The sequence below is a fragment of the Ammospiza nelsoni genome, chromosome 1 (genome assembly GCF_027579445.1).
Source record: "Ammospiza nelsoni isolate bAmmNel1 chromosome 1, bAmmNel1.pri, whole genome shotgun sequence".
Taxonomy (NCBI): domain Eukaryota; kingdom Metazoa; phylum Chordata; class Aves; order Passeriformes; family Passerellidae; genus Ammospiza; species Ammospiza nelsoni.
The window spans coordinates 69812549-70100906 of NC_080633.1; the positions used below are offsets into that span (position 1 = coordinate 69812549).

The window sequence follows — 288358 nt, forward strand, 5'->3', positions numbered from 1 at the left end:
CCTGCCTGGGCGCACTGGCGCTGAGCGGTCCGTGCCGAGGAGCGACCCGCAGGAGCCAGAACTGTCGCCGCCACCCCTCAGACACCGCGGCCGGCGCTTATTCATCCTCCCCGGAACGCCGGCCGGGCGCCGCCGGCCGCGGCAGGTGGGGCAGGTCTGCGGCGCGGGGGTCGCTGGGACGTGTAGTTCCTTGGGGCAGGCGGCGGCGGCGCGGCGCGGTGGCGCGGACTACAAGCCCCAGGGCGGCCCGCGGGGCCCGCACCGCGCGTGGGGCGGTGGCGGCGGCGGCGGGAGGTGGATCCTGGCGGCGCGGCCCCGCGGCTCTCGCCGCTCCCGGGGGCGGCCGAGCGGAAACCCGCCCCCAGCCGCCCGGCATCCAGGAGGGCGACGGCTGCGGCCAGGGCGAGAGGGATGCGCCTCGCCCTGTCCGACAGCGGCGAGCAGCGGCCGCCCTTGATTAGCAATTAGCCCGTCCCCAGTCCCCCCTTGGCAAGCACTGTCCCATGAACGCCGACCCGCCGCTGGCAGCAGCGGCCGACGGCTTCTCCCGCGGTGCTGGCGTGTGGGTCGCTTAAGCCATGGGGAATGGGATGAACAAGGTAACCCCGCTCGTCGTTGTCGCCGTGCGCGAGTGCATGTGTGCGGGCCAGCGCGGCGGGGCCAGGGGCGGCTGTCCCTCCCCGCCTCGGGGCGGGCGGGGTGCCGCGGCGCCCCCGCCTTTGTCTCGCCCCGGCGCCGCGGGCACCCGCTCCCGGAACAAAGGCCAGGGCAGGAGGGCTTTTCCCTTGGGTTTTGGGGGTCCCCCGCCTCGGGGCGAGGGCGGAGGGACGGAGACCGCGGCCGCGCCGATCCCTCGGGGCGCGCCGCCCTCTCCTCCCCAGCCGCAGCGCGGGCGGGCGGGAGGGGGGCCCTGGTTTCGGTGATGTGCCCGGGCTTCCCCTTCCCGGGCGAAGCGAGTTCCCCGCGGTCGGCGAGGGCCGGTCTGCCCCCGGTGCCGGGCTCCAGTGCCCTCTCTGTGTCCCCCAGCCCGGGGGTGCCGTGGGGCAGAGCCGGCAGCCCCTGAGGCGCGGCAGGGGCCGTCAGCGGGCGCCGCGCTGAGCCGAGCCGGGGCACCTGGGCACAGCCCGCTCCGCTCCCGCGCCGAGGAGCAGCCGCTGGACATGGGCTGGGCCCGCCCGGTGCCCGTGGGACAGGAAAGCGCTCGGCCCCAGTGGAGATCGCAGTGAGGGAGAGGAAGGAAGATGGATCTGTTTTGCAGAGGGTGTTGGCCTTTTGGCAGTAGGGGGCTTATTGTACGCACCGATTCCCCTGGCATGTCATGGTGGTTACCTACGGACCACTGTGATTTTTCTCAGTATCTCCACCTCTGTTTAAAACCCAGGTTTGAAAGTGTGGTGGTAACTAGCCTTTTATATATAGCTTACTATGAGGAACAGAAGTTGAGTCATCTCCTCTGTCTTACATCCTGCTTTGAGTGCTTTGGGAGTAGCTTTGCTGTGTGGCCTCTGACAAAGCAGAGGAGAACAGCTAGAAATAGCTCCTCACATTTTGTCCCAGACTGACATCCTTGCCCCTGGAAGGATCATCAGATTGATGAACATCCAGAGTGCTTAGTGTGCTCCCTGGAAGGGGAAGCCTTTCCATCCTATGGGTAGAGACATTGAAATAGAAACCTTTGGCAGGGAAAAGATCTGGCTGCTGAGGAATCGAGTTAGTGCGTAAAAGGTAGAACCTCCCTTGGTCCTTTTTTCAGTTTTTGCTTTCAAAGTCTGGGAATAATGCTGTAGTATTAGCCACTCATTGATATTAGCCTTCTAGAAATGGCCAGTTAGGAAGATATACAGCTAGAGAAACTCCTTTTAGGCCTCTGGTATATTTGTAGTAATTTTCTTGGAATGCTTGAAATTATCAGAACATGTAGAGGGACACAATATGGGATACTTAAGTTGCAGTCTGGGGAGAAAAAAAAATAAAACCTAAAGGACAACTCTCAGCCCTTTGAAGCTGCATTGCATTTTACTGTGGTACTGTGTGGTAGGAATTGGCAATCTGTGACTGGCCAGTTTGGTCATTTTAATTCTGTTAGATGTTGCCCTGACATGTACCACCTGGTGCTTTCAGGACAAGCATAATACCACTTGGATTTTTCTCCCCTTTCTTATAGCTGTATCCAAGAGGTTGAGCTGTTGAGCAGTTTGGGAAGGGCTGGCTCCTTTAAGGAGGCTACAGTCATGCAGAGTACTGGCCATCACGGTTTATATTTGTAGGGGTCCCACATCTTGGTGTGGAACTTGCCACCTTCCGAATGTGCCTCTGGATCATCTCTTCCTCCTGATCTCGTGAGTCGGCGAAGCTGGAGGGGCAAGGGGAAGCATGGAGCCATCAGTGCAGATGTAGGTGGTATTTGCTTGACTCAGTGTAGTCAGTCAATACAAATTGCCTTAGTTTCCAGCTGAAGTGTGTTTCTTGTGGCAGATCTGTGTATGGATGGTAGGAAAAATAATCAGCTTATTTGATGATGGATTATTTCATTTAAGGAGTCCCTTTGTACAGATGCCAAGGGAAGAGGATTAATGATGGCCTGGAATGGGTGTGGTAAGAAAGAGCTCCAGGGATTGCTAGAGCCTGTCAATACCGATTCGTTCTCAGTGGCATGGTCCCTTCTTTATTTTTCTGTCCCGTTATATTGATGTATTTCATAGCAAATAGCAATTGCACATGACTTCATGTGGCCATTAGAGTGATAAGGGCTGGAGGCCTGGCATTCTTTTTAGCCTGGCCTAGTTTTTTTTTTTTTTTCTAAAGCCCATCCTAGACTTCTGACATTTCCTGAATTAAACTGAAATCATTTGTTCATAAACACCTTTTTTATTCTGTTCAGAGAAGGACAATCAGCTTGTGAATGTGCATTGACCCACCTAGTTTAATTTTCAGTACTTCACCTTTTTTCCTTGTATTTTTAAGATGTATATTTTACCGAATGAGTAATGGGGTCTGACTTAGGAAGTTATCTCAGTAGTCTGATTTGTGTTCATGGTTAATGTCTAACTTTGACTTGTATTCAAAGTTCAAGTTGAAGTCTGTGGTTGAAATGTAGAAATGTTTTCCAGGAGCTGAAGTCTAGTGGCTGAGATGGTGACCAGATTTGACTATCTGTGTACAGGATCTTGGTGAAGAGCTCTTCCTGGGGTTTAGTTGTTGTTTAGAGCTGTTAAAGTTAACTGACAGTTATTCATGTAAACTCCTCAGAAGATTCGAGTATTATCTCTATGAAAAAGGGCAGATAAGCCTTGCTTGTTGTAGGAGTGGATTAATAAGAAATTTAAACCAGTGTGGCTAGTTACAGCTGAGGTAGCTAATTTTATGGAAGTCAGAGAAGCTGTGCCAGTTCATGTCAGCAGCAAATCCCCCTCACTGATGTGTGCCACTCTCGTGTACTACTGGAGAAAGGTAGGTTTGTCTTCTCCTTTTGCAGCGCCCCAACACCTCTGAGAAAGCCCCGTGCACTTCTCCAGAGTGCCCATCAGTACTAACACAACCAGAAGCAGTGTTAGGCAAGAATTAGGTGCTTTATTATAGGCATTTGTTGATAGAGGAAACAGCAGCAAAGTAGCCCTTTAAGCATTTTCCAGAGAGGTGTGTTGTCAGAGAGGACTGACAGAAGCATTAGCAACTGCTGTCTGTTCCAGGGCTCAGTCTTTGTGCAAGGTGGAGAACATGAGCTGCTCTCATGCGAGGTACTAACTAGGACAGACGTTGGTGTCCCTGTCCCTTGGTGCATCCTTTACATCGGTTACTTGCTCTGTGGTCATTTTCTCAATGTTTCGGATCATATAAAGATGCTACTGTTTTTATTCATATAGCAGTGGTTGAGAGGTTCACAAAAACAACCACGTTATTTTTCTGCTCTTCTGACTCCCACCCCTTCTCTCTCACACGCCCCTAGCTGCCATCAGCCTTCATTTTGCACAGCCCGGAGTTGCAGTTACTGAAGGCAGTGTGAGATGACACAGCTGAAAGTTCCCAGCCATAGTTGAGTGCTGAAGTATTAGTCAGCATGACATAAAGATTCACTTCTTTTCAGGTAGCTTTCACCCATAGTAATGTTTCTTGCTTCTAGAATGACTAGTACAAGAGGGATAACATCTGTCCTTGGTTGCACGGTGTCCTAATTACCTGCCTATCATACAGCATTGCTTCCTGATGTACAAATGCAGACTTCTCGATTTTTCCTCCTTTGCCAACGAGAAACCTCATTTCTGCAACCTCCCAGTGTTTCTCACTATCTTTAATTTCTAATGTCAAAGCTTAAGGACTGTGAATTGAAATTAGGCTTTTATTCTCTCTTGAGAATGCACATTTGATGCAGAAATAATGTCCTGGAGTCTAAAATGCTATAGTCTACAGCAGTAATGGTGTGATGGAAGATCTGTGCTGCAGATAGGAAATACCAGACAGCTATTTTAAAATAGCAGAAAGCCTCGAATTTAATTTATTTTTTTTTTTTATACTGAAATTGAGGGAGCTCACTGGGGTGATCTTGTTAGTGAAATTCATTCATAACTTGAGTCCCTTTGCTTTGGAACATGATTTTGTTTGCAGAATTTAGTCTCTTTGGCAGTGACTCTTGAGTACTGCCCTATCTGGAACAGGTACAGGCTTCTTCTAGCAAATGTCATCAAGAGTGCTTGAAATACTGAATTGTCCCTTGAAACCATGAATCTTGCACACATGGAAGGGGACAGCAGGATGTTGGAAAGCTTCTTTACCCTACACCATAGCCTGGCATTGGAAACTGGCCTGGGCATTTTTGCTCTCTTTGTAAGAATGTTGAATTTGTACAAATGAAGAGGGAAGGAAAAGGGAGAAAGCTATCTCAGCTTCTTTTTGCAAAATGTACAGATGTACAGGTGCCCCTACTAAAGAACCGTTTTCTTGATGAACCAGTGCTGTCAATCAGCCCTTAATTTTCAAGCAAGGTTCTACAAGCAATCAGGTACAGCAAGGGTCCTGGAGAAGCTGTCTTTTTGTATCGGGGTGGGGAATTGAGCCCTGTGTTTAGAGCTGGTGTGACACAGAGACAGAGCAGGCAGAGTGATCACCCAGCAAAGCCTAAAGGGAGGAATGTTTGCGCAAACCAAAGCTGCAAGGATTGCAAGAGATGCTGCAGCTTTCTGTTTCCCGCAAGGCTCGATAAAAAACAGCAGACGTGATGCTTTGACCAGATGAAAGCTGTGAAGTTAGGGCAGGTCAGAAGCTGTTTTACAGCCTCTTCTGCTGGCCCTGCTAACCTGTGCATGGTGACCTGGCTCACCTTTCCGCAGGAGGGTTGCAGTGAAACCAAGTCTGTGGCAATGATCCCTGATGAAAAGTCCTTCATGACTTTCCTAAATGGGTGGAGTTTTCCTTTTAAGTGGCTGTGCCTGAGAGGTTGTTGCAGCTGTTGTGGTGACACTGGGGTGTTGCTAAGGCTATAGGAAGTCAGTGCTGTTGTATCTGTATTGGTGGTATGCTGTACGCGGGCTGAAGAAAAATGGATTGTATGGTTTCACCACCACAGTTCTGATCTCCTCAAAGGATGTGGGTGTGGGTCAGAGACTTCAGGTGGCAGAGAACAAAAATCTTGGCCAGCAGTTCGGTGTGCCTGGTGGTTTTTGATGCCTGTACTGCTGTTCCCAAGTCTGGGAGGGTTATGAGAGGGTAGCAGGGGTAGCACTACAGTGTCACCTGCCTCTGTGTCTGTGCGTGCACGTGCCCTCAAGCACCTGCTGGTCCTTGGGCAGACCTTGATACTCCCCAAGTACCTGGTACATGTTAGGGAAGGAGACTGAAGTGCAGTTAAAGAATGTCCTGTAACTGACACCTGTGCAGGCATCTGAGGGTGTGGGCTGAAGGGGTAGATCTGTGGGAGAAACATGCATTTCACAGACTTTTGGCAGTTCCCTTGCTATGTGAGCACACAAGTCACTGTTTGCAGTGATTTCCTCTAAGAGCTCCACAGTGCTGCAGCCCTGACTTGCATGGCTTTGCACTTCAAAAGCCTCGAAGGATGTCATTTTGCAGGGCTTTGTCCAGCTTCCTTAGCAACTTTAGGCAAATCACCTTTGCTGTGTGAAGTTTCATCATTAGTTCCATGAGGGTAGCTGTTACCCTGCTGCGGGGGGCAGGGGAGAGCTGTGTTGTGAGGCTGCTTTGTAATTTGTAAACTACATTTGCTGTCCTTGGAGAGCCTCCATTAAGTGAAAGAATACCCACGATTAACTACCCCCTTCTGCCAAGGAATGCTGTCAAAGCACAGGATGCCTAGAGCTATCTGGTCTGAGAAGGTTGCAAAAGTTGTCAGCATGTTTTAGATTGCATTTCACAATAGTCTGCTAAAGTAGTATGTTCCATCCTGTATGCAAATTGAACTTTGTCAAATTGTCTTACCACAAGATATCTATATTTGATACTATATTTCTTTCTCACAGATTCTGCCTGGCTTGTTCATTGGCAACTTTAAAGGTAAGATTAGTTTTATTATTATCTCTAGGATTACTTAGCAGGGGTCCTAAAGTGTTTTGCAGGCACTCAGAATTCTCTGGCATCTCTGTAGCTTTTTAACCCCATCTTGCTTCATGTCTGGATTCACCTGGTGGCACTTAAAGAAGAACTCGTTTGCTCTCTCCTCTGTGTGCTGTGCTGCAAGTACTTTGAGAAAAGTAAAATGATTACCATCTCCTTGGAGCAACGATTTCTGTGCTTGGCAAGCAAGCCTGTGAGCCAGGCAGATTCTTTGTAAGACTTATTGCAGGTCCTCCTTATAAGTAAAGGCTTACTATACCTGCTCATTGCTTTCATTATTTTGGTTATTTATAACAACTGCTAAAGAGTGCTGTTGTCACCGCTTGTGAGACTGATATGTCTGCTGCTTGCAGCCTGACCACTGATACTCACACTGTCTCTGTTGCAGATGTAAGTTTCTATGGATTTTTTTTTTCTTTCATGCATGAGGTTTATTTTTTGTGTGCAGAAAACCAGACACATTTAGAAATCACAGGAAACTTTATGCAGACATCCAAATAAATGACCTGTTCTCAAAACACTCTCTTAGCAGCAGTTCTGGCTGACACTCCCTACTCAGAAGTAAACCAGTTGTGCATGTTCAGTGTTTTTGGTAGATGTAGACCCCATATTTCTTATGCCTGGGTAAACCAGCAAAGCAGGGCTCACAGGGGCTCCTGCAATAGGTCTCCTGTCCTTCCTGGGCTGTGTGATACCTCACCCAGACTGTTAAGGCTGGCAACATCTACACTGGATTTAGATGGTGCTCCACCTTCTCTCTGCCTCGTGCCCACTCTTCCTTCCATGCCTCCCCATCTGAAAACCTGTGAGTTCAGTGGTTTTTGCCTGATTTACCTACTTCTGGATCTGCTGACCCATACTGTGGATCCAGTGCTTGCTGCCCCTTGGGACATGGAGCTGATAAGTTTAGAAGGCAGCCTGGAGGTACATGTGAGGTTAAAAGCTGCCTTTTGCCTCACCATAAACACAAGTACAATGGCTACTGTGTGAGGGAGTTAATCATGCCATGGTAAGGAAAATAAGAAGATAGAGGTGATTTCATGCTGATAATGAAAGGAGAAAAAAGAAAAATATAGGAAAAAAAATAAAATAAGGCCAAGAGGATAGTTTTGAAAGCCCTTTGGATGGACCACTGCATGGTCTGATGACAAAATTAACTAACTTGGTCGCAGCCATGTTACTTCCTCTTTTTGTTCTCTTTTTCTCTTCCTGAAGTAATTCAGGCAAGGGGTGGAATTGGCAAGATGTTGGACTGTGGAGTCCTTCAGGTTTCAGGCAGGGTGGGCAGGCCCTGGTAACGTGGCTCCCAATCAGTCCCGCTCACCATGGCCATCCCACTGCTAAGCCCTTGCGCAGGGGAGTGAAACTCAGCAGGAGCATCTGTTTGCTGGTGCAGCTCTGTTTTCAGAGCAGGGGACTTGGCCAGGGTTGCAGAGGGAGTCAGCATCTCTGCCCACGCCAGGCTTGTGGCCCTGTCCCTCCCCGTGTGCCTTGGGAGTGGCCCTGGCATTGTAGGGCAGGTCATACCCACGTGGAGAGCAGAGGTGTGCAGGTGGAGGTGCTGTGGCTGGGAAGTGTCTCAGTGTCTCTGGGAACCTCGCTGAAAAAGAAGCAGAAGGTGTAATGCCTCTGCTTACCTTCAGAAAAGAGAGGAAAGATGAGTTGACTTTAACCCTAGTGCTTGTTTTATGGAGCCTGTTTTTAAAATTAATTAAAAACACAAACAAAAATGTCAGTTTATTTACTGCTATGACCTTTGCTCAGATTGCATGTAATCATTACATTCTCCCCTCACAAGTACCTGTTATAATCTCAGATAGGCTACCATACTTGGAGAGGGAAAGCTAGGTCTTGCAGTACTTCACTAATAAGAGAGCGTCCTTTTACAATTCTTACTGTTTTCTGCATTCCTTGTCCCTCAACTTCCCCTTGCCTCACTGCATAGGAGTAATTGCAGCAAGCTCTCTGTGCAGTGAAGTCATCCCATTTAGGAACAGGTTGTTGGTTAATTACCAGTGTTTTTCTGGAGGTGTTTGATCCTGATGTTCTTGGGGCATGTTCTGATTTGTGAGACTTTTTTAAAAAGTGACTAGTGAGCATTGAGGCTGCCACGAAGGGGATCACTGACTGAGAAATACTCAGCAGCATGTGCAGTTGGGACTGGTCAGAGTATCCTGATTTGGGCAGGATAGCTACTCATTACTAGCTACTAGTAATTAGGAAATTACTAATTACTAGGAAATTACTAGCTACTCATAAAGGCAGAGATTTACAAAATTATTTCCTGTAATGCATTTTTGATCAGTCTCCGGTTTTTGAGCCTAAGATTGATAGCTTGAAATTGAACAAAGTTGCATCTTGTCAGTAAGAGGAGGAAACACTGAATCCCTGGTGTTGTGCATCTCGCCCAGAAACAGGGCTGAGAATTCGAAGCACTGTCTGAGTCCCTGAGCTGGGGTGGAGAGGAGGCAGCCTCTCCTGAAGTTGAGTCAGGGGAATGTCTGTAAATCGCTCTGATCTGCCCTCTGGAGGATAGTCTCCAGAGGATAGTGGCTCCTCAGGGAGCCTGGGCGTGCACGGTTTCCAGAGCTCAATCCAAGTACCATCCTACTCACACTCCTGTCTTGCTGCTGCATGGGAGACCTCTGGGAGCCCTGGCAGGCTGGGAAAAGGCACAGTTCTTCTAGATGGGTGCCTCTCTGCTGAGTGAAAGTAGGATGTTTGAGATGTTAAACACTAATTCTGGAGGGCTGTTGTCTGAAGAAGGCATTCAGGAATTGCTCTGATTGGGAAATTATTATTCACCATTCAGCTATATTTCTGCTTTTAGGCCTAGTAAATTTAAATACAGCCTATGACAGAGCAGTGCAAATTCTGCATTTGACTGGGAGATAAACTGAGGCCCAGAAACAGCTTGTGATATGAACCTGTGGCTCACTTCAGGAGCTGAGCTTGCTGCTTCTGCTTTGTTTGGTGCTTCACAAACCTCTAAGCACATACACTTGAGAGGGGCTTTAATAATCACCTTAAGGATCTTTAGGGTAGAAAGTTACGTGTAATGCTGATTATGAAAAGCACTGAAGTGTCTCCTGAAATCCCCCTAAGCTGACAGAGCTTGAGTATGTCTCTGAAAACCTTTCCTGAATAAGCACAGATTTTGGCATGTGTTCAAGTGCTTTTTATCTCACAGGCTCTATAAGCATGATTCAGCTCATCAGTAGCACATGAAAAGTGTGGTATGCTCTTGAGAGCTTATATTTGAGATTTCACAGCTAGAGGGCAGGAAAATTCAAGAAGAACCATAGATGTCCATATAAAATACAAGACTGAGTCTGGTCTGAAAGCCCAGAAGGAAACGGCACTTGAGATTTTTCTTTGAAAGTGAAGGAGTAGTTATTTCTTTGCAAATGGCAGAGTAGCAGGCTAAGAGAGAAAAATGAGGGAAAAGAAAGAGGAAATTAACTCCTCTTTCTGCCTCTGGTTTTGGAGAAGATTTGTTTTGTTTCATTTGTACCTTACAGATGAAATGCGGTCCTCTCAAAAGACAAAGAATTTATTGTGAGACTGCATGTCCACTTGTCTTCTGCACTGGAGACCCGATGGCCCTTGAAAGTCACCTGTGCTCACAACAAAAATGGTTGCTTTGTTCCTTAAGGGATTGACAGGACAGCCTGGTTCTCTGCACAAATGGAAAACAAAATCTGTTTCTTCTGATGAGAGATTCTTCGTGGATGTTCAGCTTGCTTCCAAGCCAAGAGGTGTGGCAGTAGCAGAAACCAGAGAATCAAGAGTGTTTCTACCTTGAATATTAAAGAGCTTGTGTCCTTCCTTGTTTGTAATCATTCAAGGTTTTTTCCATGGAATATTTGGGGGCTTTTTAATTTGAAGGGGAAAGCCACAATATGAGGTTTAATTTCCCCAAAGAGTCCAGTGTTGCTGTAGATGGTCTGGAGAGTCTTGGGGAAGTTTCTGCCCTTCCCATTACTAAGTGTATAAAAAGACAATGCCCACCAAGTAGTTCTGCTGTGTTTCTAAAGTCAGTTAATTCCTGTTCTCATCTGCTTACTAATTTTTTTTAAGTTACGTTTCCTAAGGCTTTATATTAGATACTGAAAACAGGAGAGGATGGAGGTACCATTTACTTTTTCAGCTTCACCTTTTGAAGAAAGACTATTGGTATTCCCTGAAACAGAGTACTCACCTATTTCCCCACCTTTCTTGTTCCCCAAAAAGGCCCTTCTAAGAGGATGGGACAAAATATATTTTAGAACAAAGTGTGAAGTGGAGACAGGAGAGGTTGAGGTTTTGTTCATGTACACAGTTTGTGTGTGTGTCTGTAACTGCACATAATTGGATTCAGGAACAAAGCTCTCCTGATGGGAAACTATTCCCAGTAATAGCTCTTAGTGCTCTGAACCACTACAGAGGATGTTCTTCTTTAGGTGGCTGTCTCTCTATCTAGCTCTCTCCAAAGCAGAAGAGAAAGTGCAGACAAAATTTTGCTTTATATAATAAAAACAAAAAGATGTGATGTTGATGAAATTGTCTCTACACATCTGCAGATTGAGACTTAATACTGCTGTACATGCTGGGCTGACTTGCTTTGTCTAAGAGGCAGTCCTTATCCCTCACCTTGCATTTCTGTGGAGGCACTAAAATACTGAAGAAAGAGAGGATGGTTGTAGGTACATTTGAGACTTCACCACTGTAGTACTGGAGTTTTTCAGTCATTGATGTGCCTTAACTGCAGTGGTTGGAGCTGTGTCTCTTTTGCTGACTGGGATGGAAGCACACTGCACTAGGTGATTTTCTCCCCAGCACACAGTAAGGCTTCCCAGAACTGGAGGGAGACAAATTCTGAGGCCCCAGTCCCATTTTGATGACTTTGGCATTGGTTTTGTATATAAGTGTTTGTAGCTCTCTGCGTGAGTAGAGGTCAAGCTTGGAGTCACAGTATGAAACTGAGGGAAAAAGGCTAAATGTGGGAGGGAGAGAGGAAGACTTCCCCAGTGTGAATTGTGTCATTTTGTGTAAAGAGAGAGAATTTCCCAAAGGCTTAGCTCAAAAGTCCACATCTGCATTAGCTGAGAAGCATTTTGCTGTATGACACAGAATGTTAGGTAAGCTGTTGTGTTACTGCATTTGAGGCACCCTTTAGAGTATGCACAGGAGGGGGCTCTGGTAGGTAGGATTAATCATAACATTTGAAAATGGGGTGTTTCACACTGTGATTTCAAAATGTGAGCTTGCATGTGCTTGTACAGCATTGTGCTACAGCAAAGAAGTTAGAATTGCTGTGGTGGTGGTGGTTCTTTTGGTTTTTGGTGGTTCTTTACATAACTTGTAAATTTTTTTTTTTTTGTTATTTATGGTATGAGACTGTGAGTGACAGGATATCTTATTTGTACTGCTGTTTAAATAGCCTTATCTGTAGAGACTTAAGGCAGGTGCTGGGGAACCAGGGGAATTTCCCCTTTGTAAACTGTTTGAAGTTTAGATCCAGAAGTAGCTGGGAAGCTTTTTCTCCTCTACTTTAGTGAATTGAATGCTTATTTCCCAAATATATTAAGGACTTGTTGTCTACCTGGTGATGTATGTCTGGGATGACTATTTCCAGCTTGTTTCTAGGAATATCTGAAATCTCAGTGTGTAGTTTTGATTTGCTGAGATTCCTTTAGCCCGAGTCTCTGTTAACTGAAGAACTAAGGTATTTCAGTCTTTTTGAGTTGTACTATGTCCATTAGGCCTTTCAAACTAATTCAAAGCGGTCAGCATTTAATTTGGATCATATCTTCTTTTAAAGCAGTTTGCCTTGTGTGGCAAGACATTTCTTACCACATAGATCATACTGATAATTAGAGATTGGGGTCTCATTGTGCTAGGTGTACCTTAACACCATGAATTCCAGCCAGCAGGCTCTGAAGTCTGCCCTTAGTCTTTGTAAGACAGAAAACTGATTTTTAGGGGCACTTAGGCTGGTTTCTGGGTTTCCAAATCCTTGACTGCTTAGGCATTCCCTAAGGAATTGAGACTGTCCTACAAACTGTTAAAAAATCTGAAAGTCAGGTGGATTGGAGGATGTTGCCTGGCGAGCATTAGCATTTCTTCTTTGAAATGTTTTCTCTGAGATTTTTAGGAAATTTTATTTGTTCTGTGAAGCTAGGCTTTAATTCTGTTTCAGATAGAATTTGTGTTAATTCTCTCCTGAAGGATTAGGCATCTGTGTTGGTCATGCAGGCTTGAGCAGTAGTGAATAAAATCCTTGCAGTTTTAACTATTTTCTTCATTTTATTAGCTGTAGAGAAGCTTGCATAATTGGATTAGGTTTAAATTTCATTGCTTGTTACTGTGCTCTCTTGAATCTTGTCTATGGGGCAGTATAATTAAATGTCCAGCTCTTCTTTGTGATGTAGAGAATTGAAACTTTATAGTAGGTGGATAAGACGACCCAAGAGATGCTAATTGAACTCTTGCCTGTACATAAAGAACGTACAGGTGATGCTATTATTTTTGTACCTAGAGAGAGCCGCTTCAAAACCTTTGTGGTCAGTGCTCTCTTTTTGTGTGCAACCAGGCTAATGTGACAAGATTGTATGGGCAGGTTTCGAAGGCAGGTGTTCCCATCACAAAACCACTGCTGTACTTACCATGGTGTGCTGTGCCATTCTCTAGCAAAAAGGTCAAAAGTAGATGGGCACAAGCTAACTTTGACCTGTATTGGTGGTTCTTTCAGGTTGTTTTTTGACTTGCTGATAGTTTGATATGGGGAAAGTTGCTCACTGATGACAGATAGTCTATTTTACCCTTTTTTCTCATAGAATCAAGCCCATGGTGTTGCCGTATCTAGCATCAAATTTTCAGTCACCTCAGTTTTCTTTCCAGTTTTGAATGTCTGAAACCCCTTGGTTACAGGTCTAGGAACCACCTTTTCACAACTGCATTTCCTTGCTGTAGCATTTTGCTTTTTTATACATTTGTTGTATTTATCACCTGTCTCTCTTTAGACTTAAAATTATCATTTGTATTGGCTGAATGCACATTTTTCTCTGCTGGTTCACAGAAAGTAAGAATCTTGTTATTGTCATGGCTTGTCTGCAGAGACCTCAATTCAAGTGGTATGGTTGGCTTCCCTTCTCAGACCTGGATATCACAGGGTCTGTTTCCCAAGTGAAAATGTATTCCCTGAAGGGGGATTTGTGGGTAGAGAGGAGGTCAGATATTTCTTGTACAGCTCTGAGTGCACGTTCAGATGGCCATCACCTGCACACAGGCATGCACAGACTTACATTTCAGATGCAAAACACATGAAACTTCTGACTTGAGAACACATTCCTGAGTCACTTAAGCTTGGTCTTTATATAGTATATAATTTGTTTTGGAGTTAGAAGGGTGTCTTCCCGTTACCCACTCTGATGATTATGTTCTAGAACAGCTGCATTTGAGGTTTTGCCTGACTTTATGCTGCTTCAAAAGGAAATGTATCAACAATAAGTAACTTTTCAACATGCACAATGGGAATGCTATTTCAAGAGATTAAAAAAATTATCTTCCTTTTTTCCCTCTGTCACAGATGCCCGAGATGTAGAGCAATTGAGTAAGAATAACATTACGCACATTCTTTCAATCCATGACAGTGCCCGCCCTATGCTTGAGGTAAGAGTTGTGGGGGACTCCACAGTAAATCATTCCTTTGCAGTTGACTGTCATAGTCATCTTTGGATTAATTTTTTTTTTCTGTGCAATTGATGTTTTGAGACTGATTTTCTTGAAAGCTGTAGTTTTGAGATCCAGCCACAGGTTTTGTTGTTGCTGCTGTTATAACAACAAGAAATGTAACTGACAAGGGAAGAGAACTACACTGTCAATCTGTATAACACAATAATGGGATTATGTTATTAATTTAATAGTAAAGGTAAGTTTCCTTCTGTGTGGAGTTTAAGCATCACATAAACAACATTCCTTCCCCAGTACTAACCCTTCTGTGTACTTGGGCCCTTTCCTTAAGTCTTTTTGGCAGATGGGTTTGCAGTCCTTTTCTATGTCAAATTGCCTTATTTAGGCTTGGAGTGTAGGAGGAACCAGTGATCCTCACATAATAGATCTAAAATAGCAGGGCATCTGTAGTCTCCAAAACTTTACATAAAGTATTATTCCCATTTTACTGAAGGGAAACTCATCTGAAGACCCATATTTACTGTGTTATCTTGAGCAGAGAAGGAGCTGGGAGCAGGATACAGGTCTCTCTTGTTGGAATGCTATGATTTCTTCTTTACATCAGCTTACCTTGGAGGAGAGTCTGCCTGGGCTTTGCTACATCTTAAAATCTGGCTATTTGATTTATGTCAGGAACTATTATCCTCTAAAATTTGTTCATTCCTTCCCTGCATTCCACTTCTCATGAAATGTGGCAAAATCATGGGTAAGGCAGTAGTTGGTGTTAGCCCTCATATGCTGCTGGGAATCTCCGCTTTTCTTTTTCTTCATGCAAAATATCTCCAGCGATTTCAGTTCTTAAACTACAGAATTTCCACTTCTCCCAGGCAATTCAATAGGTAAGCCAAATGAGAGGTGTCCCCAGCAGTCACAGTCAACACCAGTATCAAGGTAATGGTGAACTCTGGGTTGACCTTGAATTTATAAATGTGCTGAAGCAGATTTATAAATGTGCTTTAGCTGTTAGCTTTGTTACACTGTCCATTTGACTTGTGTTGTGCCTGATGCTTGTTAAGTCTGAAACAGACTGAATTTCAAGAGTGCTTTTAGTTGAAGAGATAAACTTTTGTGCTGAGTAAAGGAGATGCCATGTTGCCTCTAGGGTGCTGGTCTTTAAAATGAATGGAATTTTGTTTTGTTTTATCATGATTAGAAAACTAGGAAGACAGATCAACTCCATGGTACGGATCAGCTGCAGCCTCAGGCCAGTGCTTCTGGTGGTGGTGGTGGTGGTAGTTTTGGCAGCCCACACACCACCTCCTTGCTTGTGGTGATGCATCTGTTTGTGAGACTGCATGGTAAATAGAACTGGGAGCTTTTGTGGTTTAAATGTAACCAGGGCACCATTTCTTCCTCTAGTTACCACCACAAAGTCATGAAGGATTATGTTTACCCAGCTCTGTTCCCAATCTGGTTCACAGCAGTGTCTCAAAAGTAACAGTGGCACATGAACAAACACATGAACAATATAACTGCTTGAGGATGGACTTGCTTTAATTACCCCTGCTTCCAACTGTGCCTTCGATTTTCTCTGCATACAGTATAGTTCTTTTAAAACTCCTCCTCAGTTCCTAAAGTAGTGTAAGGATTTCAAATTCCATTTCTTTGGGAGCTGAGCTAATTTTGATTACACCATCAGTCATGGTCTTACTGCCGTGATTGTGACTGAATGCTTCTGTTTAGGAACAAGAGCCTAGAAAACTTTTGCTAGGTTTGGTTACTTCCTTTGTTATTTACATCTGTGCCAGGTTTTAGGTGGGTTTGTTTACAGCTTGTGTGTCCACATTGTGCTTGGGGATTGTTCTCATGTCCACTGAAATCAGATAGAAATGTTTTCCCTAATTGTATCCCTCACCAGCTTTCTCCCCAAATTTCACTTGTGGAAAGTGGTTACTTTTTGTTCAGAAATCATCTGATGTTATTCAGACTTCTAAACATGCAATTGCAGTGATGAGGAAATATCTTTTCCTTGAGATTCCGTGTTTCATGTGTATGCATTTATGTGAATGCTGATCACCTGTCAAAAGCTGCCTTTGCTTCTGCAGTAGTTGCCTTTGTCTTTAGCTAAGAATATTTTATCTCCAGAATTCCCTAGTCCTGTAGGAGATGTAGGAACCTGTAGGAAATTCTACAAATAATTCATTAGACCAAGCTTTCTGTGCATGCTAAGGAAGGTAAGTGTTTTTAGACATTGAAAAGCCAGTACTGTATTTGTAGCATGTTATCAAAGAGTATTTGGTCTTGTCTGACCCTGTATGGAACAAAGAATATGGATGCATGCTTTAGCTCTCAGAAGTCACAAATTAACCACATCTTGCTTGTCAGATTTTGAAGTTTCATCCCTGTTTTGATGCAATAATACATCTGAGTGGAGCACTTAAAGTGGTTTATCAGAAGTACTGATTCTATACACAGTGGGTCTTGTGGATAGAGAATGCGAATGCCTAATCTCTCTTTGTCATTCATAGTCAAAAATGCAATACTCAAGAAATGGAAACAAGCATCAGTCTATGCGATGAACACCAATGTGCTATGGATTGTAAAACTGTTTTCTACTGCAGTAACTCGAGGCATTGTCCCTCTCTGTGATGTTACAGACTGTTTTTACCTGGTTGTTTGAAATGCTCACAGTACCTTTTAAAAAGTATGCTTTCCTGTGTGACTTAGGTTTTGGGTATAGGTTGCTTCAGTTCCTTCTAAGTTAGTAAGCTATTAGAAAATGATTGAAGAGTTTCACAATAACGTATTATATTAGTTAGGTTACATGTGCCTACTGAGATATACTTTAAAAAAAGTTTTCTTATAGAAATTTGCTTTTGGACATTATCTCAATCACCGTTTACAAACCCTTATGGATGTCTGATTCATGGTGGCTCATAATCAAAGTTTAGGAAGTCATGAGTACTTTCAAACTGGAATAACAGGAAAAAGTAGGTATAAAAGTGGTTGAATTCTAAGACTTCTTACACCTTTAGACATGGCTAGCTTGCATTAAGTGAAGATACAGAATTGTTTGTAAGACTTCAAGTGATTTACAATGGAAAAAAATTGCCAAAATCTGGCCTGAACTATCTTGCTATATTCCATATTCTTTAGTTCTTTTGCATAAAATGTTTCAAATAAGTTTTTCCTCTAATAAAACTGACTTTGAAATATATTCAGAGAGCATTCTAAGGCTATTTTTCCAACAAAGTGTACCATTATTACACAGGATATTAGGCAGTTTGGTGAGAATTTTGTAGTTTAAAGATGCATGTTTATATCTCCTGTGATACAAATATCTATCTTATGGAAAACCCTATGGGTAGAAGGTAGCATGTCCAAGAGAAAGGTGTGCATGCCATATAGAACCAGGTTTGTTATTTCAGATGTAATGAGTGAGAGCAGTGTCCAGCAGCACCACGTGTGCTCCCTCAGATGCACAGGGGCAGCAGCCTTGGTGAATCAAGTTGTTTCTTTCAGAGCCCTTTGGATGACTGCCCATGGGACACTCACAGATGTTTTATAAATCCACATAAGAGCCGTGAACAGAGGAGAATAATTAGTTTTCTTGCCACCTGCTTTTTCTATTCTATTTATCCATTAGTTTAGGTTTTAAAATTTCTATTCAGAATATGAGACGCTGAAAGGTAGATGGGGAAATATGTCTCCAAGTCTGCTTTAGATAATAGCATGTCTGGCAGTGGCCTGTAGGATCCATCCAACAGGTTGTCTTGTGTCTAGACTTCTGTAAGGCCTTTGATATAGTACCCTGCAACATCCTTCTCTAAATTGGAGAGGTGAATGTGATGGCTGGACTGTCTGGTGGATGAGGAATTGCTTTTATGGTCACATCCAGAGGGTCAATAGCTCAATGTCCAGATGGAAACCAGTCATGAGTGGTGGCCCTCAGGGGTCTGTACTGGAACCACTGCTGTTTAATATCTTCATCAATGACATAGAGGGATCGAGTACACCCTCAGCACGTTTGCAAATGACAAAAATTTTTGTTCCAGTTGCTCAAATTAAGGTATGTAAAGGTAAATCTTGTTAATCTTAACAGGAGAATATGGTTGCAGTCCACTGAGGTGTTTGTCTCTGGATTTTCCAGGTGTTTAACTGTCTTCTGGGGTTTATATGGAGATGAATATGGGCCCAAACTAAATAGACTGTTCATGTGGATTGTACAGCAGCTTGAAAACAGCTGTATCTCATTCTGGAAAATGTAGGCTGTGGTGGACAGTCATGTCTAAGAAGCTGAATTTACAAGCATTCTTACTCATTCTCTTATCATTCCTCCCCACAACCATGAGTTTAAATGCTGGTAGAAGGAAGAATGCTTCCTATGCTGCACTGGGCAGTGGCTGCTGTTTGCAAAGCAGGAAGAAGGACAGTGTGAGGCCTGGGAGAGGGAGGAGTGCTGAGTTGTTCCTGTCAAACAGGGGCTCAGACCCTGTCCCAGGGAGATGTCATCCCCAAAGAGAGGCAGGGATGGATAGGCATTCTGTGGGTCCCATTTCTGTGTGGAAAGTCCATATCAGGATTGTATGTCATTGTGGCTGGCAAATAACGTGTCTCAGATTCAGACTGGAAGGAAGCAAGGCTTTGAGTGTGTGGGTTATTGCTGGAATATATTTTCAGAGGTAAAGGTGGGTTTTCTCATATGCTCCTTTTTTGTGTGGAAGTGGATTCAGGTGAGGCTGGGTTGTAGCAGTCTTTACGCTTTGCATTTTAGAGCCGGAGCATTTCACAGTGCTCGGTCTGTCTGAGACATTTTGAGGTGCCAGTTGTGGTGACTGTTGTGAGCATTGCAGACACCTGTCCATCAGTCAGGAAATGGACTGAAACCAGCAGCTTCTTTCTCACAGTCCACCACACATTTGTCAGTTGCCAGTAATCTTGCTGCTGCTCTTGACCTGCACCAGGGGTTTGATCTAGTAAATGTATGAATCCCATTACCAGTCGCCTGTGATTGTGGAGTCCTTTGGCATTAATTTATTTATAGCATTATCATTGTCAGATTGACTCCTGCTATGTCACAGGAAGCTTTAATGCTGCACTCATCTGGTAGACATCATAATGATCACAGTAATGTAGGTTTTAAATCAACAAGAGTTCATGTGGGCATGCCTGTACTGTCCCCTGCCACAGAAGCTCTCAGTTGTTCCCTCAGTTAATGAGGAACTGCATTAAGATTAGCTTTTTGCATGTGTGCTGCCTCTGTATGCACGTCAGTTTTCTTTCTTTGTTTTCTGTGGCTTCAGAATATTTGTTTGGTTTTTATTTTCAGTAGTTGATCTTTTCCCCCTCATTCTGCAGTTATCCAGAGCACCCTAAGAGGACAGTTATCTGTTTTTCCTTTGTATTCTGATGCCATTAACAATATTGTCTTAATCTGGTACATGCTGTCTCCAGAGCAGTGGTTTTCCCCTCTTTTTTCCTGAATTTGATTACCTAAATAAGTGTTGATAGGGTGGGTGGGTGGAGGGATGGGGAAGGCAGAGAAAAGCTGGTTGCTGGCTGAACTACTATGTGGGGTTTTGAGCAGCACAATATAGAAAAGACATTGAGCTATTGGAGAGTGTCTAAAGAAGGGCCATGAGGATGGTGAAGGGCCTTGAGGGAAAGCCTTATCAGGAACAGCTGAGGTCACTTGTTCTGTTCAGCCTGGAGAAGAGGAGACTCAGGGGTGACCTCATTGTGGTCTTCAGCATCCTCAGGAGGGGAAGTGGAGGGATAAGTACTGATCTCTTCACTCTCATGACCAGGACTTAAGGAAACAGCATGAAGCTGGGTCAGGGTAGGTTTAGGTTGGTTTTCAGGAAAAAAGTTTTTCACCCAGAGGGTATTTGGGCACTGGAACAGGATCCCCAGGGAAGTGGGCACAGTAACAAACCTGTCAGAGTTCAAGAATTGTTTGGACAACACTCTCAGGGAATATGGTGTAATTCTTGGGGTGTCTTGTGCAGGGAGGTGAACTGAATGATCCTGATTGGTCTCTTCCAACTTGGCACAATCTATGATTTTTAAATCTCTTTTGTCCAGTCTATCAGTTTATGCAGCCTGCACAACTTAAATGAAATGTGTCTTTGGAAATAAAGAACTTCTCAGACAGGTTGTCTTATAAAGAATTTTAAATACTTTTTTCCTTTCAAATTGTAAAATTTTTATTCTAATAGAAATAGGGTTTCAAAAACTTAGTCTGAAAGGGAACTGAAAGGGCACAACAGTTAAAAAGCTCTGTGATGATCTTTTAGAAAAATCTTTCATACTCCCTGAGTAAACAGTTAAATGCATTAATAGAATACAGGCAACGAAAAGATGCTGTAACTGGAACAGAACCAGTAAGTGTGAGGAATAGAAGTTGTGGAAAAATGAGGATGATGTGGAGAAGATGTATAACTTCTCTGCACCAGATTAATCACTGCTGAATGCTATGGTATACCTGTTTCATAAGGTATTAAGGATGAGAAGCTTGCAACTGGGGAAATCACAAGAGGAAGTGCTGAATCAAGATTATGAATTAAAAATAAAGTGTACAACTGGCTGCTAAATTCAGACCTTTGGAAGATAGTGAGGAGCTAAATGAACACCTATGAAAAACTGAGAAATGTTTATAAGATCAATGGTCATAGCCTGAAGACCTGGTATAGATAATGGATTCATACCAATTTGCATTAAGATATGGAATCTTGCTTCATATTTTTCAAGCCTGGCTGAATGTTGTAAGTCTTAATGCAGTTTTAGCTGAGCTTGATAATCTTGCATGTTTACCCATGATCTTTAGACTATACGTGTGTTTTTTTAAGAAAGCAAAGTCAGCTGTTTTAGAAGAACTGAACTGGCAGCTCTGGTACAGTGCAGGTAATCTGTTAAGCACAGTTTGTGGATTGCATTTTTGCAGCTATTTAGGTTCTGACTGTAGAAACCTATAATATCTGCAGTAAGCACTTAATATGATAAATTTGGCCTTATCTCCCTTAAGTTTTCTGATTCTCTCATTCTATTAAAAGTTTGGGGAAACTTCTTTCTCTCATGGCTGCACTTTCTAGATTGAGTTAATATTTTTATGTGTACGTATAAAAGGAATTACCCTTGAAAAAAAGGAAAAAGAATCCTGTGTTATGCCCCTAGTTTCCCCAGCTGATAACTTTGGAAGTGCTGAAAGCTGCTTTAGTGATTTGTTTTGTAGTCATAGATTCAGAGAATGGCTTGGATTAGAAGGGAATTTAGAGACCATCTCATTCCAACCGCATGCTTTGGACAGGGACACCTTCCACTACACCAGATTGCTCAGAGCCCCATCCAGCCTGGCCGTGAACACTTACAGGGATGGGGCACCCACAGCTTCCCTGAAAAGCCTGTTCCAGTGTCTCACCCTCACAGTAAAGAATTTCTTCCTATAATCTAATCTAAACCTATTGTCTTTCAGTTTTAAGTAATTTTTCCTTGTCCTATGACTACATGCTCTTGTAAAAAGTCCCTCTCCATTTTTCTTATAGGCTCCCTTCATGGACTAGAAGGCCATAATTAGGATACCCCAAAGCTTTATCTTTACCAGGCTGAACAATCTCAATTCTCTCAGCCTTTTCTTCTAGGAGGGGTGCTCCATCCCTTTAAACATCTCAGTAGCCCTCCTGTGGACTCTGTCCAGCAGGTCCATGTGCTGGGCTGTGTTGAGCTTTTCATCCACCAGCACCCCCAAGTCCTTCTAGGCAGGGCTGCCCTTAATCTGTTCATCCTTCACTCTCTGAGGCCTGTCCTCACACAGATTCTAGTCCAGAAAGCATTTGTCTGGACTCAAAGACATATCACTGCTTAACATGAAGTAACTAAAAAGGGAAATACTGGGAAACCAATCAGCTGTAATTTTATTTTTTTTAAACAAAACACAAAACATCAACATATGTTTATTCTGGAGAGATACTGCTCAGGAAGTGAAAACAGCCAATCTGTTAAAACTGTATTGCAATATTGGATAGCATGCAGAAGTCTTGAACTGTAAAAGGCCTTTCATTTATGAAAATTGCGTCTTGATGACATGACAATTGAAGGCCCTGCTGGGTATCACTGGGCAACATGTATAGGCTCTGTTGTCATTGAGATCCAACCCAAACATTTACAGGAACTGTTAAAGAGGGAGATGGCAAGACAGCCTTCAAAATCAGAGGTGCTAATATCATATAGCAAGGTCATGGCTGTTGTATAAAGACCAGCTCTACAAATTAATAATTTTGTCAAGTTGGACTGTTGCATTTCCATCTGTAGCACTCATATATCACCAGTGTTAGAAGCTGTTGGTTTTCAGCCATTGTGTTAACTTCAAGAGAAAGTGTACAAGCACTTCTTCTAGCAAAACCCCTTAGCTTTCCTCTGTGATGTTTCACTGTCTTTTCATGGTAAAGGTTTCCCCTCATGAGATGTTTCAGACCATGCTGAGCAAAACAGCTACCGTTTTTCTTTCAGGTGTAGCAGCACCAGGGGATTCTAGTTTGAAGTAATGCCCTGTCTGGGGCATTGATTCTGCTTGTGAAGTTGGCAGCTCTGACTAATTTTTCAAATATTACCCCAGTAGCCCACTAAGAAGCCACCAGCAGACTTGCACAAAGCAGCTTTTAAAGTGTGTCAGACCAGGCCTTCATGATGGGGTCCCCCTGGCAGAGGCTGCTCTGGTGATGTGCTAAATTAGTTCACAGTTTGACTTGCTCATCACACATGATGTGTCAAGGGAGGCACATTCCTGCCATGGCAGGTGGCAGGGAGGAGAGGATGAAGACTGCTTGGAGCTTTCAGTGGTGAGCTCTTTGCATGAGGGATGTTGAGACCTGTAGATGTCTGGTGTTTCTGACTGCTTGGTTATAGTGTTATCCAGAACAGGACAAGTGCTCTGACCTGCCTCTGCAGAGGACACAATGTGGAATGTGTTAACCCACGCTTCTAATCACAGAATCATAGAATGGTTTGGGTTGAAAGGGACTTTAAAGATCATCTAGTTCCAACCCCCCTGCCACGGATGGGCAGGAACACTTTCCACTAAACCATCCAATCTGGCCTTAAACGTTTCTAGGGATGGTGAATCCACAGCTTCTCTAGGTAACCTGCTCTAGTGTCTCATCACCATCAGAGTAAAGAATTTATTTCTAGTATCTAATCTAAACCTCCTGTCTCTCAGATTGAGCCCATTGCCCTTTGTTCTGTCACTGTATGCCTTGTAAAAAGTCAAGTGAGCTGTAGTGTAGTGATCATGTTCCAGCATTCCCTTAAAGAAAGAGGCAGTTGGTATATTCTTTTATTTTAGCACTCAGGGACCCCCTTGAGGGTTCAGGGATAAGTGTGATTGCTAGTGCTCAGATATGCCCTGACATGCCTGGGAGCTTGAATAAATTTTATAGTCTAGGCAGACTAATAAAAGTCCTTCCTCTCAGCTGAAGACCTGTAAATACTCTTGGTGTGTCCTGAAGGAGATAAGCCACAATTTAATACAAAGTCATTAGTGTTTTCTCCCACTCTGCATTCTTTCATGAGACAGGTTAGAACGAGAATTCGGGATTAGAATTAGAAACAATAACCACAGCTCTGTGCAATTAAAAAAAAAATCCTTAAATTTTCAAAATTTGCCTCTTTTAATTTTAGAGAAGAGAGATGGGGAAGGAGGGTTTTAACAGGACACTTTCTATTTGTGATTGGCACATTCCAGCCTTAGGTAGCTTTTCAGAAGTGTCACTGAGCCTACTTCCTTAGAAAACTATGAACCAGCATTGTAAAAAACTCTGACATTGTTTTATTCCTGATAGCAAGAATGAAACGTATGAATTCTATTGCAGAGGCATCCCATTTGCTGCTGTTCACATTGTTCATGTAATCGCAATTTTGTTTATAATATTTTTCAAAGCCATACCTGAGTGTGTTATTTGCTCAAGTCAATTAGTGGTTATCCTAGGCTGAAACACAAATGTATTTTCTATGAGTCATTAATAAAATCAGCACTAATGGTGATTGCTACAGAAAGTAACTGAAAGGACAAACAAACGGTTGAACGGTTTTCAGTTTAGCAGGTTCAGTTTGGTACATTACTGGACTAAACCCTTTATAAACTCTCATTGGTTTGGCTTGAGGAAGCTTTGTGCTGGCTGTTTCCCACTTTAGCTTTTTTGCTGAAATGCCCCTAAACAAAAATAAGTCCTCCTGTCCTCATCTGTTGATGTGACGACTCAAATTAACACATGGTTTTTGACTAACCTGAAAGAACTTGCCAGGTGCTGGAGGTTTTCTATTTGCATCTTGGTTCACAAATATAAGTTTAGGGTTTTATGTTTAAAAAAAAAATTCTTGGAAATCGTTGATGATATCTTTACATAAATTTAAATAGAGGAGTTTAATGCCAAAAATACAATTCTGCTCTTTTTAAACTTTTTTTTTACGGACCCTTCCCCCTACTCTTTGCCCTTGGGGAGCAGAAATTTTGTAATTTGAGGTTCTTTCCCTCAAAAAAAACTCCTCAACTTTTAAAATCTGACAGTCTAGACTCAGGCTTCCAATGCTAACTAGAAGCTCAGAAATGTATGTACAGCCGTGGCAAAGATGATATTCTGAAAAACATCTGTAAAAACATTACTGGAAAACCCACTGAACATGAAATAATGAGTAGCATTTTTTGTCCTTCTTATTCTTGTGCAAGCTGTTTTGTGAGTGTTCATTTTATATAAGAATCACTGGACAGTTTCCTTTCACATATAAAGCTTATATTAGTATAGTTAAGATGTAATCAAACTGATTTTTATTCTCAATGACTTCAGAATATCTTCGATCTTTGCAAAGTAGCAGCCTTCTCCATAGGTGCTGCATTTGTGTTGCAGTACTTTTTGCACTTTATCCTGTTCAGAGCCGAAATCATTCTTGATATTGTACAATTCTTGATATTGTATAATTGAATTTGTGTGTGCTCTGCAAAGGTCCTGTTTTCAGTCATTGATCCATTAGCTGACACTTGGCACTTAGAGTGTCATTCTGCTACTGCAAAATTCTACAAGTTCTTCCAGAAAACCCCAAATGCCAGTTTTTACAAGTTTTGTTAAAATGAAGTTGGAGTTTTAAAAATGAGATTCTGTTTAAGTAGAATAGAAAGAGAGTTTTCCCTATACTAGACTGTTGTGTTCCTGAGCACTGAATGAAATACTGGTTTTAATAGCAAAGATGTAATTATCCTTTGAAAAACTAAAGATGTTGGGAGAGTCTTGTTCTTTAGTCTTACTGACTTTTCCAAATGTGACAAAACTGTTCAGTTTCCAACCTTAGTAAATCAACCTCTAAAATAATTAGAAGTTTGAATATTGACAGAATTCCATTAATATGTTATTGACTGTAGTGTAAAGCTTCGGCATATATATGTATGCACCTGAAATCTGGTTTAATCCCTTGATCTTCACTGCAGCAGAACTGGCTTATTAATTCCAGAATCAGTGATGAAAGTGTTGTTGTTTCTCAAACAACAGTGAATTTTAGAAATTTTACTTTACTCTCCCTTGTTTCAACTTTGACAATCTTGAAATCTGAATACTTGCCATAGTTTTGTTAGCTCTCACTGTATCGGTTTAACTGCAGCACTCAGTTTCAGGGCCTGCGAGAGAAATCTAGTTTTGGTGGTTACTCTGCTGAAACAGAAAACAGAAAAGTAAATTATATTTTATTTTACTGGTGTTTTTTGGGACAATGATAACTGATTAAATAACCAAAAGAAATGGAAGCACTGCTTTTATTTGATGGGGGCATCAGTTAGGATCGCCATGTAAGTGATAAGCAAAAAGTCTGGTGTGTGTGCGCGTATGTGTGTGTTGGAAGGTAGCGGTGTTTGGTGGTAAAGGTGATTGATGAAGAAAGGAAAGTGTGTAGTGATTTCAAAGTAAGAAGTGGAAAGCAGTAGTGAATTGAGATGAGCAGAAAAATGCTGTGTTCAGCATCTCATTGCCCTAGGAGCTTGGGTCTGTACCCATTCCATATGTTTGGGATGTTATATTACCTAATAATATACATAGATTCTGTGTAATTAAAAAGGCTGGAGCAATAGATTTTAATTGGGTACTCTGAGGAAAAGCGTGTTTGGAGAGATAAAACATGACTGACATAGTTGTCAGCTGAAGAAATTTTTGAATAAGAATATATATGCAAGAATATGCAATAAATAAAGGGGATGTATTACTTTGTATAGGATTTTAAATGATGTTTCTCTTTTCATCAGTTTTTAGGCTTTGCAAGCTTTTTCCTTTGTTTCGAATAAAAACCATGTTTTGAAATGAGCTGCTCTGTAGCTCCTAATTTAGTGTATGTAGGTGAAGTTGGCACAATGCCTGTTTTGAGTTGTTCTGTCCTTCCTTCACTGAATAATTTTACAGAATTTTAATTCTTAGGGAACAAAGTGTTCTTAATTTAAAAAGAGGTAAATAAAGACTTCCATATGGTTGGTGTAAAATTTGTATTTGTCTTTCCATCTTTATTAGTATGTGATTTTGGTTCAACTAGGATATTGCATCTGCAACTGGATTGAGGTTTATTTAATGAAACTGCTGACTAGAGACTAATTTGGAGCCTGTTGAAATTTTCACAAGAAGCTGGTTTTAACAGTCTTTGATTTAGCTACTCTGTTGTAGTCACTGTTCCAATGATTGTTGCCACCTAACATTTTATGCTTTGCAGTTTGAGAATGGCAAACAAACTGCTAAGTAAGAAAATAGTGGTGTTTCTGTCTTTCTTGCATGCTAGTACCCTATATTAAATGTTGTAGTTAGCTGTTTGTTTGCTTGGCATAAACTGCTCTGCTTGAAAGGTCCCTTTGGGGACCTTCTTTGACAGTACCTGCAGGCTATGTGCACAGGTAAGACGCTAGTGTCTTGGGGCACAGATACACAAATATTATGACCCTGGGTAGTTTTTTTCCAAAAAGAGTCACAAACAGCAGGGTTCAGCAATTGTGTCTTCCTATTGCTGATATGTTTAAAAAAAAGAAAGTCTGTACAGTATGTGTGAGGAAAATCTTAATTCCAGCAATCAACGTAAGAATATCTACACAAAAAATCCCGAGTCTCATGTATGAATACCTGCCTCATACAATCTTGTGGTGATGTTGTATTTCAAGTATCCAATTATGATGAATGGTATTTGATCCTATTATTATAATTATTATTTCAACCAAGAGAAGCAAAACTAGATGGTAGGGTGGGATCCTCAGGAGTTACCAACTCTGGCCAAACAGTGTTTGGCTCGAAGTTGCTGAGAGTTTCAATGTTGATTTTTGTGGGAGATGGGTTAGGTCACTGCACAGTACTTTTGAAATCCCACCTCTAACTATTTTTGAGTTGAGTGTGTGATTATTTCCTCACAGGGAGGAGTCCATCACCACAGCCTTCCAAAAACACAGGTGATATACATCAGTCAAAATACCAAATTCCAGTAACTTAAACCATCTCCTTTCTGAGAAGATGTATTAATAAAGCTAACAGGCTGATGCTGAGCATTTGCAAGCCCAGTAATGAAAAGTGTGCTGTGGGCTTCACTGGAAGTTGTAAGTGCAGAAGATGTCCAGGATCAGGCTTTGGATGAGCCATTGGGACCATGTGTAGTCTCTCATAGGCTGGTTTCATGCTTGCTTGCAGTAGTTGGAACTAACCAGCCATGACAAAAAAAGGAACACTGCGGGTCTTAAATTTGTGTTGGGTGCTACTTCTGCTTTTAGAGTGAGCACAATCTGAAAGCCCCTCTGCACTCAGCCTGTGAAAAGCACTCAGCATGTGCCATGGCCTCTGAAATCTGCGGAACAACTTGCGTCAGTGTGTGCTGGAGGAGAGAACCTTCTGGCATGTACTGCACTCCAGAGCTAACCCATCTCCTGCCCTCAATTTTCAAATTTTCAATGGTATGGAGTTGCTAGAGGTGATGGGGAAAGAATAGCGTGTAAATTTACTTTCGGGTCTCAAGCCCTCATTCTACTGGAGTGACTCAATTGAAATGATACTAGTGTCCAACATAAAGCTCTCAGATGTGTCATACAAATGCTTATTATCATAATTAATCTGTCAATATAATTAATTATCCTTGGCTCAGCAGCCTATCAATATAAGTATTGCTGCTACGCTTTCTTTCTAAATGAATGTGTCTATACAAGTTGTTTTGAATCAACTTTTGGCTGTGGAGCCCTCCAGGTTTCCCACAATGTTTCTGACTGTTTCTGATTGTTTCCCACAATCTCTCTGACATACTGGTGAAGTCTGTGCACCTTGCAGAGGTGTGTCATGGTGCTGGGGTCTGGATCTCTTTTAAAAAGGCTCTTTGTGCAATGGCAAGTGAAGGAACAAAGTGTATATAGGGGAAATATGGAGGGCTTTCTGAGCCAGCGAAACAAAGAGGGTGTAGATGATGCTGCCTCAGGTAGCCACACACTTAAGCAATGAAAATTCCTCTTCTTTCCCCAGCTGGCAAATAAAATGCCTGGTAGGTGCAGATTGTGTTCCACCTTGTTGGCAAAGGATCTCTTGTACATAAATATCTGACTTTCTATGTGTGGTGTTGAACATGTGGGATTATTACTGGAGTAATACAGGAGTGTGCATCATTTAAAAAGGATAGATTTAGGTGTATTTTGTAATGGCCCTTTTCCTTGAGTTGTTGTTTTTACAAGTGCATGTGAAGAATTCATAACTCAGCATCTGAGATAATTCAATAGAGTTCCCATGAATAATGTAGTTTTTGTGTGTCTGAGCTGCCGATTATATTCTGGAAGTCCTATTTGAGAAGTCACCTAAATGTGCTTTGAGAATTATTCCATTTCATAACAGTCATAGGAGCAGAAAAATTTCTGCAAATAAAATGACAGTTGAAATGAACGTTGACAATGCAAAGCAGTAGTGTAGGATTGTAGATGTGTTGTTTTAAATATATCCAGGAACATTTTTAATGCCTCAGAAATGGTTATCTAACTTCCCTACTTGATCTGGTAATTTATTATGATAGCTGACTAAGAAAGAGAGGCTAATTTTGTGGATGAAAAGTACAAGTTTTAAGGTTGTCCTTCTTGAAGGTGTCCAGAAATGAAAAAACAACATCTATACAACAAACATATTTCTTTTTTGAAATAAATTTTGTTTGGTTTATCAGCTGGGTAAAGAAAAATGATTGTGTGAGTTTAAAAGAAACTGCATATCACAATTAGAGGCTGTAACGTCTGTTCAGAGAAAGGGAAGGGCAGGAGAAGATGCAGCTTCATTTTCCTAGAAATGTAAGAACAATTGTGTTTTTAGAAAGAAGTTTAGATCTTTTTAGTAAAGATGCTCTTTTTTTTAGAAGCTCACTATTGAGCCTTGGGAGAAGCATGACTAAGCTATATGCTGGTGCCATAGCAATGTGAAAGCAAGTCTTTTTAAATCTGACTGTATAGAGATGATCTCTGTCTAAATGATGGTGTTGCTTCCTCAAAATCATGAATATTCCACCAGTCTAGAGCAGGACTTGTGCTGTGATGGATGACTGTGTTTAACTTGAATCTTTTCTTCTTATACCTTTTTGCTTCTTTACACAGGGAATGAAGTATCTGTGTATTCCTGCTGCCGACTCACCCTCACAGAATTTGTAAGTATTTTTTAAAAGTAAATCACAAAACCTCAGAAATCCCATGATGCCTACTTTAAAATTTGCTGAAAACTCTGATTCTGATCTCTGATGAGTATTACACAAATGTGGGGTCTAATCCGTTAAGAAAACACAATAGCACTTCATTTCACCCTGCTTTTTGTGTGTGTTTGTAGGAGTCTCAGTATGTAAACACTCTTGATTTGTGGCCTTAAACTTCAGGAATTCCTTAGTGAGTCTGGGCCTAATTCAGTCGCAGTTTATTCTAGCCACTGTTTTTGTAAATCTTTGTGTTTGGCTCCACTTTTTTTTTTTTTTAGTGCCAACTGCAGCCATTAACAAAACAAAATATTTGAAAGAGATTTGAAGCCTGGTGCCTCAAGGGTTGAAATGAATTCCTCACAGTGGGCCTTCAGAACAAAATCCCTGTATGCAAACTACCCCTGTGATAATCTGCTGGGGACTTCTTGAACCTGCCTGAGAAGTCCCTGCTGCTCTTAGTATAAGCTGGCGTGGCAGGGAGTTTTCTGCCCTGCAGTGACTCTCACCTTGAGGACATAGATACTGCAGCTAGGGTATCATTGCTCATTCTCATCTCTGCTAAAGTTCATGTAATGCTAATTGATTTACCCCTGGTTTTAATTGAGCATGGCAAGTCTTGAGTCCAAAGAGAAATCAAAACAAAAGAACTTGGATGGTGACCAGCTCTTCTAGAGCTCACTGTTTATGTTGGGGAGAGGTGAGGGGGGTTTCAGCCACATCCTGCTACCAATTTTTGGTAGAGAAACAAGTAGTAGAAAGAGGCCTGCTAGGTACGGAAGGAAGTGCAGCACTACTTTTCTCTTGTATCACAGCAATTTTCTGGCTCATGCTTTTGGGGGATATTTTTAGAACATGTGTTTCTCATACTCTAGAAAGATTCCAGTGTGGCACTTGATGTGTGATGATTTGCCTTTTCATTCTGCATTTCTGTCATGATTTTAGGGGAAGGGAAAAAAAAAAAAAGCACCACACCCCACCCGCAATAAAAAACAACCTAATCCCCTAAATTTCAGGTCTGTAATGAGAAGGCAGAGAGCTAATGCTTTTGTCATGGACAACTTCCATGGCCTTAATATTTAGAATTTAAAAAAAAATACATTTAAAGAAGTATCATTTTGGGAAGGAAAGCTAATATGAGGTTAGAGGAAAATATTCACATGTCATTAATTGCTCATTGGCATTTTGAAATGTGTAGCATTTTTGACAACATTTTCTAAATCTACTTCCTTTGTTAATAGAGATCAATTGGGAATGGAAAGAGAAATGGTGGCATTTATGATGAACATTAATCAATGTACAGTTCCCTCACTGTTAAATATCAAGGAGTTACACTGTAAAACCAGCTCCTGTGCTCGAGCTGTCTGGCACAGTACCAAGGCTCTTAAGGCTTCAGTAAGAAGATAGAATATTTGCATGAGTATTGTTTCTGTTACACTGCAGGCATCTAAAATACTTGCTTTGGTATCAGGTGGTTGCAAGCAAATGTCATTACTTCTAATACTGATACATTCAATCACTTAAAATAAAACTTGATGAGTAACTGATTTTTCTTCTTTTATACAGTCCAGGCCTTCAAGTAAAATCAAATAATGATGCTCAGAAATAGCCCCATCGCTTGCTTTGCACATGCAGTCTTCTGAAAGAAAGAGGAAGTTGTTTTTGTTCAGCCTGTGAGGACTGGATGCAGTTTTATCTAGGAGTGGTTAACCATACTGCCTGTGCCCACTGTGGAGGGAGGGATAGCTAGGGAACAGGAAGGGAATTGCTCCCTCTAACATCTTTGCATGTCAACCCTCTTCTTAAAAAGGGGTTTTGGTGGTTTCTTTCTAGGGAGAAAAAAACAACCAACCAAGCAGCATCCTGTATTGCAGGTCCTTGTGTTCTCTTAGCAATGAGCCCTGTCAGGCACAACTCATGGGGTGCACTCTGCTCTCTTGTCTGTTTCCCAACAGCAAGGACCAACTGGAAGCCTTTTACCCACTGAATTTTGGGACTGTGAGCTCTTAGTGCACTTCAGCTCAGTTTTTCTGAAGGAAACCTCTGGTTTCTTGTGTTTATAATACACATTTAGTCCTAGAAAACTTGTTTAGTGGAGTTCTTTTCCTCAGAGGGATGACTTGCCAGGGAAATACAGCAGGGATTCCCCTGTTAGCATGTGGGTGTTCACTAAAGTGTCTCAAAAGCTTTATTTTACTCCCCTCTTCTGCCCCTAGCAAGCATAGGGAGAAAGCAATTGCTTTTCAGACTCAAGGTACTTCGTAGATGTTAAATCAAAGTTTTCCCTGGTCTGTGAGAATTTTACCTTGGGCCAGTAACTGCTCCAGAAATGTCATCCTCTATAGAAGTCATCACTAAAAAGTTATTTCTATAGAAATAAAATCTTCCCTTCCTGCCTTGTTCCAGTTAATTGTCTTTGGCTGCCTGTTTCTAAGGAATAAACCTCCAACAGTCAGGTGGTTAGTGGTGATAATGCAGAAGCCAGATGACCTATTAAGAGGAGAAAATTTTGGTAGATTTTTTTTTTCTTTTACATCATCAAAGGAAAGAAAAATCAAGATGCTTCATCCTATCTGATTTGGATGTCTTCTTAACCTTTGTAAATCTTTGCAGAAGTCTAACTAGCAACAAATAAAAATATAACTCTGGTATCATAACTCTGCTCTTGGTCTAGTTTTGAATTATGCTGCGTGCTAATCCGTAAGTGCAGATAACTTCTACAGCATCCTGGTAGGGGTGTTGTACTGGTGCTTCTTCCTCTGGTGTTTTCCCACTGTAAAGATGATGCAGTTCAGGACCCAGCTTTCAGCTGGGAGATGCAAGAGCCAGATATCATGTAATAAATTGTCCTGAAGTCCAACAAATGGGCTGCAAATCAACACATTTGTCAAGTGCTTTCCTGTTAGAGATGATAGTCAACTGCTCTGTGGTTAGTGTAAGACTTACCATTGTTCTTTGTGTCTGTCACACAGCTAACTGGTCCTCAATGTTAGTTTTCATCTCAATATGGTGTTACCATAACCTTGAAAATTAGTTTAGGCAACTGTGTCTGCTGCTCCAGAAGAGACCCTGATGCCATAGGGCTGTGGAGGAGTACATAATCTCCCTTTGTCTGGCTCAAGGTGAGGAGGGGCCAGCGTGCTATAGAGCAGCACTAATTCTAGATGTGAGTATTTCTCTTCTCATTTTCACGAGTGCTTGTAAACACACTTGAAAGCACATCATCAGACTGAGCATCAGCAGTGAGGAAGGGTGAAGAAAACTAGGTGAATGGAGTTCACAATGTTTAGTACCTTGCAAAGGTGTTACATGCTCAGTCACAGATATTTTTCAAACCAGAGTCTTGAAAGTGTCTTACCAAAACTTGTGTGAGACCATTGAAACAAATACACTGGTGCATGAAGCTGCCCTCCTGGCCAGATTTTCTAGAGAGAAAAAGAAAAGATGAGAAGATCAGGTCAGATAATACAGACCTAACCAAGCTGCATCTGAGTGAGTGCTTTCAATCTCAGCTGAGCTCTTCATGGTGCAATAACAAAGCCTCTTGCACACATAGCCAGAGATCTCATTTGTCCTCTAAGTTTGTTTATGTGAAACCTCCTGTGCTCCCCTGGCAGACCTGAGCACCATTATTTGTTAGAACTCAGCCAGCAACAGTGGTTTGGCGTGGCAGTCCAAGCACACATGCATTTGTAAGGCTTTGTCTTCATTTACCCACATGCTTCATCAGTTCCATGAGAAGCATAAAAGCCTGAGTTGATCTGCTGTCCTAAGGCTTGGGAGTGCATTGTGCTTTGAGATTTTCCAAATAAGCTGCTCAGGTCTTCTCTAGCTATGGTTTCCATGTTGTATCCAGTGATGCAGGAACTGCATTGGAGAGGGAGTCCCATGCTTGGGATCTTCTTTTTGTTTATTCCAGTTAGATATCCTTGCCTTTGCAAGTTCTGCAGGCAGGGACACTGTTGCATCAGTGTTGTCCTTCAGGACAGGAGTGTTTACAGTATCAGCAGCTGCACTGTTAGGCAGGAAGGGAAGCTTCCTTTTATGTGGGTATTCCTGATTTTTGTGTGGCTGCTGGTGCTGGGCTGAGGTTTTTTTTTCTTTTACCCTTGTGGTGTAATATTCACCCAGAAAGGGGAAACATCTTGAATACAGGACGTTGTGTTTCATGGGTGTTGAGCGCAGTGTGCTTTCAGGTTTGACCTTGCCAGCAGGCCTGGCAATGACTGCCCCCTAAGAGCCTCCTTCCTCTGCCTGTGTTGCCTCCACTGCTACTGCTTGTGAGCTTGAATTGCAAGAGCACTCAAAGGCCACTGTGAAATCCAGCTCTGCTGAGCTAAGAGGTGCTGCTTGCACCTGGGGTAAACTGCAGGCAGCGCCAAAGGCTTTGCAGGTGGAAAGGCAGAGCAAGCAACTTGGAACTGGGATGCAAAGAGGCAGTGCTGCATCTTCACCCAGATGATGACAGCTGCCTGCTTGCTGTCCTTCACTGTGCCCCATTTAAAATGAAAGGGGCTTGTGTAAAGGATAGTGAGATTATAAACTCTAAAGTTTGCAGATGGAATCTTCTCTAGGTTTTCTCCTCAACTGCTTTAAAACAGGCGAGCTGTAGGCTGACACCTTGAATATGGGCAGAAGGGATGCTGCTGTCTGAAAGGAGAAGACTGGAAGGAGCTTAAGAAAACAAGGCTTGAATTGAGAATTTTTTCATAGCAGAGACTAAAGGGAGTGATTTCACATAGCCAAGCAGAAAGTGTTAATGCTTAGACATACCCTAGCACATGGCTTGAAGGAGCAGGTAGAGTTAAAATTAAGCATGAGTTTGGGTAGCAGGTAGTGTCTCTTTGTGAGAGACGTTATGTCTGGAGAGCTGCTCATGCAGTTGTGCTGAGTTCCACCTGACATCTGAGCACACAAGGACATGAGAGGTCAAGTCACTGCTTTTAAGAAGAATCAAACACAAACCGAAATACAGACTTGACAATCATCAGAATAGAGTTTATCACACTGTAGTGCCTAAAATACCAGTTTCTTACTTGGATAGAGTGGCAAATAACTTATGCCAGTGAGTTCTATGTTTCATTGGCAGACAATAACTTTTACTTTGTAAGACCTATATTCAGTTCTAAATTCTAGAAACGGCGTGAGGTGAGCTTTCGGATATATTTCTTTCTTTCTAAGTAGTGATTTTACTAAAGGCAGCACTTTCTTTATCCTCCTTCTGCTTTTGTTTTCAGAGCAAGGCATTTTAGAGAGAGCATCAAATTTATCCATGAGTGCCGGCTCACAGGTGAAGGCTGCTTAGTTCACTGGTATGTATACTGCTCACTAAAAAAAACTTTTTAAGGGTTTCTCTACCTTGATTTGGATGTTCATAATTTTAATAAATTAGTGGTCATCTACCCTCTGCAGCAACATCCTCTTGGACTGAATTGACCCCTTTATTCAAAAAGCCCCAGAAGATTTGCAAATGCTATTAAAGCCTTATGCTAGGACTTTGGAGTCTCTGGGGTGGGCAGCTGCTTGGAGAGGAAAGGAGCCCAAGAAATCTTCTTGACCTTCTCTTATTTTATAATAATATTATTAGGATTTATTTGACTAGGAATGTGTTGGCTGAAGACATACTATTTATTTCCCATCATTTTAGTCACTGTATTTCTAAATGTGATTTCCATAGTCCTAAGAATTTGATTAGTTTCTCTAACAGCTGTTTTGGTGACTTCAGAATTGTTTAAAAAACCTGTCTGAACAGAAATTGATTTTTTTCCTTCTTTCTTTTCTTTAAACTGCTGAGGCATTCAAATGTTGCATTTGTTAATAGCAAGACCCTGATTGGGAGATGCTCCTGGGACTGTAAAGAATAGAAAAGGAAATCCCACCCTGGGTTTTTTCTTGCTCTCTGCTATTGGTTGTGGTGTTTGTGCTGTATGTCCAAAGGACATATCTGAGTCTATATCTGGAATCAGAGTCATCTCATGATTTGAACACTGGACTTGTACACAGACCCTGAGTATAAATCCTCACTTTCCTGTTGACTCATGACAGGGCTATGCATGAGCCATTTGGTCAATCTTGATGTATGGAAAACAGGAATAAGTGGTCTGAATACTAATAGATTTTAAAAAACATATTTAAATTTGTGAAGTATGCAGAAACATAAAATGGTGAAAGAGTCTGGTAACTCTATATTTTTACTGTGGTAAATATAACTCTAACACATTCTTTATACTGTCAATAGAAATGATTCTGAGTTTGTCCAGTGTTGTCCAACTAGGCATAATGAATGATTCTTACTCTATCCCAGCTTTTCATCTAGGGAAACTGGAGTCCTGAGAGTTTAAGCTGCACCATGCAGTCAATAGCAGAAAGAGGAACTCAAGCAACCAGACATATGTATCTCTTACTGGTTCAGTTAAAGTTCATTTTGGCCCCATGAAATTGCAGCCTTTATTCATGATGGAGAGGAAACAGTCTTATTTTACTGCTCTCATCTTTATAAACAGAAGAAAGTGGGTGACTTACTTCTGCCTTTTTAAAACCCGAATTTAACTTAGAATGTGTGCACTGTCCCCTGCTTTTGTGACTACTTCATGCTTATTTTTTCCTTTTCAGCCTCATAGGAATTACCACTCAAAACCCACTTTCTTTATCATGTAGATTTTTTTCTACTGCATTTATAAAAGTAGCACCAAGATCATTTAACTCAAATATGATAGTATTTCTTCCTCATGGCAAGCAACACAGCAGTCTGTGATGTTGAGAAGTGATGCTTTTAGCTGTGACAGTGAAGTACAGCACTGCTTCAGTGTATTGCTCCTCTTTTCCATGCAGCCTTGCAGGTGTCTCCAGGAGTGTCACACTGGTGGTTGCCTACATCATGACCATCACAGACTTTGGCTGGGAAGATGCGCTGTCAGTTGTCCGCGCAGCGAGGTCCTGTGCCAATCCAAACATGGGCTTCCAGAGACAGCTGCAGGAATTCGAAAAGCATGATGTTGATCAGGTAAATGAACTACAACAAAGAACTGGGAAACACAACTCCAAGTCAGATCATGAGCTACTTCTCACTATTTTGTGGTCTGTGTGGTTTATCTGACTCCCTGTTTTTACTTTGAGGGAATGGCTTATTAGCCTAGCCAGTTCTACTAAGGAGATACAGATAGATCTGAAGGTATCAGGGAATGCTGGGTGGGAGAAGGGATCAAGCATAGCATCTAAACACCTCCTGCCCAACTGTGCTGTCTGGTGGTTGTTTCATGTGAGCTAAGACGCAGTTGAAGATTAACACCTTTAGAGGGGTAAAAGGTAAAGGGTGAGTTCTCAGAACATAGGTAAAAGGCCAACCTATAACTACCAGTTGTATAAAAGTAGTGAGTTTCCTCCCAACACATTCATTTGGAATAGCAGGAAAGAAATCATCATCACAAATCTTTCATGTCCAGGAGTTTAACTAAGTCCTCATTATCATTTGTGTGTTTTTACCCCCCTCCCACCTTCTGTGGCTAAGACTTGATAAATTTTCTGATGTTTAGGGCAGCCTCAGATCTGAGCCTTTTTTTTCTTACGAGCCTTTTGAAGGTTTTGTAGGACTAGGAGAATCAATGAAAGGGTAGGATAGCTAAAGGGGTTTCATAAAATAAAAATTAGTTTCTTACTCCCAAAAAACCCCATCCTACGCAAAAGACCTGCTCCCTGTGGGTGATTGGTGACTTCCACTTACGTTACCAACCTGCTGTGGCCGTCCCTTCCATTTTCCATTGCTCAGCATGTTGTTGTTGTTGTGTGGGCTTTTGTGCCTGTTGTGCTTATTAAAAATAACAACAGAGGTGAACCAAAGTCAGAAAGAAAAATACACAAGACAAAGGATGTTGGTTTTTTTATTCCATCCCTGCCATTCTGCTGCAGAAAGCTCAGAGTTTAGAAATTACCATTTGTTTTGCGTGATGCAGCTAGCAACTGTAAATATTTGTGTTTTTTTAATATGTAACTGAATGTTTCCTGGATCATTTGGAACTGGTGTAAATGGTAGAATAACTGATTTTTAAGAGACAAAAGTCAGAGAGGGACTTTCCAGACTTGTCTCCTTCCTCCCTTACAGTCATTTCTACTCTAATTGGTTTGGTCTAACAGCACTGACAATTAAGGCTATATGCAAATAGCCTGATAAAGACAGTAACGTCTCTCTTTTTTCATCCACCATGGACTGTGCATTCTGTCTTTATTCACTGAGGGGGAGGCAGTAGGTTGCAAAAAGAAGTATCCACCTGTATTCACTGGCTGGACTGTAGTTTCTTAGTCTCTTAAGAGCAACCACATCCTCAGCAGGTGTCTGTTTACACACCTGATTTCGGTGGAATGATGCCATCTGCCAAGGGCGTGAACTTTTTTCAGATTTCAGCAGCATTTGGTGTTTTGCTGTTCCACTAAAGGGTGGTGGTATCCTGTGGCCTCTCTGGAATGTTGTCCTCTAGATCTTAAAGGTCCTAAGGGATGAGGTTTAGTCACTAAGGTCATGACATAGTTTGCACCGGTTCCAAACTTCCACATGGTAGCCGGAGGCTTCAGATTTGCCTGAGAACCTCTTTAAGGAATGGGAGGAAGTATCTGTGTTGAGGTCTTGTCTCCCAGTGTCCTAGTAAATTACCTTTATGGATCAAGCTATTTCATGAGCCCCAAACACAACAAAGCTATGAAGGTTAAGGTTTGGAAAATATTATTATCCTCACTGGGACACAACAGTTGGAGTCTGTGTTTACTAGCTGCTTCTGCAGGTGAGCTCAACAAAATTGTCAGGAATTGGACAGTTCCTCAGCTGGACTCAAATTCTCCAGCAGGCAAAGAAGCGTCAGAGCTGAATGGATAGGAAAAGCGAACATGTGAAATTTCCACTCTTTCCTATGAGACAGAGTTATCTGTTGGCAGGTCCAAATCAAGAAAAAAGAGTGGGGGATTTATACAATATGCACTTATGGAGCTTGTTGGAATACAGGTATCTTGTGGTAAAAAAAGTGGGGGTTTAAAATGAGATATCATGACAAAAGAATGAATTTGTGTTATCAGACACAAAGATACTGCCTCAACCTCTGAGAGCACCTGAGCTGAAAATTGCTGGAAGCTGAGGAAATGGCCAGGGAAAAGGTCCCAGCATTATTGCCCTGCCGTTGCTTGATTCTTTCCTCATCAGTTATATCTGGTTACTCTCAAAGCAGGATACAGATGGACTGACCAGCAGCTGGGCCTGGTACATATGTTACCATGTACCAAATTCAGTCATTCATATCAGTAGCATATGGGGTCCTATTCCATAGCTTGTAAAACTCATAAACTATTTCTTTCTAGAAGACACCTATCAGGATATACACACTACACTTTTTACTACTGGTGTTTGTGGGCTCATAATAAAAAACCTGTAAGAGTGGTTCACTTTTTGATCTTCAACCTTCTTGCAGCCCGTTGTGACTTGGGCAAGTTGGCTGATCATATTGGTTTCCATGCTAATTCCTCTTATTGTTTGTGTATGCAGCAGGAACTGGGAGATTTCAAGTCCAGGATGTCCTTTCCCAGCAGGTGTTCCTTACTCTGTATTAGTCCAGTCAGCCAAGTTGTTCCACAGATGTGTCATTTCAGGACATGTAAGGGGTCTCAGTGATTTCAAATATGTGTTTCTGTGCTGTGCATTCCATGCTGCTGTTGAAGGTCATGCAATATTTGCAGTGCTTTTCTTTAAACTATATATGATCCTAAAGGTTACTTAAATTCTGTAGGACAGGAAAAAGAATTACTTCTCCATCCATTTCATGTTACTGTTTCATAATTTTGTATATGTCTTTTCAATTTCTCCAGTTCAGGCAGTGGCTGAAAGAAGAATATGGGGAAAACTCTTCTCAGGATCTGCAAGAAGCCAAAAATCTTCTGAGCAAATACAAAGAGCAGGCAGAGTTACATCAGACTACTGGAGGAAGGCAGTGGAATAACAACTTCTCATCTGTGCCATCACTCTCATACAGCAACTACACAACAGAGACCTAGTTGCAAGAGGCCGATTTTTTTTTTCTTTCTACTTTTGCAAAACATCTTGCCATGTTTTCCATCCCACCTTCAAGACTTTCAGCAGTAAGCCATGCAAACTGTTGATTTATAGAAAGCTTCTTGATGACATTATGTGTGTGTGTGTATGAGTGTGTTTCACACAGTTTGGTAATTCAGGCAGGATCAAGCTCTGTTTGTGCCCAGAGACAGGATCCAGTGACTGTGGCTGAGGCAGTCTGTCTGCCAGCCACACCTATGTCCCCTTCTGCTCACATTGCCTGGCATTTGCTGTGAGGTTAGCTCAACTCCTCTTGTTGTAGGCTAGCAAAGGGCTTGGAGAGATGAAGTCTGGTGATTCAAGCTGTGGCAGTTTGGCATCTCTGCACTCTTAGTGTGGCCAAGGTGTTACTGCACCTGAAGAAGGGAACTCGAGTCTGGGTCTCTGCTGCTCCTGCTCACAGTCCATTGGCAAGTAATAGTGTGGAGGTGGGTGTGAACTTGAATGCAGGCTGAAAGCTGGAGCAGATGAGACGGGGGCCCAAGTAGCTTTCCCCCAGCAGTGGCATCTAGGAGAGAAGTGGGACAGACAGCTCTGAGTAATAACACCTTCAACCGCCACAGTTGTCTTTGCTTCAGTGCCCGTGAGACTGAGCTGTCGGCAGAGCTGCCACAGACCAAGAGCACCCAGGCTGTTACCACAGCTCAGCTGATGTGCAGTGATTTAAGCCGTGCTCCCTTGACTGTGCATCTGGTCTCCCAACATAAGCTTTTCTGGAGAACAGTTTCTCATGTCTCCAGAGCCACTGACCTTCATTCCCCACGGAACACGTGCCTCCTCAGCACACGCCCCTGCGCACGCGATAGCGCGTCTCCAAAGAGTGGGCTCGGTGTGAGTGCCAGCACCTGTTTCTTTGCTTGTGCTGTGGTTTGCTCTTTGACTTCAGCTACCTCAAAAATGCTGTTCTTGTCATTGTGGTTGTAAATGCAACCTTGAAAATTGCCTTGTGTAATCTTAATCTAACACTGAGTGAAGTAAGTGGGTGCGTGTGTGTGCGAGAGTGCGTGTGCACGAATATTTCAAAATGTCTGTATTTGAGAAGTTTATTGTTTTCTTTTAAAATTGCCCATATTTCTCACTGGTTTAAAGATTGAGTTCTTGGAATTCAACTTTCCTGCCATTTAAGCACCACTATATATTTTGCTGTGATCAGATTTATGGGAATGCTTTTGCACAATATATTTTAAACTAGGTTGAAACTAGCAGCCATACTCCGCTCTTGGTAACGCTGTGTTTTTCTGGAATGGAGCCATTGCCTGACTGAAGCAGCTTGTAAGAGTGTCATTTCAAACATGTCACTAGGGATGCTGGGCAATGTATTGATTTCTGATGGTGTAATTCAGGGTGGCCCTGATGCCAAGATCAGGATTTCTTGTCTTTGACTTGGAGGATGGAAGGCCTGCTTTTCTTCTAGATTCTAGATTCTTCTTTCTAGATTCTAGAAAATAAAAAGTACCACCCAAACAGCCAAGATAAAAAGCTAAAATCAAACCCTTCATTTGTTCAAGTGTGGTGTGTATCATGCTAAAAGCTGAGCATTGAGTGAGAAGCAATCAGCATACTAAATAGTATCCAAATTATGTCTCTTTCAATTTCTTTGGTACTCTGGCCTCCCATTCCTTCACAAGATTCCTCTACATGTGATTTCCTGCTTGCAGGTGGCAGTGAATTCTTTGGATGGAAGCAAGGCTTTTGGGTCAAGTAAACTCTGGCTGTTAAATATCTTTTGTTAAGTATCATGAAAAAAATATGTTATGGCTTGTAAAATACGGGCTTTCATATCAGTAATTGCCTAAAAGGAAAAAAGGGAATGGAGTGGAACTGACCTGTCCATTTCATCTGAGGCCAAGCCTGCATCAGGGTTCTCATTGCACTAAGTGCTTGAAGTGTACTGAGCACAATGAGAGCAGGATAATCGTATCTTTGTTGCAGTAAGGGATGTTGCTGGATTTGGGAAAAGTGCTGGAACTTACCTTGTTTTCAAGCTTGCAGCTAAATGAACCACTGCCTGTTTGGTATATCCAGCAGTTGCTCTGTGATTGCCTGGTAAGAGGGGTATTTAGCTGTTCTGAATATGTTGATCTGCAAATAATAGTCTGGTTAACAGTTCCAGCCCAGCAGTGTCCACATTGTGTGCTCTGAGGTTAGATATAAAAATTGGAAAATGTTTTCCTCGGTAACAGGGTCTGACACACGTTCAGGATGCGGGTCCATTTGTTCAACCCTCTACTCATGGTAGGATACAGAGGGCAGCGTCAGCCCATCCCCAAAGGGCAGCTTTGTCAGAAATGTTCTGCCTATGGTCTTGCAGGTATCCAGCCAGTCCTTCCTGTAGCTGGCTGCCAACGTTGTGTATCCTATAACACTCCTGGCACTCTTGTCCTTTCAGCAGTAACACTGTGGGTGTTGGTAAGTTGGCAGTTCTTTTATTGTTCTGACACGTAGAAGGCAGAATGGGAGATATCTGTTAATTTTCATGTGTCCTAGATTATCTGCACTGGTTTTTTTTAATAGCTTGGTTATCTCCAAAGAGTCAGTCCCTTGAACAGGATTTTTTTTGGAACTGAGTTTGGCTTTAAGGCCACATAGCCAACATCAGTGTGTGTTATGCTGCAGCTCCAAAGCAGATACAGGGTAAGCTGGGAAGACGGAGGGAATGCCATATTGTCAGTGAGTGGAAGTGCTTCTCTTTTTAAAAGGCAAAGGGGTATTTTCTGCTTTCTCCACCTTCAACATCTTGTGCAGTGATCTTTGTGTACTGCATACTGCAGGTAAGAGCAGTATAAGAGCAACAACAGTCTAAGGAAACTTGAATCTGGTTTGTCCACATAGAGAGCAGAATGATGGTTTGCTCTCTAATTACCACAAGTGCAGAAGAGAGAGCTACAGTTCTCACCTTTAGCCTTTTGGAGAGGGAGAGGAGCTAATGCAGGCTGAGAATGTGACATGATTTGTCTTCCAACCAGCCTTTCAGTGGCAATTTGTGGGACTTTCCAGCTATCTGGAACATGACTAGACCCAATTCACCTCTTAGTAGTTGGCCTTTGTAGTGTAGATGATGCATTCAGTTATTTTGTTTCTGTACTTCAAAACACTGTCCTCATTTTGATGTTCACTGGAAAATGTATAAAGTTTATAACACCTTATTGGATATTCAGATTTGAAATGTATAATCGATTTTTTTGGGCTAAACTTGATATCCATGTGTGATTATAAGCAAATGTCTAGTGTTTTAGAATGTAGGTAATGGGTAAATGCATTAATAGTATTTATTACTAAGTTTTTTAACCTGGAAAAAGTTGCTTCCTTACATTTTGTGGTTGAGTGGGAAGATATGGCAAATCATATCTGTTTTTTAAAAGGGATAATGACTTTGGTTGCTATAATGGCCACCACCTATAAAGATGTCAGTGAAAAATTATAGCAATTATTCCACTAGTTTAAAAATTCTGAATCTGGTAAGCTTCTTGATTCTCTGTCTTCCTCTTCCTGGGCATCTTAGCGAAGCCTTGATTGCTTTTTCCAAATGTTTGTATTTAATACATTCTACAGTTTTTTTATAAATAAAATTAAATGTTAACACCTGATCTGCTTTTGTATTTCTTGAAATCAATGGTAGTGTCCAGAAGGTTTCTACTTACTGTTTCTACTTACCTGTATCCCTGCAGGTACATTAAGAGTACAAGACGAACTCATTTTTCTGTTTCAATTACTTTTTTCTCCTGCACACAGACTTCTTGAAACTACCCCTCTTTTCACCAACTACTTCCAGGTGAGTTCAAGAATCTTCGGCACAGGCACCTCTTGATAGTCTCCCAGGAGGGTCTTGCATGTCTTACTGATTGTTGCTGGCCCATCATTGAACAGGGTATGTGGTGAATCCTATCTTTTTTATTATTTCAAAATACTTTCTTTTCCATAGCACACTGATTTAGGGCTTAACCAGCTGTAAAACTTACCTAGTTTTCAGGCTAGTTTTCAGTGTTCAAGGCTCTCAGTAGCTGTCTGTCAGAGGAAGTTTGATGTAAGTGGCAGATGATTCTCAGGGGAAAACATTAAAAAACTTAGAGTGTAAGGGAGGAAATGCCCCATTCAAATTCACACAGATAACTCACTGAATTTCTGGTTTGATGCTACCTCTGCTTAGAGAGGCAATTGGAAAAAAAAAATCTAAACCTAAGCCAAAAAGCCCACCTGAGATTATTATCAGTCAGATCATAGCCAGATCTCATGTCCATTTTGAACATTGCTGAAGGCTGAACTGTTTTTGCAGTGGGACTCGCTTATCATGAAGGCAGAATTAGATGCTCAGGCACAGTGAGTTCTGAGTCTTGTCTTTTTTCCCTCTCCTTCCTCTCCCAGCATTTGTTATTTTATATACTATTGGGAATGTGTGGATGGTGATTCCTAAGGAATCTTGGGCATTCAACTAATCAGTAATATCTTCCACTAGAATAAAGTAGGTGTGTCTGCAGATAGCTCTGAAGTCATAGATGCCTCTTGTTCAAATACATTTCATAATACATAATTCATAATTCATCTTCAGCATAAATGGGATGGCTCGGATTTTATTAATGTGTGTTTCAGTCCTCTTCATGTCTTTAAATTCAATACAGCCTGCTATGTGACACTTGAATTAGTAGTGTGATTACCTTCTTTCTGCCATCTGTTATCCATAGAAGTGTCATAAACATATGTGCTACAACACTACAACACTGATGAGACAGAAAACATGCTTAAAGTATAATGCCTTCTGATCTAGGGAAACCTCATAAGCTTTAGAGAAGAGTTCTCCTCTGCCTAAAGGAAAACAGCAATTTCCAAATGAAAAATGCTTTACTGCTTAATCTTCCTTTTGACCACTTAGTACTTTTCAAGGGTAATTTTTAACCAAATCACATGCAAAAATTGTGCTGGGACCATGGCTCTATATTGCTGTTCCTGACTGTGTATCTCATTCCCTCCAGGGTTTTGTGGAACTGTTGTGAGTTCTGGAAAGTGGCAGTTTTGATCTGATTCCTGGAGTCCTGTCCTCCCATGCAGTCAGCGAGGGAAGTAGAGGGCAAACCTGCATGTCCTTAGATGTGCTTATAACCTGATAAGGGGTTTTGGCTTTGCCAGCAAATTATGAGAGTCTTCCACCTCCGCAAGAAGATTGCATTGGCAGGAGGAAAATGATGATGGTCTGTAGAAAATATTAGCATGAGGGAGATGATGTTGCACTGTGCAGTATTTTTGTAGATACCCCTGGAGACACCATGCACGTGACAGAAACAGCTAATTTCATACTTTGTTCCCAGCAGAGGTTTAAATGTGGGTCTTGTTTTCCATGTGGCCCAGCCCCTGTACTTAACTATTTCATTGCTACATTTAGCTGTTCTGTCCAATATTATTATTCTGCTCTCAGCCAAGGAAAAATTCTCTATATATTTGAATGTGTGCTTTGTTCTAGTGAATTATGCCAGCTGCATTTTACCAAATCTGAGAGGCTTGTGAGTAGCTACAGGTGACTTCCTGTAGTCACTACATGTGACTTCCTGTAGTTTTCCATGTAGTTTCTAGTGTAAATATTAGGAATGGGCATTAGTGAAGTGTGAGCAAGAGGTGTCATTTTGCCATTGAGCAGCTGCATAGCTCACTCCTGAGACTGAGCTGTTGTAGGAGACTTGGTTCTGCCCACGTGAGCCAAACACATCTGCAGTGAACCAGGACTAAAACTCACTTGCAAGCAGCCTCAAAAAGTGGGATTTTCAGCCAGACCTGAGCCCAGTTTCCATTTCATATGAGACAGTTATGAATGTGCAGGTTTGTATCCTCCATGATTTATTGAACTATGAGTAGAGAGATCAAAACCAGTACACTGAAGCTACTTGAAATGTGAAGTGTTCTTAAGTTGTTTGATTGGTCATTATTCATACAGGCATTGACAACACAGTGTTAGACCTGGGAGAAGACATTTGCAAATGGACCTTTTGAACGTCTGAGTTCTGATTCTCCTTTTCCCCTTCTTTGCCTGGAAGCAACTGAGTTTTTATTTAATTTGTCAGCAGATAATACAGCGAATGGGATTTTTGTTAATTTATTGCATTTCTTCCCCTCCTTACATCCTTTTACCTTTTTTTTTCTGTGTGTGGGTTTGTTTGGGTTTTTGTGTTTTCAGTTTGTTTCCTGTAAGTATGTATTTATGTTAACAAATGCTTTTGTTATAAGGTTGCTCATTTACTTAATTGTATTAACAAGTACACTTTGGCTGTCTGTCTATCTGTCCTGTTATGACTGGGGCTTTTCTCCGAAACTTGATGTGCCTTTTGTTGGATGTTGTCATCTTCTGTGGCCTTCTGGCTCTTGTACAACACTGGATGCTTTGAATAAGTAACACTGATCTATGCAGTGTTGAGCCTGTCATTGAAAACATTCAAAAGGGATGTTTTATTTCTGATTTGTATGCCATAAAGCAATGTTCATTGGTGGACCTGCATCCTGTGCAGGTTACTAGTAATTGCAAACATTTTACTTGATCCTCTCTCTTACATTTTAAGGTAAGATGGGACTTAGTTGAAAGTTTCTAAGTAGGGAAAACTCTCTCCTGTGTTTAGAGAAAGTGTATGTTGAAGATGTCAGAATTACAGCTGTGTATATGCATGCTCACTCTGTATTTTTCCAAGGATTGCATTTTGGAAGTCTTTGCAAGTTAAGTCTGCAGCATATGACTTTCCTAGCAAAACAACTTATAAGATCCCTCAATGTCTCAAAAGAAGGAAAGAAAAGAGAAAAAACAAACAAAAAATTCGTATTTTTACACATATTTTTTGGAGGCTGTGCAAGTGTGCCTCTGTCATCTCTCTGTTAGGTAAGGCTTTATGAAATTAATCATTAGTAATAAGTCTGGAGGATGAATAGGAAAAGCTATAACCTCCAGTGGGTATTAATGTAATATAGTAATTCATTGGAAATGCACTCTGTGCTCTGCTGTCACTGAAATAGTCTTAGATACTTTACAATATTTTCTTTTCTTTTAGAGTTGACCTTCATTCCCCTGGGTTGATCACCATACACGCATCACATGTTTCCCTTGGGAGATCTCACATATTTCTAGCTGGGCTTCTTTCCCTTAGAATTATACTTCCCTGATAATGCACAAATTGCATTAATGGTATAGAAAGGGTGCCAAGAGCACCAGTGTTGCAGTAGGACAGGCTACGCGTTTCCATAATCCTTTTTGAAACAAAGGACTTGTGGTTTTGACTTGCCAAGAAGGCATACTGAGTCCCTCACCTTTGTTCAATCCATAAAATGCTGGACTGAGCAACATTTAGGATTCTGTTGCCAAATCTCCTGCCATTTGCTGTATGATTATGCAAGTTGTTTCAGTCTGGTTTGCTTCATTTTCCCAGTAAAATGGGGAAGCAGCCACAACTTTCCCTGGTAAAGCTTTGAGATGCCCCCAGTGAAAAGCATCAATGTTGGTTGTGTATTGTCAATTGAGGCACCTGCCCTCCATCTCAGAGGTGTTAAAATTGGTAACAGATCCTGAGGCAGGACAAGAAGCTGTGGGGGTCTCAACACCTTCATCCCACCTGCATATGAAGGTGCTCAGCATGGTGGTTGGATGTAGATGGGAGAAAATTCCATCTAGAGATCTTACTCTCCCGGGAACCATACCCTGTGTTCAACATGAACCATAAAGTGCGGCTGTCTTACTTTCTAAATGAGAAAAAAATGGAGTGAAGAGAAAGAGGCCCAGAGCAATTCTGGCTGTGACTGTCCTAGGTGAAATTAATCCCTCTGGTGCATCGGTTGAGCATACAATCACAGGTAAAAATTAAATGGTTGGGATATGTAATGTGCTTGTGATTTCAAAAGTGATGGGGGGAGCAGCGGGCAGCAGGCAAAGCAGGAATAGCACATGGCAAAAAAATTAAAACATTGGAATAGCTAGGGATAATGTGGTTAGAGCTCCTGAGCCATGTCCTGATACCTTCCATGTACTCCAGGAAAATGTCTCCAAGCTAAAAAAAATAAAAGGGATTCTCCACAATACTTTGGATATATGGCTATGGTGATAGAAAAATCACCTGATTTTTCTGATTTTCTTGTTCTGGAAAGAAAGTGCATACATCTAATAAAGGCTGTTCTGGCAGATGAGAACTGGAGGTAGAACAAAATCAGTGTCTCCCTGGCCAAGCTGCTGCTGCTACTTTTGGACTGCTTCATGGAAGACATGAATTTGATTCATTTCCAAAGACAGCTTGGAAACTCCAGGCAGCAGAGGAAGGGACTCCCCCTTGATCTAGCTGATTTTCTCTGAATGCATTGCACTCTGTGAAATGCTGTCAGTGCCACCTCTCAGGTAATTTCTGAGGGAATGTCAGTGTGTGGAGACTCAGTGAGTGATCAGGGAGCCTCAGTGGCCTGAAACACATTGAACTTCATGCAGGGTTGGGGAACTTGCAGTGCTTGCTGTGGGCACCTCAGTTAAAAAAGAAAACTTTAAATTGCCAGCCAGAGTAGATGCAAACTGCGTATTGGAGAAGGCCCTGTCTCTCTACTGATGGCCAAAGTCTCCTTGTCCTCTCCAGGGTTTCCTTGAGCACTAAGCTGGGTAATTGGGATCCTATTAGTCCCTCCAGGCTTTTCTTCCTCCCTTCAAGACTGAATGGAGGTGGTTGCTGGATTCTGTGCTGATCACTTGTTCAAGAAAGCCAAACAGTTTAATCCATTTTTAATTAGGAGCTCGTATATTAGGGTGATAGAAACCAATAGATTATTTACCTAGCTGAAAATAACTCGTGTGGGGACCAGGCTGTGGAAATAGCAGAAATAGAAGTAGGGAGAGCATGGTTTGGTGAATGCTCTGAGAGTGATTTGCCAGCTCTGATGGGAAATAATAAAGCAGAGGAAGAGACAGTAATCGGTGAATCAATCCCACAGCTCATTTAAAAATACCTCCTTTTTTGTGGCTGTGGTTACAAGAATGCTTTGTGGGCTGGAGAAGAAAAGCATTAGTAGCTGTTTTAAACCAGCCATATTCTAATTTAATATTTCATGAAGTACCATGAGCCTCTGAGCAAGAGAATTTCCACCTCTGTGCTTGCTGGGGGAGGGAGGGCAGATAGACAGTGGATATTTTAAACAAGAGGCTGCAATTAAAGCAAGAAGGAGCCTTCTGTAAGTAGTGCTAGGCTGCAGCTGGGTGCTTTTCTGAGAAGGGATGGAATGACACATTAGCAACCCCATTTCAATAGCAGATGCCAAGATGATGCCTGAAGGAAATACTTGACCATGGAATTGTGTAAAATGGCTGCACTCTCCTGGGAGATGGTAATAAATAGGGTTGTGTCTGCATCACCTTGAGTGAAACCTGCACAGTGAGGAAGGCTGCCAGCTGTGCATCCCAGCTGTGCCACGGCATGCCCTGGCTTCCCAGAGGGCTGATGAGCTGGGGCAGACCCACGGGGTTTACTGGCAAAGTGCATGAGCCTGACCCCAGGGAGCTGGGAGCTGGTTGTGCACTGGTTCAGTTTGGGAGAGGATTATCCTGACCACCTGCAGGGGAAGCTTTAAACATTTGAGTGCAACCCTAAGATAAGCCTTTAATGCACATTTTCACAAGTCAACGATGCTTTTGGCAGTTTTGCTTTTTGGCCATCCTTCAAAGCAGGGTGATCAGTATTCGTGGTCTGTCACATGTTGCAGCTTCATGGAACAGCAGCTTCACATTTCAGGGATGACTTTAGCCAGGCCCTGCAGGTACACAGTCATTCCTGGAGTGGAGTCAGAGCAGTCACAAAAAGGAAGACCTCTGCTATGATATATCTTCCCTTCCACCTGTCAGTAATAACTAGATGTGGGAAGAGACTATGAAGATCCCCTCTAGAGAAGCATAATTTATTTATTTAGACAAGACTACTGATGGAGTATAGTCCAAAGTTAAGGTTTCAAAAGATCTTCCAGGAAGGTGGTGTATCCTGACATCTGATAGCAAGAACAAGGAACAAGAAAGTGGTTTGAGTTATGCAGGTATCTGCTGGATCATCTTTAAACATAACATATAACATTTAGTAGAAAAGCTCATAGTCATTTGCTCGTAGGACTTTAGCTGTCATCAAATTTCTCTTTTTCCTACAGTCCTCTAGAACTTTGCATCGGTGACTCTCGGTTTCTGTCACTTGTTGGTGTGTTGGTGCACACTTGTTAAGCCCCTGGAGGTGAACAGTCATAACAGATAGGCTGATCTTAAGGGGGTTTATAGTGCTCTAGCCTAGTTAAGGTAAGGAGGAAAATGTAATCACATTTTTAGAGGAAAGCCAAGTCAGGCTTTGATTTTGTTCTGCTGGTTTCCTGCTGCTTTGTCACAAGGGAAAAACTCTACAAGCAAATAGTGGCACTTGTGGGAGGTGGAAGGAAAAAATGGAGGAACTTTCAGGAATTGTGTAAGTTTCCCAAGAAAGACACAGTGAGGTAGAGTAAAGGCTTTGTTCTGGAATTAATGAGAGGGCAGAAAAGATGGCTAATATTGTGTGCAATCAGAAAGGTGAAAGGAAAAGGACACTTACTTGGAGAATTACATTGACTATTGTATCTCAGTGCACCAAAAAGGTCCCCAGAACACAATAATGAAAACATGACGAAACTGATGGTTCTGGTCCAAAGTGAATACACAAACCAGCTGCCAGTGAGCTGCACTTGACAGGCCAATGGTTAGAGCAACTTTCCGAAATTGTGGAGCAGGAATATGAGGAAGGAGCATGGATGCATTGGTAGAGAAAATTGGGCCCGATGCTGTTCAATATCCTCATAAGTGATCTGAATGATGAGATCAAGGATACCCTGATGAAACTTGGTGATGACACCAAACTGAGAGAGGAAGTGGACACTTTGGAAGGGAGAGCCACCCTACTGGATAGATTGAAAGAACAAGTGAACAAGAACCTTATGAAGGACAAGTGTAATACCTTGTTTCTTAGAAAACATAATCCAGGACTGTATCACAGATTGGAATCTACCCAGAGCCGGGGTTGGTCCTGGTGGACAAACAGCTTGAGAAAAGAAGGCTCAGAGAGGACTTTATCACTGTGTCCCAGTATTTATTGGTTGGCTACAAAGAAGATGGAGACCCCCTTGTAAGAGGAGTCATATGGAAAACATGAGGGGTAATGGGTATAGGTTACTCTTGGGGAGATTACTATTGGTCACAAGAGGGAAATGTTTCCCAATGAGAAGCATCAAGCATTGGAATAATCTCCTCAGGCAAGTGGTGGATTCCCCAACACTGGATGCTTTCAGGAATCAGCTGGACAGAGTGCTGGGCCATCTTGTCTAGACCATGCTTTTGCCAAGGAAGGTTGGACCAGATGAGACTTGAGGTCCCTTCCAGACTTGGACTCTGAGATTCCATGGTAAGGTTTAGGACTTACAGACTTGGGCTACGTGAGCCCATGCTGACTTCCAATGTTCTCCTGAGCAGAACCACTTGGTACTGATATTTTATATTTTAAACTCCTGCCCATGCAGAGAGGTGAAAGGAACCAACAACCTCTGCTCCCTTAAGCTCTGAGGAGCTTCATGGAATTGCACCAAGGTGAACAGTTTTTCTCAGTTCTGCAGGTATAACATCAGATCCTTTGCTCGTGCTCTTTAGTGGCACCAACAACTATCCTCACCCCAAGGCACTGGAGGTATCTGTGACCTTCTTTGAATGGCTTCTGTGCTCTGGAAATGTGAGTTAGTATTTTGAAGTGTAAATTTATAGACTGAGAGTTGCTAAAAGGATCCTATTTGATCTCTGGCGAGTGTCAAAATAAGAGAACATGATTCCAGGGGACCTTTGAGGGAAGAGGAAAGAATTGGTCCCAAGCAGAGCCCTTTTAATATGAATTTCCAAATGAGCCTTGGGCAGCAATAACGATGTTCTTGAGTTCTCTGTCAAACACTTTTTTTTCCCTAATGAGGACAGCCTGTCCTGCTGCTTCTCCAGTACTCTATGATATGTTCCTCATTTGCCTTACGATAAATAAACACCAGTCTTGGAGCTTTCCCAGAATCTACATGACAGGAATTTATCTGACTGCCTGATGTGGAAGCACACACCCATCCCAGACATGGACTACCTAGGTACTGGTCTCTGTCATACATTGCACACTAAATGGATATTGGTCTAGGCTGGAGTTTGGATGGATTGGGAACAACATCACTGAAGCTGTGTCCTGGGACTGCTGTCAGTCATAGGGTGCTGTCAGTGCTGTGGTGACTTGGAAGTTACTGTGGCAGTAAAGTCCTTGCCCCAGAGATGCCTCAGAAACCCAATCCATCTGCCATTTTATGTGGAGCATTTACTGTTACTCAAGAAGTTTTACTGTGTCAGCAGGGAATTTTGCTTGCATCCCCTTAAATGCTGCTGTCTGTCCTTTTAAAAAAGTCTTTTAAAAAGTCACTGCCTTGCAGCTGTGGAGGGAAACCTCATAATTCACAGCTGCTGGGGCAGTGTAGCAGCAGGCAGCCCCTGGCACTGGCAGCACTGGGAATGTCTGTCCCTGTGCAACAGGCAGCTCCTGGCCTGCACACTTTGTTCCCAGCCAGCAAAGAGGGGGGATCCTCCCCAGTTCAGGGACACCAGGATCTGACTTTTGGTGCTTTGAGTAGCAGTTTAAGGCCACCAAATGGTCATTTCTTTCCTTTTAAAAATTTTTTCCCCTTTCTCAAGGCAGCCAGCTGCAGTACCAGTGTGGGAGAAAGACTCAAGTAGCAATAGAAAGGTGTAACATGATTTTGCTTTACATAGAGATGCAACGAGATTTCATCTCACTTCTCATATCACCAATAAATTCTCCCATCTGCAAGGACTAAATGAAAGAAAAGGGCTAGAAAAAAACTTCAAAACAATGTAGCACATTTGACAATATGCTTCTTACAGCAGCCAGTGACTTGTGTCCTTCTGGACAGCAAGAACTGGGGAGCTCTGCAAGAGGACTTTGAAGGCCTTTGTAAGGTCTGAATATGCAGAGGTGAGCTGTCCCACAATGGGCCTGAGGTGCTGCAATAAAACCAGTGGCAAGGTATTCATACCATCTTGCTGGGACCAGTAGCCCATGGTGCCTTCCCACTCAGTAACAGCCAAAATTGCATTTGCTATAAACAAGCATAACAGACATCTGGGTTTTTTAAGGGCCAGTGTATTTATTGACCCAATCCACAGCAAAAGGGAAAAAAAAAAGAATTATGTAACAAAATGAGTAATGCTGAGTGGGTGAGGGAATTTCTTGGTGTTTTCTAGCATGCAGCTACCTTCAGCAGAAGTGTGTGTGGCTGAGCTTTCATCACTGACAATGTGAAAAAAAATATTTTGCTTCAAAAGGGAAGCATTCCCCCATGCTAGTAAGTCACCCTTCAGAGCATCCTTCCTGTTCATGCTAGCCATGAGTAGCCATGCATGCAAAGATCTCTTCTTTTTCACCACTAAAAAAGAGCTGCCTGGTACAAAAGTCAATGAAAGAGGCCATCCAGGCAGCATCAGCTGTCAACAGTCACTGCAGCTGTTCAGGCCTCAGAAGGCATCGGGGGCCTGCATCAACTGCCGGGCAAAATTAGGAGAATTTTCAGAGTTTTCCTGAGATAGAGTGAAATAAAGCCAAGCAGGCAATGTGTCTCATAAGGAGAGTATTTCCCATGCCACTGGAAGGAAGGCAGCAGCTCTCTGCCATTGAAAACTTTCCCCTCTACCTCTGTAAGTCTGCCCTTGGTGGTCCCAGGTGCTGTTCCACCAATGGGACAGTTGTGGATACAGCACTGCACGTACCATGGCCCTTCCTTTTCCAGTGATACCAAAAGCTGCTGTGATCTGGGGTAGAGAAAGGTGGGAGGAGATGTAATACTGTATCATCATTTTATTTCACATATGAATTTTTCTGGGAGATATTTCCAAAAGCAGCCAAGTCTCTTTGTCTGAAGTGTCCACCATGTCACAATGCTGTGGAGTTTCCTCCTGTCTTCGGACAACATTTCAGCTCTTATGAATTTCCCCTCACATTTAGCGGGTTTATCCTCCATCACCCAGGAGGATAAGGTGCAAAAGGTGCCAAAGCTGCTTTGGGCTGAAAGATGCTGATAACCCAGGAGAGACGGGTTACTTCAAGCTTGTCAAGTGCTCTCCGTGCTCTCATTCCCTCTCATTCACAGAGGTACCTGCCAAGGAGGACTGCAACACAGATGTCCCAGTTGTCACAGGACTGCAGAAGGATGAATTTCCTCCTGCAGGAAGGATCTTGCATTAAAGCCCCTGCCCAGGACAGCTGGCAGTGGAGAGCTTTGTGGGGCCTGCTGATTCAAGGGCTAGAGCTGAAACTACTGAGCATCCAGTGGTTCATCTGGCGTTGTGCTGTAAAGTGGTTTTTGGTTGGATTTGCTGCTACATGTTTTTGAAAACTTTTAGAAAGCCTTCACTAGTTTATGTTCGTGCTAGACTGATCACTGATAGCAGGAGAAATTCTGACTTGCTATCCTCTGTTCTTGCTCTCCACCGAAATCCTTGTTTACAAAAACCTGTTTCCTTTTAAATCATTCTCCTGCACATCTAATAGGGTCGAGCTGCTTCTTTTCAAAGTGAAATACCACGGTACATTCATTTAGGGCTTGATTGCTCACTCCCTGTAGATCACAGCCAAACTCACACTGCACCCCTGTGAATGATGAAGCAGGTCTCTCAACACAAAAATGTAGACATGTTTTGTTCCTGCCTAAAGAAGAGCAGTAGATAAATGGGTTTTTCTTTTTCTTTAAATACTTTAGGTTATAGCCCTCCTTGCTCACTAAGTATTTTTCCTTTGGGGCTCTGGGTTCCTCTTTTGTCTATCAGAAAGAAGAATGTAGCAAACTGCTAGACCATCACCACCTCCTTCTCACAACGATCTGCATGTCATCACCATCTGTTCAGTAAATCAGGGCTGGGGATTTACCCCTTGCTAATCAAGACAGGATGAAACCAAATTATGTTTGAAATGGTGAAGCCCCCTCCACAGTGTTGCATGTGCCCCAAGTGTGCCACTGGCAATCCTCCCAGTTTCTTTAAAGCAGGGAAATCCTAGTGGCACCCACATCAATGACTTTTGTGGAACTTCCCAAGGCTCACTTCCACCTGAGTTCCTTTCTCTATCATTTTAATTCCTGCTTTGCACTGCTTTTCAGAAAGATGCTCCAGTTCAAAAGGACAGAAACCCCAGACAGTTTTAAATTTAATGGACGATTGTAGTAGGCAGCCGGAGCAGAATGGATGATACCTATGTAGTATATATCTTGTGGGTTTGTTTTTTTCAATATTCAGTGCTTAGTTTTTAGTGAGTTTTCTTGCTGTGCCACCCTAATCCCTCCCCTCTCCAAGTAATTTTCTTTTTTAACAGAGGTTCTTGCAGCTCACTTCCTTGGAAGTGGAACCTCAACTCCATGATTTACAAAACCAAGCTGATCTTTTGAACCCAGTAAATTATGTGAGTTTAAATTTAGACAAAAAGGAACCCAAGCACATTTCTTACATTTCCTGGTATGAAAGCTGGCAACAATTGGTTAAAGTATTTAAAGTGGTTGTACATGCAGCCTCCCTTCCCCAGGGCATGGGGCTCTCACAGCGTCCCAGGGTGTCCAGCACTTGGAGTGTCATCCAGCCACAGACTCTTGACAAGCTCAGAATGTGCCAGGAATCAAACAATGTGTCAGCCCACAGTGCTCAGTGCTCCCCAATTCCCTGGAAACTCCTTCCTTGCTGGAGGACTGTATTTAAGACAGTGATCCCGGGGGTATCCCAAGCAAGACGCACAGGTGACAGCACTCCTGTCACCAGCTCTCTGTTTGTCCCACAATAGTCAGCTTGGCCCTCTCCTTGTGTGCCCCACAGCTTGGAAACAGGCTCCAGACATGGAATGTGTCCAAGGCAGGAATTCAGTCTTTACCTTGTTATTTGCTGTAATAAATCACATTTAGATCAGGTACCACCTCTGGAGCAGTCCCACTTCTCCACTACAGTGAGAGTCCATCCCTAGTTTGGCCTTACTTCTGTGATCAAATTGCAGTAAGTGTTTTTTTGTCGGTGCTCATCATATTTGGGATGTCTTTGAGAGCAGTCTGTAAACTGCCTTTATGGGAAATACTCTGATGACACAACATAGCTGATGAAATTTGGTCAGGTGGGCTGTTGGCCTGAAGTTCTTACCTGTCACTCCATCTTTTTACTGCAAATAAAGAAGGATGGACATGAAAAAAAAAGATAAATGCTCTAATTTGGATTTTCCTCTTCCACTGGATGAAGGGTAGCACAGGTTCTCAGGTGAGCTGGACCTGTTGCTCCAGGGCATAGGGGACATGGCCTCACATCTCTGGCAGAGGACCATGATTCCCTCCATGACAGCAGTCCCTGGCAGTCCTTGCTAGCTGCCCTGCAGAGATGGAAGGCTCAGATTATCTGAGTTAAGGGAGAGGTTGCTCTCAACAGCTCCTGGCCTGCATCAGGTGCTTTCCTTTTTTTTTTTTTAATTTGAAAACTACTTAATTTTTTTTTCTTTTTCTATAGTTTTCTTCTTTTTTTTTTTTTTTTTCTACTTTAGATTCATGACTGCTGCTTGCTGATGAAAGTAGCTGGAATACCAAAGGTTGAAATACTCTGGGGAGGTGGGTGGGCTGTTCAATCAGGAGGCAAGGAGCCTCCTTCCTTGAGGAGCAGGAAGTCCATAAACATTTTGCTGTTGGTTTTCAGAGGTGAAAGTGTCAGCCCAGGGTTTCCAAGCTCTTGGCCTGACATCTGGGCCCTGGGGAAGGGCACCACACTGCTTGTGTGCCACACTGGTTGGGTGTGCTTGCCAACTTCTTCTCTCCAAAGGAAAGCCGCAGAATAGCATTTTTATGTGATGCTAATTTGCAGGTTTTTCTAAAAAATAGATTTTGCAGTTAATGTATTTTCCCATCTTGCAGTGGACTTGGCCAGTGCTTGGTTAACAGTTGCACTTGCTGATTTTCAAGGGCTTTTCCAAGGTAACTGAATCCATGATTCTGTAATGACTTAGGAGTGAGGACAGGTGGTGAAGGGCTCTTTCAGTCCCATGCACAGGTTGATGTACAGAGGCATGAAAGCAGCCTAATGGAAATTGGTTTGAAATATTGTTGGCTATGAAGGAGAGGGGAAGTACAGGAAAAGAAAACAAAACATCCACCAAATCCACCTAAAATAATGTCAGCTGGGCTGTGAGGCTCTTCTGCTTGAAAGGTATAACAATTCTTGTCAGTTTGCTTTGTTTCTAGTAGTTTAAAATATCTCTGCAATTAGCATTATGGAAAATATATATCTGACTAATACTGGTTTAGGAGTCACTATTTTAAATGGAGGAACTGCAAATACCCTTCCAAAACGAGAATGCAGCTCTTATGACACCAGGAGTTGAAGTTGCTACAATAAAAGATGCGTGAAATTGTTTTTTATTTTTGTTTGAATCATGTTAGACTGCTTGCAGAGCAGGTGCTTTGCTCGAATAAACCAAAGTAATCAGAAATCTGCCCCGAATTTCCACAGTGTCTCTGAATTCATTCAATTACATCCACAGACATGTTTCTGATGTATGAATCACTTCTGAACTCAACGCCATGCCTCAGAGCTGCTGACTGAAGGGTGGTGTTGTGAGGCTTTAACAGTGCCCCTGTTTGGGTCCGAGCTGTGCTGCTGCTTTGGGCCATGGAGGGCATCATTCCACAGGGACTTGCAACCAGGGATTGGCAAGGACTTCTGAGGGATGAAAGCCCCATGGTAGAACCTGTGCCACCAGCAACCTCCATCTCGGGGAACAGATTTGGGACAGCTAAAGGTGTACACAGGTAGCTGTGGGCTTTCCAAAATACTTTTAGGAGCTTAATGCACTTCTGAAAATGCTTTTACCAATGTCATTTGTCAAAGGGCTTCAGCCCAAGGTTTGCTGGGCTCCTGAAGAGCCCTGGTCTGGGTCTCCACTTGAGAGGAGACATCCTGCTCACTGGTGGGTCTGCTCCGGGCTGCAGCCACAGTGCAGAGGGCCAGACCTTTACTGGGCACCAGGAGCTGCCCCCATGAGCAAACTCCAAGGTGCAGATGGAATGCCAGGACAGCCAGGACAGCCAGGGCAGCCAGAGCAGCCCAGGGCAGCCCAGGACACTCCAGGGCAGCCCTCCCAGCCCAGGAAAGCCCTCCAAGCCCAGGGCAGAGCAGTGCCACAGAGTGGGTGCCCCTCACTCCCCTCTGCAGGTTCCTCTTCTGCACCGTGGAACTCCCCCTGTGCTGATGCCCGAGGGAGGGGATTTCTCGGTGTCTGGTGCAGAGGGAGCCCCTGAACAAGCCACAGTCCAACAAAAGGTCTCTCCTGCCAGACTTATAGTCCCTGGCATACAGGGGACAACAGGTTCCTGTTTGGCTTAGGGACTGAGTGCACCCAGTGGTATTTTAGGGAGACAGGAGAGCCTTTGTACCCAGAGAGGGAGGGAAACCTTCCTGAAGGAAAGGAGGAGTAAACTGCTGGATGCAAGAGCATTTAATATGTGTCCTCCATGGCTCTGCACTGCCCCTTTCTGTAGGGACCCACTTCAGAGAGCTGCTCTGACACGACATCTGTCTCTCTTTGCTTTTGTACCTTGTGTGCAAGTCCCAGGTGAGTCAGCTGGGACTTCAGAGGGGTTTGGTGAAAGCAGAAGCCATCTTTTTGTGCACTGAGGGCTTGTTAGAGACTGTTGAGAAGAAACAGTCACTTTTCCTGGCATGCCTTTAGTCAGTGTGACCTTAAGAGTGTGAAAAACAGGGGGCCCGGCAGCGACTGCCGTGGTTAAACAGCAGCAAGAGCATTTTCACAAGAGGACTTCAGGCATTAACTCAAAAAACTTCCATGAAGGCAGCAGGGCTTTTTGGTAAGGTTTGAAGAGTCAGACACTCGCAGTGGTGTGGAAAACACCAGAAATGGATGAACAGGCCAGGCTGTTGTGCTTGCAAGGCTGGTTAGGGAGGAATAGTCTCTTGGGATATGCAAAAACCACCCAGAGATGCAGCATTTAATGGGGACACCACAGCTGAGGTATTGATCAGAGCTTTCTACTTTGCAGACCAAAACTGTGGTCCTACATATGTCCTACATATCTTACTCATGAGAGGACTGATTTGCAAAGGCCGAGTGTGCATGTAGGGGTCTGGCTTTAATCATCTCCTCTAACATTTAGGCAACTGGAGACAGTTTTCTAATAGAGTTCTTGCTGCAAAGCAACCAAACTCCCAGCTAGGTAATTTCCTACATAGGTACTCTCTGGGGATTTTATGACTGACTTTATCTTCTCTTGACATGCAACTTACCTACCTCTCCATCTATACATGGATTTCTTTGGGCAAGAGCAACTCTTTTTTCTTTTTAATTTTCTCCAGTATTTGAGAAAGAAGGTTTTTATTTTTCTCATGAAGGATTTGACCTAGTGCAGGTCCAGTCTGCATGTTTCACCCTGGTCCCAAATTTCCTGGTTTAAAAACCACAAAAGAGAAGACATGAGAAATGTTCCTTTTACACTGATATATTTCAAGATGGTTTTATACTTAGTGAAATTTTATCTGGCACCCTGAGCACCACACAGTCTTAACCCTGCAAATTGAAATTGGATTTCTAGTAAGTCTTTCAGATGCCATTTGGTAAAGCTGTGGTTACTTGTCTTGATTTATGATAGCAGTCACATCCAATATCAAAGAGGCGTTCCAATGTTCCAAGGTGCTTTGGCTCATGACTGAAAGGATTTCATACTGGCCCTACCAATGCTTTTTTTGGAAGATGGATGGTGTGTTACAGACCCAATACCTGAAAACGCCTGCACTTCTCACTTCTCCCTCCGAACGCGGCGATAATTACATTTAAATTTCAGAAGATGGCGTTGAAGATTTGCAATTAATATCCTAAACCTGCGGCGCAGCGCGGTGACAGATTCTGTGACCTGAGACGTTGCACAGAGAGGATGTGGATGGAAGTGCGCTGGGGACGTTAGAGCAGACCAAAACCAGAGTGTCGTGCCACTCCGACACACGTGCTTGAAACCCGAGAGGCGGCAGAGAGACTTTCATGCGAGCCCGGAGCTCGCTCCTACATCCACCACGGTGGGGCAGGAGGCTCCGAGGGCAGGCGAGCCAGAGGGTTCCAGCCCTGGCGCCTCAGGATGGGCTTTGCAGGAGGCAGCGTGCCCTGGGCCAGCGGGGAGGGAGCCGCTCCCGGGGGGCTGGTGGCTGTCCCCGGGGGGCTGGTGGCTGTCCCCGGGCTGGTGGCTGTCCCGGGGCTGGTGGCTGTCCCCGGGCTGGTGGCTGTCCCGGGGCTGGTGGCTTTCCCCGCTCCCGGCCGGGGCTGGTGGCTGTCCCCGGGCTGGTGGCTGTCCCCGCTCCCGGCCGGGACTGGTGGCTGTCCCCGGGCTGGTGGCTGTCCCGGGGCTGGTGGCTGTCCCCGGGCTGGTGGCTGTCCCGGGGCTGGTGGCTGTCCCCGCTCCCGGCCGGGACTGGTGGCTGTCCCCGGGCTGGTGGCTGTCCCGGGGCTGGTGGCTGTCCCCGCTTCCGCCCCGTCGGGGCTCGCTGCCTCCAGGACCGGCGCCGCTGGTGTTCCCCGATTTTGCCCCCCAGCTGATCACACCTTTCGGGCGGCCAAACACGGAGCGGGCTGGACGGGGAGAGCCCGAGCCCTGGGGGGAAGGAGGCGGGTGTGTGTCTCATTCCAGCCCGCGATCCGGGCCCGAGCAAAGAAGGGCTGGGGGGCAGAGGGTGCCGGCCGGGGGCACCGACCGGGCACGGCGTGGGCTGGTGCGCGGATGCCCCCGCGTCTCCCCGAGCATCCCGGGGGCCCGGCCGGCGCCGTCTAGGACGGTTCTGGTGGGTGTAGCGAGCTGGGTCTTTACAGGAAAATTCGCCCGGCTCTCACTGGTAGGAGTTTCCCTGGGCTATTTATGTACGTGCGTCTGTCTGTAAAGATTTAAAAAAACCCAAGCCAGCGGGGACGCGGAGGGCGCCGGGCTGCACGCCCGCCCGCCCGCACCGTGTTTACCAGCAATGGCTATGTGTCACTGCTCAGATGTTTTCCAGCTCGCCGAGGCCCGCTCCCCTTCGCCGGCTCCACCCCCGGGCCCGCCTCCCCCCACCCGGCACGACGCCCTCCATCATATAAAGAAACTTCCCGGTGCCGTCGGCCCAGTCGCTCCGCTCCCCGTCTCAGCAGCCCCCGCAGCCGGCGGCCCTGCCCGCTCCCGGCACGGTGACGGAGGTAAGCGAGGGGCGGCCGGGCCCCGGGACCCCCGGGCAGCCCCGCCGGCCTTGGCGCTCCGGGCGGGCCGGGCAGGGCGGGGTGGGCGGTGCGGGCTCCTCGGCTTCCCCCGGTGCGCGCTTCTCCTGTGGCTCCGTGTCGGCACCCGAGCGAGCCCGTTGCCTCTTTTTTTTCCTTCTTTCTTCCCTCTTTTATTTCTCCCCCCGCCTCATTCTATTTTTTCCTTAATTTAAAGCAAACGAAACAACACCCGCCCGTTATCTGCTCCCGAGGTGAGGGCGCGCACCGGCCCCAGCCCGGCTGGTTCCCGCTGCCCTCGGGAGGGACGCGGGAATGTGTGGGAGGGATGCGCTCCGTGCACAGTGAAAGGGGGGAAAGCGACTTTTTGGGGGTCATCTCACGGACTCCTGCGGGCTCCGCGCTGGGGAGCCGAGGTCCCGAACGCGCCCCATCCCTCGGACGCGCCATGTGCGAGGGAGATGCCGGGGGACCGCGTTCGGTGTCCGGGGGGATGCTGCCCCTCGGGGGAGTGTAAGGGGTGCGGAGCGGTGCTGCCCATCTGCCCGCAGTAGTGTGCGCCTGTCGGGCGAGGGTCTCGGAGCGGCTCCCCGTGGGTAGAGGCAAAGCTCTCTGGTGAGGAATCGCTTAATTTTGTTAGGTGTTGTAGGGGGGTGGAGTGGGAACCCACCAAATTATTTCGTGCATTTCGGGCATTTAAGCATTTTCGAGGTCGGTGAGGCAAACCTGACGCCAGGTCCCCATCCCTGGTGCCGGTGTCCCGGAGTTCGCACTTCCCGGCGCGTTCCCATCCCTGCGGAGCCGCGCCGCGCTCCGTGCGCGCCTGCGGGCGGCTCTGGGCCTCCGTGTGGTGGGCTGGGCTGGCAGCTCCCACGTCCCGCGGGACATGAGTGCCCTGATGCCGGGCTCTGTGGGCTGCTGCCTTTCCACTTTTAGGTATATGCAGCGCATAGATTTGAATGTTGCCATGTGTGCGTGCTGGGAGCAGTTGGAGGGGTAGATATGTATAGGACATCATGTGTTCAAGCGTGTCTTGCTGAAGTGAGCTTGTGGAAGCTGCTGTGGTGTTATAGATAGATGCCATAACTGGGTGTGAAGCCCTCTGAATTGTGTGCATGGCATGTCTGATAGCACATACGTGCACCATCATAGGCAAACCTATTTTAATGTGATTTTTAACTAGTTTTGTTGAAAAGTAAACTCCCAGTTGAACTCCCAGCAGGACAAGGGAGCTGTGCCTTAAGTCACTTACGACAAAAACTTCAACGACCGATGTGTGTTCATGCATAACAGCATCGGGACAGGGGGAAGTCTGTCAGAGTCTGCAGCACAGGCAGTGCCTGGGGAGGGCCGTGGGGGGCTGTGCCTGGTTTCCTGAGGCTCTGTACCGTGTTTCCCGGGGCCCCAGGGCCCCCAGCATGCCGTGGCTGCTGTTTGGCGCAGTGTGTGTGGCACCAGGGACTGGGCACCGCTGGTGGGGACTTAGCCCAGCGCTCAGCCTGTGGGTTGGCCTCTCCCCACATCCTACCCATTTCCCCCTCCTCAGCAGCTCCCAGAGAGCCAGTGCTTGGACCTGCTTGGAGAGGCCAGCTTGGTGGGGCACCCCGAACCCCCCCACCCAACCTGTGACAGGAGTGGCATGAACTTGGAGCCGGGCGAGTGCGGGATGAACTCGGTGAGCTGCGGCAATGGGAAACTGCGCCAGTGGCTGATCGACCAGATAGACAGCGGCAAGTACCCCGGGCTGGTGTGGGAGAACGACGAGAAGAGCATCTTCCGCATCCCCTGGAAGCACGCTGGCAAGCAGGACTACAACCGCGAGGAGGACGCCGCCCTCTTCAAGGTGAGGCTCAGCCTGGGCTGGGGATGGTGGAGCGCTGGCAGGGCAGGAGGGATGCTCCTCACCATCCCATCCTTGCCACCTGCCTCTGCAGGCTGCTTCTGCTGCTTGGCTGTGCTGGGCACTGCCTGGCTGTGCCCTGGTGTCCCTGTGTTTGTGGGAAAGCCACCGTTCCCCAGTTCTCTGTGTGGAGCTAAATGCTTCTGGGACCACAGCACATCTGTTTCCACATTCATTCCCCTTTCTTATGCCCACTAAACTGTTTTTTGTACCGTGCCATGCTGCTATTTTTTAGCCTAAACCTGTGCGGAGTAAATTCATGAACAATTCATGCCCATGTAAGCACACACACACATAAGCACACACACTGTATACTGTTTCAAGCATTATGCCTTGTACTTGATTATTTTTTTTCTTTTTTTTTCCTTCCTTTTTTTTTTTTTTTTTCCATTTTCCTGCTCTTTTGATTATCTGAAATGTTTCCAGGCTTGGGCTCTTTTTAAAGGAAAGTTCAGAGAGGGCATTGATAAACCAGATCCCCCTACCTGGAAGACAAGATTAAGGTGTGCTTTGAACAAGAGCAATGACTTTGAAGAACTGGTGGAGAGAAGCCAGCTGGACATCTCAGATCCCTATAAAGTGTACAGAATAGTGCCAGAAGGAGCCAAAAAAGGTAAAGCATCTCAAATTCCCTGTGTAACCGAATGTGAAAATGTCTCATTGCAAGCATATGAGGACTGAAGTGTGCTTTTCTGGCATGACCCTGCAGCCTTTTTAAGTCTTTTAAGGGACCAAAATGAGGGCTCAAGTGCAGCTTGTTCTGTGACTTGAGAGGCTGTGTCTGCAGGAGGACTGCTGGCGTTTGAGCTGGAGCACTGAGAGGGAGCCCCTGCAGGAAGATGCAGACAGGCGCCTGCACATCACTGCAGGAATTGCTCTTTTAGCTGGAGCCTCCCTGCCAGTTCTGTGTAGTGAGAGCCAAGCAGGCGGCTCAAGGGACAGGCAAAAAAAGCAAATAAAAATTGCATGCTGGATCTAGGTTCTGAATACAGGGAAGAGCAATTTTGGGGGAGACTGTAGGTAACTGCCTTGTGGGGAAAGAGCTGGGAGTGAGGGATGCCCAGCCTGCAGCCTCCAGGGCAGGGGCAGGGCCATGCCTCCTTTCCAAGAAGGCCCTGGTGCCAGGCAGGGCCAGTGAGAGGAAAGGCTTGGCATCACTGTGCACTAGGCTGGGACACACTGTGCTGTGGGGCACTGCAGAGCCCAGAGGGACAGGCTGCCCCAGGGGGGCCAGGGAATCCAGTCCAAGTGGGCTCTGGAAGGTATTTTGGTCCTCTCTCTGTTCAGTGGCAGGTTGTATGGATTTGCCTTTATTGTGCTGATTTCAGATTTCCTTAAGATGTGGTTGACATAATTTATTTTCATCCCTCTGCTGAACACAGGTGCAAAGCAGATCAGCATGGAGGAACAGCCATTGATGATGAACCATCCCTTTCCATTAACATCTCCTTACACTGCACTACCATCCCAGGTATGGCAATAGTTGAGTGTTTTGATTGGTGCCTCTACACTGAGCAGCACAATTTCTGTGCTATGTCTGTCCTTGCTGGGGGGGCTCTCAGGTTCTCCCTGCGAAGAAACTTCATTATGAGAACTGAGAAATTGAGAAGCAACTTTTCTAATGTCAGATGAGACCACAGGGCAATTGATTTCCCTTGGTGTTGTTTATCCCAGAGTAATAGCTCTTTTCTGTGGGACAGCAGCTCCTAGAGCACTGCCATTCTCTTGGTGCCAGATTGCGAGCACCCAATGAAGCCTTGCTCTTTCAAGCAGACATTTACCAGCAGTGCTTTGACTGCCTTTTGTCATTCCACTCCTCTTATTATTTACACCAGTGGGGAGAAACTCATTTGAGAGTCTCACTGGTGGCGGTGGCCAAGTGCCATGCGCGTAGCCTGGGCACAGCTCGGACCTCCATGGGCTTTGGCAGGGAAAATCAAGGAGCTGAGATGAGAAAGCTGATGCAATGCATAGCATTAGCTGTGACAGCTGCCTGCTGAAAGAATACCTCATTAAATCGAGTAGGTGCCGAACTACATGGTGCCCCACGAGCGGAACTGGAGGGAGTTTGCCCCGGAGCAGCCGCATCCCGACATTCCGTACCAGTGCGCCAGCATCCCCTTCGCCGCTCGCGGCCATCACTGGCAAGGGCCCGCCTGTGAGAATGGTAAGACACCCCTGTTCGGGGCTGCTTGCTGAGGCTGAACACCTGGAGGGACCCCAGATTCCTCAGGCTCGTTATTTGTGGCTTTGGAATTAACAGATGTGGATGTAGAGGAGTGCTGGGTTCCCTTGAAAGGGAGCCCCCTTTGTCCTGGCTCTTGCATCCGCTGCCACTGTATGTGTGGTGTGTGGGCTGTGCAGTTCTCTACATTGATAGAAATCAGCCCCCAAAAGTCCTCAGCTGTCTCAAAAGCCCTGAGCAATAAAGAAGGCAACCAGCCCTCACAAAAACCCCAAATGGGAACATATGTTCTTTAGCTTTTCTCTCTGATTTTGGACTTTGAGGCATACACCAGTGAGGTTTTCCCTCCAGCCTTGTGGGTTACACTGACATTATTCGCCCTAGGGGAAAGCTGGAATTATTACTTTATTTTAGTGCTGTGGCAGTGGGACAACTTGTCATGGATTGAGACTCTCTTGGGGCTGGTACAGCAGAAACAGAATAAAGGAATGTTTCCTTCCCCAAAGATCTCACAGTACCAGAGCCTAACACAATCATGGCTTTCCAAGCTCTGCATCTGTAGGAAAAGGCCCAGACTGTGAAAATTGGCTGTGCTGAAGCTTGCAAGAAATAAAACATAAGAGAAAGGGAACTGTGTGCTGTAGATGCTTGCAGGGTAACTCACCTGAGGATGCAGGCATTTGCTTTGTGAGGAGAACCACCTGGTTCAGAAGGGCAGGAAAGGATGGAAAGTAAGAAAGGACCCTTGGAGTAGGTGCTATATTTTCAGAGGGCAGCTCTCTCCTGGTTTTGATGCAGAGAAATATTTGGGTCTGCTAAAAAGTAAATACTCAGTGCACTGCAACTTTACTGGCAGTATATTGGAATTATCAGGCAGAATGTTTTGCTCTTTAGCTCAGTTATTTGCTAATAAAAAAATCAAGCAAGCAGAGTGAGCTCTGCCCTGAAGTACATCCTCTGCAGCACTTGCACACATTTGGATCCTTTGCTGAATTTGTAGGCTGTTGTTAGGGTTGATACTGTGTTTCTCACTGGGCTATAAAAGGCATCAAGAGATGGGTGGGTGTGTTTTATCCCAGTTACTCCAGCTCCTGATTGTGGTGAGTTTTGCCACTGGGAAAGGTAAAGTGTTCTTGTCTGCCAGTCACTTGCATCATCCTCCAAAGACTTTTATTGGCATTAATAAACAGGAAAAACATCAGTTTTCCATGGCATAATCCACCTACTCAAAGGCATCTGTTGGAACAGTTTAGTAGTTCTAAATAGTAGTTATGCTAATAAAACCCTAATAATCTTCTGCTGCACATTTTTCTTCACCTACATTTAAACAGTGTTAATCCCAGCTTTATTGTTATACCCATCATAAGTAAAGTTTTTTGGAAATATGGATTGTTTCATGCAGGCGACTTTTAAGAGCACTGTAGTCTAGTTAAAAATGTAAATTATTTCTTTAACGGAATAACATGTTAAATAAGGAAAAGGACAAGGGGGAATATAGAAGCACAAAGGGATTGTTTCATGCGGATCCAATTGAAAATATAGTCCGGGTAACATCTGGAGTGATTGGTAGAGTTGGCCTGCCTGGAGGAATTGGGAAATAGGGCCTTTTTAAGAAGGGGAAAGAGAGAGAGAGTTCCTGTTGGGGCCCAGGAAAACTCACTTTTGCATTGCTGTGATCTCTGCCCTAGCTTTTCCTCTAGGATTTAGGCCTCTGTCACTGACTTTTGTTTGTGAAAACAGGTTGTCAGGTGACAGGAACCTTTTATGCTTGTGCTCCTCCTGAGTCCCAGACTCCTGGCATCCCGATTGAGCCAAGCATAAGGTCTGGTGAAGCCCTCGCTCTCTCAGGTAAGGTCCACAACCCCCCAGGCTTCCTGGGGAGCTTGGCAAGAGACTCCCCCTTCTGCCTTGCTCAGGCACCATCTCTCCTTTCAGATTAAAGGATAAAAGAAGAAAAAAAAAGAAAGTTAATCCTCTTTAATGAGTGAATTTGGGTGTATGGTTGTAAGTTTGCTCTCCAGGATACTTAAGCACTTCCAGCCCCAGCTCCAAGGGATGGAGGTGGTTAAAGCTTATGGAAGTGCTTGGCTGGCTTGTGGTGTTAGTGCTGGGTTGCTTTGGTGAGACACCAAATCAGGCCTTCCCTGGGGAGTTTGGCAATTTAGGAGTGTCAGTGACTTCAGGCTCAGGGTTTCATTTGGGAGAACCCTCCCCAAAATTGGTAGTGCTTGTGGTGCTCCTGTTGGTGCCATCTGGCTTTGCTCTGCTTTGTTATTCCTGGTGGGGAAAAAAAATTACATTTGGGAAAGAAAAGGGAAGTTACTTCAGCCAGGTTTGTAGATGTCTGGATGCTGGGGAACTTTCTGAGTAATTCTGGGAAAAGGTGTGGGAATGTGCTTGTCATAGACAGTGGATAGACCTGTAGAGTGCTGCTTGGTGGGTTTCTTAAGTGGGATTGCTCTCCTGAGTCAGGGGCAGTGTGGGTGTGTAGATGTGTGTGTCTTTGTGTGTGTGTGTGAGCATACACTGTACACACATGTGGGTATTATATATATTTTTTCAGTGCTGTGTGAATTCATAGGAGTCAGCCAAGTGGACCAAATGGCCATTTGAAAGCAAGGCAGGGGATTTTGAGCACAGCCCTGTTGGAGCTGGAGCCAGCAGTTGCTTCTCTCTGGGCAGCTGAGTGCAGCTTTGCAGGTCTCCTGTGCAGGAGCCTTTTCTATGCAAAGTCTGGGGGGAAACACAGCTACTTCCTTGTTAAATCTGAGGAAGTGTACTGAGCCAGTGGGTTTAATTGTGACGTGAACTTGGAAAATGTGACCAACATCAACTTTTTCTGTGCAGATTTTTCCTTTTAAATGGAAATGTGAACTTGGTGGGATTTTAGTTCTACGAAATTCCCATGCATCAGTAGCCCTTTTAATAAGATGAGAGAACATTAATGCTACTGTGTCCCTAAAATTTCAGTATTTATATTATTTTTATTCTTTTGAATGATATGACCTTCTGGGTGGTGCTGACTGCTGGGCTCAGAAATCTTATGTAAACTTGTCTCTTGGCCTTAGCACAGATCTGAAACATTAAACATCCGTACTGATTTATCACAGGGATTGTTTTTTGTTTGTCTGTTTGTTTCTCCTTGTAGACTGCCGACTCCACATCTGCTTGTACTACCGTGAAATACTGGTGAAGGAGGTGACAACTTCCAGCCCTGAGGGCTGCAGGATATCCCATGGCCAAAGCTACGAGGTCAGCAGCCTGGACCAAGTTGTCTTCCCTTATCCAGAGGATAATGGCCAGAGGAAGAACATAGAGAAACTGCTGAGCCACCTGGAGCGAGGAGTAATCCTGTGGATGGCACCTGATGGCCTCTACGCTAAGAGACTTTGCCAAAGCAGGATCTACTGGGATGGGCCGATGGCGCTCTGCAGTGACCGACCCAACAAGCTGGAGCGGGACCAAACGTGCAAGCTCTTCGACACTCAGCGCTTCTTAGCAGGTAATTCCCACTGGGGCTTTGATGTCCTTTTGGAAATGTCACCTGTCACTGTCCAAATCAGCTTTATGGCAGTGCTCTTTTCATTCAAGTGAGAATTGCCCCTTGATGCTTCTGGGCCAATGCAGCCAAGGGGTGCTTGAATCCTGAGTAATCCTGTGAATTTCCCCTCTCTGCACATTCAGTGCCCCTGCACAGACCAGCAGGAGTCAGCTGAGGCTCAGCTGGTGACACCCAATCTCTCACATTTCTATATGAAGCATAAGGAGGAACCTAGCAAAATAGTTCTTCCATAAATTGACACAGAAAACTGGATCCTCATCTTGGTTTGCTAGTCTAAGTCCTGGATAGGTCTGTGGGATGCACTTGCACTCCTCTCAGCTTGACCCAGAGCAAGCCTGAGGTCTTGCCCTGAGTACACAAATTTCAGTAGCAAACCTTCTTATCAGTCTGTGCCAGTGTCTAAAAGATACCTAGGAATTCAAAAGGGTTTCACAAACTCTGGAATTTCAGGACTGCCTGATATTCCAAGCAAGGAGGTGTGTACCTCACCAGAGCTCTCTGAAAGGTCTCATTTTGCACCAGGCAGTGCAGAGGAAGCAGGGCAGTGCTTTAGGACAGTGCCTTCTCCTTACAGCCTGTGAAGGGAAGGGGCAAAGCTTCAACCCCACTTCCCAGCACACCTGCACAGTTAGAGAGAGGAGAGCTGTCCACTCAGAGGAACTGGTGGGAGGTGGTCACTGTCCCAGAGGACAGCTTGGGCAGCAGGAATAGATATTGGTCCTTTCTGGATATTTCTGGCATCACTTAGAGGTGAACTAAGTTGCTATGGTTTGGTGTGTTTCATTACTAGAACAGGGCATCAGCACTGGCATGACACTCACAGGAGAATAATGCCTTTCAAAATTAAAAGAAAACCCAACAAATGAAATCCAAATCATCAGTTTTAGCATACTTTATATTCCAAGGTTGACACGCTGTCCTAGAGAAACAGCCAAGAAAAAATTGCATTTAAAGAGAGAAATCTTATATAGATGTGAGAATTGACAGTTAGAAAGGGGAATTTGAGGTCAGGCATTGGGTTGGGCTTCAATCACATGCTAATTTAAAGATGTATAATTCTGTGCCTTGTGATGGTTTTGGAAATCCCTTTCCCTTTTCTCAGGTGGTTTTTTAGATGTGCTCTGGGTTCTTCCAAATGGTTGACAGGACATCTCTTTTTAGACACCCAACCCCAAAGATAAGCTCAAGCAATAGTTATTTTTCACCCCTCCTAAATTATGCACCAGTGCCTGTGCAAACCCAAGTGTGTGGTTGCAGTCACGGTCTGTGGCATGTGCAAAGTGAGTTTTTGCATGTGATGGTGCTCAGTGCAGTTTGGAAGTGAGTTGCCATGGGCCTGACACATCTGCTGTGTTAATTGAATGTGCTGGGGTCCCAGCCTGCAAGCAAACTCAGGGATTCCCCTACCCTGGGAAACTGGGACTCCCCTGGGAAGAGAGGCAGGTGATCTCTGCCAGGAGAGGGAATTATGAACAGCAGAGAAAGGGACAGATGCAGAAGTGCTATGAACCAGCCACAGTTCTTGGGGAACCACTGAGGAGCTGAACCCTCAATGCAAACTGCACTGGAGCACTGGGGCCTGGGCTGAGAAGCCTCTGCTGCTGAGAAAGCTAAAATGGGGCAATAAATCAGAAACCAGGGAAATGCTCTCTGTGGAGAGAGATAAATTCATGGTAATTGTTGTAAATTGGGCTGGGTGGAGAGTAGGAGAACAGAGGAAGAGAGCTTGGAGTGTGAGGTGGCAGCCAGAGAACAGTTGGTGGGACAGAAGGAGTGGCAGCTGGAGCAGGAGTATCAGGAGGTGGGAAGGGTTTGGGGAGGCTCAGGGGGAGCCCTTTGGTGTTGAATGATGCACTTGGGCCTGGAATGGAAAACAGAGTAAGCAGAAGGTTTTGGAGAAGTGCAGGGCTGAATTCAAACCATGATTGTCCTGGTGGTGGGAAAGAAAGGGCTTTCTCCTCCAGCTCTGTGCTATGGGCACTCCCACGGGTACTCAGGACTTGGAGAATTGCTGAGGCCAAATAAAGCAAGGGAAAGAGGAAGTTGAAAGAAGTTGCACATCAGCTGGATTGGACTTGGGTGGGTCATCCTTCTTTGTCCTGTAGCAGCACAGAGGGAAGCAGAGTTCCTTAGAAAAATCTCTTCTTTCTTGCCTTATCCCCAGAGGATATGGCACACTTCAGGGGTTTCTGGGGAGACTTTGGGGAAAGCTACATTTTACTCCATGTTTTAAGCAAGCTGCCCATTGTTTTACTTGTTTTACTGGCCCTCTCAGTAGGAGTTGTAGTCCAAGCCAGGGTTGGGATAGCCACTGAATCCACACCTTGGTCTGAAAAGCCTGCAGTTAGAGTAGGAATGACAGGGGTGTATTTTGGGACAAGATGCATTTGTCATGTCAAGTTCAAAGGCTCTCCTTTCCCTTTCTAGCAGGGAGGGTGCTTCATTATAATGCATTGGCTTTAATATTAATTGCAGCTTTTTCCAGAAAGCATGAACAGGGTTATAAATTAAAATGGAAAATTTACCTATCAGCTGTGTAGAAACACAGCACTCAACACACACTTCAGCAAGGATATTGTGTTAGATTGAATTTTGTCTTTTCTGGATGGAAATGCAGTATCAAAACAACAACATTTGGTCCACAACACTGGAGATTCTGGTCTGAGTGGGAGTACCTTATAAAGGCCTCCCCTGCTACTTTTCACAGGGGACACTGACTATTAGAATAACAATATTTCATCATTTCACTTTGCACTAGGTTATAGGCTGGCAAAGAGAGTGCAGGGGCACAGAAGACACAGAAAGCTCTTTTGCTGGCTCAGTACATGGCTGAAGTAGGGCCTCTTCCCCTTCCTTACCTCAGTGTGACAAAGACAGTGTGGCAGTGACCTCACCTCTGTCACAGTCTGGCTGTGGCTAATTTTTGGGCCTGGCAGTATTTTGTGTCTCTGGCACTACCAAGCCATTTCAGTGCTGCTCTTGTGTGTCTGCTTGAATGGTTCCCTTGAATGGTACCAGAGGTGTCTGCTCCAGGGTTCTGCTCTCAGGGTCCCATAGAAGTACTAACTGGAAGACCTCTTGGTTTCATTAATTATGAAATTAATCGTGAGACAAAGTACACAGAAGAGTTGCAGTGTTGTAACCAGCTCCCCCTGATTCCAGGGCAGGTCTGCAAACTCAGTGTCTTGTGCTTACCATTTGTCTTTTTCCTGACCTCTCTCATCAACCCCTGGAGTTACTTTATCTTCTCCACTGTGTTCCAAGGTCATCCTCAAAGTCTGTCTTACTGGCCTCCACTGGTTTTGACTGGAGCAGGGTTAATTTTCTTCACAGTGGTCCTTGTGGTGCTGTGGTTTGGATTTGTGACCTAAACAGTGCAGATAACACCAGAGACAGTTCAGCTGATGTTGCACAGTGCAAGCACAATGTTAAGGCTTTCTCCTTGTCTCACTCTGCCCTCACAGGCTGCAGTCTGGGGTGGACAAGAGTCTGGGAAGGGGCACAGTCAGGGCTTCAACAATCCCAGCTGAGGGATATTCCATGCCATATGACCTTGTGTTCTGCAGTAAAACAGGGCATGGGGGAATTTGCCAGAGGTTGCTGTTGCTTGGGCACTGGCCCTGTGTAGATCAGCCAGTCACAAGTGATTGCTTTTTCCATCACTTGTTTTCCTTTGTTTTGTCTTCTTTGTTTCTTTTTACCCATTAAATTGTCTTTATCTCAACCCACACTTTTTTTTCCTTTTGCCATTCTGTTTTTCTCTCCCATGCTGGTGGTGGGAGTGAGTGAGTAGCTGTGTGATGCTTGCCTGATTATTCCACAGCACGGTGCTTTCTCTCTTCCCAGAGCTGCAAGCCTTTGCCCACCATGGACGTCCGCTGCCGAGATATCAGGTCGCTCTGTGCTTTGGGGAAGAATTTCCAGATCCACAGAGGCAGAGGAAACTAATTACAGCCCATGTAAGTAGGATTTCTGCCTTACCTAAAACAAGCACACTCCTTGGAGGATATGAATCTGCCAGTCAGGCTTTTGTGCCTCATGTAGATTATGAGGGAGGTGGTAAACTGTTGAAGATGCAGCATTTTGCAGAGCAAGGTTTAATCCCCAGATCTGCCAAGGGCTCTCTGGAAGCCCTCAGTAGGGCAGAGCACCTGATTTTCCCTCTGTACAGAGCATTTTTTGATCTGTTGCAAATCCCATCTAAAGCTGAAAGGTACCTGGAGCTGCTGGGCTGTGCTGTTGTGCAGCTGCTTGGGCTGCCTGGCCGCTGCAGGATGTGGTGCTTTAACACCCACTGCACTGAAGATGCTCCAGAATCCCAGCTTGAATCTCAAGGGCCTCAGCCCTTGATGGGATGCACGGGCTGCCTGTGCAGCCTCAGGGTTCAGTAGCTGTCAGGCTCATGGGCTGGCTGACCTCAGCTCACACACACTCAAAGCTGCTGTTTCGGGATGCTCTCTGAGAGAGGGTGAGGGTGGAGACTGAGACCAGGTACTTTCTGAATTGGCTGTATTGGCCAATAAAACCACAAGAGAGGTGGTAATGCTCACACTAGTGGCAGGGCTTTGCTTACTACATCCTTGAGAAGAAAACTGGTGTCTCTTTTAAGTTTTTTGAAAGCCCCTTTGGTAGCAGGATGGGTGCCAAGTCAGATTTCTACCACAAGCTGTGGCCTCTATTTAGCTGTGTAGCTTTTGTGCTGCCACACTGCTGCCTGGCAGATCTCTGGGATGGAAGTTGAGAAGCTCACAAATCCATCCTGAGCTGTGCAGTGGTTAGAGATGGTTGCCCATCCTTGTCTCTCCCTCAACTTTTTCCCATTCTTATTTTGGCTTTCCAGCTTTCCATCCCTGCTTTGTAGCATCCTCCCTCCAGCCCCCTTATCCATCTCTTGTCCTGGTATCTTCTCTGTGAGCCTGTACTTCCTGCTCTTTCCAGAGCTTTGCTTCCCCTCTGCCAATTGCTCAGTCTGCTCATCCTCTTGATCTGTCCTGGCTTGTGGGCTGGTGGGACCCTACCATCCCACCAAACAGTAATGCACTGAAAGCTGCCTGGGGCACCTGTCCCACTGCCTTCCCATCTCCACCTTGGCATTTATTTCCTCCAAAACAGTGCCTGTGTCTTTTAACATGGAGGGATTGGCTGACCAGCAGGAGAGGGTTTTGGACAAGTTTAATCCAGCCTGTCCTTCACTGAAAGTAAGGAGAGCTTCAGGTGTTTGTTCTCAGTGTACAGCTCAAATATTTACAGTCAGAGCCCAAAGCCCTGAGAGGGAATGGTGGTTTCTGAAGAGACAGAAGTGGAGGCAGTGTTAACTCATACAAATCCCACTTAGTGGTTGAACAAATTTCTCATCAGAGCTTGAATGAACAGAAACAAAAGTAACCTAAAATGTTAGGTTGAAATCTGACTTCAGACACAGTCATTTGGTGACATATCTCAGCCTACCTGAGGGCTCCAACATTTCAAATTAAGTCCTCAAAGTACTTTGCAGTGCAGATAAGACTTTTGACACGTTCAACATGTATTTAAACACTTGGAGTGGCTGTGGGCATGTGTGTCCTGTGGGCATTGCTTACAGCCTGGGGCTGGCTAAGGGACTGCAATTTTTGATACATCATTTGTGTCACTGCTACAGTCCCTTTATAATGAAGGTGGTGAAGGAAAGGAGTGTGTGCAGGTAGTGAGACACTTGGCAGCAGGGCTAGGCAAGACCTAGTTTAAAACAGAGATTAGTGAAACCATTGAAATTGTATTCCCATTCTGGGAAGCAGAACTGTTCTGCCCCAACTTGTTTTTAACTTAAAGCCACCCTGAATAACTAAGATGAGGAGCGTGAAGTTTTGTCACATGTCTGATTAACATTTTGTCTGTTCTTAAGGTTGAACCAATGTTTGCCAGGCAGCTGTATTACTTTGCTCAACAAAACAGTGGACATCTGCTGAGAGGCTATGATTTACCAGAACTTGTGACTAGTCCAGAGGATTATCACACATCTATTCGCCATTCCTCTATTCAAGAGTAAGAGCCTCAGAAGGAGTGGTTTTACAGGCACTGTAAAGATTGTGCAGAGTGGAAGAGCAGATCTGGGTCACGATTTGGACATCCACAAACCCAGCTGGATGCATTCAGGGGTACAATGATAGGAAAGTGAGCAACTAGGACAACTGTATTGTACAATAAAATTGACGGGTCTTCAACATTTGGATGCTACGTCTCACATGGGGTTCCACTGTTGCTGAGAATTAACTGAAAACTGACAAAATGATTGCTGTGTTTACGTTTGCTTAATGTTCTTCTTGGCTTTTGAGGACTGATTCTTACCGAAGATTTAAATCCAGAGTTTACACTGTTACCTTTGCAGGGCTATTTATTTTGGATTACTGATCTCAGGGAAAGTACATAAATTTGCAGTGTTCCCAATTTGAAACTGTAGCTACTGTAGATGGGTAGCAAACGTAGATGGTTTATTGAGGATAGCTAATACATGTACAAGGTTATAAAATTAGATTCATAAGTGTGATGCCTATTTTCTTGTATAGAATATTTCAGTGTATTTTTTGAAAACAATGCAATTCTTCAGAGACATATTTTTTTAATGTCTGACTGACACTTGTCCTGACAATGAATTTTGTTGCTGCCGTTGTTGTTATTGGATTAGCCTCCATGATAGCAGTTTCTAAAGTAATGCATTTATGGTACTGTGTTAAGAAGAGTGACCATTCAACTCATATTACCTGTGGATTTAGTGGATTAACCACTAAAATTCTAGAGTCCCAAAGAGCAGGTTTATAAATAAATTGTTTTTTTCTTATAATTGTAAGCTACTATGCATGCATTATACATATATATGTACACATGTATGTATGTATGTATGCATCAAAATTAAGTTGGCAGACCTTGCAAATAGCACACAAATGGTCCAGCTACCCCTTTTTGATGTCACGTACATAAACCAGGTTAAAATAACCACCACCCGTGACTTAGACAGAGGCAACTCTGCTGTTTGTGTGCACTTGCAGCTTTCTTCCCGTGGTACTGAAATGAATGTGAAAGGAGAGGTCAAGGAAAGCAGCATTTAGCCTTCTGTACTAAGGCAGTCAAGGAAATACTTGTTTGAATGTTTGCAGAATTTGATGCAGTTTGCAGCTTTCAGTGGTAGGGTGCTGTTAGAAAGACAAAGAAGTCTGCTGGGTGTGTGTGTCAATGAAGTTTCCTTGCTGGCAGGCAGACCATGTGGTGTTAGTAGGTTTCACTCCAGAGCATGATCCCCCTGTGCTTAGCAGGCATACTTCACTTGACTTCCTAAATGAGGAAGAAAAAACGGTACTTGGTCTGGCAGCAGACTTGTGTTAGGGACTTTGAATTTATACATCTTAAAGATGCATACTCTTTTGGGATATATTATCCTCCTTCTCCACAATGCCAAGCAGAATGAACAGATCATTTCTACTTTGTTACTTGAAGGATTTTTTCCCTGGCTTAAAGATTTTTGTAGGGGAGACCTCTTCCTTAGACATTAAAAGCAATGCTCTGGGTGACCATCTGAGATTCACATGTGCTTTTGTCCTGTGCGTACATTTTACTGAAAGGACTTCTGTGTTCAGACTTAACTGGGGCCATACAAATATTTGATGTGTTTTTCACTTTTTTTCTAGTGGTTGTTGCTTCATATGCTCATTGCTTCAGCTCACGTCTTGGAATAAAGTTCTATTTCCCTACCAACTCGGTGCGTATGTGTTGTTTTCAGTAGTGGGACAAATCTAACGCGTGTGGTTCTGCACTGTGAACTTGGGCAGCGCTGCTGGTTGTCTATGGGGAACTCTGTTCTGAGCCAAAAGTGCAGAGAAAGGTCAAAAGGTAAGGATTTTTGTTTACAGAAATGTCTGCAATATTAGCCACAGGTAGCAGAAAAAAGGAAAATAGAGAGGTTCCCCTTCGGCTGTTGGTTTCCAGGTCCATGGACGGTGCAGCAGAGCCCCGGCAGCTGGGGATCTAGTGCTGCCATGCTCTGCCCCTCCAGGGCTTCTGGGGCTGGGGACCAGGCTGGAACTCTCCTGCTCAGCCCAGCACGTGGGGATCCTCTGACTGCCACTTGGTTCCTGGTTTTAGAGTTTCCAGTGCACTTTAAAGTGAGTAAAGCTAGGAAAGGGTGAAAAGGAGGATGGTAAAGTGAACCAAAGTAGTGAAGTTGCAAATAGGAGGGAGTTTACCAGGTAGCCCCTCTTTGCTGGAAATCAGGGTCCTGAGGGGTTTTTGGGTGCAGGAGCTTACAGAGCAAGCAAGGTGTGAAATAATACAGTCTCGAGATCTATAAAGCATCTGAAGATGGGGGGGAGAGTGTTTTCTTTTTTTGTGCAAACTCCTATTGACTATCAAGGTGAATTATAATTTTTGGCTTTGGAATGTGCTTTTAATTATTGTCCTTGAAGTAGCATAATTTAAAGCCAGCAGCTGTGGAGAAGGAGGCAGGGAAGGAGAGGAGCTAGAAGAGCACCATCTAATTTCTGGCCAAACACAACTTGCTTGGAGGAATAGCACAGGGGGGTGAGTGGAAGGAAAATCAAGCTGTTATTTGTACCATAAATTGTTCTGCAACTTAAAGCTGCATTTACTTCTGTGACCATTTCTTACTGTTCAAAATACCTATGAATCTCTAAAGTGGGGAAAAAACAAAAAGCAAACAAGAAAAAAAAAACCCTGGAAACATTTTCTCCTTTTAGTATCTTTTTTACAGTCACTACGTGAAAGCATTTGAGGTACTTCCTACCTCTGTTAAATTCTGTTTATAGTTTCTGAGGTCTGCTTCCTTCCTGTTATGTTTTCGGTGGCGTTGTAAATGACATGTTTTACTCCTGTCAACACTGAAGGCATAACTGTTTTTTTAAACGTTTTTTGTGTCAGTATTGGTTTTTCTGATTTTAATACAGCCACAGTTGCAACCGTTTCTTGAAAGGATTTTGTAGCAGCGAAGCGCCTATATTCCAAATTTAGTTCTGCTGATTAGTTTGTCTGTAAACTGTATTAGCCTTAGAGGGGTTGTAGGTTAACCAGAAACAAGGAGATATATTTTAAGCTGAAGTACAGTGTAATGGGTTTTGTGGAAAAAACGCAGGATTCACGTGAAAACCCCTGTGGCCTTTAGACGGGCACATTTATGGTGTTTACATCAGCGTTTGTCAGCAGCGTGGAGGTGGGGAAACACCACCCTCAGCACAGGGCTTTCAGGAAAAAGTAAAGCATTTTCTCCTGCACGCTCTCAGATCACTGTCTGTGTAAACTTGTAGAGAGGCAGGGGGGGAGGAAGGGGGAGGGAAGAGAGAAAGAGAAAGAGCACTCACCAGAGAGGCCAAGCAAATTGAAACAATTGTATCTCCTTTCCCAGGCAGAACTCTGACACAGATTTAGATGAACTTGGATGGAAAGATAATTAAGATTGCCAGGGTGGTTTTTATGTGAACTCTGATCTGGCTGGTAGTAGGCTGAGAGCTACTGATTTTTGATTTAATGCTTATGAGTTTGGTTGGCTCAGAAGAGATGTTAACAGGTCCCTGTGAGTCGGAGTAGTTGTGAGGTAGCTGTGTGCAGCCATTCCAGCACTTAACTTTCACGGGTGTAGTCAGGTGAGCACATCCTCCTTGCATCCCAGAGGAGCGGTCACATCTTTACATCTACTGTGACCCACAACCAGCTCCACTGCTGGGCTTCAGGAGCCAGCTGGCCCAATGCCTGTGGAATGCTCCATGCCCTGGCTGTGCTGAAATGATAGTGAAGGAGAAGCTAACTTAGGTGTCTCAGAATAAGGCTCTTGCGGTGATAGATGGTAAATAACTTACAAACACACTGATTGGATGGGTTGTCTCTGTCCTTTTGCCAACTGGTAATAGGAAAAGACAATCACCTATGCCCAAATGGAAACTGAAAAGCAGGCTAGATGCCTTGGTTCTGGGTTTGGACTTGTTTTTCTGCTTGGTCCTAGCAGAGACTGCCTGGACAGCTGATGTCTGAGTGGTTCTGCCCAGGGTGGTGATCCACAAAAAGACAATTATCAAGGGTGCGAAGAGCCCAGTCCAGATTTCATCTCTTCAATAGGAGTAGTGTCTGGTAAACAATGGCAATGAAACACAGGACTTCATTTTGCAAACTCATTTTTATTGTTTCTGCACAGCACAACTGCCTTGCATGTCTCTGCAAGCAGCTGGCAGCCTCCTGCCACTCCAGCTACAGTGCTGCCAGCTGAGGCCAGACCTGTTGTGCTGGGTATTTCTCTCAAATCAGTCTTCCAGGCTTCAGCTATCATTTCCTGCTCCCTACAAAAGACAGATCATGAATTATGCAAAAAATTCTGTCTTTTAAGCTAAGAGAATAGACAGATCCAGGGTGAGTTTTCACAAACCACAGGTAATGCATTCCCTCCATATTTCTGGGAAGTGTTTTTGTCTTTGACCCTTAGGCTTTCTGTGTTTTGATTTTGAGACCAGCTTCTGAATTCTTGCTCTAGGAATGTCTGAGATCCAAAAACTTAGGGGCTCTGGTTGTCCTTCTTCTTACCTTTCCTAGCCAGGCAGAAATTATGTCCATATAGTATCAATGAAACCACCTCCCAGAGGAAGTTCTGTGAATGTCCATGTGAACCTGGTGAGGTTAGAGCAGACACTTGCATCTTACGTGAAATATGCTTTCCAAGCTCTCCTGGCTGTGGCAGTGCAAGTGCAGTGTGTTCATGTAGCACATTTCTTCCCATCCTCACCGTATTGTTCATCTTGCTCCTTCTCATTTCCTTCATGAAGATGTTTAAATCTGGATCAGGCAGATAAGTGAGCCCTGATTTCCTCAGGTCTGCAAGATGCAGCTTCTCTCTGACCTGGGAATGGCCAGTGCAGCACAGGCAGTGGTCAGATGTGTTCAGGTTCAAGCACTTCTGCTGTGTGTCTCCAAAATGCATTAGCCTGTCATTGTCCATGGATAACTCCTACTCATATATCAGGGACTATTTGTCTCATACAGCCTTATGCCTTCTCTTCCTGGACTAATATGCCTCAGCAAATGGTCATCAAGAAAGTCCCTTTTTTCCTGGTGGTTGCAGCCATCTAGTAATGTGCATTGCTAGGTACCTTGTTGTGGTCTAGCTAACCCTTTTGACTCTCTCTTGGGTCCTCTATCAGTTTTCCTCTACACTGGCAGCAAGACCTAAAGACAGACAGTGCCTCTTAGCTGAGCTTGCTAAGCAGGACAGGGCACTACCTTTGAAGGTTAGTCTCTAGACAGCACCACAATTTCTGTAATTGTTGAGTAGGATGTTCTTGTGTCTTCCCAGTTGTGATTCTGACCCTCAAGCCCATGAACTGATGTGCAGAATATAACCATGGTGATCATTTAAGCTAGGCTTTCCTGTAGGAAGCTGGTGTGCAGCTTGTCTCCACCCAAGGCACCGCATTCAAATTGCAGTTTCTCAAGGTGATTGAATCAATGATTTCTCATGCTCCTGTCAGAGCCACTCATAACTGTCTCATAAAAGCACAGGCTGAGCATTTCTACTTTCTAGCACAGAGCATATAGCCTCCAATAAAATCACTTTCAGAGTAGATATCCCACTTTTTTTCCTTTCAAACTTCTGGGTTGCATGATTTTATATCCTCAGAAACTAAAGTTATGGGTCAGGGCTTGATACATCTCCAATAGCTCATTTTCATTTCCTTTTTTCACACATGATCAAGAGGTTTAGCCCTCTTCATGACTGTCCCCTCCCACAGAAAAAAACCCATGCAAGAAGTAGTGAGAGAGAGACTTCAAAAACAGGGTGAGTGACCTCATCTACTGTGGAGACATCAGTCTCCAAGAAATAGGAAAGGTCAGAGTTGTTTAGAGCAATGGGGTTTTCACAATTCAGCTAAAAAACCCAGACTCTGAAGAGTTCGTGGTGCCCTCATCCTTTATCTCATCTTTTCCCGAACTAGTTGGTGACCCTCCATCCAGAGAATTGGCTGCTCTGTGGTTTTTAACATAGATTGCCATCCTATGTTCCATTGCTTAACATGGACTTTCCAAAGGAAAGTGGTGAAATAAATGACAGATGTTTGCATGGGAATATTGCAAATCCTTTTCACCCTTTAAAACCAAACACAGTGTTTTCTTCTTGAGCTTCTTCCACCCCCAATATAACGGAATCCTGGAAGTTTTGATTGCAATTTTATTATTTGAGCTAATTAGCTGGTTTGGTTGCTGAGCTTTGTGCAGCAGTCTGTGTGGGACAGAGGCAGAAGGGCCCTCTCGGTGGTGGCGGCAGGAAGCTGGAGGAGCTGGAGCTGTCTGTGCCTGGTGCCGCGGCCCAGGGAGGGGGTTTGCCTGGTGTCACTGCGCGTGGATGCGGGTCACCCGTACCCGCAGACAGCGCCAGCCTGGAAGATGACTCTGAAGTCTCATTTTCCTTTAAAACCAGCACTCTACAAATAAAATGGCTTACCTGCAATCCCCACACAGTTACAGGCACCGTTTAAATATAGCATCGATGTCTATCTGCGAATTACAAGGAAATGAATAAATCGAGGCGACGCAAACCGCAAGAAGGAAGTTGAAAGGCTGGAGCTGTGATAGGCTGCGTGTGCCCAGGGACCCGGTCCCACCTGCATCTTCGGCTCCAGAGGTGACACCGGACTGCCCAGCCCGTCCCGGCTCCCCGGCACGCACATCCCTGTGCCGCCGCTCTCCGGGGAGCTGCCCACGGGGAGCGGGCTGGATCTGTGCCCTGGGGCACCTGCACCCCCGCAAAAGCCAGAGGCACCCCGGGCAGCCGGGGTCCCAGCCGCAGGGACGGGGACGGTGCGGCGCTTTCTGGAAATGAATGAGTTCATTTCGGGGAGGCAGTGGTGGGCAGTGCTCCAGCACGCAGGGAAGCGCAGGGAGGATGAATGCAGGAAGTTGAAGCACGACTTCTGTGCTGCTCACCATCCTGCAGTCTGCTAGCTGCAGATATTTGGCTGAGTTGTTTGGCCTGGCTTCATTTTTTTATTGTAAAGGTTGATGACTTTTTCTGATTGCAAAATATATAGCAAAGCCAGATTCATTAGGTGAAAAATGATGATATTGCATACAGAGTGTGTGTGTGTGTGTGTGTGTGTGTGTGTGTGTGTGTGCAGCTACCAAGCCACTCTCACCCTTCTTCAATAATCTTTTATGCAATTGGCAGGGTTTATTCCCCTCTGAAGGAGGTGCTAATGACACCCTAAACATTTTGTGAAAATATTGGGCTGGGGAGAGGAAAAAAGATCAGGTGTAAATCAGCATCTGCTGCAGGCTCTCAACGCATATTAGGCACTTAATTTTTTGGACTCCACCAGAGGAGTCCATTGATGTCTTATGCCTTATTAACACCCCGACACTGTACTGCAGACTAATTCTGCTGCTCCAGAACTCCACCTTACCTGCAAGGTCTTGTGGAAAACCAAGCACATACCCCTAGGGCCCAATAAACCCATTTTTCCTCCTTCCATATGCCAGGTGTTCCCAGGATGAAGGCTGCAGCTCTTGGCACTAACAACGCTTTCCCTTGGCCAGCAGCTTGGGTGGCAGGCTGACTGTGGGCAGGGGAAGGTGAGTGCTCATGTGCAGTCTCTTCTTCCAGCCCCTCTGGCACACCCCTGTGGGATAGGATAGTACTGAAGTTAGTCTGGCAGGATGTAAGGGTCATCACCACTGCTCTCTACCATTCCAGCCAAAATGTGTCTTTCCCAGGAAAAACTCTGCATCTTTGGATGTAGGAGGCAGAGGACAGTGGCTGCAGGCATGAGCCCAGTAAATGGAAGGACAGAGTATGGAGAAGGACAGCAGGTTGAGGACAGTTCAGTTCAGTTGTAGGTATAGCTGGGGCTCATTAGGGCCATTTAGTGCGTTCTGCCGTTTGCAAGAGTCTGAAGTAGAGAAGTGGCTTTTGGCCACGAGGAGAAGTCAGCTAGTTCTCAGAAATAAGGCAGCACGTGCAGACATGGGGAGCAGGAAAGGCATAAAAAAGTAAAAAAGTAAAAATAAGAATCACTGTATAAAGACAGGTCTTCCCCTCAAAAAAAAAAAAAAAAAAAAAAAGAGAAAAAAAAAGAAGAAAGTTTAAAAAAAAAGGACAAGCTAAATTTGGCTGGGAAAAGAGGAAAAGAGGTGAGAGGTGGACAGGTATAGAGGTATGACCTGCTGCTTGTGGCCACACAGGGTCAGTTATGGTGGGATGTGGGGGGAATGGGAGCTGTTATGAGGGTAGGTCTGAAAGAGCTTAGTGAGAGTTGAGAGAGGGATACCATAAGGATGGGCCCAAAGCAAGCCTGGAGACCATCCTAGGGGAGGATGGAGAAGGAAAAAGGGAGTGAAAGGGCCCCCCAAGGGGGCAGTGGTGGGGCCTTAGCCATGAGGGAAAGTGACAGTGGGGCTGCTAAGTGTGGGTGTAAATTCAGGGCAAGGGGGAGCTTGAGGAATACAGAGTAGTGAGTTGTGATTGGAATAGGGCAGGAAGCTTGAGGAAGAGCTTGGAGGGAGAAAAGGAGCAGAAGGCGGTGCAACAAGAGGGATGCTGCAGCCACAGGCGCTCTGGCAAGCAGAAGGAAGCGAGGCCAGGAAAGAAGAGGAGGATAGAGGATGATGATGGTCAGAAGTAAGGATCTGGTTGTGTTTAGAGGAGTCAATGTTAGGTGTGTGGCTGGGTCCAGAGGCACTGGAGGAGAGGGTTATTGAAAGACCTTGCCAGGAGGCTTTCATCCACTCTTGGAGAATGGGGTAAAAGTAGCTCATGACCTGGGATAGTATGAGCCAGAGTAAACCCAGTGCTACAGAGAGATAAAATCAGGAGACTCAGAGCTGTTGGAGAGGACCTGAAGGATCTTTGTGGCGAGGGACAAGGAGAGGCTGAAAAAAGCAGCAAAGCCACAGGCAGTGATACAGCCAAGGTCACAGCAAGGCCAGGTGGAAAGACAAGAAGATGATGCTGAGGGAGAGACAAAGGTGGCCATAGAGAAGGAACTGAGAGCCCAGAGATCAGATAAGGAGCAGAGCATAGCCTGAAGAACGTTTTTAAGAGGAGTGAAAGTTAGCAAGTGGTCCTCATGTGGTGAAGCCTTAGTGAAAGTGGGATGTTGAATATTTCCTCAGTTCCTCAACAAAGTCAAGCTAAGCTTCCTTGGCTTCAGGTAAGTATCTCCCCACAGACACCCACGGGCTCCTGCTCCTGCCCAGCCATCTCCAGCTCCATGTTTGGAAGTAGAAAGTGAAGAGTATTTCTTTTGGAACAAACACAGCAGTTCCTGTCTAGTCCACCAGGGAATCTCACCAAGACTGCCATGGGTTTAATGGGCCAAGAAGGCTGATTTTAAGTAGTGAATAATAGTTCAATTAATCATTGATTTTATTGCCAATGATGCAAAAGCACAGGCTGCCATTGCTAGTCAACTCTTTTTTGGAAAGCCCAGCTCCTTGGACTGCCATTGCCATTACCATGCTCCAGCAAGAAGGTGTTGCTGTGAGCTGCACAGGTGCAAGGAAGTGCTATGTTCCCAGAATGCTTGGGATTGCTCTGGGTCACACAGTCCAGCAGAGATGTCCTTCCCTTTCCATGAGCACACAGCCAAGCCTTGCACATTGATTGTCTCCATCTGCCCCCCTAGACCCTTGCAGCCCCTCTGTGGGCTGGGCTGGGGGAGCCACAGCTCCTTTCCCCCATCCCATGGCTGGATGGAAGAGGCTAAATGGACCAGGCAAAGGTCACCTACCCAAGGCTTGAGAAGTATCCATGGGACAAAGTCTTCTGCCTGGCAAGAAGGTAACCTGCCCCCAGAGTGAGTGGGGGAACACTTGGTGATGTTTGCTAAGGGGTGAAAAAAAGTCTGGGGTATGTCCAGAGTAAACCCATGATTAAAGGCTACCCAAAGCCATTCTTCCACCCCCAAAATGGTCCTGTGCTTATTGGTGAGAAATCATTCAGGTTTGCTTTTAAATGCTTTGGAAAGAGGTGAGTTTTAAGAGAAGTACACAAAGCAAATGTGCCATTTATCACTTCTTATGCTGATGATCAAAGCAAAGGTTTTCTTTTCTCTGCAAGGAATAATGTGAATTGAGTGCAATCGTGTTAATGACAGCAGTAACAACCACAGAATAAATATTATTTTAGTGGAAACTGAGGTATTGGTGAAACACAACCTAAGAAACTGGAGAAGGACAGGGCTGGGGTGGAGGCTCAAAATTCTGACTCCACTGACTTTGTGGGCTGAGACGTCACCCCTGAGAGAAAAGTCTATGTTTTAAAAAACCAGAGATGATTTCAGTTATTTGGGAGTGGGTCTGTGGTGTTACCTAACTGCTGAGGACATTCCATGAACCTCGCAACCACCTGCCTGTGTTTTGATGGCCAATTTGGAACTGAAGCCACTGATGTGGTGGAAATAATTATCTCACCATCTGATTTAGTAACTCCGGCAAGGTGTTTGCAGAACTTAGCGCTTTGTATAGGATAACAAAAAAGCAATGGGCTGGCTTTTAATTCAATTAAAAGCAAATAATACAGTCTAGGCACTGACAGCATGTGGGAGGAAGTGGTGTTGTTTCCACTCTGACTGGCAGCAAAAACAAGGTGGTTTGAGGAAGGCTTGCGTGTTAATGGCATTTCCCTGTTCTGTTTGTCAAGCAAAGGTGGGAATATAGAGTCAGAGTTTACCTGAATCAGTTCCTTTACAAGAATAGACGGGGGGCCTCCATGGGAACGGTGCCTGTGAGTGTGAGGGGCAGGTACCCAAAATTGCTGTGGGTGAAACAGAGCAAAACACACCAGGGCTGTGCACAGGGCAGGTAGGAGATGGAGGTCTGGCTGCCGGGAGTGCTGAGCTGCCTTCTCTCTCTCTCTCTGGCAGCCGGGCTCCCACTGCCTGCTGTCAGCTGGAGGCTTGTACCTAAAAAAGCCTGCCCGTGGTGTGGCTGATTCACTTCGTACTTGCAGCAGTCACAGGCCCACTTTGCAGCCAAGGGCTCAGCAGTCTGGTTGTGGTGTAACATTTTTCCAGAAGTGAATCAGACTCTGCCTGGTGGCTGTATCAGGCATGATAACCCAAAAGTATCTAATAGCACCTTCCTCTGTCTCTGCCAGTCTGAGTTCATCTTTCTATCATTACAAAGATAAAAAGGCCACCTGTACTGATTCTGGGTGTTCTATCCTACAGGACAGCCTATAGGATATTAATTCCCTCCTGACCACCTCAGATGACTTTGCATGAGGAGAAAATATTTCTGTATCAAAACTCACTTTAAAAGAAATTTGCCCATAAATAACTAATTCTAGCCTTTTGATGGCCTAATCTTTCAGTCAGTGTCTTGCAAGAGAGCTGGAACTGAGATGCAGCATAGAGAGGGACAGTTTCTGGGCTCCCAAATATGTGATGCCTCTCACACTGGAGCAGGGATTCCTCTGCAGTGCTGCTCTCCTACTCACAGCTCTTACTCTGATTTGAAGTCTGCCAGCCCTGGCTGGCACCAAACTCCTCGTACTAAGTCAGGCTCAGCCTTCTAATAGGTCTTGTTTCTCCTCAAACAAATCACAGCAAAAATAAAGTAAGTATGTAGATTCTCCCCCTCCTGCACCAGCTAATATATTTTGTCAATGGAAACAAGGGGATATGCTCTGGACTTAGTTCTGTCATTCCAAAGATGTACAGAACAGCATAAATCTAGAAAAGCTCATACTTGGACTGGCATTACCTCTGGCCCATCCTGATGTTCCCATGCTGGTTTTGGTGAGTTTTTTGTCTGTGTCTTGTCTTGGTTCAAATCAGACCACAAGCTCTCTGGCAGTGTGTGGGCATTTCTCCGTCACTAAGCGCTGGTGGCTCCAGCTGGGAGCTCTGTGTGGTGCCGCACTATGAAGTCTGGGAGAAGGTGGCAGGGTGAATATAACAAATGCAGCCAAGAAGTAGCATTGCTACAGCTCATCCTGCAACATACAATGCACCAGCACATTTTTGCTGGCATCCTGTAGAGCACAGCCATCCTGGCCATGCTGGATGCCTTGGAAGATAGAGCCTGCAAGTGTGTCCCGCAACATCCTCTACCATCAGCCACAGGGGCATCCCCAGGAAAACAGTGAGAGGAGAGGCAGAGGGCCTCCTGTGCAATCAGAGATGCCTTAATGCCGCTAGATGTGTGCCCAAAATCTCTCCAGGATATTAAAAACCCTCACAACAGCATAAACCAAGAATGTGCCCCAAGCAAAGCTAACACAGGCATGGCTGTGTGATGCACATGTCCACACCACACAACTCCTGCCATTCCAGGGCTTTGCAGCCCTGTGTTCTCAAACCATGTCCACAGCTGATGGTACTGGATGTTTTGTCTGTCTGAAATAGTTTTCATTTCCAGCTGCTCCTGAGAAGGGCAGCTCCTGCTGCTCAGAAATGGGGGTTGCATGGACTGGGCACTGCTGAGAGGGACCAGGATGCCTCACCTGCAGGTAAAACCCTCATTCCTGTTGGGAACCTGCCGGAGGAGAGAGCAGCTACTTGATCACATTTACTTAGACCAAAGGGTAGTTCCTTTTGTTCTGTGGTTGGCATCAGGAACTTCACACCAGTGATGTTTTTTAAAGTTGTTTTTTTCTCTTACCCAGTTTGAATGGAGCTGCCTTCTACTCTTCCTTCCCCATTGCTTGTTTATTCTCACTTAGTACTTCTGCCTCCCTGTAAATCAGAAGCACTGGCTGAGGGAGGCAAGGTGGCTCCCTGGTGTTCATTTTTTTGCAACAGCTCTATTGTCACTGCCTGTGCTGGTTTGGCTTTGAGAGATAGCAAAACAAACTCCTTGGTGTTGTTTTCATGGCCCTGTCCCATGTTAGACCTCTCTCCAGCCCCATGGCATGTGAAAAGCTCTTGTCCTGGGTGGTGGGAATATCTCTTACTCTCCATCACCTCATTGCAGCTTGGGCAATGCTCACAGCAGCAGCACCTCGGGAATTGAGCTGCATCCCAAGTGGAAGTGTTTGTGTTTTTTCCTTCTTGTTCGCTTTTTTTTTCTTTCCCACTGCTGCCACAGGTCTGTCTGCTTTGCCTCTGCCTGTCAATAAGTTGGGGCTGTGGGACAATAAGAATTCTGTTTTGCAGAAGAAACAGGGAGTTTTGTGACATTTGGAATTTGGGCTTTTGTTTGTTGTTTAGTTTTTGTTTTGTTTTTTTTTTAATTCAGCAAGGGATGGGGGGAAAGCAAGATTTCCTTACAATTTTTCTTGGGGAAAAAGTCTCCAAGAAACAATTCAAATAAAATAAAATAAAATAAAATAAAATAACAAAGGGGAGCCATTCAAAAGTACATCACACCAGTAAGAAAGCTTGAAATCAGGAGTAGGGGCCTGGCCCAGTCCAGTCTCCCCAGTCACCTGCCTGCTCTGGTGTTGCCCCTTGTGCCATGCATGGGTGCAGGTGAATCAGCAGAGATACTGATGCCCAGACACTGCTGTCCCTGGAAGTAGCAGCCAGGGATGAGCAAAGGAGGCTTGACCTTGGTGGAGCAGAGGCTCACTGATGAGGAGGATACCTCTTCACCCCTGCCAAAATCAATGACTTCAAGGCTCAGCCCTCAGCCTGCTGGGAGTACTGGTTCTCCAGAGCTATGCTCCACAGGTGTTGAGAGAAAGCCCAGCAGAGGAGATGGCACTCCAGGAGCCAGGGTTGGTCTGTGAGATGCAGCTGGAGTGTGGTTTTGGGTGCTCAGGCAGCAAGGCAGAGCCTGGAGGCAAAGCTGCTCTTTGCTGGTTGGGGCCCCACTGCAGGCACTCATGGCTGAGCCGCTCAGGGGCTGGGTGTGCAAAGCTTGGCTTCTTCTAAAAACAGCAGACTTACTCAGAAGCAGAATCCAGTACTTGCCTTTACTCCAGCTCTTTTATATATAGTCCCCATTTCTCCTGTTTTTACTTCAGCAGTCGCTGTATGAATTGCAGCTGTGACGTGCGTGCAGGGGGTGCAGGGACAGCTGAGTGCTGCTGGCCAAGCTGGAGCTGCTGTTTTGCTCCTGGATGTGGGGTTCTCTCTGCAAAGGCCATGTTGGAGAGCAGACTTTATCCTCCAGATGGTTGTTGGGGGGAGTGAGTGGCTTATGCCACCTTAAATGAAAGTGGGGGCTCTTCTTTTTCCCCAGGGATAGACCAAGAACATTTTTATTAGTGTTTCCCTTACCATTGCTGTTTTTCTGGTTTCCTTCCCTCCTCCCCAACCCCCCAATTTTTTAAAGAAACATAGCCAAGCTGCAAAACTAAGATGTTTGTTTCCCTGCAATGCAGGATGCTGCAGAGCATGGATTATTCCTGGATTATTGTTTTCAAGGGAGGTGTCCGATGCCAGGAAGTACATTTGCTCAAAACCTGTGCTCAGAGGGAAGGAAAGAGAGCAGTGGTGGTTTGACCTTACCTCCAGGAACGTTGGTGCTGCAGGCAGCAATAGGCCTCCCAGTTTATCTGAAACTCAGAAGATCCCCAGATCCACCAACCAAATGTTTCAAGGAGCCACAGCGTTCCTGCTGCCCTTTCCCAGCACACAGCATGGTGATGGGAATTGGTGCTGCTTTCACTTCAAGGATTCGCAAACCCATGAATCCAGACCTCTGTTAATGAGAGCAATTCAGAATATATATAAATGGGGGCTGGTTTCTTCTTCTCCTGTCATTTTTATAAAGCTATAGCAACATAAACAGGGATTCGTAACAGCCCAGAAGAGAGCTCAATGGAGCAGGCTGAAGTATTTTCCTAGAAAAAGTTCACACAGACATGAGTCCTTGGCCCACATGATTTTAAGAAGAGATAAACAGAAATGTTTATCTCCTTTTAAACACTGAGGCTACCCTACTTGGTGTTAGGGAATTTAAAAACAGGGGACATCTTTCTATACTGGTCACTTTAAGAACCAACCCGATTTTCCTTTTTCCAGCACTAACAGTGTAACTTCTGAAAAAGTAGCACATCCTATATGAAGTTTCCTACTTCCATTACTAGAAGCAGGCACAATCAGCACACGTGTATGCAGAAGACACATACACAAATCAGGTCATCTTCATGTTGGAGTCAAAATCAAAACAGAACCAAAAACCCAAACCCAACAAAAACCCTCAAAAAACTTACAGGTTTGATTTCACCTCATGTGAAGGTGAGCTTGAGACCATCAAACAAGAACTTTCAGGCATTTGGTTGCTCAATTTTTGTTAATGCTCTCTTCTGCTTTACTGTCTAGACACCAAACCAAAATGATGTTGGCAGCTGCAGTAGCTTCTAATAAATGACATTTCTTGCCCTCAGAAGTTTCCTGTTTAAGTCAGTGGGGCAAGTGGCAGAAGAGTGGAAACATTACTAACTAGATCCCTCCCCCGCCACCTTTGAAAAAGTGATATAATGAGAGGGTTGATAAGAAAAACATTACAGTTTTGATAGTTGAAAAAAAAATTAAAATTAAGGAAAGCATATTTGAATGGAGCTATATGCCTACAAGACCTGGAAATCACATCATGGACCCCTTTACAGTCTTAGGCATGAGACTGGCACCTGCCCTGGGTACTCAGGGCTGCTGCAAGGAGTCTTTGGGGTGCCCAGCTCCAGGAGGGCCCATAACTCCCTCACGAGCTCATATCTCGTGAGGGAGTTACTTGCTACTTGCCCAGGTAGTGCTGTCCTAGCTGGTGGTGAAAGGAGCATCTCCAGGAGCTGATGCTGCTTCGTATTTGTCCTTGCTCACAGGCAGATGAGAAACGAAGGATCAGCACAGCTGCAGAGAGGGCTGGCAGGAGGCTTTTCCAGCTCTGTGTTGACAGTCAAAGTCTCAGTGCAGTGTACAGAGATGAGGTATTTGTGGGGAGCTTGTGGCATCAATTTACAACCTGTCACTTTGCCAAGGCCTGCAAGGAGCCGGCTGGAGCAAGGGTGGGATGGTGCCCGGTGGCGGCAGTGAGGGCTGGTGTAGGCCCAGGGCCTGCACCTTTGTAGGCCTGCACCTTCCAGGCCTACACCTTGCTCTCGACTGGACAGAGCAGCCATCAATACCTATCAAAAGTAACACCAACCAACCCCAGGCCTCAGCAACCTATTTTTGTGAGCAATTGCATCCATTATCCTAATTAAGAAGGAGATGCCAGAATTCTGACTAAGGAATGGGGTTGACTGGAGTGATTATCCACCATGTCCTCCCAGGGCTGGGTGCCTCTGTAGGTGCAAAAGGAGGTTAAAAGAGGTGAATAATGAAAGCACAGGGCTTGAAAGGTCTCTTTGCAAAGCTAGGGAAAAAGAGCAGAGATAAGGGATGGTTTTGGCACAGGTCTCAGAATACAGAAAAGCCTCATGGCCCATGATTCAGAGGTGCTGGTCACCACTGTAGCGCTGTCTGAAGTGGTGGGTGCTCAGCTTCTCAGAAACTCAACCCTTTATTTACAAACCCACTCATCACTTACAATCCTGCCTGTTTACAAAGCCTGTTGATGAAAGTACCTTGCCTTGAACTCTCAAAGGAAATCTCTTTAATCACAAAAGTCTCACCCTGCTTCTTTGCTTTGGGTTGGTTTTTCTTTTATTCCTATTTTGCACCTCACTTACAGTATTATGCAGACAGAGGAGAATATTATGATGGCCACATGGGCAAATTTAAAAGATGCCAGCGTTTGACTTGTCTGTGCAGTGTTTGAGTGCCTGGGTATGTGGTTTCTTTAGCTTAAGGAGACAGAAATGGAAGGGACAGCAAACTTAAGCAACAAGACGGGAGCCCATTCCATTGGACCCTTTCTGGCTGTAGCCTGATGCTACACCTCCCAGAGGTGCTCTGAATTGCCATCCTTAAGATTGGTCCTCACCCAGTATGTCCCGATATGCTCCAGGCACTTCCCTTCCCCATCACCACCATCTCTAAGGCACAACTTCTCTCTCCCTCTCTCACCCCTCATCCAACCCGAAGCCATGTTTGCCATCCCCTCCACCCCCAGCTCCTGCCTTGTCTCCAGCAGCTCTGAGGCTTAGGCTGCTGCTGCCAGCACTGCTGGTGCCTGCAGTCGTGGGAGCTTCCTCCTGGGTGAGACCCCACCAAGACCCACTCCCTGGGGCTGCAGCACAAAGTTCCATGCAGGGGGGTTCAGGTGCAGACCCCAGGGGGGCTCATGGGGAGCCCTGGGTGTGGAATAAAGCTAGGGAGTATTTTTTTAGCTCTGGTCCAGCTCTAGGGAGTGCTGTGAGCAGGATGATTTATTTCTTCAGAGGTTTATAACTTGGCAAAATTTGGATGGAGGTTTTTTGCAGGCAAGCAGCAGATTCCTGACATCCAAGCCAAAGTCCTGCCACATTTCAAGTCGTTTTTTCAAAGCCTAGGGACATGAGGAAAAGGTCACCAAGTTTCTTGAAGCATAAAGAGTATATTTTCTTCCAGCTAAATGATCAGCAACTACTTCAAATTTCCAGGCAAAGAAAATAGACCGGGGCAGACTCCAACCTGGGATATTTTAGACCAAAATTACAAGCAACTGTAACTGAGAAGCAAGAGGCAACTACTGGATTTCCTTGTGTCCCATTTTTGCATTTTTCAAAGACTGAAATTGCTGTACAGTGTATTTGCTATGGTTGGGAAGAAGCAGCACCCTGCTTTGCTTCTCCCCCCACCTCCCTTTTTTCTGAATGAAAGTGTTTTACAAATGAAAAATGAGGTTTCCTGAAATGATGAGTTGCTTTTTCTTCTGAGCTGGCTTCCATGAAATGTATTTGTGAGCTTTTTGTCGTTATCTCTGAACTTGCTGGGAGGTGACAAGGGACCATCCTGTCCTGGTCAGCCTGGCCGGGCAGAGCCCAGAGGGGCATTTGAGGAGGTTCTGGGCAGCCCCAGGAAAAGGCTTGTCACTCTCTTTGTTGCCTGTCCCCAGGTTCAGAATCAAACTTCATCTACCTCTGCTTCTCCCTAGGGCCTGTTGGACATCTGGGAGGCTGCAGGAGGGCCGTGTCCCCTGTCACACCACAGGGCTACAATCCCAGCCAGTGCACCATCCTCATGACATCCAGGGGAAAGGCTTGGCTGCCTGGGTGTCATCACCACCCTGTTTGGACACCAAAGGGTTCTGGTTCCCCAGACCAGAGCAGGGGAAGGTGTCTCTGGACTGCTCACAGGTATGACCTGCACTCGCCCTGACTGCTGCTGGCTAACTCACTCCTCCTTAGGCTTTCTGACTCATCTCCATCACTTGTCTCCAAGTCTTCACTCTCTCTGTTGCTTCACTGAACTCCCTTTGTGTACCAGCCCCTCTTTCCCCTACTGCCCTAGAGTGCCACCAGGAAGGGTGGAAAGTGCTAAGGAGTTCCAATCCCTGGAATTCCATGCACCAGCAATCCCAGGAACGTCCAGCTCCATGGCACTGCCCTCTGTAGCAGGAAGCAGAGCACCCAGCTGGATTCTGGAATCTCCTGGGCTGCAAGCCCATGGTTTCTCTTTCCAGTGGGAGAATTGTACAGTACCAGAAGTGCAGTACCAGAATTTCTGCATTCTGGTATACAAGAACCTTCATAGACGTGCCAGAGCAAGGTGACACATGCAGCATGACCTACATGGCCCTCTGGGCAAATGGGAGAGTCAGGAGTCCATGGGTAGGTGTTGGAGAGTGTGAGCCAAGGCCATTGTGACTGTGCGTGGGAACAGCTGATACCTGTGAGGGAAGGCTCCCTGTGGGAATGGAGGCACCTCAGGACACTTAGAGCTACTCAATAACTCAATGAGCAGCAAAACTCTCCCCAGCAAGGAAAAAGCAATGCAATTGTGAATGATAAACTGTTGCATGGGTTAGGATAATAGTCTGAATGGTCACATGAGCACAGGAGCTAAAACTTGTAAAAATCCCCCAAACTTGCTCACCCTCTCTAACCTGTGGACTCACTGCCACAAAGCATTGCTGAGGCAAAAGCTCCACAGAAAAATTAAAAGCCTGGTAAGTCAGCCCCTTGCCCCTCATCTATATGGCTGTTGGGAAGAGCAGAGCCGTACAACAGATGTAAAGCCATCTTGGTGCAGTCTTGTGCAGGCGGTAAGAGCTGCAGGGATGCTGCAGTGGACTCTTCCACCAGGTATGCAGACAGGGCAGACGATGTCCCATGAAGCTGGAGCGCTTACTCCTGACACTCAGGAAGGCATTGTGCTTTTTAAAGCAGTCCTAGCTTCAGCTTTCATCCTGTGGAACAAACATATAAGCAAAAGGATGTGTATTTGTGTCTGTGAGCAGGGGTGGATCTACTATTAGACAGGTCTGAGGAGACTGAACCTTTGCTCACCCTTAACTTCTACTGGTGTTGCTCCCACCACACATCCTCTTCTTTTCCAGGGCCAAAATGGCACAATTTCAAATGTGATATAACAGGATGTGTAAAACAGATTCTGTTTTGCCACAGAGAAAACCTTTGTTATGTTGAAGTTAAGCTGAAATATTACATAGTGAAAAGTGTAAATTTTTTTAAGAAAGAAAATACATTGCCACTGCAAAATCCCCCTCAGGTAACACCCCCTTCCAATAAATCAAATATGTAAAAAAACCTCTTCCCAATAAAAGACCGAGCAAAACACATGAGAAACAAACACCAAAAGGACCAACCAGCCCTGAGACTCAGACAAAATGGCAGCAACTGGGTTTTATTTGAATATGAGGAACTGAGTAGATGTAAACCCAAACAAAATGCAGATATGGGAAGTGGGAAGACAACACAAAAACACCCCAACAAGATGAAGAATAGAAGGAAATAAACACTCAGGGCATCATTCCAAAGAGCCCACACTTTGTGGTATGAGTCACTTCAGATGATGCTCCACCAGCCCACTGTGTCTTTGTTCTCCTCCCTGCTCTCTGCACCATGATAAAAGCATAGGAAGGATGTTTGATGGCAAATTGGCCATTGGCCCCTTTCAAAGGAGAGTCATTTAGTGAGATTCACTCATATTTGTATAAGCTGAAACAAAAAAAATATGAATAACATGTGTAAAGCAACCAGACTGATCTTGAAAGCACACTTCATTTTGGATCTGGCTGATGGGAAAAACACTCCATTAGAGAGAATGTGACACTATGAATACAGATAACACCTCCCAGCAAGCCTCAGACACCTATTTCTAGATGAGTGTTTACCACCATGTGGTCAGTTGTGGCTGACCATGTCGTGTACAAGTCTGATTATTACAGCCCTGGTGTATCAATTTTACTTTTCTCAAATATAGGCGTGTATGAGTGAGAGGGGATGTGTGTCTGACACGCCCTTCATTTCTGTAGCACAATGGAGTAGTCAGCTTAGACTAGAATCTCTGAGCTGTTTTCCCCAAAGTGGGCAACCTGATAAAAAGGCTCCGCCGAAAGGTGGAACCATTTTTATCAGTGAGTGTTTATCACTCACTATCATTGGTAAAATCTCGCTAGTCAGACTGAAGGTCATAAGAAATAGAGGAAACCCACAACATTTCTTCAGTTATTTGAGTGATGTGCTGCTCCCCGAAAGGCTGAGAAAGCTTTTGAAGACTGAGTAGTTTTTCATTCATGAGAACTGAGTTGGTTTTACTGTTTGTTTGTTTGTTTGTTTGCTTGTTTTTGGGGGCTTTTATTTTTTCTTTCTTTTGTTTTTTTGCTTTTAAGCCTGTCTTACAGATAAAACCCGACACAATTCACCACAGGCAGGAAACCCTGGAGGGTGCGGTCTGCTGGGTAGAGCAGAGGCCCAGGGCTTTGAGTATCTCACTTCCATCCCTGCCACTGGCACCGACTCGCTGCCTGCTGGGGGTGAGTCACCTCTGGCTCCACAGCTCCTGGGGATGTGATGGCACACCGGGTGGGACAGCTCTGCTATCAAAGACAGCCAGTGCCAGGCACGTGGCTTGGGGGTTGTCAAAGCCAATGGGTGGTGTCTGTTGGCTTTCACAAGTTCTGATGTTCATCCCTGCAAATTGCACTCGGAGTCAGAGATCAAAGGTGTCAGACAGTGCCACAGGAAGCTACGCTGGATTTGTAAATTGAATTTTCAGTATGTTCACAGATTGCATGTGAGGGTGGCAGAGGAGTGAGAGCACCTCTGCCTTCACTGTAGCATCAAGCACGGCTTGTCATGCATGAGCTACCCAGATGTACCATGACTCTGCTCCAGGAGGACTTCAGATTCATGTCTCTGCTCTTGCATCAATGCATGTGGCCACAGGGGAGTCACCAAGGCTGATCTCGTGTCAGGAGGGGAACCTTGGACACTTTGTCCCATCTCAAGCAGGGCTGCTTTTGACCCTTCCAGCCCTAGAACATGCATTCTTTGTCCCTACACTCTTCCTTGTTCCAGCCCTTGTGTTTGGCAATCATCTGCTCAGTGATCTGATGCCACAGATGATGAATTTGAGGCAAAGGTGGAGTGCTTGGCCAGGGGAGTGATGCAGCAGCCTCATACTCCTCAGAGCCAGCTGTTTCCAGCTTTGCAGTTCCTCAGTCCCACAGCAGAATCCATTCTGAACAATCGTAAGAAAAGCACAAGTGTGCTGCAAGAGCACATCAGCTGCATGAAAAGGCACCTACACAAGTTGTTAGAAGTCAGAAGCTCATATTTAAACAGTCCTTAGTTGCAACACTTCATCAGTCTTCGAAACTGAGATGTTGATCTTCACCTGTCCTCAGTTCTCACTTTCAGCAACAAAACACCACTTGGCTCCTTTTTTCTGACCAAAGAAATCTTGAATTCATGGACCCAATCATAGAATGTTTAGGCTGGAAGAGACCTTAGGTCTCATCTAGTTCCAGCCCCCCTGCCATGGGACAGTTTTCACTGGTCAAAGCCCAATCCAACCTGGCCTTGAACACTTTCAGGAATGGAACATCCAAAACCTCTCTGGGCAACCACTTCCAATGTCTAACCACCCTCACAGTAAAGACTTTCTTCCTGATATCTAATCTAAACCTCTCCTCATTAATTTTTAAGCCATTCCCCCTTGTCCTACCACTGTACATCCTTGTAAAATGTTCAGCTCTCTTGCAGGCCCACTTTAGGTACTGCAAGATGCTAGATGGTGTCCTCAGAGCCTTCTTTCCTCCAGGCTGGACAGCCCCAACTATCTGAGCCTGTTTTCATAGGAGAGGTGCTCTCAGAGGAGCCCTCTGATCATCTTGGTGGTCCTCCTCTGGATTTGCTCTAACAGGTCCATATCTTGTGTTGAGGGCCCCAGAGATGGAGGAAGCACTGCAGGTGGGATCTCATCAGAGCAGAGGGTCAGAATTCCCTCCCTTGCTCTGCTGGCCAAGCTGCTTTGGATGCAGCCCAGAACATGCTTGGCTTTCTGGGCTTTGAGCAGACATTGCTGGAGCTTCTTGTCCACCAGTTCCTTCCTGCTTAGCTTAAACCATGGGAATTGGGACTCCTTACCATAGTAAAACATACAGCAGCATACATCTCATCTTAGGTGTCAATATCTGCTTGTGTAGCTGGGTGCAAAAAACAATGGGATTGGTACTGGAAAAGTCCTGGATCTGCTATGGGGGAGGTCCCCAAGTACATTGAGGAAGCAGGACTGAAGTATGGATTAGCACAACTCAGGTGGTCTGTGCAATGAGTACTCTCAGGAGCAGAAAACCACACACAGAATATATTGGCACTGGCACACAGGGTCCCCAGAGAGACAAGTTTATCAGAGTTTAGAAAGAGTTTCAACATTCAGAAATATGGGACCCTAAGAAAAATTGTTTATTTTGCCCATGAGCTAACCCATGAACCGCCTGGGCTTGTAAAGATCAAACTGACTACAAGAGCTAGAAACTAGTTTTCCCATTTGACTCAACGCTTAAATAATGACCCAAAAAGGTCAACCTGGGCAGCATTGCAGCGCAAGGATAAAACATGCCTGCAAGTGACATCTTCCTCAGAGATGATATTGGAACTAGTCCAGTTGTGCTGCTCATTTTGGAAATCTCAAAATGTAGAGTAGGTTTTGTCCTTGTCAGACAGAAAAATTTGCTGGAGTTCATTCTATTCAGTTTTGCAGCACTTTTAGTTATTACAAAGAATCATCTCACCTTCTGTACCATGATATCACATTCTCCTGTTCTCCAGCAGGAGTAGGTGGAGATGTCTGAAGAGATAGAGACGGAGACTCCCTTTCCTGTGCAGGCTGTACCAAAGAGAGCTAGAACAGGTGTCTACCAATATTTTTTACCCAATGGTTCAGAGTTCTTTGGTCTCTCCTAACTTATTTTCAAACCTATGTCTGCCTGTCTGTATTTATGTCAGGTTCTAAAAATAAGTGGCACCATTCACATTTTGAATTTGAATTATCTGTTGAATATCTAAAAAGATAAGGTGGAACGGGAAGCCCCTCTGTGAGCAGAAGTACAATCTAGTTAAAATGAGTGAAATTTATCAGAAAAAATGAGTAATGAGCAGTGAGAAAAACTGTCTCATTTCGCTAATTTTACTTTATAAATTATCTGATTTGACATTCTGTGCTAAAAATCTGCTTATGAACCAAGAAAAGCAAGGCATGTGCTCCACTTGGTCAAAACAGAATCTGTGGCTGCAAAAATATTGCTGCATTAGTACTGCAGCACGAAACCCTGTGCCACCAAAATGAAGACTCTCATGGTTGTTTTTAGATTGCTGTGTATTTAGAAATAACTGGGTACACCAGGCTTCAGGTCTGAGTTTATGCTGAGCCCCCTGGTTATCTGCAGTCACATCAGAACTGCAGTAATTTCACCACACAGGTGTCATCAAAGCACGGAAGCCTGCAGCAAAGCTTTCCTTTCCCCTACCTGAACCCCATTTCAGGAATAAATGAAAAGATAAAATGAATGAAAAGATAAAATGAATGAAAAGATAATTCTTAACTGGTATTTAATGCATTTTTCATGAGCTATATTGAGACCATCAGTCCATTTTATTTGTGCACTTTTGCCTGGGACTGGCAATGAACTTTTAATATTAAAAGTTTTTTCACAAGAAAGAGGTGAAAGGCTGCCAGAATAGGCTATAAAACTAAGCTTGTGTTAATAGCATCTGTTGCAAATAAGGCTGGATTCCACTTTCCATTGTCTTACTCCTTTTTCCTCAAGTTGTTTAAATTTTCCAATTCAAAAGGAATTTGGCTGAAGATTTCCCTTACTTGGTCTTGAGCTCAAGGAGGGCTGCTTGCAGAAGAGTCATACAAAACCTACTACAAGCCTTTAAACAGTGGGGTTGTGAGAGGAAAGGAATGCAGCTGTCTTCTGGGATGTTCAGCCTAGAGCAATTAGGTACAACAAAAAAGCCCGTCCAGTTCCCCTCTTTGCTCCCCAAAAAATCCTGCAGCAGATCTGTCAATGCAGCTGCTCCAAAAGCTGTTCTGTGCAGTGATAAATGCCACAAAGTGTGACATTTAAGTTACTCACCAAGGCATTGTTTTAAAAGACTTCAAGGTTGTACTGGTGATTCTCCAAAGGAAAGCCCCCTTGGGTTGTCACGTAATACTGAAATGAGTATATAATTTACATGATAAACACCTTGTTCTGAAATAAATACACCATTTTGGACCCAGTCTCTTAATACCTTTGTTAAAGACAAGCTTTCAGATCTCTGCAGCTCAAAACAGCACAAGAGAAATGGAACTGAATTGCACATATCTCCTCTTTAACCCTTGGCAGCACTATATAAAACCAGAACTTAAAAAAGGTGAAGACAGAAATGGCTATCGGTTCCCTTATGAAACTGTGTTCCCTGTTACTCCCAGTTTTGCCTTTCATTTCATTCCAAAAGAACTCTAGTAAGTGATGCTAAGTCAGAAAACAGCCTGTCAACCACATGAAGCCAAAATACTCTTAACACATAACACAGCTTGTGCAAAATTATTTTTGCCAATAATTAACCATCTAGCTCCCTTTTTTATGGCTCTCTTCAAGAATATTGAAAGAAGCCAAGTGTCCTGTGTTAGCACTGTAGAAGCATTTCTAGCCATGGCAAACTCACGTGTGCACACTTGGCATTAATGTTTGATACAGAAAAACAGGAGAACTGCTAATGAGGCCATGGCAGGTAAATTGGACCATCTCTTTATCACTATATGGACAGGCTGGAAGGTAACTAAGGATGTTTTTATCTTTGAATAAAACACACCAAATTCTCTCCTAAACATCTTTTAAAGGAATTTACAAGTTATGATTATTTTTATTTTCAGATGAGCATATTCGCCCATAACTCCCCCATTTACACAGCTAGGCCAAAAATGCCAAAGGACCGAAGTCCTAGTTGAAGTCTATCATCAAGTTAAACAAATTCCCAAATATTTCAACCTGTCTGGAAGGCTGACTAATTCAAATCATATTTTCATCTTACTACTTAAATAATGCATGTGCTGGGTCTTGTTTTGACAGTAGTCAATTACTAACTCCTGACTAATGCTACAGTTTTAAGTGCCGTACAGGAAGTACAGTTCCTAAGAACTAGAAGCAGATTGCAGATGCTAAATATCCTCAGGGGTCTCTCCTTCTATCCCTGGATAAGATGCATCTCATCAATCAGATCCAGAGAGCCAAAGCTTTACAAGGTGAAAGATCCAGATGTGAATTCTGAATCTCAGACTTCAGCAGGGGCACTGCATTCAATTTTCAGTTTCAATGTGTTGTGATGAGGTTAAATATATTAAAGATATTTTCCTTCTAATTTTTATAGATATTATGCAATGATGAGAGTAAAATAACAGTCATGTTTAAAGTGTGTAAAACATGTAAACCTCCTCATTTCTAGTGAGTCCAGAAATGTGTTTGGATACAAAGATCAGTATTTGCATCCATTTATGCAATCAATATTTAATATCCTCAGGAAAAATACAGCCAAGCGTATTTTAGCTGGACACATCCAAGGGCTGTGGTCTGGAGTTGACTTGAATGTGGTTTGGCAGTAGGTTTGGAAGCATAAATCCCCTGTGCAGGACTGTCTCTGATGATCATGGTAACCATGGCAAAAGATTCTTGAAGTTTCCTTCTTCATGGGGCCAAAACTGTATCTAGGAAACCGCAACATTCTACCTTCTCTTAGATTAGAAACAGAAAATGCCTATCAGTACCTTCAACATTAAAAAGGAGTTGGATTTCAATACATTCAATGTTAAAAAGGAGTTGAGTTTGTGAATACTTTTAAGGTAAATTTCTTAGGGCATCGCTTAGCTAAGTATTAGACTTTTGCAGGTGAGGGATTTTTTGCTTCTCAGGCTCAACGGTGAAAGAGCTCCATGAAATTCTTCGATCATGATATCTTAGAATTTTGCCATTACCTCTGCCTTTATAGCAACAATCAATTCTTACTTTTTTCCCCTGAACATACATAGGCCTATTCTATCTGTATCTCACCACTTACCAATAGAGCAGGGAAACATGCTAGTGCATCAGAAATGTTTTTTTGGTTCTGGACGGAGAAAGGCTGCCTGGGTAGAAAACAACAACAACACAAAAAATCAATCTCACCTTCACCATAAAATACCCTCTCTTCAGGGAGATGCAATAGTTTTGGCAAAGGTTGAGAGAGACTGGACCTATTTTACAAGGCCAACAGTCACACATTACGGAGCAGCCAAAAGCCCCCTGCAAAGCACAACTGCTTCTTATTTCCTGCTCTGTTGCCATACAGTGAAATTTAACTGATCAGAGTCCTGGGAAGATGTAAGGGGTTTAGCACACAGAATTCAATCTGCTTGATCCTCAGTCATCTCATGCCTTTTCTTATCCTTAAAATTCAGCACATGCATGAAAAGTGGTGGGACTGTGGTTCTTTCTATATTAATAAACCATGTGGATTTTAAAAAGCTATAGGAAGATGTTAAACTTGGACAATGACACACTATGAGCACATTTCATAAATGATTTCTAAAGAATGTCATCTAAAAAAACCTTTTGTGAATGAGAAGGAACAGGATTTCTTCATTCTTTCATGCTACTTATTTGAGTTATTCCATTAAGTCAACCCCCAGATATGTAATAACTTTTCCCTATATTTACGTATTTTTTCCCCATCACTTTACAGGGGGATTAAAACTCTTTTTCTTGTGTTGTTCCCTAATTACATTAATGCAGCATTTGTTTTTTATTTTCTCTTTGCCTACCTCTTGAACTACTCATGACTATTCAAAATAAATGTCAAAATACAGTAATAGAAGAATGCCTCAGCATCTGCAGAGGCCAAATATCTCAACACAGCATATTATGGTTGAGTTTTGCTGTAAGTCTTCAAGTCAGATATATTTTACAGCCTTCTTACTTTCTATATTTTTCATTTATGTAAGAAATAAAGCACTCTAGGCTTTTAATTCAGTGACAATTTTTTCCAGTTTGTATCCATTTTAGATCTTTCTAGACGTTCAAGGTTCATGTAATAATTCACTTTATTTTCCCTTGTACTGTTTTGAGCATTTACTTTGCTTTAAATGTCAGAGCCTTTCACTTCTGTTACTTTGATTTCCTTGCTGCGTCTCTTCTCTGTAAGCTGTAACTGATGGTGTATTCTGGTGTGGTCTCCCTGTCTTTCCCACTTTCAACAACCCTTTTTAAACTCAATTGTATCTTCTAACAGTTATTTATTGCAAAACCCACACTGACCACTTCTTATTTTTTTAATGTTCTTCTCAGAGGAACTGCAGCCTGCTGTACATTGGCTATGAAGCCTCAGCAGTCCCAACATCCCTTCCATGCAAAGGGATTCCAATACCTCCTGTTGCAGCACGATGCTCACTGACTTCCTTAATCCACAAAGTGGATTTATTCAAAAGCAGTGCTCTGACTTGACTGTGAACATTCAGTCATATCAGATGGGATTCAAGGAATGTTTTGATTGATTCCACATTATTCTTCTTGCCGTCAATGAGATGTTCCGAAGTGTAAGTTACTTCAGAGAAGCACCTACACAAATGTCTGACTTCAGGTTTTAAAGACAAGCAACAAGCTGCTGCAGTAAAAGATGAGTAAGAGAATGATCTTACAATAAAGAGATGTCTGAATATGTATTAAGACAGTACAGACAACAATAGGTTTTCAATACTTAGAACATGTCCGATATGAATACAGAAATTGTAGACTGGCAAAATTCAAAGTACTATTCAAAGAAATAATATTTCTTGGAAAGTGAGGAATTCAAGAAGAGCTTTTGACCATCTCTCTTAATATTTTATTATTCTGAAGTGAAATATTTTACAGAACTGGATGACTATTTCAGTTAACATCAGCAGTTGAGACTATGACCACCACAGAATGGACAACACTTAACAAAACAACATTACTCCAGGTTCTTAATGATAATAACATATTTGAAGCCTGACACTTCCATTTAACATGCTTCTACTACTTACACAGAACTTTTTAACAAGTAACTATGTGTGCATCAAATTTTATCCAAAATTACATTTTATAGGAATTGTACACTGCATTTTTAAAGTACATAATTGAACTGGCAGAATAAATGAGCTGACATTAAGAAATTGTTTGAAAAGCATGCAATATTCCTGAAATTATTTACCCAAAATGACTGTAATTACAGAAAGAATATATTATTACTGCATTATTTAATTCCAAGCCATAATATCAATTATAAAATTAAACCCATTTGTTACCCCCCAAAACAACGGCAGCAAAACTGTTCTTCTCTCCTGAATCCCTATTTCCCCTCATATAAATCCAATAACTAGTGGAGAAAAGAGGAAAAGAAGATTGACTAACAAGAGGAAGACAGTGGTAATAAGCCTGTAAGAGCAAGGAAAGACAAGAAGAGTAAGAAGGAAGAAGCAAAATGAATGATGTATTGTGCTCTTCCTTACTATGTGAGAAGCTATTAACTATTTTACTCCTTAACACCAAAGAGTATTTTACCTGGACATTTTTTCTACTGATCTTATAAACTCTGAGTGCTTTTCTGTTAATTGCCAGTGAAAGTAGATTTCAGATGTGAAGGTCACTATCAATACTCAAATAGAAGGGAGAAACCTGAAAGGTGGCAACATGTTTAATTAAAAATAGGTAAGAGAATAAAAGCCCCCAAGAAATCAGACTTACAAACACCAAAACTATAGATGAGAACAGAAAAAAAAAAAGTTACCATTTTCAAATGCAAAAGAAGCAGTGTACTTAATATGGTATCTGGACATTAATTAGTCAGCTCTACGGGGCAACGCTTATTACATACTTTTCAATAGTTTATAGAATTTGTGTCTTCCAGTCACTTCAGTATCACTCTACACCTAGAAATTAAGATTGATACACTGAACAATATGACTAATACTCAAATTTGACGTTTGCTAAAAATACATTTCAATGTATTTTTAACAAGTGAAACTGAGACTATAGAACAGTAATGAATATTTCTTCATGAACAAGTGTATGTAAACAAAATTGACTTAATTCCCTCCACAGAGTGAAATACAGTAGACAGAAAACCATTTTATCAAAGTATGCAGGAACACAAGTCTCACTCAGCAGGACACCCCATAACATTACTAAGAAAGTTGTATCTCAATTTATTTTCCAGTGGAATTCTTTTTAGCTTTTTTAGGATGTTCAAAGGAATTGAAGTAGTCCAGAAAAATGTACAATGTTTATGCATGTTTGTCTGCATTGTGTTGTTGTCTATGTTTTCATCATGGCTGATGAAGAAGCTTGGAAACAGGTCAGCTGCAAGTGCATGCTGCTTTTGAATTTGTTTAGCAGCTCTTCCAGTAACCTGTAAAGGGAAAACAGTTACAACTTTAGAAAATTCTGGAAAGGGAACAATTACTACAAGTTTTGATTATTCTGTCTGTGACTTCAGGTATGCTGTCTGCTTTTCTTGTGTAGCTGAATTGCAAATTTGGGTTGTTGGCCTTGTCTTTGGAAAGTATTTGTAGATTTCTCTTAAGTGTTATGATTGAAAGATCAGAGATATTATGACTGTTCCAGGAGAAACATTAATTCACCACAGTCACATTGTTTTGTCCCTAACAGATAAACTGTGTATGAGTTCATTTGGGGGCATAACAATAGTTAATTTACATCTACCAAGCTGTCAAGAAAGTACCTCGTGCAGGGGATAGTATTTAGTCCACAAACCACAGATGTGGGAGCAATGGTGCTGATGGGCCTGTTGTAGAAAATATTGATTGCAACACTGGAGATGCTTTAAGTTGTTTTACAGTCTTGGCTGGGTCTTTTATTTTCTCCTTAATCTGGGGAATAATGTGATCTCTGAATTTTCTGCCCTATTTCAAAAGCAAGCCATATAGTGCAGACATGTATCACCTGAACTTTTTGGCATGCTGCATTACTGAATGGCCCAGTAACAAAAAAAAAATAAAAAATTACACTGTGTGTTAAAAAAAACCAAACTAGTCCAAGAATAACAACTTAAACCAGAAAATCAGTATCTGCTTCTTCAGCAGGTCCTCTGGAAAAGGATCATGTCCATGTAATAATTTAGCATCATAGTAGTGATTGTGAATGAACACACACAAACAGCTCTCAGTCAGAGCACAAATGTGCTATTTTACACAAATACATGTAGATTACAATCAGCTGCCGGGAAAAATGGCAATTGCCATGTAGTGACCTGGGAAACAGAACAAGTTCTGCACTGTCTGGGGCTCAAAACACTGAGGCAGATGTAATAATGATGCAGTTCTTGATTCTCATTTGTCTCATGAAGCTCAGATGCTTGTGACTAAGTGAAAAAAGAATTTCTACAGGTGTTTTGGAAAATTTGAGTTAAAAGATCTCTCCTTACTCAAAACTGATTTTTAACTATAATAAAGCATAAGATCTAAGTAAGATGAGGAGGTATCTCGAGACTTGTTGTGACTAGAGAAGAGCAGGTTTGACTACATAGACAGAGGACATCTGGAAGAAGCCACAGACCACAGACCATGAGCTGCACAGTCTCTTTATGTGTCTACAAAATATTCTAAATTCTGACTGCTAAGTGCAAACTGATTTGACGCAGGAAAGTACAATGAAACCAATCTCTAGTTCAAGCCATCTGTACTTACACTACTCTACTCATTACAAATCTGTCCTAGTTGTACTCTTCATTATGCTGTGGCTGTCAAATAGACTATCAAGTATCTGGCTGTTTGTCAAAGGTCGTGGTGGTGGAAAAGCAAGAACCCAAAATTCCTCCTCCTGATGTTAAGAAAGAGCCACAGACCCTCCTTATTTGTTTTTTAAAAGAAACATGCCAGTTTTATGAGTTCCCCATCCATCAGCTTGACAAAGTCTGAACTTTGTTCTTGGCCATCTTTTTAATTGCTACTTAATTCAGTAAAACAATACAATGGAACTCACAGAAACCTTAAGGATTAACAAGGAAGGCTAAAGAAGACAGATACTACAAGACAAATACAAAGCGACACTGAACTGAGAAGATAGGATGGGCAAGCAGGATATGTCACAAAGCCATTAGCTCCTCTGGGTAATTTAATAGGCCATGAACAAGGCAAGGACTGAGCTTTTTCCTGACTCTGTCCAAAAAGGCTTCTGCTCTGTAATTCAGAAGGGCCAAATATGGTGAAAGTTAACCCTTTTATATCAGAGTTTTCTTACAAGAGTAAAAAGCAATGGCTCCAAAGACCATAAAGGAAACAAGAGGGTGCAATGTACTCACTTTCTGTCAGTTCCACTTGAGAGCTGAGGCAAGGCTTCCAAAGCTTGCTTAAAGCTTGATCTGCAAGGAAAACAAAAATACTCATATTCTGCTAGTACAATACTCAGCATTTACAGTTTCTCTCTATAAATCCTATAGAAGGATGCTATATTTTATTCATCCTTTATTTCAATAAATTGACAAAATATTTACCTGAGACCTGACATCCATATGCAAATTGAACATAAGTCATGGGGTCAAGCATATGTCTTGATATTCCTAATGTGATGTACATCATACATCAACAGGAAATGTTAAATCAGCAGCTCACTGAAGACTGTCACATCCTGGACTGTTCAAAAATTAACAGGTAGAGGCTAGCCTGCCTTCTGCCCAAAACTAAGTGACCATCAATCAGTGTATGAAGAACAGATAAAACATTGATTTTGTCTCTCTGTGCTTAGTAGACAGACCGCTGCAGTCTGCCTTACACAAGGGTGCCTACAGAGAGTGTTCCAGTGGGTTTGCACTGGTAACATAGTCATAGAATATTTTAGGTTGGAAGGGACTTTAGGTCCAACCCTGATCTCAAAGCAGGGCCGATTTCAAGGTTAGAGGAGGTTTCTTTGGGCCATTATTCAGTCAAGTGTTGAGTAACTCCAAAGATGGGGTTCCCACCCCGCTCTGGGCAACAGGAGTGGAACAGAAATGAGGGAACAATGCAGGACCTGTACAGATAAGTAGAATCTTGTCAGCAAAAGATTAATATGGTGACTTATGGCAACTAGTTACAAGTCCAGCAATAAAAAACACCTCCATGAAGCTCTGGCTTTCAGGGTTCACTGTACTTTGCCCTATTACAGACAATATAATTTCGATTTTATCCACTTTGAGCCAATGCCCAGTAGTTTTCTTTTAGTAGTTTTTCTTTTAGAGGCCTTTGTCACTATCAGAATAGGGAAGTGAGTACTCTGAACTGGAATGCAGTGACACCAGGGGACACTATGTGTGACTCTATGAAGACACATTAAGACTGAAATGTCTCCTACAAAACTGTTGATTTTTAAGATGATCAAATTACCATCTGCTGGGACATATAATGCCAATCTTAAAAGAAGTGAGGGTAATTAAAATAATGAATTAATCTGCCCATATCCAATCCCCACCATAATCACCTAGAAATTTCAGTCAATCAGCTTTACTCAAAACTGCTGAGAGCTATCATAGCCTGTTTTTACATGCCTTGGCTGATCAACCATTGATGGTGCTAATGCTTTTCCTTCTCCCTCTATATTAATGTGTGTGTGTCCCCCACACTACTTATCTTTGGTCTTGCCTCAGTGAGAAATGATAAATTGCTGAAAGCCTTTTGAAGGCATTGACTCCAGGAGACAGTGTCAAGCTGAATTCCCTTTCCCCAATTAGTGTGTGGAGAAGGAGCAGGGTATTGTATAAGCCTATGGAGAGCCCTAATTCTCCATATCCCTATAAGGGGATCCTGCCAGTAGCTGGACCCTCTGACCAATCTGGCAGGTTATTTATGTTTTATGAGATTGCTGTGAAAAAATGGATATAACTCATCAAGATCTGCTTGTGTCTGGCTTTAGCATAATTATCCTCACCAGCTGTACTGCTGTTAAGAAGTTTTACAATTTGTTTTTGATGTCAAATATTGGTTTGTGTCTAAAAGTCCAAGTAAAAAAACAACAAAAAAAAAAACCAACAAAAAAACCCCCCTATTTTCTTTCAACTGATAAAATCTTGCTAGGTTTCTGGTTTTTGTATATTTATATAGTAGATCACATATTCTATTTGAAGCAAAATTCCCTCATTCTAAATTTACAGTATGTGTTTTTGCATGTGTACCAAGGATTCCATTACACTGCAAAAAGTGACATTACAGCACATCTTACTTGCTTTCAGGTGTTAGGTATATGGCCACGGTATCCCTCAATGCACAGATTTCAAGTTTTGCCTAAAGACAGAAATACAAATATTGAAAATATTGAAACAATGACACAATGCCCTTTCACCAAGTGGATACAAGTATCCCAAAGCTTCACCTTCTTGAGAGGCAAATACTATTGCACGCTGCCCTTGTAAGCAGCCTTGGCTTTTAACAGTTTATTTCCTGTATTCTTTGTTGCCATGCTACTCTGTCAGGAGACTGCTCAAAGGAACAATTTCATACTTTTGATTCAAGTCAAACTGTTTACATGGTCACTGTGTAGTAGTCAAAAAACACTGGTTTGTCTCTCAGTAACCGTAACAAATCTTCAGTTCTGTTTCACCTTTTCTGTACTGTGATAGAAAGACAGATGCAACTTTTTTATTCTTTTTAAAAAAATTCAATACAGTGAGCTTAACTTCTCACAGCACTGCTTAGCCAGGGAGAAAGGAAACACAAAAATACAAAAATCTGCCAATATACATTTTGTGCTTGGTTCTTCCAGTGAATTAATTTTTTTCCATCATATGAGGAAGCAGAATGATTGTACTTTGTTTCTTTTGTGTCACCTGGCGGGCACAAGAGCTTGGGGATTTTATTCCTGCACTGTACTGTGTGCCCAGGTATTAATTTTCACTTAGGCAAACTGTGGAGGAGACTGAACTCACAGATTAAACAAACTTCACAGATCATCCATTGGTCTTTGAAAAGCCGCACGATCATCACAACTTTTATATGAAATAGAAACATTCTGGTAGATCATTAAATAATTTCATTTAAAAATACAAAGCGAACTTCATAAAAAATAACATTTTGTTCTTTTAGGCATAAATATGAAATTTAATCCAGTTAGACATTACAGTACCCTATCTACATGTACACACAACATTAATCTTCCAAAACAGAACATTTAACAATGCAACACATACAACTAATTCCACATCTAATGAAAGCCTTTGGCTTTTAGGTATCTCCCTCATCCCTCCTCCAGGTAGGAAGACCAGTAAAATGCATGCTTTTTTAGAGCTAGAACTTTCTGGCACAAAATATAACATAGCCACCTCAAATTTTATACTCATCAGAAATGCTTTTCTCAACACACAGTATTTTACCTCTTTTTATATAGTGCTCCAAGCTCAGGAGTTGTGGACTTTTTGAAGTCCTACACCTAAGATTCTGGAGTCTTTTCTACATTTTAGGAGGTACCAGTACCCCCTTCTCAAGTACCACAGCCTGAGTGAACCTGGTGGAAGGGCAAGCCCTGCAAAACTGTGGGTCATGGGATGTAGGAATACAGAGTGAGGCTCGAATGAGAATTTTTTGTTCAGTCTAGCAAGGCTTGGATGACTCTCACACTGCTGCTGTCTGTTAGACAGGATTTTCCATGTTAAGAGGAACAGAAAATGACCATGAGTGACAAACTTACAGTAAGGAGAAAAAAGCCTTTCAATTACAGGCTTAGGCAGCAAGTCCCTACAGTTGTTTAATCAGACAAAAAGGATATAGGCACAGCTTTGTTGTTATTCATGGATTTGGTTTAAATACTGAGTCAATCACTTGGCTGTGATCTTCCTATACTAATTCTCTGTCCAATGCCATTACTAGCAGCAATTGGAAAACAAAGCTTACCACTGGATATTATTTTCCCATCATAATGCAAGAATGCTGTCATGTACAATGAAAATAGGGAGTTTGCTCTTTTTCTGTTACAGCCATAGCAATCTGACTCAGAGGGATTTTTTATAAAAAGGTGTTTTTCTTAGAGTCCTTTAAAGCTTACCCAATAGCAACACCAATCCAGATGTAAGTAAAGACAGCAAAGCTATTCTGCCCATGTTACAAAAACATGGTATTTCAGAGAGAGTAAAGCAAACAAGTGACTAGTCCTGCAAAGTCTTACAAGATCCTACTGCATTCTGTTTTTAAATCTCAAAATATCTTTACATTGTTTTTTGCTTTTAAAGTGATTTTTTATGTCAGGCCAAAAAGAATATTTGACAACACTTCAAAGAGATACCACTATGATGCTTTTTATTTCATAGAATATAGGTAGTCTTTTAATGCTGTCTAACACAAAGATAACCCTAAAATATAATAAACCCAAGAACCAGTATCCCAAAGGGTATTCATTCATAAATCTGAAATAGGTTGTAAACGAATCCTTTTTATCTCCTTGCTTTCACTGCTACAATAAATCGAACGCCCAGATTATACCTCTGTCTGTTATTCTCAGTTTTCTACATTCAGATGTTTGACAGTACAAAGTATTCAGGTACCTGTAAAGCTCCATTTCTGCTGAAGGATGAAACACACTGCATCAGTCGACTCAGTTCTTCAGAGACTGCTTCTACAACCCTTGACATTACCCGAGGAACTAAGTCTTTAGAAATGGTAAACACCTAAGTTTAATGAAAGAAGAACCATGAGCACAACACCTGCATTAACAGAAGTATTTTCAAAACTAACATTTCAATAAAAACATAAACATCTTTGACTGAAAGGTCTCATTCATTTTTATCAACATACCAAAATTCAAAAGAGACTTGAATATGAAGGATGTGTTTTGATGCTTGCCCTGCACTTTGACCAGTCCCCTCTGTTAGCAGCAAATTTGGCTATGTGATTTGTGATAACCTTCTTGCTATACAAAAAAGCAGCTAAACTTCAAAATATGCACCTTTGGCTGATGGATGCAGGTAGTCAGGTGTCTGTAACAGGTAGCCATCTTGTAGATAGCACCTTTAAGTCAGAGTTGTGTGTCTGACTTACACATTCAGCCACTGTTTACCCATATACTCTGCTATTTCTTCTAGACTCCTTTATATTTGACCACTGTCCAATGGCTAGTATTGTTATACTCTGTAGCAGAGATAAACATTTGACAGACTGTGTGAGTACGAGGGTGTCAACGGATTTTCATTTAGATTCTGCCACTCCTGCCATTTATTAGTTAACTGGCAAAAAATTTTAAGCCTTACTGGTTTTCCCATGCATCAAAACAATCTTTATAATCACATATTTGTATAACTTGTAAAAGTTGCATATTCAGAATAGTAACTGCAACACAAAGTTATTAAATCTATGCTTGAAGCAAAGTATGAAGAGACCAATTTTCCTTAAAGGGAGTTTTACAGAAGTGAGAAATTGTTGTGGATTTAAAAAACAAGAAAGTATGATTTTTCTATAATAAATTCGGGAAAATGCAGGCCAAGAGGTTGGAATATAGGAGGAAGTGAGATTATAGGTTAGACACACCAAACTTGTGTCAAAGCTTAAAGGTGATGATAAAACTGCATTAAACTGCACAGGGCTGGGAAAGAAGATGACACATGAAGCTGGAGTGGTTTATGTAACCTTAAGTATGTGACTGGAGTGGGATAAGAAGGAAAATGAGATGTATAAAGTTTTGAAACATTTCCACACTTTCTGCTTTGAAAGATTCTAAAGAATTAAGTAGTGGATTGTTTTCTGGAATACTTTTGCTTTTACACAAAGTTTAGCTTCCATGTCTGACAAAGAAAATTAGCAACTGACAGAAGATATTAATATATATGTGTAAAAATCAACAAGAAAAAAACCAACCAAACAAAGATTCCTACAGAGTTTTCAGTGATTTAAATAAAGAATTGTGTAGCAGGCATTCCATAAGGCTGATCATTCCAAAAGGCAGGTCTGCACCACAGGCCAAGCACAGTGACTCCATAAATGTCAGCTACCAGCTGTTACCAGTGCTGGAAAGAGGTCATCTTATTCAGCACCAAACACTGCTGATCAATTCAACACAAATATACCAGGAACACGCCCAAAGATCTTCTACTGAGAAGATAATATTTCTGCCTGCAATGAGCACTCCTGAAGTTACTTTACAGAATCCAGGAAAAATAATTGTCAGCAAGGGTGAATCACCACAAATTTGCAGTAAGAAGCCCTTATTTTGATTTCAGCTAAATTTGAATTCAAAGGTAGAGAAACAATTTTCTTTCCATTTCAGTCAATCCTTGCTGTTCATCTGATAGTTAATTTTTGCTGTTTCAAAATACAGAAACATGCTGCCTAGCTAACTAAACTTAAACCTGACCCAGCTTAACAGAATTTCACCAGTGGAAATGGGAGTTTCGTCTTGACACACATTCTCATGTTTCTGTATATTTCACATCTAGAAATTTAAGAGGCAATGCTATTTAGGCCAGACTCAGTATCGGTCTCAATGAAGAGAGCACAGCAATGCACCCTTTGCTGCAGCATTTTAACAAGTATGCATGTTTACAAGCCTAGCTCAATAAGTCACAAATTACTTTGAATTTTTTAAAGCAAAACCTCTAATTTCCATTTTAATTAATTTTCACTACACTGAAAAACATTATTAAAATTGTTATCATGTTGGTATATGTTTTTAGTGTTTCTTATTTCCTCATTTGGAAGCATTTGATAAAATCACAATGCTTCTGTGTAAATGCTTCTGCTATAATTTAACACTGAAATAGTATAAAAAATACTGCAAGTCAAATTTGAAGTTCCTGAAAATATTTTAATTTATACGAATCCTTGTAATTTAAGAAGGAATAAGATAAGTAAAAGCCTCAAGTGAATCTCATTATATTTTAATTACAGGGAAAAGGTCGAGCAGCCATACTTGTGGTATTTTGGAGGTAAGAGAAATATTACTACCAATGCTTCTACCAGGAGCAACTGTAATGTGTTAACACTCTTGATGATTAGAAGAGTGATTATGTAAAACACAGGTTCTAACTTAAAGAACCACAGAAAATTCCTCCATACAATCCCAAAAGGCTAAATAATTGCAGCCCCTCTGAGTTTATTATGTTATAAGCAATGCTTTAACATGCACTTCCTAGCCTAGGTAGCCATTACCTACTTAGGTATTTCAAACAGTATTTGTGCTTACAAAGACTAGAAAACTTTTTGTGTTTAGCTTTCCTATTTCCTATTGTATGTAGAAGACTGACATATCTTGGCTTTTCACTCTGAGTGGCATGTGTTGAACATTTCCTTCAAGGTGAAACAAAGGTAATTTACAGATGTTTTGGAAGAAAAAAAAAGGTAATCAGAGAAAGAAAGCATCATAACTAGCTATATATCTATATATTATCTGCATGGAAAGGGAGAATTTAACTTTAGCATTTGGCTTTCCTCTTTATCAGATAATAGAGACAAAAAGGTGTAATGGAGTGTTAGAGAGGATAAACAGGAACCACTCATCTCCTTCTGCCCATAAAAAAAAGTTATCAGTTGCATAACAGGTTGGCTAAAGCTAATCTAAACCACATCTATAACGAAGGCACTTCAATAAAAAAAAATCTGGGATTTACGAGCAAAAGTACACTGAAATCATATGAATTTAAGCATGAAATGATCTGAAGTTTCTCCTCACCTCTGCATGCACAGCAATGATATTCACTAATGCTTCTTTCAAGTAATTTCTGACACCTGAAACAAGAGAAACAAAATAATTACTGTCATTCTGTTGTCTCAACACCACCATAATATTCTGCTGTTCAATACTGTACTTTTTATTTTCATTGTTTACTACTACTTTTGCAATCAGAGGCAGAAAGAGAAAGTTCCATAGCCACACCACCAGACTATTTCCTTTTTCAAATCAAATGGAGAAAGGCACATTTCCTTACAGCAGAAGGTTAAAAAAAGCCAGTAGGTTCCTGTTTTAGTATTGTTCTCTAGCAAGACAATTTCACCAACTTTGCAATTTAATACAAAAATAGCATTATTAAAAAATAGATTCTGGATGCTTTGCTAGAATACACACTCCATGGCACAGAACATGCACCACAGTTCGATAAGTTCTAAAGAACAAAGTCAAGAGATTTTGTTTGTATAACAGTCTTCAAGCTCTTACTACTTTATCAGCTTCTCTATCTGTGAATTATTACAGATAGGAATAGCAAGGTCTCTTGTTTATCTGAAAGCGGTTCAGAATATATTACTCATGGCAGTTTATAGGAGATGTCATGCCTTAGTAGAAATTTCCTTTTGGGGAAGGTGGAGAAGTTAAATAAGCATTTTCTTGCCAAGCTTATGAAACACTTGTCAATTTACACTAAGAAGTGAATTCTAAACAGAACATCCAGCAGCATGTGCTTTAGTTGGGACAGGCTCTTAGTACTCTCTGCTGCTGTAATTCTGTAACTTTCCCAGCCTGTACTCCAGTCATCTAAGATTTAAAACAGGCAAAAATCTAAAATTGCCTCACTTGTTTTTATGGCCTATTCACTCTAGGCAAAGGAAAATTAGAAAGCATTCAGCTCATTAAAGTATGTACAAATGCTGTAAGTACAAACAAAGTAACGAGAGAGGGTTAGTGATCCACATGACCTCAGCTTCTGATTTTGATTAGTCTACCACGAGTCAGAGAAAGTGCAATGACCCCATCCCTCCCTTCAATATAGTCAATTGACAGTAAAATACAAGAATCATGGACAAAGACTAGTGAGACCACACAGCTCAGAGATCACAGTGTGATTAAGGCTAATGCTATAAAAATTACAAGATGAACCTTTAATCAGTTCATCTTACTTGCTCCACCTTTCCTCAGATAACACTGATGCAGAAACTTAGTCTTGCTAGAAAATGCAGCTTTAGAAGGGGTTACCAGAGCTCATCAAAAGGAGCTATTCTGTGAGAAGAGTAGTATCTCACTATTGCCACCTCGGTCATGCTCATGTCTTTAACCATTGATCCCAGAACTTGCCTCAAGATCTAAGAAGGTGACACTTTTTCTGTCTTCCCTAATTAGACAGTTAGGGATAAAAATTTTATAAAAGCAGGACACAAGGATGACCTGTCCTTGGCAGCACAGGACTGTCCTGCATGAGGAACAAGCATCTAGGATGTGCAATGGGATGCAGCCTGGATGTCAGAAAAATACAAGCCTTTCTCCACACATTCCAAAACATCTCTAGTGCCTTTTCTCGTTACCTTTATTCTTCCCCTTGAAAATCTCAGCAGTTTTTTTTTTTCCGTTTAAATTAACCCAAAGACAAGTCAAACAGTATTGTATACCAGCTTGCAAACCTAAAATTTCTTTCATCTTAGTGAGGAAGTGAGGGAGGAATAAAGCAATTTATATATACCAGAAATTTTATGAAACTGACTTTTTTCTCCTGCCCTGTAACCTTGCAAAACAAAGCAAGAATGTTACACACCAATACTCAAACCACACCAAAAGATCACAGGTATATGTGGAAGTGCAACACCCCCTTCCTTTCTCCTCTTGTACTGTTTTCCTTCTTTTACTTCACTTCACTTTACTGCCCTTGTTTAAATCCTCTGCATACTTCATATCACAGAGGTCAAAATTTCTATCACACCCCAGAAACACATAGAACTTGACCAGACAGTGAACAGTGGTGTGCATATCACATTAGGGTGAATTTGGGAGCTGGTTTGCAGTTAACCTCTGGGTGCAAAGTGTTGCTTTTGGTCTGCAAACCTATGCAGCATTCAGCTTTTGGCTGCTTCCCAGTCTCATCTTGTGACAGTAGGATCTTTCATGTGGAAACTTTGATTTTACTTTTGCACAAATGCTGCACAAGATTAAGACTTTGACAGTCTCCCTTCTCTAGGGATACCTGAGCACTGCCACGGCACGTTCCTTAGTCAATCAAAATTTCAGTTGTTACCTAAGCAGCATTTTTTTGGCCCAACAGGTGTTTCCTAATGAAGTATCTCACTCAAACCCTGCTACTGCTGGGGAGTAGTAAGGAAAGTACAGAGAGGGGGCTGCCATATCAAACAGAGAGGGCACGTGTGTCTCCTGCAGAGGTGGCCAGCACGCTGAGCTGGGAAGAAGTGTTATCAAGGAGGTGAGTGAGAAACTGGAGTGGATAGAGACTGAAATGGGTTGTGTAAGAGGGTGATGTGGTTCCAAGGAAGAATCCTCATTTCCCACCTATCTCACCTAAACCCCCGAGGTAGTGAACCTCTTCTCACACATTTGTGCAACTTGGCTCAGGGTAGGAGCTGCTAATTCTGTCTGCTGCTGCAAGCACTCAAATTAAACAGCTTTTGACTGTGCTAGTAAAAGTTGCCTATCACTATATCTGCAGAAACTTTACATAACATATTTCATGAAGAGTGAGCTACCAAGTTGCCATCACTGCTATAACTACCTATGTACTGTTAATTTCTAAAAGCATGAAATACCAATATCAGCAACATTAGCACCAGGTGTTGAACACCATTGCCTGATGGTTCTCAGCTAAGGTAAAATGGTCATTTATGTCAGAGCTCAGAATCAATTCAGTAAATGGAATGGAGATGGAAGCTATGGTAAAAATGAAGTGAGACTAGTTTAGTATAGCATATTGTTAGCCTATCCCAGCTGCATGACAAAATTGTTAACTTAAACCTCAGTGAAAGAACATAAGCAGACATATTTTATCTTCCATCCTTGTACCATGCACAAGGACGAATGGCTGAGCTAAGTACTTAAAGGAGATAAGTGCTACTGGGATTGCAAGAAATAATTAGGTGTTCCTGATCTTTCATAGCAGGCTCGGTCCTGCAATGACTGCAAGATCAGGGAACTCAATACCAGCACAAATATTTCCTCTATTTCTTCAACAGGTTTTACAATTTAAGAGCAAATAATTCAGCACAAACTGTGTAAAGCTATGCAGTTTAGAGACAGTCTATGTATATCAAACTGCAGTTGCCTTAACTGCAGCATTTAATAACCTGGAAGACCTTGTCTTGGTAAGCTAAACAAGCCAAAAGCAGAAAGAACATGCAATTGCACTCTAAAAATTCCAGTTAGTGGAACCAGACAGGGAAAGAAGGGAGAACTGTGTAAGGTGAAGAATAACATAGGCACAAGAAAGAAAGAAGGAAGGCATAAATGAACTGGTCATCAGTGAACTTAGACTGGAAATTACAGGTCACTGTGTAAAGGTTTGCTCTAACTGAGCTATGAAAGATGTGGTTTTATGACAATCATTGATGTTGGTGGGGGTCATTTTCCTACCACAAATAGAACATAAGTAAAAAGAGCATTTCCCCCCAGCCCTCCTTTTTGTCTTTTTTTGTGAAGGATTTAATTTTTGGATGTGGGGACAAAGCCAAACATATTGGAATGTCAAGACCTGCAGGCATAGTTAATAACTGTACTATATTTTGAAAAGTTAAAATTAAAAAATATCCCATTTCTGATTTATATCACTGTACTGTTTGTGGCAGGCTTTGCTGAAGCAAAGTATTACTTTTCTGGAATATGATTCACTGGAAACACAAGCAGTGGCATCCAACTGTGAATTTGTTGTGAAATTCATTTCAAAATGAAAAAATTCTGTCTAGAATAGAATTTTTGTACAGCTTTCTCTACAACTGTTCAGCAGCCCACGCAATTACAGTTTTTGGGACACCATGCTGCCAGTCCTATTATACAGCACTGAAAGCTAATGCACCATGTAACTGTAGATTGCAACTATTAGGCTAATCAAGTGAAACATAACATTCTTAAGTCTAAAATACCTCTTATTTAGCATATTGAAGGACAAATACAATGCCTTTCCACTGCTTCTGACAGAAATGTGTTACAGAAAGTCTCAACAAGCTCTTGCAATTTCTCTGAGGAAAATGTTATTATTCTGTTATAACATAAATGCATTCCACTCCCACTCTATTCTTAATACCAAAGACTGACTTGCTGGAATTCTAGCTGCCACTAACAAAGCCTCAGCATTGCTTTAAAGAAAAATGAATGGGAAGACTTAAGAAATAAAAATGAAGGACAATTTCAGCCATCAACTATCACAATGGCTGACAGAAACTTTAAAATAGCATCTTCCAATTTTGGACTCGTCACTGTACTTTTTACCAGAGAAACATATAACAAAATTATCCATTAATCTTCAGTTTACACCACCTATTAATTTTATTCTCTTTTTTTTTGTTTTGTTTACAACTTAAATGTGTCAGTCTACATTTCAAAGCAATTTTAGCAACACTGTAAAGCTGTAGCATGGATGACTGTGTGAATGATGGGAAAAGCAGAAGGGAAAAAGGTTTGTGGTTCTGAGGAGTAACAGAAACCAAACTTTTAGCTTGCCAATACAGGAGTCATTCAGGAGATCTTCAGATGGTGTAGTGCTACCAGTTGTCCCACTTGTAGTTAGTTCTCAGAGATATGTTTCCCCCAAGTACTTATATGACATCGTTATACTACGAAACCCCCAAAGTGACTGAATAAGCATGAAAGAGCTGGGACTCCAATACCACATGTGTAATTCTAAAACACAGAGAGGCTACAAAATGCTTTCTGCATGCAAGAAAAGAGCAAAGGTTGCACACACAGTAAAACAGAACTCATCCAGCTGCTCCTTTTGTGACAGAAGCCAACTTGGGTCTTCAAATGTTCCCAGTCCTTCTACAGTAAATTGATAGTGTCAAGGATGATATGAGCTTCAAACATTTTTTAAGCCTTCGGCAGACTCAAGTTCAAAGAATGAGCTCAAGTTCAGTGAGGACAATTGAAACACACAGGAAATATTAACCCAGGCAGATGGGGTTTGACACACTTTTAACTTTTGTGAGATTGGAATCTCATTTGAGATGGACAGCTGGGAATCCAGCCTTGCTGCTGCCTCTCACCAAACCAGCCTTTTAGCTTGCCTCTTGTGCAAAAAGGAAGAGGAAAGAATAAATGCACATAACTGTTTAGAAAAAGCAGGTGATGTCAGCAGGTACCTCTGCTTATTAGCAGTAAACCAGACATGAGGATGAGAGACTATGAAGGATCAAAAGAAAAGAAAAAGCAAATTTAGTTAAAGAGAAATCATGCAGGAATACTGAAAGCTACTGTTCCTTTCTGGAGGAGCTAGAAAAGCCATCCACAGGCAATTGTACAGTTTGACAGCTGCCACTTTTTTTTTTTTTAATTTTAAATAAAGCAGAGAAGACTGAACAGCTCTTAATATGTTGACTAAGCTACTAGTACTGTTTCTCGACTGCGTTGACTGACTTATTAGAAACCTAAGCTCAGAAATGAGTGTTGGGTAGGCACAGAGCCACCAATTTAGGAACAACAGAGAGCATTCTGAGACCATTCTGTAGGAGGTCAGTACTTAACTGGGCAAGCAACCACTGCTGGTGGTAGCAATGTTTCTTAGTGCTTCTGAAAAGAGAGCTCTAAATTTGTTGGCCTTGAGGCTTGAGCATGACTTGGTAGAGATAGGAAAACTGATGCCTGGGAGTCTGAAATTTTGCATTTTAAGACACATCCAATTGTATGCAGTAGTTTTTACAATTTATTGTTCTATTTGGTGGGTTACGCCAATAACAGTCAATCAGTCTGAAACCTTTTTCTTGACTAGTTTTGAATGAAAACTTTCCGAAAAAATAACAATGTACAGAATTTGGTGATCCAAAGAGGTTAATATTTTTCATGCCTAGCTGCAGAACAACAATAATTGCCTGTTCCTGGACATTCCATTTGCTAGAGGAGGGCGAATGCAAAAAATTATTTAATCCGCTCCGTTCTAAGAAGGAACTGGCTTTTAAATTTTTTTGATATATATTCTTTTTAGTTACATTACATCCTACTGCCAAATTTAAGCAAAATGGTATGGGAAATGTTAATTTCTAAGTTTCAGATATATCATGCCAAACTTTACAGCAAGTCACACTCAAAGTGTTCTGAACTGTATGTCAGTTAAGCTCCTGCAGCTCTTCTGTAAGTTTTTAATCTGCTACATGAAACTGTTGGGAAAAAAAAAAACTGCACACATCTCCTGCAAGTTGTTAATCAGTGCTGCGTAGTGCACATTAAAAAAGAAACTAATGAATGGTATCCAAAGCCATGTGGATGTAACTTCTTTAAACAGTCTGATTTTAACTGTTAAGTTTCCTCTAGGTTCTGGCTGCATTGCAGCTGCAACAGCAGTATTTGATACCTGCTTTAACTAAAATTATCCTGGCACAATTTCTAGTGTGGTCACATTCTTCCCCAATGCAGCTTCTGTTGCAGAAGCAGTGCTAGGGGCTAGCAGGATTCCTTTTGGGATGGCAGAGACACTAATTTGTATTTCTGCAGCTCTTGAAAAGGCAGTCTGTGCTCTGCAACACACCAAGTGAGCTCCATCCTGCCCGTGCAGTCCATGTGGGAATTTCAAGCTTAGATGGATGCCTCCTGATAAACCAAGCTGCCGCACACGTACTCCACAGAATTTCACTTTTCAATCTAACCTAAACAATAACTTCCATCTAAAATCAAGTAATCTCTTTCCAATCCCCAAACATTTACACGGGTAAGGCAGAATGGGTGGGAGGGGGAAGAGGCTCTACAGAGTAAAACACTGTCTGAGGTTACAGCAGGTCAGCAGGGCAGTCAGCACTGCCTCCATGCAAAAGCTGCTGGAACAATTTTAAAAAAAGGTTAACTGTGTAGAGGTGTCTTGGTAGAAAAATTTTAATTTACAAGATCTACAGATAACTCCAGCTTCCCATACTTACAGATCACGGCCTGACACCTCCAGGGCGTGCAAAGATCTATCAACAACCTTATCCCAAGAAATGAACAGGAAGCAGCACAGACTAAAAGTGAAAATTCAAATGAACACCAAAATATTTTTATTTTTAGGCTGCAGAATTCCAAATAAACATGACTTATAATGCACCTTACACATAAAGCATTTCAGAGACTCAGGGTACTGGACTGTGAAGCACATATAGCAAAAACCAATTTACATGATGTTGGTATTGGGAAGGTACTTATGAAGGAATATGCCTTATATGAAGGAATAAACTTATTACTTGAATTTTTAAGAGCATTTAACTTGGATTTGAAAAAAAACCAGACCAGTTTGGATTTAGAATGGAGTGCCCAGGATGACATGAAAAAGGCTGACATCTATCTATGAGAACCAACAGCACAGCATGCCTGAGGCTGCATTAAATGCATTTGAAGAAAGGTGTTGGCCCTCAAAACTATTCAGAAATCTAATATTTATAACCAGGGAAAGTTTAATGTGACTGATAGTCTGTTTAACCTTTTATGTTCCCAGAACAACAAACTGTATTTGCCTCATTAGAAAATGCCCTAAATTATTTAATGTTTCTGGAAAATTATTTTGAAAGCTAGCAACTATTTGCAATTTCTATAGTAAATGTGATACCCCATTTAGAAAAATAGTCTTTTAATTTCCAAGGAGCCTGCACCTTGCAAGACAGTTCCCTAACCTATAGGAATAGACAGAAACCTAACTTGTTTGCATGCATAAACCTTCCATGAACTACAGCACTGGTATATGAGTATTTAAAGGTTTTTTACTGAAGTGCCCCCACCCACGCAGTGATATCATCTAACCTGACACCCCACAGATGCTAAAAAAATATATATACTAAAAAAGTAGAGGCGTGACTTGGAATTTCCCCATGGACATAACAAAGCAGCTCACCTTTATGCTTTACAGCAGCACCAAGGTTTGCCCCTAAAAGGACAGTTGATAGGAAATGAGCTTCAGCTAACGGTACTATCAGTGGCCTGTTTGCTAAATTAAAGCAGCTAGACAAGCCTGCTTGTTTCTTCCTAATTACTAAAAATACATTTGCTATCATGCTTTGTTGTTTGCCCTGGATAAAAACATTTCCAGAAAACTGCTTGCAAGATGCTAAGAGCAGAACACATGTCTGGCAGTAGCTCTCAAAATACCGGAGATCCACCAGGTCACAACCTTTACCACCTACTAAGTGGCCTTATTTGTTTATTATATTCCCTCCTTGTTTTGACTCACTAGTATTTTTCAGCTTGATTAAAAAAAAGTTAATAATTAGTAGCTGTCAAAAACCAAACAATAAGCAGCGCAAATAATGGCTTTCATTTACTTCTTGCTTCTGTTTGCCCAAATAAATACAGATACTACCTCTTAATTCTAGAGAATTAAATGGACATTATCATATTCAGTAAATTCCTTACTTAACAGTAAGGAATATTGATAAATAACACTATTTTTACAATCATTTTTCACAATTTTTATAATCAGGCTCGAAGGTATTTATAACCTTTGAACACGATTAAATATTTTTTTAAATGTGTGCATAGTATATTAACAAACAAATACAGATAATACCATAATACCATTAAAAATAAATACCATAAAAAAGAAAAAGGTAAGTTAGAGGGAAGTAATTATTTAATACCAGTCTAGAATGAAAGACATAATTACAGCATTCACAGAATTTTATGGATCCATATGACACACCTGAGCCAAGTTAAATGTCACACAACTGCTCCATTGTCATTAAAGAAGAAAAACCCACTTAAAAACAGGGACTCCAGAATCTCGTTTCAGTTTAAACAAGAATGTGAAATTTCTCACTAGGCCACTTCCTGCTATTGCTGGAAACATTCCCTCCTTTAAACGGAGATGGATTTCAAGGTACTGTACTGAATGTTGTTTTGAAAGTACATTAAGAAGAAAATGTGAACGTGTAGGCAAACTGGAAACTCTCTGGAGAGATTACCCACTTATTTAACCACATTTCCTGTTTTTTAACCCATTTGTCCTAAGTCACTCCTTAGACTACTGACAAAAATAGATACAAGTGAGCTATAAATAGTTCATTAGCAGGTTTTTCTCAGTAAAACTGAAAATGTTTTGATAAATCTATTGTTCTTACTAGCTCCATACTAATTAAACTGTGAATCAGATTAATATTTTCTTGAAATTCGAAAAAGTCCCGAGAACTAATAGTGACCCAAAAAATAGCTATCAATAATTGAAATTTAATGAAGAAATTACTGGTAACCTATGTGACAAAGTGCTTTTACAAACAACAGTTTTGAAGCAAGGCTGACCACACAAGTCACAACCTTTCTAAGTATTTTGAGATCTGAAGGCCCAAATGCTACATCATTGAATTAGTCACCTTGCACTTATTTTCAGCCATGGCAGTGTGTTCACCTGACACATTGAATGTTATTTGAAGGACCTGAAACAAGTAGCCACAAACCTAATTTCTAAAAATATTAAAATGTGAAATATTTTAATGAAAATATTAAAATGTCTGCTTTTCAGGCTTTTAGTTACCTATAGTTTTTTAACTACTTTAATTCAATCAATCAAAATTATGTCATGACTTTCAAAGAACCTGAAAGTTTCTGTGCTTCAGCTGCCTTGGAGTAGCAGGAGTTCTAAAGATTGCCAATACTTTGATTAATACCTTTGTCTATGCATTAACTTCAGTCTACAAGAGGACAACAGCAAGAGAATAACACTGGTTCTGTGCCTTCCTGCATAGCCCAAACTGAGATATCTTTAAAACTGAAGCTGCTGAGGCTCTTCTGAACTTTCTGCTACCCCATTCAAAAACCACAGAATGATCTGAGGGACTGTTGAAGAGGTCTACCCAATACTGCTGCTTTCCTTACAGATATTAAACTCCACTGCTTCTGGGATAGGATAGAATACAGTTTCCTGTATTACTAAGAAGGAGCAAAATCTGTAAATGTCTGACTACAACAAAAAATGCAAAATCCAACAGTGCTTCACTTGGGAAGGAGAGGTGCTTGCTAGCACCAAAAGGTAGCTGAAGGCCAATTTGATATGTATGCATGTTCTTGCAAGGATTTTGTTCAGAGATGGATTTATTTTCACTTTTTCCTCCAAACACAGTAACAAAGCATAAAGAGCACTTCAATGCAGGCATGAAGGCCTTGAGCAAAAGATGCTGCATGTCATAGTTAGAATTGAACCATGAAGACTCTCAAATTACTCAAATTGTTGCACAATCAGCCAAATTTCAACCCACTAATCAGGTAACAAAGAATGTAAATGGTGAAAGAACAACAAACAAAAAAGCCCCGAACCCCATAAAGGAAGAATTCCAATGCACTGATGAAAAGAAATACCTACTTCAGAGGTCATAGCCATTCATACCTCTCCATCTAAGCATACACTGGTTTCAGCTCACTCCCCACTGGTAAAGAAATGCATTGATGATCATTAGATGAACCCAGTACTTGAGATACATTACCCACAGAAATTTGTCTTTTTGTTGTTGTCATTTAAATAAGAACAACATGGTCTGGCAGAGTTACAGCCTTTACAGTGCTCTACAAGTGCAAGCACCAATGTGTGGCTGTAACCCATAAAAGCAACTTTGTGTCAGAACAAGAATATAAACTATTCACGAAGCTAGCAGTCTGTTGCTCTATAGATTTAGCATTACTTAAAAAATACCTTACCATTTCTACTTCAGCATTAACAGCTTTGGGGATGTTGAGTCTTTTTTTTGTTGTTGCTGAATTAAAGTGGGTATATTTTTGACTGAAGGAAAAACCCAACAGTAGAAATTAATTACGACTATGAGATATTAAAGTAGGTGGTTTGAGGAAGATGAAAAAAAATTGCACTACAAGAAAAGACATTTCACCCAACTAAAACATAACATTTAAACCAAACCCATTTTTCTTCCTGAATGTAAAAAAACCCAGGTTCTGAAGAATGAAATTTATGTGTGAGACACTCAGGTATAACAAACACTCCTCCTTGACACGGAAATGAATACATCTAAGGATGACTCAGTATTACCTGAACTTTATCTACCAGCAATCCATTTGCTGCAGAATGCTGCTTCATTTTCCAGAAGAAAAATTTTAAACCAATTTTTTCCCTTTTCCCCCCTTGATTTTCAGCATATAAAGGTCATATGTATCTAAGTATGTATCTATCACTACATTTCCACTATAAAAATAATTTTACTGCTAAACGATTTTCTTTCAATAAAGCAGAGACTACTTATAGCAAACAGGTAAAAACAGTGTGCTGAAAACAGGGCACATGTCCCTGGTATGACTAGGTTCCTACTGATTTTAGCAATTTGTAAGACAGGACTGTAATCCTTCTGTGTGTGTCCAGGAAATGTAGCAGAGTGGACACTTAATGGCTCTTTCCTGGTCACAGAAGGTTCTTAAGATCCCAAAATTTGTAGGCAAAAGAAACACTGAGGCAAAACACTATATTGCACATAAGAGGGAACAGAGTACAAAGTGTATATAAATATTTGCTATGTATTTTCAAATAGCTGTGTGCATAAATAATTTTTTCATGAAATAAAGTTAGATTATGCTGGCCAATAAATTGCTCTGCTGCTTAAAAGCTGTCTTCCTAATTTTTTTTCCAGATTTAAGAATAATTGAGAAACTGTGAAATAGACCAGCTGGTGGGTGGTAGACAAACAGCATCATCATCTTGTAAAACTAGTGCCTACATACCTCTGAAGCCTGGCACTCACATCATTTCCAGTACTGTAACCTGTCTGCCACTTATTTTCCAAATTCTTCGCAAGTGAGCCTCTTAAGAAAAAAAACCCAACAGTTGTACCCCTTGACAACTTTGACATAGGCTTCCAAAGGTCAGAGTGTGGTAACTCATCACACTTAGGGGTCCTTGCCACTCCCAGACCTCTCTCACTTTACAGAAGAGAAGTCACATGTACCGTGGTGTCAGTGGGGGTCAAAGCCAGCAACACGGACAAACCCCTTCAGACTGCCCCCAGAGGTCCCCACACAGGAAGACTTATGTCATGACAAGAATGACAATTTAAAAAGGTGTTCCACAGATAAAAGTGTGCAGCTGTATTCACCCCATAAAGATACAGGATGACCAATTCAACAGGAAAAGCCAGTCACTCCTTTAATTGTAAGGTAGACTAAAAACCAACATTTCTATCAAAACTGAGAACAGTTGAATCCAAAATCTCAAGCAGTATTTCCTTTCATTAACACAAACCAAGCATAGTTGGCAAGAATATTCATTTATTTCTTTCAAACACATCAATTTTAAGGCACCCTGAAGGTGTCCTTTCATGATTTTATAAAACCTAAAATTATTAAAACCTTTCAAAACACAGACTCACTCAGGAAACTGTGTGTTCTTCTCATAATTCCTTAAGTCACTGGCACTGTAATAATAGCCTGTCAAATGCAAAATGACAGCAATTTCATAAATGAAGAATGGGCTTAGAGATATACTATGTTTATGAATTTACTTTGGTTGTCACTCAAATATTATTATCATAAGAAATGAGAAAACTGAAGTCAACTGATCCAAAAGAGACTAATTTCACAAATAAAGTGTTTGGAACAATACAGACACTAATAATTTTAGTGTCCAGTTTTGCTTGGCATGTCTCTAACCTTCAAGTTACTGAAAAAATTTTAATTACCCATGAAACACGTCCTGCATTTATTAGAGTGACTTACAACAGATATACTTGGGTAAGTAAAAGAAAAGGCAAAACTGGCAAGAGAAAGTACAGACCTTTTAAAAGACTTTTTTTAAAGAAAGCAACTTCAAAAGTGGTGCTTTGAAAAAAAGCTTATGAGCAGCACTAAGATGCACAATTTTCATGGTTTTACAGTATGTTTTGTTATTAAATTTGATGATTTTTTTTGAAAGTTCCTATTTCTATTGAATTATACAAATGTATAATGATAACAAGCAGCTGGCAATGAATAATATAAAACCCCCAATACTTCTGGAACCTGATTCAGCAAAGGTCTGTGAGTGTTCTTAACTCAAAAAATGCAAGCAGTCACCACACTGAAAAAAAGCACAGAACGAGTTCTTAATATTTTTACATACTTTCTTCCAAATTGCTTTGTGTAGCAATTTGTTCATGTTTCATGAAATGCATGAAAGTATATGAAATTTTTGTCTTTAGTAACTAAATTCAGCAAATTGGCAACCAAATCAAAGCCACTGTATTAACTTACAAACAATAATAGGGAGCAGTATTTAGCAGGCAGGATGGAAGTATCGAGTCACGGGAAAAAGCTAACTGAAGAAAGGGACTTTGATTACAGATTCAGTGGATTCTTTAGAAAATGTGGTAGGGGGTTGTGCTCTGCTTCTTTTCACCAAATTCTCAAATTTGATTTCTATGGCAAAATCTGGTTGTTGTTTGTTCGTTTTTTTCCACAGACTTGGTAATTTGGGATGACCTTGAAGGAATCACCATTTTGCCTTTCAGCCAGCTCTTACTTCTACCAATGTATGTATTTAAAACCTAAAACACGTACTGCAGTCAAATGCACACAGATCAACATATCAGCACTCACAAAGTATACCTTAAATTTATGCCAAAAAATTACCTAAACTGAATTTTATGTATAGCTTTACTTATCCATCTGCTGAAATAACCGGTGAGCTGGAACCAGATAACAGCAGGTTTTAGAGATGTTACTGCAGAAAATCAACCAAAATCCCAACAATCAAAACAAAAATGCTCACCACACCTTACTATCTTCTAGTCTGCTATAAAAAAAGAGAAAATGAGAGAAAATCATTGTAGGAAACATACAGTACTCTATGAGATCGCATATTAATCCTATTTATTAGTGTGAAGGTGAGAACTCGCACTGACTTCCAGTGTTACTATTTCACTGTTTTTCACTTCCAAGCTTTACTGAATCACTATAGCATTTTGAAAAGGGCATGGATTTGAAATGAGGAATGTTTCTGCATGACCTGAACAATAGATTCCCAAAAATTATTTAATCCAAAATCAACATTTGGAAGCTATCTTGACTCAGGAGTGAACCACAATAACTGGAAAGCTTAAGACTTTTCACAGTTCAAAGTAAAGGCTTTTAATATTTTTGAATTACTTCAACTGCTGAACAAGCCCAACACTAATTTCATCCACACATCAATAAAGTTTAAGTGTTTCATTAAATTTAAATTGCTATTCGTTGTGTAAAAAAATTTTAAGCTAATGAAATGTTTTTTATTACAATGGATCTGCTGTACTGTTAGAAGCCAATCATATTTTCCCACTTAAAAAGTAAGAGTTCAAGGGCTTGATAACTTGGCTACTGAGAGAATATGCTCCAGGCTGAATTTTGTATAGAAGTTTTGTATAGAGAAAGCTGAGGCATTTTTTTACACTAAAATTTTTAACTTAAAAACATGCACACACCCTTGGGCAGAAAGTGTTATGAAGTATTGAGGAGACAGCTTTTCCCCACTGTCCTAGCAGAACTCTGCAAGTCTGGCCAGTTGCAATGTTCATATTGCAGACTATTTTCATCAGTGCTTTTAAAATGTTAAAAACAACAGCATCCTTAACTACTGCATACATTCAGGGTCTAGAAAATAGTAGTTTTTTACTACTCCTCCTTCATCTTGAAATCAGTATTATTTCATGCTTGACCACAGACCCCTTACGTAAAACTTCAAACCATAACTGAGAATGTGACTGACCAGTGGGCTCACTAAGGGGATCATGGCTATTGGACCTCCTCTACTGTGCTGTCTGGGGCAAATTCAAGATGTTTTAAGATGATTGTCTGCATCTGCACAGAAGGCAGTATAATGCTGTATTTTATATGACCCTTGATGAATCTCCACCACAAGACACTAAGCACCTTTATCAGGAGAGATCACTAACTGTTATGGATTGTTTCTAAAGAGCACCTACATGCTAAATGTTATCAAGACAAACCAATGTCTAAGCAGGACAATGTGAATTATAGGAACTACACAGGCAGCTCCATGCACAGAAAAGTTGGGTAATTTTAACAGAGCTGAGTTTATTTGGACCAATATCCAGGTTTTAACCTGGGACTTTCCATCTAAATATCACACACAAATCCCTGATTCTTTATAATTTCAGCTAGAGGACTATGACTTAGCTACAAACACCAGCACACCAACCTCTCCTACAGATCAACCTTAAATGGGAGCCACATTCAACTATGAATAGGTAGCAACAACACAAATAAGTTTCAGTAATATTAATCATAACCTGTAAATGCTTCTTGATCTCACAGTGTTCCCATGCCTTCTGAAACTGTGATGATGACCCCAGTGAGATGTGGGTAAAGATTGCCAGAGGGACTTGAAAGCAGTTCTGGGTAGAAGAAGAAAGCAGGCACAAGACCTTTTAGCAGCTAACACTACCCAGCTGCATATTCTGAGAAAGAGAAAAGTGCGTACAATTAGCAAATCTGTGGAAATAAATCGCTGAAGGAAGATAATAAATCCAAGCAAAAAAGCCTAATGGGTACTCCAGAGGAGATCTGATACCATAGTTTGGGACTACAGGTAATTTTACTTTTCATGTGACTTACTTCTGCCACTCCAGTAGTTTCATTACACATCAGTTTGTTAAACACTGCCACAGAAACTACCTTGAGCATTACCAAGAAAATAAATAATCTGGTTTCTAAGAGTAACAACTGAAGGAGCAGTCTAACATAGGTCACTCAAACACCTCATTCACACACGTTTTGAATTTATTTTGGCTTATAATCCAACTAGGAATGAAATAAAACCAAGTAGTAGTAATAGTGACTATTGACTTGGAATTCTAAGCTTTATTGCCTATGATCTTCTCTTACCTCCCTCACCTCCCTAGACTTCAGCTGTAGCTTCCAAACCTATCTGAACCAACCCCAATGAGTTCTTTCTCTCACACACTTCCATTCGTTTATTTCTCCTCAGTTATCTAACCCACAAACCCAACCTGCCTGTGCTTCAAGTCTGCGTAATTCCTTAACATTGGGGCACCCATAGAATTCAGTAAATTGGACAGGGAACATAAAGATGCCATTTGTGCATATCAAATGCAACAGAAACATGAAAGCATTCACTATGCCAACAAGCTAGACCATGGAGTATTGTTTTGTTGATGACACAATTTATTACTACTTTTGTTTTATGAAAGGGCTGAGACAGTACAAAACTTGTGTGGATATACCCTCATTTGTGCTTGTAAATAAGGAGTGCTGGAAAAGGGAGGAAAGAATGCTTGCCCTTTCTCCTCTATGCATTGATTCCAATCTCCAATTAGCTTTCTGCTTTGAGCAATGCAGGGATTAGATCCTATTACCAAAGACAGTCAAAAATACAAAATGGTATTAGAAGATTTTAAGTGTTTCTCAAAGAGTATGTTTGAGGAGCTAAAAAATTTGAGTCTCCTTGTAAAAAAATCAATACCAAAACAAAACAAATGTAATTGCCATTAACACATGTCCTCACATGACACAGGCTGATGGTATAAACAAGAAAATGCTGAACTGATGACAAGTATCATACAACTTCCTACAACTGGCTAGTCAACAGAAGACAAGTCAGAAGAGACTTCTGACTTGTCAGACGTGCCTGATAAGTAAATCCTCTGAGGTTGCAGTAGCTGTAATCTCAGGGAGGTATTAGAGTAACTTGTCATACCATCAGTTAGAACAGGTACTTGAGCAAACAATTCTCAAGCTACAAGATTAAGCTGCTGTCTGACCAAGGAATCACATCAAGACTTCATTTTAGAAGTCTTTAGTCTTTTGCAAGGCATAGACACAAAAGGCATCCTAGCAAGAAGTTTGACAGGTAAAGCCAAAGAGAAGCTGGAAGAGTGATGGATAGCAGTCTTGTAAACAACTACTGGTAGGCTTAATAGAAGAAAATGCCATAAAATCAGAACTGTGAGTGAGGGAGAAAATGTAAAAAGCAAGAGGAAGCATAAGGTATAAATGAGATAAGATGCAGATAAACTCTAATGAACACTTATACATGCGGAGTCTTGAAGCAAAGTGAAAATTTTCCAGGATAGAAATCCATTTTAATTTAGGTAAAATGTGCATTTTTTAGTTGAGTCTGTGGTTAGAAACCATAGTTATTTAGCCAGACTGCAAGGCCTAAGCTCAGTGAAGTTACTTCAGCTAAGGACAGAGATAAAGAGGAGGAGACAGATGATGACAGAGAGAGACAGGGACTGCTGTAAGGGCAAGTCAGCCTGACCTCGGAATTCTTTCTGATAAAAAGGAACTAGTGGTAAAAGTCACACGAAACCCATAAAAATGAATATGTATGAATCTATTGTGAAACTGTATGCATAGGTATTTGAGAGGGGGATAAAAGGAGACCTGAAGTTCTCAGACGTACGCATGCCTTTTAAGGAGAGCATTCTCCGCATGTGTCCGGCGCCGTAAATAAACATACCGAGCTTTACAACTTTTATGAAGTTGTGAGGTTTCTTCTTTTCTCTGCAAAACAGTCTAGAGGCTGCTGAGACCAGCCAACAAAAATCACAATTAGCAGCAGAAAATCTTGCATGCAAGAAGCTGGAGAAGCACAAGAAGATATCTAATAAAGTCAACATACAAGTGCAACTCAGTGTGTAGCAAGTAGGAATTGAAAAATGTGATGTCCTCTCCAGGATGGTTTCTAATGGGATTTCTATAATAGTCAGAAATTAAAGGTAACATGTTGGCAGAAACTACAGGAAGCTGAAGGGCCATTGCCTTCTTCTGTTGCCATCTTATGCAAGGACAATGTGCATTCCCTTTCATCAGCTACAATAATCTTTAATGTTTTAAATTCAGACATGAATATAATATGAGAATGCAATCTTGTGAGAAGTGAGAAATAGAATGAAACCTAAATGCCTCAAAGTGAAATTGAAGAAAAATTTCAGGTTAAAATGAAATTACACAAATGAAAGTATTTTGAAACATGCATTGAAATTTGTGCTTATGTTTCAAGCAACAAATTAATTTTATACAAAAAATGACAAGGCTGCAATATGAGAGCCCCTGACATTACAATTTTGGTACATGATTCTACTCTGCAAAGAATTAGGTCTAGTAAAACAAATGCAAGGACTGTAGTTGTTCAATGCATGGATTGTCACACTTGCTGATTGAATGGGTCATTTAAAGATGAATTCAACTCATCCTAATACAAATTTGATTGTTATATAGTTGATATTTCCTTACCAGAAGCACAAAACATCAATTTACTAATGCATGTTGTAAGAGCAGTTAGCTTAAATGAAAACCAGCATATTTTAACTGCTGTGTATAAGAACCCTCTTGTGTCATAAACAAACTACTAGCATTTTGTAACAAAAATCCCCAAACTGACAAGTCCTTTAGCAACTTCATTTGCCAGTACAGAAGACTTTTTTCCCTTAATATTATATGCAACAGACCTGCAAAACATAATTTTCTTCATGTTCACATACATCATAAATCATCATATCATCATATCCCTGCAGGAATCAGAATTTGGCCTTACTAAAGCAAAAAATTCAGATTATTCCTAAAGACAGGACAGCAACAATTTGAGAACTGCTGGAGTTTAAAATCATCTACCTGATATAAGTAAGATAATTCTGAAGCAATCCTTTTAAACAGTTAGGAGAAATCTAAAGGGTTACAGAGATTTCCAACTAAACTATTTTGCACATTTCAGTCAAAAAGTAATTGCTTATTTCTAACAAAAAAAAAAAGGAAAGAAAGAAAAAGAAAATGATTTGTACTATATCCAAATGTTTTTAAGATGTAAATGCACTTGTCATCTTTCACGTAAGCAGGGTGCTAGTGCCCTAAATTAAACAAAAGAAGAAAAGTTAGGGTTGACAAGTATGTCGCTGCATAACTACAAATTAAATATGCCTTTTGATATTTAATTTTTAACTGTTGAGTACCTTTTCATCAGGCTATTGCCATTAGAAGCTTTTTATTAGATTATTAAATTAGACAAATAACAGATAAAAGATGTGACAAGTATAAAAAAATCTGATTTAGCAGATGTGACGCACTTAATCTTTTACTGTGATAGTGGCATTTCATATATTTGAAATGTTTCAAACAATGATTTCTTAACACACCAAAAAGGAAGAAATTCAGATATAACTTGACTATATTCAATTTATGCCAAGTACAGAATGAATATCTAAAAACCACAATCACCTTTCAGTTGAAAGTGCAAAATCACCTAAAACTTTCAAAGCAATGTGAAATTTTAAATACCTCAAACCCCCTCGAATATCTGACAAGACAAGTGAAACACAGAAGACACATATTTAAAAAAGACTGTTAGAATAGCAGCTGAAAATCTGTATGCTTGTGAATTCTGAGTGAACACTGGCTAGATTGCACAGCAGCCAGCATTTCAAAAGCAAGCTATAAAGAGATATCACCATTATCTGAATTGTTCAGAAAAATAAACGAACATTGACCTTTTTTGTGGTAAACAAATCCTCACATACTACTGTCTTAGAGAAATTAATACAGTAATTGCATATGTAAACAAATGAAATATAATCAAACTTGCCACATTATGAAAAATAATTTGCCATTTGCATGGAAAAGCTCACATTAATATTCTAAAAGACTAAATACCCACATACAACTACCTTCACTTGTATGACACAAACTGTAATGCACAGAAATACTTTCCATCCAAATCAGAGCAACCACCTCACTCACTCTCGAAAAGTCTATAGCCTTGCAAGTGAAAAAGACCAATTTTTAAAATATAAAAAATAATGCAAAAATATAAATTAAAAAAACTGCCTAATTTTGTTATACGACTAAGACATTACTTATGCGTTTTAAATTAGAAATAAAAAACTCACAACAAAACACAATTTACTACCAAAACAGAGATCTATGAACAGGAACAAAAAAATCCCTTTTATGTTAAACTATCAGATTGACCAGTATACACAAAAAACAATCTAAATACACACTTGGCAACTGATTAACACTATGTTTCCTATTGTTCCTTTCATCTCTTTTAATTATGTTAATAATGTAGAATAAATCAGAAAAATGTTTCAAACAAGAGACAAGAACTAAACTAGATTTCACTACTGCTGCATGTTAAAATTGAAGTCTGTCTTGTAAAGACTCAGAAGTCTACATTGAAATTAAAGTGAAAACTTGAATGAGTTATTTATTAACAATAAATCTAATTAAGTTAATAAAACTGCCTTCTAACACCAGCAGTCACACCTTAGATCAAAATAAAGAGTCAAACATAAAATCACTTTGTGCAGAAGTTCTGAGATTCAGATCTTTCTTACTGAAAAGCACATGCATGTTGAAAAACTAAACAGTAAATGTTTTAGTACATAAGCTAAACGAAAGTTTGGCCCATGCAAACAATTTATCCTTTTCTATATTTGAAACTGTAACAAAAAGCATATGTATTAGGAAATATTTAATAATTATAGGACAATTGCTTATATGAACAAGGCATAAGCTTCTTCCACACTGACAGAAGCAGGGTACCATGCTTAAATAGTATATATTTTTCAAAGCTTGCTCAAAAGGCAGGCTTCTTAATTTTTTTCAAAATTCTTCTTCAGAACTGTTCATTTAATACAGTTCTTCTCATATTTGTATTTTCCTATGAATTTTATGATGCAAGAAATTACTGTCCCCAGTACTTACAGACAGATGCTTGCAGAGCTGCCAATGATAAATAGCGTCAAGGTTTTTGGATAAGATTTTTCTGAATGTTCTATAACTTCCAAGACTTTAGCTAGTCAAATTAACAATGAATGTTCAAACAGACAGGATTCAAAGAAGGTAGTTTAAATATAAATAGAAAAATGCTTAAGTGAGTTATTTACATAACATAGCGAACTCTGTGGACAGAAACCTACCTGTACCTTTTTTCCCCACCCAGATTATGTTTCACTCACTTCTCAAATTCTGTAACAGCTCAGGATAGATTTTTGCCTGTATCAGTTCCACTTAATATAAAAAACCAGTTGTATTTCCAAATCAGCTGTCATTTTATGAAGCAAATCAAGTGCACTCGTGGGAAAAAATATTATTTAAAGATAGAATTATAAATTATTGCATTTGTGTAGTTTTCCTTTGTGCATGATTTTTACTGATATGGAAAAGGAAACAAACCAAAAATCAGATTGGAAAACAGAAAATTCTCTTACTGCATTGGTCTACATGGCTCAGCAGCAATATTGGCAATAGAGACATGAAATTTCTGTACAGGAAATTCATGTGGATTTTAGTCATTTTGCTCATGATGTAGACCTTGCCTTTTGAAGCCCTGATTCTCAGAAAGAAACAATGTTGATAACACTGTCAAGGCAAAACATTTAGGTAATTGCTGTGCTACCCAGTGGTATTGCCTATATATAGCATTGCCTGTAGTGTACTCCAAGTATACAATAATTCATACAGAACTTATGTTAGCTGTGCAAGGAAAGTAATCAGTAATATTAATAGGCTGTTACCCCTAGAGAATGAAAGTGCAAGATTGAGGGGATTTCTTAAATTATACAGCAGCCTCTGGTAAGCTCACTTGTCTAGTGAGTATCAGATTTCTCTGTCCTTTTATTTGCACTTCAAACCTGTCTCTTGTTTGAATAATCCTGTGTAACCCATTTATACTTCTAAATAAAAATGGGTTAATTCTATTTAATTTAATTTCTAAATCCTACCCTAATTTATGTTTTTAACTTGCTCATCCAGTCCTGGTTTTCCACCTTGCTGCATGTCCATTCCTTGCTTGATACCAGTCTTCATCCGAAGTTTTTTGTTCTAGTCTCTCCCTCTCTTGCAGTTACATTATTTCCTATCTCAGCATTAGCATCCTCCTCCTGAATAATTCCATCTACCCAAAAGCATTACTTCCAATAGTCCAGATCAGGTGGCTTCTGCAGAGAACTGTTCAGAAACAGCTGTAGTCTTGAAGCTCTGGACTGGACAGGAAATTCACCACCAGAAAATTCTTCGTCTTGTTCCTAACCAAATCAGGAGTGTTTTCATATGCACATTTTCAAAAATGTCCTTTACAAAAGATGCATCATGGCATCAACATGCCTCCAGTTCTGGTCAGATTTTCAATAGCTACATGGCTTGAAAGTTTCAGACTGAATCAGGGAAGTAATTTACCTTTTCCTTATCTTTTACATATGGGCAAATTGATGTTTTGATCTCTTATTTCCCTTTAGAAAAAAACCTGTTCTTGTCAAAATTTGCCTTTTTACTATCATCATTAGTGCTATTTGAAAGCTGAAGCAGAAACAGCATATAAAAAAACTTCATGCCAAAAGCTGATGTCCTGGAAATCATCCAGTAAGGATACAACAATACACATCATTGATAGCATCACTCAGCAACACAACTGAGGCATAAATAGTTTGCCTTGCCATGATTTTTTCTTCTTTTATTTACAAATTAAGATTCAGAAAGTCAAAATCCAAACCAGGAAAATGAAACAATGCAAATCTTTACAATTTGCAGACATAAAGATTACTGAAAACAGATAATCTCCAATACACATTTTTTTCTTAACAAATCAATACGTCACTGTTTAACAAATCCTTGAGAGAACAATGTGTTTGACTGAAGTTAGACCCACTCCTCGTCATATGTTTGGTATTTCAGTTTAATAAAGTAGGTATTTTCAGTGCTGTTGGAGATTAAGTGTAACATAGAGCTTTGTTTGTTTTGGGTTTTCCTAGAAGGAAAACAAAAAAGATAGCATGTCTACTGCAGTATTAACTGCATTGTTTAGATTATGTATATTTTCTCAATTAAATCTTACTGTACAATTTAAAGTTGTTTGTGAATACCAGTTTATTGAAAAAAAAAATCAATTATATGGCTCTTGGGTGATCTTTTTTTCTTTTTTTGATTGAATATTGGAAAAAATCTGATTCTCATTTGCCCCAGAAAAAGGCTCTTTTTCATCCAGTCCTTTTCAATTACGAAGTTCCTCTACCTTCATGAAGAGGTTACCAATTAATCACTTAATAATTTTATCTTCAGAGCACCAAATATTTCCAGGGTCAATGAACTATTGCTATAATCAAACACATTGAAGCTCCTCCAAGCTACTCTGTCTGGGTTTTGGCTGGGATAGAGTCAATCTTCTTCCTAGTAGCTTGTATAGTATTTACTGTTTGTACTATGAGAATAATGTTGATAACACATCCATGACTCAGGTGCTGCTGACCAATGCTTACACTGAGTCAAGGACTTCAGTTTCTCATGCTGCCCTGCCAGCAAGTGGGGGGAGGAAATCCATAAGACTCTGGGAAGAGACAGAGCTGGGCAGCTTTCCCTGACTGGCCAAAGGATAGTGCATACCATAGGACATGTGAACTAGGGGGAAAGCTGGCTGGGGGCAAGCTGGGCATTGGTCAGTTGCTGGTGAGTGACTATTTTTCATTTGCATCACTTGTTTTTCTTTCTTCTTCCTTGTGGTTTATTTATCTCTTTGTTATTTTCCATTAGAATTTATTATTATTATTTTATTTCAATTATTAAACTGTTCTTATCTCAACACATCTGTTTTTTTACTTTTACCCTTCTGATTTTTTCCCTCATTCCCTCAGGGCAGGAGAGCAGCTGTGTGATGCTTAGTTGCTGGTTTATGTTAAATCATGATACTTCTATACCAGTAGTCAACTGTGTTAACATTTAACAGAGGTTAATTAATTGGAAAGGTAATTAATCATCAAGGTGGAGAAGTACAGAAGTAGTGTCTACATGTTCCTTGTTAACATGTCTAGCTAGCAGGTTAATAAAAAAACCCCCAAACAACTTTTCTACTATTTTGAATTGGTCAACATTATGATATGTAACCTGAAGAGGTGTCTCTAATATTCACAGTCTTCACTTCAATTTTTGCCACAAAGTTATAGAGAAAGTACATTAAACCAAAAATAAACTAGACAACAAGAAGGCTGAGGCCTACCTGTATCAGAAATGCAATATTCCCTTTAAACAAAGAAAAGACTGCAGAATTATCCTAAAGGCAATGTGAGCCTAGAAAGTAGATGCCAATGCACTAGATCAAGAAAATGAGCATATAAAAAGCTGACACGATGTCTTGGTCTTGGTTAGCTGACGATAATCCAAATGTGGCAAGTGAAAACATACCTCAAATATGATGACAAGTTATGTATTATTCAGAAACATGTTTGAATGTGCAAGATGAGTATCTAAGTTATTTCCGCAGTATGTTGTATCACAGCATATATTCTGAGCACAAAAGTATTAACAAGAGATGGAAGACACACTTTTATCTAAAGTAATAAACTCTAAGATCCTTTTGCTTTTGAGCAAATAAGCACCTTCGACTCTTGATTTACAGATTACCAGTGTAATTACCTCCATATCTAGTTTTGAAGTACCACAGAATCTTTACTAAGTCTGCCACATACAACTCCATGAAAAAATCGAAACAAGAATGTACAAATTGATTAGGACAAGATCACCTTCAAAATGCCATGTACTAAGTCACTGTAACTAATTTCTACTTGGTATTAACCAGGCATTTATGTGATAAGAAATTCAAATGCATCAATTTTGCATAGGACAAATTACGTGTTCAAAGGATCTAAATGTGCACACTATTCACCACTGCAAAAAAAGAAAAAGGCAGACCCGTTAATATATTATGCTCCCTCAAAACAGAGGACATTAAAGCATTTCAATAATGACTAACATCTCAGTCATTTTAAACATCTTAGACCTGCCCTTCGATGGTTTACCATTCTTTGCTGAACTACTGTTATAATACGCATTTTCTCATAATTTTACCTTTTGAGAACTATAATTACATCTATTATCAAAGTAGCCAGATTCTATTGGAAAATATCCCAAACAACCTCAGTGAATTTCATAAGAAAATAGCAAAGATGGCTTTTATAATTCTTTCTATTATATACAAGCAATGAAGCAAAATAATCACAAAAAACAAGTATTAAAGAGATTATCAATAATGAAAGAAGCTTTAATCATTTGGGGGTATTTGAAAAATGATTTAGGAATTAAGTAAAGTCTGTGAGAAAGAACTCATAATGAGAACATGTCAAAAGTTAAAAACACAGACTAGAAAAAAGTTTTTAATTGTACAGTATATTTTAGCTCCTATCAATCACTGTTAAAATCATTTGAGTTTAATAAGCAGATATTTACCTGTTGGAATGAGACAATCTTTCCAATCAAAATATCCTGCATAAATGCCAGGTTCTAATGACCCAACTATCGGATCTGCCTTGAATTCAATGTACATTTCAAACAGTCTTTGATCCAGCTCTTTCAAGGATTCCATACTAACCTAAAAATTAAACAAAAAAAAAGGAAAGAGAAAGAACATAGTAAATAGTCATTAACTAAAAGAATTTAATCACCTACCCAAAAAATAACATCATCTTTAATTTCAGAAAAAACCCAGCAATTACTGACATATTTAAATTCATAATTATGTATATAAAAACTTCAAAACTTCCATATTATCTGTCCATCCTACCCAGTATAATTTTTTTCCTGATTGTATTCAGCAGTAGACATTTCCACGAAAAATACAAGGAATGCCTAAGCAGGCAGATCATTCAGTAACTGTCTACTGGCATGATTTTTTTTTTCCTGCATGTCAGGAGGTCTTTATCTTGCAAAGAAAACAACTGCATTTTGTGAATGCTTTAAAATATACCCATAAAAATTTCAATCCTTAAACATGAAGGAAACATGTAAGGAAATGTTCTTGGCTACCATTTATAATTTCGGTACTTCAGAATATTAGACAATAATGATTTCTCTACTAATAAAGGCAACTTTAAGAAAAACAGCCCAGTGTAAGAACAGATAGTTTTTTACTAAAACACACTACCAAACTCACTTTAAAATTAGATTTATAAAGCTGACAAAATTAAAAAGTATGATTTAGTTTCAGTATTTTCAGATAAAAACTAGTATTTAAAAAAAATTGCCAATTCTTTATTACAACTTTTAAATCTAATATTTAAATAGATTTAAAATTTTCTGAAGTTTAGGTGACAGAACAAAAAACTGAAACAATCAATTCACCCCTCTAAACATCTGTGAGCTTCCATCCTCATTTAAAATTAATAAAGGGCTCAAAAATTGCCCTCTTATGATGACTATCTAATTACCCAGATCCCCCCAGCTGGAATGACCCATTGATGTGTCCCATGCATGCAGTATTGCATCAGTCAGAGTTTTCAAAGGGTTAACACAGATTGGAAATTAATCTGCCCCTTCAACATCTGAATTTGGTAATTTATAAATGTATCAAACTTTTAGTGGCAATACTTTGATATAGCTGTGCAAGGCAGGGTGTTGAACACATACAAAATGGTCTCAGATGTCTTAGCTGCTTCTAACTGTACTGAGCTCAACTCTCAGTAGCAAAAAATTGGTAATATCCAGAGTAATTTTCTATATTGTACTAACCCCACAAATCATAGCAATCCCTTTCAAATGCTATTCAAAACTACTTAGGCTGTAGAAATTCAAGCAACATTCAGGCATAATTGGGACTAAGGATGTACTACATAGTTGAACAATCAGTTTGAGTGAAACACTGTACTCAGTACTGGAAAAGATAACATTTTACTTCCAACCAACAAATATTTCTGTAAATAAACTAGCTTTATGGTCCTAAGGATTAAGTCACAACATTTCTCATAAGAAGTGATTAATCTTTACAAAAAGGCAGGAAAATGAGACAGCTACTGCCACCCACTTTGACATTTTCATTCTTTGAAAAAGAAAAAATAACAAAAACCCCCCCCAAAACACAACAAAAAAACCATGAACTAGTTTATGAACAAGAGCTATCAGTAATGCAGATTTCCAGATGAAATAATTTATCAAGTATATTCCTGAGATAACAATCTTTTACTCTCTGCATTGAGAGAACACAGTGACATTAAACAGTGTTACTAAGAAATCAGATAAGCTCTGCCATTGAATACACAAGTCCTGAACAAGAGCTCACATTTTCTATCCCAGCTGCTCAAGCCCTGTATGAACACACAGAACCATATCCTTGTTGTTGTTATGCCCAACCAATGCTTGGAGTCCCACCTATTCATGGAAGGATCACCCAGGAGTCATTCTGGATGTCTGGACACTTGCACCTACTTTTCACAGTAGGTAAAACAAATAAAAACCTTAAAGCAATGATGCTTCATTCCAGGGCTCTCACTTACTTGAGTTATTTTATCAACGCCTTGGAAGCCATGTTTCTCAAAGTGTTCAGCTATATTTAGGAAGGTATGGCGCTCCAGGTAACGGCAGTTACTGAGTGCAATTAAAAGTCTCTGCTCCTAAAGATTAAGAGAAGAAAGAGCATAACAGTTGAAAAAAGAAGTATCATCATAACCAACAATGTAAATGTATATAGAGTATTTTACTGACTCTCTGTGCATAATAAACATTCTCGTAAATAAAGTAGGGTTTACAAATACTTTTGTCAACAAACTACTGAGAAATGAATGAATATTAGGTATGATGATTGAACAGGATGCTTCCTCTGATAGGTCCTCTTATATGATCCAGAGCATTCATTGGAATAGTTATGACTAATACAGAGCTGTGGTTAAGACTTCTTTACAAAAATTAGATTTGGACGGCTTTCCAGGAAGCTGTTTCTGGATTTTACTTCGTTTCAAGAAATATACTAAGAATTATGACCATCATAAATATACTAAGAATTATGGCCATCATAAAAATCAACTGAAGATCATCTTTACTTTCCCACGAAGCTGGCTAAAACAAGGGAAGCAGGTACTGAACAAATGCACTCACCGACTCTAAAATACTAGAAGGTTCTGAACTGCATTATATAATTTCAGCAGTTTGAAGAAATTCTAGGTGGTTATAACTTATGTCTGTTTTACAATGATTTTTTTTAACTGCAAGCGAGTCAAATACATTCTGGAGTTGAGATACTACAATTGCCTGTCCTTGATCTTGATAGAAGATATAGCTTCCAAACAAAGAACCAAACAAGACAGAACTACTATTTAAATAGATTGGGTCTTCCCTCTTCCCCCTCCTCCTTTTCATTTCAAACTATTTTTCTACCTCAGATGGAAGTTAAAAATCAACTGAGAAAATATTTTGAAAACAAAATTATTTTACAGTAAAGTCACCATAACAGCACTGATCTGATTAAAAATGGTATTGGTTTTCAGACCCAGAACTCTGGACAGTTTTGTATTTCAGTAATACAATGACTAGGACTGAGAGTTGCCTTCTACTTCAAGTTATAATCAGGCAGTATGCAAACTATTTGAAAAATGAGAATTTAAAAAATACAGTGACCAATCTTAGTCCAATCACTCACTTTCTCTGTTCTCATTCAAGACAGAGAAGACAAAATGTCTTGCGATTTACTTAAGAAAATAATACCATGGAGCCCTAGAAGCCATACATTGCCTAAAATGAGGATTTCTTTTTTTTAAGCATTTATACCTATGACATATAGGAAGAAGCCACAAGTCAACAATTAATACCAAATCTGTGTGTTGCAAGAATAAAATGATATAAAGAACTAGTTATTATAGTCTACAATTCAGAAACTTGCCCCACTTTGGAAATCTGTGAGTCTTTATTGTAGCAGAAATGCTTATTACTCTTGTAAATTCAGCAAAGCTGAGCTTCTGACAACATTTAAAACCTGTACTAAGGAATATTAATTTCACAAGAGGTTCTCAGTAGGTTTCTTGCAGGTAAAACCTACATTTTTTCATCAGCTGCTTAAATGGAAGAAAGTACGTTAACCAAAGCATTAAGAATATTAAAACTATTTTTCCAACTTCCTAAAAATCCAAAATCAAACAAGCCAAACAAATTATCAGTACTTATTCTCAGTAAATTTTCTGTGGGAAAGTAGTATTATTGAATATCTGTATCTTTGTGGGTTTCAAAAAGTAACTAATAATCAGACTGATTCTAATCTAAAACAAGGTGATAAATCAAAAGTCAGATCCTCAGCTGACTTAACACCAGTGCTATTTTCACTGATTACTGTGATGCCATTTTAGTTTCTGAGGACCTGTTTTCAAATATCACTTTCATGAGTTACCTTAACATGGTACACTAAGATACTGTAAAAATCAGTGCTTTCAACAAGAGAAATGCTTACAGAATACAAAATTATTCTCTATAAAAAAAGAAAACAAAAGAAACTATATTTACAGTATTGCAACAATAAAAAAGAGCCACATTCCTGTATCTTTGAGAAATATTTTCACATCAACTTTTAGATAAAGAAACCAAACTTACTGAAGAAAGACTTGATTCTTCATGAATGCTTCCAAACAAATCTGGAGATGAAACATCAACTGAAAGACTAGGAATATTGTTTAAAAGTAGGTATACACAAAAGTATAGTGCTTTTGGTTATGTGATACATGGTGGATTCAATCAAAAGGAATGAAATGCAATTCTGTTTCAAACCCCACCTTACACCAGATAACAAAGCAGTCCACATTGTTCAGTTTTTCCAATATGCCCACAAAAACTGCAGGAGGAGCTTGATGGTCTGATAGTACTGTTCTAGCTACAGACCTTTCCTTCCTTAAGCATTTATCTTTAATATGATTTCTCTGTTTTGCTACAGATTCTGTTTTTACACCTATCCAGCCAATGGTCATCTGAATAGGAAAAAAACCAAACTTCATTAAAACCAGAGTTAATTTGCCCTTTCCAATGCATATTGCTACATTTGCCAGGTCTCTGGCTTTTCACAAATGTTTGTAACTCCTGGAAGCTCAGGTTACTCTGACTTGTTTTCATCTCTAAAATAAGTGGCTCATAAGAATTTATTGAACAAGCAACTTTCATGAATTTAGCAGAAATACCAATACAATCAGTAAAAAAACAGAAGGGAAGAAAAGAAAGGCAGGGGATGTTTCACCATGACTGGACATTACTTAGTGACAAGTACAACTGATTCCATGTAAAGTCATGTCAAAACCAACACATCTGCCTCAACAGCAGCACACAACTTGTGCCACTGTAGAAATAGTATAAATAATGTAACATTAATTATCTTATATGATCTTTATTACATGATGCCACACAACATTTTGACATAAAAAGTACCTGCTCTTATTTCAAAGCATCAGTATTCAGAGGCAAAAGTATTCACAAGAAATATGAAATACAGAAGGGATAAAACCACAACCCCGGTGAAATGTAAGACTGCACACACAATTGCAGAATACTACACATAAATTTTATTTCTTTTTACTTACTGTGATGTATCTATATCACCATCAGGTTTGGTGCTCAGTTGTTCCAAACAATCTATAAAGCCCTAGAAAATAATAAAGCAAGGTATAAATTTTCTGCCAGAACTAAAAAAACATTTTCAAGTTCACTTTTACTACACTCAATAAAAGCAGAGCAATCACCACCTGGTTTTGTCTTAAACCTTACATAAATACAGTAATGTTTAGTTACAAATTTTGAACGCATATTTTCTATTTTGCATGCATCATAGCGTACTAGTAGGAAAACATAGTAATTTTTAACCCTGATAAGTAATTTTCATGATGCATGTTTAAAATTATGCAGCGATAATCTGCTGATTAGCACGGTTAACAGGTTTTATGTGCTCAATCTGAACAGTGGATTCTAAGTAAAAATTGCAGAAGCCTCACTATAATCTTTTTTGCTTTGGTTCCCCATTTTTTATTTGAGGAGACTATTAAAATGGTTCAAAAACCTAAAGAATGCTATTACCAAATTTCAAATAAACTAAAAAAAAAATCAGATATTGTTACAAAGAACACTGTTTTCTGCTACAGAAATTAAAAGCCAGATCCTCAGCTGATGAAAACCAGCATTTCTCCTCTGACTGCAGTATATAGATGTTAGATGCCATCAACTCAGGAAGCTTCATTGTCAGTAAAATCTTGAACAATCACATTCAGTAAAATACTTGAATATGTCACTTACTCTCTCAGGATTTGCCATCACTGGATTGAGCTAGTCAGCTCTACCTACTTTTAAAGTCAAACATTTCTCAGAATCCCTGAGTGTAGCACAGGAATAACAGAGTCATCAACTTAAGCTACCTTTTGGGAGGTGGGTAAGGTACAACGCACACATTTTTGATCATCACTGGTGTTGACAATTTCATACTTCAAAGAGATCAAGATACCTGCATGATCCCAATGCTTAGTTGGCACACATCCTCCTGTGTTTTCTGCTGCTGGAAAACCTGAGGATGCAAGCATATTATTTCAGCAGAACAACTTCACATGGCCTTATTTTCAAGGAAGACCTGAGTAACTTATCCCTAAAGAGATGACACAATTAAAGGAAATGGCTGCTGGGCCACTGTTTTCTTATGGATCAATTTCAATTTTTCTCCATCCTAAAAATGGGAGATAAAATACAAGTCCCAGTAAACAGTTTGATAAGCATGAGGAGATAACACAGTAAAAGGAAGAAAAACGCAGCACATGTGGTATGTGTCATTGCTGGCTAATGGAATTGCAGCAAAAGCTCTCAGGATATTTCAAGGTCTTCATGTCCTAAAAAGAAGGATTCATCGTGCAGGTGAATTCACTGCATATTCTTTTGAATAAATGTTCATTAAGAAAACAGACCAGCTAGTCAGAAAGATTAATGTAAATGAGGAGAGAGAAACAATATCTATACATAGGTCCCAAGAAAGTTTGGAAAAGTATTAAACTCCCTAAGAAAGAAATATCAATGTTTCAATCAATCAGGGCTTCAAGGTACTGAGCAGACGGGGACAAAAAATTCAATTTAAGTTCTTCAAGTAATTTGTATCTAACAGTGAGTGAAGAGTAACTCCTAGGAACAGCCTCTCCCTTTTTTATTTTAGATGTAATGTCTACTGCTATCTGAATAGTACATGAGTAGCATTTTTTTTCCAGAAGAACAGCTTTAAGGATTTAAATACAAGTTCCATCTGCCCCATAACCACAAATTACCCTTAAAAAATGAAGCACAATCAGAAGTTTAAAAGCTAGCACAAGTGAAAAGGTGTATATAGGAAACAAATACAGAAGAAAGTTATAACCTTGGATCATTCTCTGAAAGTTCTTCTCACATAAATTACTATTGGGTTTCAGAAGAACAAAAATGAAAACATAAATCAAAACTTACACTGGCTTCTCCAGGTTTGCAGTCCAACACAGTTTTAAGAGATTGCAAGGAACGAATAATGCACTGTTCAAACTGGGATGGCTGAAAGTCAAACGAGTTGTTAGCTGTAGATAAGCATGTTAAATATACACTACACAAATAGATAAAAAACTCACAAGATGTATAGTAAGCTCTTTATTTCCAAATTATTCCAAATAAGGGGTTGGAGGGAAAAAAAAAATCACACTTCATGTATTACCAGAGGATCCTTTCATAGTGATGTACTTTTTTATGTAAATTATCTACAGAATTATTACCATAGATCAATGTACTTTTACATCAAACAGCCTCATATAAAAGGCATAGGAAAGATATTTAGAGCTTTTTGTGGTAGCATTACAGATGACCATTGACACGCTCCCTCCTCTACTCCTTGATCCAGGATGGAATAGAATTTCACCTGGGATGTCCAATATTTCTGCATTGTATTTCAACGAAATGTTTCTAAAAAAATCAAACTGAAATTTGTTTCAAATGGAACAGAAACGGTTTGAGGGCCTGTTGTTACCTTCATGTTTCCAAACCTGAAATTTGAATGTCTTGGATAACATGTATCAATTTCATCCTGAAAGTGCAAACAAGTTCACAGCAGAGTCATTAGTCACTTTTTCCTTGTCTTTCTCTCTTCTCCAATAAGCCACACCTAATTTTTTTAATGCATGTGTCTGCTGGTATTGGGCAGGAAACTGTTGTGCAGGGCAACGTGAAGCAGTCACTGCTCCAGCAAAGTGAGACATCATTTTACTGGATTTGACTTAAAGAAGAGGAGTGGACAAAAATGCTTTTAAGTCTTGTAAAGTTGCTTTTCATTCAGTAGATAGTTTATGGCATGCCACCAACTTTAGGCTTAGAAATAACTTTTATTTCTGTAAATGATGGAGGTGGATAGGGAAACTGATGCTCACATGGCATAATGAAAATCATGAAAAAGCCACTAAGACCATCTGTATTTAGTATTTTTGGATCCCTTAATAGAAGAAGGCCAGCAGTAAAGTGCTGCTCTTGGGTTTTCACTTCCACACTATAAAACATCACATTTCAGGAGAGGAAAGTTGTTTAGATGTATGATTCTTTGGATATTATGAAGCTGAAAAAAAAAAAAAAAACAAACCCCAACTTGGTTCTGTATTTCACTGTATCTTTTGCCTGGAATATAAATGCTAGAGAGGTCTTCAACCTTTTCTACAAACTTAAAATACAGTTTCTACCTCAAGCCTAAAATGTCCCCAAAGAGACTGCCTGGTCCTTTTTTATACTGGTTAACTTTTGCTCTAATACTACCCCAATGAACTATACTTCAGTAGGTAAACAGTTTCTCTATGACAAAACACAGCTTCCACCATTAAAATTTGGTATGTTTCAACCATGGTCTCAAAAGGTATCTAGTGAAGTACAGTATACAAGGAATGGATGGGTGATTTCAAAGCACAAAAATTATTTGAGCAGTTTTTAAATAAAGATGGCTTAGGCTACAGCACAAGCATAAAGAAACAACACTTCTGTGGAAGAACTTCCCCCCTGCCTTCATTCAGCAGATAAACACCGTGAAAACCAGAAGTGATAGGGACTTGCCCATAGCAGCAGCAACTGAAATCAAGACCAGAAGCTGTAAATCTGGTTATAGTACTACAATTGACAACAACACTCCTTCCTACGGTATGCATATTGTGACTGCTTAATGTCCTCCTACTCAACTTCAAACACGTATTTATAGAAGCAAATAAGAAGAACTAAAAAAGTCTGTGGAGCATTCCCTTAGATAACATACACAAAGGAACTGTCCCTCCCACAGGCCTTTTCTGCTTTCGCAGATTGTATTTAAGTCATACCTACAGCGCGCTTGCTGTGTTTTAGGCATTACTCATTACTGTTTATTTCCAGAAAGCGTCTCACTAATTTATCTGAATTTGGTTTCATGTCATTGGTTGTTTGCATGTAGGCAATATCCTAAATTAGTTGCTTTTCAGTTCAATTTCTCATTATAACATACAAGTGACCTATTTATTCAGCTACAGACCATTCCATGGTAGTGTGCCTACTAAGTTATAAAGCATTTTGATGTGAACTGAACTTGTGACCTCAAGTACGACTTTTTACTCCAGTAAACCATTCAAAGAGGTAACCATTCAAACAATTAAAAAAAAATTAGTGTCCCATATTTTAATAAAGCTACAGACACTATGCACTGATTCTAATCTAAAACAAGTAATAAATCAAAAGTCAGATCCTCAGGTGACTTAACACCAGTGCTATTTTCACTGATTTCTGTGATGCCATTTTAGTTTCTGAGGACCTGTTTTCAAAAACCTGTTTTCAAGAACAGATAAAGTCCAAAGTAATTTAAATTTTGGAGAATGTAGAAATCACTTTCATTACACATGCAAAAGAAAGAAAAAATCCAGCAACGGAAGTGTCTACAAGACACCAAGTATACCCACCAACGATGTCAAACCTTCATTATCAACAACCCAGTCCTCCTTTTCAGCTAATCTCTTTATATCTGTAGGACAGAATAATAGGGGAAACATGGGATGGGTGGGTGGGGAGAGAAGGTATAAATTTTAATTATTAAAAACTCTTGAACTTGAAAAGAAACCACAGACACTGGAACTGCAATGACTAGGCATACAAGCAAATAGCACTACAAGCTTCAAAGCCTTCAGTACTCTCAAATGACTAAGAATGGAACTCACACATGGTCTGCTGACACCACACAGAGAAGCACATCTATTGTACATGGCAGGACTTGCATGAAGCACATCGTTTACTGGAAAGCTTAGAATTAAAGGAATATTGCAAAGGCTTTGAGTTTGTTTTTGTTTTGTAAATTTTTAATCACAATATAAAATACTCCAACTAAGAATCCAAGTCTCTAGCCTGTAACGCTCTAGCATTTAAAATGAAAGAAAAACTGCCTAGCATTTTAGCAAAGACAGAAAGGACAGCATGTAATTCATATTCAGAACTCTAAAAGAGGCACAGGTTCCCAACTCAGGGTCAAGGATCCATGGTGCTAGATTTTCTTCAAAAGTACATGAACAAATATGCAAAAAGCACTCTCTCCCACTACCCAGAAGGTGTTAACTTATACAGGCTTACTATATAACTATTTATTAGGATGTGAATCCAAAACTTATGCACTATAAAACACAATTCTTCTGTGGATGACGTGCATCATGCATCATCACCGTGTTTTGGGCTTAATTGAAGTGTAAACAGAACAAAGATGACCTGTGTGCAATTTGTGGGGCTTTGACATACAGCTTTCCTACGAAGAAATTGCTCATCAGAAGTGCCTGCATATCATGCAACTCTCTTTTAAATGAATAAAAATTGCAGTGAATTACCATCTCTTCTAAAAATCTAAGAAAAGAGAATAACTAATGCATGCTAAAAGCTATCTTCAAAATTTTAGTGCTTTCTGTAGCTAAATTAAGAAGCTTAGTTATAGTGTCATAGTCTGCAACACTCACACAAGTATAGACTCAGTAAGGATAAAAGGCATTAAGGGATTGTGTAGAATAATGACTCTGTTCACTTTCCTACTTAATTCAATTGATATTCTTCTAAGGACTTAGATTGCACTGGGCAGCCTTTACATGTTTTTGTGGCTGCTCACTTTTGCATTCTGCTCTTAGCTAATACAAATATAAAATCCACCTGATTTCTTTCTCATACTTCACTGCTCATCAAATTCCAGTCAAATACATTCATGTAATCTCACTGTCTAGTCTGGCATTCACATAATTTGTCTTTCATGACCTTTATGACCAGTGACCACATACAGGAGGGAAAGAACACAGACTGCCTCACAGGGCCAGTGTGTGTACATGGTGTTTATCAAAAGACAACAAAAAAACTCCTGTGTGTGGGCAGGTTTATCGTATTTGAAAAGCCAAAGTGCTCTAATGAATATTTTAACTACATCTGAATATTCTAACTACATCTGAATGCCTTTCCAACTTACAACATGCAGCAAGAGATGAGACTGAATTTTATATCAGCACTTTACTCATATTTCAGAGTTATTCGAGAGGGGAAATTCAAGTCCAGGAGTTGACTTTTTGACTTACATATTGCAAATATAGCTACTTCTGAGATACATTTACATAGCTCCATAAGAATATCCATTACCTGTACTTTCACTTGTTCCCCAATAATAAGAGTTTTTTATTAAAGGGCCCAGTTAACCTCGTCATATGCCGAAAAAAATCCCCACTATCTTAATACATTCCAGAAGTACAATTTTCATTAGTAGGCGAAGAAAAAAAAAGGAGCAGAAACTCTGCATGTGAAAAAAGAACTGGGCTATTGCCTTGGTGCAACAAGTAGGTAAAACCAATCAAACAACAAATTTTTTCATCATTGGCCACATATTTGAGCTCTCTGCACTGCGCTGGAGAAGCTAGGTAGGCAGCTCAGAGATTGGATAAGCTGAGGACTGTCAAGAAAATGGTTGAGAGCTAAATACTTCCTTGCTTTGAAACAGCAAGATATCTGAGGACTCCCTCAGAGTTCCCAGACAGGAGTCAGTCCAATAAGATCATCCTCATATCACAATTAAAAGGAAAAAAATCTCTTACACCATTAAGAAAAAATAATTGAACTCAATTGTGCTAAGGGCTGAAAAGCAAAAGAGACTTTCTCATACTTTATGTGAAACCTGAAATAGTGATAGTACTTTACAGAGTTTTAAGGAGACAAGACAATGTATAAACTTGTTCAGCCAGCTCGCTTGATATTAATGCAGAAAATAAAAAGTTAATTGTGGAATGGGATTTAATAAAACAAGAGCCAAGAACGCAATTCGTATCAATACTGTAACAAATAAACCATAGATAACTAATGATTTGTTGTCACCAAAAGTTTAAAAACTTGCTTGATATAACCACCTATGCTTGGCATACTTAAGACTAGAGTAAAACTCTAAGCCTACATAGAATCATATGCCAAAGATTAAAAGTGACTAAATTGTAATATTAAAAAGCCATAATTTTTTTTAACATCAAGGGTAAATAGTCTTTTGGAAAAAAATCCTTGGCCCTGCTAAGAGAATTAGTAGATCAATCTGCCCCAATTTTAGGAGAGACATTTATTTCTTGGAGATCTACTTAATTGAAATTTAAGTTTCAGAGTTGAATACAAGACAGCAAGAAGAATGGCCTCTGATGGTATAGAGTCATACTAGATCTAGAAAATGTGTTACTGGCTTTCACAATCCAGATATTTATGGCAAAAGTTGTGTACACAGCAGGAAACCTGGGGATTACAATGTTAGTAAAAAGGCCTGGAAACCCCACAACTAATATAAAGGGCTGTGGATTGTTTGTTTGGGCTTTTTTTTTTGTCCTTGGGGATGAGACACTGCTTATTTAATTCTTCATGTTAGAAGAATTCTCAAGAAAGAAAATAAATTTTATTTCCAACATGGAAAAGCTGCATCGTGAAATAAATAATTTGCATTGTAGAACTGTCTCAACCCAAAAGAAACAAGTCTAACCTACTTTATTTATTAGACTGAGGGAAGAAAATACTCATTACTTATTTCTGGCAGAAAAATCAGGTATCTGAGTAACCCTTGCGAGAGACCACAGAATGAGATGAGTGCACTGCCACTACAACATCTGTAACAAACACAGTTATCTGTCAGATCATGGTTTGGCCTCACTAGGGGCACAAAGAATGACAGTGAGCAAGGGCACCTGCAGCCTTTCATTACCTTCAGATGTGTGCTGTAAGGTCACGATAATGCAACGTACACGAAGGTCCAGAATAAGATCCTGGATGATTTGAAGCATGTCATTGGGTATCTCAAGTGCAGTAAGAGACTCAGAACTAAGCCTAGAAAAGAAATGAAGTTAGGTGGAAGTGTAAATCTGAAGGGTTTTTAAGCTGATATGACTACATTGAATTTTGCAGACATTTTCTGCATATATAAATACAACAGCTCCATTCTCAGTGTATCTTTGAAAACGAATTATCCCACTCTGAGAAGATTAATTATTTATTTAAATAACAAGATTGTAAATGCAGATTTATTTTTCTCTAAGATGACAATAATGCCATCACAGCAGCATGCCATCTTTTTTCTACCATCTTTTTACACTTCTCTGCTTGATCTCCTGTCCTATGATCCAAGAATAATCCTTTTGGAGAAGAAGCAATGTTTTTTTTTTTGCTTTAGATGAATGCCTAGGTCAAATATGAGATCCACAACTGGGTTTCTGAGATTTTGTTTTTACTTGCATGAAAACAGTAACCACAATTAAGCTGCCAGGAATGGTGATGTGGCTGTGCATCAGATTGCTAAGAATATGCATATTCAAGGAGCCAAAATACAGATACTGCACCATGGGCAGAGTAAATTAATTCACTGTTTTGCTTCCAACTCTCACCAGGCACAAAACACTGGTACTATAGGTGAGGATGGAGACATTGAGACATTAATTCCTGGGTTTTTTCCTTTAGAAAGAGTAACACAGCAGCTACTTGCAAGAATTGGCATTTCAGCTTTCAACTAAAAAGCTGAAGCTGCATTCAGGGACACAGAGGGTTGTTCACTACTTTTATCCAACTCTTGGATATGTAAGCAAGGACAATTCAAAGGCAGTGACTGCCATCTCCCCTGCTGCTAATACTGAGCAAAGTACAGGTAATAGGAAGTGCCAAAGTGGAGGAATAGGAAGGCACAAAGCAAACAGGTGGAACATTTCCAATCATCCATCTGTAGGCTCCAGTTCCATGCCCCTGGTATTGGGCACAAACCACCAAACTCCCGGCATTAATGAGGCTGCTCTCCACTCAGCACAACTACTGAATTAGTAGATTAGAAAAATCTGTACTATCTCAACCAGCCAGGAAAGAATGAAAATACCTATCTGTGAGAAATTTAAGTTACTTTAGTCTACACAGAAGCCCTGTACTTTAGAGTTGATTCCACTGAGCACACAGCTGTCACATCCCTAAGATCATATTTTTTCTCTTATAATACACCCTACCAAATACATACATTTTATACCTTTATAGTAAGACAAAAATCTTATCAGCAATGGCTCCCTTGATTGCATAGCTCTAACTTATTCTCTGGCACCTATTCATACTGGGCAATGAGAGGATGAGGTACAAGATAAAGACTGTGCTACCAACTGTGTGATACACACAAATATGTATGTGTGATATCAGCTGTGGGAGACATAAAAAGGAGCAGAAAAATTAAGATCACACAGATGTAATGACAACTCCTTGTTATCTAATGCTGTGAGTTCTATCACTCTTAAATACAAGCAGAAAACAGTAAATCATTTGTGAGACGACAGAAAAGAATAAAATTCTATCATGTGCTTCACAATGACTTTTAGTTAGGAACTGTGAAAATAAGGCTTAGGCTATTATATAACTTTGCAACAAATAAAGGTCTTAGGCAATGTGTAGATTCCTCTTGGGAACAGCCCACCTTCATCACTAGTGAGTCACAAGAATTTCGCAGACTGTCTAAGTGTGGGGGCTAGAAAATTAACCTACTTGCAGCACTTGCACAAGCTTCTGACCTGGTCACAACTGATCAATACTCAATGACATGTTCCATTCCTCTTCTCCAGATACCCCTTTTATTCTCTACTTTTGATCACTTTGAAGTAAAGTCTAGCCCACTTTGCTCAAGTGCCATCACTAAGTAAACAAGGTGGGGAAAGGAGTAGGAGGGAGAGAGGATTTCCCCAGCTCTCAATTCAGTTGTTCATTACAAGGGTAGTGCCCGGAAAGCAAAAGGAGATTCTCTGAAAAAAAATGTCTTCATAGTCTGTAGCCTCAGCCAGGATCTTATCTCAGATGGCAGGAGCACAGCTAACCTTTAGAGAACCATTGCTTACACTTCCAAGCCAGTATTACAGACATGCAAGTGCTAAAGTCTAGAATTTTATAATTTGAGGGAAACTCATTGCTTGCTTCTCTTTATATCTTTTCATCAAGTCAGTTCCTTCTTAAATTGAAAGCATTCCATAAAACTCAGCCAGAATAACAAACTTCAGATGGAAATATTTTTCTATGTGGTTACAGTGCAGATAATTCAAGTGACAACAGAGTGACAGAAAGTGTCAAACAGACTTGACAACAGGTGGGTATCACCCCATCTGCACTAAGAATATCTATACATGATTATACCCCTTTCTTTTCTTCATCTGTGCTGTTACCTGCTTTGAAAATTCAAGATAAAAAGTACAGTATCATACCCAGGTCTTACTCAAAAGTAGTAGTTACTTTTCAAAAAGTAATGACAATTCTTGTAGGCCCCACAGAAATTTTTGTATATTACTGAGTCATTTTGCAATTAATGAAATGTACATAATTGATTTTATAAAAAAATATAAGCTGAATGACATTATAAGCAGGAATATCACCTTCCATTAAACAACTGTAATGGTAAATTGTGATCTAAGAATAACTACAGTGAAAAACGTGATATTTTCACCCATCTTGGCAAAGATAGGAAGATGTGTAGCAAATGCAGCAAATAATTGCTTTATACCCTAAAGAATGAAATTGTGTTTCATTCACTGAGTGCCTACGCTCTATGCTGTGCCAGGCAAATATTTTGTTTAAACTTTTCCATAAGATGCTATGGGAAAAAAATGAATATATTATTATGTAATAAGACTGTACCATGAGACATTGATAATTACACTTGCACATAGAATCCTAAATCTGACATAAGCCATTTTTTTTGCAATCCTACTTTTGAAAATGTTAACATTCTCAAAATTCAGGGTATTTAACACAATGAACAAAACATTTTGTCTTAAAGCACATATATTCCATTAATAGAATGATTTTATGGGTCCAGAGATGCATTTACCTTACGGTCTGGATAACATGTGTTAGCCACTGGCCAGAAAGTTCAGATTTCATCTCCCAGCCACCATACTGTCTTAATTCTCCTTCTCTGAGGCTGAATGGAAGCAAGGCTCCACGTATAAGTTTTACCAGAGAGTGCATAACTTCCTGAATCATTTTCTGCATCAGAAGAAGGGGAAGAAAAATCAAGGAAAAATCTCTACCAAGATGCTTAAGCAGCCATGTACCTGCTATATAACAGAGGTAGAAATGTTGGATTTACAGGGGCTCCATATGGTAGAGAAGGGAGGAAAAGGAGGTATGAGGGTACACAAATTATTTAGGAAATCTTATTTTTCAAGGTGACACTAACGTATCTTACCATGAAGGACAAATGAGAGAAATTAGGGTTCTCCCCACCACATCTCCCCCAACTACTTACCTTGAAATCATTTTGTCTTTGCCTAGCATTTTTCTTTGATCTTTCCATTTGGCCAGATTTTTCAGCAGTCTTGTGAAAATGAGAAAATTGAAAAGTGTAAGTATCTTATAACCACTGTTAAAATAATTCTGAAAAAGGGGGTTTCAAAGTGAAGAAGTGAAAACTGGTAAGCTTATGATGTAATTATAAAAATCAACTCAGGGCATTTCAGTAAGCAAAGACTATATATACCTCAACAAACTCAATTTACTGTAGATAAGTACTCTTATGTTTAACTCTGAGGAAAAATGTGTGCTTAAGACAAAGTCAGAGACAAGCATAAGAGTAGCTCAAGCAGTACAAACTTCCTGAGGTTAAAGTTTTCTCACTGCAGTGTTAGTGAGATCTAAAACATATACAGTCAATTTTTGCATCAAGTTTACATGAAGAAACTGTATTTTTTTAGTATGGAACCTGACCAGAGAAAAACATCAATGTGAAGTGGGAGACAAATTTTGGAATGAAGGCAATTTGGAAATGTATGATGTGAGAGGGAGTGCTGCAGGGTTTTTGTTTAGTTTAGGAGCTGTATTTTGTAACAATGCTCAACTAATTGACTAATGCTCAACTAATTAACTAATAGAATTCAACTAATTGGAAAAGAGACTGCAAAATAAGCAGCACCTTTATTGTCACTTCTTTGAAAACAGCGGAACATGAGTACACTTTGCATGAGACAGTTACAGTTGAAGAAAAACATGATTTGACTAATAGTCTTCCTGTTTGTAGTTCTACCCTTCTGTGAAGAGTACTGAGATCTCAGTAAATGACATTGAAAAAGTTATTTCAAATCCTAGGCGAAGCGCAGATGTCGAATTTTATACTTAGAAAATCTCCTATTTTATGTTTGTACAGCAACATCTACTGGACAAGGAGTGCAATAACATGATAGAAGTGTCCTCAAAGACAATCACTTTACTTGCAAATGATTAATTTCAAATGCTGTATTTTTCAAAATCCTTCTTTAGTTAAAGCATTTAAGATTTTTTAAAATACAATAAATAATTAAAAGTGAGCAAAAATTAGAGAAAAATCAAACTGCTTAACAGTTTTGGAAAATACATAGCTATTAAACTCTTGTATGTTAAAGCTCTGAACTATGCCATTTCAGACAAGGAGAACAACCTTCAAATTATTGCTGTATTTAACTCCTACTTCCCTCTTCTAAAGCATTAACAAGAAATTAAGTTGTATTCCTTGAAACTTCAGATAGCAACTTTAAATTCACACTGGTTTACAGCTGGATTAAACAAGAGAAATTCATAGATCCTTGATACAATTTTTTTTTCAGTGGTTTTACTGAAGACCAGTCTTAAACCTTTCCTGCACAGACAGACCAAAACTATCTTGTGGTAAGATCGACGGTTACTATTCACATTTGTGACTTCACCTAGAGTGATTCAAAGAACACAACTTTTCAAACTGTTGAAATACCACACACATCTTAACTGACCATATTTTAAGGCATGCAGCTAATCTTTCAGAGCTAAAAAGAACCCCATCCCTGCCAAAACCCTACACACTAAACAACATAAAATACATCTTGAAATGCATATGTGGAGATTTTCTTTCTACATTTTTTAAATGTCTTGAAGACTTAAATAAGCTAACTGAAATAACCCTGTATACAATTTTCTATAGGATGTTTCTTAAAAAAATGTAGCAATTGCCTTGCTTCCTGAATGATGATATATACCATGCAACATGGTAAAAGAATTTTCTTCGTGGACAACTAAAATTTGTACTGTTTCTGTACTGACAGCAAAACACAAACTTTCAGTCTTGGATGCACTGTGATGACAGATACTCTTAGGTGCTCTACAAGTCTTCCAGCTTATGCCACCCCCTCCTTGCATTCATCCTCAATTGACTGTGGCATGCAGAGCACACAGGAGGAATGGATTCCTTCCTATCTCCCCAAGAACTTGTGGGGCTTCTGTAAGGATCAAAGGAGTGGAAGAAATCAAATGTATGGGGATTCATTTCTCAGAAGTTCAGAATTAGGCCCAGACATAGAAGAACATATGTACCTTACAGACCAACAAAACTACCTCTTCTGGTTTTTTTAATACATTGAAACAATGTTTTGTTCAGGCAAGACAGAAGATCACTACATTTTCCACTTGCAGTCATGTTCATGAGCAGGACTTATTAACCTTGTTTACAGTTCAAGTCTTCATTTCTCTAGAAACTGCTTTCTATTTCATTGTGCACAGGGAAAAAAAATCACAGTAAACTTAACAGGTGAATTAGTAAAGTTTAATTTTCAATAGTACTGGTGTCAAAAAGAAAGGTTGTCATTTCCCTTATGAAATAAATTATTTTTGTGAAACTCAACAGTACTAAGGTTTATTCTTGGTTTTACTTCCTTCACTGAACATTAGATGTAAATGTCATATCTTTCTTTTGATTTTTATAATGTAAAATGAGGATCACACCTAGCATCTATGTCACTGAAGCTATAATGCTCTGTACATTGTGTTCAACATGTAAAGGGCTATAGTATCTATTAGTATCATCATATGAGAATAGTATATTGATTTATAAACAGCAGCAATACATAGAAAAATTAATTCTTTGGAAAATAAGAACAAAAGCTTCCAAATGTTCTTTCTCAAAGGCTTTTGTTTTTCGTACTAAAGCTGCAAAGAATAGTAGATAGACATGATGACTTCAGAATTTAAACACAGCAGAACACAGTATACAACAAATTAATTAATTTATAAAAAATTAATTTTGAGAGATATCCTTTCAAAATCTGTTAGGAGTGTGCATATAAAAAGAGCAGGTGTCATAAATCCTCACTTTTGCATTTCCCCTTCCAAATCAGGATGATTAGGAAAAATCAGATCATCTGAGCAAGAATGAGTACTAGCACAGGTAGTTGCAGCTGACTAATCTTCCAGACTAGACTCCCTATAATGTGTCTGTGAATTTTGCTAAGTGCCTTGGTTATTATGCATCTCTGATCTTGAACCTAACCTCATTTCCAAATACTTATAACTCAAGAAATGAGTACTCCTTTTCCAAAGAAAGGAAGCAATATTTTTTCTGTATGACTCTGCTTTTTACATATCTCTACCTTTCATGCAATGTGTTAATTCTTCAGATCACCAGTGAAGGGCCAGCTATGAGTAAGAGGTGAAAGTACTCAGATATTATTGAGTCCAGCAACTGGAACACAGACACAGCCACACACAATACCCACTGTCTGAATTTAAGGTAATTCCACTGTATGCTTACGTTCTTTTAAAAAGAAAAATCTCTTACTAAAATAAGTCATTACTTCTACCAGTGAAATATTTCAAATATAATTATTACAGACCTTTGTTACTTTTAAGTCCTTTATATAGAAGAATCCATACCTCACTGAATAAACTTCCATTCACATAGGAAACCCAGAGCTTCCAGAAGTTGGGCAGCTGACTTACAACAAGTTTTGTCAACTTTTCAACAAATACAACTTGCTGAGGAGCTTTGTATCGCCAAGCTAAAATGGAGAGAGGGGATGGAAAAAGCAACATTAACATTTTAAAAAATAACAAGAATGCACTACTAGCTTTCTGCTCCACTGTATTTCACAAGTGACTATACAGTACATATAAATCCTTTCGGGTAAAAATAAAATAATTTAAACCCTAGTCCAAATATGTGTACACAATCTGTACACATACAGGCTCTTTCTTCTCCTCTTGTATGCTTACAAGGTGCCAGCACTATGACAGTATCTACAGAATAGCTCCCCTTGTGGGAGTATCTAAGAAAACCCACCTAAAAATCCATTCAGACAGTCTTCTGTCTTCAAACTACTTTAAAATGTAAGGTAACGTGAAAGTAACCAAGTATTACAAAAGTTTCAAATGAAATCTTGGTAACAGATTACTTTTTTCAGTTTCCTCTGCAATGGGTGAAAAGGGGTAAAGAGAAAGCTGAACAGAGGCAGATGTAGTCATTAACACAGAAAATAAAGGAAACTGTGAAATACTCTTCTATAACCATCTATGTTCTCCGTTGAAACCATCATGATTACAGTGGTTTAACAAAACAGGGTATCAGCACAACAGTGATAAGAGACTTGTATTTCAATTCAGGAACTACAGTCTGCTTTGGAACACATGGACAAAGAAATCATATATTTTTTGAAAAACCCCAAAACAAATCACCAAAGCCCCCAAAACACTTCAAAATGACATGTTTGTTGATGTGGTGGTTTTTTTTATATATAAACTTAGGTCTTGTACAAATAATACATTTAATACATGATATCAGCCTATGTAACACTGTGGAAATGCAGAAAAATGTTGCATGGAATAGCACTTTTTATATCTACTTTGCTACAGAATGTTGTCCACACACAGCAGGAATTCATGGGTTAGGCAAAAATAGCTGCCTAATAGCACATTACATACTAGTAGGCTTCACCAGAGCCTCACTGTTTCATTGTGTTGGTAGACAGTCTTGAATCTCCTTGAAGTACAGCTTGCCTTCAGCAGCTTCCATTTCTTGAGGTGTGGATCATGTATTGCTCCACTTCTTTACTGGAGAATAGAACATCTGCCCTACCCATTTCTTCTTATGGCCAAAAAGTTCAGGCATTTTGAATTAGTATTTGAAAATAAAATCATAATGGAAGTCCAATATTTGGAAAGAGGGTCTGACATAACTCAAGTGCAACTATGCTGAGAGTGATATACCTCTTTAGGAGGCATGGAAACATCAAAGCTTTACTAGAAAAGCTCCTAGTGTGGAGACAGATAAGATACTTTCACCAGCTTGGTTATGACTGCCAGAGAACTGGTCTAGACTCAGTGGCAGAAAAAGTTTCATTAACAAGCTGTGACAATGCCAGGAAGCTGTGCCAACAGAGCTATAGCAGCAGAGGCTCTGGAACTTCTACAGACCCCAACTTCTAATGAAAAAAATTCAGTTCTTTTGAGAAACCACTTCATCTTTGCCAAAAGCTCCAGTACCAATCCAAGGTTATAACCAGGGATGTCTATTGGTAACTGGCAACATACTGGCAAGATTTACTTCATCTCTGAAATTATTTTCCCCTCAAGGAAGAATATTTCAGGCTTAGTCCCAAGCCTGCAGACAGCAGATACCTCTTTGAATAAGCTACTGCACATCATATCAAAAGCTTATGGCCATAAATTCAGGATATTTTTACTTTGTTACAAGAGAAAGCTCCAATCTGTATCTTATTCCATTGATTTTATAATCTCTGCTATACCATTCTAAAGAGGAAACCAGAGCTATTGCCTATTGTTTACATATTCTCATGAACATATGCTCAAGCAAGAGCTGAATGTTACTTGAACACTGCAGTTTTGAATTCATACTAATTTATTTAATCAATATCTTGGACAATCACTGTCAAACACATTGGAGAAAAAAAAGCTCTAAACACACCAAATCATAAAAAAAGCCCAGAGATGCCATTCCCTAATTTCACCAAAGACTAAAAAGATCCACAAACAAACTGAAGACAGAACACAGCACATTTGGAATGGGAGCTCTTGCACAGGCATCCTAAATTGTAGGTTTGCTTTGTCTCTCCACTCAGAAAAGAACAAGGATGGCAGAGTTATGGGTGGTCATGTGCATCTAAGCACCAAGGAACTCAAGTCAGAGGCACCTATTATTGGGATGGATTATTAAAGTGCTCCAATTCTCCAGCTTTCCTTTGAATCTTGGTATAAATGGGTGTCTACAGAATATGCAAAACTTACTGAAATTTTACCTTTTTCAGTTTGTAAAAGGTAACAGATCTATAACTAAGACTTTAAAAGTAAAATAACTGAAGTGGAATTGTCAGTTATATATGCAATTTAGTCCCTGCTCATGCAAAAGAATTCAAACAACTTAAAAATAAACTGGATTTTGGGTGTTGCTTGCTACATTAAGTGTGGTATTCATATTGTTAGTGGATGGCATTCAAAAACAACCAGCAATTTAGTGTTTTGCTTTGTAACACTTGTTAATCACCTCCATGCAAGGCTTTAGGCTGAGAAATGACAAGGGTAAGACAGCTATTTCAGTAAGGAATGATCTATTCTGTGAAAAGCTTTTTTTTCTGTCTCCTGTGATGTCATCACTGAAAGATTCCTGAGAAGAAGTTGTTTGGACAAGGGTATTGATGACAAAACACAGAAGGCCTCAGCAGGTTGTGGAGAGACAGACTGCTTGAGCTTAGTCAAACATTTTGTTTCCCTTTTTGGGTTTAAAGAATCAGAGAGCCAGATATGTGAAGACACAGAAGGTGCAATTGCAAAGACAACCAACCATCTCAGCAAACACACACAAAAGGTATAACAAGCAAAATGTAGTAGGTAGTAGGTGGCCATGCATGCAGGAGAAAAGATCTGGTCTTGTAGAAAAAAATACTTTTACTACTTTAGCTACATTCTAAGAAGCAAACCTTGAACTTGAATTTTATGAACTGCTCTTTGCTTGCAGAAAACATGGAGGACTTCTTCAGTAAGCAACAATGGTGTATAAGAAGAAAGAATTGTATTTTGTGACAATTCAAAACAAACACACAGTATGTGGGTTTTTGTTTGGGCTTTTTGACTACACCAGAGTGGACAGTGGGATCTGCAGCTTTTTTTTTTTCAAATAGAACAGATGCCTACCATCATCACGGCCAGACTGAAAGCTGCTGCCCCTTTTCAGTGATGCAGTTTGACCGAGATGGCCGATGGGCGACGGACGCACATCACTGTCCAGGTCCAGCATGGGGCTGTGGAGCAATGCACTGCCTGGGGAGAGGGGAAAAACCCGAAAGTTAGGATAATTTTGCACATCAGCTGACATGAATGTGCATGCTGCATGTGGAATTCTAATTTAATTCAGTGATACAAATGTTATCTTCCAAAAACATTCTTTATTTAGACTCTCAGTTCATCTGTATCAGTGCTATTCAATACCACCACTACTGACTCCTGTAGCAAAGCCAAAACCACAAGTACCATGGGGAAAATGCCATTCTTTGAATTGTATCTTTCTCTGTTTATAATTAATGCCCTACAACTAACAGGTAAATTAACAAGTTGCTTGAAAGCCATGGATAAAAATGTATTTATGCCATTAATGACATTGCCTATGCTTTTTTTCTGGTGTATGTCCTAAACACACTTTTCAACAGCAAAAGTTTCTTTTGTGTCTAGCTGAAGCAGTTAAAGACAGAATATTCAACTATTACTTAGCTGTTTTGCCTCTATGAAGTTCAGGTAGAGAGAATCCATCCATCAGGAATCAGAGGAACTAATGGCACGTTTCCTTTGTAAATGTTCTTATTCATACATAACTACAAACCCACAAAATATTTTCCAGTGTATCAAACTTTTTTTTTTTTTTACTTTGGGTGCCTGTCCACATGTAGGTCCCTATTCACAAGTCTAAGTTAAGATCTTATCTGATGGAGGAGGATACTTGGAGTCCAACATGCATTTTGAAAAACAGTCATATAAGAAAAATAAGAGGATTATGATAATTTTTAAATGTACTGTGACACTGCCAATAACTTTTTAAAAGTCTAAATTGCTGCTTTATGCATTTCGCCTTATAGAGTCATTTCTGAAAGTAGTCATTAAAAACTACTTCAGCATTGCTCAACTGAGCTGTAACAATTAAACTTAAAATCAATCAAAATTCCCAGAATAGAACATCCCAGGTCTCAGAAGACCATTTAGTCCGACCTTTCATGGGAAAGGGGGCCATGGTGAGATTATCTAGCACTCTGTCCAGTTCACTGTTGAAAACCTCCAGTGATGGCAGCTTTACAATGTCACTGGGGAGCTTACTTCAGTGATTGATTGTTCTCAAGGCAAAAAATTATTTTCTTATACTGAGATGAAACTGTCCCTGGTAATTAATCCTGAATTTTGTAGTGAGAATCTCAGCATCTGAGTTTATAATGTTGCTCTTTTCCATTGATACCTATATTCACTTAAAATAACAACAAGGTCACAGAGGATGACCACCAGCTGTAACACTGAAATACTCAGATTCAGGAGTAACACAAAGCAAAAACTATTCAAAGCACATTTATTTTAGTGTCAGAGCAGCATGGCAGAAAAGATACACCTAATCCTTTTAACAGCTGGGGCTTAAAGAGCAATATAAAGTATTGTGAAACTTATCACAAACTTCCAATAGGTGACAGTATTGGGTTTTAGTTCATTTTGAAAGAAGTTCTTTCTCTTATAATTCTTTAAAGGCTTTTAAAGAAATTTCCTATGGCCTTTCACAGCAGCATTATCATTACCAAAATAACTGTCAGTTCTTCCACTCATCATCTTAAAGTTCATAGTATAAGACACATAAGTAAATAGACCCAATGTGCTACATCACTCACAATTGTGATTGACACACTCTATTTACACTCTCAGTGGACTCAGCCTCCCTGTCTGCAGGCTGTGCTATGATTCTGTTCACTGCATAACTCCTACACCACTTATTAAATGCAGCTCATCTTTATCAGCTTTAAAACTGATGAGTTTTCAGCAACACAGAATCTGCTGCAGTGATTTAGGTGGATTATCCACCATCAGCACAGACAAGATCTACAGTATGTTCTACAGTATGTAGATCTTGTTCAAGAGTTTGAACAAGAATTTGTGGAAAGATTTTCCCTTTTGAAAGAATTAAAAATGCACAATAATGAAAAAGCAAAAAACCAAAGCTTTGCAGTAATCAGCATCCAGGGAAACAACCCAGCCATCTTATAGAATTAAGTAAAACCAAAACAAATTAATTCCTCTTCAGATTTAAAAAAATAAATATAAAAATTCATTATCTTACAGGAATTCTATACTGAATGAAAAGAAAATTGTAGAAGACCCTGAAAAAATTTAAGTGTCTCACACAATTCCTTGATTTCAGGAACATTTGAGTGAGATTGAACATATTTGCATTTTATTTGGAAAAAAAAAGAAAGTATGTCAAGAAGGCTAAATCAAAATTGTAACAGGCATTGCTATTTAAAACATATTTTATTAAAAAAAAAAACCCACTGGCAAGAGTGTAGCAGCATTATTTTCACAAAAAATACAACAAAAAATTCCTCTGATCTCTCTGCATACAATTTAAGTTCTCAGATTTCAGACAGCATGTTAATATAAAGAATGCCTTGTAAACAGATGGTCTCTAAATATGACAGTGCCAATTAAACCTCAGAATTAAGAAAAACAGACACTCACTAAAACACCTTAATGTGAATTAGCTCAATTAAAACCACTTGCTTGAGGTAACTGTATTGCTGCTGATGCACTAAGCCCATGCAGCCTGAATGGTTTATATATTCACCATGTAACAGAAAACATGTAAAGAATACTCTCTTGTTCCACCAGAAAAACCACATCATCAGTTTGCTGGCATACCAGGAAAAGAAAGTTTAACATGAACTAATTTCTTTATTGGTTGTCTAGCATTACAAGCAAGTATAACACAGCAGCAGGGAACTACAACAGCACATATACCCTCAGGACTAATAAACATCTGGACTACATTAGCAAAGCTGATCTTGCTCTCACCCTACCAGAAGATAGCGCATGAAGACTGCACACTAACACATAAATCTTGTAAAAAACAGTGAGAGCTAACTTACAAACAATTTTTCTTCTATCCCAAGTCATTCCCTCTCTGGAGCCAGCAGCTTAAATTTAGCAGCATAATGCAATACAATGAATTAATAGTAGTATGGACTGCAGACAATAATATTTATAAACCTAAATAAACTAACCAAATACTAATTTACTGCCCACTCAGTATTTGATTTGTGTACTATTTTTACATTCCTAGATCCTGAATGTAGGACAGCAACAATGCAAAGTTTTGAGAAATTAACTTTTTACTGTGCTAACAGGTTTCAAGAAGTATAAACAACATGAAAAAGTATTCTCTGTAGATCCTTACTTTTAAAAAATACACTGCATCTTTGAAGCTACAAAGTACTTTTTTCCAAAATACAGCACCTACATGGAGCATTATCTGTGAGAGACTCCAGTGCCAAGTGTATATTTAACCAAGGAAACATAGGAAAAGAAAAAGTAGTACATTATCTTCTTCTACCCAGCAGTTATGATGAAACACAAGTTTAATTAATGGCTTATTACATTTACAACTATATAACCATGTAAAGATCAAATATGAAGTTTTAAGGATCTCAGTACTACTTTAATTTTATTTTTTAAAGGATTTTAGTGGGTTCCAACTTTTTGTGTGGTGATATTTTGAAGGTGCGCATTCAGAGGCTATGTGAAATAAAAATATTTCAGTGGTTTTGTTCACTTCTCTTCTGTTCTAGTGCAGTAAGATCTCACCAAAATAAGAATCTAAAGAACACAGTAAAAGTACAGTTCTTTTTGATATTATTTCTCTAACTCTCTGTAAATCAAAAGCCACCTGCACTGAAGGTTTATCATACTATAGGTTCCTACAGTACCAAACAACCAGTACAGTACAAACCTCGACACCATTTTTTGGATTGTTACCTGCAAGCTCTTGGCAAGCAGTGTTACAACCTCCATTAAAAAGACAACTGAAATTTGCCTAAAATAAATTTTTCAATGATATGCAAACCAGTCAATGATTTAAAATTTTAAAAGCTGTTTTACCTTCATATTCCTAAATTATTACCAAACTGAGTGTAAAAATTGTTCTGCAATATCCATTGCTCCACAGCTGCCTGGGTTTTTTTCCCCCTCTGAGGTCTGGCAGGCAGAGGTTTCTTGGAGGAGTCACAGATCTCTTGCCTCCCTCGATAATCCAGCCTCAGACACTCTGCAATTCTGTCAGCCCAGTGCATCAATTACATGACTTCCAGTAAAGATTTTTACAAAAGATACTGGTGATCAGGGGATTAATATTGTGCCAGTACTTCCTTCAGGGACAAAGAAAATTGTTAACAAGTGACCAATCTTAGGTTAAGTAATTTTTAAGTGAGATTTTCCATGTTAAGCCAAATGGCAGTCATTACACAGACTTGCTCATATACAACATGTACATGTACATACAACACATACATGATGTATATGAGCAAGATTAATAAAACCAAAAAAAGACCCGACAAGATGTGCAACCAGGTGAACACAGCTACTCTATTTTCCTACCCATTATGTATCTTACAGCGAATTTTCTCACAGGCTACAATAGCAAGGAAGGCTGATCTGCAGCCTCCAGGCTCTCTGAAGGGCGGCAGACTTCCTCACCAGCCTCAAACACCTTTGAACACTTTTTCCTGTGCACAGCGGGCCCTTGTCCTGTGCTACAGCCTGACCACCCACTGTTGCTTGTTGACCAAACACACAGTGCCTGGAGCCCGCACCGACACAACCAGGATAAGATTCCTTTCAAGGACACCGCGGTGAGAATTTCCATTTGGCTAGGCCAGAAATTAGGCAAGCAGCAGAAGTTACTGAAAAATTAACCTGCTCAGCAGATGAATAACATTTATTATTATTATTATTATTATTATTATTATTATTATTATTATTAGTCAGCAGATGAATAGCAATTTTATTCTTTTTCTTAAGGTCTTTTTCTTTCTCACTTGACATTTTATAGTGATCAAGAAGAAAATGGGTTGTTTTTCTAGAAAAGAGATGAGCATGGAAGATTAAAATTGATAGAAAAAATTGGTTTTGGGAGATATTTAGAAATGAATGCTTTTAAAAATCTTAAGGCTAGTCTTCATTACTGTAAATGTGTTTATAATGAAACTGTTTTTCAGTTTACTACAAAAAGGGTAACTGGGCCTATTCTAGTGGTGTTCTAAGTATTTCACAGCCTAAGGATATTCCTTATTGTCAGCCCTTCAGACCAAAAAATTAGGAAACAAGAGCCAAGCATTCAAGTTCAGCAGATAAATAAAGATTACTTCATTTTACTATCTCCAGCAGACATTAAGATCATCAGCACTTCTGGAAAAACTCACTTTTCCTCCTGAAAAAGTCCTGAAGACTGGAGTGGACACAAAGATAAAGTTCTGGCCACTGAAGAGTTTAATTCTATCTTCAATCATAATAATCTTTAAAATTTTGGTTTTAAGCTACCTGTGTTGCTTCTTAATCCCAATAGTTACTCTCTTTATAGTACTTTAATATTATTAAAATAGCACATAAAATAAGAATGCCCCCTGAACTTCTGAACATGCTGCGTTCTACTAAAATGTCTACATTACAGGAAACTTACAAATACAGGTAGTAAAGGAGGAAAATGAGTCTGCTATCCATTTTTGTACTGATCAATTTTTATTCTCACTTTTTTTTTTTTTTAATTAATAACCCATTAAGGGTTTGCTTGACATCTGCTGTCAAAAGGGTATTTCTGCTATGGACAGGGGATGTGGTTTAGACATGAAATGGCTCCCAGCTGCAAGAATTCTTCTTCCAGATGTACAGTAAGCAAAGGCAATGGAAGAGAACCAGCTGCTAGGATAACAAATTGAAAAGGCCCTTTTGACACAAGCCTTGCCGGCCTGTCTGATCTAACAAAGATGGATCATTCATTGCAAGGTGAATAGAATCTCAGTGTGGCACAGAAAAAAAGAGCAACATGGTCAAGACATCCATTTCTCTCTTTCACACCAAGTACAGCTGCTGTTACTCTGGCACACAAAAACCCTGCAGAATTTTTTACAATATTTGGAGAGCTGAGCATCATACTCAGTGTTGCAAAAATTATAGGTTTTTTTCAGCAATAAGAACTAAAAAAAATTATAATGATTAAAAAAAAATCACAAAGACTGTACTATTAGACACTGTAGTATCATACTCCTGTTCGGAGAGCTAGCTCTACATTGGGAACTTTAATGGGTTGTGTATTATATATTTTGCAAATCAAAGGGCAGCAAGAAGATCACACTACAACCATGTCAATGTTTCCATTTACAGCTTTAGTTTCTAATCAGGTTAGCTATTAACAGGTAGCTTATTTTCAATAATATTACATGAAATCTCAAAGATTTGCATCACAAATGAGTGATTTAGATCACTCAAATCACCATCAAAGGTATTGGAAAAAGTGGTTTTAATAAGAATTTGTAGGAGTGAGACTTGACAAAGTTTGCAACAACCTGTTAAGAAATTAAAGATTTCCCAGCCAGTTTAATTATAACTGGATGGCAGTTCATACCCATTTTAGTTCAAAGGATCATGAAACCTACTAAGCCACTATTAAAGTCTAAGCAAATAACCACTGGCCACACAGAAAATAGTCTTAACCTCCACAGCTTCTCTTCCTTATACTTGCATTAAGAATCCCATTGCTTAACTCCTTTTGGCTATCTGCCCAGTGCCTCAGGAAAATTTTAAACTAAACCTCATTTATTTACATTTATTTTCATGTCATCTTATGTCATTATGTTCTCCATGTTTCCTGCACTCCAACAAATCTGGGAAGCATAAACCATAGTGAAAAACTACAATTATGATTTAATAATAAATTTCCAAGTATAGTTGCAATTTAAAAATACGTAAAATCTTAACTGAAGGAAACCATTTAGTATCCAGGTACCAGATCTGAAAGTCCCTAGACGTCTACAAATCAGAAGATCATATGTCAAAAGCAGCAATTTGGGCTTTAGCCAATACAAGGCATAAAATACCAGCACAAATCAGTTTACTATTCAAATGTTTCTTAGTAGAAATCTAATAAATACATTTTTGGGTGAGCATATGCTCTACCATGGTAACCTTTATATTAATGGCTTGAAAAAACACTCTTTTTCCATTTCTTTTCTGTCTCATGCATCTTCTTAACATATCTACATACTAAACAACAGCAGCAACCTGGCTTGACCTACTCAGAGTCCTCCCAGTGGACAGAACAGTGGGATATGACTAGATAGATAACACTAATTAATCCATGCTTTAGGAAAATTTCATAACCATAACAAAAGTTTCAAAAACAACAAAGGAGCACAACTGCCTATTCCATGAGTAAGGCAGATAGCATTTTAAGTTTTCTATTTAATGCAATAAATCCATATATTTAGAAGCACTACTACATAAGCAGAGCCAGAGCTCTAGCCAATTACACATGGGTCCCACATCTACAGCTGCACCTTTAATGAAAGAATCTGACCATCAGAGAAGCAGGAGAATGCCTTAATACAAAGAGAGGAGCATGGGAGCTTAATGATTCTGGCATCCCCTGTACTGCCTCACTATGCTTTTGGCAATGCTGTTTGGTCTCTTTGTCCTGGCTACTTATACTTCCGCACAGGAGGGACTGTGATCTGCTCTCTTATCTGCACTTCTACTCACTCCTTAAAACATGTGGGCTTGGAATCAAACAGTTTCTCACAATAAAAATATCCCATGCCTGCATTTTTTTTGCCTCATAAATGAGGAAGGTCTGCTACAGCAAGAAACAGATAGGCTAAAGGCAATGATGGGCGAGTAACACCAGTCATATTTTAGCACATAATGAAACATTAATCTACATAACACAAGATTAATCAGCAAGCCAACAGGGTTGTTTAGACTGAGGGGGGAAACACTACATCGATGCACATACAGAGTTATTCCTCAAGGGAAATAACAGACTCCAAAATGCTGCTGTGAAGTACTTCATACACACAGGACTTGAGAGAATTCCCCATCCTACTTGCACCCATTGAAATAAATGCAACTAATTAACTAACGATCAAATTGTAATAGATGATCAATGTCTATTAAAATCAAAGAAAAGATTCAATTAAACAATTTGCTGTTGGCAGTTGTCAGCTATTTAAATCACAATGCCAATTATTTGACAAAGCTTAGCACAGCTGGATATGCTCTCAGTTTTTGGAAATAATATTAACACAAGTTGGATTAACTGGAAACAGACAGTATTGGAAACACACAGGATTTCTGCTGACCCCTGAAATAAAATATGAGAAAGAACTCCAGCATCATTATAGTCATGTAAACTTACCACGGTTTCTTCTTTCAGGTTGCGTCAGAAACTGCACCATGATATGATATTAAATGATACTTTGCACATCTACGACATAATTCCAATTGCTGAGTATTTCTTACAAAATGGAGTTCATCTCTAGTAATATACAAGCTCAGAGGTTTTTTTTAAAAAAAAATCTGTGATAGTAGTGAAGGATGCACACTTAGATCAAAAACACATACCTCATTATCAACCTAAAACAAACATGTATTTAAATATATCTTTAATACACAAAGTTCTGATAGCACATTGCAATACCTTGGCATCTAAATTAGCTCACTCCTGTCCTTCAATTTGGAGACCCTTGGAAGTTATTAACAAGAACACAATCATCAGGTGAGGACCCTAGAGAGGATGTAGAAAACTAGACTGACTTCTTGTCAGTACTGGGGATTTTTCCCGACTGCCATTATTATTGTTCTGGATACGGCAAAATCTCTTACAGACAACAGGAGAAGATGCTATTTCTATATAAGAAAATGAAATTATTTCAGTTGTAATGACTAATGGGTCAGCCTTCCTGTTGTGTGGAGACAACTGGAACAATTTTGCCCCATATAATACAGTGTTGACTTGTACTAGTGACTAAATTTGGAATAAATTCTTGAATTTACTTAGGATTGTGTTTTAGCTTGTTTAACAAATAACTGCAGTGTAAGCCTTCCTTTCCTGAATACATCACGGCCAGTAAGTAAAATCTTTTAGAATATTTGCAGTTTGACAATCATCTGCAAAAATCCTGTCCAGAAAGTCTAATGGTTTAAAAAACCCCAGCCATATCCAGGTAAGAAAAGCAGACACTTTGTCTAATTCAAAACCTATTTAAAGTAGAAAAAGTCATGTGTAATGACTCAGAGCACAGTTCTCCTTTCAAAACTAATAAAATAGTAGCAAAATACTTTGGCAAAAGCTCAGCTGAAAGGTGAAAAATTTCACAGAAATGTAAAAATAGATACAATCTGCTACTGAGGTTTAAGTTTACTATGCCGAAAAGTTTTGACTCAATCAGTTTGAACCCACAGATTCAGTTGGCAAAAGAACGAAGGTAAGAATAGCCAGAAATAGCTGGTATGCCCAAGGTAGAACTGTAATTGCTGTCTGTTTGTTTCAGCATTCATAGTATGAAAACTGCCATTTGCTAGAAACAATGGAAACCTATTCTTTTCGTAAGAATACCAGTCCTATGATCCATCTCTTCCCCCAAATGCTCGATAAACAAAAAACTAAATATTTTTTTGAAGCATGTGTTAAGTGGACGACTTATATGCTTGAAAATTTATTATAATTTTATCTTAAAAAGGGCCTAGGGAATTTATAAACCTATAAATAACATTTCTAACTTGTTTGAGCTGATTAGATCCCACAGTCTTGCATAACCAAATTGAGCAAATCTCCACACCTTCCTTGTTTGAAAAGCACACACCTATTAAAGTAGACTAAAATGCATGCCGTGCCTCTGATCACAACCAGCATTGTTCTACTTGGCAGTTAAAACCAATCCTTCTAAATTCTCTTTTTTCTATCTCCTACCTGGTGCATGCCAAAATTAAACATCTGTGGAAAATTAAAATCATGCTCAGCGACTTTCCTTTGTCCTACTAGATACTAAGTGAGAAATTAAATCAGCTAGGATTGATTCTTGAGTATTTTAAAATCTGTACAAAAAACTATTACCAGTGGAACACCACATAGAAGGCTGGGAAAAAAATGATTGGCATTCAATGAGCTGTTAGCATTTATTTCATACATGCACAAAATATTAACTATTGATACTTGCACTTGCTTTCAAGTAATTTAACTTCCCTCTTCTGTGAGTCAAACAGAGCTGTATCATAATGGCCCCTCTGACATGATGGCTGAGGAAAGCAGTTTTGTTGCAAGAAAAATACCAAACATGTTGAGATTTTTCAAAACTTATATAGGAATGTTGACACTTTTTCCACTCATTCACTGGAGCCTGCATATCAGAATTACAGAGACTACTAAAACAAAAGTATCAAGCATTAAGTATCATCATGTGTCTTGCTAAAAAGTGGAAAATGGTCATACAAAATTTTTTAAGTGAAAGAAGAAAGAAGCTTCAAATTATTAACCATGGCTGTTTTCACAAGTGAGTTTTGCTCCTGATAACTTAATGTTGTGAGGCTGGTGGCAGTGCCTCATGAGGGCTTTTGACAAGGAAAGAAGATGGGGTTTGGAAACATTGTAAATTTTGATCAAGATGCCTGGAAAACAGTGTGGCATTCCAGCTGCTTCCACAGCACTTCACACTGTGTAGCAGAACAACGATGGTCTGTGCACACTTTTAAGCTAAAACTTACTGACATTGCTGTCACAAGTGATGCATCCTGTGAACTCCTTATCTCATGTCACAACGTGTGCAACAGAGAGTTGCAGAACAACAATGTTCTGCTCTGCAGAAAATTTACAGCACATTTCTACAGCAGTTCCAACTCAGTAAAACTGTTGTGGTTTCTCAGGAAAAAAAAAACAACCTTATTTGGCTTGGGATATGCATGCACTAACACTAAACATGGGAGTTACCTGTAAGCCAAGGGATGCCAGATTCCAATATGCCTATTCATTTCAGAACTGGCAGCAAACTCTGTAAGACTTCTTAAGAAACAAAGTACTGCTTCTATTTCCTAATTTGAAAATCCAGTTTTCAGATTTTACTACTAGAAATGTCAGGCCAGCAGCCTTCCACCTGCTGGAAGGCTTTTCATACTTATACATTGTGATAGATCTTGTTAATTTGTAGTTAAATTGCAGCAACACCTGCAAGCAATACCTAAACATTTTTTTGAGGAGCAACGTTGTCAAAGACAGAATATAACTATGTATTCATATCAGTCTAAATACTAACTTTGCCTAAATATCCCTTTTGTCCAGCTCCCAGGTCTGTGCAGATTCAGTGCAATCTGAATTTTGAAACTGCACACAAAGAAGAAGAGGACTCCATAATATCATTCACTACATGTCAAGGAATTAAGCATTATTCCACTGTGCCCTAATATCCCAGGTATCCATATATTAACAGAATATCTTGTAACAAAGTAATCTAACCAGCAGATTCACAGAACAATCCAAACTTGATATGACCTCAAAGAAATGCTTAAAGAGAACAGTAAACCATGGAGAAATTATTGAAATTTAATGCTTTTGCCATGTAAAGAGCTTAAAACTTATAAATTAAGCAAAAAGAAAACTCCAACTGCTGTTTTGTGTTTATAACAGAATAAAGAAAAAAAAATTAAGTTAGTATTCAGCTTTGTTAAAAGCTATCTAAATTGATGGGGAAAACCTAAATATCCTCTGAACACTACAATAAAATAAAAGGCAATGACAAATTCCTAAATGTCAATGTGTATATATATATATACATATATCTATATATAAAGATAAAATAAAAATGTATCCTTGCCTTTTTGTTCTTTAACATAGCTCTCCTTACAGTTGTGCATGAGCTGCAGAATCCACTGATGTTGAGCACCAATGCACTGCCAAGCTGGGTCCCCAGGTGCATGAAGATCAGAAAGATATCTGTAAAATCCAGTCCAAAAATCACAGTTCTGACTTGACACACTGAAGGCCTCATTAAAACAGACTAAGTATGTACTAAGAAATACTTTTACTTTTTTTACATAATTTTAAAAATTCAAGAATATTTAGTAAGATATGCTCACATCCACTGCAAACAGAAGTTTTGCATTTGCCCTTCTTCAATTAGTAAGGAAAAATTCCACCAAAAAATGTATAGATAAAAAACTCTTTAATATCATATTAATATGCATTCCCAGTTATGTCTCTAGTAAAGTATGCAGGAAACCAAACTCTTTATCTGCAAGGTGGCAGTTTAGTGCTTCAGATTTGAGGGAAACTAGTGATGGCATCTCAAGCACATAAAATATAGTATTTTTCTTCCAATTGATATTATATGATTGTATCATCATGTAATTTTAACAAGTAATTATAGAAGGAATTAATTTCTGGCAGCTCATTACTTTTAGCACATGCATGCACAAACATATGTAAATCAAGCTCCTGGGCTCTTTGTTTATTTTGGGCTGGTGGTTTTTAGTCCATGCACAGTCTGAAAAAAAAAGAAGTGAGGGAGATAACAAAAAGGATTGTGGCTTCTAAATTGCAGAAGCAAAATAATGCCTGTCTTTAGGGAGAGAGGAGCACTAGAAGCCAGCTGTTGTGATTTCGAAGAGAACACAAAAACAATGTGTCTCATGTATGGCATTCAAGACTATCTGACAACAGGATTTCTAAAAGAGTATTTTCAAAAAGTGCTGGCTGCTCTACTGTTTGAGGCACTCATATTTTGCATGAATGAGACTCGGGACAGATTAAAAAAAGTCAAGATGCTTAAGGTGAACTATACTGATAAATTATCTTAAGCAGCGCAGGGAATGTTCACTCCCTCACAAAAGCTGTTTTACTACAATAATACCTAATGCTAATTAGGACTGTGTTGAATTCTGCCTTCTTTGACGAAAGTCTGCAGCACTTGAAGAAAAAATAAACTGTCAAAGTAGGACTGGTTGGATGGATGAGAAAATTATACAACTAACCATTTTGACAGGGTGACATTTATAAATTATGAGCTCAAGTCCTTTTCAGTGTTACGGGGGACTTTAGTCTTAGGCACAAAACTAAAAAAAGTATTACCACTGGTCTTGAAATACGTACATCTACTTGGATGCTAAGTGCTACGGTAAACTATTTCTGAACAGTATAAAATAATTACCAGTGTGAATACTGTAATACAATGAGAGGAAAATATGAATTGAAGCCTATTTATAAACATTAAACATCTGAAGGAGAAAACCACAGTAGGTCATTTTTTAGGTCTTGGTCAGCCTTCAACTTCAGAGACATACAAAACAAGTGTATCAAGGAAGAAAAAACACTCATAAAAAGGGCAGGATTTATGCAAACTATTTTACAATTTGGATTTTATTATTTTCATTTTTGCTGAAGTCCCCTGAAGAAAATCTACTTCATACCTTGCATTCAGAAAATTTACACTTATATACCCATGTATACTTAGAATAGTGAAACCAATTTAACAATTTTGTCAGCTGGGATTCTCTTGAGTCATTAGAACTGAATCATTCCACATTCATGCATTCCCTGCTCTGCCTTATTATACTTCTACATGCGGAATACATTTTGTTACATTAACAAATGCTTTTACATAGGCTAGGGTATTTTAAAGATTCAATAGTTCAAGGTAAGTGGCTAGAAATGAAAACACCTTAAAAATAATCAACCAAAACAACCAACCCCAAAAACTCAAGCAAGAATCAATAAAACACAACCAACCAAAAAAACCCCACAAGAAACCTCAAACGGAAAACCAGAATCAAGCGCATGTACAACTATAAGTTGTACATATACTATAAACTATAAGTGTTTCAAAGAACCCTTAGAAAAGGTCCTAACACCCGGCTTAGGTTAAACAGCTGCTCTTTAAAGTTTTCAAGTGTCACAGAGAAAAGGAATGGCCAGTGCCACCTTCACAGACATAAAACGCTGAACTATTGATCTTAAAAACCAATTCCAATGAACAGGCAATATTTACAGAGCATCCAGAAGAATGAGAAGCACTCTGCATAAATTCACACAGGTCACTGTAGTTATAAACTCACATGATGCAAAGGGACCTAAGACACCAATACCACACTTGGGCCTGTACGCACACAGAATGCTCACGACCTTGTGTAGGTGTCTGAATTTTACAAATACTTCCTGCACAGCACATTTGGTCTGTTTTTTTTACAATAACTGATAAAAACACTGAGATTGTCAAGACACACCAGGATGCCCTGGCAGCATACAAATCTCAAAAGCTTTCTAAATAAAGCCATCAAATGTTCCAGAGCACTCTAAAGTTTGGCACCAACAAATGAAAAGTTGAATCATCAACTCATCTCAGTAGCCCTACAACAGACATCATTTTTGTGAAAAATAGATAATCTGTAAATGTTAATGAAAACTGGGAAACTGGTTCATGTTCATGAAATACAAAGGAACTTCATTGTTAAGGCTGAGCAATAAAAGAGCCAATATCACTTTCAAACAACAGAACAGTCTGCATTAATGCCTCCCTGTCATCTGACTCAGAACAATTCCATTTCAATGTCAAGTCAAACTGAAGCATAAGACAAGTTAATAAGGAATCTGTTTTGAGGTATGCAGACTAGGACTGGTCATTTCAAACGCAGCTTGCCATATGTGGGTTTAGAGAATGCAACAAAATCTCAACCTGCCTTCTAGATTTAAAAAATCAAATTCAAATCTCAATTATGCTGCATTAAATTGTTCTCATTCAAGAACTGGTTTTCAGTCCTTCAATAAACAATCCAGTACCATTCTATTGCAATTATTTATATAATCATGAAGTCTCAAAATACTCACATCTTTAAAATCAGTATTTAAACCATAGTGAAACTATTCACTACCCTATTTAGGAAACATTTAAATACACATTAAACACCATATGTCTGATGAAGCCACTACGCAAATGATTACCTTATATAACGTTTCTGATCATGCAACGTTGACGGAGTTTCAAGCAGCTTATCCAACAAAAGTTCTCGTAAAGCTTCAATTCTGGTTTCAACTTCAGCATAATCTAGGAGTAGGGAGCAGGAATAAATCCAATGTGTCCTTAAGCAGTGTCATGAACTGAAAATTACATTAGTTTCCTAGGGTATCTGACATTTCTGGAGCTAATGTGGAAATCAATAAAAATCATTTTATAACAAGCCACATCTGAACATATTATACAAGACAGTTTTATAAAACCAGAGAATTAGACTTTCAAGTCTTTTCAACAATATGTGAGAAAGATACTCAAAGTCACATTTTAATTGCTGTAATCTTTTTTTATGTCCAGTAATACCAAGCCTAAATAAATAAATAAAATTGGCCGTGATTCCACATTTTGTAGTATATACCTCACTCAGAAAACTTTCCAGATATGTTGCTTAGAGTAATCGGCTCCTATAAATCCATAATTTGTATGGATGAAAATCTGTATCAAAACCACAAAAAGCTCTTTGGTCTCCTATGTGCTTTTTAGCCTTAAAGCTAAAAAACCCCAAAACCATTAGATAACAGAATCTGCATCTTACATTTTTTGAACACTTGAACCTCTGTCTTTCCGAAGAGGGACTTGGCTTTTTCGTAGTCATTAATAACCACATCATAATCGCCCTTAAAAACAAAACCAAGCATTTACATTTGTTAAGAAAAAGACCAATGTCAAAAGGCTACTTTCAGCAAACAGAAAATTATTTTTAAAGTATTATACCTTCTGGATATTTCTTTCAATGTTTAAGGGAAGATTGAAAAGAAATTTAAAGCGTTGAAGAACATTAAGCGCGTTTCTCGTTGAATCAGCTTTGTCCTTGCGACCCAGCACTTCTTGAAATAAGGTATCTGCTGTGTTACTGGCTCCTATTTCAAAAAAAGGGTGACAGTAAGAAAAAGTAGAGTAAGTAATCACAAACAGATTTTCTTCATTTTAATGAGTTATTCAAGGTGTTTTTAGAGCAAATGAGTAATTACTGCTGATTTTGATATTTTTTGTTCAACTGTGTTAACATTTTACAACTGCTGAAATTCTATTTCAAAGTGAACCACTTAGCATTTTAATGTGGTAAGACCCCTGTGTGATTAAAAACAATCACTCTTTCCTATTTCAAATGCTTAGCTTTGCTGCAGATATTTTATAGTTTGCTTTGGCTCCAGATACACATTATGCATACCAAATTATGCATCTCAGGATATAGAAAAAGTCATAGAAAGCTTTACATTTAAAATAAGTATAATTACATTTTGGTAATTAATGTCAGAGTTTCTAAAGTTATCACTGGGTTTTGCAAAAAAGTTTTTAATGTTTTAAAGTCAAGTCTTAAAAATTATTAACAATATTTGACCCATTTAAAAGTACCGATGGTCAAGACAAAGACAACGTCATGACTAAAAAAGTCTAACTAGCTGGTCACTGTAACAGAATGAATACAAATTGTCTTCACATTGCATTTAAACTCTCATCACACACAGGATGAAGCCTTAACCAACAATTTCATGTATTTAAGTCTATACTATCTACAAACACTCTTCAATAAATACATTACATATCGCCCTAAAACCTTTGCTATCCTAAACTAAAAAGCCTTCTATTTTCTAATAAAGATTGCTTTTTAACACAGAATAATAAAATTTCATTTATAGTAGAGAAGAATTACACTACATATGAATATTAGCATTTTTCAACTTATGACTTACTTTTAATTAACCAAAACAAAACAAAAAAGGGGGAACCGCTTTAGCCTTTTTGATCATTGCATGTAGAAGTTTCTACATTATCTGGTCTAGTGACTATACTTTAAGCAAAGATGAAAAAAATTACATCAGTCTCACTGGGTGGCTTGCATGCCATTTTCTCTAGTCAACACTGTGGGTGGCCTGCTCATGTTAAAAGTAGTCTTTGTAAAATAATTGTTATATCTAAATAATGTTTAAACTTTGTTGAAATTTTGAAGCCTTGATGTAAAAAAAGTTTTGTCAGGACATCTATTTCCACCACATACTATTCAGGATAAAATACTTTAATCCATTAAGGAGAAATGCACAATGAAAACAGTTAGCTGCACATTTAAATACAGATCACTGTTAAAGTATGATTTTTCTCAAGGTTATAAGAAATTATTGTTTTATAAATCTTTCTAGTAAATAACATTTTGTTTGTTTGAATTCATATGTTTCTTGTGCATTCTTTTAACACTCCAGAAGCAATGTGCTTTACCTGGGAATTAAATTTATATTCACAAAGTTTTTTTGTTTGTTTTTGGTTTTTGTTTTTTTTTTTTTTTTTATTTAATGCAAACCTTTTTTAAAAGGTAATTGACAACTGCAGGAAGACCACAGTGAATTCTATTTTCAACTCTTTATGAAATACTCAATTCAGGTAAATGATTCTATTTTTTTAGGGTATTTTTGATTAATAAAATATGATTCTATTTTTTTTCCTGTTTTATAAGAAATTGAAATATATCAAATTACTTAATAATGTATTCATAAAATTCAATACTTCATGCAAAACAGGTCTATCTTAGAATTAAAATATTGTAACATTTCTTCCCTCCTCATCCCTCCAAATTCTTTCTACAATAACAATCTTTATCTCTTGATTACTGATGAAACATCCATAGATAAAGTTTCAGTTCTTATATGGACTAATTATGTTTTCAAAATGGATGATTCATCTACAGTGCGTGAATTTTTTTACTTCAAAATAAATCTCTAGTTATTCAACAGTTGTCTGTCTTAGAGCCTGACAAAAACACTACATAAAGGAATTTTATTTACTTCCTTTAATATACATTCTTCAATAAATTAATTATAAGGCACTGTATGTTTTTAATAAAATAAATTTAACAGCTTGTTACATCTATACTTATTGTATACTTGTTACATATATACTTATTATAACATCTATAATTTCAGCTAAAACACCAAATTGTTCTTTCACTATAGCAAGCCACTTTAATTCAAGAATTTGGAACCCTCTTAACATGCATTCAGATGCTGTGGAAAACATGCTAATTTTTAAGGGTTTGTAACCAAGCTCACACAACAGAGCTTGTCTCTTAAAACATGCACCTACAGTCCATAAAATGCACAATTCAACTAAAGAATTAAAGTCATCTTTGAAAGCAGTCCCTGCTACTCATGGATTATGGAAGCTTTTCAATGGTCAGGCAAGAAACAAAGCTTTGATCCTAAACTACTTTGCATAATATTATTTACTCTTTTTAAATCCTTGTATTCCTACTTCCCTGCCTCCCACCCATCATGACTTGCAAAGTATCATGAGGAAAAGCAGCCAATTCTTTTCATAGCAGAGCCAAACTTCAAACCACTCTGAAGTGTCTGGCACAAGTTTCTCTACCGTTCCAGCTTGAAAAAGACAGCTTGCATTGTCTACATAGAGAGTTCAGCCACCATTTATCAAATGAAACAGTAATTACATATTATAGGTAAATTTGTCTTATATAAGTGTCTATAGGAAAATAACACAGACCTAAGTTTTTGCTTTTTTATTTAAAATCTCTTACATGATTTAATACAAGGGAAAGTGCCCTCCAAGGAATCTGTGCTTGGAGCATGACATGGCTTAAATACAGAGCACTGAGGATTGCACTGGAAAATTTCAACAAATGCTTCTTTTCTCCTACCTAGATGTACCAATATTCTGCACACAGATACACGCTACAGTCCTTACATAGAGGTGTGAGGCTTTATGTGGTGCTTTTTGGTGATTTTAAAATTTTTTGGCAGTTTGGTTTTTTTCATTTCAGCCATCAAAATGAGGGAATAACAATGTTCAAAGTACATCTTTATTGTGAGCATCAAGGAATCATGACTAAAAAGGACTAGAGCTGTTCACAAAACCCCCTGCTTTCTTTGTGCTCCCCACACAAACACACATACAGTCACTGCTTTCTTCATACAAGAGAAGAAAAACAGTGAACTTCCATGTCACTTTCTTGATTTCATAAAACACAGTCAGACTTTCCAACACTGAGTCAGCTATCTGCATGTCATTCCTGCTTATTGATACAGCACTAAGGGAAACATCCCTTCCTCTGTGAAAAAAATCACAATGAAACAAAGTAAAATTATCTTGGCAGAAGTCCCAGAATTAAAAAAAAAAAAGGAACTTTTTTGATCTGATGAAACACATACCAAACTGCAGCAAATTCAAGCCATCTCTCTCAATGCAACCTTACAGCTAATACAGAGAAAGAGAAAACAAAATACTGACAGCTTTTCATGGTTTCTAGAAAGAATGCTCATGCCAAATAGTCTAAATGCCAGCACATTAAGTGAAAAATATTCTGTCAATAGACCTTGTTACTGCAAATATCTTATAACTGGGTTTTTTTCTGCCTTTACTTGAACATCTCACAATCACGGTATTTAGCTCAGCCCACCCTTCTACACTTCTGTCTATCCATGTAGTTCCTTCATTTTCCTCATCCACTCAATTGCGAGCCAACCAAAATGAATCTAAAGTAAACACTTTAGAATATCTTTATTTTGATATTTATTTGCTTTGTTATCACCAACACTGCCCAAAGTCGTGGCAACCGCTGCTACTTATTTCAAAAGATGCATTATCACACCTTGGAACCACTGTCACCAAACAGGGAAGGGACGAGAGACTGTTTTCTACTTTCTACAATATTCCTAGGAAAATATTAAAGCCTGTTAGAAAGTCCAAAGTCCATAAATAGTTGCTGCTGGAAGGACAAAACTTACTGTTCAGGACATTCTCCAGTTTTTGCGTCATGGATCCTTCTACTTTTTCCGTTCCATCCGCTTCCAGTTTTTGATGGATTGCTAGAATAAAGAGTCTAGTTAAAATGCAGAACATTTTAATAGGTGGGAACACATTACATCAAAGTGACACTTTTAAACACTTTTAAAATTAAAAATAAAGTGTTATTTTTCTCTTTAGACACAAAAAAATACAAACATGCTTTATGGCAGCAGAGCCTAGTGGAAGACAGGGCTTAGAGCCAGACACTGCAGAATTTTAACCATTACTTTGACACAGACTTCATGTATCTTCTTGAGCAAGACAGTAATGCTTAAGGGAAAAAACCCACAAACATATGGACAGAATAATCTGTTAGTTATTATAATCTAAATTAGCCATCTTGTACAGGTATTAATTAAAGTTTGTATTGTGAAAAGTACCATTTAAACACATAATACTTCTGCTTTATAAGTCACAGATGTCACAAAAAAGAAATTACCAATAATTTAAGGGTAGAAAGGGAATCACTGGGAACCTTGATGATCCCAAAATCAAGTGCTAGAACATTCCCCCATCACTTCCCTTCATCTATAAAAAGGCACTCCTAAAATACAATTTAAGAAGCATTAACCATTATCACAATGTTGCTGTGTAATTTTGCTCAAAACAACAGGAAAACAGAGGAGAGGTTTAATTTTTTTTCATGATGCCTTTTTTTTTTAAGATGCTATTTTTCTCCTGTCCTAAAATGGTAAAATCCTGAACTCTTATTTCTGTGTGGTATTACTAATGGAGGAGGAAATGCACATTGCCAGCACTAATTTATTATTTTACTATAATTTACTCTAATATCTTTCACAGGGAGGGGGAGACTTACTAGCATAGCCTAATGACACTATCTTATTCTGAAAATATGAACAATGAATGTAGTGTAGGTAGTCCTTTTTTCTACTTCCCCTCTATCACACAGCCCTCCTTCCCTCTTCTACTGTTCAGAATAACCAGCACAAATCAGTATTTTTCTCTTTTAAAGTATTATTCCTGTATATATGCAGCACATATAAAATAAGATTTCCCTTTCAATTTTTTAATCTGATAATGTATAAAATGTGCTCTATCAAATAGCCATCAGCTCCTATTGCTTCAGATATATTTGAGGCTTAAAAAAACCTCCTACTGCTTTCTGCTGGTTCTCAGTAGAATGGAGCGAAGCTAAACTACCCTTGAAAATAGTGATACTCAGTGCTTTGAAAAAAGCAAGTAATGATATATTTTAGTTCAAAACACAGATACAGTTCTGAAAGCAGCTTCTCAATTGTTCCAGTTTATCTTGCTCCAGTTTGTTTGGCAGAGCAACCTAAGCTCCTCAGCTGGATTCTTTTAAGGTGAAAAGATTAGAAGAAGCACTCCAAGACTACATCTGATGTGCTCAAAGAGATACCTGGAATTCAATCTACTGGGTGAAGTTTGAACTAGGTCTGAAATATTGCCATAAACTGCACATACCATGCATACAGCGATGCCAGATGCCATTGCCAACTGGTTTCCTCTCCAGTGCCATCCCTATTTGCTCATGCCATGTAGATGCAAGCTAACAAGTCAACCCGGACAGGAACCCTGGGGCATCAGTCCTACTGTAAGGAGTGAGCGAGGGTGGCTATTCTGAAAAAGAATGGCCCTTAGAGTCTCCATCCTCTTTCAAAGGAGGAATTTTCATTGGGGGGAGGTAGAGGAGACAGGTGAGTAAAACCAGTGTGTAATTAAAAAAAAAATAGAAAAGAGAAAAATGAAGGAAAATTTCATTATTCTCAAACACCCAAATTTGACCCTTCAATCCCTTGATCATACACAAAGCATTACAGGAAGTCTTGCTCTCATGGAAATATAAGAGCAACTCTATTTTTATTCTTAAAGTCATCAGAGGGGAAAAAAATCTAATTAGGACACCATATTTATTAAGATAATCAATGCTGAAATGAAACTGATGGATTTTTGAGACTGCAATCTATCTGTCTATCTATCTTAGAAGAAGGTGTGTTATTTTGTGTGATATTTTGTGTACAATGGGGACAGTACTTACCAACAAAAATACTTCTACAATTTTTTAACAAAAGCATTAGTGGCTCTACTGACATGATTCCAATTCTAGATATCATTTTCAGTCAGAGGCAGCCAATTATTGTAGTGCAATTAACTTTACATACTGAAAAGCAAGTTCAGCAGAACGGCAACCACAACATAAACAGACATTTTAAAGCCAAATGTTGCAAGTACTATTGGAATCACATCAAACTGTAATGATTTTAATTTACATATTTTGAAGTCATTCTATGAAACATACTCTTGAAAGATACTTTAAAAATAGACATGGATAAAAATCTAAGTTACACACTGCCTCAGAGGTTTTTAAAATTTGGCGTTTTGGAACCATTAATTACATACCATTAATTGCTGACCAATGCAATATCATGTAGCTTCTGAAGGGGGCACACATGAGCATTTCCAAAAATGAACTGTAATATCCAAACCTCGATCAAAGCATACATACTGGCAACAAAAGGTAAAACATGAGGAGGACTTTTTCCTCATACATAAGTTTTGGAAGAGCACTATCTACCATGTTAGAACCTTCAAAAAGCCTTAATATGTAGCTTCTTATTATGAAGGCAGCTTATTTAGAAATTATGATGATTTTAAAATACATGATCTTTAATCAGTTGCTGAAAGCAATTCTCTTTCTCATCTTATTCAGAAAAGAACATACAATAGCAATTTACTATTCCCTCACCTTCCTTTTAGAAGGCAGAAAGTAATTTCTTTTCACATTGGTAGCTATTGTGCACAGCAACCTGGAAAACAGTATTAATGAATCTTAGTTTGAAAATTTTGATGTTTTAAACCCAGGAAGAATGGTCCTATTAAATCAATTCAAAATGCACTTTCAGACAGAGAAAAGTATGTCAGTGGGGAAAAAAAATAAAATAAACCAAGGTGTTGAGTTTCAGAAATGTGGAAAGCACTGCAGAGTACAGATAAAGGCATATTAAGCATATGTAACTAGGAGTGTAAAAAAAAGGCATTTTTGAACAATTGTCTGAAATAAGGTATTTTAGGACATTCTGTAAAGTCTAAACCTACTTAAATTACTCTGTGTTCATGCAATAAATTTGTTATATTTCCTTCTACATGTTTAAGCTACTTTGTTTACTGTAATTATTTTTACACATGATATTCCGATTTAGCAATAGAGAGAGAACATTCATTGTGTTCCAAGGCTGAGTTACAAAAGAAAAAAAAGTCTTAAGTTTCCACAGTGAAAAAGTCTTTCTAATAAAGTCTGAGCTTACTCCATCTGCAGCAAATGATTTTGAAAGTGCATGTTCCTTCCACGGAGACCAGACAAAAAGTCGTTGATTTAGAAGTTTAGACAAGCAAAACTATATGCAGTCAAGAAAAGTATCTGTAGACCTCATCTTTGAAAGGAATCTAGAGATAGTCAAGTTATTTTTTTCTCTGAAAGCACTAAATCCATCTAATAGTGGGAAGATACTGTTTGGGACAACCCTGTTCTCCCGTACCCAAAGCGCTTCCTTTTGCTGGATCTAGCCATCACACAGCTGCAGGGCAGCTGCAGTGAGATAATCTGGTGCAAAACTAACTCAGTAAAAAAGAAACATTGCTTTACTGATCAGTGAGCTTGCCTCAGTGGGAGCACTGAAGTATAAGGAAAGGTGCATATGGCCAAGGGAAGGTGGAAAGACATCCTATTCTTTCCGCACTACCAGTACTTAAAATGACCTTCAAATGCAACTTCTTATTCTCAACTCATCACTGGCTGCAATAAGAAGAGTAAGCAGAAAATTTTAGGTCTTCGAAGGCTTGAAGTAAAGGATGGATGGGATTTTTCTTGAACTGCCAGTTACCCTGGATTTACCTGACCCCAGATTTACCAGAAAAGCAGTTGGAAACTTAGGAGCATCTGTTTTTAGGAGCTTTACTGTAAGAAGCATACAATAAATAAAAATGAGGAAAGGCTACATCTGGATGCTTCAACTAAGGCCAGATAATTAACTGTATTTTGTATCATCTTTGCCAGTAAGTGTTCACGTTTCCCTAAGTCAGGATATTTAAAGGCTTGCAAACTTCACAGCTGCAGGCAGATACTGATTAAAAATAGTGAAGAAACTAAGTTGAAAACTCACCTCTAACTGCAACTAAACACACCAGAATACAGGCAAAGTTTAATCTGGTAAATAAGCCGATATACAGGTTTTGTATTAAAATAAACTGCAATTAATTCATTGCTACTTGTGTTGAAAACAATCTTATTTAATCTAAGAAAGGCTATGGGGTTTTTTGTTAGATTTACGGTAACCATGAATCTAGTAAATTAAACCACACTTCCAGGATCACACAGCTTTTCATTTGCAAATTTCATACTTGATTTCTTTATTAGACATTTTTAAAATGTATTTTGAGATAGGCACCAGGCTTGGCATTCTCAAAAGGTCCTCAGCCTCTCAGCTCAAAGAATCACAGATGAACATTTTCTACCATTTTCTGACTAAAGGATGGCTAGAAATGCATTTGGCATATCTGAAAATCTTACTCATTTTCATAGAATCGCGGTTAAAGAAAAAAGTACTTGTAATAAATCACATCCTTTTAGTCAGATGCAGAAATCAGGAGGGGAAAAACACAAGAAGTGCAAGGCCGACTCAGAAAAGCATTTAAGAAGATCTGATGTGGTAACTAAGAACCTGGCACCAAAAAACAGTAATGGAGGAATGAAGAACACATCAGAACATAGCCAGGATTTATGCCTAATGCATGAATAAAAATGCCTTTGGTTTCCTTTATGGGAAAATTAACAATGTTTTGTACTTTAAGCAAAATATAAGAAGGTCATTGACGAGGAGAGCATCCCTATGTAAGATAAAATCTGTTCGAATGAATTTAACAGGACTGCAGTACTGCATATAAAGAGGAAAGCAATAAAGACAGCATGCTATGAGTGGAGCTCCTAATACATTACTCTATGAAAATCTAAAAAACAAAAAAAAAGTAGCAGTTTTTTTCCTTTGGCCATTGGTTAATAGTGCTAAGTCTAATTTGGTTTGGTCATTCCTGCAGTGCCCCTTGAGAATTCCAGGTATTTTTGAATTGGCATAGCAAACTCAGCTTTGTTTTGGTTAACATTATTAATCCTAACAAAAATGACAAAATACTGAACTAAATGCAATACTGTCTTAAGTTGCCTTTTTGTGTTTTGTTTCTCTAGCATTTACTTCCTCAAGCTTGTTTATCCAACACAGTGGAAAAAATCGAAGAAAATGGACAGAATTAACATGATATTTTAAGGTAATTGAAGCACAGTGTTAGGAAGGGAGGCTTTATTAATATATAAACCCCAAAAATTTTAATCTAAAAACATGATGAGACCAGAAAACTTGTTCTCAGATGGATTTATATTAAAGCAAGTCTGATTTCTTTGGGCGAATATCTTGGAAATAGGCAGGAAAATGTGGCTTATTATTCTGCCTATGGATGCACTAAAAATTCCAGGAATGGATCCTTTGCCAGAACACTTCAGAATTAAACAGTACAGAAAATGCTATTCTCTCTTTACTGGCACTAACTTTCTGCCTCTGTGAAATGTAAAAATAGTAAAAAAAAAAGAGAAGCTTCTAAATGTTGCATTTAAAAGGTGGTATGGAAATCAAAATGGAATAATGTAGCATGAAATAAGGGGGTTTTATGGGTTTCAGGATAAATCTCGATGAAATTTAATCACGGGTAAATTTTTTGCACACTTGCAATCAATTGCAGAATTAGCTGTTTGAAAATTGCAATTGCAAAATGTATTTCTCTTTCTACATGCTTTACTATTTTTCAAATTCAAACAAAAGAGTTAACCTACCTAAAAAAACCACAACCAAGTTGATAAAATATGACAGCCACACAGTAAATATAAGCTCTCAAAATTACATCCCTTTAGAGAAATTCTGCCAGTAATTAGCTTACATCTCTACAATAGTAACTGATGAAGAAGATACATGAGCAGCCAGCACAAAAGCAGAGCTTGGGCAGACAATTTTCACTATGACCTGTGACCATTGCTGCTGTTTCCCACATTTTCTAATCAAATTTTCTCTTGCTTGAGACAAAAATACCCCAACTCCCTACACAATACCATGCTAGGATCTACACCAAAGGAAAGTTGAGTCTTTTATCAATTGTGGTAACTTTTGCTTTTATAAAACTGCATTAAGGTAACAATTGGCGTGCTACAAAAATTGACCCTAAGAGCTGCATGAAGAGGAAGCATTCACCCGAGACTAAACTATCTACCACCACTTACATAATTTATGGCACCTCTTTGTCAGGTCACCTTTCTCTAAGAATACATTTCTCATTTTAATGTTCCTCTTGTTATCTAGTGGTGAAAGATCAGAACACAAGTTTTCAACAAGCAAAATTAAATTAAGTTTAATTTAGCGTGGCTATTTTTAGAATGCCTAATTTAGCACATCTGTTTTTTTAGTTTGAATACTGAGAAGGTCTATAAATGTAAGGAAAAATATGAAGCAATGACAGTACTTATCCTTCTCATTCAGCTTTTCTCTGTAAGGGTAGCACAAAGATGATTCAAGTATTCAGATAGGAGGACCCACTTGGAAAGCTGGACAGTGAGCAGAGACCATTTCAGTTATTGCTTCATGATACTACATGGAGGCATGATCATAATTCTTAACTTGAAATAATGTAATTTTCACCTGCTATGGGGCACACACATGCAGGGGAACTGCCTCTGAAGTGACTGGTATGCTCTCAGATATGTATCTGATACATGCAGCATCATTTTTTTGCCAGCTTGTTTCCATGGCCCTATTCTTTCTTATGCTCTAAAAATGGTCATCTTTGAAATCACTAGCTGTAACAGCAGAATGTTCTTACCCTGCAAAGACAATATTCTATCAATATTCTATACTTGAAGTAGGAGGAGGAGGATAACATTAATAGACACACATCACACAGAGAAGTAGAAACACAACTATTCCAGACATTTCAAGTCACCTGTACAACATTTAGGTAGCAATCATATATTTGAATTTGATTTACTCAGATTACCAAAAATCCATACTCTTTGAAAAAATATACATGACAGTAAAGGAAAGGAAAAGTGTGAATTAGATTTGCTACAAAACAGCAATGTGACAACAGCAAAACCTGGTATATCATCCCAATCCCATGTTACCAAGCAAAACCAATCATGCACTAGCCTGCATGGCTTTTTTAAATTGGGAAAAAGAAAATAATTTCAAAATTAATCATCAATCTAGTTTGCAAACAGAATCACTAATGAAAAATTTGCTCTATATAATCTCTTTAAATTTAAATATAACAAAATTCCTCAAAAGTTTGAAGCGAAGGGACACATTTAAGACAGACTAGCATCAGTTTTTAGCTTCTCAATTTTCCAATCTGACTCAGAATTGAATATAGCTCAGGTGATTTTTTTTGTTTTACTTTAGGAGAAAATGAATTTAACAGACATAATAGCAGCAGCACAGCCTGACTCCAACCCTGGATTACTAACATGCTCATACTAGAATAAGCCTTAGGGAATGAACTGTAAAAATAGTCTACAGAAAAAAAAACAAAAACAAAACCAAATAAAAGAAGCAGGCATTGGCCAGATTAGGATCATTTCAGCCATACCATCCTAGCTTATGTACTAATACAGGTAGAAGACAAAAGGCCAACTATAGTCCAAGGTCCCTATCATGCCAGTATTCCCACAGGCCATGCATCTGAACAGGAGTAAGAAAGGGACAAAAGGAACAGTGCTCAAATAGTCAGCAGCACTTCTTTTGTACAGACTTCTTTCTGAAAATCACAAAAAATGTGTTTGTAGTTGTAATTGCAAAAAAACTGTTGCCATGGCAAACTAGAGAGCCAAATCTAAACCTCAAATTTGCTCATGATATCTGTGTTTTAAAGACATTACAGCATCTTCTTTACCTGCCAATAGAGACGTCGTACTTACATGTTTTTGTATAAGTGAGTGACTGAAGTAGTCATTTCACTATTTTTTTGCTATAATTTAAATAAGAAGAAACTGCAGCCTTAGGTTCATTGCAAAGAGTATTTCAGAAAAAAATATACTGAAAGAAAATTAATTTGCTAACTTTCCTAACAACTTCTATGTGGGACTTGATTTGCTCATGATGGTAAAATACGTCTTAACTAAAAACACTTAAACAGGCACCCTTTTAGAAATGCTACTTTCTAGGCTGCAATTAGAGTTACAGGAAATGAACCAGCTGAACTCCCTGACACTGACAAGTAGGTCAAGTTGAGATAAACCCTGCTCTCCTCAGCTCAGTTTACAGCTCCCTTCAGCTGACGAAACAAACTTCCTGTTGAACATCTCCTCTGCAGAGTCACTGTCAAACTGCCAGCCAAGCTAACAGGCAGAGAGACATGGGGATCTGATAAGGTTATTCTATTTTCCCAGAAATTAAACCAAACAAGGATGGGTTCTGGTCTATTTGAGCTCTTATTTTGTTAGCAAACAGCTTCTAAATCACAAAATACAATAAACATCTAAAAACTGTTTTTTATGCTTTCCATTGCTTATTTATGAAAATATTAATAGTCATTTAAATGTGTAATAGAGTCTGATAGTACACTTAAGATCAGACAGAATTTACTCATCCTAACTCATGAAAAAAGCTGCACAATAATCAGCAATTTCGGGTTTCCTTAATCAAGATAAATATACACTTGCAACAAACACTGTTAAATGTATATGAGTTTTTAAAAAGCATGTATAAAAGGTGTAGAGGAGTATGAAGTAACTGGAGAAGCAAGTGTTATACCTCCTAATGTGATCCTCCTATGAAAAGTTATCCTGTACTAATTTTGGGAGATGTAAGAGAAATAACTGCTCACAAGTAGCTCTGTTCTATAACTACAGTGCAACAGACCTGCAGTTTATGAAGCATAACCACTGGGGTTAGAAGATGTGTTCTAAGATATATGAAGGGTAATATTGAGACTCTAAATTTTTGCTCTCAAAAAAACGTATCTTTAGAAAATAAATTAGATTTTAGAAATCTTCCTAAAGCAAGAGAGTTAAAAAATATCTAAACCAAAATGAACTAGCTCAGAAAATTTAAATCATATTGGAAGACAGACAAAATGTATTCCCTTAAGTCACTTTTCATCTGTGACAGTTGTATGCTCAGCATCAAATAACAAAAGTTTGCAGAACAATGGCTATGTCCCTAAGAGTCTGTGCTGAAACAATTGTTCAGCTTTCAAATCTAAACTACTACTCACTTCAGCTTTGTGAAATCCATACAAAATCTAGTTGCACTTTTTAAAGGAGAAAATAAGACATAAAAATTCACCCTTAGGTGTGTAAGGGCAAAAAAGTGCCATCACATCATCTTGCACAATCACTGTCCAGCCAGATTATATTTTTAATGTATTGTTCTTTTGTTTAAAAGCTTGAATTTGATAACTGCATAATGAACAATTAATGGGGGCTTTGTTTGCTTGGGGGTTTTTGTTCGGTGGTTTGTTGTTGTTGATTCTTTAAAATCTGCATCTGAGCTGTTTCTCTAGAACAATGCTAATAATGCTTACTCTTAATTCTCAGCATCTTTCATTTGAGAAAACTACAGTGATCAAATGTTCTGGAGAAAGCTTTGACATTGGGCACTAGGGCTGGATGATGGCACCAAAGAAGTTCTTTTTTTCTTCTTGCTACTGGAAGCAACATCCAGCTGAACAGCTGATTGTACCTATCACAAGCTCAAGTCTTACAAAGTTATGCAATTTTTCCAGCTATGCTCTTCTAAAAATATCCTGCATCAGGAAGAACAGGCAAATACGTAGTTCTGCATTAAAAACTGAAATTCATATGCAATAAGAGTGAGTTTATTGACTGAAAAGAAGCAAAAACCCTTCTGCATGTGTACTTAGGATGACATTTCAACAGACAAATGTGCATTAAAATGCTAGAGAAGGCAGCTGTGACCCATACTGCATCCTCATTAAGTGTTCATCAACAGCATCAAGGCCATTCTTTCATGTTACCACTTTAATTCACTGTATAAGCTGAAAGTCTGCTTCCTTTTGAGCACTTAGGGGAGATTACTGAGGGCAAGACAAAGCCAAGCCATATTGGTATGGTCACAGACAAAAAGTGACATCGAGAACCACTTGAGTCATCCATGTTTAAGTTCATAATTTAGCTAAAGGACTGCACTGATAAACCCTGATTTTAGGTAAAAATAACACTGATAAAGGTAAAAGACACAAAACAATATTACACCTTGTAATTTTTTTAAAATTGAGACTATAGTAGCTAATGAAATAAATGAGGTTGCTTTCCCTACCATTATTTTATTAATATTTCTCACATTACTACTTGCTTGTTGTAGTAATATATCAAAAAATCAGTCTCCAAAGGCAAAATGCTACTAAGAGGTGGAACAAAAGAAAATTACTCAGTTGTGCTCAGCTTTTCTAAAACCTCACAACATTTACCATTTGCCTTATCTTTCTTCAAATCCTACTAGTATTTGCTCACCCAAAAATAATCTTATAAGTTACCACTATTTTTTCTCCACAGTAGCAATTTCTTGAAAACAGAACCCTCAGTCTTTCAGCATATGTGATATTCCATATGCAAAGCAGATTTGGTTGTGAAAAACAAGCCACAGTTCAATATTTATTTGGGATTATGTTTGAGACAACTTAAGAAAAAAACCCAGAATTTCAGTATTTTCAAGATGTGTAAGAATTACAAGGAAAGCCTATTATTTTTCCTAGCATTTAATGAAAACTCAGCTTTAAGTGGTGAAACAATGCCAACTAATGGTTCTTCTTAGAGTCTTTTCCTATAAGTACCACCACATTCTTCAGATTTTCTGCTAAATTCTTCAATACTTTTGTTATTGAACCTTGTTAAGATTTTGGCCAAAGGGGTCAATGACCAGGATGGATAATCAGCACGGTGGTAAATGCCAAACCTATTGGGGATGGTTTCCTGGGCACTGTTGCTCTCTCACCCAGACCAGAGCCTCACTAGACAGGACTACAGTAGCCCACAATGAGGTTTGACCTGCGAGACATTTGATGCTTTAAGAGTGTGTCTGTGTGTGTCTCTGTACAGTTAAACATATGTACATATAAATGGCAACTGTGATAATCTCACTAGTGTGCTGCATTCTGCCAATGGCAAGCAGAACAGAAAGGCTCTGATTTCCCAAAGTAACAAGTGTCAGGATATTTATATAAATATTAGCATCTCATTGTTGAAAAAGGCATCATAAAATCAAATCTTTTCTGTTGCTACAGTTTGCAAGCCATCTTAATATTAACTCCAGTTTAACACTTCTCTTTTTGCACTTGTGTGCTAAGCAATTTGACCAAACACCTTCAATGTAAGATACAGTTGGTGACATCTTTTGCAAATAAATCACATCAATCAGCTAGTCAGTTCTAGCTTGTGACCAACACAGCACAGATTTTGGGCTCATTATACAGTTTTAGTACAGACTGTGAAGAGAAACAGTGTTTTTAGTATTAAATTCAAACACATATGCACATATTTTCCTTTATACTGTACTTAGTAAGTGCAAAGCATCTTTACCTGACAGAGCATCTTGTGCTTCAAAAAATGTGCTGAGACCTCCTTTGACATAAGCTAGACTCCCTTCATTTTTCTTATTGGCTTGTTTCTTCAAATTCACAACAGCTGTTTTGAGCTGATCAAAACTGAAAACAAACAAGAAAACCTCAGAGACATTTAAACAATAAGGTCAGCTAATAAATAAACAGAACAAACTACTCAGAAAATAAAGTCACTTACTTTCAGAACAGTTAGTAGGGGCAAAGTAATTGCTAATGAGTGTACATTTCAATAATGAGAGTTGATTCTTAGTCTAAAGATCTCAGTATTTTAGTTTCAACCCTAAACAGGAGGGCTCCTATCACTTGTGATGGAAGAGCTTTCTTCATAATAACAACCTGGTCAAGATGTTTCTTCTAAACATGCAACATTGCTCTGACTTAACTGTACTATATTAAATAGGTGACAGTAGAATTCACTACACATAGTACACAGTATAACAACAGATGTTACAAGTCTCTTTGAAAACGACATTTTTTAATGTTTAAAGCTGCAGTTTAATGCTGCAGCTTTACTCACAATTCTTTCTCACTTTTGTTTCTGAATTCATTCAATATTTCAATATTTTTGTGTTGGTTTAGACATACAATTCAGAACTGAATACAATATTAGTTCAAAAAAAGAAAAGCTAAACAGATTCCTGCTTTATGAAGGTATGGTTTTTATATGCAATCTGCTGAAATATTTTTGAAAGACACTTCATAGGGCAGTATTACTTGCCAACTCATCATGGTTGTGTGGGGTAGCTTTCTTTTTTATCTGATTTTCCTAATATTTCTTCATTTTTGCCAGTTTACATTTGATTGCACATCTTTATTTTTTGCAAGCACCTGCAATTAATTGAGAAGTCTTATGTTGTGAATAAATCTTCATTAATTGTATATAATTTTTTTGGTTGATAATGATTAATATGACCTCATAGTTATATTACTTGATTAACTGTAAAAACACCACCATGAACAAGCTCAGAAATTCAAATATAGCACATGATTTTCATACTTAAAATCTTTCTTTCTAGCTGCCAGCCACAGCTATCTCACTAATACAAAAAAAAAGGAAACAAAAAACTGCATTACACCTCTGTGAGGAAAGGGATCAAGGAAGTAGGAAACTAAGACATAAGACAATTCCATCAATGTTCTGCCCATTTTAAAAAGAGCTGGTATACAATAATGCACATTAAGAGAACAAACCAAATTTCAGCCCAGACAATGAAAAGGCTATCACCACCTGCTGGGAGACAAAGCACACTGGTGCACTTAAAAGTGCTTTTCTTTTTATACTCATGATGTCACAAAATTTTGCCTAATTTTCTGTTTCCATCTGCTGGACAGAAATAACATTACTCATTACCTGGATTGGTCCACTTGGGCATATGTGAAGAACTTACCAGAAGCATTTTCAAAATAATGAAAATCTGTATAGTTCTCATTTTAAGCACTGTTTCATGTTACCTGATGATCTCACAGCATGTCAAAATAGTTTATTTTTATTTAACAGGATATTGCCAGGATTAAAAGAATCAGTAAAAAAGGATGTTATACTGATTTCTTAAAAAGAATATCCTTCAAGGAAAAAACAGATGTAAGCTAACTGAAATGTCAGTGCACCACACATTTACCATCTCCAATAGCTAGGGTTATATAGAGGACAAGAACTAAACCACTGCTCTGTTTCCAGAAAAACAGCACAAATTATATGGGATGATATTTATACAATTCCAGAAAATTTTTAAGACTACACATGTTGAATTGGGAAAAAAAGAAAAGTAACCAAAACAGTTTTTCTTCTGCTTTATTTAAAGAGATACTTATAGTTAGATTCAAAACATAACTGGATTCACCCTACCCTTTGAGCCTGTTGATCGCTGTTGAGTTTTACACTGCTCTAGGACCTTCAACACTAAGATTTGGATTTTATAAACCAATATAAATGGAGTTAATATGCAAAAAACTCCAGCTTTCATTTAAAAGTACAAATTAACACTTTTTATGCCATTGGATGGAGGAGATCATTACTTGAAACTGTTGACATGCAAAGACACAAATTGATGGAATTTTTTCAGCAGAAGAATGAAATACTTAAGCTCATACTAGACAAAGTGTTAAAAATGGTTTTTCTTTTCTAAAAGCACCTAACTCATTCAAGCTGTATGGCCGCCAATATTTATCCTCTTCTGAGCTTGTGGCTCAGCTCTCACATCTTTCTTACAGCAGCGGTCATAGCTGGGCAGAGCACTTCACTGCAGCTTCAACAATGCCAAGCAGAATAATCTCATATCTTACCTAACACATTGCTGGTGATACACCCCAGAAGGTGATTTGCACTAGACAGTCAACTTTTACGAACACTGGATTGTCTTCTCTAGGATTGCTTTCCAATCCCAGGTGTGTACTCTCCTATGTGCCTTCCCCACATCCCTTTGAGTCCTGAATTCAACTATTTCACAATTGCTACAGCCACGGCTGCCACTGGTTATCACATCCCCTGCCTTGCCTGCAAGAATCCTACTCAGAAGAGTAGCGCCCCTGAAGGCCCACACTGCAGTTATGTTAGAAATCATTCCCAGAGCTGCTCACAAGCCTCCTGGGATTGCTGCCCCTCCTGTAAATATGAAGGATATTAAAATCTTGTACAAAAATCAGGGTCTGCTCTCTGGAAACTTCCCTAAGTTGCTTAAAGAGGATTTTGTTCACTTCCTCATGCCACTGCAATGTCATCCATTTCAGACTCCTGAAAAAGATCTCAACCATCCTGCTCCATAACAGGGCCCATATATTTATTCCAGCTGTTCTTCACATGAAGGTCAAGTCCCTCTCTTTTCCTCAATATCTTCTTCAGGTATCCTCTTGCTATCCATCCCCAAATACTAGGAACATGAGCTATCCCACTTTATTCCAGTAGTAGGTTTGTCTAATTCCACATGTCTCTTACTTGCTTCTCAGAGAGCACATGAGTGTATAAAGGCATTTAAGGTTAGACACTTCCAGCTAGTTTTCTAATTACCTGCAGCATTCTTAATGCCATCACTAAACCCACAGGTAGCATTCTGTTCCCTTCATTAAACTGCAGGCTGTTATCACTATCTCCTGATATCCTGAATTTGAAGTTTTTGACAACAAAGTGCAAACCTGCTGGCAAAAATGCTCCCATTCTCCCATCCTACTTTTTCAAATTAATTCAATTTCTCACTAGCAGTCTTTTTTGTTTAGTCATGGACCCAGCTACAGAAGAAAAAAGTGCTGCTTTTGAAACCAGAGGTACAGCCATCTGTGAATCTACAGGATGCATCCCCATTACCCAAAGCTTTTCGCTTCACATATAAATCAAAGGGAATACCTAGGCTCCCACATTCTTCACTGTTGTCCCCAGTCTGCCATCACTTGTGATCTGTTCTGCATTCCCTCTGGGCAGTGTCACTGGTGCCCACATGGATGAGCAACAAAGTGGAAACAGTCCAAGTGCCAAACATAGAGAAAATTTTTTACAAAGACCTACATCAAAAGCTGTTTACTCTTTATCCCTTTATTATCTCCTAAATTTTTTAAAAATCTTGATCCCCAAAGTTATCAGATCCCCAAAGTTATCAGATTCTCACAGATAGAATTAATTTGGAATAACTCCTCTTAGTTACTTGATTTCAAAAGATGCTGTCATTATATGTGTATTAGGTAATCATGTTCTGTTGCTGTTCTGGCCCTTTAAAGTAACACCATTTTGAGAGGAAATTTAAGTATTTCCCAAGCAGAGTAATGGCTGTTTCTGGAGCTTTAAAAACCAATCCTCCCACCCCCAAAACCAAGAAGCAACACATACTTTTTTCTACTAGTAGGAAACAAAAGTAAAACAATTTGTAAACTCATATTTCCCTTTAAAATACCAATCAGAGTATCTAGCTGAAAATAAGAAAAGAAGCTCATCTTCTCTATTAAAAATGGTTTCCAGTATTATGAGAACACATAGCAGATAAAAGTTTTGGAATTCAGTTAAACATGCAAAAATACATTTACATAATACATTCATGTAAATACATACTATGAACTGTATTTCTAAATTAAAATCTTGTCAAAATTTTAAGGGATTTACCTCAAAGATCCTACTTTAGCGTTTTCCAAAAGCGTTAACTACAACCTAATTGATACAAACAATTTTACTAATCTGTTCAGTGTCCATAACCTGTGTCTCTGTTCATGACTTAACACCTGGAGTTTCCACTCAAGACTGTACTAACTTCTTGATTCCTACAGTTTGAAGAAAGACAGCTTCCATCTGATATTGGGCATTTGGGATAAAAAAACCAAAAAACCATCATAAATTAGGTCTGGTTAAAAACAAGGTCTTTCTCAGAAGCAGATTAAGCAAACTGGTTGATTCAAGTTTCAGGCCAAGCAGACACACCAGAAACAACTGTGACCACTTGATGTAAATGAAAACCATCATTGACACATCTACTGCATACCATCAGTGAAATACCATCAGTGACTTGCACTTAAAACAATTACTTATATGACAGCAACAAACCTTGTTGTTGAATGATTCTCAATCAGGTACCAGGCAGCAGAAAAGTTTTCACTTGTGAAATCAGCGCTCATCCCAGGAAACAGTGACTCTAAATCTTTTTGAGGAAATCTGCCCCTGAAAAATGAATATTAATTTCTTCAGTGAAACACAGCCTTGTAAACAGTTTACAATTAAAACATTCACAAAAAACCCCAAACTAACAACAAACACCAAATAATTTCCCTGTAAGATGGGAACATTAACTTGTAACTCAGCTTGGAATTAAATCTGCGATTACAGACACATGTAACGTGACTGGGAGAGACTGAAATCTATTCTAATTAAAACTAATTTCACAATTGTGATTTCACTATTACACGTAAGACAGAAATGCTGTGTGTACAAATTGCTTCTATTTAACTTTAAAATGGCAGGGCATGAGAAGTTTCGCAGCTTGTAAATTATCTCACACAATTATTGTCTATTGATTCCTGAGCAGCAGAAATCAGAGAAACATGAAAGAGAGATACACAGAATATACTTCCATTATATACAAACACTGAAAAAAGTATAATACTGAGTTAAAATTATTCTCTTGCAAAACAGAACACACTGATCTGTCTGTTCACCATACACAAAACAAAGGAAAAACAGACTTATCTCAAGAGACAGCCAGCAGGTTTTGTAAGTTTTTACTCAGTCTTACAAATGCATGAAGAAACCATGTGAGCCAATTCCTTGTGAAAACAGATTCTCTATAACAGCATTTTAAAAATTATAAGTAGTTTCTAAGATATTCACCCAGAAAATTTATTCCATTTACTTTAAGTCTGTGTAATAAAAATATTTAAAGCACTTTTTGATGAAAACATGACAAACTTCATCCCTCAGTCTGGCCACCCACTCAACACTTGGCCATATTCATTCCACCAGGCACTCAATACATCACCAGGTGCACTCCCTCCTCTCGTCTTCACCACCAGCTACATCCCATCCTCAGAGACTAACTGTGGCAAACAAATTCACTTGTGGTCAGCCCTAAATGGGTCAGTCAGTTGGAGTTTGTGGACTTATGTCCCTTTCAAGTGAAATATTCTCATGTATTCCAAAAATTTACAGTTTTTTCAGTAAAATTTTTCATTTTTGGACCACAACATCCAATTCAAAAGACAATGAAGTCCCTCTCTGATGCTCACAAGTTAGGTGAGCTTTGCTATACAAAGTAAAGTGTAAGCAAATGAAAATCTGCCATTCTTTGCATTTGAGAGCAAACTTGGGTGAGAGTAGCAATCCAGAGTCAGTTATAAAAATTACATTTAACACACAGGGAAAGCCATTTAAATGGACACAAAAGCAGTGATGTCTTAGTTTTAGGGTTTTTTTCTGTAATCTAAACATGTTTAAAGATAGTTAAAGCTGTTTTTATTACAAAAAGCAAACAGCAGATTAAGTGAAACAAATCTAAACGCAGGCACATTAAAAACTACAATTACATGGAGAGGAGTTGTTTCCTGGAGGTTTCTTTTCATATCCAAATGGCCATTAGCACAAGCAGGTACAAAGGACCTACGTACATAATGACATGGCACATAAGTCTTTCATCAGTAGCACCTGATTACAGCAAGGGCATGAAACAATACTTTTTAAAAACCAGAAAAAAATATCAAATGAGATTCAAGGAAAAGTGATGACAGATATGAAAAGTAGAGATACAAGGAAAATAGTGTGAGAAACAACTGCAGCAAGAAAAAATGAGGGTCCCAACATTTGCCTGTGTTCAATGAAAAAGTGATGATGTTACAATAAAACTTTAAGGCATAAGTAGCGATATTCAGGCTTTTAAATGACCTTAAATTTCATAAATGACAGTAAGCAGAAAATGCTGATGGATGTAAGAAGAAAGTTTCAATTTATTCTTAATTTGAAGACAATTTAAGATACTTTATTTTACCCTCCAATTAGTAAAAAATGCCCAGTAGGAACATGAACTTGAAGGATAGTACTTCACATCCAATACATAGTACAACTGTACAAAAAAGGACTTATATTCAATCCACACATGGTGACATCTTTGTAGACAGCTGCATTTTTAATGCAAAAAAACAAAACCAAAAAACAAATTTGAGTTTTTGGGAGAGACTTGGACATTCTGTGCAAGCACTATTTAAGTGAATGCAATTGATACAGAAGTGGAATTTTGCTCATATTTTCAGAATTTCCATGTATGTTCTCCAAACGCAAAAGAGAGATATAACACAAAAAGCACACACACTAAAATATACCAATATCAAATGCTACTCATAACTGTAGGTTTGTAAGGGATATGCATGACAATTTAAGCTTATGCATCTATTTTTTAATATATATATATAAAGAGAGACCAAGATAGACTTGTAATGAATTACTGCAAATGAATCTTGTCTACAGACAGAGGGACACGAAGGAATTTTTTTTCAATTTGATGTTTGGCTGCCTTGAAAAGTTATTAGGAGGGGTTTTTTTTCCAGCAGATGTACTTGTGTAGAACCATAAACTAACAATGCTTTTATCTGTGCAGACATATTTTAGACATAGTCACAACAGACTAGAAACATAATCGTGAATGTGTGAGGTATGTTAGCAATACGTTATACTGTATGGTTTAGTACTCTTATTTTTATCACACATTTTACCAGTAGTTTCCCCTCTAACAGATATGCTACAGCTTGCTACATACAGACTTGCTACAGCTGTCTTCAAAATGAAGTGCACACTAAAATGCTCAAACTGAAAACAACTGTATTTCTAGAATGTCTGGCCAGATGCATCTAAAAAGAGACTGACTCCACATACACACAAGTTTGTCTCACTAACTTCCATTAGTAAATTAAATAAGTCAGGGTTTGGAAGTTTTTCTCATGAAAACTTTCTTACCATTTACTTATAAACAAGCCCATTTGTGACTTGAGAAAGTATTTCTGGTTTATTCTTTTCAACATTACAGGGTGAAGATAAACCAGTACAAAAAGCTTAGATCATGGCATGCAATTAAACTGTAAATAATTTCTCTGTTGATTTGCTCATTATACAAGAATCACTTAATGAAAAAGTAATCATTGTAAAAGATACTGGGAACCACAAATTGAATCCAGAAAACTTCAGAAAAGGAAGAGTGAAGCTTACTACCCATGACAACCCTAAGTATTACACTACCTTTAAAATTTCAGCAAAGGTACACATACTGGATTTGTATACTAGTATTTTCTGCTTGGCACACTATTTTACCTAGAATAGAACTAGATCTGATACTAGACCTATAGTTAACATTTTAGAATAGTCTTATAAATGCTCCAGCAACAATTTTAAATACAAAAGAATTTGAGATTTCACATAGTGGTTATATTAATGAGAAATATAATAAAAATACAATTGGTTACAAGCCATGATACACTTTCACTTCCCTCAAACACACGTTGAGTGTAGTTAATAAAGTCATACAACATTAGATGTAGTGGCCCTTGCTTCCATGTAAAGGTCATGCACATTTACTTTGGATTTAAAACAGCGTTCAATTCACTTGTGCCACAAGTACCCATCAAGAGAAGTCCCTCCTTGCGCTACTCCAAACTTCAGGTTCTGTATAGACTAATAGCAATAAACATAATTTCACAGTACAGGATACATGGGCTCTTACAAATCTACAGAACTTGTGTCCATATACAGCATTTATATTCTCCAGAGATTAGCTGGAAATCTCCATGGGTAATCACAGCCTTGAAGCAGTCACAATCAAATATGAGCAACAGGATGCAACAGATACCAATTAACAAAGTCTGGCAATGAATGCAGTTTAGTAAGTAGTAATTTTTCTGTAAAATTTGTTTTGCTCCCAGAACTTCAGAATCTTATAGTCATAATTTCAGCATTTTTGACCATATTTGCAGATTAAAGGTGCATCCCAAAGCAAGATATAAACACCAAAAGCTAACTTGAAGCTCAGTTTCACAGGAATTTCTAAAAGGTCAAAAGGAGCAACTTTAAATAAACACAGATTCTGAATAGCAACCAGCATAAATAAGCTCCAGCTAGAGCTGCTGTACACTCCCCCCAGTGTCTGGTACCAGTCAGACTCCTTGAAGCTGGCTTTGTACCAGCTGCACTGTGTTAATAATGCATGCAAAAAGATCAGCATAAGGGACACTGGTGTAGACTAAGCACGACAAATCAGAAGGTGTTAACAAAGGTCTCTCCAATGGCAACAAGGCAAGGGTGCACTCTGGCAATTCCTTCCTAGTAGCATTGAGTTCATTAGAAATATGAAAACAAAGTAGCAACTGTATTTTAGAACTGGCAGAATGTGGTATGAGAAATCTACAAAGAGATTATAGGCTGCGTGCTGCAGCTGATGCATCAACCTAACAAGCAGTAAGTGCTACCTTATTTTTTAATATCATAAAGCTAGGACTATACTGCAACTCTCTTTTGCAGCTTTCAGAATTTTTTTGCATGCATCTCTGTAATCAAGTTTCCACACGCCCATCACATTCAATGATGAAATTTACTGCATTTCCATACAAGTCATTTAAAAATAAACATCTCGGCCTCCAGAAAGTATTTTCCTATCTCGTGGTAGCAAGCTGACGTTTACCATTAGGTGGCAGCGTAAGATCATCTGTTTCCTTCTCCCAAATGAACTGCTCTGGAAGCTGGCGTGGGAAGAGGGAAGCATCTGTATTGAGTGGGTGGATACAGAAGTATGTGGAATGTACTTAGCATGTCAGCCTTTGCTTTCATGTACGAGATGGATCCACCAGAGTGACCTCTGCTACATGCAAAACAACAAACATTATTCAAAAATTTTCTAACCACCACTAGGTCTGACTGATGTTACTGTTTTGCAGAGAATTAATTTCCTTAGTCTGACAGAGTAGTAAGAGGAGTCAGGGAACCCTTGGTTAAACAAAGACTTGTCGTGCAGGAGGAGGAAGTATGCAGTACATCAGAACAAGCAATTCATTCACAAATATCACGTAGATCTAAATTTTCCATCAACATATTTAACCGGTGTCTGAGACATAGTCTCTCCTGGAACAATAACAAATTCTGAATGATGTTGTGTTACCAACCTACTTTTGTAACAGCTCTAAATTGTTAAAACCAATCAAAGTACTGCCACATTGCTGCTAAGGTCAGAATTTTCACACCAAGTTCCACATTTCTCATACTGAGACAACTACTCTGCACACTTGTTTTTCTTTCGGCAACCTGTTTAAGACTTCTCCTGGAGAAGCTGGCAACCCAATGCTTGGACAGGTGCACTCTTTGCTGGATTAAAAACTGGATGGCCATGCCTAGAGAGTGGTGGCGAATGGAGTTACCTCCAGCTGTTGGATGTTCACTACTGGGATTTCCCAAGGGTTAGTACTGGGGCCAGTCCGGTTCAGTATCTTTATCAATTATCGGGACAATGGGATTGAGTGTGCTCTAAATAAAGTTTGCACACGACAAGAAGCTGGGTAGGAGTATTGATCCGCTGGAGGGTAGGGAGACTCTGCAGAGGGATCTTGACAGGCTGGATTGATAGGCTGAAGCCAGCGGTATGAGGTTCAACTAGGCTGAATCTTGCTTGTGTCACAACAACCCCAGGCAGCTACAGGCTAGGGGCAGAATGGCTGTAAAGCAGCCTGGCAGAAAAGAACTTGGGGGTGCTGGCTAACAGCAGCTGAACATGAGCCAGTGTGTGCCCATATGGGCAAGAAGGCCAAGGGCATCCTGGCCTGTGTCAGCACTTGTGTGGCCAGCAGGACCAGGGCAGTGACTGTCCCCCTGTACTCGTGTGGTGGTTTGACAGGAAATGGGATTTCTGGGATGCAGTGAGAGCACTGAATCCTAACCACTAGACCACCAGGGAGAGAGTATTTTCATGGGGGCACTGGCATTGAGCCAGTGTCAAACCATGACAACTCAGCACTGGTGAGGCCACACCTTGAGTGCTGGGTCCAGTTCCGGGCTCCTCGACTCAAGAAGATTGAGATGGTGGAGCACATACAAAGAAGAGCAATGGAGCTGGTGAAGGGTCTAGAGAGTAACTTTTGTGAGACACAGCTGAGGGAGCTGGAGGCGTTTAGTCTGGAGAAAAGGAGGCTCAGGGGTGACCTTATGACTCTACACCTGTCTGGAAGGAGGGTGTGTAGCCAGGTGGGAGATGGCCTTTTCACCCAAGCAACCAGCGACAGGACAAAAGGACACAGCCTCAGGCTGTGCCAGATGAGGTTCAGGTTGAACATCAGGAAGATTTTCTTCCTGAAAGGATCATCAGGCATTGGGATGGGCTGCCCAGGGGAGGTGATAGAGTCACTGCCCCTGGAGGCGTTCAAGAAATGGCTGCATGTGGCACTTGGGGATATAGTTCAGTTGACAAGATGGGGACTGGTCAAAAGTTAGACTCAATGACTTTGAGAATTTTCTTCAACTGTAACAGTTCTGTGATTCTATTCTATGATTCAATGTTTCTGTAAGGATTCCTGGCTATATCTGCATAACACCACAGCCAGGAATACTCCCTGGGGAGGAAGGTGGCACAGACCTGCTCTGAACTGAAAGTGTGTGCAAAGGTAGTGATAGGACACTAAACCCCCTACTAAATATTAAAAAGCAGAATTCAAAGATTAAGTATTTTAAATACCTATTTTCTGGTGGGAATTGACTATCTCACAGCATGCACACAATAGACACTAAGTTACATCAATGCCAAAAACCCCTTATCTGACTGGATCAGCTCTGTGTTTTAGATGAATGAACAACTTTTAGGAAGGGAGGAGAACAAAAGTGTGCAAACACTCTTCTGCAAATACATTTGTGACTTCAAGGGTTACCACCACCAAAACACACGGACCAGCAAGTTCAAGTTTCATTACAATATACTTGATTTTATTTATTAGCAAGTGAGATTCTTAGCTACATGACACAGGAACTGCAATTAATACTTGGAAAATGTGAAGAACTATCAGGCAGCAATTACTGAGTAGTATAAGTAGTAGTATATTTACTACTTCCTGAACCTGCAGGCTGAAAGGTGATGGCCTGAACATTATGTATACATGTGGAGTTAAAATATCTTGACTGCATATATAACATTTAAAATATCTTGATTATGTAAAAGAACAGCCAGGAGGATGACTATATATGCATTGCTGTCTTTTTTGCATCCTTGCAACATTTGAATTTGAATATGAAAGGACAATTCCAGTGCATATTCTGAGTGTATATATATATATGTTACTCCTACAATACACCTATAGGCAGTATTCTAATTATTAATAGAAAGACCCACTATTACATATTTCCCTTAATTCACAGTTCAAACCTTTTGTTCACCTAAATCTCTGTCACTCCCAATTAAACTCCAATATTCTATCTGCAGAGTCTGAACAATTTTTTTGTCCCTGTCCATGCCTAATAATTTAGCAAACTGCTGTACTGAAGCTCTTCTTTTCATTACGTACAAGGTCTTTTTTCTCTTATTTCAAGGTCTCATTTGAAGGACCTTGAAAGCATCCACCATTTTGAACCTGAATGGTTCAAAAATGGTTCAAAATGGTTAACCAAAATGGTAAAAACTTTTGAATTTTAAAACAGATTTTAATTGGACAAAGTGCTATAAAAAAGTACAGATTTTAATTGGACAAAGTACTATAAAAATGTTTTAAAAAGCCACAAAAGGAACTTTTAAAGCCAAGCATAACCCATATAAAAAAACAAAATAAAACAACAAAATCACTTCAAAAATCCCCTAAATCATTCCCATGCTGCAGCTTGTCTTTTCTGTATCATTTGCTAATGCCTGATAATCACTTTCTACAGGGAGGGCCTTTTTCTCTTGCAGTTTGTACTCTAATCACCTTCCTCTGCCTTCTCTTTTGTGTACTCCTATATACTTCATTCCTATTCCATTTTATCACATCTATTTTTCACTACTTTTCTCCCTGAACTTCTTAATTAATGTTTCTTTTGTTTACCACTCTTTGCATAATCAACACAAGGCACTCCTTTCCCTTCCTTCTCAGCCATCAGGCTGCAAGGGTTGTAAATCCCAACAAGTCAGACCAATGTCAAATGCTTCAGCTTCAAAATTAAAATACATATCAATTTGCACATGTTTAAAGAAAACATTTAAAGAAACCAAAGGTATGAATAAAAGAGAGATCCATAATGTTGCAGAGCCTGTCTGCATACACAACAGTATTATTAGGATCATATCAGGATGTCTTTTATTTTAAAGCATCCTAATAGCTTTTATCACTTCTAGTGACAAATATTCCTGTATCTAGTAATGGCTATTGCTAATTTTTTGCTTATTCACTCTCTTTCTTAGTTTACAATTGTCTTTTTTCACTACCTTGTACAACTTCTCAATACTTATTTATTCCATTTGCAAATGTGAGTTCAGCTAAACTACATGGTATTAAAGTTTATTTTATAGAAATAAACCTCACATTGCTCTAATTTATCAAGAAAATTATGGAAGATTTTCCATTGAGAAGGCATTCTTTAATTAAACCCAGAACGTTCATCTATAGTCAGAACTGTGCTGTCAACCATAGCACAAGGGCAGACCAGGCTTTTCCTCTCTTTCCCCTCTGCACAATGTAACCCCTCAATTCCTCCACACAACTACTTGTTTTACTGCTCAGTGATAGGTCTCTCAAACTGGTGCTTGCCATAATCTTCCTGCTTCTCCTGCAATGAACCTGGGAGGTCAAGAACAATGAACTCGGCTTGATATGCTTGCCCAAAGATTTCCTAATTCCCTCCCTCTATGAAATATTATTTCCTAGCTGTATCTATGTTTCTCATTTATTTCTTTTCAAATGAAACTTTGGGTTTCAGTAATAGATTTTCTAATGTTTTCAGGAAAAAACATTTAAAATATAACATGATTGGTTTTCTATTGAACAAACATCCAAATAGACAACTCTAAATTAAGCAAATCCTAAACTAATGCAGTTTAAGTTTCTATATGATAATTCTTAATCTATCATATGGATAATGTCTTAACCATAAGTAGCGACTCAAGAGAATCAGCTAACAAAGCACTCACTGCTAGCTGCTGTGCAGCACAGTGGTAAAAAGGATTGTTATGGGATTTTTAATTTACAAAAAGGTGAGGGAGAGTGGAAGAGTGACAGAAAATCTCCTAGTAACACATTGGAATATTGTCCATAGTATCATGGTCCAAATTTTGTCAGGGTCTGGAAAACTGAGGAACATGAAAGAATTACCTGTCAGAAGTTACACCAAAGGCTAAAGAAAAATACTTTAAGAGATAAAATCTCCACCTTATTAAAAAAAAATTGGGTTAGGACTTTGAAAAGAAAGAAAAATATATATTCAAACTAGGAAAGAAATGCACAGCCAGAGGCTGGATGGGTGGTGTGGGTCTGCTAGAAATCCCATATGGATTTTGGGAAAGTGCAGCTTTCTCATCAGAACAAGGTAACAATGGACACTGCAGACTTTTTTCCAATGCGTTCCCCCTCACAAACAAAAGTATTCAGCAGATGAGACCTTAGTAATAATTTAATTTTAAATAGCCTTTTGTTTGGTAGGACTGGCATCTTGATTGAGAAAAGTATTCCTGATGCTATTTCTAAGAGTTGGGATGGTTTGAAGGGTGTCCCATTTAAAGACCCCTAATTCCCTTTATCATTCACTATAAAGTTACTATTTCAGACAAAAATGTCATAAATTCCACCGTACTTAAGAACTAAAGTAAAGAAGACTGTGTGCTGGAAAACAATACTAGTATTTCAATAAAATAAACTAGCTGATGTGGTATAATAAATCACATTTTACAGTGCAATTTTAGCAACAGATAGCAATCTAATATCCTTAAAAGCCCCGTGAAACTCAAATGCAACAGTAGGTATTCCGTAACTACAATGAATAAATCTGAAGCCTTAGGTTATTTACCAATCTTCAAAATCTAAACATCACTGAGGTTCAATATATCAGGCTTTTAGATTATCTACAGTTCTAATTGATGATCCAAAATAGAGGATTATCAAGTAGGATACAACTCCCACTAACAACTCAGAGTACCGAATAGAATACTAGCAGCTAATAGATGTATGTGTTTTTAAATCTTTCCCTGCCCTGCAAACCATTAAACTTCCCTGGAATTCACAAAGACACATAGAGAGAAAAGCACTAAAGAAGTGGATTAAAGGCATTTGGTACTCACTTGTCTATCTCAATACCGAGCGGATTAGCTGGACGTAAGGACAAGGGGGGAATCCCTTTGTTCCTGTCAGTGCGCATGTCATAATAGTTCATTTCATCCACCCAGACAGCAGACTGATCCAAGATACCTAGAGAAAACAAAGCACAGATCCTTAAAACAACAAGGGCAGTCCAGCACCATCAACTTCTAACATACTGAATTAATTTGAAAAATCCTGATAAATATAAAATGCATGCCTAGGTAATATATTGAAAGATACATGGCAAAACAACCTGGATGCAATTATGCTAAATTATTTTATTATAGCTGCTGAAAAGGTATTCATGGCTGGGCATCAAACATTATCCTTTTGCAGAGTGCACAGTTTCACGTACATCAGAAGCTTTTTCCTGACCACAAAGTATTAGTATTTTCATTCCTGCAAGTATTTTGGTTTCTATCCAAACCTTGTTATCTGCTACTTTCCAAAGAGCAATTAACTGAAAGTCTTCTCATTTGCATATTTTAGGGAAACTTCCTTTTCTGTCCCATTTGCTATCCAAAAGGTAACTGAACTTTGGCCACATGCCAAGATAAATGACTTCAAGGACACAGAACTGACTTTGCTTCCAGTGCCTTAGTACAGACAATGCATAAAGGTGAGGCACAATATGTCCTGCAATCTCAGCTAAAAATGGAGCCAGCCATACCCTTAGCCTTGCCCTCCTTTAACATATCCATCAGATGCAACACCAGAAATTACTCCATCCCCACATTTTCCCACATTTTCAAATATGAATTCTTCTCTCACATCGCCAAAAGCTCTACTGTGTAACATTTGCACTTATACTTTTCACCTTTCTATTATTAAGATATTAGTGCAGCTTGGGAGAAATCACATGTTATTTAACCGTCACTGAAGAGCTGAGAATAAGAGCTTAAAACAGTTCTTGTGGGAACTCTTGTGTTAGGAAAGATAACCAGCTCATCAATGAGGGGTTCTGAGAGAAACATTTTCAATCCACAGGGTATTTAGACTGGATTCTAGGTTAAGCAGAGGTCCTGGAGTGCTTGACAAAATAATTTCAATGGTTAAGCATCTCATGAGAAATACTTAAGACTTTGTCTTGCAGGATGGTTTGAATTACAAATAAGAAATGTCACTGATGACTCAACTTTCTTTAAAGGATTAACTGTCAGCTCAGGATTTAGGTGTAAAGCTCATGAGCTGGTCCAGACTTTGTATTTATCTACTACACTTAGGAGTAATTACTAGATCTGTTATTAAGTTTTCTAAAATTTCAGAAGTTTAGAACTATTCCATAAAGAAAAGGATAAAGATCCTTCATCGCTGCAGATTTTATCAAGATATTGAGAAAGGAATAATTTTACCTATACTCTGAGTTTCTATCTCTCTCTCTCTCTCTCTCTCTCTCTCTCTCTATATATATATATATGGATATTTCATTTATATACTCTGCATTTTCTAAACAACTGAAAATTGTCCTGAGGTGGATCCATTTCAAACATACATTTTATACGAAGAGGCATTCAGTCATATATTTTCTTGGCAAAGAAAATAGATGTGGATTTGAACAAGAAATATACCTATTTTTTCAGGTTTAAGAAGTTTGAAGGAAACAGTTGAAGTTCCTTTGCCACCAGACTTTGTAGTAACAATAATGTCTCCCTTGTCATTTTTAGCTTGTCCAACTCGACACACAATTTTACTGGCAGACATCCATTCTGCAGTGAGGAGACAGTTGTGCCCACAGATTGTTAAACCTGGGAAGAAAAAAAAAAAAAGAAATAGAATTCTATTAATAGAAGTATCTTTTGAAATTCTGCAATGCAAATTCATTTATGATGCTACATGTGTTTTACATAAATATATAATCCTTCACCAGTCCCCTACAGATTACAGTCAAGGAAACACAAATACATTTTTCAGATGTTTCCTAGGTGACTTCAGGTCTTTTGTCCCAGTGACAATTCATGAGATACAAGCAGTGCAGTTTGAAACTTATTTAATCTCTTCCACCACTTTTGGGCTACTGCAACTTTTACTTCACATAGAACAATAGATTTTCAGTCTGCAAGACACTGGAGAACTGCTGTTAAGTATTGCATTTCTGTGAAACTTCCCTTAAAAGCTGCACACAGCAAACTTTTCACAAGTTCAGTCTATATGACTTTGCACAGAAAAAAAAAAGACTCTCTGTAAAATATTTACAATTAACAATGTTTCTTCAACCTTATTTGTTTAGCAGTACTTCAGTGGATGCAGAAAGCTGTTTTGGCTGAAGTAGTATTAATTGACAAATATTCCATCCCAACCTCTTTTATAAAAAATCCACAATGCAAGACTGATTCTGATTAATAAACTGCCCTTGTTATATAAAATAATAATCATGTAATGCTCATCTATCCCCTATTCTTCACTTTCTCACAAGAAGGATGACAAACTATGAAATACAAGGAGGTCTTTTCTCATAGGAAGAGACTGACAAGCTTCAGTGCTCAAGAACACCTCTCATGACTTAAGAGCCAAGGTGCACCTTAATCTAAGGTCCAAGGCTTCCTGAGATTCCACATCAAATCGGTCTGATCAATCAAATCAATCATGAACTGATCACAACCAACTGATTGGTTCTGGTCAGATCAGGACTCTGGATGCTGGAATAGATGGATTATTTTCTCAGATCTAGAACAATTTCCATATTCATAGCTGGAGTTCTGCTGTCCTGGAAAACTGGCAAGATCCTAACTGCTCTAGTATCAATTTGAAGAACAACTCCATTAGGTTATTCTTAAATAACACCCTTAGCCAAAAACATTTTGCCTTATGTCCAAAAGAACAAGGCTGTACTAGTGTGTTGGCTGTACTGGAGTATAATTTAGTCAGGCAGAGCAGTTCCTCCCCTGCTGGCTTGACTTTTGTTTTTAATTTCTAGAAAGCTCTGACCAATTTAGAAAATACTTAGAGACAGAAAAAGGTCAGCCTATGTGGCTTAGTACCAAAGCTTCACACTTATTTTGTCTCACAATTTAAGTCTTTGACATGACACAGCAGAGAAATTTGGCAGTTTTCATGGCTGTCAGACATAAAAATGCATTACTCCCTGCCAAAAACTATTTTGAAAATGAAATCCAAAAATGAAAAAAATGGAAAGGCACTGAAACTTATTACAACTGAAATTAATTTTACTCGAGAAAGGACAGTAGATTTGCTTCTTAAATATTCTTTCTGAATAAAATGTGGAGAGTGGGATGAAATAGGATATACAAACAGAAAGGCTTAAAAAATATTTTGCTTATTTACTCATAAAATTTTAATCAGGTTTTATTTTCATGGGGGAAAGAAAAAACCCCATATATAAGAATGCATATTACATACATGCAATAATATAACCTTATGCTATATGGTTATATTATTACATCTCTTACAGTTTTATGCTTGCATCTTCTCTAAAGATTGTGATAGGAACTAACACTAACTGAAACACTTTGCCCAAACAATTTATAAAGATGTTTTCACCCTGTATTTTCTGAATTTATGGTTCAATTGAACAATACTTTAAAATCGAGAACTAAGCTATAGTAACTGTTTGAAGATCCTTGTACCAATTATTGTCTATTCATCAGAGGTTCCAAAAGCTCTCAAGACATCAAGATACAAGGTCCAATACTTTTGAAATGGTAGGAAATGGCCTTTGCCTGTATCTTCAAAATGCAAAAGGAACTTAAGTCTCTATCAAGATTTTATATACCATATGAAACAGCAATGGCACAACACAATTTCTAAAACAAATAAAGGCATGTTGGGGGAAAAGTTTTGATAGCACAGTTACCACATTTCTTTCTCCAGAAATAGGAAACTCCCCTTTAAGTAAAACTTAATTTGAATTCGTTGCATGGTATAAAGATCTCTGAGAACATCATTCTCAGCTTCTAGCTTTTATATGCCTTTCTATAAATAGCCATAAGTAATACTCTTATGGAGACTTTCTGATTTTATTTAAGCTCATATATGGACAATTTTACAATGTCTAAAAAATACAGCTACAAATGTCTTAAAAGACAAGTTAAACCATGAAAACACATATGTTACAGGTTTCTCCTGGATCTGACATTTTGTACCATGAGCTACAGAGTTACAAATAAAAAGTTCATTTGCTTTCAAAGATACAAAGAGATTACTATAAGGCTCTCTCTTAAATGAAACCAAAAGAATGTTCTTCTATAATGTGATACTGTGTTTATATACAGAAAAAAAGTTTCTTGCTTTTTATTTTACACTAATGCATCTCAAACTTTTTAAACTTTATAAAGACCTCACTCAAACTTGCTTAACTCTCATGCCTACAAAGCCTCACTTTTCCAAGTACTTTCATTCAGTAATAGGGAATATTTACATGACTAATTTAACCATTAAAAGAAATCTTTACCTATCTGGGGCCTTAGTCACTTACTGGAGAAAGCTGACAACTGAGCTAAGGAGAGAACAAGGCAATGCCTTATTTATTTTTACCTCAAAGCATAAAATTATTAGCAGTGTGTGTTACAAATATTACTCTGAAAGAAATATAAGAAGAAATATCAGCAGCTGGTCAGCTGTAATACCGAGGTACAGCTCAGGATACGTCTTCCTTCCAAGAACATAGCACTGATCATTTCTAAGAGGATCATGCCAATGAACTAACAAGGCTATTGAAGTACATCAGCCACACAAATACACAGAAATATACTCACCCCTAACATCATCAGTTACTTGAGGATTTCTCAATATGAATTCTATAGTGTACTGCAACCTCACCTAGCAGCTCAGGAAAATACTATTTCTCCTGGTGAGAGACAGCAAACTGAAATGGAGTGGAAAATGTAGTAGCTTATGCTTGGCCATAAAGCTCATTGTGGTGGCCGTGAATGGAATTTGTGAACTTTGGTTTACAGCCATGAAGCGAAATATTTTTTCTAGCAAAGCCAAACAAAATTCCAATGGCCTTCAGAGGAGTCGTGATTCCACAACAAATTAGACAAATTGCCTCTAACATGACTACTGAAGTACACATATGCATGACTAACAAAAAAAATAAGGGAAATTCCAGTAGTTATAGTTAACTTGGATTTCCAGGAACCTTTACTGAGTCTTTTTTGAAAGGCTTAAGAAAATGATGCAGCTATAGGATACAAACCTCTAATGGATAAATAGCTCAGCAACATAGAAACAGGGTTACAGTATATGATGTGATTTGACTGAGGAAAGTTCCACATGGTATATGCCAAGATCACTTGTGTTCAGTACACTTATACATGACAAGATAAAGAGGTTATAAAGTTTGCTGATGATTTTCTTTTATTCGGAGCATGAAGACCATAAATCCCAGAAAAATGCAAGCCAGAACTTACTAGGTTGAGTGATGCACTATAATGTAGATATTATAACACAACGGCTGAAATTCACTGAACAAAGACAAGATGCACGCAGGCAAAACTTTAAATTCATAGATGGCACCCTCAAACTGACTACTAATCCTCATGCATTTAATCATGGAACTATAGTAGGCAGAACAACAAAAACATTAGCTTGATTCTCAGTAGGAGTTACACAGAAAACAGAACTCTATGGCCGAAACACAAAACAAAAGTGAAAGTACAGCGTTATGCCACAGGGCATTCACATCCTGAACAGTGCACACAACCAAGATGTGACACCCACGACTGGCAGTGAAAGTAAAAGAGATTCACTGAACAGCAAGAAGAAAGGCCAAGGATACATGCAGAAAAATTAAATAAGCTAAGACATTTCAGCCTGAAAAGGAAGCAAGAGAGCAGTAATGAACAAGGTCTGTGACCAGGAGAATCAGTGAAAAGATCTTGTCCCCTCCTCCAGCACAGGAGCTACGACGATTCTGATGAAATTACCATGCTAAAAATCAAAACAGTAATGAAAAGGGTTCTTCACATATTGTGTAGCTAAATCACTGAACCTGCTTTATCATAACTGCTGCAAATATACAAACTGACTTTAACTCAAGGCATAGCAATGTCTTGGTTTAGGGCAAATATGGGAGAAAATCCCCAATGACTTTCTGAATACACAGAAAACACTTCTGACATGAACATTACAAAGGGGAAATTCTCAGTTCCTGAGAAAGTAACAAAAGAGCATCTCATTACATCTACCCTCTTCTAGTACACTGCAAAAAGCATTTAATGTTCAGCACAGGATGCTGACTCAGATTAAGGGTTCATCTAAAAAGGCAGTCAGTCTGGTTGGTTACACATTGGGTAGTATCTCTGAATTTATGAATTCAAGTGCATATTAGTGTAAAGAGCATTCAACACAGATTCTATCATGCAAAAAATTAATCTCTAATCATATCCAAAATGTTACCTTCTGCCATACCAAAAGGGTGATTTTTCAACTTACCTAGGAGGTCTGTAGGTCCAGTTCCCAAATTTTCTCCTCTAATTGTCACTTTTGTCCACGCAATGCCTTCATTGGGAGAGATACCGGTTACCAGTGGGGGCTGCCGTGCTCGAGACATGATGAATTTTCAGTTACTGCAATCTGAGTTGCTTTTATCTGTTTATCAAGAAACAATAAATTGAAACTCCATTAATTATATAAAAATTATTAAAATCATTTTAACCCGTTCTTCTCAAATTGTAGGGAAATACAAATGTAAATATGGAACACCACTCAAAGTCTTTTTTGACACAGTCATAAAACAATAAAGAAAAATTATACCTTCTTTGCACTTTTAAAAAAGTTAAATATAGGTTTCTGAAAGAAAAAGTCTATTCAGAGAAATATTAAACTTTCTGAATGCTTAATGAATATGTAGACACAGACTTCAAATTACTTATGTAATAGACTCATTTGAATTCTGACAACTTCTATTTGAAAATTATTATTGTACTCCTTAGGAAGTTCAGAACTGTTAATCTAAGATAAGTAATAGACTATGATTACATATTTGGACAACTTCTCCATCAAAATAAGACCTATTGACATAGACAGTCCCATGTGAGGAAGCACTTGGCACTTACTTGTATAAAGCATCAATGTTAACATGCACTGAGAAAATTAGAACATGACTTGTAAATACTACGCTAACAGAGATCATCAACAAAACAAACAATACCCAAACATATCAACAAAAATGTATGTAAAATTATTGAAGAAGCATTTCCAGAAGAGTGCTCCTTTGCACCTGAAATTGAGTCAACTCAGACCAGTTTAATTAATTGTGTCATTAATGAGTTCTGTAGCTCAAACACAAATATGGTACTGATGTAATGTGGTCTACATTTAGTTTACTATGCAACTGATTGCAAATGCATATTTTTTATTAGCAGTTTCCTTTGTGTAGCTCTGCAGCTATAAACACCTATAATAAGCTGAGTGTATATATGTATATATATATATAATCAGTATAATCTGAATTACGAGTCTTATTAAAAACCACCACCATTCCAAAACCTCAGTTACACACACACACCACTTTAGTGTAAACAATTTTGGAAGTTCAGGTTAGTAAAAAATACGTGGAATGTAAGTCAAGTTTCATAAGGCTCTCCTTAGCTATTGTTTTTTTTACCCAAAATGTATTTTCTACTTTTATTTGCAAATGTTAAGTCCATGAAACCAAGAAGCTCTCTAAACCATCTCTAACAATAAATAGCAGCAAAACTGCAGTTTCCAAGTCCCTGCAGTTAAGACATACTAGAATTAAGACACACTTGTTTCAGCTTGTTTTTGCATATACAAAACACTTTCATTGTACCAAGATACCCCATGCTCCTACACAGCCTCCCCACATTTTTCACCGGTAGTATCTAGATCTGACACAAGAATCAAAGAAGCTCCCACCAGCTGATTTCATTCTTCACATTCCAAAGCTGGAACACACACTGAAAATTAAGATGGAAATAGACAAGGCAGGAACTGGAAAGATGATCTTATACTAAAAGTAATCAAATACTACCCTCAGAATAGGGTCTCCTGTCTTTGTCTGTCCATACCACAGATGCATAGAATGTCACCTGTAACAAAACTCAGAATTCTGATCCAACTTCAGAGCCCACAGCCACACCTGAAGTCAGTGTGAAATGCATCCTGAATACAGGGAATACTGCACAATGTTCTGAAATACTGAGGTCCTAAACAACCACCTCAATTCCATAAATATGTCTGTTTTCAAATGTCTGTTTCTTGGTTTTACATATTTAAAATAGGAATACCATCACTCATTTCAAAAGCTACTTTTGAAAACAAATTCATTAACAAAGAAAAGGGATTTAGATACCCTGAACACAACAGAAGTATTAATATCTTCAGAGAGTTTTTCACACTGAACAGTATGCAATTAATAACAGATGAAAATTCATGTTGAACAAGCAAGAACATAGCAAATTGCACTACGTCAGCCATGTCCAGAGTAGGACATGGCAGTGAAGGAAGGCTGGCAAGGGCCCATGATAACACACACAATGCATATCTAGTTTGGCTTTGTATCTTTCCGTGGCAAACTTCATAATACTTCTTGACATTAAAAATTCCATAATGTGTTTAATAAATCATTGGTTTCTCTGTTTTTTTTTTTGCAAATAACCAACTATGAAAAAGGAATTAAGTTATATAGGTACTCTTAATAGTCTTACATGTAAACTACTGGAACATTTTACATGAAACCAACATGAGACTGGAGAAGCAAGTAGTCAACAGATGGAGGCCATAAGGGTAGAACAGCACTCAAGAAAAGAACTGTATCACCAGATTACAAAGAAATCAGCTGACAGTCATCTCCAGCTATGGAAGAGAAGGCTGTGCTCTGTTCCAGTGGCCTACTCCTACTTCTTTCACTGAACCAGCTTCTCCTTCTCCTCCTCTCTCGCACAGAGACAGTCCCTGCTTCACCCAAAAACTGAAGCCAGATCCTCATCTTGCAGACAAACTGTTTCTGCCCCATCCTGTTAATGGTCCCTCTGACTTTTCACCCATAAGTTCAAGCAGGGAGGGAGAAGGATGTTACTATTCCATCCTCCTTTCAAATCCAGACACTTTGGTAATTCCTCTTACCTCGCTTTGCCTACTCCAAGCCTTCTTGTCCAGACACATCATCTGCACAACTATTGATCCACTTAGCACACGTGAAAAGGACAGACCTTCTCTTTTGTCAACATCCCTAATCTTGGAGTCACAAGGTTTGCCCAGCTTTCCTCTCATCTGTGCTGCATTCAAAACTATAGCACTGCCCAACAAAACAGCGGGCAGCACAAGAGAAATAGGATGCTAGAGAAAAATAAGGTCTATAATTTTACCAGGAGGGAGGAGAATAAGCTGCATGTATTCCTCACAATCTCATCTATGTAGTCTTTACAGCTTTTCTCACAGATCCTCAGCAGAGCTCAAGGATACACAACAGCTTTAAGGAACAGTGGTGTTAGGCCCTTCCAGGCACACAACCACCTTCTGCAGGAAGCAACATGTGTCTAGATACCAGTTAGTCAATATAAAACACCTCTTTTATTTTGGAGCAATTTTTTGTAAATATTTATGTGGAATATTAATCAGTAAAAGTGATGTAAAAAAGCCATCTTCAGGAACATCAGGTAATATGGAGAGGAAAAAACCTTGAGAAAAACAAGTAAAATAGAAGCTACTGTGGTATTATTTGTGTGGTATTGTTTGGTTGACCCCTTCTCAAACGTTATAGCTCCCTTGCATTGCAGCTATTGTTGCTTCCAAAATACCCAGGCACACAGGTAATTGGCTTGTCTCAATACCAAAACTCAAAAGTAATATTACAACATCTTTTTCTGGATTTCAGAAATCAGCACTAGATCCCCCTTCATGATGAGCTAAATAAATGTAATAAAAACACTGAGCCTCCTGAGATCTAGTATTTCTTCTAAAGTATTTCCATACTTACTGCAGAATTGCTTTAAAATACCTCACTGGAATGAGAATACCACAGTAAATCTCAACACAATTCAAAGCACTACAACACTGAGATGCTCTATGATTATTATTTTTAAACAGCAAATGCTTTCATTTATTTCAAAGACTGGAACTATTTGTAATATGCCATTATTATAAATATCAAGCAAATGCTTGGGAGCCTTCAATTAATTTATATTTCCTCTCCTTAGGACAGATGTCCATAGCTAACATGACTGAGGTGCTTACTGGGAAGCCTAGCCACTATACTGCTGTGGCAAGTTCCTAAATTTCTTAAAAAATATTTTAAGGCAAATCTGACAAAAAATTACTTTTTCATTTGACAAAACATGACAACCACCTAATTCTGAGCTTTTGTTGCAATTCTGTATGCTTCCTAAAGATAAAATCTATTCTTTATGAAATATGTATTACACATAAAATATATTTTTATTAAAACAGCCCTCTTCCTGAAAGACTGATTCTCATGCAGACAAGGAGAGTGCAGAAAGACAGTTTCTATACAAGATCTTTCCTCTCAGGAGCCAGACTCACTGAAGAGGTTTCAACAAGACTGTTTTTTACAATGGACAATCTTCTACATTAGCAGAACGCTCTCTCTCTCTCTTTATTTCTCTCCACCCTTTTTTTTAACCTAATTTCCTCACACTATCTCCCCAACAATTTAATGTGGATATCTGATTGACTGCTCCCATGATCTTGCCCATACCATTCTATTATTCTGTCATAATTCTTGTTATAAAAGCACAAGGAGTTAGAAAACCTCTGCAAAGACCACCTACTACAAAGTCCTCTTGAAAAATGCCTTTCATAAACAATATCTTTGTCTTTGCACCAGTTTCTCAAATAAACTGTCCTCTCACAAAGGTTTGGTTAAAAAAAAAAAAAATCCAGACAATTCTGAGCATTAAAAGCTTGCTAAAGAGAGGACACCTTCCATCTTTATCCTAAGAAAACCCACTTGAAAATAAATAATGAACCAATGAAATACGCCCCAGCATAAGGGAAAGCACAAGTCTATTTGGTTTTGGGTTTTTTTTAGTATTGTAAGCCTTCAGTTTTATGTTGTTTTGAAATGAGAGTTCTTATACAGTTTTCCTCATTCAACTTTCAATGGCAAACACAGAAGGGACCCAAAATAAAATGCCAAGAGCTACCATACCTGTTCTGTTAAGCAAACTACTTTCTACATTTTACTACACTCTGGAAGTACCACCAAAATCAGAAATACATGAACAACCAAAGTTCAGGATTGAAGACTATTAAATTGGCTGGTAATTTCAAAGGAAAACTACAAACATCTTGAAGGCATGGAACTCTGGAAGGCGAGTAACAGTATGCTGCCACCTTACAAATTCAGCCAGTGGGAAAAACTAGCAGTTGAAGTGTTTTAAAATAGAGTTTCTGACTTCTGAAACAAAATAGCAAGATGGTTCCAGTGACTCAAAGTTCAATTTAAATAAAGTTTTCAGTGATACTTTGTTACAGACACTGAACTTAAAAGATTCTCTTGGAGGAAGGCAGACTCAAAGTTAATGCAAGTTTCATGGTCATCTAGCAAAGGGAATCAAAGCTATCAAGAAGGGAGGGAAGAAAAACCCAATTTGTCATCATTGAGAAAGTCTAAGTTACAAGAAAGTGTTTAAACCTTCAGATATCAAATATTTATTTGTTCTTAATCATATATATGTGACAGAATACAATTAAAAAATGGTGAGGCAGGAACAGCAAAGCATCACCCATGTGCAAATCACAGTATGCTTCAGATGTTGTTTACTTAAAACAACAACCAAAAAACATAAGAAAACCAACCTGAAAACAACAAGTGAGTTACACTAACATCACAGCATTGAATGATTCCCAAATGAAAAGATTTATGACATGCCTTTTTAAACAAGCTATAAATACTCAGATCCTAGAATGTAGGTGATGGCCTTTTAACCTTAAACCACACAAACTTGTGCTTCTAGTACACAAATCTAATAATTTGTTTTCACTAGAAAACCCAGAGTCTCCTGAGTACAACACACTATGACAAAGTCAGTGAAGGGACACGACAAATGACCCCAAGAAGAACGACAAAGCAAAATGCTTCCTGGATGTTTGTACTCAAAACCATTACAAAATGATGAAAAACACTACTACAACCTTTTCTGTGCTTTATCTTCCCAACAATATAAATTCAGACAGACAATCTACATAAACCAAGAATTAAAAGCATCCAAAAAGCAGCACTGTGAAAATAACTGACATTTATTAACCCCTCTGGAGATCTTCAGTGCCCTAGAATTGCCACAGCCTTCAACACTGCATTAATAATATAAAGTCCATTCCTGCAAGCCTGCCAGAAAAGACTGGGAAGTGAATAAGCTAAACAATGCTGAAATTCCAAGTGATATTAAGAATCTATGCATGTTTATTTAAATAATAAAAGAAGACTTGTCAATTTAAACAAGAAGCGCTCACGAATCTTACATTTAGGGGGAAAGAAACTCTTCATAACACCACTAAGCTACTTATAATGAAAAGATGAACAAACATAAAAAAGTGGGTAATTTCACTGTCACACAGAAAAACAAAGCCTCATTTGTCTTGCCCTGTCATATCCGGCGTGTTGATTCAAGCCAATATTAACACTGACAAACATGTTAACCTACAACGTTACATGCCAAAAATCAGTTCCAATTTGGGAAGATGTGCAAGTTTTGTGACAGAGAGGGCAAACAACAACAAAGAAGACTTGCAGTATTAAATGACATAATATGATACTCTGTGCTTTTTCAAAAGGCTCCTGAATATTCCAATCAGCCACAAAGGGCACACTAGACATTTTAGTTTTAGGGTGGGCAAGGAATGAGCGCAGCAGTTTTGCTTTCACCGCAACAATCTTCGCAGATTCCCTTCAGTATCTCAGAGGTCTCGCTTGCCTTAACCCAGCAAGGTACATCTTCATGGCCATGTATCTTGACGGAGTGAAAGCAAAATAATCCCAGCACTCAGCGATGCCATTACCCTTTCTCAGTCACAAGGGATTAAAAGGCTCGGAGCCGGGGCAGATGCTGGGAGAGCCCTCGGCAGAGCGGCTCACCGCCCGCCGCAGCCTGGGCTGCAGCTGCGAGGGATTGACACCGCTGACGGTGGAACCCGGCTCGGGAGAAACTCCGGGCACAGTTCCGGCATCCGAAATAAATTAAAGTAAACAGTGTTGCTCTCCCTCATCCACCCTGTTAGCAGCCTCTCGGTTGAGCTGGAGACCACACACCCAGACCACACAGCACCAGCTGAACTCACTCGCACGCAACATCTAGAAGCTGTCACTCTGCTGGGTATGGGGAGGGGAGAGAGAGGGGGGCCGGAGTGCGAGTGTGTGTGTTTAGAGAAGCTGCTTGCTCTCTCCTCCTATCATTACAGCTGCTTATGTTTTGTGTGCTTGGGAAGGAGGGAAAGAAGGAGGCATAAGAAAAAAGACCTATAAAGCTCGCTAAGAAAACACACTGGCCTTGGCCTTTTGTAGTAATGATTTGCACTCCTCCTGTACTAGTTTAGTAGCTGATGAAGGGCTAACAAAGCATCCATTTAACATCAATTAACCTTCTATCTATCACACGTCAAAAAAAATTAGACTAGTATAAATCCATTTCCTTGTACATTTTAAATTACAGCATCCTGTCAATTACAATGTGAAAAATAGCCTATATATTGATCTATTTTTACATCAGGAGTTCTGAGATGTTATTTATTTGGAGAGGGGAGAGATATTCACCACAAAAATCAACCACACAGATGACATTATGACATCAAAATGCTGAATTTTCTCCAAAAACATTCCATTGTAAAATGAAGTTTTATTTGTTAGCATCATACACCATAAACAACCTGAAGGAAGTTAATGAGCCAACATATAACACTGAGTTTGTAACTCACCAGCAGCAAGAAGTAAAAATAGCAAAACACTAAAAATAGATTTAAACCAACAATAGTCTATAATACAGATGAACAGAGACTTTTAAAAGGAGGGGGAATTCTTTGTTTCTTTAAGCTCACAAATAATTTCATGTGCCAATTATGTCACCTGTTCAAACAGAGAAAGCGGAATAAAATGTTTGAGGACTCATAAAATCTATTTCACTGAGTTGACTTTAAAAAAAGATTTCCTTCCCTCTGCTCTGCTACCATGAACACACATACCTCCCCCATCAAGCTCACCAGCACACAGATTTAATTTCATACATACACATCTGGACAGCCCAGAACCACAGTCACATTTTCACCTCAGTTCAAAATCTTTTTACCTAAGTGACAATGACAATCTCCAAGTGCCACTACTAAACAAAACCATCAAAACTGCAATAATCCAAATGTCAGTAACAGCCCTATAAACTTGGATGAATATATCTGTGTTTATAAAAACCTTGAGAAAAAAATCCAAAAAATATTTCACCTTACCAAATACATTTTAAAAAATGTTAGCTTCAAAGTTCTGTAACTTCACACTGAAAATAATTTATTCCCCCAATTAATTAATTAGATCAATATGCTGGTTTATACCAGTTCTTGAATGAACGGTTTTGCTCATGTATTCAATGTAACAGCACCTATTCATTACCAAGACTCAAGTCAAACCAATTTAAGTGTTCTGAATGTCTATTTTGGTCATACTGGCTTGCCTAGAAAAGGTCAATAGCATAGAAGAAAATATAATTAAAGAAAGTTTGAACACAGATGTTTCTCCCCAAACTTTCCGCTACTTTCCATATAAATTACATTGCAACTCCCCAGAAACTAATTCATCTACTTGTTAAAAGCTTCCGTATTTAGTGTGTGACACATCACTATAATCTAGCAACATTGTAAAGTCCTAAACATCTATATATAAACATATATATAAAAAAGTCAGCTCAGCTTTATACAAAACCATATCACAGATGGCCATAAATCTCCCATTAATTTCTAAATTCTCACAAAGCACATCTTCCTACATCTGCTTCCACCTCCAACATTCCGCAATGTTTGCTTCATCCAGAAGTCATTATCCTACTCTCTCTTCCAGCTAAGCCATTCATCCCTCTTTTGTTCCAAAGTTATGATTAATTTTTTGTACATCATTTAATTATTAGGAAAATGGTAAAAAATCTTAATATCTCATTATCATTTAATCTTATGTTGTTCACAGGCAGAAATTAGAAAACAATACTTCAAGCATCAAAATCTTTCAAATATGTTTATGCTAATGCATTCAGAAAGATCCAGAAGTTCAGAAAAATAAACTAAATGAATCCCAAAGGGATGAATTTTTTTTCTAGAAAAAAGAAACAAGACACCACAGATTTTTTTTTCTAAGCCCTGTAACTATATACAATATTCTCTATAAAAACACTATATAACCACTGTAATTACACAGTTCACATGGTCGAAGCTTTAACTTGGATGCTTGTATGTAAGACTGCAACACTTACACTTACTGTGTGACTATTTTAACAGTTCCTTTTGTTTCAAAAATATTTAAAAGATGAGACATACACTTGTGTTACTGAGATTCTAGTATTTTTCATGTTCTCTCCCCGACACCTCTTTCTGGCCTTTGCTCAGGGATGTACTCAAGCCATATGCTAGAGTGTTTTTCTCAATTCACATGGTCCAACACACACTCAATACTTCCCTGACAGACTGTGTGCACAGGTATTTTTCTAACAAAAGCCTCTCTTTGCCTTATGAGTCTTCATTTCTACTTGTCTGCCTAAAATCCCATCTCCTGTATGGAGTGATCACACTTACAGAGTAGTGAGGTTGTCTTGTGAGAAACACAATCTCCCCTGCCTTCTCTTCTAAGGAAACATGCAAAGAACCCATCTGCAATACACATAGCTTCTGAATTTTTTGCCAAAAATCCAATGCTTAGTTTTCCAGCAAGAACCAAAGTATACCTGTTAAAACCGCTGTGAGATTTGAAATGTCACAAGACTCACAGAATTCCCAAACAGAAAACTGAAAGTAATTGCTTTTTTAATTGAGACATTTCATGAGTATCTAAAAAAAATAGTTTAGTTTATTCTCAATGCAAAAGTGGCTATTTAAAAAGGAACTTTTACTTAAAATAGTCTTAATCTTTAACTAATGCAGGCTTTTTGCTGAACCTCCAAACATAGGGGTACATGGCTTCTGGGTTATCAACAGTGTCAAAGGAAAAAAAAAATACAAGTCTAAATATATCTAAAAATCCTTGATTTATACTGTAATCTGATCCACAGACACTTTTACACTGCCAGAGACCCCACTGGTTTCTGCACAATATAGCTTAAGCATAGTCTTTGAGAATAAAACTGAAAATCTGGGAATCTGCAGTTCTGTTAAGGTCAAGGGAAAATCAGACCCCTTAAGGACCTGGTGTCTCAGAAACTTTGTTTTCCTTAAAAACAAAGCAAGGAAAATTAGAAAGGAAACATGGGCTTTCACACTCATCACCAGACGTAATCACAGTATTTTCTAATGAAAATGCTGAACATACTTTCTGCAGATTAGTAACGTCAGTAGTCAAGAAAAGGCTACACAGACCAAGTTTTTTTTGGAGGAAAAAATCACTAAATACTTCCAAAATAATATAAAAAGTACAATTACAAAGAATTTTTCCAGAGGAGTGGTGAACCTGGTGTTGTTTAATATAGTAAACACATATCTTACCTTTCCCTATGCAAAGCCTGTAACCCGGCAATCACGCAATAAATAATTATTTGCAAGCATTTCTGTCATTACTTGGTGTCTAGGGAAGTTGCTTCAGGGGGATTTGGAGTTGTTTTTTTTTTTTCTCCAGGGTATCAGAAAAATGATTTTTTTCTCCCTGCTGCTTTTCCCTTCTCTTTATAACTTCCAACACTGGGAGAATAACCCACATGCTTTTGAACAGAAATACTGATTGAAATTCCCTAAAATAATTTTCAGAGTAAAGCACGAAATTTTTTATCAGCCAGATTTTTGAACTCGCACTTTGCAAGCTTTAAACACAGACCTCTGCTTTCATGTTCAGCACAAAAGATGAAAAATAAATCTGACGTGACTGCGCTGTGCATGTGCTGTCTCATCATCCCTCATCCTCCAAACACCTTTACAAACAAGATTCCCTCCATTACCAAACACCATATTTCTCCCCTGGGAAAAGTAATTTGAAAGACAATGTTGCACAGCCCAGATTTACAGAATGTAGGTGGTCCAAGACAGAAGGTCAAAGTTAAACTGAAGAGCTAACATCTGACTTCTGCTAAAAGATACTAATTCAGCTGTTTTCGGATTTCGAACATTCAGCTGGCTTCAAGTACAGCAGTAGGTTCCGCTCTGTCTGAAAAACTCACATAGAAAGTAAATTCACTGAAACATCTACAGTTCTCTGAGTACTATTTTCCAGTCCCTGACAGTAAAATGAAGTACTTCTGACTTCTCTTGCAGAAGGTTTTCTTTGCCTGTTTGTATAAATAAATAGTGACCTATAGGCATTCAAAATACATGCAGGTAGTGTCTGTATGTGCTTCACAAGCTTTTTTCCTCATGTACAAAACTCTAACTGTATTATTTCATGGACATCTTCCATAGTTGTCAGAATCTATGTTTTAAGAACACCTTTTATATTCAGTCTTCTGTCACCATCCTATCAAGATAAATACTTTTTTCTTTTCATTCTTTTTTGGTTTTTTTTTCCTTTTAAGTGAAGTCAGAAAGCCAAAAAGTGCAGAATAAACAGAATTAAAATAACTCAAAACTGATGTTTCATTTCAAGTACAGTGATTAAGGCTTACTGAATTTACAGCTAAACATATCACTACATTGAAAGAAATTGATTAAATATGGTTCAATATAACATAAGAGAAAGTTTTGATTAATAAATGAGGTCAGTGGCCTCTGCCTTTCTAATCAACCTACTTATTTTGCTTTAGTCCAGCTTCTCTGGGAAGAGCAGTGTAATAAAGAATGGATTGCATCAGTGGATACAGTTTCATTCTAACAGGACCTCAGGAAAACAACCGGTGAATTACAGATTTTAATGTCTTTACTGTCCAGTTTTGCCCCAAATACTCTCAACAGCTAGCATAAAACCCTGGATCACTCTCACAAGAAATCCTGCAATTTTAGATTTCTTGTACTGTTCATGACTTAGAACTTTACTTTTTTAAAATTCATTTGGAATTCCATTGACCTAAACTGCTACTTAGCTCTAAAATATTAAGAAGCAATTAGAGCATTAAAAACATCCCCAAACCATCAAGTCTGTAAAAACATTTCCATTTATTGAATGAAGACCAGAAAAATACAACACAACTTTATACTTTTTTTTAAAAGCCAGCATAAGTTTGATGGATAGCAATCTTCTAATTAAATTGCTTCACCTCTGACACATTCTAAAATATGTTTTCCATAAAGAAAACCACCCTTACCATTACAACTTAAAATAATTTTCACTGAGATAAGTCCGACCAGTATAATGAAAATAACCGCATCTGTTTTAAATGATGTTGCAGACAACAGAAATTGCACCTAAATAAAAACACTTTGTCCAAGGAGTGGGCATAAACCACAAAAATTGTAAACTAAGCTATCCATAGGAAAGAAATCAGCAACAAGACATGCCTCTTGCTGCTTATTGCTGGGTGCAAGCTGGGATAAGATACAATAAAAACAGGGAAGTAAGAATTATAGAGCATTCCTTCTTCAGGTGAGCAAAATGTAAAGGAAGAAAAGGGACTTGTTTTTCTAAGCCACGAATTTGTTTATTTACAGTCCTTTAACTGTTCTGACAACTTCATCATAAGCAAAACCAAATCAGCAAAAACAAAACCAAAAAAGTTTACAGCAGTGAAACGCAGAGAAATCATTAACGGAGGAAGGAGACTGTTTACTTGTTGTAAGAATGATCAGAAAACCTGGAAAACTGAAGAGAGATTATGATTTTAACTACATTTTAAACAATGAATATTTGGAGTTTAGGTTTAATCTGATGTTCTGTCAGAGCTAGGATTGCTTAATATTATACTGGCTTTTGACTCAGAGCATTTGAGTCTATGGCTAGAAACTGTACCTGCAACAAGCAAGGAAATTGCAGGAGGAAGACTATTTAAAAAAAACAGTAAAACTGGACAGAATGGGAAACTCTTTTCTGGAAGTAAGATCATCCCAAATTTCAGACGTCGACGCCTTGCTAAGAGAACATTTTCAGGTTCTTAATTAGGATATTGATGAGGCAAGGAGGAAAGATGTTTGGTCACCCAGCTCATGGACACTTGTGGACTGCAAGGCAGTCCAAATGAGGCAGAAATGTAGCACTGGGTAGGAAGTTAAAAAAAATTCCCAAGTCTCAGAGAAGCGTAATATCTCCAGACAGACATGGATGAAAGCAACCATCTCTCAACCAACATGTTATTTCAATTCCTCCCACATTTCTTACCCTGTTATTTTCCTATTGCACTTGCCTATGTACTCAGTCATTTTGGGGAGCTGTATCTGAAACTTGATGGCACAACTAAATGCAAAGACAAAAAAGAAAAAAAACTAAAACAAAAAATAAAATCAGTCCTGCAAATAACCACCTTTTCAGCAAGTCCTACAAGTAACCAGCTTGGACTCACCGCTCTACCCTGCTTATTTCCTCTATCCCCCACCCAGCACACCCACATTTCACTGAGCCGAACGACCCCATCATTTCACAGGGTCGGACTGGATGATGTCGGAAGTTTTTTCCAACCTCACTGACTCTGGCACCTCGCACAGCTCCGGCCCTGCCCGCGCAGCCCGGCGGGCACCGGCGCTCCCCGGGCCGCTGGCAGACACGGGACACACAGGCTAAGGCCACGGAGCCGCTGCTGCTGCCGGGCTCGCAGGGACGGCGCCACCAGCGCCGGGCCCGACCTCGCCCGAGCAGGGAGCGGCCCCCAGCGGGACACCGAGAGCCCCGGGGAGCCGCAGGCGGCAGGAACCCCCCGCCCTGCCGGCAGCGCCCTGCCGGGGGGCTGGAAGGAGGAAGAGCCGCTGCAGCCGGGAAGTCACCGGGGGGCAGACGGCCGCAGCCCAGCGACGCCCCCTGCGCCCCGAGAGCCACCGCCGACAGCTCGGTCCCCACGGAGCCGGGGCGGGGACGCTCGACCCCGCCCGGGGAGCGGAAGGCGGGGGGAGGCCGAAGGGAGGGGGATGGCCTCCGCCCCGGGGAGGCGGGAGGGGGGGGGAAAGGGAAGGGGCCGGAGCTGCCCCGCGGCGCCCGAGGGGGGCCGGGGCGGGGGCCGGGGCCGGTCACTCACCGCCCGCCGCCGCTCGCATCCGGCACCTGCGGCCGCCCCGCTCCCGGCAGCGCCCCGCGCCCGCCGCCGCCGCCAGGCGCCGCCAGCCGCCGCCCGAGCACATCGAGCGAGCGCCGAGCCACCGAGGCGGGTGGGGGGGGCAGCCAAGCTCCGAGCCGCGCCCCTCCGGGAGCCACGCCCCTCACGGAGACCCCGCCCCTCACGGAAACCCCGCCCCTTTCCCACCTCCCTCCCTCCCAACGCCGAGCGGCGTCTCTGAAGGCCTCCGGAGGGAGTGCGGGTTGGTTCTGCCATGGGTGAGGAGCAAAAGAAAAAATACAAACTTAATTATGACGGTCTTGAGTACGACAAGGACAACAATGACAGGACCCGAGGGAGCGGCCTGAAGTTGTGCCAGGGCGGGTTTAGGTTGGGTATCTGGGAAAGGTTCTTCATCCAGAGAGTGTTTGGGCGCTGGAACAGGATCCCCAGGGCAGTGATCACAGCACCAAGCCTGGCAGAGCTCAAGAAGTGCTTGTACAATGCTCTCAGATGCATGGTGTGACTCTGGGGACGGTGCTGTGCAGGGCCAGGAGTTGGTACTCGTGATCCTTGTGGGTCCTCTCCAGCTCAGCACATTTTGTTGTTCTGTGCACAACAGAAACAAATGATTACTAAACTGCTCCCAAGCAGATAATTAATGCTCCCAGCATTATCATCACTGTCCCTACAGGCAGAAACTCACCCAGCAGTAGTGCTGGGACTCCAGCCTGAGGTGCAAGGGAGGCTGCCCAGGGAGGTCATGGAGTGTCCCTCTCTGGAGACATTCCGAACCCACCTGGACGCGTTCCTGTGTCACCTGTTCCGGGTGACCCTGCCTTGGCAGGAGGGCTGAACTGGATGCTCCAGAGGTCCCTTCCAACCCCAACCATTCAGTGACTCTGTGAGGGGAAGTGCAGAAGGATGGATGGGGGGCAAAATCCCAGGCACAGATACTCAGGCAGTGCTGTCAGCCCCAGGAAATAGAAATCTGTCCTCCTTTCGTGATAAACCAGTAAAAATGTTTCTTTTCAAACCCATTGTCTGCCTGGGGGGATTCTAAACACAAGGTCTTTACCTTATGGAAAGAATCAGGAGATATCCTTTTTCATTTTTTGCTGGTACTGTTCGATGTATAACTTTGGTTGCAAAAACCAAATTCAGACAAAAATCTTACTGGGAAGGAGAGGAAAAGCAATGAGACAAAAAAAAAAAAAAAACCCCAAACCAAACCAAAACAAACAAACAAAACAGAAAAGAGGAATCTATACCTCAGTTATGCTAACCCAGCCCAAAGCAGGACATTAATGGGAAAGCAAATTACTTTGGATAAAACCTTAAAGCACCATAAAAAGCATTATGGCCAAACCCCAACTTTCCTAACTTTTTTTTTTCACAGGTTAAAGCTGCTCAGGTTAAATTAGTAGACTGGAATATGTCATACCATGAATAAGCAATACTCTTCTGACTCTTTCCTCTTCTCTGTAAAACACTACTCAGTATCTTTTAGGGAAAAACAAAGGCAGATGATACCTATCTTTTCTGTAGTTGTTTCCATAGTTGTAACTAGTAACTGCAGTTTTCTGCTGAGAACCAATGCAGAAAATGAGCTCCTTTGTTCTCCAAGAAAAGTAAAGTTGGCATCAGATTTTAAAAAAAGTGCAACCATTTGCCCCCCATTTCAAAATTATATTTTTCCTCCATGACAGCTTGTTTGAATTCTCTCATTGAATGCTTGTCATCAGCTGTGCCAAAGCAAACTGCTCCTTGAGAGGTTGGTGGGATCAGAAGGCCCCACCCAGCGTACCTGGGTCCCAGCCCAGCGCCCTCTGAGAGGGGACACCTCTGCCCAAAAACCCCACTGACTTTTCTGGGACTTCATAAAGGGAACTGTGTACCCAGAAGGTTTTGTAATAAACAACCATGAGTTTAGGTTTAGCTCAAGTGATAAATTTCAGTGCCAAACTGCAGTTGGGTTGCAGCTTTGATTGAATATTCACCTCTGTTGTAAAGGACCCTAAATAGGTGAATCATTAAGAAGAGGGAACCTGAACTTGAAAAGAGTCAGCCTCCCCAGTGTTAAACCCCTAAGTGAGGACAAGCTGACAGACCTTTTGCTTGTGAAAATGTCACCTAGCCTTTAGGGATTTTAAGCTGCTGTTTCTAAAGGGCAGCTCAGAAGTATTTTTATGCAGATTGTGGTCCTTGGGAATTTGTCAGAAAAGCACAATCAGGCTAAACTCTGCAAGAACAGAAACCTTATAAAAGGCATGAGTATTTCACTGGCATCCACACAGGCAAATCCTCCTATTTCCACAAGCAGCATCCAGGAATCTTATGATCTATAGGCCCTGGATAACACTGCCAATGCAGAACTTCCTGTGTGGTGCACTTTGTTCAATCTGCTGTGGGTGGTTTCCCCAGCTGATATTCAGTGACCATCACCTACCCCTTCAGTGACTCCAGAACAAAGCTGACAGTGACTGACTGCAGATGTGACCCTCTGGAGAGAAGAAACACCACCCTGCATATCTCTTTGGAACAAAAGGAAAAAAACTAGTGTGGTTAATATATATATATATATCTGTCATATATATATAACTTATGATGTATATACCATAATATATAGTATATATTTGCTGTCATATATAATGCTGCTAATATAAATATATTACTCTTTAGAACTCCAGATGCTGTTAAAGAGATTAATCTATGCAGTTAAAACTGAGGAAAGAAGTGACAATTTGTAATGTAATGACCTGGTAAATAGTAAGTGTTATACCTCATAGAGGTCACAGGAGTAATTGCTCATTCATGCCTTTTTCTAATCCATTTATGCAGATTTGACAGTGATCTGTAAACATTACATCTCTCTACAAAGTTGGGTAAACAGATTTGAAAGCCAGAGAGATTATTATGATCATCTTGTCTAACCTGAATATTGAAAGCTGTAGAATTTCCTCCAGCCATTCCCACACCAAGGTCTTTTTATAGTTGTTTTTAAAAAACACATTTTCATTTTATTTCAAAGAATAAAATTTGTTATTTATTTATTTTGGAGAAATGGCAAATCAATCATTCTGCTTTTGAAGATTTCTCAGTGGTTATGCTAACATGTACCACACTACCTTAATGTGCAAAAAGACCCTGATAGAAATATAAATGTTGTTTGAAAAGGTAAATTCATCTAGCTGCAGCATCTGTCCATTGCAAGCCTGCTTCTTGTTAACAGAAATATCTTCCTTTTGAAGATGTTTGTGAAATGCGGCAGATTTACTCCTTCACTTTCTCTTGACAAATTGTATGGATTAGCTTTGATTCTGCACTGTATAAGTGCCTTTCCAGAACTGTTCTCTGAATGCCTTCAAGCTTAGAGATATTCCCTAAATTTTTTTTGACATGTGGACTTCCAAACCAGACCTTCTCCTGCTCCTGTTTAAATTTATGAGGTGAGTATTATAACCAGGGAAATCTGAGGAACAGAGAAATGCTAAGAAGCCTAAGGGGTAAAGTGATCTTAAGAAATCACCCTTTCCAGTTATTTTCCATGCCCCACAACAGGATCAACTACTCTTTTGTTGTAACATAACTGTTTTTTCAATCTTGTTCTTAAAGGCTTGCCAGTATGGTGCTTTTGCCATCTCCTCAGGCAATTTTTCCTAGGGTTTCTCTACCCTTATCACTAGAGGTCTTTTTTTCCAATGTATGCTCTAAATATGTCCCCTACTGCAATTTCAGTCCATTAGTGAAAGGTCTGTCTTTGCTGGTCCTGAGAACAGACTCTTTGCTTCCTCCCTGTACAGTCTTTTCCACATTTAAAGGCCCTGTTATCTTCTTTGCCTCATTATTCCAAACAGTCCCGCTAATATCCTGATATTTAATGTTGTCTGGACTGGTAATCAAGCTGTAACTCCCCTGCACTTGTCTGCAGACACCCAATGTCATTCTGGAAACACAATTCCCCAAGCCAAACATGATTCAGGTGAAAAACTTAAAAAACAACAACAACAACAACAACAAAACACTAAAATTTAAGCTGCACCATGGGGTAGCAGAGCAAAATAATTGCTTTGCCTATTTTGCAGGCTGTTTTCCTGTGTCCATCCCATTTGTATGGCATTTTGCTTTTTGCAACAGCACAACAGTGGTGACTCGTGCTCAGCCTGTGATTCACTCTACATTTTTTCCAGGCAACTGTAATCCTGTTTACTTTTCCCCATCCTGTATCTGGGGAACTGATGATGCTATGTCTATTGCACCTATTGAATACCATCTTTTGTGCTTTTCTTAATAAAATCCCTCATAACCAGTTTGACAAATTCCCTCTGAGTACTAATCCTGCTCTCTAACCATCTTTTATCTGCTTTCTTCTTCATGTCCTCTTCAAATATATCAAGCTTAGTCTCTACTCTGTTCTTTGGGTGTTTTATAAGGAGTATCAGATATAGGGTAGACCCTTGAGAAACCTCTTTCTATATATCTCTCCTTTTGATTACAGCCCCATTTTGCTAACTCTTCCTCAGAAATGGTCCTGACTATTCTGACACCATGGGGTTTTCAATTTGGACCATATTGTCTTTGCTTATGCACAAAAAACATTGATTTAAGCCTTACTAAAATGAAGATATATGACTTTTTAATACTTTCTTCTTTGTATAGCACCTATTATCTTACTTTAAAAGGAGGTCTTATTGGTTTAGTAGGATTTGTTCTTGACAAATCCATAGTCATCATTATTTGTCTGTCTTGAAATGCATACAGATAATTCAAATGCTTCATAATTGCCACAAACTGAACCTATCTGATTTATAACTCACCAGCTCCTCCTGTTTTCCTGTGTGTACATAACCAAAAGCCTATTTGAAATTAAGAGGGCTGCTTCCATGACCATGTTGTGTCTTCTGAGCTGGAGATCAGTAACCCACCAAAGCCATGGCAGTAGAACCAGGAGCAGAGCCAAGAACCGCAACTCATCCTTGACTGCTCTAACATATCTATAGTCATTGCACAGCCTTTCTTCACCTCGTTGCCTTTATTTCCTTGAACCATCAATGTAACATCCCTGTGGATGTTGGTTTCTAGAAGTTCCCATAGATTTTATAAAAAATTCGTGTAGGTATTTCAATTTCCAAGCAGATTTCTGCTCCCAAGACCGCTGCTTTCTGCTTCCTCCTAAACTGAAAATCACCTGGGTCTGTGTTGTCAAACCAGCATCCAGGAACTGATTTACTTAAATCTTACGGCTCTATTCCTTTTTTTTATACATAGGTTCAGAAATAAATTCTTTGACCATGGCAGCATTTGGCTATAATCCATGAACTTAAGCCAGAAACTTTCATTATGAAGTTAAATATATTTATCTTTGTTGAAAGGCGAGAGAGAAAGAAACAACTTACTGATCAGTGTTTTCTCCCAGATGATTTCTGGTATGCTTCAAGAGAAACAACATATAAATTAATGCGCACACTATTTTGAGTTTTTTTCCAGAACATGCACAATCACTTTTTCCACATCAAACAAAAAAATATAGTCTTTGCACTTTCAACCATTTCCAACGGTACACAAAATTCTCTCACTCTTTTACTTTCTTGGCTAACACCACCCTAATTCTTCCCTTTCAAGATTTATCCAAGGAATCTGTGCACTACTGACCCAGAGGCATTGTTTCTCTAAACAGCACCAATGAAACAAATTACTAAATTACTTTGTGCAGCTAAAAATACTGGATGCTGGATACCACAGCTCTGTCAAGGGTGTCACTAGTAAGTTGCATCAGTTTAAATACTTCTTGGGACAAGCCTTTATGTACTGTGGTTACTGTAAAAAAAATGGATGGGGAGAAGTTGAAATTGAAACAAACTTGAAATTTTGCCCCTTTTCTTTCTCAAAGGGAAAAAAAAAATCCACTTCAAAGGCTGTTTGGCAGGTTTTGTCTTCAAATTCCAGGTGGGATCCTGTTTCTCTTTTCCACAAGAACAAACTCTGGCACAAATTCTTTAATTTCTATACTTTGGGAATAAGCAGGGAAAAGCTATTCATCAGATATTTTTTCAGACTTCTGAAATGATGTTGAGTGAGCACAGAGATCAGATCTCAGTTGTGAACTGAACTGTACTCATGGGACCATTCCTTGCTGCCTGAGCACCCCAGCTCCACTCCACTGGAAGGGAGCACATCTCTGCTCCAGTAGCAGCTAACACTTCCTAATGTGTCCTAGTGAAAATCAACTTGAGTAACAAAAAACTATTATTCAATTATCAGTTTGACTCGTTTTGATGGAACCAAGTTGTTTCCCTTATTTGCCCCATTCAGTGTCTCTGCAAAACTGTATTTTTTTTAAAGGAAATTATACGGGAATTCTTGTGTTTAATATTACAAATAAAGGTTCCATTTATTGCTAAATACCTTCTTGTTTACTTTTTTTTCTTTTCTTCATTATTCTCCTTATCTCTCTCTCTCTTCTTTCCTCTTTTGTTTCTCCTAACCAACTGGTCTCTAAGTCTCTTAGGGTGAAAAAGAAAAGAAAATTATGAAATAGGGTTCAGAAAAAGGTGATGAGAATGGTAAAAAATATATAGATAAACTATGCAACTGGGCCAAGTGTAATTAATTTTTCAAAACTTACCTTTTTAGGTAATTTAGATTCAGATTAGTATCACAACTATGCTGTTAGCAACAGGTTGCATTTTACATCATTTAGATATATTATTAAGTTCCTTTCAGAGAGAAAAAATATTTTAGTATCTCAGACAAGCAATTAACATTAAAATGTGAATCTTGGTCTGTGCCTTAAATGTATGATCAAAGCTATAGATCATCTTAAACATGTTGAAAACATGACAGTATTTAATTTTAATGAACTACAGTTCTAGTCTTTAGTGTTTCTTAGTGACATTTATTCTTAGACACAGAAGTCTAAGGGGTGTTTGGCCTTGACTTCAGATCTTCAGCAATTTCCACAGAAATTTCTGAGAAGAATGTTAGCCAATGTTTTAAAACACAGAGGCCTAAATTTAGACTCTTAAATCTGTATTTAGCCTTGCAATGTGCTGAGCTCTTGGGCTGTGATCCAAGAAAGCACTTATGAGTTCCCATTAACTTGAAAACGCTTTCAGGTCTATTATTCACTTTACCAAAAGAACTGAACTCAAAATTATGCATGCGCATTAAGTACCCCATTGGACTTGCGTTATACAGTCCCCAGATAAGGTCAGCTCATACCTGAGACCCTGACTCACTTTATTCTTTGAGACACACATTTCAAAATGTGGTCAATATTTAAATACATTTTTAATTAATATTCTGTCCTGTTTCTATGTTGCTATTATATAATAATAACAACGATAATAATGATAATAATAATAGTAATAGTGTTTTGCATGCCCAAATCCTGCATGTGGGAAATAATCATCCACTTCTGAAAGCTGGATCAAAGTTGCATGGCACTGGTTAAGAGTTAGTTTTCCGTGTCTGGGAGGGACAGGATGATGAATAGGAAACACTATAGCAAAGGCATTCAGAAGAATTGTGACACTAAAGACAAGGAAATACTGGTATAGATTGTTTAGGGAATCCATGGAACCTTGTTCATTGGAAGCCTTTAAGAAGTGGCTAAAGCACCTCCAGGAACAATTCTATTCCTGGAGCTATAGTCTTTCCTTAAGAGGCAGGATGTGCTAGACACATTCATAAGGTGCCTTTTAGCTCTGTGAACCTTTTAAGTTTTGACATCAGGCTTGTGTTTGCTCTTGCTATGCACTGGCTGGCTTTCTATGCTGGTATCATTACATTTGCCCACTTAGGACTTGTGTCATGATTCACTTGTGAGCAAGCAGCAGGAGTAAACAATTTTTTTTTGATTGTGTAAGTATTTCTAGCCACAGAAAAAAAGGAGGGCATGTGAAAACTGGCTAGAGAAGTTTCCATTCCATTTGTCCATTTACCAAAGCTATCAGCTGCAGTGAAAAACAACATCAGTTGTGATCTGACAGAAATCCTGGTGTTTTATCTAAAGGCATATGCAGAAAAAAATTACGTAATCAGAATTAGAGGAGTTAGAAGTGGTCATTTGTGAATGTGACTTTCGCTGGTTATTGTGCAGAGCTGTAATAGATACAATCCCTATGTGCAGAAAACCCACTGCTAAAAGTGCCCCATATGCCCACCACAAGATCCCTCCTGCTCTGTGCTGTGTCTCAGTTGTGCCAAATGCCAAGCTGATGGTGTGACTGTATCCTCAACATGGTAGAGAAACCTTCATGGAGGAGACATAGAGCTAAAGGGGCACTGTCTTCCATTTCAACCCATTTTTCCTAATTGATTACTGCTCTCATTTACAAGGCAAAATTAATCAGCCATAAATAAAAAATTGAAGTCCTCAATTACTTACTTGTGTTGCCCTTCATAGAATCATGGAATGATTAGGGTTGGAAGGGACCTCAAATATCTCCTAGGTTCAACTCTCCTGCCAAGGCCAGGGACATCTTCCACTAGACCAGGTTTCACAGAGCCCTATCCAGTCTGGCCTTGAACACTTCCAGGGATGGGACATCCACAGCTTCCGTGGGCAACATGTTCCAGTGCCTCACTGCTCCCACTGTAAAGAATTTTTTCCTAATATCTAATCTAAAGCTTTTAATTTGAACCCATTCCCTGTTGTCCTGTCACTACATGCTCTTGAAAAGAGCGTTGCCACATCTTTCCTGTAAGTTTCCTTTCAGGTACTGAAAGGCTGCAATTAGATCACCCTGGAGTTTTCTTTTTTCAGGTAGAGCAATCCCAGTTCTCTCAACCATTCACCTCAGGGAATTTGTAATATCCAGCTGAAGCAAAACTCACTGGTAATTGTAACGAGGCACAATATATGCATGCAAGATACACTTTGATCGATTGCTACACAACCCCTAGCTTGGGGCACTTTTTAACTGCCAAAATCAACTTTCTCACTGGGAAATGTATCATGGGGGAGTTTGAAAATAGGATTCAGAACCAGCTGGAAAGGCCCAGTTAAAATCTGAACTTCCCCAGTGGGGAGATCTTGACTTTTCAAAGGAGAAAATGATAATCTGGAGGAATGCTTGGGCTGACATTTTGATTTGAGATTGCTTCTGTTAAAAAACCAACCCCCCCCCCAAACCCCCAACAACCACAAAAAAGAACAAACAACAAAACCCCAAAATAAAACTGCACAACAAAACACCACAACAAACCAACCAAACAAAAAAATCCCACCCTGCTTATTTTGTTACTTCACTAAATTGCAAGAAATGTTTGGTGCTTGACTAAAAGGTCTACAAATGTCAGAGTTATAGATAAAATACCAAAATAGTGTCCTGAAAACTTGGAGATAGGAGAGACATTTCGTCTTTTCAAATTTCTTTTCCTTTCAGCATCCAATTTTATCTCCATTCTGGAACATTTATAAATTTAAATAGTTGGATAATCCTAAAGATGTGTGCCTGTAGGTAAAAAACTCCAATTCACTCTTTCTCCAAATAATTTCCAAAAGACAGATCAGCAGCTTAATTGTATATTTATTGTTAAACATTTCCTTATGCCTGAATTCTGGGAACAAAACATAATTCCCAAAAGACTTCAATAGTTGCACTTGGCATATCAGGATAAAAACAAACAGGATCATGCCCACCTTTAATTTTTGCACACCCAATAAAAAATCACCATCAAACAAAAAAAATTAGGCATGAAGAGAAAAGAATTCTTTAGATTTGAAATATTGTCAAGGGATCAGTGAATTTTTTTGATGAAAACTTGAAATTTGCAACAGGTACTCATGCCCAAGCATGTTCATTTCCAAGCAGGGAGGTAACAATAACCCTGTCTGCTGTGGAATTACATTCCTGCAGAAATCCAGGGGGGCAAAGCACAATGCTAGCGCCAATGGCACATCCAGACATAGTTGGAATTTTCCTAGAGAGTGCAGGGGGGCTGTTTCTCTTTCTCTCCACACACATTATGTGTGTAGCTATTGAACTCTGCAAGACTTGCAAAGAACACACTTTATATTATCTTTTCATTTCCATGGCATCTGTACATTTAAAGTTTCATGCCTCATTGTGTCTGCATGTGATCATCTTGTACATGTATTTAAATTGCTTCTCTTGCCTCTGATCTTCAGAGACAAAAGCAACATTGAACTCTTTTTCCATTATATATTTTTACAAAAGAACTACTGTAAAAATTAATCAAAGATATTCTGCTTTTTATTGTTATTTTTTTAATTTTGGGGGTTACTTTTCCTCATATTGCAGTGGTTTTGAAATTGAAACGTTGCACTGCTGAGAAAGTGCCATGAAAATATAACCCACTACATTCCAGGAAAATAAATAAGCAAGGCCACCCAAATTTTCAATTAGTGCTGGTGCAGTATGCAGGAAATGGCTGGAGAACCGTCAAAGGCAGCCTTAGGCTGGGTCGTGGATACGGAACAGTGACAGGAAGGTTTGAAGCAGGAACACAGGCTCAGTGTGAAGATGGCTCTTCTCCAAGGAAAACTGCATACTAATAGGTTAATACTGATTTCCTGAAACATACAGCCTGGGTATTACATGCTGGAATTTACATTCTGACAAAGGCAATTGCTGAGCCTCAAGACTTTGCTTTTTTGGTGATGAAATAACACTAGAAAGTTCAAACTGCATTATATATTTTATGTTTTAAGCTTATTAAACATTCAAAGTACAAACTGTGCACATATTTTTAAGCCACCTGAAATAGCAACAGCCTCACTAGTTTGGGAAGCTAGTATGAGAAACATTACATTTCAACAGGTCAAGATTGTTTGGAGTAATCCCAGCAAAAGATACCGACCAAGATGGAGTGATGCCACTTTTAGAATAAACCTGCCTGGAATTGAGAATTACTGCCCAGTCAAGCAGACACACACAGTATCAGGAACCAAACACTTTTCCTTTAGCACAGCCTTTGCAGACAAAATGGTATTTGGAAATTATCTGAAGGCTGAGTCGGACAACGCCCTTCAGAAAACAAAGAACTGAAAATCCCAAATGAAGACGCTACCTCTCTTTCTGCAAGTCAGAGGAAGGGCTCCCAGTGATGACAGAAGATGCTGTGCCAGGCCTTCATCCTGAAAGTAAGTGCCTAAAACAAGAGCAAAATTAATAAAGCAGAGAAACTGTCCCGTTCTCGGCTGTTTTTGATGGCCTGGAAAGGCTCAGGATGGCCTTGGGACAGCCCGTGCTCCAAAGAACGAAAAGAGTCTTCAGGTTTTTTCTCGGTCTTCAGTGTTTATTAGTTTTTATCTACAAGATTTTCTCTCGGCCCGACAGAGGTCTGCACAGCACGTCGGCCATGAGCACACTGAGAGCCCTCGGGGCGGTCACTTATCTTTATACCCAAAACTACGTATAAGATATTTACCTATTTTCCCCAATACCTTTCACCCTTATTGACAAGTGCACTTTTAGTAAGAACCAATCCCAAAGTGCCACCATCACCACAGAAGATGGAGGCCAAGAAGAAGAAGAAGAAGGACAGGACACGCCCTAATTCCTCCATCTTGTTTCTCTAGACCCTCCTGTACTGAAATTCTAAAACCTGTGTTTCACACTATAACTAACCTATCCCTTCACCATTTACCCCAGTGAAAACCTCCCATCCTCATACAGGTGTCGTCTCCCGTGTAGGATCAAAGTCCAGCCACCAGACACTTCTGGCAACATTCCAGGACCTCCGAGCCCCCCAAGGGTGGTCTCGGTGACTCTGCACATCAGGACTGCTGTGCTGAGATCCCACAAGAAACTTAATGAGAAAGACCAGTCCAGCTAAAGAATCCAGCCAAGCTTTCCCTACAAGTGTCCTCCTATGTCACTCTATCCAACTGATGTTGCGAATGTCAGCTGAGGGTGGCACTGCAGCATCACAGGAGTCCCTCATCCCCTCAGCCAGACCCATGTTCTACCTCTGCTGGCTTTATAGAGGGTGGCTGGCACAGGAGCACAAAAAACACCAGTGGAAGTGAGGAAGAGAGTGGGTTCTTCACTGGCATCTGTGGGGCCAAGATTTTTCTGTTTATCCATCTTAATATCAGCAGGTGTGTTTCTACCATTACACTTGTGCAGGCATGATCCCATGTCACAGCAAGCAGCCAGCGGTGCCCAGATGTGCTGCTCTGCACCCACTTAAATCACAGGCTGTGCCTCTAGTGCTGGATCATGTTTATTTATGAGGTGCACACCGGTTTCATTGTCGTTCACTGCTCAGAGAACTGGAAGCCCATGCTGCAAGTCTTTTTAACAGTTTTAATTGCACTAAAGTCATTGGGAAATCTGCCCAGATAGAGCCTGGAAAAACTGGGCCACTGAAAGAGACCCATTATAATTATTTGCAGTAGGAGGCAGAAACAATCCCTTTCCAGTTCCTGCCTCTTCCTAGGAAATGTTCTGTGGGATTGAATTTGCTGAAAACTGCTTGGGATCCATTGAGTGATGCACTTTCCACTTCTTCTCAGGGAAGCTGTTTTCAATAAGCTGGATAAAAATTTTAATCATCACATAGGATTTTAAGTTCTGAGTACCATCCCTACCCTGGAACCTTTTTAGTTTAAAGTCAGTAATTGTGTCAGTTGCCTGTGAAAGAGAAATTAATGGAGCAAGGGAGGAAGTGGAGGGAATTTTGGGAGTTTGCATTTGTGTTCACACATAATGATACATTGTTTGGTCATATGTGATAATTATTTAATCAAATGGAATTTGCCCTGTGGTGCTTTACATGACACTGCTGCCAATCACTCCAAAGCAAATAAATCTTTCAGGTGTTGAAGGGAGCGTTTCCTCGCCTGTCTTCTGGAGACCTGCATGCTGTGAATGCCAAACGGCATATCTAACACTGCTGAAGTGATCTGTGGGCAGCCATGTGGAATGGACATCAATTCAGGGCAGAATTTATGCATTTGGGGAGTCTAGACAACTTTCACAGAAACTTGGATTTCTGTGTAAGGCTGGATATATTCTCAATAGTTGTCCTGAACAGGATGCTCTGCTGAACAGAGGACACAGATTTTATGAAAAGGTACTTCTTCCCTATAGGAGAAAGCGCCTCATTTTTTTTTTTTTCCACATGAACACTCAATCCACGATAAATGTTTATAAAGTTCCCCTTCACCAAGTTTCTTAACTGCTGAAGAATAAATATTTAAAGAATCACAAATGCTATAATCAAAACCACATAAGATGCTACAAGAGTGTTCCCTTTTGTACGAAAAAACAAAGGAGCTCAAGCTTGCAGAAAACTCCATTGCCTGATTTGAAAACTGATACACTGTACAATACAGCATGTATTATCTTTGTGCAGTATTTTTATAACAATACCTTAAATGCCATTGCCTTAATTCTTACCATATTACTATAACAAATCTATGGAAGCTCTGCAGAAGACCAATGGAGAGTAGGCTTGGGGGTTACATCTACAGGGGCTTTAGCCTCTATTTGGTGAAGTCCTGGGGATGAGACCCGTGTTTGAGATTAAAGATATGCCTAAGTGCTTTGCTGGATGGGAACTCACAAGACTGAGCCCTTTGCTGTCACTCAGGACAGAGACTTTCAACACTGAACAAATTCCTTATGTGGAACAAGTTATTATTAATAAAAAGAAGTTTTTAAAAATCCCCCAAAAAAGCACAAAAACCCAAAAAATACATTTCCTAATTGTAATAGGTAAGTAACACCTGTAACCCTGTAATAGGTAAGTAACCCTGAGAAGAAGGGGAGCACCTGATGGAATCTACCAGCTGATTTCAGAAATATAATTATATGCATAAAGTCGAACAAGACTTATAGTGAAGTCATTTGGGTAAAAAACCTGGTTCCACGGAACAAAATGGGATAAATTTCCATTTTTGACATGGGCCCAGCATTTTGTGCATCCCTTTTACGTGACACTGGCTGATTTGGAGCCATCTTCTGACTCTGAATTTGGCTCTAATATTAAATTAAATGGCAATTTCCTATGACCAGTGACCAAATTATCCAATAAGGTCTGCTTAATACAATCAAAATAAAAAAGGTGGAAGTCATGTTATTTTAATGTAACTGATTTGTTTCGTGAATTTTAAGCAAATGGGACAGAAGGATCAAGTCAGTGATCCAAAAATTTACACCAGTTTAGAGGTATTTTGAACAAAACTGCACACCTTTGCCCAGGTAGAACTTTCTTAATTCTAAGTCTTTGTCCCTTCTTTCCAGTCCTACAAGTATTCGGGGGAAAAGAAAAAGAGGGAAGAAAAGCCCTTCTATTTAGGAAGGCAGGAAAATTGAAAGGAAGTATAACCACAATACCTCTGGACTCCTGGATATCAAAGGTACTTTCCTGCTTTCCTGTCCTACAATTGCTCTGTGGAAAAAAAAAAAATCAAAAAAGGTTAGATAATAAAAGGTGAGGGGAATGACATGGAGACATTCCTGTGCTCTGGCAGTCACCTGGCTTCCCACACACTCCTGCAGCAGTAATGCAGAATGCAGCAGATGCACAACCAGCGCCTGAGCATCTCAGCTGCAGATTTTGGGCCACAGCCCCCATGCATACACCTGCACTGAAATCCTAGCCCACTGCCAGGCTGCTTGCAAACCAGCACTGACTTCAGCAGAAGCAGAGAATGATCAGAAGCAGTTTTCACCTTGTGTGTTCTGTATGCTTGTAATTAACTGTACATTAACATGGAACATTTCTATACAAGTTCTCTTTTCATCAGCAAGAGGTATACCCATGTATTTGAGCCTGGGGAGAAAGAGAAACCTGTTGGTGAGGTCAATGTTTTATTATTTTTGCTTTCCTTTCAGCCTCCAGGTGTAAATGCTAAATTGAGAAAATGAAAATTTGAGAGTGGGGTCTGAGTTTCCATTTATGGTATACCTAATTTTCACAGTAGCCATCAAAAATGAAATAATTTAACTATATTTTTCCACAGTAAATAGCTGTGGACTAATTTCAAATCCAGTACAGGAGCTGAAGAATTAATAGGAGAAATGGGGGAAAAGCTAACAGACACATGCAGTTCTTGTTTGTGAAGCCATTAATGAAAGCAGAGCCCCTTAGCTGAATTACCTACTTTGTTGCTCTCTGATATATCACTATGCCTTTCTCCTCTCTCAAGATGAATCACCATAGGAAAAGACCTCTACAAAAAACTAGCTCAAAACTAAGTGTGCTAAAAGCCAGAGGAGGAATTAGACAAGCTTTCTTCTGCAAATTATAAGAACTTCTCATGCACATAACCATTGTTTATTTTATTTGCGTTCTGTTTAAGCTTTCTCTTTTCAAAAACCACCAGAGGGAGCCCAAAACCTCTCATAAATATGAGTAAAGGCCTGTTGGAGTCAGCAATGAAAAAAATGGAGTAAAAATTAAGCTGTCTTTGGGTTTCAAAGGAATACACTTATTGCTCATTTACCAAGATCCACATAGATGCAAAAGATGAATCACATAAAACTATATTAGAAGAGTATTTTAAATTTAGTCCTGACAATTAAGAATACAACCCAAAATAGTCTGAGCATGCCAAAAGACACACATTAGAGCAGAAGATGAAAATATTTAGGCAGTCATATACCATACAATACATAATCATTTAGGAATATACTTTTGAGATCCACTGCTGCATCTGTTTAACACTATCAGGTGCAAAAACAGTACGTGAAGTTATTTCTGAGATGGCCTCAGGGCTGCTTCTCATGACTGCCACTGTTTATTCCCTTATAAGTGCTGGTGGCTAAGGTGATCACTGGGGAAGAGCTGATTCATTGGATAAGAGGGTGGCTATCACAGAGAAGCACTTCAAAACCTAGATTGACATACTGTATGACTTTCTACTGATTTGGCTTTTCATCAGCTGGTCACCAACTGATCCAGCTAAGCATTACCTTGACTAGAAAATAAAATAAATAAGGAACTATGTGGATGGTACAAGTGTGCTTACCAGACCCCTCTTACCAGAGAAAGCTAAAAATGTCCAGAATAAGTCGTGGTTTCTTGCTGCAATCACCTTATATGAAGGTTCTTCCAGAAGGTTCAAAAGCATCTGACTAAAACAAAAGTAGATCCTAGGAAAAGCCCAGGAAGTTTGGCATGATGATACAGGAAATGGCATATAATTTGTTTCCCCTTTCCAGGTCAGTATTTTCAGGATGCATGTCCTAGTTTTATAGATATGGGAAAAAATTAAAAGCTCAGTTTGCAGAAAAGCTTAAGAGGAAGATGGACAAAGGACAAGACTTGATAGCAGGACCTGAAACATGAAAGCACTGTTCCTTTGAACAGCCAAGTGAAATTAATGAAGATTAGATGAGCTGCATTTGCTGTGCCAAGGACTGATCCTTTACCTTTATTAGCTCTCAGGAAAGGCTCTACAACACACTCCTGTTTATTTTGGGCATAGAAGGAAAAGCATCTTTGAGCACTTTGGTCTAATGGAAGGTGTCCCTGCCCATGGCAGTGGTGTTGAGACTAGACGATCTTTTAGGTCCTTTCCAAGTCAAACTGTGCTGTGATGCTGTGATACTCTATACATCTTTCCCTTGATGAATTGTCACAGGTTTTAATTGCAACATTTTTCAAACCAAACTTCAACCCTGGTTCTGGAGGTGAACATGAATGTAATTGCCCACAGTTTTTACAGATGTAACTATAGAGCATAATTTTCATCTATTACTGCAAATCTTACCACTTATTTCACTGCTGTGACCTCAGCAATGGAGGAAATAGTTCTTTCCCAGTTTTAGCTCTGTAGTGCTCTGAGGAAGAAGTTGCTTTAAGCAATGCCTGAAGTGCTTGACTAATATGCAGTTCTGTTTATATGCATATTACAAACAGACTGGTCAATGCCACAAAGCAAAAGCCAGTAAAACCTGGATTTATAATATTCTTGCAGTGCACATCTTGACTACACCAGTGAATTCTGTAGCACGACTGATCTCAAAAAAAAAAGGGTCTAATTCAACAGTAAAATGAGCACTCTATCTGATCTACCTTACTTGGTCCATGAGTATAACTCATTAATGATGCTTAAATAAAAAATAAATAAAAGGAACAAAAGGTAACATCATGTTATCTCTGGTCACTTCCTTTTAGGAGACACAGGACAGAATTGCAGCCAGTTTATTATTTGAGTACTCTGCAGATGAGGGATCAAGTAGAGATCGGTTAATTAAAAAAAAGAGGATATTATTAGAACATCATCATTAAGGGGGGAAATTGTTTGAAAGCCAGGAAATTCCTTGTTTAGTGTTCACAAAGACCTGACCGCTAGAGCTTCCTCATTAGGAGAGAAAACTTACTCTACCAGAGGGCACACAGATTACAAGGTGCAGAGAGGATGGAGGAAAAATGCTCATGGCCTGCATCAGGTAAAAAAGGGCATCAGTTGAAATTAAGTCCACCCTGACAAATCTTTCTGCAAGGGACCAATGCAAAACCCCCACATGTGACTCTTGTATCACATCTCTGATGAACCCCATAAAACTCAATCTAAATCTGTTCTTACTGCTTTAGTGTGACAAAAATTTTGCAAATGGAAAAAAGAGGGCAAAAATCTCACGTTCTTCGTGAAAATTGCAGACACCCTTCCTCCCCTTGGACCATCCCCAGAAGGGCTGCATCCAGGGCTGGAGTGCCATGATAGGTGGTGATGTGCCCATGCAGGTGGGGAAGGCAGGGTGGCCACCCCAGGGTGGGCATGCCAGGTGTCACAGGCACCTCGTGGGCCCAACAGGGCTCTGCTGCCTGGGACAGCAGCTGGAGTCTCCTCCAAGGCACAGGCACCGTGCAGCCAGGCACGTTGGTGAGCCCGAGAGCCAGCTGTGGTGGGATGCCTTAAAAATCCTATGCCCAGGGGGCGAGTGTAGGACTGTAGCTGTTCCTGAAACTCGGCTTCCCCAGCCTTAGGCTCCTTCCTCACCCCCATTCCCACGACTCGGCACAGTTGGGGATCGCTTCTGCTGCCTCAGCCGGCTGTCACTGCCTGGCCATCTCTCTTTGAGCCCATGAGTCACTTCCTCTCCTCAGATCCCACCTTTCAAAACTTCCTTTTTCCTTTTTGGGGGTATGTGTCTGAAAGCCTTTTCTGAAAGAGGGCATTGGACTTACCATGGACAAAAGCTTACCAAAGACAAACTTCTGGGAAGCAGCATGTTCTCCTGTCTGAGGACACACAGCCAAGACCTTACAGTCACATTTCTGTGGTCCCCGTGGTGCTGCCATGCACAAATCTGCATTGACCTCCCCAGTTCTCCGCCCTGACACACTTCAGCTCTGGGGGGCTGGAAGGGGGCTTCTTGCCTGCCTGCAGGTGGGGATAGACAGAGGGAAGAGGAGAGAAAGGAGAGGCTCATCCCAGTTTCCCTTGCTGGCACCAGCTACTGCCTCTTGTTCACAGAGCAGCAGCCTGTGGGTTCAGTCACAGCTGGATAGAAAACAAGAAAGTAAAACAAAAAAAAAAAATTAACATAAAAATGGAGTTCCTTTCTTTTATCCTTCTTCTTCTTCTTTTTTTTTTTTTTTTTTTATCTGTTGGGAATTCAGACTTAATGTTTTTCCCTACAGCTATGAAGGTTAGAGAACTGTTTCTTGGAGAGCAACAGTGAACCCTCCTAAAATCAGTGACTGTGTCAGAAGCTTCTCTGGCAAGCCAGTAGTGCCACACCCTGGGAAGCTCCCAGGTCTTTGTGATACCCCCTTGTGTGAGATGCAGAGTTCCAACCCCTCATAGGCAATGAGCACCACGAAAGTTAAAGGGGGAGGAGAGTGTGGATGTGAGAGGAGAGGTGTGTGGGGGAGACCTGTCAGGGTTTGTGTGGTGGTGCAAGCACAACTTGTTCCCTTGGAGATTTCTGTGCTATCAGCAAGGCAATCTCATTGGCTAACAACTTAACCTGCAGGTACAGAGGCCAAATCTGCTTGCACTCAAAAATTCAGAATGAAGCTGTTAGTTTACTATCCTATTTGTCACTGTTATACTGTTGAATGAGGGTCCTTTCACTGCTTTAGCAAAAGATGGGGTTTTTGCTCTAGGACCTCTAAGGCCTGATGTTTTACCTACCTGTAAAGCTGTTATTGCTTCTTTGCCATGTGGTAAAGAACCATTTACCATTAGGACAGGAAAAATAAAGTCATTTGGGTCAGATTCTCAGCTGGTGTAAAGCCACATCTAGAATAGGGGGCTATGCAGGTTCATGCTGGCTGACAATTCAAGTTAATTTATAACAAGTAGCTGCTGTGGAAGAGATCCTGTGTTTGAGTTATTTTACAGCAGCCTTGCAGTTCTCATGTTGATTTTATGCCATGCTAATTAAGTCACCGGGCAGACAATTGCAGTATTTAAATTAAGCATGCAAATGGATGTGGTGTTGAAATATACTGTTTCATTAGTATCGCCCATTCTCAAATATTATGATGCTTTTCATGGCCAAATACACCCATACAACTGAGAGGGAATGTGAAGAAAATAAACTGTGTGTATAGATTCCCATGTGTTGCCATTCTGGTGTTACAGATCTGCATCACTTCTGGTCAGGGGGTTTTGAACCCTGGCCTGTCTGCCCCTGACACTGTGACTGAGTACTTAATGGACCTTTCTAGGCAGGAATACAAAAGCAGGAGTAACCATTGCTTTTTACTAACATTGGGGGCAACACTAACACATATAGGAGAAAAAATTTCCAGGGGAAGAGGTGCCAAATTTGCATAGAAAGATTAATAAATTACCATAAAGTTGAAATAGGAACATGCTCCCTTCACCAACACTTCTAAAATGTTTTTATATTCACAAGGTTTTAAAAAGACAAAACCCACAGAACTCATCTCAGTCCAAATAATTTTTTTTCAGATGCAATTTTTTTCTCCAACACAATGTTGGTGTAAATTCCTTATCAAGAGGTAACAAAGAAATTGATTTCTCTTTTCAGATCAAGAGAGCAGCTTTGGTAATGGCTGTATTCATTCATCTTTCCATTCCAAACATCATCCATCATGCCTTACATCCCATACACTGGACTGCAGAAAACATACCACAAATTCTACTTGGAATAGCAATGCATCTTGAACAAAGCTGACTAAACTCAAAATTAAGTTTTCAACAACTGCATGTTAAAAAGAAAATCAATGAAAGAAAAACAGCAAGCTCTACTGAACAAACATCCCACAGTTAAAAAAAATATGTTTTGATTGATGAAGGAAAAAGCCATGACATTTTAGGTGGCTTAAAAGAAATTTCAAGGATCATATTAAAAAGAAAGTTGGCATTCTATTAAAATACAGTTATCCCAAGAGATAACTGGAATATACTAGGAAAAAAAAGGACATAGTCTGGCTTTTCCCATTTCTCAGAACAGTTCATTAAATTTTCTTTTCTTCATCTCATGTCCCCAGCTGAGGGAGTTTACATTCAGGTCATCAACTTTCTTGGTTGTGAAGCAGCTCTAATCCACTTACTTGATCCTCCTGCAATCAATTAATGCCATGCTAATCCTGTGCTGGCCATGCACAATGTGGAAAACTAAATGTATCACATTATCTTCAAGAAAAGCATTCAGGAATCTAGATCTGAATCCAAGACACTTTCACCTCTACAGAAAGGTCAGGATGAAACACTCTATAAGATTTATGATATCTACAAGAACAGCAAGGTAAGCTTTAAGGAGAAGCAATATCCTTCATCAGATCAACTGATCCAGCTGGAAAAGGCAGACAACATTTCAGGCACAGGGACCCAGTGCAACTATGGGCAACATCAGAAGTTTAGTTTAGATTAGCCCCACAGTGAAAAAAGTCTTTTAGCATTGGAAATTTACACTAATAACCCTTACTAAGATAATTTTTTTATACTCTTTCTGAAAAACATTCTCATGGTGTAATTACATAAAAAATTTCAGCTTTTATTTTTATTAGAGCAACCCGTAGGAATTTATACGCTAGAACTAATAATACAGACACATTTTGCAGATGCAAAATTAATTATATTTGTAGTATTGGAAACCTCTGTCCAGTCTCACAGATTTTTAAACTGAGTACATTGATTCCAGAGGGTCAATGATCCTTTTCCAATGACTTAATTTCTATTCTTACAGACAGTATGAATCACATTCTTTCATGAGAAAGTGTAGGTCAATGGAATTACTGTGGAAAATGCAACTTCCTTTTGACTGAACTTTCCAAGTGAATGTCTTCACTAATAGTACTTTGAATGCTACTCTAAGGGCATCTTTGCGAAGCAGAACCTCTTTGGGAGCAGAAACCTGCTGCTATTCTTTCTTGTATTTACCTGAGTTTGTTTATCTACTTCAGTCCTTTATGAAGGCAACAAGATGGAACAAGTGTTCCCATGGGAATGTGGCACTTGTGTATGTCATCCTCCCTGAATTTTGTCCTGAATTTCCATGACTCCTGTGCATTATCAGTGGGATTCTTGATTATTTATGCAATTGTAGTTGCCTACAGCTGGACAAGCCCATGGCAAGTTCCTCCTCTGTGTATATTAGCTACCATTGCTCTACTCCATCCTATTTTATTTCTCTTTCAGATATAGAAAGAGGAGTGAAGTGTAAAATCATGGAGACAAAAACAATAGAAGCCATAAAAATGCTGAGCAGCTCAATGCAATGGTATTGTTTTGTTCACAGACAGCCTCTCCAGCACAAAGGAAGTGAGGTGGGCTCACACTGAAAAGAAACAGACCCCTTCTGTATGGCCAGGGCCCCAAGGATTCTGCTTGTGAGGCTGCTGGTGCTCATGCCTTGGGCTCTGGAAGAAAATTGCTGGGACCTTCTTGTCTTACCTCCCTCCTGGGCAAGCGCAGCTTCCTCCTCTCTGGGTGGTCTTCCCAGCAATGGAGGTCTTGTCCTTCTGCTCTGGTGTGACCCAGCAGTGAACCGAGCTCATTAAATGTACTTGCCTCTCCTTTGAAAAAGAGAAGGGTGGAAATAGATAGATCCAAGTTATGATGATAATGCATTTATATGAAAAAAATAAAGACAGTGGACTTGTTTGTAGAAATCAACAGCAATTCACCTCTGTGATACTTCTTTCTTGAGAGGGTGCGACTGTCAGATCAAGCATTTCAAGACACGTCATTTCCAGAAGAGAGGAGTTAGACACGCTCTTGATCGTGTGCTTCTGTTTATTCTGCGTAAGGGATCTAGGACACCTGTGTTAGTTTTAAAGCTACTACATGTACAGCACTTGACTGCTATATTTTGGCAAGTCCCAGCTGTTATTTCACATGTGTGAACTAAGAAAATACCCAAGGTAAACACAGACTTAGAAGAAGTACCAAAAACATTTACAATAAAGTGCAAGTATAGCCCAGTATGTTAACCTGCTAATATATACAGTGTGCTGGCCCTGATCTATTTCCCTTTAGAGAGGCAAAGGAAAAGAGATGTAACAAAGCCTGTGTGAAGCACCACAACTGGTTACTAGTTTTTTCTCCTAAAGCAGCAGCACCACTATGAATTGCTTTTCTCTTATTTCTCTTTACTCACAGCTATTACCAGTCAAGCTTACTCAAATGTGGACAGTGCAGAATAGAAACATTTTTTTTCTGTTAATTTTGCACATCTGACAGAATTTAATTTAAAAATCAGTTTAAATCCAGATTACTTACATGTGTGCACATGCTCACACTCCCCCTCTACATACACAATGTTAAAAGGACATTACAGATGATAATTTATTTTTCTCTGCTCTTGCTGCATTTCATAATATCCCTTCTCTCTTGAAATACTGCCAGAGAAGATTGTCTTTAATAGATTTCAATGGTGTCAAAAGAACCTCAGGAAATGAGGACTGAGGTGAACCTAAGGTCCACTGTGTGCCACCAGGAGTCTGATTATATACACTGCTTTGTACAGGAGGCAAAGATCTGCACCCCTGATGTCTTGCCTCCAAAATCCAGTATTCTGTCCACTTTCTGTCTCCTCTAATTAAAGCCCATTATTTTGACCTGCTTGGCTTCTTGTCCAGAAGTGATGTTCTTTTACAACCTCCTCTTGCTCACACTCAGTTTTGAGTTACGTCTCAGAAACTCTTAGATTTCATTAAAAATGAGTTTTACTAGAAAAACAGGGCTACTTTATCTCCATGATTTCCTGTACGCGGGGTCACATCCTTTTAAGTACAGTCATCATCTCTGTAAATACTATCCTTAGAGGTAAGCTTTCCAGCTGCCTCCTGACATGTCCTGACGTAACCACCCTGTAGTCTGTGAGCCAAATCTTCTATGGGGCAAACAAATAAAAAAATGAGCTATTGATTCAAATTAAACGAGTCAAACAAGGAGTTTCCAGGCAGCAACCTGAACCCAGATTAATGTTTCCTGATTTATTTAAGCCAGGAGCCTAGCAGGTATGAGAGCTGTAGTAAAAAAGCTTAGCTCTTCATTAGTGACAAGATTAAATTTTTTTAATGTGATTTCAGCACTTTGTGTATCTAGGATCAGCTCAAGATCCAAAGGAACATTTCCCAATGTTTTAGCTCTCACTTGTTTAATTAGTTCCTGATGTAAATGAGACCTGTTCTGACGAAGTTATGCAAGCTTGCTGTGTAATACCCACATGCCATTTTGTGATTAACTAATTTCTTGCTCAAAAGCTTTCAGGAGTAAAAGACAAGTATTGTATTTGTCCCATGTTTGACATGGCAACTTTCAATTGAAGTATCATGACCCTCTAATTATAGGTGCTTCAAACTCAGTAATGTTTTGCTTACATCACTCACTACTTCCATTCATCATAATCCAGGATTGCTCTAGTTCACTCAGCAGTAATTCTAGCTGGCTTTCATCATTCCCATGGAAAACATATACGAACAATTAAATCTCTCAGCAGAAGGAATCAACCTCATCTGGAGATTTATGAAAGCATTGCAAAAAAAAAAATCATGTATATATTTATGTGAGCAATAGCAATGAATAATTATGTAAATATCTGATAACAACATGGCTCATTTTATCAATGGTAAAGCACTGATTTGGTTTGATTCTTGAGAACTTCCTGCATAACCTGAAAAGAAGGAGAAGAGGAGAAAAGACAAGGAAAAGGCATATGTGTTTATCTGTAGAAGTTCATTGAAAGACCCCTATGCAGTGCAATCTAGAAAATATTAATTTACTATAGTTATATAACCATGAAATATTTAAGTATATATTTAGAAACAACAAAGTACATCCCATTACTTTAAGGCAAGGAGAGCAGGTGCCCAAGGCAGACAAAACTTTACCTCACTCATTTCTTACCCTTGCAGCTTTTTCCATGCTGACATCTGATCAACAATCTACACTGTCCATTCTGTTCCACCTGCTCTGATGACTTATTTGAAGCTCTGCAGAAAATTTGTGTGAGGGCAGGCAATGAAGAAAGGTCTTCCTGCTCTATGCTGTAACCATGAGATCACCCTCCTATGTAAGAGCTTGAAGACATCACAATAACAGGTGAGAGGCACTTTTATAGCTTCCCATGTGTCTTAGTCAACATAGCTTTGCAATACTAGAGAACAAACAGTAAGCAAAAAGGTTTGAGGGCTGATAGCTCTTCATGAAATATTCACATCAGGTTGATACTGACTTAAAGTTGTCTTTACAAGCTCCCAATGTGTCCTTCCAAGCCTTGAAAGAAAGAAATTAGGTTTAGCATTAGCTTCCTAAAGGTTGCAGTTGTGTTTTTATAAAGAAGGAACATAACTGATGCATAGCTTTCTATGTGTAAATAACATTAGTAAGGAAGCATTGTTAGTGGTGCTCATTTTGCGTATGCATATGCAACATGAAGTAAAAGAAACATGAGAAAAGAGGTGTTTCAAAGCTACAGAAAGAAATCGGCAAGATTGCAAGATGTAGAAACAAACACGCTCTACAATACAGAGCATGCGCAATAAAATAGCGAAATAAGATTTGATCAGGCTAGTGCACAGGTTTCCATCCTAAAGACTTCTGTACAAAACTAATCCTTGCAATGTAGATTTTCCTTGCGGTAGACATTTTTATAACTGACCAGCAAAAGACATTTCAGTGTAAAAAGATGATACTTAGAGTCACAGAATGATTTAAACCTTCAGAGGCAGGGCTAATGTTAGGTCAGATTTAGTGTTCACGCCTGAATTCCTAAACCAGGGAATACAGATTTATTTTAATTCTATCCTTATATAATTTATCAGTACTTCAACTACAGCATATACAAAACAACTGAGAATGGATAAACAGCTTAGCCCTCTTTGGGCTCCCAGCGGTCCTTCCATTGACTTCCAGGATTATGTGTCATTTACACTTTATAACACTACAATGCTCATACAGTTAATGATATATCATCCATGCCTGGATCCTTCTAGCTCACAGGCATAATAGCAGAGAAAGAGGAACTGACTTTAATTTTCTGCTTTGCATGACATGACAAAAAGATTCTTCCAAGAACACGTAGGCACTAAGAGAAAGCTGTTTTGGAGATACAAAGCCTTATAAGGACCTTTTAAAGGAGTGAGATCCATGAAGAACTATCAGTGATAGAGATTAGCACTGCACAGAGGAGAGCAGGGATTATGAGTTAGGAAAAGAAAGTGCAGAGTCTTAAAAGAAACAATCTATCTTTATTGCCTTTTAAATCAATTAGGGAGCGGACCACCAGCATTTCTACATCCTGTTTTTGCTCATGGTACTCATAGATTATGAAAATGTTGACATTTCATTTATACTTGATAAGACTTTTTTTTAAAAAAGGACATTATTTTTAGATGCATTGCTTTTCAAAAGTAGTGTTGTAGCAATGATGGTTCAAGGGTAAAACCAAGGCCAGATGAGTAGAGAGAGGTATTGTCTTTCATTAAACTAAAATAGTTGAAAAAATAGACAAGATTTAGAACATGCCATCACTCTTCAGGTAAAAGGAATAAAACAACCTAAAAATGCATGAAGCTAAACTGTGGAAAGAGATGAATGCAAGGTGACAGTCAATGGCCTTGTTCAGGCTTACTGGGAGAAAGAGGCATGCAACCTGTCTATTGTCTGCACTGTTCAAGAGGAGCACCCTTTATGATTCCTGATTGTGACAAGTTTGGGGATTGTTGTCCCCAGACACTGTAAGGGACAGGACTATTTTTCCTCTTTTTTGAGCCTCATGAATGACAGGCTGCTTTTGACAGTACTTTTATACCTGCAGTGGGAAGTTCGGATGCAGACATACACCTTGCTGGTTGATGCACGCATTCAGGATGGATTTAAGTCTTCAAAAAAAGGAGACCTGGAAGAACTGAATCACTGTCTTTATAAATCCTGCAGATGGCATTGCTCAAGCAAGCATGTTTGAATTCTGCATGAAAAGAAAAACATATCTGAATAAAAACTATCCAAGAAGAAAAAAAAAAGTTCCTAACACTTGGCATCTTCTACTTTCTAGTATATTTTGCCTTGGATTCAGCGACACTTGGTAACTGTATATAAAACAAAGCTTTGTCTCCTAAAAGCTAACTTTGTATCCTTGCTCTGTAAAAGTCAATAAATAAATAGGAACGCTAATAAAATGTTAGAATTTGGATGAAGAAGCAGGGATTTAATAAATGGTACATAAGAACAGTCTTAAAAATAAATGCTTACTGTTTGGAGACTATTCTGTTCCCATTCTAGTGTTGTTAACAGAGATGTGATCACAAATATTTCACAAGGACACTAATCCAGTCTAGGCAGCAGAAGCACTGCTCTTAGTAAGCCAACAATGACTGAAAAAGAAGGTAATGGAAAATGCTATGCATTAGAAATCAATGCATAAATACTGCAGTTCTGCAAAATTATGATTATTATCACAATGCAAATTGTGATCAGCCTGGAAATGTGTGGACAAAATGGCTAAAACTGCAGAGAAACGAATAGTTTCAATTTTTTTTTCATGTATTTATATAGTGTTAATTTTCTGGAGTGCCTACCATCAGAAAAGATGGGATTTTGCAGATGATAAAAAATATTGATTATGTCATTAGCTTTTAATTTTTTAGCATTTTTATCTTGATAGACTGGCATGTGGAGAGACAATTGCAGAGTATCCAACTTTAGGATGGGAGATGAGCGCAGACACTCCCCTCTGGTTCTGGGGCCCAGCCCATGAGGAGCAAGCAAAATGACAATATACACCTTTGCAATATACACCTGTGGTTTTCCATGCAATGAATGAGAAAGAGTTAACAGCACTTGGGAACGGCTCCTTTGGGAACTCTGGCAGGCTGTTAGTCAGATTTGTTTCGGATCTTGGCAAGTGTCTTAATTCTCCTTTGGCCCATTGGATAGCTGTTCAGCAATGACTAGGCTTGTTAAATTGTTCTTGAGAAATTTTTAAAAATTCACACCATATCATCTCCAAAAGAAAATGGACATCTACATTTGCTCCAGAGTGTTGAAAATGCTCAGAAACAACAAGCAATGATTTTTTTCTCAAGGATTACACTTAGGCAATTAACTGCTTTTTTTTTTTCCTTTAAACCTTTTTAGGTAGATAATATTATCAAGATTTTTCTGTTTATCTTTCTGAGAAATATGTACACACATCTATAGCATGTGTTTATTTATGAATATAATTATAATTTACAAAAATATAAATGTGATTATAGTACTGTTATTATTATAATATTTAATAATGACACGCAGTGCTAAATTATAATCAGCATTTCATGCTCTTCTAAGAGAGAGAAAAAAATGGACGAACAGCCAACACGTCAGGCCTGTTGCTATTGGTGGTAACTTGAGATGAATTTTGCTGTTTCTGGGGCAGAGGCTCTTTCCAGAAGCCAGCAGGAGGCTCACACTGAGCCTACCAGGGCACCCAGTAGCCACTGCAAAAGCTCATCTGCCCCATTCACCTCCCTGCCACAGGGGCCCCAGCCTCAGGTGAAACCACACAACCCTGCAAGGGGGTGTGGAGCAGCACAGGGAGTGGTGGAGACAGGCTTCAGTCCTCACTGGCTGCTACCTTTTCTATGGAATCCTTTTCCCTGGGTCATTTCTGTTAGCCTTCAGGGATGTATTGTAATGCCAGTATATGTAAATCACTACTGAATAAACCACAACTCTTTGGCATCCTGATCCTGGTAAGGACCAGGCTTAAACTGCACCCATTCACACACCTGAAATAATGTAAGCATTCGGTTGCCTGCAACATAAGTTTTGTCCTCAATTTGATTTTAAAGAAATCCTTGCAGTGAAAGCTAGGTTATGGTCTTGTTCTGGGGGAAATGGAGAATCTGAAAACAAAAAACTTTTTGCAAGCTAGGAATGATTCCATTTATATATAAAATTCTCTTAGCACTAGTTTGTTGGTCTGTGAGTTGTTTGTGTGTATGTGGACATGATACCTTGGCATAATATTTACTGAGTCCAAACACATTTTTATCATATGGTTAGCTGCTGAGGTGATTTATTTTCTGGATGTCATGGTGTCATTAGCAGGTTAATGCTGGAGGTGGCCAAAAAAGGGGTCATGATATGCTCTCCTAATTATTTGTCTCCTTCCCGAAACTTTCTCAAGTCTGGTGAAATGACAGGATTGCAAGGAGAAAGGTAAGCTTATATCCAAGGCAAGGGAATGTCCAGCCCCAGGGCAAAAGTGTGCACATTCATCCTGTATCGTGTGAGTCTGAGAGGGAATGGTGCCAGACCCTCAAGTCATTCTGCTGTACAGCAGGCAGATTACTCTTAATACAAAAAATGTAAACCATGATAAATGGGAGCAGATTTTAGCTATGATAGTCCATGTAGACTTCAATGCATGAGTTAATTCTTTGATAGAAGACTGAGATATTTGCGTTGTTGACAGATACATTTCTGTTCATATGGGTGATTTTATAAAAAGTGGTTATATAAATAAAATACATAGTTTCTCCAATTCAGATTCATGTAAATGATACATATAATTTTAACAGTTCAAAATACAGCATTCTACTTTAAAACTGTTGTTATATTCAGTTCCAGTTGAAAAATGTAGCTCAGGTCTATGATGTTTAACATATATGATTTTTATTCTATTTTCTTCTTTAAAAAGACATGAAGCAAAAGAAAACACAAATACCCTAAATCAGAAAATCCAAAAACCTATCCAAAAGAAATGTATCTGTCCGATTTTTAGTGAATTAATGCATTGTCCAAAGAACATGTGCTTTGTACATACATAGGTCTTTCTTGCAGCGGTTCCAGCTGTGCAGTGCAGGACCACCTGGAATAACAATGGAGACACTAGAATTAGTTTTTATGCATATACTGCAACCAGGATTGGGTCCTAGCTACATACAAGAAAACTTTTGCTTTTGAAGATGTTCCCAGCCAGCAAAACCTATATGAATAGCAAAAGGTGCAATTTAAATAGTTGTGTCTCACATCTGTTTGGGTCCAGCACTCTGCAATTGGTTCTCTTCATTAAATCTACTGCATGACAGGGAAAATCTATGAAAGAATGTCTGTCTCTAACATTCCAGTTAGATGGTAGAATTTTATACATATTCCTTACTCTTAGCCTCCAGTAGAAACCACATTCTTTGAGTTATGCAGAGGTCCCAAGGCCTAAGGGAGCCAAATTTCTGTCCTCCATTACCCAACAGGAAATGGGAAAAATTAAATATACACAGAGTGGTGCAGTTAGTCAGCATCACATCTGAACCCTCCCCAGTAATTCAACAGAGGTAGGGGAAGGAAACAAATAGGGAAACTACTGTGCTACAAAGGATTTTGCAAGAGTTTCACAAGAGCATAGTCCATTAAATGACGATAGGAAACTTGATTGGAAGATGGCAGAAATATTAAGTGCATCTATTTTAATATTTTTTTCCTTTACGCTCACTAGAGTGACAAAGCCACCTTTTTTATTAAGGAAAAAAAGGCATTTAAAATGACTGTTTCATGCCTTCCAGAGTCAGGGCATTTTTTTCTACTTTTTAATATGATTAATAACTCTAACAGGTATTTTCAAAGCCAAACAGCTGGGTTATTGCTCAAGAAACAGCTGTTTCATTGCTAAATATATCCTTATTCCACCAGCCATCAGCTTGCTGAAGTTTGTTGGTAACTTGCCTTTAAACATTTGCTGATAGTGAGAAAGTCCTGGTACTTAATCATAGCTGGTGCTACAAAAGCTGGAGCTACTTTGAAAAAATAATACACAGAGAAAAACATTGGCAGAAGGCTTTTTTCTTTGAGGGTGGGGAGGGTTTTTTTTTGTTTCAATGCCACACATTAGGTTGCAACCAGATGTTCATGTTATAGATCCTGCTTGGATTAAAAAAAACCCACACACACAAAAAAAACCCCTTTTCATTCAAAAATGTCAATATCGTTTAACAGCAAATGTAATATAATTACAGTATTCAATAAACATTTAACAAGACACAGACATTTTCTGCAAGAAAATATTACTAGAGTGAGCCTTTTAGCAGTTTAGCAGTTAAATTAGTAATTTCTTTTATAACATCTGGTGAGCAGTCTCTAATTTCTAAAGCTTTGGAACAAAGAGACATTGGGCAGATTTTGAGTTATGAATAATTTGCCAGTTGTTTACCTTTATGCCAATCTAATTCTCCACTGCATAGATGCAATCGAATACATTACAAATGTGTTTTCCATAAAAATCCCTAAAATGCAGGAGGGGGAAGTTAGAGAATGAGTTCAAGCCACTCTGGCCCTTCAGAGGCATTGCCACGCCTGTCCCCACCATCCTTCTCTCCTCCCTCAACATGTGATGGAGCCTCAGCAACCCACTCTGAACTCCCAAAACTCAAGAGTGCCTCTGTGCACTGACTCAAACCAAAGCTGTTGACCTTCATAGAAACCTTTCCATAAACTATGTGGATTTGGGATCAAGTCCAATGAGAAGCCGTCATGGCAAGTGGAGTCTCTCAGGAAGCGGGAGAGAGGCAAGGGACCATCTGTGAGGAGGAGGATGGCCCCAGGCACCTGTTAATGTGCTTCTGGGCAGCCTGGGGACACGACCCATGGAGTAGGAAGGCTTCTTCCACATGAAGATGTTGCCAAACCAATTAACACTTTGCTGTGCTGAGAGATTTCCCTGAGTACTGTTACTCCCTCATATCCCAATACTTCTTGCTCCGTGCTTTTCCTCACCTGGCTGAAGATCTCAGATGAGTTTTTGGCAATTTCCCTCCCGTTGCAGCTCAACACTTGCCTGCACCACAGCTGCAGTGGCTGCAGTGACACCTCCTCTGCAGGACCTAGGGCAGCCCACCCCATCTGCTGTGCCCACTTCTGCCTGCCATGGGGGTTGGATCCATCCTGCATTACAGCTTCTCCTGTGTGCTGGGAGAAGAGCACCAGCAAGCAGCTGACCTGCATCCAGTGCTCCACAAACCACATGCTGGAAACAGTGTGAGAAGCCTTTCTCTAAGCTGTGCAGAACACAGCTAATTTATTGTCCCTTATCTTGAATGCATGATAATACAAAAATTATTAAAAATTACTTGATGTCATCATGCCATCCATGTAAGATACAAGATTTTTGTATGTTTTAAATGAAAGGTTTAATTATTAGCCTATTTCTAAGTGCCATAATTTTTATTCTTTAATCCCAAAAATTAAATCTGGAAGATTTTTCAATGTGTATGTTCCATACATGCTCATAAAACTTCTGGAAAAGTTTTGTCCATAAAAATGGTCTTTTAAAATACGCCTCCTGTTTTTTAAAGAATCAAAGTTGAAAGCCCAAAAGAAAACCTCTTCTTGTGGGTGCTTTTGTTGTGTGCTGTGGCAAAGCGTGGCTGGATCTCATTTGCCTTGCGCTGTCCATTCAGTGACATCAGCTGAGCCTAGTGCAAATATAGGCCAGAATCTTATCTGATGTAAAGCACAATAGTGCTTTAATTTTTAACCCATCTGATCCTTTCCTTTTTCTGCCTGCTTATTTTTTTTCCCAAAAAAAGTTCAGAGGAGGCAAAAATAAAGCACACATACTTGTGGAGGTTTTGTGCTTTGCTAGATCATCTAGTGCACTTCCAGTTCCCCTGCAGGTCATGCAAACATAAACAGTCCTTAAAAAGGAAAGAGAGAAAAAAGAAGAAACAGAAGCTTAAGCTAGGCTTTGTTTTGCTCTCAGTAACTCACTTACACATGTGAGAAGTGAACAATATTTTCTTCTATAGCCTTAAACCCCAAAGCAAAGCTACATAGCAGGAAGAAATACCGTGTTTGCAAACACCAAGCAGCATCAGAAATTAGAGGCAGTACAAACCATTTTTTCTTCAGAGAATAAACCCACTTTGGATCAGTAGGGAAGGGCACCTTGAATTCAAAATCTGTTGAGGCAGAGAGGGACTGAAGAGCATTTTGTGCCTTTCATGGCAGAGGATCAGTTGTTTGCAATGGTAAAAGTGCACAATTTGTCCAAATTCTGCCTTCATTGCAGATGGCTCTTGCTCTAATGACTTTGAACAGCCTTTGTGACCACTGCAGGGAATAGGACTCAGCCTTCTCATGCCTTTAGGAGTGCACCTCATTGCTACCTGCTAGGCTGAGAAACAGGAATGCAAATGGAAATAGGCAGAATTTAGGATAGTTAATTCAGTGAGATGAGAGACATTTTAATGGAGAAGGTGTTTTTTTGGGGGGGCGGTGATAGTTGTGCGAGTTCCTTTATTCTTTCCTTCACGATTTGGCATTTCTCTGCTGCAGAGCAGCAGAGCATATCTGGGATGTGACGCTCTGTGGTAAGTGCTCCATCCAGCTGCAATATAAACAGAGCTTTTCACGGCACATTCTAAAGCTGTAACATTAAGGAGAATAATGGACGATGCCTTTTGATATCTTTGTGTAAACGAAGAATTTTATTACAGTGAATTACCATGTTAATTTATCAAAAGTAAACAAAACCAAGTGCAAAACTGATTCAATGTATAACCTAACTTTCCTGGTGCCTAATGAGGTGACAGTGATGGAATCAAAACAAATATCTTTATGTTTCATAAATGTAGGGAAAAATACTTCTGTGTTCAATCGCCGCCTGGAGTCACTGACAACGCTGGCACACCAACACCACAGGTTTTGAAGTAACTAAAAGTCACTTTGTCTACTGGCTGAGGATACAGGCAAACTCACTGTGGACCACCATGGGTAGTAAGATAACAAGGATGCAGGGAAATGGCAGATAAGGTTGAGAAGCAGTTGGGCCATTCTACATATAAATAATATACTTGGCCCCTGTCATTCCCCCATTCATCTATATAAGCTATAAGTGTGCAAAACACTTCATACAGAGCACCTCCCTTGGGCCAGAACTGTCCTTTGACTTCCAAGGTATTTTGTTTTGTTTTCTTTTTTTTTTTTTTTTTGAAAGAAGGCATTGAAATCTGGGCCCATGGCAGACAAGGGGTTACCACTATCCCTAACACATTATCCATCTCTGGCTGGCAAGTTCCTTCCTGTGATGGTATTAACTGGGTGCAGGTGCCCTGATAGGTGATTTCTCCAGAAAACTGTGATCATGGGAAAACCTGCAACCCAGAGTAAACCTTCAGTAGGAACATTGTCCAGACCTCTCTGGGACAACTTGGATGGACCTTTAGCTCTTTACATGTATCCTTTCAGATGCTCAAGGGGTGTGTGGTGTGCTGATGTAGTCCCTGCTAGGAAAGCCTGAGGAGGAGACTCCACCACAGCTTCACACTGAGAGAATTTCTGTGCAGAGACAGGAGCTGGCAAACTTGGTTTTTCACAACCATTTCCAGTCCAGTTCCATAAACGGCCACACAATGCAACAGAAAATTCAATGCCCTACCAATTAGCAAACTACATTTGGATAAATTTATTAGGGGTCCAAGAGATGTGACCGAAATTAGCTTAATTCTTATGTCTGTGGACTGGACCTTTATGTTCTTAAAAGCCATCTGGAGAACAGCCATTTGTGTCTCCTACACCTTATGAGCTTTTCCTGGGAAAAAAGACAGAAGGCACAGCCTCCCTAGCAACGCTCTTTTTCCCTCTCTTGTTTCACAATAGAAATATTTGCAGTGAAAGTAACTTTTTTTTATGTGGAAACCTAACAGAGAAACTTGGGGATCCATGGCAGAATTTGGCATGGAAATTCCAATTGCCCTCTACACAGCCAAAGATTAATATCATATCAAAAGCTGTCAGTTGGCAGCAATGACAAAAATAGAGCTGGGAAAGAGTCCACTTGTCACTGTCCATACTTTTCTTAGTCTGATCAGGGGAATCCACGGTGTTGGCAAGACTCTAGCAAACAGTCAGGGCCTTGGACTCAGCCTCTTCTTGAGCTGCCAAGACATAATCACTCTAACATCCTGGACAGCCTAACCCTGCCTCCTTTTTAATAAGCTTCTATATAGGAAACCATTTATAGATAAAATAAAGGAAAATTATTGTGCTCACTTCATATTCCTGAAGAAGGAAATAGAAGCAAAGTAAACTAAGTCCAATTTGCATGGACTTTTGAACACTCACAGTTTTGGGTATAAGCTGTGGAGCAGACATAGAATGTTGTAGCGTTTATAGTCAACATTTTATTAAATTTTTCCTTGTAAATTTTGCCGTGTCTTTATTGCATTCATTCAATAATGGGAGAACTTTCCTGTAGCTAATTCTGTGCCTTGAAATTTCCCTTCTTGTTAACCTGTGATTGCAGTTGAATGCAAAGAGTGTCTGCCATGCAATACAATAAGGGTAGATTCAGGTACCAAGGTGACTGTATTTTTTATTAAAATACCATTTTATATGCTCAGTTTCAAGCTGATGACTACATTTGCAACACCTAATTGCCACCAGTATCCACAAATACTTTGCATTTAATGAAAATATCAAACTATGGTCCTTATTTTGGTTGAAGCAGTAGGTTGTATTATGCAGTGTAAAATCCCATTTTATGAAATTTCATAGAAATACAGATATGACTTTGCACTCTCCATTCTTGTTTGAACTTTATACTCTCTATATTGCAGGATTTTAATAATTTTTTTGTGGTAAGTCTCAAAATATTTCTGTTGCACCAGGGAACTAGGCAGTTCCATTGTGGCTAATTTAACACCTGTAAATTGCCATGGCTACTAAGGAAAAGCTTTCTAGCTTTATGAGGCAAGTATCTATTTCATATTTCAAAGCAGTGGTAGATTTGAATCCACGGGTTGCAGCTCATATTAAAAATTCTATTAACATTGTTCATCAACACACCATCAGGGAGCACACAAGTTCTCACACCTTTTAAGGCCAGAAGGTAAACCCTTTGGTCAGCCAAAGCTGAACTTCCTCATAGTCTTCTACATAGATCCTCACCTAATAATGGCTGAATTGGAACCATTTTAAAGATCCAATATATTTTGCTGCTTACAAGAGCAAACAAGAAAATTGTTCAGCTATTTGAAGACTTGTTTAAAACAAAAATCTGTGTCATCTTTGCTTCTGTCCGTCACTCCACAGCTGCATCAGACTTATGTGCAGCCAAATCATCTACTCCTCAACTATCCTGTTAATGCAGCTTTGGACTTGCTTGAGGCAAAGAGCCTGGTCTACATCAGGTATGAAATGGCCTGGTGTTCACAGCCCTGTCACCCAGGCTACAACCTAATGGCAGGCACGAGTCATGGACTTCAGCCCGACTTACAAAGCAAAATCAATTCATAGCAATACAAACCAAAGATCACAATTCTTCAAAACTAATAGGATAGGTAGATGCCATAAAACTGGGATTTTTAGTGCCCAATGATATCCTTCACATATCTGCAATGCAAGTATGACATTCCATAAGAGATGCTTGCCCAAACAGCCTATCCACTTTACAGGGACAAAGCTGGAACACCTGCAGAGGTGAACCCAAGGGGTTTCAGTTTCATCCTTATTCCATAAGAATTATTCCTCAAGAAGGCAATGAAACTCCATCATTTGCAGGGACAGAGAGCCTTCCTCCATCTCTTAAGAAAACAATTAAAAAACCGTAAGGGTAAAACTGCCAATAAAAAAAGATTTCTAATTCAGTAATTTAGTTTTGTGCCAAATTCTGGATTACATTTAGGTGACATGACTGGTTGAGTTGGTTACTGTAGAGGCACTTGGTATAAAGATAGGCATCTAGAGGGCATGAAGAATGACCAAAAAGGCAAAATAACCTGCATCAAACCCTCTAACCTCTGCTTTGTGCTTTGGCTGCTTCTCATGAACAGTTTTACACCTCCATGGGTACAAGTTCAGAGTCCTCTTTTCAAAGACTGCAGATATTCTGCAAAGGGCCCAAGAGGAGAAGCTTGTAACATAGCCAGATATATTCACTTCACCCTTCTGATTTAGTGGGAATTGGTCAGAAAGGTCTCATGAAAAATATACAACACTTTCAGATGGAAAATAAAAAGGAAAAGAACTTGGAATACATTGAAAGAAGAAATGGGAATGCGAGAATACAACTGCACTGATCTCCTTGATAGTGAGGGCAGTAGGAATGTTAATTATCATTAAACATGTGACAAGACTGTGGGATTTCCTTTTTAGCAAGTCCCTTCAAAAATAGGAGATTGTGACATAAAAAATTGGTGCTGCTAATTCAGATGAAGAAGGCTTCCTTACACGTACTGTATGTATCTTGGCAAGCCTGAATGGAAATTAAAAAAAAAAAAAAGAATGGGGAGATGCTTTTTGCAGAACACGTAAGTGCAAGTCTGCCATTCCACTGGGTTGAGTTTAGTTCTGCAGATTTTCTCTATTAAAATCAAACCCAAACAAAAGACCTAATTCTTCTTTCATTTACACACACATCATGTAAATCCTAAGGCAAATCTACTGCAGCTAGAGTTTGTGAGACTGAAACCAAGTGTTACACACACAAAAGATGTGCTCAGGTCTGTGTGCAAAGTCAGGGCTGGATCTGGAAGTATTTGTATAATATAAACTCTGTATAGCATCTATTCATTCCTGATTTACTTAGAAGAAAACCCTCCAAAAACTAGAATAAGATCCTTTCTTTGGGATTGCACAGAATACATCCATAAAACAAATCTTGGTATTAATATCTTTTAATAATCTTACTTTGTTGTACATTTCCTCTCTTCTGTTTTTATTTGTTCTTCCTGGCTGTAACTGCTGCTCTGACTTCTTTTCCAGGCAGCAAGTGTCTGTCTGATTCAATCAACTTGCCTTGATCTCTACCTCTCAAAAATCAGTTTCTTTTGAAGAATTTAAACTGACCGAGTTTCTTTTGTGCTCTTATAAGAAACCAAACCCAATACCTGTTGAAAATCTGAAAAGCTTCAGGTGTGAAAAGTTTAGGTGTGCTGAGAGGATATAAATATGCATTTCTCCTTTATTTTTTCCAAGAAAATATTTTATGCAATAGGAGTTCTTAAGAGGGGACATGTAGTTGCATTGCTGCCTTTTCTGAGACAGTTTGGAGACAGGAGTTTCTTTAAACATTAAATATTTTTCTTTGTGTATATAGAAACCATTTTTTTTTTTTAAGTACTAAAAAAAAGAACAAAACTAAACCAGCAAATATTCTATCAGGACAAGAAAAAGCTGCACAAGGATTTTAAGTCGCCTTTCATGCAGGGGTAGCCTGAGATCCAAACCCGCTGAAGATGATGGAGCGGGGAAGGAGAAGCGGTTCCCAGAGCAGGCGCAGGGATGCAGGGCAGGGCGGGAGCGGCCCCGCAGCCACCAGGGGTCAGCCGAGACCTCCCCAAACCCCTCGGTGCCCCGGGGGGAGCGGCCGTGACGAATCCGCCCCCGGGCCGTGGATCTGGTACCCGGCACCCTGCTCTGCGGGCGTTCCGCCGGCTGCTGCCTGCGCGGAGCACCGGCGCATCCTGCTTATTCCCTCTGATTCCGCTAGCAAGCGTTGCTCTTGCAGTATCCACTCGCAAGGGTTTCAGTTTGTGCTGATACAGCACAGCAAGGTGGGGGTTTTTTTTGTTTGTTTTTGGTTGTGGTTTGTTGTTTTTTTTTTTTTTTTGGGTTTTGGTCGTTTTTTTTTTTTTTTTTTTTTTTTTTTTTTTTTTTTTTTTTTTTTCATACTCCCATTAGAGATGTATTTCAGACTGCTACTTTGAGAGCAAAGCAGTCCCACCAGCCAGCAAACTGATTGTGTGGGGAATGAATGTATCTCTATTATCCAGAAACTAATTCAGAAAAATATTTAACCTTTAAAGAAATTCATGTCTCCAAACTGTCTCAGAAAAGGTAGCAATGCAACTACGTGTCCACTCTTAAGAATCCCTATTGCATAAAATATATCTGCACCTTCTTTCAGGTTTTCTTAGAAAAAAATAGAGGAGAAATGCATATTTATATCCTCTCAGCGCACCTAACCTTTTTGCCTTTTCACACCTGAAGCTTTTCAGATTTTCCACAGATATTGGGTTTGGTTTTTTATAAGAGCACAAAAGAAACTCGGTCAGTGTAAATTCTTCAAAAGAAACTGATTTTTGAGAAGTAGAAATCAAAGCAAGTTCATTGAAGCAAAACAAAAAAAGAAATTATGGATATAGTCATACCAGGTGCCAAACTTGTGCTTTTTTTAAGAATTCAGTGCACATGTGGCTCACTTTTTTCCAGATCAAATGCTTCACTGAACTAAAGCTAAAAAAGAAACACAGCTAGCCAAACAGCCCGAGATCACAACCCTACAAAAACAACCCGGGACACACACACAATAGAAAAGCAAAGCTTCTGCAGCAGCAAGGAAACAGACTCCAGTCTCAGGCTTCCAGGGGGGTTAAAACAACAGCCAGTTAAACGTGCAACTTTGCATAATAGGAAAATATCTCAGTCTTATATTCCACGAGTCAAGAGCTGCAGCATCAGAAGATGAGAATTGTGTGCTGTAACTGAACCTGCATTACAAATCCTGGGTTTGTCTGCACGTGGAGGGAGACAAGGGTTTGGCAACCCCAATTCAAGGAGAGGACCTGAAATTGGGAAGAATGCTTATGCACACATACTAGAACCTAGGAAAATCCCTGAGACAGAAAAATATAAACCAGCATGTATTCAAACACTTTCCTGAACCACAGCCAGTGTCTGTGGTAATGGTTAGAGGACTTTAATGATCAAGCTATTTTAATTAATATTCAGATGGTCTTATTTTTCATGGAAAGAAAATATAAGCTTATAAACATACCCCAACATAAGCAATTTTTGCCTTACATAAATAATTGGGGTTTTGAAGGATTTCTTTCCTAAAATTTTTTATCAGAACAAATAGTAAGACAAAAAATGTCTCTGATAACCAAGCAAATAGAAAAAAAATAATTAAATGCAAATAAATTAATACTTTTTGCTATTTTTCTGATTGACTGTATAATTGCTTGTACTTGGAAAAAGCAATTCACTTGCACGTTTTGACCACAATTTAGAACACTTACATATTCCCTCCTTCTGGGATACAAACTGTTCTTATTAAATGCAATAGCTCTGTAAATATAATAACATATTTGTAGTATAATGAACTTTTCCAAATCCAGCCTTTTTTCCTGCTCTCAGTTATAATGACTAAGTCTGAATAAGACGCTGTTTGCTATACAGCTTCTTTGTACAGGATAATATCATATTTATCTAAAACACTGTTATAGCTTTATTCTGTCTTAACTAAAAAACCAGTCATATAATTATTTTAGAACTGTTTATGTCAGTGTTGGAGACAACAAAAGGTGACCTCCAGCTTATGAAGTTCTGTAAGTGCTCATAAAATGATGTCATTCAGAATAATTTCTGCCTGTTCCTCAGGAGGAATGGTTGTGATCTAAATTTGAGTCAGTCCATGCTATTTCCAGAGTTTGTCAACAGAAGACTGGGAAAAAACCACAGCCATAATTCTATCAATGTAGCAATGGCCAACCTAAAGGTAGGATTAGATAGACCAGGCATTGACCTGCCAAGACTGGACATAAATTCAAAGCTAATCACATCAAGTAGATTGAAGAGTGGGTTGACACTAGGTGTTAAAGTTACAGTGGACTGAATGTAATATATGAAAATTCAGATTTCTTCCAATAGCCATTGCCCATTAGACATATATGCATGTGTGCACAGGGTTTTGTGCTACACAGCTATAGAAATAAAGGCAGTGAATTTCCAGGAGGAGAATATGACCTTCAGGTTTCTTGACCCCGGCAGAAAATGTGCGCATCTCATGTTCTAGCAGACAAGACAACCTCTCTAAGGTCCTTGGAGCACTGCCACAAATTTTTGGTTCTAGTAACAATGTTGAGACCCCCAGGTCTAGATGGCATTTTCCTTTAAGTGACTAAGCCAGTTCAATGGGGTTGTGCCAATTAATACCAGCAGGTGGGTTCACTCAAATATGTTCCAAATGCTGTTTTTCATACAGACACTGCCTTTTTCCATCAAAGGCAAGGGACATGATCACAATACTTTTAGAAGGATGTGTTTCAGGGGAAGCTTCAAAAACCTTTTTGGGAAACATTACTTGCATAAGAAATGGCTCAAAATCGAGGAACTTTTAAAATATAATTTAGTAGTTTCGGAGGACTTAAGACAGTGTAGAAACTTGTGCCAGAGCAAGATTTCAACAAGACTGCTGTGCACAGGGTTTGTAACAGGGTTCAGAAGCAGCTGAATGGTTGAAGAAGGAAGTTTGTCTTTTAAATTTTAACTGCTTGGTGACAGCAGAACTGCTGGGGAGGAACATGTCCTATCTGCTGCCTGCAATGTGCCTCTCTTCCCAAACACGGCACAAAATACATCAGTTGCTACTGGCAAAAATGATGAGTTTTTTCTTCTACTGGAGAATTCAGTTGGCTTTTCCCCATACTGCTCTGCTTCCAGCTCCCTTACACCTTCCCTCTCAGACCCCAGCTCTCTTAACCCTTCCTTCCACACCCAGAAGTGTTTCTGTTCCTCGTAGTAATACCTTCTCCTTATAGATCATTGTGAAAAAGAGGTGGTGAGGAAAGAGGAATTGCAAACACACCTCTGAAGCTTTCAAAGACAAAAAAAACAGCCAAGGTCTGAAGTGGAAAATTTCAGCCAATTCTACTTTCTGTTTTGCTCAAGGCAGCAGCTCAGCTGACCCAAGCTTTTATGAAGCAGGAGAAGTGCACAGTTCAATGACAGCAATGCCTGCACACAAAAATACAAATATATATAGACTCTTGTGTGTGTGGATAATTTTTTTAAAAGCTGCTGCCTTGCTTTTCTTCCCTTCCTTTTCTGCTGTCAGTGCTCCTAGAAAAGCTCTGTTTCAGACAGACCTCTTCTTCCCAGCATCCTGGCAAAGAAACCCTGCCTGGTGGCTGCTCAGGGTTGGGGCAGGGAATTGTGCCTCCCTCCAGACAATCTGGATGTTAGGAAAGCAGGCTGGCACTAGTGTTTAGAGATGCTGCTCACAGGGCTGAAGCAAAGGTCCCTGACAAAGAGGGCACTCCAGCATGTACATGGTGACTGCTGGAATGTTTCATGCATTAAAACTGCTGCCCACGAATGCCAGCAGGGGACCAATCTGTACTTCTACAGCCAAGGAGAAAACAACCAAGAGCTTAACTACGAGGGTCAAAGGCACGCAGCATCCATGTGAGCGTGGTTACTGAGAGAGGCAGCAAAGTCACTCTGCTGCTGGAGCATGAAGCATCTCCAAGGGACTTAACAGTCAGTGCAACAAGTTGGGTGGTTCTGCCAGGCAGCCAGATGCTGTTTGGGAAATGTATCCAGTACAGCTCGACATCTGGGACCCTTGGTTGCCACTGAAAGGTAGGAAAGCACTGTGCTATTATGGACAAAAGGCTTTTGGGGCTGTATGTACCTCACCCTTCCTTTCAAATAATTGGGAAAAATTCTTGGATGGATGGGTTGCTAGAAAGGACAAGCTGGGTAACACAACTGAAGAGTAACTTCAGCAATTTATTTATATATTTACAAAAACATATGTCTCTTATTAGGGCTTTTTATTATAAGAGCATTGTTTGAGACCTGGGAAATATATACTGAAATTAAACCACTGGATATTATACTATGATATATATGTGGGAGGGGGGAAGTTTTCCTGTAGGTGATGACTCTGAGCCTGCTCCCAGTTACATCCAGGCAAGACTGCCATTAACATCTGTAGGAGGAGAATTTGACCTGGTGAGAGTCACTCAGACTTCCTCTGAACTCAGCAGGGCCCGAGTAAAGTCCAAAGGATGATTCAGCTCATGGAAGCTCATTCAAACCCACTTTTTCTCAATATGATCATAAATCATTCGCTCTCCTAGGTCAGCTTCAAGGAAATTTGTATCCTCTTATTCTTATTTTTGTCTGGCTGAAACTAGAGTTACCCTGTTGGTACACTAGGATTAGAGCTTGCTACATTTCTTTTTTCCAGTTTCTGTTTTATTCATTGAGGACAGAAGCATCTATAAATGCCAGTTCTTTCTTTCTGTTTTCTGGAAGGTCTGATTTTTGAAAGCATCCTGCATTTGCTGCTCCTATTCAATTTTCCTGCAGTAAGTGCTCAGCATCTCTAAAAGTCTCTCAGATTTGAGCTAAACAAAGCATGCAGAAAAAAACAACCTGACTCAAAAAAAGCCCACAGCCCCATCTGAAATCTTAATATTCTCTCCCTGGTCACTCAATGCCTCAGCACATGCTGAAGTGCTTTGCTGGGAATTGGATGTGTCTAGCACCAAGTACATCTCACAGTGCTTTGGTGGTGGATGCTGAGGCTGAGGTCCCAGAAGGCAGAGCCCACATCTCCAAGGGGAGCATGGCACCATACCTCGTGTCCCACCTCAGCCCCTGAATGATCTTGCAGAGACCACTGGAACCATATGAACCCAGAAAAACTAAAACAATATCCAAATGGCATCTGCTGCTCTGATTTGCACTTTGAATAGCTCTCTGCAGCACTGCTGAGCAGGTGAGAACATTATTAACAGCAACAGGAGAGAACCACTCTGCCTTTTCTGATAAGGTTTCTATGAGGGGCACTATGGCATAGCCTGCAACACTTTATAACAAGTGACAGGCACAGATTTACTGTGGAGAGGGGAAGGGGCAGTAGGAAAAGCCCCTGCCCTGTTCAGGTGGAGTCAGCCAGAGCAAAGTTCACACTGTGCATTTGCCTGACCAGCCCCTCTTAACACGGGAAACCTGAGCTTGCAAGGGTCACTGTGGGGAGTTCTGCAGCACAAGAGCTGGGCAGCAAGCTGTCTGCCCTGCAGCAATTTGATTTTGTATTAACTTAAACAAACTAGGCGTTTATGTGTAAGTAAATAGAGAAATGGAGACAGAAAAAAGTCAGTTTGTATTAATTCAGAATGCCTAGATCTCAATTATTTGAGAGCTGACATTAAAACAAGCATAAGCCTAAGAATAATTTCAGAGGGTTAAAAAACTTAAAAGAAGTTAGACCTTAAATGGAAACAGGTAAGTAGCACTGGATAAGTTATTTTCCATAACTATTTAGACAGACAACAGCTCACAAACCATTGGTAGATAGAAATTTTTTGTTGGCAGAAACAGAGCACTGAGACCTGTCAAGCTCAGAATTTGGTGTTATAGCTCCTGAAGTGTTAGGTTTTTATGAAGCTCTGTGGGTTTTAAGAGGTATTCTAGAATAACATGAAGAGATGTCTTAAATCATATCTTTAGACTAGAGACTACCATATAGGATGCACATTTCACCTGCACAGCCCTGGACACAGCAGACACCTTCAATGGATCCTCCTTAGTAACTGCAACTAGAGAGGTAAACATGCTAATCAAAATCATAAGCAATAATTTAAAAACTAATATTAGCTTCCATTCATTATTTCAACATTTTTCTCAAACTGGCACAGTGAAAATTTCTGTCTCATGTCTTACCTAAGTGAGCAACATGTCTTATGTGCCCATTCTTCTAGATTACATTTACATATTTATGATTACATTTTCAGACTCTCCAAAAATTGGTCTTCTGACGCATAGGTTTCAAGGAAAGCTTGAGTAGCAAGAAAAAGAATTTTAAAATAGCCCCCTTCAGAGACATTAAAATACCTTAGAAATGGAAAAAAAAAGGATGGCAAGTTTTCTAAGTTGTGCCTCCAGACCTCGATGCATTTGAGCCCCTCACATGATTTTCACACGTTTTTCAAAGTTTCAAATTATTAGAACCTGAATTAAGAGCAACACTAAGTCATGTGTATAAAAGGCTCTATAAAGTAGGTTGGCCTATTTTTTTTTAACCTGAAAATTGTTCTGGCCTCCACAGTCTGTGCCTGGAAAACATTCTGGGCAAGATGGAGTTGGCTGACTCTATAGCCACGTGTTGTACAAACAGGCATCACACAAGCCAGTTATGTACAACCAGAACTCCTAATAGTCTTCAGCTTTCAAAACACTAACCCCTGCTAAGGGAGTGAAAGGATCTGCCCTGCTTGTGTGGAGGGAACCTAACAAACACTCAGGAATAGTAGCTTTGATATTTTCCAGTTTATGGACCGCAAAAGCACAGAAAAAAAGGAAAAAATAAAAGGCATTGAAACTTGATTCACAATGCAGCCCTGATTTTGACAACCTTTTTGAAGAGGATGGAAGGTAGTACATGCAGTTTTGGTTTGCTGGATGGAAAATGAGCACTGAAGTCTAATTCTTGTTAAAATGGGAGAATAGCACTCCTGTTATTCAGGGGAGATGTTTGCATCTGAACCTCATGATATTAAATTCCAGAACAGGCTTAATTTTTGACCCATACTCATTCATGGGAAACTCTGGTCATACATAGCAATCAAGCAGCTGGCTTGGTGCTCACTTATGCCTTCCATTGACTGGGGATATGTTTGAAGACAGCACAAAGAAATATTGCTTTTTTTCTTGTTTTTAAACACTTCCAAAGGATCTAGACACAACAGTACTGTGCAGGAGTGAAGATGAATGGATGAGGGCACGGGGTCTAACAAACCATATAACTGGCAATGGCTTCAGGAAAGTTTTGTTCCTACGAGCAGTAGCCACAATCTCACAGGTTCCTTTTAACAAATTATATAAGCAAAGGAGTGCAGTGGGTACAGCACTTTTTGTCCATAAGTATCCTAGAATATGCCTCAAAATAAGCAGCTTTAGGTTGCTGACAGGCGATTCAGAGTATGACAGCCAGTTCTGACCAAAGGCAGAAAAGTTAGACCTGTTACAGAAAACAGCCACTGCTTTAAAATCAGTCCATCAGAAACCATCTGTGTTGACCTAATTATTCTACCTCCACTTAAATTGGAGGAAGTCTCTGATACACTTCAGAGTCTCCAGAATAAAGCTAAACATAATTTTACCTCTGCAAATCACATCCATTGTGACCACATTTCACAAAAAGGATTTTGCTCTCTATGCCAAGGCATCTGCACAGAGCTTAGGGAATCCAATACTGGGCAAGCTGAAACACATTTATTTTATTTATATTAAATCTACTACATAACATCTGGGCTTAATGTAGAAGTACATCACAGCAGACAAAAACACTGAAATCAGAAAAGAGCCCCTAATCTGCCCTAGCACCTTTCCTGTGCATAAATAAATTTGCCACTACAAAAAGACCAGGTCAGAGAAATGAGTGTAAATGTCCTAGGCTGGATTTGTCAAGCTGAAACTTTTCAAGCGTTTGAAAATTTGTGGCCAGAAGACAACAGCACGATCTGCAACAGCGCTTTCCTGCAAAACAGCAAGCGTAGGATTTTACTCCACAATTTTTGCAGGAAATGTAATAACTTGTGGTAGAAATAGAGAGTTTAGGGCTTTGCAGTAGGTAATTGCACTGTTATAAAAATATTTATATTTGTCTTGAAATGAAGCAACAAAGCAAAGAATTTCAGCATTACAGATTGGAAAGAACATCAACACTGTCTTCTTTTTTCAACTTGCCACATTTAGGATACTTGGTGTTGACCCATTCAAAAAGTCAATCAACAAAGAACACACCTGCTGTGCCAGATGACATGCTAAGAGGTTTTTGAAACATGTTGAAACTGTTTTCTGCCTGGTCTTATTTAATGTTCGTATTTAAAAGAAAAAAATCCAAAATAAGAAACAGTTTGCCATTTAACTTCCCATTTCAAAATTCTTGCCTCCATAAGAGAAATTAATTTTCCTGCACATTTTCTTTGGCAGAGAAATAAAATATTTCTGATTCATATTCTGCAGATGTTAAATTGTGATTGCTAGTATTGCTCATTGTAGAATTACAGACTGCTTTTAATACTTAATGTGATTTAACAGTCTTGACCTAAGCATGCTCCTTTCTGTGAAATACATTAGCATTGAACTGATTTAGAGTAAAAAGGTCTAGTGTTGGGCTTTTTTGAACTGATGTGGGTTCTTTTGGAAACAATAATTAATTGAAATAGCAACAACAAAAACAAACTAAAAAAAAAACCCAGAGACCCCACCAGAACAACTGAAAGTAATCAAAACAACTGAAATTTACACACTATTAATGTCACGAGGTTTACCTCAGAGATAACCACCTTTTAATTATTTCAGATGAATTTCAAGATTGAATTGTGTAGAATTGAAATCTTTGGTGGTATGACCCGGACTTTCACTTACTTCTATTATCTTGTAAATTTCTACAGTTGATTAAAGTATATTTCAGCCTTCCCAAACATTTCCATTAAAGTTTCTTTCTGTTCATGAAATGTTCTTTATGAGAATGCCAAACCTCAAAATATATCCTGAATCAGCTGGTTCAGGCAGTTTTTAACATTTCTTTGGGCCCAGGTCTATGAAGTCCCCAGCACTTATCTACAGCTTGCTCCAAGGCTCCATGAACCAGATGTTGTGGACACCAGGAGATTGAACAGTCAAGCCCATATTTCTGGTGCAACAGTGGAATGGAAGGCATGGTTTAAACCCCAAATGGTGAAAACTTGTTTCAGGAAGTTACAGGGCTATTTCAGGCAAAAGGACAAGAAAGTTCTGTAACACCAGCCTATTTTACAAAGTCACATTAGATCACTTAGAAAACTTTTTGACTCCTGAGAACAAACCCTCAGAAAAGAAACTCAATTACCTTCAGATGCACATGAGTAACTCATTGGTTCCAATAAGTACCAAGCCTGTGCATGTGCTTTTTGAGCATTTATGAATGTACAAGGCTAAGATGCTGGCAGATTTACATGCTGGATGCAGTTCTGCTTTTTGGTAGAAGGTGAAGGAAGATGAGCACCTCCCACTTTGGGAGCAGCAGCTATTCCACAAGCACAGGAACAGCTTTTCTCAAGGTGCATTCTGGCTAATAGGAGGAAACCTCAGATCTGCAACACTCTTAGTTTTCTATCAGACAATATGCTTTCATTGCAACCTTTAAATAGATGACAGAACAGCTTTGTTTTGCCTGAATGATGAATGAAGATTGTTTTTTCTAAATTACATGTTAAGAGAGTGAAAATGCTATATGCTTCCTGAGATTTGAATATATTTTTGGACTGAGATCTTCAAGGTACTGGCAATGCCAGAAAAAACTAAAGAGAGAAAAATTAGAAAATATTTTGAAAATGTTATCATCCTAGCTGAAGAAAAATTAAATTTGACTGTTTGTTATTACATAAATATTTGGAAAATATTAATTAAATATTTAATATTTGAATATAATGATGTATTGTATTAAACTAATAATGAAACTCCCACTGGTATTTTACATTAAATCTGATTAATTTTCCCCAAGATTTCTATGCAGGTCTGCTGGCATGATGCAGAGGGATTTTAAGCCTAAATAAATCAGAAAAAAAATAAAAGTACTAGCAATTGCTACAGTAAAACTTAAAGTAGGAAGAACTTGTTTTTAAGTTCTAATGCTATGTCAAGACTGTTAAATAAATCAGATCCAGGATATTCCTGGCCTGAAGGCCAGCCTGACTGCATCTGCACTATTTGGCCTTGGTCCTTTCTACCACCCCACCTTTGTCCTTTGCTTGGTGTAATGGTGTCCCAAAGACATGGACACATCTTTAGGTTTGTTCTTTTTTCATCCAATGTGCCTGAAATAATGTGCAGGCCCACCAAAACAGCGCTTTGATCATGTGAGCCTGATGCACAAGACATATGTTTCAGGAGCACACAGAGAAGTTGGAGGGTGCAGAGTCTGCTCAACCTCAAAGGTCTGTCCTGGCAAGAGGCATTTAAATGTGGTTCAGGCTTTTCTGTATTCCCTATTGAAACTGATTTCTGCTCCCTGCTTTCCCAGTGCCAGGAGTAGCTATTGCCTTAGAGAGCACCATACAGCACAGCTCAAAACAACCAGGGACCACACTCAAAGTTAGGCAGCACGGATGCTCAGGAGTCAGTGCCCAAACACACTCCCTGGACAAATTTTATTTAGCAACAGAAACAAAGCCCAAGTGTTTAAAGGAGCTTTACCACGCCCACAAGAACTGTAGGTTGTGGTAAAGGTCAAAATACCACTTATGGAAGCACACTTGGCTTTTTCAGCAATCTTGTCAGAGTTACAGCCCAGCTCTAAGGAGCGCACAGCCAGCTCCAGAGCTGTGTGCTCTGGGTGAGGAGAAGGAAAGGGACACCCAGCCAGGACACCTTCCTGGCACTGTCCTGCTCTGCTCCAGCATAGCTCCTGCCACAACTTCTCCACCTGCAAATGCGGGTGCTGATCCTTTCTAAGGGAATGGACAAGGGGTTGGGATTGTTTCATGATGCAAATAATAAAAAGGAGGCACTAGCAGTTCTGAACATTAAAATGGTATTTGTTATCAGTGATAAAATTAAAATAGATTGTAATTTGCTTTCTGCAAGAGCTGTAATTAGGATTCTATTTGCTTTTGAGTCATGTATGGAGCAACATTTCATCTCTTGAGGAAGGGTGAGAAGGTACATTTTCCATTTTTATATGCATACATCTGTATCTAGCATATAACATTCACACTTTGTTTCTTTTTTGAATACCACGTCAGCCAGTAATGCCTAACCTAAAAAGGCATTCTTTGCTTTTATGTTCGACTTCTTCAGTGTGAAAGTGCCTGCAGAGTCACCAATTAGAGTTTGAACATCAGGAGAAAGGTTTCAAAGCTCAGGTAGGAAGAGAGATCAACAGGAGAAAAATTATTCAGGGCCATCCTCAGTGCTGATTCTGACTGTGTGACTTAAAGCATATCATATTGGTTAACAGTTTTGAAAGGTATTTAAACTGATGGCTCCAATCAAAAGCAGTAACGTCAAAATAAATTCTTAAAATAGGAAAAACTTAGGACTTTCACTGAACTAAACTTAGATCTTAAATCCAAATAGGAGTTCTAAAATGTCCTGATTTTTTTTTTCCATATTAAGTGAGGTTAGTATGAGTTATGCTATTGTAAACAAAGGAAGATTTTCACAAAAAAAAAATCTGTATGTTGTGGTTACATCCACAGTTATTCCCTAAAATTAGGGGTAATCCCTCACAATAAATAACACCTATAAAATAATAGAAGGCAGAAGATTCTTAAAATAAGTCAGAGGTGAATTTTATGGAGTACTGTTAAAGCACAGTGGTAGGAGTCCTCTGTTCCATTCATAATACATCTTTTCAGCTTAAAAATGAATAATGAAAGAACTATTATATTGAAAAAATGTCATGCTTAAAGCAGATGTGATACATTTTCACTGTGGTCAGAAAATGGTCTACAGATAGATTGGCTAAAGTATGTCTTTGGCTACTGTTATATCTTTTATTTTAGTTTAGTGATATATTTTGTTCCAATCATTTAAAAATAAGTTTGTCCTGTCAGATTTTTTAGGATTTTTTTGAGAAGTTAGAGGCGTGGTTCAGCAATTTTATCCCCCTAAACTGAAGGAAGTTTGTAAGAGGTACAACAATTTTCTCCTGAATGTGGATTAGGTAGCACCTTCTGTGTAATTTCCTTCTTGTCTGTCTCTCTGAAGTGGTTTGACCGTCACATTTTCTCCAAATGGCACTCCAAATGCTGGACTGCCTGAGCTCTTTCCATGGAAGGACTAAGGTCTGTGGAGGAACCATAAATGCTGCAAAATGCACCTTCTGGGAGCTTCCACCACAATGCAGTGAGGGGGATTCAGACGCACCACTTCTGATGGTCGAGTGGGAGGAAAGAGAGGACCCAAAGACTTGTGAAGTCAGAACAAGCTGCTGCAGGCAAAGTTGTTCCTTTTTTCTACCTCAATGACCTGTAATTTCTCAGAGAAACTTCCTACCACCCCACGAGCTGAAACATGAACCACACTGGGCTCTTTGGGCAGTCTCACTGGTGAGCTTGGTAAGGGGTTCTGGGACCCTGAACACTTGGGTTGCCCCCTGATGCACCTCCAGCATATCTGGCCAACTTACATCAGGTGGAAGCAGACACACACACACAGCAACTGACGGGATATGCCCAGCTTTAGCCCATTTCTCATCCCAGACTGCCCCAGCTGATGAGGGGCTGTTGAGGTGAGCCTCACACATCACTTTCTTCCCAGCTACCTCCCTGCAGCAGGTTTATCCATTATGATCAGGGGCTTTCTTCAAAGAAATTGTTGCCAAAGCCCTTTCCACCATCCAAACAACTCATCAGATAATGTCTGACTCATAACATAGCCAACCCATTATTTTTGCTTTTAAGTGGTGTGACCATCTCTAAGAGTACCCTGACTGCTCTGTCTCACAGTTCAATGGTAAGACAACCTAATAGGGCTATATTTTCAAAATGTAGCTTTGGTGTTTTCTTTAAAAGAGCAACAAAAGTCTTCTAGCTGTTCAAACCTGTTGCCTTTCAGGGCTGTGTTCTCTAATCCTCCTGTTACAAATGACCAAACAGGAACTATATTTAAATTCTTTCTAACTCTTTTTATTTTACATACCTTTAATTTCTCCCCTTTAAAAGCTGAGAAACAACCTTTACACTGTCCCTTTTCAGATGGAAGATAATGCAGGTCTCAGAGCATCTTGGAGGATCAGGGGCCATACATGTACAAAGTTTGCCAAGAAATATGTAGCAGAACATATTCTGACAATACAGTGAGAAATTTTTGAAACTTTGTTGAGCTAAACCAGAAAAAAACCTCAATCTCATTTCACAACTCTGTGTCACAGGACAGCTGTTCCAAAATCTGTTGCACTTTAGCATCCTATTTTGTTCTAGGACAACATCCATATTTCATTAACTCCTATTTGTCATTTGCATAGTCTGCACATTAGGATACACAGTACATCACAAAATATTTCTTTGTTGAGAGGCAGCTCACTTATGGCATTATGATAATGACAGTATGGCACACTTCATGGCACATTTTTTCAATATTTAGGCATAGGTAATATTTAAAACTTCTATTTTGCTGTTATTGAATCTTGAAGACTTAAAATTACCAGAATTCATGTTCACAATTCATGTTCTGACTTTCTATAACCCTATTTTAAACAAAAATGTTAATCGTATTTATTTATGCATGTTTCCCTGTATAACTCAAACTCTGATCAAGAGAACCAAACTTTTAATGTGAGCATTCACTAACATTCTTTAGTAGCCAAAGCCATACTTTTTGACACTTTTTACTGTGATTTATTTCAGGGAACAGCACAAAACTACATGCAAAAGAACATGTTGGTTTTTAATATTCCCCTAACTTCAGAGTTTTACTGAGGTTTCTGGTTCTGTGTGTTACAAAATCTACAATAGTGATAATACTAAAATCTTTTAAAATTCCCTAATTACATTCAGATTTTTACCAGTTTACAAAAAGCTCCTCAGAGTGAAATGTAAGCTTTCAAGAAAGTACTTCAAAAGAATAAGATAAAATACATTCTGGCTGGCCATTTTTATACAGATAATAAAGAAACTAATTCATTGTTTGGACAGGCCAGTGAGTAAAAAGTAACTGAATTTCTGGGGGAGATCAAGTACTTAATTCAACACATGATCTGCGTCAGCTTTAATTTGTAACAAACATATAATGAATCCAAAATAATTTTAAAGTAAATATATTAGAAAGCTTATGGAGATTGTCAAAAGAGATTTTTTATGAAAGACTGCATAGCTACTCTTGCTTCCAAACATCACATGAAATATTTTCCTACTTTAAGCACACAAAAAATTGAAAGTAAAAATGTTCTTTATGGAATAAAGTGCAATAAATTCTGTAAAGACCTAGAGACTGTGCCACTTGAGGAAAGAATGAGTCCAGAGGTTGCAAGTTTTATTGTTAGTTTGCATAGAATTTAGGACAAAATTCAACTTTGTGCAGTGAGGGAGAACTAACCTAAACAAAAGCAGCCCATTTAATGTGCACACCAACAGAGTCCATAGAAGAGAAGGGGAAAGATTGAGGACTAAAGGAAGGAGCACTCGGTGGGATGCATGGCACTTGGGGAGACTACACTGTTCCTGGGGCAGGGGGGACACCTCTGCCAGCTCTTGTTTCAAAGGGTTGACTAGGGCTGGGCACTGCTAAGAGCCCTCAAATGTCCCTCAGAAACCTCCCATCTCCCTGCCAGGCAGGGCAGTGCCTCCCGTGCCCTTGGTGTTTGCCTTCCCCACCTGTGGATGGGGCAGAAGGGGTGGTGCCTCTGTTTTCTAGCTCAGAGTTAAGCGCAGGTCCTGGCCATGTCTCTGGGCAATTAGCATTTTTACCTCCTCTTGGGCTTCAAGCTGCTCTGGGTGGACTCAGAATTAAGGAAAACTGGTGGAAGTGGGGCAGGTGCTCTGCTTCCTAACTGGAAGAAAAATGCTGCCCAACAATAGCACCCATGCACGGAACTCCCTGGGCAGAATTGCCACCAACCAGATTAGCCAACCTATGCTATAGAGGGAAATCTGAATCAACTTTTCAGGATTTAAGTTTATAGAGGAAATGGGAAATTACTCTAACTGACACGTGGAAAAATTGAAGTTCTAACTTCAAAAAAATGCCAGCCAACCCAAGAAGCACCAAGGAAGCTAATAGCAACAAGCTGGTTCACCAAACATAAATGCAGCAATTTCAAACAGAAAACACTAACAAATTTAGTTAGTACAATTAGAATCACCACCAGCAATCAATATTGATATGTCACAGCTCTTTCCACATGACAGCATTGTGTGTTTGGCTAAAACTGTAATTGTTCTCATATGAGGGCACTCCAAGTAAGGATGAATGAGATTATGAAATCTGCAGAATGCTTTCAAAAGATGCCAAATGGATCACTGTCATAAGGAGGGATTGATTTAGACAACAAGATTAACACTCAGAATGATGAAGCACTATATTTCATATCCAAATAAAGAAATGGAAGATTTAGTAAAGCAAATAACTGGAGAAATTGACACTTGCTGACCAAGTTAACATATACAAGCGAAGATAATTGATATGAGCAAAATTTGATATTAAGATTCAATCTGCCAGTTAAAGAAATGCAGCACAGACCTCACTGTCAAACTAGGACACCTTCTCTTATTGCTCCTGTTTGGCTTTGCCATCCATGTCTTAATAAAGACAAAGTGCAGATGAGCACAACACAAGTATCACATGATTTGATATTACACCAGGAGACTCACAGAAACAGTGAGTATAATAACATATAGCTCATGTGCTTGACAATTTGGTGTACACACAAGTATAGATGAAGATTTTGGCCAAGTTTGCAAAAAAAGAATCAAATATATATTTTGAAAAGAAATTATCTGCTACAAGCATCACACACTTCACCCTTAAAGAAGAATTCTCACAGACCTCAACTCCAGCTTAAGCCTAAATGCATGAATCTTGAAATATTGAAGGGATCTCAAAATATGAAAGGAATTTTAGTGTCACAACAGGCAACAACTAAATGTACTGGAGTAAGCTGCCTTTGTTCATCAACAGTCTGCATCTTAAGAATTAAACTACAGATTTTCAATAAACATTTCCATTTGGATATATGGAAGTGGAGGCTGGAAATGCATCAGAAATAAAAACAGGTGTCTGCGCACTTCTGAAAGCAAATAGATATTTAAGGGAACAAAACCATGGCAAACATATGGATGATTCTGTTGGCTTAACAACCAAAAGTTAGTCAGAAGAGTAGGAGGAAATTTATAGGATATACATGAAAAATGAATATAGAACATCTGCTGGGAGAGGGATCTACAGGGGAGCAGGGCCAAAAACCATTACTCAACACAAGGAAAATTCATGGGGTTTCATAACAAAAAGGACAGAGAGCAGCTAGAAAGAGACTGGACTGGCAGGGGCCATGCTCATGCCTGTAGCACATCTAAAAAGAAAGGTTTCACCTGTGATGTAGGCTTAGATGAACTCTGACTGGACTCTAGTAATTCAAAAATGCTTGCTGGTACATTTGTTTCTAAATGAGAGGAAGAGTAAAAGGGCTTTGATAGGGAAGTGGCTGTAACTGTGGTTCTTATGACATTACTGACCACTGCTGTGAATTCCTTCCTCTATGGTAATTCATAGCCAGGAGTAACTGCAGGTGCCAACACCTCAAGTCTCTAAGAACTGCAGCTCTCTGCTTTGTCCCGCCCTTAATATGTAGCTCTTGCCTGTGCTATTCCCATCTGTACTATCATACCTAGGAGCAGGTGTGAAAAACCCATCTTTGCTCCCTTCCTCAGAAGAAATGGGAAGGCCTATGAGTGAGTAAACCAAACAAGTGTATCACTCATGAACCACAGTGCTGGACAGCCATAGCCCCTCCCAGTGCACCAGCTAACTTGCACAGAAATTGTCACTGGTCAATTTTCCAATGAGGAATTTTCCAAGCAAAAATGCAATCTGAGCATCCTTGAAGCATCCTTCTTGCATAACTTGTATTATGCAGTGTAGGAAGAATGAGGATATTCATTTAAAGCCCCTTTGGAAAAGCAGCTTCAGTTCTTCTGAAGGTAATGGAAGGAACAAACTCTCACTGCCTCATGGAAAAGGTTCCCAGGCTGTGCTTCTTTATGAACTGGGCACTGCTGACCAGGGGTGTCCTAAGTTTGTGAATTTGACCTCAACATCTTTCTAACTTCACCATAGTATGGCAGTGTGATTACATAAAACATCCTGGAGTTCCCCAAGGCGACACAAATGACAAACCTACTCTAGTCTTCCCATTTGGAAGAGTGTAATTACATCAGATGAAGCAATTTGATATTCTAACTAATTTCTAAAATTATGCCTGGAGACTGGATTTTTGTGACTACTCCCTCATTTACATGAAAATTCAGGATAACCAAAAGAAAATGAGGTTGTAAAACATGCTAACAGTTTAGTTCATCCCTAAGAGAGAAACTTGCCAGTGTGATTGCAAAAGAATAACCTGCTATAATTTGTCTTTCAAGGATCTACACCCTTGTAATGGTTGGAAAACTAAGGCATTTGTTAGTTTGAAAGGCTCCCCCCTCAATACAATCAAGAAAAAGCCTCTCTCTGATGGTACTTTTCAGATTCCTGCCCATGTTTTTCACAAGCTAACCTGGGATTATTACTTGTACACTTATATATTGAGGGACTAAGTAAATACATCTACTATCTTATTTTTACTGGGACTGACCTCCAAACAGAACAGGAAATCTCTTTGTAAGCAAATTCCCATAACCAGTCCCCTTGCTGTTTAGTCTGCATTGGATTAAGCAGTGACTTGCTTGCTTCTTTGATTGGCAACTATAGTACTATAAAAACAAATGTACAGAGCAAATCTCACCAGAAAAGCCTCCCAATCTGCCGACTCTTTCAGCTTTATTTGGACTGAAACTTGATGATAGCTCCACTAGACAGGAAACACTCACCCCTCCTTTCTAATATGGCACTACCAGGAGGACGCATTTTCTCACAGACCAAGTAGCAAAGCTGAGAGCAGGGGAGAGAGCAGCAACACCAGAGACCTCCTATAGTACATGTCTCAAATTCAAACTGTTTTAAGACAGCAGAAGCTGACAAAACTATTTATTTAACCTGCATTTAATTCTTTAATTGAGAAAAAACATGGTTTACACCATGCTTGAAACTGGGTGAGATATGGAGAAAGCAGAGCAAAGGCATCCCAGGCATTTTAAGCCCACCACATGGTAGAAGCTGGAAGGAGCAGACACTTGAACAGCAAACCTTTTTTTGTTGTTGTTGTTTTGTGGGGTTTTTTGTTTGGTTTTTTGTTTGTTTGTTTGGGGGTGTTTTTTTTGTTTTCTTACTGGATATGACACACTGCTTGTTAATAATCCTCTGCAATTCTGTATCACCAGGAAGCTCCTGGTGATATAGAACCAGGTGGTTGGGACTCTGCCTTTGGTGCTGTAAGAATTCACAGATATGCAGAAGGGCTCAATATGTACAGCTCAGTATGTACAGTACTCAGCATTGACAGAAAAGATAAACATACACGTGACAGAAAAGGAGTTGGGGGCATTATCCTGCTGTTCTCTACTGTATCTACCAAGTCATGATATTTATATGAAGTGACCACATATTGAAAAGTCAAAGAAATCAAATATTTATTCTTGAGTCCAAATAAGAGATGCCACATACTTGGACTAGCACTGAACAAAGGAGCCACCAGCAGGTGTGAAGTGGTGCAAGTCTTCTCCCTCTTACACTTGCATCATGTGCGTTTGACACTGCTCTCAAAGTCCAACCTCACCGGCCATCCCAGCCAAATGCCCCAGTTCCTTAGAATCCTACAATAACCTGACTTGGATCATCATTGATCCTCACTTCCATGAGGATCACGGAAATCCAGCTCCTGGCCCTGCAAGGACACCTCAAGTGTCACACTGTGTGCCAGAGAGCATTGTCCAAATGAGCTCTGCCAGGCTGGTGCTGTGACCACTGCCCTGGGAAACCTGTTCCAGGGCCCAGCCACCCTCTGGTCCAAACATAACCTCTGCTATGTATTGGGCTGCCTGTTGGAAAGTTGTGGATTCACCTCCTACTGCTACCAGTACAACCGCGGTCAAAGAACACATCCAAGAACTGGAAACTGTACAGGCAAGTATGTATGTGTGTGTGTGCACAATTCATCCAAGTCTGGATGGCCACAGAAAAATTTCTTCTGCTGCTTCTTCACCAAAATAAAAGATGGATCAGAGACAGATTTGAAATTATGTAGCCACCTACCTATGCACAAGAACTTGAATCCAAAAGAGTCCTAGCACGTTGAGAAAGGCAAATTGCAGCTCCATACCTGAGTCATTTGCACTCCATCTGGGCCTGTTAAATGCTGGTGCCCAGCTACACCCAGGCTGAGGTCTCCTTCCTAAAAGACCAACAGGAAGGACACAAATAAAACTTCTGTGAGATTCTCTAACTTTTTTAAACTGAGGAAGTGGAGGTGGCCACTTACTGCGAAGCAGTGAGGTGCTAAATCCAGCAAGCACCAGGAAAGCCATGAGCTTCCTGGTCCTTCTCCCTCCTAACCCCAGCTATATTCTGACTTTTCATCTCACCTTCCTTCTGCTGACTCTCCTACTAGCTCCATTTATTGCTGAACTCCAAGATCTCATTTGATAGGGTGAGAAGCAGGAAGGGGTAAACACCCCCATCCCATTCACCTGACTCACATTACTCTGGAGCACATTTCCACACCTGCTTTCATATGATTTATGTGAAAGCAGTTAAAAAGACACTAGAAGAAGTATCTTGCTGGCAAAAAAGTAGCTGTCTGACGTTGGTTTCCTCCTTCTTTTGGTGTAGGGTACCCACATTAGCCACTTCTTGAGAACATCAGCTCCTGTGCAAGATGGTCACAGGCTGGTTTTGCAGATCAGACACTGAATTTCTTCTCTGAAAGAGAAAGAAAAAGGTTAGGCCTCTTAGTTAGTTTTCTGGGATGCCTGAAGAAAGCCTTTCCTGGAGCTGGCACCAGCTCATCCCCACCAGCAGTGCTGCTCACAAGGTTTTCTCCCAGCCAGCTCTGGGGGTGGCTGGATCCCTTCACGGGATGACATAACTCACTAAACCTGCAGAAGGCTACACCTGCCAAGGGTGGGGGGGGGGGAACCTTTCTGGCATTTTAGGAAGTTGGATTGCCTCAGCAGAGGCCAGTGATGCCAGAACTGCCACAAGAGAGGGCAGGGCTCGTGACCGTGGGGCGAGGGAGAAAGGCCACTCCTTCTTGGCTGGTTTGGCCATCGGAAGAACAGCCTGAGGTTCCTGCCAAATTCCTGGATCACCAGGCTGGAGGCAGAAAGCTGCAGGGCTCCCAGGCCCTGCCTGCTGAAGCTGGCACTGTGCCTGGCACCCCAGGGTGTTAACTGGGACAGGGAAACAGAGCTGCTGGCTGGACAGCAGGGCACAGGGACACTTGCCAGCTGGGGCAGAGCTCCAGGGACGTCCCTCGCACAGCCGAGAGAGGCAGGCCTGCACCCTGCAAAAGAGCATCAGCCTCATCTGGGGAAACCCTCATGATGCCCTAGACAGATAAAAATCCTTGCCTTTAGCTTGGGGCACAGCAGTAAGGGGGAGTGTCCCCTCTCTGGCAGAGAAAGGACCTGATGTCAGGTGTCCTGTCACTGTGGAGAGCTTAGACTGAGGTTGAACTGCTATTTCCAGCAGCTGCACTACTTTTGGGGTTGTGGGTTTGTGTTTTTGTTTTTTTTTTTTGGGGGGGGGGGCTGGGCTTTTTTGTGGTCAAGGGACTATTTGGGCTTCTCAAAGGATATTTATCAGAGCTTCCACTGGTGGATGCCATCAGGGGTTAAACACGAGCTGCATATCTACTTACTGAGCTACTTACAGGAAGGGAAGAGAAGAAAAAAAAAAAAAAAAGAAGAAAGAAAAACCAGAGGCAGTCCCAGGCATGCCCAGGAGCAGACCTTTGGGCACCTCAGGAATTTTACTGGCAGGAACATAGGCACTTGCAGACTTCAGACGCCTCTAGGGTTAGGCAGTAGCTGAACAGGGGTTTTGAGGATCTAAATATTGGCCACAAATGCCTCCGAGGCAGTTAGGCAGAGCTTACATGCCTAAACCTTTTTTGTGGCCCTAGCCCTAAACTAATATTATGGAAAATACCAGCAATTATTAGGGACTTCTTATCAGATTGGATACATATTTCCTTTGCATAACTTTACCATGGCCTCATTTATGTGGTGCTTGGAGAGGATGAATACCTGTTCTGCATGAGTAATTATGCCAAAGGCTCGTGTGAGGGAGGTAGTTTGTGACTGCTGAGCAAGGCCAGCTATGCTTACCCACACAGCTCCAGCACTCACAATTGGTCTTACCACTAAATCCCCCTTGTTGCTTCATTTGCCTGATTGCAAACAGATCCCAGAATCTGCAGTTGCCCTGAGATGATTGATGCCAAGATGCTGCAGTGAAAAGGAAGTATTCTTTTAAGTGTTATCACGTCCACGAGCATAAGCAAAGCCACGTCACGTGACAGAATGTAAATAGAGTATTTCTTAGAAAAGCCATTTATTTGCCTCCATGATTTATTATTCAATGACATGTAGGCTATTTTTTCTTTGTTACTGGCACTCATGTTCATAATAACAAGGTACTTGACTTGAAGGTATTTGGCCAACCTTTCCAAAGTGCTATGTAAGCAGTAATCAGAGAGAGCTAGGTTCATGAGTCAACAAATTGCTCTCCCATGCTGATCAAACAGTCTTGGCATCTCTAAAAAAAATACAAAATCAGATATTGGGCTGGCTTACCCAGTTTTCTCTCTAAAATTGTTTATTGTATTTGCATTTGGCAGAGTTCAGGCTTAAAATAACCAAAAGTGACAGTTGTTTTATTAATAAAATTTTACATGTGATTTTCATTTACGTTTAGAAGGATAAATGAGACAGCAAGTTAGCCTCTAAAGTTTTTGTTGCCATAAATTGGGTTTCATATGCTCAACCTAAAGGCAAATGATTCTTTCATTTTGCACCATACCTCCACAGCCTGCAGGAGAAAGCAGTTTAATACTTGGGTCAAAGCTAGCCAGATTAGTAGAGCTGAGGTTTATTGTGAAATCTTATATTCCAACCTACACCAGGTTATTACTGCTAAAGCAAGTAACAATCAGATAGACTGCACAAGCTGCAGGCTTT

General features: G+C 39.9%; 3 protein-coding genes across 7 annotated transcripts; 2 read left to right on the forward strand and 1 right to left on the reverse strand.

Moving 5' to 3' along the window:
- The first annotated feature begins 310 nt into the window (after positions 1-310).
- DUSP22 (dual specificity phosphatase 22) lies at positions 311-43584 on the forward strand. Of its 4 annotated transcripts, none has more exons than XM_059488525.1 (7): positions 311-599; positions 6471-6504; positions 14135-14217; positions 29822-29871; positions 35148-35222; positions 36742-36913; positions 39754-43584. In XM_059488525.1, exons 1-7 carry the CDS (start codon positions 579-581, stop codon positions 39937-39939), a joined length of 621 nt encoding a protein of 206 aa, XP_059344508.1. In that variant the 5' UTR covers positions 311-578; the 3' UTR covers positions 39940-43584. The 4 variants fall into 4 exon arrangements, with proteins under 4 accessions (XP_059344508.1, XP_059344517.1, XP_059344500.1 ...); XM_059488517.1 differs by lacking the exon at positions 311-599 and adding an exon at positions 3253-3450; XM_059488534.1 differs by lacking the exon at positions 6471-6504 and having other exon boundaries at positions 313-599.
- Positions 43585-62906: 19322 nt separating this feature from the next.
- On the forward strand, positions 62907-76653 carry IRF4 (interferon regulatory factor 4). 2 transcript variants are annotated; one of them, XM_059475035.1, is made up of 8 exons: positions 62907-63124; positions 63608-63794; positions 64564-64652; positions 65207-65348; positions 67107-67214; positions 68515-68868; positions 72775-72887; positions 74810-76653. In XM_059475035.1, exons 1-8 carry the CDS (start codon positions 62921-62923, stop codon positions 74951-74953), a joined length of 1341 nt encoding a protein of 446 aa, XP_059331018.1. In that variant the 5' UTR covers positions 62907-62920; the 3' UTR covers positions 74954-76653. The 2 variants fall into 2 exon arrangements, with proteins under 2 accessions (XP_059331018.1, XP_059331029.1); XM_059475046.1 differs by lacking the exon at positions 67107-67214.
- Positions 76654-103043: 26390 nt separating this feature from the next.
- EXOC2 (exocyst complex component 2) lies at positions 103044-228521 on the reverse strand. Its single transcript, XM_059478863.1, has 28 exons — positions 228458-228521; positions 214647-214802; positions 209822-209998; positions 208235-208361; positions 198034-198147; positions 193474-193598; positions 181802-181882; positions 177783-177928; positions 177604-177685; positions 176999-177101; positions 173880-173998; positions 162142-162267; positions 158872-158996; positions 155468-155536; positions 155048-155205; positions 151916-152037; positions 148635-148696; positions 146158-146238; positions 145181-145240; positions 144270-144331; positions 143296-143362; positions 141216-141332; positions 139177-139318; positions 113842-113897; positions 110726-110848; positions 108415-108476; positions 106523-106582; positions 103044-104611 (listed from the first exon to the last, which is right to left on the reverse strand). The coding sequence occupies exons 2-28, from the start codon at positions 214762-214764 to the stop codon at positions 104518-104520; spliced, it is 2778 nt and encodes a 925-aa protein (XP_059334846.1). The 5' UTR covers positions 214765-214802; positions 228458-228521; the 3' UTR covers positions 103044-104517.
- Between the last annotated feature and the right edge of the window lie 59837 nt (positions 228522-288358).

Bases quoted from the DNA above. Each gene is read 5' to 3' on its own strand.
- EXOC2 (XM_059478863.1), bottom strand. From the start codon at position 214,764: ATGTCTCGAGCACGGCAGCCCCCACTGGTAACCGGTATCTCTCCCAAT. The intron at 152,038-155,047 runs GTAAATGCATCT...TTTCTTTTCTAG, and splicing joins CATGTTATCCAGACCGTAAG to GCTTAGTTCTGAGTCTCTTA. The intron at 148,697-151,915 runs GTAATGAAAGGC...TCTGTCCTACAG, and splicing joins CTTACAGCACACATCTGAAG to ATATAAAGAGATTAGCTGAA.
- DUSP22 (XM_059488517.1), top strand. From the start codon at position 3,364: ATGGAAGTCAGAGAAGCTGTGCCAGTTCATGTCAGCAGCAAATCCCCC. The intron at 6,505-14,134 runs GTAAGATTAGTT...CCTCTGTCACAG, and splicing joins GTTCATTGGCAACTTTAAAG to ATGCCCGAGATGTAGAGCAA. The intron at 14,218-29,821 runs GTAAGAGTTGTG...TTCTTTACACAG, and splicing joins GTGCCCGCCCTATGCTTGAG to GGAATGAAGTATCTGTGTAT.
- IRF4 (XM_059475035.1), top strand. From the start codon at position 62,921: ATGAACTTGGAGCCGGGCGAGTGCGGGATGAACTCGGTGAGCTGCGGC. The intron at 65,349-67,106 runs GTAAGACACCCC...TTGTGAAAACAG, and splicing joins AGGGCCCGCCTGTGAGAATG to GTTGTCAGGTGACAGGAACC. The intron at 72,888-74,809 runs GTAAGTAGGATT...TCTGTTCTTAAG, and splicing joins GGAAACTAATTACAGCCCAT to GTTGAACCAATGTTTGCCAG.